General features: G+C 47.0%; 1 protein-coding gene across 3 annotated transcripts; it reads right to left on the minus strand.

Annotated features, from left to right (window-relative positions):
* Positions 1–886: 886 nt before the first annotated feature.
* Positions 887–234,291, minus strand: LOC144772194 (uncharacterized). Of its 3 annotated transcripts, none has more exons than XM_078656322.1 (12): positions 234,077–234,288; positions 182,409–182,535; positions 180,588–180,695; positions 155,624–155,710; positions 103,416–103,508; positions 102,291–102,389; positions 75,611–75,703; positions 65,983–66,081; positions 52,356–52,433; positions 46,849–46,947; positions 33,834–33,929; positions 887–3,190 (listed from the first exon to the last, which is right to left on the minus strand). In XM_078656322.1, the coding sequence occupies exons 1-12, from the start codon at positions 234,098–234,100 to the stop codon at positions 2,559–2,561; spliced, it is 1,635 nt and encodes a 544-aa protein (XP_078512448.1). In that variant the 5' UTR covers positions 234,101–234,288; the 3' UTR covers positions 887–2,558. The 3 variants fall into 3 exon arrangements, with proteins under 3 accessions (XP_078512448.1, XP_078512450.1, XP_078512449.1); XM_078656324.1 differs by having other exon boundaries at positions 182,409–182,529; positions 234,077–234,242; XM_078656323.1 differs by lacking the exon at positions 887–3,190 and adding an exon at positions 14,133–15,012 and having other exon boundaries at positions 234,077–234,291.
* Between the last annotated feature and the right edge of the window lie 54,067 nt (positions 234,292–288,358).

Below are 288,358 nucleotides of genomic sequence, written 5' to 3' on the forward strand. Positions count from 1 at the left end.
CCAATGTGGTTGTCTAAAGACTCGTTATACTAGCTAAAAGGAATTTTTACGAGTCCAACATATAAGGAATTGGAGAGTTTGTGTACCACCAGATTTATGCATTTAGTCTGCAATGTTTTTTTAATAAAAAATAACTACAGTAATACTAGCCCCCCTTTTTTTTAATACAGATGCAAGTGTTGTTAAGTCCATATTAGACTGATTCACATTACAACATTAAAGGCTAATCTGACCAATAGATTCTATGCAACATTCTGCCTGCCACTTTTAAATCATCAGTTTAGATTTGTGTTAAAACACAGTAAGTTATTTTTTGGATATAAGGGTATTAATTAGACCCGCACCGTATATATTTAACTATATACACAGGTTGGTGAATATCTCTTTAGTCTATAACATCTCTATTAAACCTTTACTCAAATCTCTGTTTTTTTACTTACAGGTTATTTTAATTTAAATCTGCAAACCACTTTATTGCATTTTTCTTTTCACGGGCGTTTAACTTTCTTCAATTATTAACACTTCATTTGTACACATAAATTATTGGTTTATTCATTCAATTTAGGTGTCTTCGGTTCACAGTATAGAAATTGTGTCCTGACGATGGTCTAAAACATGAGAACAAATAGATTGAAACCTTGACAAGCCCACCTAATCCCATATACAAATAAATTGTTTAATAACATTCACGGTATCTTCTATAATGTTGTCCATGCTGTTAAAGATTTGGAATAGCCGTTGACAAAAGTGTCAATGAGAAACGGATTAGTGGAAAAATAATTTAACTCATTACACTTTTTTATACTTGTGTTTTACATTTCATGTACCCCCAATGAATTTTTCTATATAAATTGATGTTTTTCTGAAAAAGTATACACCTGTCTTGTTTTTGTTTTGAGATTCATTCATGTTGAAAAAATATGCTTAACTCCAAAAATGTATTGTTTGAAGTCACTATTCAGGACTCCATCAATATATGAGAATATTATGAAAATTTAGAGAAAAACAAATTCCTTTGTAGGCATATTTACCTATTAGCCTGCTTAGGGGCAGGAAATGTCATGAGCTCTTCTGAGATTTCCCCTTTCATTATAAGGTGGTGTTTCTTTCTGTGAGGCTGGGCAGTCGGAGGTCGTACAGCTTCAGAAGGATGAGCTAAACTGTGCCCTGAAACTAGGCCTATGTATATGTCCCATGGAAGTTTTGAAGTAGACTGAAGGTTCCGAGGTTCCGAGGTTCCGAGGCGGGTAGTGCCGCTACTTGAGGAGTCTCTCAGCATCAAAGTTAGCGCCCTTGGTCTCAAGGCTTTTCTAGGGCCATGGATGACTTTTAGGGCTCACATGGCCAATACTGACTGCGCAGGCCTTCTTGGATGCAGTTCACAGCATGAGGCATATTTCTTTCAAGCACGTTGCTTCCCTTGAGCCGAGACTCAACTTAAGGCTGGACCACTTAAGGAGGATCCATGAAAGGTGCTGGCTGGAGAACCTGAGGGGTTGCCTTTGTCCTAGATGTGGGTTTCATGGGTGGGAGGCCTGGAGACAGATTTTCTACAAATTCAGAATCATTATATAAAACATACCGTGGACTCTGCAATTTGGAGTACCAGAGAGCCCTCCCCGTTATCCATCCAAGTAGGTGCCCTCGACGTCTTCTATGCTGGGTATGGATGGTGACTCGGATGAGCCTTAGCACTGCATTCTGTAATGCAGTGCTAGCTTGGAAGCCAAACCGTATAGGTTCCTTATGGAGACAAAGGTTGCAATCCCTACGTTGAGCCGTCCATGTGAACTTGATGTATCATTTACGAGGACATTAGAAAGTTGTGTTTTCATACCCCACCACTACAAGTCATTGTCATCCAACCTGGCCTTAAAATGTTTGGTCGGTTTCTGTTCTGAAAGTCTGCAATCAGCTGATGCCTCCAGGTGTTCAGGGCAGAATTTCTGATGATCCAATGTCGAGGATTCCTCTTTTGTAGCACAGTGGGCTAGGACCTCCAAAAGATACGCCCAAACCTAATAGAGGAAAAAGTCTAATTGCAAGTGTATTTTGGGATTTGGTATCACAAGTAACCTTGAAACTGAAACATCTACTTTGAAGAAAGACATCTTTAAAGTCTACACCCACAACTCGATGGCATGAGTATACAAAACGTGATCTGCAAACATGGATTATCCAATTGTAATGCACTAGCATATATCACCATAGAACACACTGTAAAAAAACAACAGATTCTACCTCATAGAGTGCACAGTATCTGCTCAATATGCACTAAAACCAAGAAAATCTCGCCCACACTTGTCTTTTGAGTAAAGTTTTTTTAATGCCATGGCAGCGTCTAGTTCTACTGTTGTTCGCCTGCTTTAGAACTATTGTCTTTTGTGCAAAAATCTGGATGGATATTCTGGTGAGGTTAGAAATCCGTATTTTCAGCAAGTCTCTTCTCACAGGAAGCACCTTCTAGTCCATTCACACTCCCACTCAAAGCTGAAAATCTTAACCCACCATGGAGCCTTTGGTGATGTTGTAGATCTATATTTAGATGTAACCTCTTCTCACTGTCCGAGTGACACTCTTGTATGGAGTTTCTGGTGCGTTATAAGATTAAACTTTAGAGTAAATCTCTTGTCACATTTAGTGCATAGAAAGGGCCTCTCTCCTGTGTGAATAATCAGGTGGCGCTGCAGTTGTGACCTGTACATGAAAGTCTTTCCACATATATTGCATGGAATGAACTTTTCACCTCTGTGGAGTCTCAGATGATGATCAAGATCCGCCTTATACACAAAGCACCTCTCACATTCAGTGCAAGGAAAAGGATTATTACCAGTGTGGACTATCTGGTGGCGTTTTAGACTCGTCGACCGTGTAAAGCTCTTCCCACATTCATTGCAAAGATAGGGTTTATCACCTATGTGGGTTCTCTGGTGATTCTGAACATGTGCATTGTGAGTAAAGTTCTTGTCACAGTTTTCGAATAGAATGGACTGAGCACCTGTTTCTTTGGTCTCTTGATGTAGCAGACTTATATTCCTAATAAACCTTGCATCACAATCAGTGAAGGGGCTCTTCTCTTCAAGTACGTTTGTTTGGCGTTGATTGAGGGTAGACTCATGAGTAAAGTTCATCTTGCTCTCACCGCAGAAAGAGGACTCTTTTGAGATCATACTTCCTGGATCCGAAAGATCTGATGTAGAATGAAAAAAGAAGAAAAACATTTAGAGATATTGTATTTATTTAAAAAGGAAATAATGAAGTAGGGTTCTCACTTGTCAAAGGCGGACAGTAACCTACAGGCAAGTAATCACCAATCAAGTAATACGTGTTCAGCTGTCCTGTGAGTGGCCAGTCCATGCATGTTTGTATTATGTCTACTCTTGCACATATAACCATTCTAGTTAACTGGAAATATCTTGAGAATTCCTCCACTAATGCATGGTCGGAGCGGCTGAGGCACACAAGGGAAGCAGAATATACCATGGCTCAAAAATATCCTTGGATCTAACGGAATGCACATGGAATAGGCTAGATGAATACTTGGAAATCATTAAATTGCCATGATAATTTCTCACTACACTTTAGTCCAACAACACCCTTTTCTTCATAGCCACAATCTACAGCTAGCAGTCCAGATCGCCTCCATTCATTGTTGATGGATGTGTGATGATGTCATTACTCTTCAGACCACTGTCCAGTACAAGATTTCTCTGTTCTTGTGGTGGTTTCACCTTCTTCGTTTTCTTTTACCTTTTTTGGGTTGTTTTTGTTGTTATTATTTCTTTGTTTTAATTTGTTCCCCTCTAGTGAGCACAGAATATGGGCCAATTCAATAGCCCCTGCCTGATCATCCATGCACTTTAACTATAGTGTGTTTTAGCAGCCAAAGGACAGCGTGATGTGACTGTTATAATGATTATTGAATACTTTTTCTGCGGTCTGAGCATTATTTGTTGTACTTTGCATACTCATGCCTCGTTTCTTTTCTGGAATGTACTAATATTAATGAATACTCACCTTGTCATGTTGCTTTTGAAAAAGACTCAATAAAATATTCTGAAATAAAAACATCGTTATATACACCATGAAGGGATGAATCTCCAGCCCGTAAGTGATAGATGAGAAACCAAAGTGGAAGAGCCTTCACTGACAGAAAATGGTAAAAGGTGCTAAGATACCCATGCAAGATCTTCTGCTTCATCCACTTCGAATAGGTTCAATTTAATATACTACTCACGGCATAGCGCTATACCACTATATGCCCCAGAGTGTTGTTTGAATGTCCCAGATGCCACTGATCGCTAGCTGGATTTAAACAACAGCGATTGGAGTTTATACGGTTGAGACATTTCTGGTCGGAAGTATTGGAAAACGTAACCCTAACTACTGAGTGACCAGATAGGGATGTGTGTTGGGACTGTTTCCCTGACCGAAAAAGAGTAAAGTTACAAAGAGATTCATTGCTCTGGTGCCAAACCCACCCCATGGTGGATTTGGCGCCAGAGCAATGAATGATTTCGCTTGGTCAGACTAGTTACCCATTGGCGAGCAGATCCCAGTTAGGCCCCCCCAGCAGTGCCTCTACATCCTATAAAAGTTTCCCTAGTATCGCTTGTGGCACGTTAACAATCAATCAGTCACATGATTTATAGAACACAACAGCTACCAAAAAATGCCTCTCGGCGCTAAAAGCAAGAAGAACAAGCATTAGCATAGCCAATAGGTCTCACTTTTGGCACCTTCTAAGTATTTAGTTATGTAGCACAATATCCTTGGTGCAACAACATCAACTGTTGTATGGCTAAACACTTTTAAGGTCCCAAAGGCGAGACCTATTGGCTATGCCAATGCTTGTTATTTTTTGTTCTTGGGGGAAACAGGGCTAGTGCCAGGAGGGTCAATGGTGAGTGGCAGGGAGGTGAGGAGTGAATGCCAGGAGGGACAAGGGTGACTGTCAGGCTATGGGGGTGAAGGGTGAGTCCCAGAGAGGTGAGGAGTAAGTGCCAGGGAGATGGGACGTAAGAGTCAGGAGGGTCAAGGGTGAGTGCCAGGGAGGAGAAGGGTGAGTGCCGAGAAGGGGAAGTGTGCCAGGGGTGAGGGGTAGCTGCCAGGCCAGGGGGTGAAGGGCTAGTGCCACGGAGGTGAAGGTTGAGTGCCAGGTCAGGGGGATAAGGGTGAGTGCCAGGGAGATGAAGGCTGAGTGCCATGGAGGTGAGATGAAAGAGTCAGGAGGGTCAAAGGTGAGTGCCACGGAGGGGAAGGGTGAGTGCAAGGGGTGAAGGGTAGCTGCCAGGCCAGGGGGATGAAGGGCTAGTGCCATGGAGGTGAAGGGTGAGTGCCAAGGGGGTGAGTAGTGAATGCAAGGAGGGACATGGGTGAGTGTCAGGGAGGTGAAGGATATGTGCCAGGGAGGGGAAGTATGAGTACCAGGAGGGTTGAGGGTGAGTGTCAGGGAGGTGACAGTTGAGTGTCACGGAGAGTCAATGCTAAGTGCCAGAGAGGAAGAAGGGGGAGTGCCAGGTGCGAGGAGTGACTGCCAGGCCTGAGGGGTGAAGGGTGAGTGCCAGGGAGGTGTGGGGTGAGTGACAGACTGCAAACAGTAGTGAGCTGGGGGTCTAGAAGAAGGTGCGGATATCATCACCCGGTTTGTGCCAGGCTGGGAGCACCAGTGCCAGGCCAGATTTGGGTGGATGCAAGAACCTCTGAAAGGCATGTGCCAAGTCACTCGTAACATTAGTACAGGAGTGGGGTGTGTAGGAGAGAGTAACATCTTCAAACAAGAAACTATTCAAAATTCTGAAAACTCCACTTTATGGTCTTGCAACCTTATGTGGAAAATAATTAGCAAATGAATGGGCTTCCTTAGCGGACTTGCAGCTTGTTACAGCAACTTATTGAGATAAAGTTTGCATTGCAAATAAGGCAAAGCTAATACAATTTGAATTAGTAACGGTAAGATTCACAATGAACTAGCAACAAGTTGAAAAAGCACCCCAGAATTGAACAGAAGATACAGAATAATAAAAATGGGGGCAATAATTGTCTCCTTTTCACAGCTGACAGCCAAAAAAACAGGGTGTTGTGGCGGACTTGGATTCTAGTGGAATCAGAATTTTTAAAAGAGTCGATTTTTCATAAAACTTTTTTTTTAACAACTATTTTGAACACACTAGCGTATAGTGCCATGCGAGTACCACTGCCCTTCTCCTAAGACACAACCTCTGTGAAACAAACCGATTAGAATAACTGTTTGCTGTTTAAAACTAAGTGGGCACGAATGCAGTTTAGTATTCTGGTTATTGCTTGAAGGAAGGATAAGAAATCTGGTTACCTCTGTCTGTACCACTGATATCTATGTGGATCGGAGAAAATGCATGGAGTGGTATGGTTGACAGGAGACGTGCAGGCTGCTTAAATATTGTAGAGATTGGATTGTCAAGCACTAGCAAGCAAGAGTGAATGCTGAATAACATTAGAAACGTGAACACTTTCTTGGCGAACGCGGCCTGAAAGTGAAAGTGATCGCGATCGCGTGAAAGTGCAACTGATCGCGATATCTGGCTGATAGGCAGTGAGTGGCCGGGGGGCGGGGTGTGTGTGTGTGGTTGTGCGTGATTGTGTTTGTGTGTGTGTGTGGTAGAGTGTGCGTGTGGTTGTGTGTGGTTGCGTGCATGGTTGGTTGTGCGTGTGTGGTTGTGTGTGTGGTTGTGGTTGTGTGTGTGTGGTTGTGTATGTGTGCTTGTGTGTGTGTGTGGTTGTGTGTGTGGTTGTGTATGAGTGTGTGTGGTTGTGTGTGTGGCTGTGTGTGTGTGGTTGTGAGTGGTTGTGTGTGTGGTTGTATGTGTGTGGTTGTGTATGATTGTGTGTGGTTGTATGTGTGGTTGTGTGTGCGGTGGTTATGTGTGTGGTTGTGTGGTCGGGTGTGTGTGGTTGTGAGTGTGTGGTTGCATGTGTGGCTGTGTGTGTGGGTGTGGTTGTGTGTGTAGTTGTGTGTGTGTGGTTGCATGTTGCTGTGTGTGTGTGTGGTTGTGTGTGTATGGTTGTGTGTGTGGTTGTGTGTGTGTGTGTGTGTGTGTGTGTGTGGTTGTGCCAGTCAGTCAAAATACACTTTATTGGATTTGATTAAAATCATAAAAGCCAATAAAAACACAATAATATATACAATTTAAAAGGAATAGATACAGATGTGTGGTTGTGTGTGTGGTTGTATGAGTGGTTGTGTGTCTTCAGATGAATTGACATCAAGTAAATATACTTTTATGTAATAGTATGATTCTTTCCATCACCTACTGATTCTCATAAGCACATGCACCTATTTGAGTATTTGTCAGAGGTTATATATAACATAGTTCTTCCCATCTTTTTGACAGTCTTGATATACGGATAAGTTCATATTAAGAAAGGAAGTGAATACACATGTATAACTGTGTGCCCTTTTTAGGTCATGCGCATTGAGCGGAGCGAGACTAGGGGCTTAAACAAGAGTTTAACTAGACTGGCGATTTGATGCAGTGCATGTGCGCTTTTAGCTCAATGCGCAAGCGCAATGAGTTAAAATGCGCGTGCACAGCATCAAATCGTCAGCTTGGTGCCGCCAGCAGCCCTTCCCGCTCCGCCCCCTGCTGCATCAAAGGCTTTGCGCTCTGCTTCAGCCCAGCCATTCTCCTCCCCTAATTGCCCCCTGCTGCATCAAAGGCTTTTACACAGCCGGCCGGCCGTACTTTCAGTTTCCCGGCCGCCAGACCATGTCTCCTTCTATTTTAATCAATGTTTATTATTTTGTTGTAAATGGCTGTGCCCACTTACTCTCCCCACCTTTAACCTACTTCTCGTCCCTCTGCTTGTAACGACGCACTCTGTACCCTCGAGCACACCCAGTATCCATTGCCCCCCGGTCTACAGCTCCGGCTGTTCTCTGATGCCCTTACACCACTGGCGTTAGGCCGTGTCTCCTTCTATTTTAATCAATGTTTATTATTTTGTTATAAATGGCTGTGCCCACTTACTCTCCCCACCTTTAACCTACTTCTCGTCCCTCTGCTTGTAACGACGCACTCTGTACCCTCGAGCACACCCAGTATCCATTGCCCCCCGGTCTGCAGCTCCGGCTGTTCTGACGCCCTTTTACACCACTGGCGTTCAGTACCTACTTCCGCAGTCTTCTAAGTTCACGCCACAATGAATCCTTTTCTCTCTTCTATTTATACAGATATATCTTTTTACGCAATTTTCTCTCCACAGATTATTTTGGTAAATCACGTTTTGAGTGCGCACTACATTCAAGGCCTGTGCCGCCCGAGGCTTTACACTGACACACCTCGCTCGCACCCACAGCCGGGGGGCCGTGAGGGCACTGAGAATAACCGAGGCACTCAGTTATGGGGTCTCCCCCCCCCCACTCCCCCTATCCGTTCCATCTTTTCTCTCTCGCTCTGTCCTTTCTCCCCCTTTCTTTCCCGCTCTCTCCAGTGTCCACCTCCTGGGCCTGTCCACTCGCCCCCCCCCCTTTGAACCCACGTCTACCCCTCTGTCTCCTCTCGTGTTCACCCCTCCTCTCTCCCATCTCCGCTCCGTCTGTCTGTCTGCTTCTCGCTCGTCGACTCTCTTCCTTTCACGCTCTCTCATCCTCCTCTTCCTCCCGGTCTCTCCACTTCCCTCCCCATCGACCTCCCCCCACCCTTCCCCGCCAGCTCTTTCTTCCTCCACGAATAGAAAAATATTCCCAGCTAAAAATACCGGAATAGAAAAAACGAGGGAAATACTCAAAGTAACTCTATAGATAGGGAAGAAAATTAAAATGACATTATGAGATTCTTTAGAAATAGTGCGAAGGCTGCAGCTCCCACCAGGGCGCATTCGCTCTCTCTCTCTCTCTCTCTCTCTGTCTCTCCTTTCTCTCACTCTATAATAATAATCCACATTTGTAAAGCGCACAATCACCCGTAAGGGTCTCTAGGCGCTGGGGGCCGTCGGGAAGATTAAGCAAGCTATTGCCCAGAGTCACATGGTGCTGAGCTAACCTGACGCCGGAGCCGGGGATCGAACCCTGATCCCCAGATTCCAGCGTCAGTCGCCCTGGCCGCGGCGCCACACCTCTCCCGCTCTCTCTCTCCATCTCTCTCTCCCCCTCTCTCTCTCTCTCTCCTTTCTCTCTCTCTCCTTTCTCTCTCTCTCTCCACTCTCTCTCTCTCTCCATCTCTTTCCCCCCTCTCTCTCTCTCCATCTCTTTCTCTTTCTCCCTCTCTCTATCTCTTTCTCTCCCCCTCTCACCCCTCTCTCTCCTTTCTCTCTCTCCTTTCTCTCCCCTCTCTCTCTCTTCTCTCTCCTTTCTCTCTCTCTCTCCTTTCTCTCTCTCTCTCCATCTCTTTCTCTTCCCCCCTCTCTCTCTCTCTCTCCCTCTCTCTCGCTCTAACTCTTCCCCCCCCCTCTCTCTCCCTCCCACTTTCTCTCTTTCTATGTGGCAGAGTTGACTTGTTTATGCAGCAAAGAAAGGAAAATTATGCTATAATTATGTGGCACCTCTTTCAGTTTAAAACCAGTGTAAAACAGCAGATCTCATTTCATGTGCCTCACTCGGTGGTGGTTTAAACTTCAGCGAGTGGGGCCCCGCCCAAGACGACGTGCAACAAGGCCTTGCACAGCTGCCAACAGGTTTGCAAACCGGAATCCCCAAGCAGCAACACCAGGAGATTGAGTCTGAACCCTACTGAAAGGGCTGGGCGGGACGGAGGCCTGCGAGGGACAGCATACCCCGTCCCTGCAGTCACAGTTGCAAAATGCTTTTATTTTATGGATTTCAGCCTCTGCCCCTGGGAGTGAAGTGAAGCACATTTGGGGGTCCCCTGCATGCTTCCACCTGTCCCCACACCATCACATTTAAAAATGCAAGTGGCGCTCGCAGACAGGGACCACTTTGTGAATGGGCACCCCCAGTTTTGGTGGGGGTACCCAACACCCATTAAAGATTTTTGAATCAGTAGGGACGCCCAGTTTATGCCACCTTTCCCTATCAATCCATATTATGTGTCAAAGAACGCATTGTGAGTCACAAAGACATTTATTTACGTCTTGTAATGAACCTTAAGTACATTGCGATTTAGGGCTGTGTCTCTATAAAGCCTGTAATTTTCCAAATTACAGATTTTACGACTGCAAAACTCTTATGTGCATCAGGCCGTGCGTTTTTTGTTTCCTGCTCAGGACAAAGATCTTTCCACTGGGGGATGTTTATTCATCTTGGGTAACATTGTCGCTTCTTTATATGCCGGACTGCAGCAATAAACGACTGAAGATGACTGGTTAACATTCCTAAAGTGTCTGTGTGCAGCACTTTTAATAACTGTCAATTAAATAACGGAATTATGGATTGTGTGATGACTGACGGAAATAAACTTTTCATAGAAAATGCTGAAAGTCACATTTTCCCACTGGGGTGGGTATAGCTCATCGCTTTATTGGCTTGCTGTCTGCAAGATAGCACAGCAAGTTGAATACTCCCTGCTGGCAAATATAGTGATCTGAAAGTCGCCATTTGAAATCCTGGCAATGCCGACCGAGCCTGTCATCCTTCTGAGGTTGGTAAAGTGAGTGGTAAAAGCAACATCTGTTATTTTACAATGCTTATTTTATTGATAAATTATTAGGGTGCTTTCAAACACCAGGTCTCGTATGAAACGCTCTCTCTATATGTGCAAGCATTATAGACATACATGTTTATTACTGCAGGTTCCTAAGTAATGCGGCGCAGTTTTACATATGGGTGTGTGGGTCTCTATAGGTGGCACAGGCTGATGGGTGCTATAGGTGTCACATTTCCGAAAGTTATAACTATTGGCATTGTAAATGACAAAGCTATTAATTTAGCTATTTTAAAAAAACAACACATAAATAAAAAAAATGTCATTTATAAGACCAATAGCTCAAACTTTCCTAATGCGAGACCTATTGCATTTCCAATGCTCGTTTATATTGTTTATGTGTTTTATTATGTCTACAATGTTGATTAATTGTTGTGAAATATCCTCCAACATGAAAGAGTGTTAATTACATTTAAAATAATTCAAGAGATTAGTATTACACGAAGGAGAATTCAATTAATTGAATGAGTATATCCCAACACTCAACCTAGAAGATGTTTTTATCTCCTGTATTCTCTCCTTCCTCCCTCCTTTCTGCTATCTTGACACTTTAAGATGGCCGCCGTCTTTGCCTTCAATCGACAGCAATTCAACTAAAACATATCCCATGTATTTAAGCATAAAAATCTCTTCCACTTCATATAAAAAATACTAAAGAACTATTGATTCATCAATAGATTATTTTCTAAAAAGGAGACGGTTCAAATCAAGAAAATTATATAATACATATGAAGTCAGTTTCGACAAAGAACGTAGTCACTTTTGAAGATGGTCATCGCGTTTTCCATTCAACCTCACATAACATCATAATCCTGCGCCCCACGAATCAAAATTTTAAAATAATCTGGAAGTATATACATATGCTCGCACATCGGCCTGCACGATTGAGACCCATTCCGTGACGGCATCTTCTTCCGGTATAAGGCTAATGAATGAGCAAGTAAGTGCGGAGTTAGGATATCTATGTACCCTGCCAAAGTGATCCACTTTTGACCAAACTCCACCTTCTTGCGTCCATACAAGTTTGGTTCATTATTTAACCACGGCACCACGCCAGACTTAATCTCTGACAAAAGCCTTCTTCAGTCTTCCCTAGAGTGGTTCACTAATCGACCCAGACACCAAGCTTGAGAAATCTCCAATGTGGTTGTCTAAAGACTCGTTATACTAGCTAAAAGGAATTTTTACGAGTCCAACATATAAGGAATTGGAGAGTTTGTATACCACCAGATTATGCATTTAGTCTGCAATGTTTTTTTAATAAAAAATAACTAAAGCACTATTATCCCCCATTTTTTTATACAGATGAAAGTGTTGTTAAGTCCACATTAGACTGATTCACATTGCAGCAGTGTAATGTAATTTACGCTTTTACACAGCTTAACCACATTTTGTTTTTAAAAAAAACTCAGAAATAATAAAGGCTAATCTGGTTTTTCTCCAATAGATTCTATAAAAACATTCGGCCTGCCGCTTTTAAATCATCAGATTAGATTTGTGTTAAAACATAATAAGATATTTTTGGGATATAAGGTTATTAATGAGACTCTCACTGTATATTTGTAACTCTATACACGGGTTGGTGAATATCTCTCTTTAGTCAATAAAATCTCTATTAAACCTTTACTCAAATCTCTGGTTTTTGAGCAACTTACAGGTTATGTGAATTTAAATCTGAAAACCAATTTATTAAATTTTTCTTTTGACGGGTGTTTAACTTTCTTTAATTATTAGCACTTAATTTGTACACATAACGTATTGGATTATTCATTCGATTTAGGGGTCTTCGGTTCACAGTATAGAAACTGTGTCCTGACGATGGTCTAAAATAGGAGAACAAATAGACCGAAACGTTGACAAGCCCACCTAATCCCATTTACAATTAAATTGTTTAATAACATTCATGGTATCTTCTATAATGTTGTCCATGCTGTTAAAGATTTGGAATAAATGTTGACAAAAGTGTGAAAGAGAAACTGATTAGTGTAAAAAGAATTTAACTCATTACACTTTTGTATACTTGTGTTATACATTTCATGTACCCCCAATGAATTTTTCTATATAAATTGATGCTTTTCTGAAAAAGTATACACCCGTCTTGTTTTTGTTTTGAGATTCATTCATGTTGAAAAAATATGTTTAACTCCAAAAATGTATTGGTTGACGTCACTATTTAGGACTCCATCAATATATGAGAATATTATGAAAATTATGAGAAAAACAAATTCCTTTGTAGGCATATTTATCTATTATAAGTCTGCTTAGGGACAGGAAATGTCATGAGTTCTTATGAGATTTCACCTTTGAATATAAGGTGGTGTTTCTTTCTGTGAGGCTGGGCAGTCGGAGGTCGTACAGCTTCAGAAGGATGAGCTAAACTGTGCCCTGAAACTAGGCCTATGTATATGTCCCATGGCAGTTTTGAAGTAGACACCAGGTTCCGAGGCGGGCAGTGCAGCTACATGAGGAGTCTCTCAGCATCAAAGTTAGCGCCCTTGGTCTCAAGGCTTTTCCAGGGCCATGGATGACTTTTAGGGCTCACATAGCCAATGCTGACTGCGTAGGCCTTCTTGAATGCAGTTCACGGCATGAGGCATATTTCTTTTCAGCACGTTGCTTTCCTTGAGCTGAGACTCCGCTTACGGCTGGACCACTTAAGGAGGATCCATGAAAGGTGCTGGCTGGAAAACCCGAGGGGTTGCGGATATCATGGGTAGGAGGCCCTGAGACAGATTGTCTTCAAATTCAGAATCATTACATAAAACATACTGTGGACTCTGCAGTTTGGAGTACCAGAGAGCCCTCCCTGTTATCCATCTAAGTAGGTGCCCTCGACGTCTTCTATGCTGGGTATGGATGGTGACTCGGATGAGCCTTAGCACTGCATTCTGTAATGACACCTCATAGCTTGGAAGCCAAACCGCATAGGTTCCTTATGGAGACAAAGGTTGCAATCCCTACGTTGAGCCGTCCATGTGAACTTGATGTATCATTTACGAGGACATTAGAAAGTTGTGTTCTTCATACCCCACCCCTACGAGTCATTGTCATCCAACCTGGCCTTAAAATGTTTGGTCTGTTTCTGTTCTGAAACAGTCTGCAATCAGATGATGCCTCCAGGTGTTCAGGGCAGAATTTCTGATGTAATGTCAAGGATTCCTCTTTTGTAGCACAGTGGGTTAGGACATCCAAAAGATACGCCCAAACCTGATAGGAAAAAGTCTAATTGCAAGTGTATTTTGGGGCTTGGAATCACAAGTAACCTTGAAACTGAAACATCTACTTTGAAGAAAGACATCTTTAAAGTCTACACCCACAACTAGATGGCATGAGTATACAAAACATGATCTGCAAACATTGATTATCCAATTGTAATGCACTAGCATATATCACCATGGAACACACTGTAAAAAAACAACAGATTCTACCTCATAGAGTGCACAGTAACTGCTCAATATGCACTAAAACCAAGAAAAACTCCCCCACACTTGTCTGTTGAGAAAGTTTTTTAATGCCATGGCAGAGGCTAGTTCTACTGTTGCTCGCCTGCTTTAGAACTATTGTCTTTTGCGCAAAAATCTGGATGAATACTCTGGACGGGTTAGAAATCCACATTTTCAGCAAGTCTCTTCTCACAGGAAGCACCTTCTAGTTCTTTCACACTCCCACTCAAAGCTGACAATCTTAACCCACCATGGAGCCTTTGGTGATGTTGAAGATCTATATTTGTTGTTAACCTCTTCTCACTCTCAGTGTGACACTCCTGTATGGACTTTCTGGTGCGTTAAAAGATTAATCTTTTGAGTAAATCTCTTGTCACATTTAGTGCATGGAAAGGGCCTCTCTCCTGTGTGAATAATCATGTGGCGTTGCAGTTGTGACCTGTACATGAAAGTCTTTCCACATATATTGCATGGAATGAACTTTTCACCTCTGTGGATTCTCAGATGATGATCAAGATCCGTCTTATACACAAAGCTCCTCTCACATTCAGTGCAAGGAAAAGGATTATTTCCAGTGTGGACTATCTGGTGGCGTTTTAGACTCGTCGACCGTGTAAAGCTCTTCCCACATTCATTGCAAAGATAGGTTTTCTCACCTACGTGGATTCTCTGGTGATTCTGAACATGTGCATTGTGAGTAAAGTTCTTGTCACAGTTTTCGAATAGAAAGGACTGAGCACCTGTTTCTTTGGTCTCTTGATGTAGCAGACTTATATTCCTAATAAACCTTGCATCACAATCAGTGAATGGGTTCTTCTCTTCAAGTACGATCGTTTGGCGTTGATTGAGGGTAGACTCATGAGTAAAGTTCATCTTGCTCTCACAGCACAAAGAGGACTCTTTTGAGATCATACTTCCTGGATCCGAAAGATCTGATGTAGAATGAAAAAAGAAGAAAAACATTTAGAGATATTGTATTTATTTAAAAGGGAAATAATGAAGTAGGGTTTTCACTTGTCAAAGGCGGACAGTAACCTACAGGCAAGTAATCACCAATCAAGTAATAGGTGTTCAGCTGTCCTGTGAGTGGCCAGTCCATGCATGTTTGTATTATGTCTACTCTTGCACATATAACCATTCTAGTTAACTGGAAATATCTTGAGAGTTCCTCCACTAATGCATGGTGGGAGCGGCTGAGGCACACAAGGGAAGCAGAATATACCATGGCTCAAAAATATCCTTGGATCTAACGGAATGCACATGGAATACGCTAGATGAATACTTGGAAATCATAATTTCTCACTATACTTTAGTCCGACAACACCCCTTTCTTCATAGCCACAATCTACAGCTAGCAGTCCAGATCGCCTCCATTCATTGTTGATGGATGTCTGATGATGTCATTACTCTTCAGACCACTGTCCAGTACAAGATTTCTCTGTTCTTGTTGTGATTTCACCTTCTTCGTTTTCTTTTACCTTTTTTGGGTTGTTTTTGTTGTTATTATTTCTTTGTTTTAATTTGTTCCCCTCTAGTGAGCACAGAATATGGGCCAATTGTGGAGAAGTGTGGCTCACTGGTTAGAGCAGGCAGACCCTGAAGCAGAGGTCGGACCCGGGACCAGGGTTCAATTCCCGACGCGGCAGGGTCTCGAGCTCAAATGTCCACGGACTCGATAATTCTCGCTTCGGTGCCTGACCTAATCATGGGTTCACACTCTGCAACTCTGGGCATTAAGCTTGCTTAATCTCCACAACGGCCCCCCGCGGCGGGATGCCTGGCTTTCACCTTGGGGATGCCCTGTAGGGGCTATCTCACAGGGAAAAGCCAGGACGGGTTCCCAAGGCAAAGCGCTTAGAGACCCCTGGGTTATAAGCGCTATATAAATCCAAACATACATACATACATACATACAATTCAATAGCCCCTGCCTTATCATCCATGCACTTTAACTCTAGTGTGTTTTAGCAGCCAAAGGACAGCGTGATGTGACTGTTATAATGATTAGGGAATACTTGTTATGCAGTTTGAGCATTATTTGTTGTACTTTGCATACTCATGCCTCGTTTCTTCTTTTCAGGAATGTACCAATATTAATGGATACTCACTTTGTCATGTTGCTTTTGAAAAAGACTCAATAAAATATTCTGAAATAAAAGGAAAATGATACTTACCAGTATGCATCTGTTCTTGGCATGTAGAGCTGCAGAGTTACACACTGTACATAGATCGCCACCTAGTGTTGGGCCCGAATGTTTGCAGTTTGTTTTTGTCCTGAAATTTTCTTTGGAAGTCACGAGATAGGTGACTCCTCCTTTGGACCACATTGCGCATGGGCATCGGCTCCATCCTAAGATTGTTTTTCGCCATTAGGGAAATGATGGAGCTTTGCAAGATAAAGAAGGATGTCCATTTATGCTGTATCTAATTAAGAAAATACTGGAACAGACAAGGGTAGCTGGGGAGGCGGGTGGGTGTGTGTAACTCTGCAGCTCTACATGCCAAGAACAGATGCATAATGGTAAGTAGCATTTTCCGTTCAAGGCATATGAGCTGCAGATTACACACTGTGCATTGACTGTATAGCAGTACCCAATCTTAGCGGCGACCACCCCTATCTGTTGCAGTAGTTTGAAATAGTGTTTTGAGAACAGCCTGGCCCACGTTAGCTTGTTGTTTAGTTTGCGCATCTACACAATAGTGCTTTGTGAATGTGTGCGGTGTAGGCCAAGTAGCTGCTCTGCAGATGTCATCTAGGGGAATGTTCCCTAAAAATGCCATTGAAGCCCCTATTTTCCTTGTAGAGTGGGCTTTAGGAGGAACAGATAACGTACGTTTAGCTTTGTGGTAGCAAATCCGTATGCATTTGACAATCCATCTAGCTAACCCAGATTTTGATATGGGGTTGCCCTTGTGTGGTGGTGAGAAAGACACAAAAAGTTGTTTGGCCTAACGAAAGGGTTGTGTTCTCTCAATGTAGTATAAAAAATGCTCTTTTGACATCTAGGGTATGAAGAGCTCTTTCTGCTACTGTCTGTGGCTGCGAGAAGAAAACGGGCAGTTCCACAGATTGATTGAGGTGGAAGGGAGAAATGACTTTGGGAAGAAATTTTGGATTGGTACAGAGAACAATCTTATTGTGATGCATTTGCAAGAAAGGTTCTTGAATGGTTAGAGCTTGTAATTCACTAACTTTCCGTAACGAAGTAATAGCCACTAGGAATGCAACCTTCCATGTTAAAAACTGTAGTTCACATTTATGTAACGGTTGAAGGGAGGTCCCATTAGTCGTGTGAGAACGATGTTTAAATTCCACACTGGTGAAGGGGGTACTCTGGGAGGAATTATTCTTTTCAGGCCTTCCATGAAAGCTTTAATAGTAGGCACTCTGAACAGAAATAGATGCGGTCTGTTTTGAAGATATGCTGCTATGGCAGCCAGATGCAGTCTAATAGACGTGTAGGCTAAGTTGCATCTTTGGAGGTGAAGTAAGTATCCTATGATGTGTTGAATAGACACATCTAGGGGATTAATATTGTTGCTGTGACAATATATTACAAAGCGTTTCTACTTAGCTACATTGCATGCTCTAGTGGTTGGACATATAGCTTCTTTTATAACGTTCATGCAGTCTGGAGGAAGGTTAAGATATCCGAATCCTAGGATTTGAGGAGCCAGATCGCACGGTTGAGCTGAGCTGGGTCCGGGTGCCCGATCTCTCCACGGTCCTGTGTTAAAAGGCATGGAGATGGGTATAGTTTTTGGTGTGGTACTACAGACAGTTGTAGCAGTGTGGTGTACCACGGCTGTCTGGCCCACGTTAGAGCAACTAGTATGAGGGTTAGAGAATGCTGCTGTAGTTTGTGTACTACTAGTGGCAAGAGTGGTAGAGGTGGAAAAGCGTACGCAAATCTGCCTGACCAGTTCATCCATACCGCATTGCCTTTGGACCGTGGGTGTGGATATCTGGCAGCATTTGGCGTTTTCGTGGGTGGCAAAGAGGTCTATCTGAGGATGTCCCCACATCTGAAAGAATGGTTGAAGAACTTGCGGATAAAGTTCCCACTCGCGGGTCTGTTGTGTCTGACGACTTAACAGATCTGCTATGGTATTTTGTACTCCTGGAACATGCTGGGCTAAGGGGAATATGTTTTGAGGTATAGCCCACCGCCATATGTTTTGTGCTAGTTGAGAGAGTTGCAGGGAGTGTGTTCCGCCCTGTTTCTGTTTGTAATACATGGCTGTCATGTTGTCCGTACGGACTAACACAGCTTTGTTTGATACTTGCTTTTGGAAACCTTTCAGTGCTAGGAATATGGCTAGTAACTCCAGTTGATTGATATGGAGTAACTTTTGTTGTGGCGTCCACCTGCCTTGCATGGTGTGTTGCAGTAGGTGGGCTCCCCAGCCAGAGAGCGATGCGTCCACTGTCAAGACTATTTGAGGAACTGGCTCTAGGAATGGTAGCCCTTTGGAAAGGTTTTTGGTGTTCCACCACTGCAGAGAGCGGACGGCACTCTTGGAGAGGACGCATTTGAAGTCTTGCATGGGGCACTATGAAAATGCAAGAGGCCATCATCCCTATGAGCTGCATGAACACTCGTGCTGGCAGGGAGTGTTGTGGCTGAAACTTTGTGAGAAGAGCTTGCATGGTGGCTATTCTTACTGGAGTGGGATAAGCTAGCGCTGTCGTGGTGTTTATTGTGGCACCGAGGTACTGTTGTACTTTGGATGGTTGCAGATGGGACTTGGTGTGGTTTATTGTGAACCCCAGGTTGTGAAGCAGTTGGATAGTGGCATGAGTATGTTCCACACACTGGTTGCATGAGCTGGCTTTTATGAGCCAGTCGTCGAGGTATGGGAAGACGTGGATGTGCTGTCTTCGTAAATGAGCTGCCACTACTGCTAGGCACTTGGTGAATACTCTTGGTGCTGTTGTGACTCCGAATGGGAGTACTTTGAATTGATAGTGCTGCCCGTCTATTACAAATCTGAGATACTTCCTGCGAGCTTTGTGAATGGGAATGTGGAAGTATGCGTCCTTGAGATCTAGAGTAGCCAGGAATTTGTTTTGTAACAGAAGAGGAAGGACTTGTTGGAGTGTGACCATGTGAAAATGGTCTGACTGTATGTATATGTTTAGAGGTCTGAGGTCTAGAATAGGCCTTAGAGAGCCGTCCTTCTTTGGGATAAGGAAGTATAGGGAGTAGACTCCCTTGTTTTGTTGGTGCAGAGGAACTGGTTCTATTGCACTTTTTTTCCAGCAGAGATATTACTTCAAGCTTTAGCAGTGATAGATGCTCCTGTGACATTGGACGCTGTTTGGGTGGTATGTTTGGGGGGATGTTAGTTCTAGACAGTAACCTGATTGAATAAATTGTGGCACCCACCTGTCTGATGTGATGTTGGTCCAGGCAGGAAGGAATTGTTGTAGTCTTCCCCCCCACAGGAGTGGAATGGTGGGGGGGAAGTGGAGGAAAGTCATTGGGTAGGGGTGGAGGCAGAGTGGGAGTTGTTGGTTTTGCCTCTGCCTTTGTTGTTGTTACCCCTATAATCCACTCTTTGGTAGCCCTCAGTGAATGTAGATTGGCTAGGGGCCTTATAGGAAGTGGAGGGGCTGTCGGAGGAGTAGCCTCTTGTGCTGCCTCTATATGATGAGCAACGAAAAGAACGTCTGGGAGCTTGCAATTGCAAGGCTCCCATAGATTTAGCTGTGTCTGTGTCTTTTTTCATTTTCTCTAAAGATACATCGACATTAGGGCCAAATAAGGGTTTCTCATCAAATGGCTAATTAACCCCTTCGCTGCGGCGGCAATTCCCGCGCAGCGCTAGGGGGGCAGGGGGGCGGGGGGCCGAGCGGCGCTCGCATGCTCGTGACGGAGCCGCTCCGTCACGAGCCGCGGTTGAGCTGTGCTCATGACGGAGCGGTTCCGTCACGGCCCCGCCCGCTCAATAGAACGCGCCGCGCAGGCGCGGCGGCAGGGCCATGACGGAACCGCTCCGTCATGAGCACAGCTCAGCCGATGCTCATGACGGAGCGGCTCCGTCATGAGCATGGGAACCGCTCCGTCATGAGCACAGCTCAGCCGATGCTCATGACGGAGCGGCTCCGTCATGAGCATGGGAGGGGTTAAGGATGGAATTTTGCACTTCAGGTTTGAAACCTGAAATACGTAGCCAGGCATGCCTACGCAAAAGGACACTGGTATTAAGTGCCCTTGAGGCAGTATCTGCGGCATCTAGGGCACAACAAATGGAAGTGTTGGTGATATTTTTACCTTCCTCTATGAGTTCCTTGGCCCTGTTTTTATATTTATCTGGAAGATGCTGCATTATGGATTCTAGTTCATCATAATTAGGGCTCCCGGTTTTATAGTATTTATTTTTTTGCCATTTCCGTCTGTATTCCATATTTATTTTTGCTACAAGCAAAAGACGACGCTACAGCTAGTATTTTTCCACATTTATTTAAATTGACAATGCACACATGCGCTCGGTTGTTATGTGAGGGCACTGTCAATGTGCGAGAGGAGAGACCTCGGAGGGCAATAGCTGCTTGCATGGATGAGGGAATCCATTTTGAGGAATTTCAATCAATTGCTTGGCCAGGGCTCAGCTGGAGGGGATTGGTGTTCTATTTGGTCGAACTGTAAGGATGAATGTACAGATCTGTAGGTAGCTGTCTCCCCTGCATGGTTTCACAAACCAGTCAAAACATCCATGCCAAGCACTCACATTGCGCTGACTAGTTCCCAAGTGATCAGACCTCATTAGCATGGATTGTACAGGATCCCGGATCGCACAGTGGGGCCATCTCTCCCACCAGTTGCACAACACCCATTTGGCTCAAAGGGCTCTAACCACCTCCCCCCCTCCCCACACCCTCCTCACCCCCTGTGTGTGTCAGCCCGGGCTGAGACAGCTTCCCGGGCTGGCGTCAGTCTTCTTGCAGCCGCACCATAGTACTTCACAGGTCTTTAAAAAGACAATTCACTTGTTAATGAGGCTTTGTTGTTTTTTTTCACCCCATCTTAGTGCTCCTGCATCTTCAAAGCCCTCAAACTTTCCTTCACAGCCCCTTGGCCACAGCACGCTCTAGGATGATTCTGCTAACTACCACTCACTTAATGGTAGCTATTTTCTTAAAAATAGCCCTGAAAGTATTCAAAAGCTGTGAGACGCTGAAAGTAATAATATGCAACTGAAGTCAGAGATAATTGATATGATTCAAAATCTGGAATCAGTTCTGAGAGGATAATAAAGTTGCACTGCCTAGGTAAATCACAATGAAAGCAAGAACATGACTATTAAACAATTGGCGCAAGATCACACAACCAGTGGTATAGCAGCGGTACCTTGGGCCCTAATGCAGGTTTAAAAAATGCTCCCTCATCCACGTCCGAACTTAAGGTGTGGATGAGGGAGCTTTTTTTTAGCTCGTGTGGCTGAAATCCTAGCATTGTTTTGCAGCCTCCAGCGTCCCCAGAAATCCCTCCCTGTGCTAAAACCTCAGGAAAGGAGCAGGTTTTCAGCAAGCAGCGTAAGTAACCACTGGCAAGTTTGGAAGTGGGCCTTGTGCTAACATTCGAAAATACCTTGTGCTCTTCTCTGTTCCATTTCAAGGCTACTATGTTTGGGGAGCATGGCTAAAGGCTTTTAGTTTATTGGACTTCAAGCATCCCATATTAGTGAAGGTGCAGCTGTATTTTCTAAAAACCTAATGAAGCCTGCAATAAAGAAAACTAAAGCTAACGCAACGTTTTCAAGCAGCATAGAATGTACAGCGCCCAGATTGTTCTCCCAACAGCGCTTATAGCCAGACCCTGGGACTTTCTCAGCAGACTTACGTTTCTAGCTCTACAACGCCGCTAGTGTGGGGTGCTGCCTGAGAGCCCTTTATTGGGACAGGGCAGTCAAATGTGGTGAAGGAGAATGGACATGGAGACAGATCCTGATTTAAATGCAGGTAGTAGCAAGAACATCTGGAGTAGTAGTGAACAGCCATGAGGAGCAAGAGAACAGGGATGATACTAGTGAAGGTCGTCCAGCCTGTGGCTGGAGGAGATTCTTTTCCTCTGTGAGCTGCTGGACTGAGCAGTCTTGAGCAAAGCCCGCCTATTCGCTTTAATACTGACAGACACATTGGATAAGATCATAGCTCTACCAGGAAAGATCTATTTTGATTTTAGTGACATGAGCATTAAGAGCAAAATAGTGAAAACTTAAGTTAATATTAAAGAAAAAGCTGGTCTACAACACTTTTGTTGTTAGAGAGCATTTATGTGTACGTGCCTTTCTATTTGCAGAGTCTTTGTGCGTGTTACTATGGGTATTGAGACTGTCTTACTTTGCTTGGGTTCCTCTCTTTAATCCTGGACTTGGTGGTGAATCTGTCTCAGAGGGTAATTGAGGACTGATTTATAGCGTGTACTAGATAACTCTTAGGCCACCCCCCCGCACTCCCTTGTTGTGTGTCAGTCCAGGCTGAGACAGCTTTCCGGTCACACACCGCCGCACTCGAGTACTTCACAGGTCTTTAAAAATACCATTCACTTGTTAACAAGGCTTTGTTGTTATTCTCACCCCTTCTTAGAGCCCCTGCACCTGCACTGCCCTAAAACCTTCCTTCACAGCACGCTCCGGGATGATTTTGTTAAAGACCGGCATCGCAGCATTCCCAAATGCTTGATTAATTGATTGTGTCTGGCATCACACGTGATGTACACTGACTTGTGCACTGAAGCACGGCAAAATGTGCTAGTATTTTGCCGTTTCTAAATATAAATACAGACAAAGGAAATATAGTTGTCCGGCTGTATTTATATGTATAACTCGGTAAAAACTGAAAACCGGGAGCCCTAATCATAATGTGCCCTGTCATATCTTGCCAATAGCGCTTGATTATTGGCAATGCGCCATATGTTAGCTGCCTGTGATGCTGTACGCTTACCGGAGGCGTCAAGGAGTTTAAATTCCTTATCTGGTGGTGAGGCCTCACCTGATGTTTGTGAATTAGCACGTTTACGTGCATTAGATACTAGTAAGGAATCTAGCGGTGCTTGACCTATATTGTAAACTGGATCTGTAGGGGCAGCTTTGTATTTCTTTTCAATACAAGGGTTGAGGACTCGAGCCCTGACAGGATCTTTAAATACCTCCGTTGCAAGCTTAATGACCCCTTTAAGCATTTGCAAAATGGCAGTAGACCTTTGTGTAGTGTCAAAAGTGTCCAATAAGAAATCTTCCTCGACAGTATCTGTGTGCAAGTCAACCCCATGGTACTGGGCAGCTCTCTGGATTAATATGTTAAAACCTATAGTGTCCTTTGGTGGGGAAGGCCTAGAAGGATATACATCGTCTTGAGGGACGTAAGGCACATCAGGGGTGTTATAATCATCCCATGGATTAGGTGACTAAGACTATTGGTCCCTACTGGGTTATGTGCACCCCCACATATGTCACAAGAGTCTGTATCTACATTATCATCTGGATCAGTGGATGGTGTAGGCGAATGATGTGGTGGAGGAGTTTTAGGAGGAGGAATAGTATGGGGAGGTGGTGGAGAAGGGACCCTTAATGGAGAGGTTGCAATGTCTCTCTACTTCTTTGGAGGAGTTGCAGGCACTTCTAGTGGTCTCTTCTTGGAACTAAGAGTTTGTTGGCCAGTCTTAGGATCCTTTACAAGAGTCTTTTGAGTAGGATCTGGTGTAAAAAGCTTTTCTGTGGAGGGCATATCCTTCGGTGTCGAAGTTTTCGGTTCCAGAGGTTTTTTCGGCACCGACTCGGTAGCTGGTCTAGGGTCTTTCGGCTTAGAACTGTGACTTTTTGAAATGTTTTTAACGAGAGCGTGTTTTTTCGGTTCCAGTTGTTTTTTCGGCTTCGAAACATGCGAGTCGGGACCTTTAGGCAGTTTTTTTACTCGGCTCCGAGTGCGGTTTTGATGTCGATGAGCCGGTGCCAATCTTCGGCGCAGAGTGCTTGGGTGTTGAAGCAGCAATCGGAGTGGATGAGGAAGATGGCTTCTTCTTCGGTGTCGGTATGGGATCGATGCCAGAAATAGGCTGACTCGAGCCCGAGCCGCCTGAAGGTTTAGTAGGCTTCTTTGCCAAGCCCGAAGGCAGGGTGTGGGAAGCAGTCTCTCGGTGTGCACCCAGGCACGAAGGTGAGGGTACACGCGCGGCTATCTGCTTTGCTTTTCCTGCCTTTCGTCATGGCTCCTCTCACAACTGCTCCTCCCCCACCACAGAGTGCATCTCACGGCTGTGTCATCGCTTTCGCTTTCACGGCAGAGCGGCCGTGTCTCTTTAAACTTTTCTTGCATTGCTATTGAGTTCTATTTATTATTAGGCAGCCAGTTTCACCACTGGGTATGACAGAAAGTAATTCGCATGCTGTTTGTTGTAAACACGAAGGCCTTTACATGTGATGAATATGGCGGGATGGATAATGTGCGTGCTGGCGGGGATGTGTACATCCGGTGCTGTGTATTCTATTAGCAAAACAAACGTGAAATCTGCCCAGTGCGACATCGCGCTCTCCCTAGAGCTTCTACATAAAAGGAAATGTATTAACTATAAAAGTGTACATGCGACTTTCCCGACAATTAACTCACGAATAACCTGCAAACACCACCAAGTAATGACACACTGTCTACACTAAAACTGTCTACACTAAATGTACAATGACTCATCTATCCACTCATATTAAGGGATCATATTAATCTGCTTTCCACACTCGCTGCGAAACAAGCACCGCAGTAGCTTTTTAATGAAGTTGCTGTACATCTATTCTAATTAAGCACCGCTATTTAATGTATATATTTGTTTCATGCACGCAGATTTTTAGGTCTCGCTGAACCAATTCGTAAGCATTGTTCGGCGAGATTCTAGTAAGGCTTCCGAAAAGTCTCCCCAAACTGCGGATTAGGCACAGTTCTTGTGAGCCAGGCGCGTGCACATCACCAGCCACATCGCACTCCATACACCATTTGTCTGCGACTTCAAAGCAAGCCGCTCCCCCGCCCCCCAATCAGACTTCAAAGGAATGCGCTCCCCCGCCCCAGCAATGCTACTCCCCTAATGAAAATCTTTAAATAGTCCATTGTCCCCATATTTCTGTGCACATTTCAATACCGCTTTTCTGTGCCTCGTACATCAATTCATTTATTTTTATATTCATAAGAGTGTTTGCTTTTCAGCCGTCGCTCATGTGCACCTCTCTCACAATCTACTTTCCATGTTGCTCTGTCGCCAGCGTCCTTCTCCCCCACCCGCTCTGCACTGCTCTTTTTTTACAAGCACCAACGGTGGATCACCCTTGTAAATTTTAAAATAAAAAAAATACATATTCTATGTATCTGTTAAGAGCCTGGCAGTAGCAATATCTGTTCCAGATGTAGTTTTCGGATGACCTGCACTTAGTTCGTTTAGTTGTTTACCTTCTTACTGATCAGAGTGCCCTGTATGTGGATTTGCTTTGCATTTCAACCAAACCCTTCCAAGGACCCATGTCTCAGGTTCCAGCAGGCGCGGATATTCAGAAGATGAGGAGGGTCGATTATTTTTCTTGAGTTACAATTTTACAACATGCTTCTCTATTAGCGATTTCTATGAAATTACATTTTTGCCCCTTGGTTGAATACGTGTATATTGAAAATGCATGGGTGTGATTTTCATACATCAAATATGATTGAACAATGGAGGTGCGGGAGTTTGTTTCAATCTAAGCAGGTGGTGTGCATTGAAATGCAGGTACCGTGGCAAGCAGGCACTGCGTCAGTTTAGTGTGTTGGCCCCACTGAGACTTGAGAAGAACACGTCTTCTCTATCTAGCTGGATAAGCAGCATCATTGAATCTACCACCCTCAGTCTACCGCCCTCACTCTACCGCCCTCACTCTACCGCCCTCACTCTACCACTCTACCGCCCTCACTCTACCACTCTACCGCCCTCACTCTACCCCTCTACCGCCCTCACTCTACCCCTCTACCGCCCTCACTCTACCCCTCTACCGCCCTCACTCTACCCCTCTACCACCCTCACTCTACGGCCCTCACTCTACCACCGTACCGCCCCCACTCTACCGCCCTCACTCTACGGCCCTCACTCTACCACCGTACCGCCCCCACTCTACCGCCCTCACTCTACCACTCTACTGCCCTTACTCTACCGCCCTCACCTTACCACTCTACCGCCCTCACCTTACCACTCTACCGCCCTCACTCTACCACTCTACCGCCCTCACTCTACCACTCTACCGCCCTCACTCTACCACTATACCGCTCTCACTCTACTGCCCTCACTCTACCACTCTACTGCCCTCACTCTACCACTCTACCACCCTCACTCTACCACTCTACTGCCCTCACTCTACCACTCTACTGCCCTCACTCTACCACTCTACCACCCTCACTCTACCACTCTACCGCCCTCACTCTACCACTCTACCGCCCTCACTCTACCGCCCTCACTCTACCGCCCTCACTCTACCGCCCTCACTCTACCGCCCTCACTCTACCGCCCTCACTCTACCGCCCTCACTCTACCACTCTACCGCCCTCACTCTACCACTATACCGCTCTCACTCTACTGCCCTCACTCTACCACTCTACTGCCCTCACTCTACCACTCTACCACCCTCACTCTACCACTCTACTGCCCTCACTCTACCACTCTACTGCCCTCACTCTACCACTCTACCACCCTCACTCTACCACTCTACCGCCCTCACTCTACCACTCTACTGCCCTCACTCTACCGCCCTCACTCTACCGCCCTCACTCTACCGCCCTCACTCTACCGCCCTCACTCTACCGCCCTCACTCTACCGCCCTCACTCTACCGCCCTCACTCTACCGCCCTCACTCTACCGCCCTCACTCTACCGCCCTCACTCTACCGCCCTCACTCTACCGCCCTCACTCTACCGCCCTCACTCAACCGCCCTCACTCAACCGCCCTCACTCAACCGCCCTCACTCAACCACTCTACCGCCCTCACTCTACCACTCTACTGCCCTCACTCTACCACTCTACCGCCCTCACTCTACCACTCTACCGCCCTCACTCTACCACTCTACCGCCCTCACTCTACCACTCTACCGCCCTCACACTACCACTCTACCGCCCTCACTCTAAAATGCCTGCCGTATCCCCAGCCCTACGGAAAGAACATAGATACCATTTTTAAAATTAGGATTTAAATATAGTTCAAACAGCTTCATCCCCAACCCTTACGCTCTTTTGGAAGCTGCAGCTTATTGTATGTAACAGCTTTGAAGAGGACTATTTTCTACCTAGCTCAACCATCAGGCTAAAGACACAATTTTTATTAACCATTTCACTCTCATATAATTGGCAGCTTTGTTTCTTGCTTATCCGGCTTATGCATCAGCATGTTACAATTTCTATTGATGATGCCTTGTTGACAGCTGGGACTTCGTGCACATTTTGTGCATGATTTTTTATTCCTAAACCTACATTGCTGTCAGTATTCCAAACTGTCACCTTTAGCATTGTGTTCACATGGTTTTATTATAATTTATTTAATTTAATTGCTGCTCACTATGTTCCGCTTTCTCGGGCCTTCAGAAGAAACATCCTACTTACAATTGAGTGTGTTTCACACGTTTTACCAGCCCTTGAAAACAATGCATATTTCACGTCCATTCAGTAGTAGCAAATCCTTATATATTATTGACAGAAACACTATTCCGCTTAAAATTCACTCATTTTGACTCGCTTCACATGCCCTTTCTAGGCGCTGCATGTTTTATTTCCTCTGCCCTAGTAGCCGTTCAAAGCAAGACACTTTATGTTTTACTCGCCCACCTCCACTGGCTATTCAAAAACAGTGTTTGTTTAGAGATACCACTGCGTCATAAATGGTTGCTTCATCTCCAGCCTACCAAAAGGTTAGAGGAAACCATTTGTTATACACATTTTGTTAACCATCAAAATGGTTTCATCCCTAACCCTACAAGCCTTTTACAAGCAGTGGTACATTATAAATCACTGTTTTATAAGTGCCTGTTTTGTCCCTAGCCCTGCATGCCACTTTTGAGGGAGAATTAAGTTTTATAAATCATGCACTTGCACACAAAATATTGCAGCACTTTACAAATTCAGAAGTTTTTTTGGCTTGCCTCCTCCTTCCTCGTGTTCGGAGCCCTCTCCACCCTGGAAGCACAAACGCAGCTGTGGATTTCTCACAGAGGAGAGCCAACGCTGAGACCTCGCACTGCAAATCCACTCCCCCCTCCAGCACTCATACGTTGCCTGCTTCTGTTTACTTTGGTGGCGCCGGCGGCATTTTCAGATCATTAACCCTTCCCCCCCACCCCCCCCTGCCGATACTTTCAAAAATGTGCAGTGCTACGTGGCCTACTGCCGCTTTAAATGTGCCCTGTTTCCTTCTGATCCTCAGCAAAGCACTTTATCACTCTGTACCCTAATTCCCTATTATCATAACATTTGAGGCTCCTCGAAAGAGTCTGTCCTGATGCTGCCTTAAACTTTGTATATAGAACTGAAGTGTACATCACCCCAGCGGAGTAACATGGGTCATCTGCAGAGCGGCAGGCGCCACCCTTCAGGGGCCCACTAACGAAGAGGTGTGGCGCCGCGGCCAGGGCGACTGACGCTGGAATCTGGGGACCACGGTTCGATCCCCGGCTACGGCGGCAGGTCAGCCCAGCACCATGTGACTCTGGGCAATAGCTCGCTTAATCTTCCCGACGGCCCCCCAGCGCCTAGAGACCCTTACGGGTGATTGTGCGCTTTACAAATGTGGACTTTACTTTACTTTTATCATAAGCCAAAGGACAGTGAGTATCTGTGCTGTATGGGGGTCTTTCAGCATTCTGTGGGGTAGGGGGCATTTGCATTACGTCACTGCATCTGCCACGTGGAATACCTACAGCTAGTCCTAGCTGTTTTGGACAGCACTTTGCATGCTGGGGCTCGTATTCTATCACCAGTTTCCTCCCCTCTCTACACCCCTCTCTATCGCCCTCACTCCATCTATCTATCGCCCTCACTCCATCTATCTATCGCCCTCACTCCATCGATCGATCGCCCTCACTCCATCGATCGATCGCCCTCACTCCATCGATCGATCGCCCTCACTCCATCGATCGATCGCCCTCACTCCATCGATCGATCGCCCTCACTCCATCGATCGATCGCCCTCACTCCATCGATCGATCGCCCTCACTCCATCGATCGATCGCCCTCACTCCATCGATCGATCGCCCTCACTCCATCGATCGATCGCCCTCACTCCATCGATCGATCGCCCTCACTCCATCGATCGATCGCCCTCACTCCATCGATCTATCGCCCTCACTCCATCGATCTATCGCCCTCACTCCATCGATCTATCGCCCTCACTCCATCGATCTATCGCCCTCACTCCATCGATCTATCGCCCTCACTCCATCGATCTATCGCCCTCACTCCATCGATCTATCGCCCTCACTCCATCTATCTATCGCCCTCACTCCATCTATCTATCGCCCTCACTCCATCTATCTATCGCCCTCACTCCATCTATCTATCGCCCTCACTCCATCTATCTATCGCCCTCACTCCATCTATCTATCGCCCTCACTCCATCTATCTATCGCCCTCACTCCATCTATCTATCGCCCTCACTCCATCTATCTATCGCCCTCACTCCATCTATCTATCGCCCTCACTCCATCTATCTATCGCCCTCACTCCATCTATCTATCGCCCTCACTCCATCTATCTATCGCCCTCACTCCATCTATCGCCCTCACTCCATTTATCTATCGCCCTCACTCCATTTATCTATCGCCCTTCATCCATCTATCTATCGCACTCCATCTATCTATCTATCGCCCTCACTCCATCTATCTATCGCCCTCACTCCATCTATCTATCGCCCTCACTCCATCTATCTATCGCCCTCACTCCATCTATCTATCGCCCTCACTCCATCTATCTATCGCCCTCACTCCATCTATCTATCGCCCTCACTCCATCTATCTATCGCCCTCACTCCATCTATCTATCGCCCTCACTCCATCTATCTATCGCCCTCACTCTATCCATCGCCCTCACTCTATCCATCGCCCTCACTCCATCTATCCATCGCCCTCACTCCATCTATCCATCGCCCTCACTCCATCTATCCATCGCCCTCACTCCATCTATCCATCGCCCTCACTCCATCTATCCATCGCCCTCACTCCATCTATCCATCGCCCTCACTCCATCTATCCATCGCCCTCACTCCATCTATCCATCGCCCTCACTCCATCTATCCATCGCCCTCACTCCATCTATCCATCGCCCTCACTCCATCTATCCATCGCCCTCACTCCATCTATCCATCGCCCTCACTCCATCTATCCATCGCCCTCACTCCATCTATCCATCGCCCTCACTCTATCGCCCTCACTATCTATCGCCCTCACTATCTATAGATCGCCCTCACTATCTATAGATCGCCCTCACTATCTATAGATCGCCCTCACTATCTATAGATCGCCCTCACTATCTATAGATCGCCCTCACTATCTATAGATCGCCCTCACTATCTATAGATCGCCCTCACTATCTATCGCCCTCTCTCTATCTATCGCATCACCAAAGCATCACTATGCACTACCATAGCATCACTGTACGCCACAGCATCACTCGGCGACACCACAACATCACTCAGCGCCACCACAACATCAATCTGTGCAACCATTCAACAACAACTGGTTCAAATATGTTCTCTCAATGTTTTAAGCTTTATTACAAATGTCACAAAAAGATGTTTATATTTCACTTCTGTTCTTGGATTTTCGTCACAATAAAATACACTGAACATAATCTTCACAAAAGTTATTTACAAAAGTTTAAGCTATTGCCATTATAAATTACAATAACTTTTATTTAAGTATTAATTATTAAAAAAAATAAAAGCCATTGTTATTTGTAATATCAATACATCTAAGTCACATAAATACAACACATATTGCATTACAAATGCTATAGGTGTCACATTTGCGAAAGTTATAACTATTGGCATTGTAAATGACAAAGCTATTAATTTAGCTATTTTCAAAACCAACACAAATACAAAATTTGCCATTTACAATACCAATAGCTCAAACTTTCCTAATGCGAGACCTAGTGCATTGCAAATGCTTGCATGGGGGTGGCGGAGAAAGGCTTCAAAATGATGAATTGCTTTCTAGCGGATAGGAACAATTGGATCCATCCATGCACTATCCCGCCTACCCCCAGATCCCCAAGTCTGGACAGCAGTGTCTAAGGAGAGATAGTGTTGTATCCCGCCGATAAATCAGCAGGACGAGGGCAGCCATTTGACCCTCATCAAGGCAGGTCATTATCGGAAGCCCGATTGGATGCAATACATTTTTTAATTACAAGTGCCTAGTCAGGTGGCGATTAACCAGTTTTTTAAGAACTTTTGACGAAGCATCGTCATTTTGGCTAATGCAATATGCCCCATTATGGACAAAAGTAAAACTGTTCGAAAGGCGATCTGGGATTGCCCACTAGGAGACCAGTCTCTTTGTGATATGTGTTGATCCTGAGGTTCCTGTGTTTTGAACTAGATCTAGTGAAAGACAGGCCAACCGGGGCCAGGACAGCAGGGTCTATCCTGCACTTAGCAGAATCTACTTATGTTAAAGAAGGTGCTTTGCTGCGGGATAAACCCATCCAGGATAAGGTGACTTGGGAGCAGTCTCTCCACAAGTATACTCTGTATTCTATACTCAGTATCCTGAATTGACGCTGGGACAGGAGGAATATTTAATGGGTTACACCTAGGCTTTAATATCAAGATGGGTTATGTCTAATATGTTATTGGGAGACAGCACAAGCTCCTGGCCGCTTAATAAAGCTTATTTAGCCAGGGGATCAGCCAAGCTTCTTAAGCAACATAGAATTTGATCAGCAGGCCATCTGAGCCTGGCAAATCATCGCCCACTAATGCATCAATAGCGCATTTCACCTCCTGTTCAGTGATTGTTGAATCCATCACTTAAGTAAATTCCAGGGGTACATGAGGAAGCTCCACACATCTAAAACATCATCCGAGGTATCATCAGAAAGATCACTGAACTGACATGCAGCGCCACATAATACTCCTTAAAAGCTGTGCTTCCCTTTGTGTGTGTACTAGGTTGCCTGATGAATCTATAATAGCTAGGATCAGGATGTCTAGGTGAATCGGCCTAAGCAGTCACGTAGTAATTTCCAGGTCCTTTCGCTGTCGGAGTGTGCCCTCATTGTGTTATATCAATACATTGCAATCACTCTTCTAAGCTTGGCATGTTTTCATCTAGCTGCACTTCCAGAGAATCAGGGTTCACGGCTGCATCTCACGCTAATCCCTGGAGGGAATCTTCCACACTAATGAGGTCAGATTCAATCGATCTGTGGACCCTTATTGTAGTTCGTATACATGCTGCCTAGGCCACAACCTTGAACAATGCCCATTCCATGAGGGACGAAGAGACTATATTGTTATTCCGTAGAATGGGATATCCTCAAGCCAAGATGGCTCCCCTTTAGATAACGGGTATTGGGGCATGGAATCTACCCCAGTTCATGGCTAATCCATTGGATTATGGTCAGAGTGATTTACCCAAATAAGTTGCGTGGAACAGGCTCTGCTGCAACACAGACCGATTATATGGTCCAACTGGACATGTAACCCAAGCAAGACTGAGTAGAGGGAGTACTCCTTCAACCCTTCATTCCTGTACTGCCATGAATCTACTATCGACCATTCACTCTGCCATGATTCCAGCATGTTAGTGTTGTGAACAGCAGTGTTTGAGCAGAAAGGGTTGTGATGAATCAAGTTTTACAACAAGCACACTTTTTTAATCTCTTTGTAGTGCACATGAAATGTCCATCTAGTAAGTAGTTTCTGTGATTTTGTTGCTAGGAAGTGGGGTTGTTCCACAATAGGGGCTTTTAAGGTAACCGGTATTATTAGGTGTCGTTCTTGGCCCCTGATCAGTACTTATCGCCCATCCTGTTCTAGCCACACCGCTTCAGCCACAAATGCTACTCCAGGTGGCAGCCAGATTGTAGCTCTTCTGAAATGTGCTGAAAACATTGTGTAGTACAGCTGACCCCTCCATCTGTGTCTCAAACTGCTCCCTTCCATACTATTTAAATGGTGTTTCTTGTAGGAAGGCAGCAGCTTTTCAGTTGGGCCTGTATCAGTCCTGGTATGTTCATTGATGGTTCATCACCTACCTGACCTTTTACTGCCAAGAGTGACTCTTGTGTGGGTTCTTAGGTGAATGATCTATTTAGAAGAAATACATTAAGGAATGTTTCCTTACACAGCTGATGAATGATGAGCAGGAGCTTTTCCGAAAAGCTAAATATATGCCAGGTCCTTTCAAGGGTTCAGCAAGGTTTAGCTCTGCCAAACATGCAATGATGCTATTTAGTGCACAATACTTCCCTAAGTTGAGTTTCTAGTGCTCTACACATAATATAGACAAGAAAAAACCTTTGTGCCAAAAAAACTTTGCAAACATCTCCTCCAGTTTTCTAATCTTTCTCAAGTTGAAGGTTCTTTTGTATATTTGCAAACCAACATTATGTACATATTGATCCTTTCATGTTGTCAAGCTTCCACAAGAATCATTTTTTCCCCTACAAAGGACTTGTTTACTATTTAACAGAAGTTGAGTGATCATCCCAATGTCTACCATATTGCAATTAATGTTATGTTTTTTGTGCTCACCCGTAGTTCTTTTCTTTGGCTCTAGCGTCTTCTGTAAACCCATTTCCTCCTCTTGTTTCGTACACAGTGAAAAAACAGCTGTAATAACTGGAACCTCTGAAACGAGAGTACACTATATATAACGTGTGGTAAAAAAACTAAACTGAGAAGCAAAACCAAAAATGAACATCTTTCTACAGTCAGGCTCCAAAATATGAATTACAGAACAAGCAAGTGAGTGGGTTGGAGCGGCGCAAAACGAAATCTTCCAAAATCTAGTGACACAAGCTTAGTTGGCTGCAGCAGGCATAGTGGTGAGTGTGGCGTTTGTTATTCTAACAATATGCAAATAACAATACTTATCACAATGACTTTCAGTTGACACTTCAGTCTTACTGGATTAAGCAGCCTGAAGGTAGGTGGGCTCCTCGATTCTTCCATCTTTGAATGCTAAATTCGGTTAAGACAACAAACGTCCCTGATGCACCGACAACAAAAGCTTGATGGTGATACTTATGGACCTCCAGGACTTGGCCTGCAGCCAGGATGCAGTGCAGGCAATCTCCCTCTTATGAGGAAAATGTAGGGTATTGGGCTCCTCGTAAGGATTGTATTTAATACACGGCACAGCTCTGTCACTCAGAGTTGAAGTATATCTTTGATCAACAGAGCTTGATGCAGGCATCATACACAAAACAGCAGCCCTGCTCCTGCCTTTTAATTTTTCTGCAATCACAACCACCACCCCCCTATCTAGTAGACAAACTCACCATCTGTGGTGGTTTTTGGCACAGCAGCAAGAGACAATCAGACTGGGGACAATTGAACAAAAGACGAAACAAAGTACCAGGCCTTTTCCATCTATGCGCCACCAACCCTGTATTCATTTTAGAAAGTGCTGAACATGCACCTCTTTTCAGTACAATACATCACAATGTATTACCAGTCAAAAAACCAGCAAATGAAACACGTGCACTGAGTGTCTAATGCTGGGAAGGTCTCCAAGTTTGCGGTGTCTGGAGAAAGAAGGAATTGCTACTTACCACAGTAGGCATCTGTTCTTGGCATGTAGAGCTATAGAGTCACATGCTGAAGCATAGATCGCCATCTAGTGTTGGGCCCAGATGTTTGCACTTTGTTTTTCTTCGAAGAAGTCTTCCCACCCACGAGGTAGGTGACGCCTCCCTTGGGTGATAGTGCGCATGGTCATCGACTCCATCTTCAGATTGTTTTCCCGTCAGAGGGTTAGAGAATGGAGTAATATTAAAGAATAGAGATGACCATGTGTAAGTATGTATAATATGAGGAGAACCACAACAGTTACAGGTACCCGGGGAGGTGGGTGGGCGCACGTGACTCTACAGCTCTACATGCCAAGAACAGATGCATACTGTGGTAAGTGGCATTTTCCATTCGAGGCATGTGAGCTATAGATCACATGCTGAAGCATAGACTATACAGCAGTCTCCCATAAGCGGTGGCTATCCTGTAACTGATGAAGTTGTCTGAAAGAGCGTCTTAAGTACTGCTTGCCCAAATTAGCCTGTTGTCTGGCTAACACATCTACACAATAGTGTTTGGTGTATGAGTGTGGTGTGGACCATGTTGCAGCTTGGCAGATGTCAGTAATAGGGATGTTGCCTATGAAAGCTATAGTAGCTCCTAGCTTACGAGTGGAATGTGCTCTAGGAGGTACTGTTAGAGTCCTTTTGGCTTTTGCGTACCAAATTTGGATTAATTTAACGATTCACCTAGCGATACCTGATTTGGATATGGGATTGCCCTTGTGAGGTGGTGCAAAAGCTACAAAAAGTTGTTTGGTCTTACAAAACGAATTGGTTCATTCATTTTAATGCAACAGTGCTCTTCTAACGTCTAAGGTTGGTAGAGTTATTTCTGCAGCAGAATCAGGTTGAGGGAAAAATACAGGTAATTCAACCGACTGATTTATGTGAAAAGCAGATACTACCTTAGGTAGAAATTTAGGATTGGTACGAAGAACTACTTTGTCTTTGTGTAGCTGGAAAAAGGGTTCTTCTATTGTTAGTGCCTGAAGTTCACCCACTCTCCTCAATGAAGTCATTGCAATGAGGAAAGCTGTTTTCGAAGTAATGAACTCTAATTCCGATTTGTGCATGGGTTCCAATAGTGGGTCCACAAGCCTAGGTAGGACTATATTAAGATCCCACACTGGGGGAGGTGGAAGTCTTGGTGGTATAACTCTTTTGAGATCTTCCATAGATGCTTTGATTACAGGCACTCTAAATAGCGATACATTTTGTCTATATTGGAGATAGGCCGCAATTGCCGCGAGATGCAGTTTAATGGATGTATAGGCCAATGACGACTGTTGTAAATGCAACAGGTAACAGATAATGTTTTGTATGGAAGCATTCAGAGGGTTGATTTGATTATTATTGCAAAAGATAACAAATCGCTTCCATTTAGCTGCGTAGCAGGCTCTTGTAGTAGGCTTTCTTGCTTCCTTGATAATATCCATACAGCCTGGTGGTAGTTTCAGATAACCAAACTCTATGACTTCAGGAACCAGATCGCGATGTTCAATTGTTTGGGATCTGGCTGTTTGATTTCTCCATGGCTCTGTGTGAGGAGACTGGGAGTTAAATGTAATTTGTGATGTGGTACCAGAGAGTTCCAACAGGGTTGTGAACCAGAGTTGACGGGTCCATGTTGGAGCCACTACTATTAGCGTGAGGGATGTCTGCCTGAGTTTCGAACCACTGATGGAATGAGTGCGAGAGGCGGAAAAGTGTAGTCAAATATCCCTGAGCAGTTCATCCATAGAGCATTGCCTTTGGATAATGGGTGTGGATTCCTGGAGGCGAAGCTTTGGCATTTTGCCTTTTTGGGGACTGCCCATGCTTGGAAGTATGGGTGGAAAACCTGAGGATGAAGTTCCCACTCATGTATTTGATCCCTCTGCCTGCTGAGCAGGTCCGCAATGTGATTGTTGACTCCTAGTAGGTGTTTTGCTAGGAGATTAATATTGTGGTGAATAGCCCACCTCCAGATGTCTTGGGCTAAGTGTGACAGTTGTCGGTTCGGACTAAGACAGCTTTGCCAGTTAGGTGATCTTGAAAGGCTTTGAGAGATAGCAAGATTGCCATGAGCTCTAAATGATTGATGTGGAGCAAATTTTGCTGATGGCACCACAGGCCTTGCACTGTGTGTTGTTGAAGATGAGCTCCACAGCCAGTGAGGGACGCGTCCGCTGTTAATACTGTCTGTGGAACCTGATCCATGAACGGCCGTCCATGTGACAGATTTTGGGTGTTTCAACACTGCAGAGAGCGATGAGTACGGCTGCTTACCAACACTAGATCGGTTAATAGACCGTGAGACTGGTTCCACTGACTATGTAGGCATTCTTGAAGTGGACGCATGTGTAATCTGGCATGGGGAACGACAATGATACAAGATGCCATCATTCCTAGCAGTTGCATAAACACTAGAGCTGGAAGTAATTGAGTGGCTTGAAATTTGAAAATGAGTGCCTGAATGTATCGAATTCTGGCTGCATTGGGAAACACAAGAGCTCTTTAAGTATTTATAGTGGCTCCTAGGTAATCACGAACTTGGTTTGGTTGAAGATGTGACTTCAACACATTGATTGTGAATCCTAGCTGGTGAAGCAAGTGAATTGTCATGGAAGTATGCTTGCGGCATTGTTGATACGTGGCAGCTTTGATCAGCCAACCGCCTAGGTCATCCGAACCCGATGGCAGAAAAAAAAAAAAAAACTGAAGATGGAGTCGATGACCATGCGCACTATCACCCAAGGGAGGAGTCACCTACCCTGTGACAAGTAAGACTTCTTCGGAGAAATACAAAGTGCAAACATCCAGACCCAACACTAGATGGCGATCTATGCTTCAGCATGTGATCTACAGCTGACATGCTTCGAACTTGATGTTGATGCTTTGCGAAAAGAGGAAGAAAGACGAACGGGGGGGACAGAAAAGCAGAATGTGTTGTTAAGGGGAAAGAGTGAGAGGGAGCAATAATGGAAAGTAAGAGCAGATGGGTTGGTAATGTGGAAAGAGTGTGGGAGGAGAGGAGAGAAGAGCTGGCGTGTATGTGAATGCCTCAAACACTGCACACAGTCTATGAATGAGGATCAGGAGAAAATGGCATCATCCTTATACTTTATCTGTAGTGTATGAATGGAGAGAGACACACTTGTTTGCAGTCTGTGAATGGGGATGGGCACACATTGCCCCATCCTCAAATGCTACTCACAGTATATGGATAGCGACCAGAGCACACAGCCAGAAGGATATGAACAGGAATCAGTATACAGTGCCCCAGCCTTCATCACACAAAGCTGCATCCTCAAACACTGAATGAGGGCGGACACACAAAGCTGCATCTTCAAACACTAGGAATGCGGACAGTAACACAAAGCTGCATCCTCAAACACTAGAAATGCGGACAGGAACACTGAGCTGCATCCTCAAAAGCTATGAATGTGGACGGGAACACAAAGCTGCATCCTCAAACACTAGAAATGCGGACAGGAACACAAAGCTGCATCCTCAAACACTAGAAATGCGGACATGAACACAAAGCTGCATCCTCAAACACTAGAAATGCGGACAGGAACACTGAGCTGCATCCTCAAAAGCTATGAATGTGGACGGGAACACAAAGCTGCATCTTCAAACACTATGAATGCGGACGGGCACACAAAGCAGCATCCTCAAACACTATGAATGTGGGGGCACACATGACACCCTCCTCAAACACTGCCTGGTGGCTATGAATGCGGACGGGCACACAAAGCTACATCCTCAAACATTATGAATGCGGACGGCACACAAAGCTGCATCTTCAAACACTATGAATGTGAGGGCACACAAAGCTGCATCCTCAAACACAATGAATGCGGACGGGCACACAGAGCTGCATCCTCAAACACTATGAATGCTGACGGGCACACAAAGCTGCATCCTGAAACACTATGAATGCGTACGGGCACACAAAGCTGCATCCTGAAACACTATGAATGCGTACAGGCACACAAAGCTGCATCCTCAAACACTATGAATGTGGACGGGCACACAGAGCTGCATCCTGAAACACTATGAATGCGTACGGGCACACAAAGCTGCATCCTCAAACACTATGAATGTGGACGGGCACACAGAGCTGCATCCTCAAACACTATGAATGAGAACGGGCACACAAAGCTGTATCCTCAAACACAGCTTGCAGGCTATGAATGCAGACGGGCACACAAAGCCGCATCCTCAAACACTATGAATGTGGGGGCACACATGACACCATCCTCAAACACTGCTCACAGTCTATGAAGAAGGCGGGCACACACAGCTCCAGCCTCAAATGCTGCTCACAGTCTGTGAATGGGGTGCGGCGCACACAGCCTGAAGCACAAGTTACTTACCTTCGGTAACGATATATCTGTAAGAAACATTAGTTAATATTAGATTCCTTACCTTATAATATCCCCAGGCGTCAGACTGGATCCGGAAAGTTTTCTTCAGCAGTACCCCTGCGCGTCGGTAGGCGTCATCTTGCGGCTCCGCGTCCGTCCTCGGCGTCGTGATCGCCGGAATGACGTCGCTGGAGTACTTAGACGCCACTCTCGCGCGCTGACGTCAGTTCTGTACATAGCTTTTCGCGCCAGGAACGCAGATCCATGCAAGAAACCAACACTGGTGCCATGAAACTAGGGCCCTGACAGAGAAATTCCTTAACCCAAGATATCGGTTCGCAGAAGGACTCTTAACACTAACTAATGTTTCTTACAGATATATCGTTAATGAAGGTAAGTAACTTGTGCATCTGAAAGAAACACATTAGTGTTAGATTCCTTACCTTAGAATAGATACCCCAGCAATACCAACCCCGGTGGTGGGTCTGCGAACCAAAATCCCACCAGGAAGTCCTGGAGAACTGAACGGCCAAAGAAGCCGTCTCTCCGGACTTGGCTGTCCAGGCAGTAATGCTTGTCAAACGTGTGCAGCGAGGCCCACGTAGCTGCCTGACAAATGTCCTGCAAAGGGACTCCCCGTCCCAAGGCAGTAGTAGCCGCCGTGGCCCGAGTGGAATGGGCGCGCAGCCCCACAGGAGGTTCCTTTTTAGCCAAGAAATAACAGATCTTGATGCACAAAATGACCCACATAGAGATGGTCCGCTTGTGCACCGCCCGTCCCTTCTTAGCACCCATGTTGAAAATTAGTACGTTTTGGTGAACATTATCTGCGCCATCTTGCCTCTTCCCCTGATGCCACACTTTTGTCGTGCGCGCCCGCCATTTTTTTAGATGCCCCGATCAGAACGAACCCTTTTGCATGCCGCTGGCCCCTGACATAGCCCTTCGCCTTCACTAAGCCTGCACGCTGACCGCCCCCTGCTTGCACCTGCCTTGAGTCATAAACCCCTCTTCGGCGCTGCTCTGCCCCAGGCCCTCATCCTGTTCCCAGCGCGACACCTCCCTGCTTCCCTTTCATGATCTCCGGCCCTTAGATGCAAACCCCCTTCTTCCCGTGTGCCCGTTTTGTCTTCCCCGTTCCCAGGCCGACACCCAGCTCTGCCGATACTGTTCCTTGCCCCTCCCCGTACAATAAAAAGCTTCCTCCATCAAGGGATCCCCGGGTTGATCAAAGCCCCCCCCCCCCCCCCGCCCTACGAGATCCGATCGAACCCCGCACACTCCGTGAATCGGCGGAATATCCAGCTGCGCGATGATCATCACCTGTTGTGAACGGGGCGGGGACTTCCACTGTAACCTTGTGTGGGAACGGGCCTGAAAGGGGGGGATCTGAGGATGTCTTTCTGTACATCAAAGTATCGACGAGAATATGTTACATGCAATAAAAAGATAAACTTGTGTATAAGAGGCCAGGCCTCAGGGATGCAGTTAGAGCACCTCAGAACGATACCTTCTGCCGGTTTTGTTGTGTTCTCCTCCGGAGAGAATAAAAACCTTGTTTCCTGCTTTCCAGTCTCCAGCGCCTGCCTCTTCATTGATTAAATAACTAGAGGGTCACAGAGGCAATACCGCCGGGCAAATATCGATTGTCCCCGACCCGCCACAGGTTTTAACACCCACGTAGCCAACAAAGAGTTGGTCATCCACCCGGAACTGTTGTGCGGTTCAGGTAAAAAGAGAGCGCATGTTTTGGGTCCAGACGGTGGAGCCTCTCTTCCTCGTTCGAGGGATGCGGAGGCGGAAAGAAGGTGGGCAAGGTAATGGACTGGCCGATGTGGAAGGCAGTAACCACCTTGGGTAGAAAAGAAGGACGAGTCCTCAGAACAACTTTGTCCAGATGGACAGAGAGGAAAGGAGGCTTAGAGGAAAGAGCCTGGAGCTCTCTCACTCTTCTGGCAGAGGTGATGGCAACCAGGAAAGCAGTCTTTAGAGTCAGAAGACGTTATGGAGCGGCTCAAAAGGAGCACACATCAGATAGGTTAACACCAGATTCAAGTCCCACTGAGGCATTACAAAGGAAACAAGAGGAAACATGCGAGTAATGCCTTTCAAGAATCTATTTACAACAGGGGACTTGAAAAGAGAAGGCTGATCAGGAAGCCTCAAGAAGGCTGAAATGGCCGAAAGATAGCCCTTGATAGTGCCCAGAGCAGAGCCCTGCTGGGCCAGGGAAAGAAGAAAGAGCAGAGAGAGGATTCATAGCCTTTGCTGTGCACCATGCCACAAATTTATTTCACCTGCAGGCGTATACCGTTTTTGTGGAGGGACGCCTTGCTGCCAGAATGACATCACATACTTCAGGAGGCAAGTCAAATGGCATCAACTGTCGCCGCTCAATCTCCATGCATGTAGGTGGAGGCTGGACAGGTTCAGGTGGGGGACCGTCCCTGTTGCTGCAACAGAAGGTCCTCCTGATGAGGCAGTCGAATCGGGGGTTCGATTGACATACTGAGTTGCTCGGGATACCAGTATCTTCGTGCACAATCCGGAGCCACAAGCATGACTTGGGCCCGGTCGCGCCTGATCTTCTTCAGCACTCTGGGCAGAAGTGGTATAGGCAGAAAACGCTAAACAGACCGCAACTCCACTTGCGACGAAAAGCATCTCCGAGAGAGCGCCACCTTCGAAATTCCAACGTGCAGAACTGATGACATTGCGCATTCTCTTCGGTGGCGAATTGATCTAACCAAGGCTTTCCTCACTGTTGAAAGAGACCTTGCGCTACGTCCGAGTTAAGACGCCACTCGTGATCCATCATGCACCGACGGCTGAGTTTGTCCGCCCTGGCATTCAGGGAACCTGCCAGGTGTTGAACCATTAGGGTGATGCCCTGATGTTCCAGCCATGTCCACAGTCGCAGAGCCTCCTGACATAGGGTCCACAACCCCATTCCGCCCTGTTTGTTGCAATACCACATGGAGGTGGTGTTGTCTGTAAACACCTGCACTACACTTCCCCGAACAGAGGGAAGGAATGCCTTCAGTGCAAGTCGGATCGCCCGCAGCTCCAGAAGGTTGATATGGAGCCGGGACTCCGCTGGAGACCAGAGGCCTCTGATCTCCGCCTCTCCCATGTGGCCACCCCATCCTAGGAGGGACGCATCCGTCACCACTGTGTGCTCCGATTGGGGAAGGGAGAGGGATCTGCCGCTGACCCAGTAGTGGTCCGTGAGCCACCACTGCAACTGTCTCGCAGTGCCCTCCGAGATCAGGACGTGGTCGGACAGGTTGCCCTGATGCTGTGCCCACCGGAACGTCAGGTCCCACTGCAGAGCCCGCATCTGCCACCTGGCGTGATGTACCAGCAGGATGCAGGAAGCCATCAGTCCCAGAAGCCGTAGGGTCATCCTGACCGAAATGTGGGATAAAGGCTGAAAGATCGGAATCAGAGCCTGACTATCCTGAACCCGCTCCTCGAGAGGATAAGCCCAAAACTGCGCTGAGTCCAGAACCGCTCCGGTGAAGAGGAGCTTCTGAGAGGGACTCAGGTGTGACTTTGGCACTTTGATGGAGAACCCCAGCGAATGCAAGAGGTCGGCCGTAGTATGGAGGTGGGAGATAACTGTCTGGGGCGAGCCAGCCTTCAACAACTAGTCGTCGAGATAGGAGAAGACCGGAACCACTGATCTGCGCAGATGAGCTGCGACCACTGCCATCACTTTCCTGAACACCCGAGGGGCACTGGTGAGGCCGAACGGGAGCACAGTAAACTGAAAGTGCTCGTGGCCTACCGTGTACCGCCGGTAGCGCCGGTGAACCGGCAGGACGGGAATATGGAAATAGGCGTCCTGCAAGTCCAATGCTACCATCCAGTCTCCAGGGTCTAGGGCAGCCAGAACCTGAGCTAAAGTCAGCATCTTGAACTTATCCTTCCGGAGGAAGCGATTTACGCCCCGGAGGCCCAAGATGGGGCGCAGGCCCCCTTTGCCCTTCTTGGGAACCAGAAAGTAGTGGGGATAACAACCACGTCCTACTTCTGGCCCAGGAACGTGCTTGATGGCCCCCTTGGCCAAGAGGGCAGTAACTTCATCCTGCAGAAGTTGCAAGTGATCTCCCTACATGCGGTGGGGTACTGTGGTGGCATGGCTGGAGGGGTCACCTCGAAGGGGAGGGAGTAGCCCCTTTGGACGGTTTGCAGCACCCACCTGTCCGAAGTGATGGTACACCAGTGGAGAAGGTGATTGTGAACCCTGCCTCCCACTGGCGTGGAATGGGCCTGAAAGCTCGGACTAGGAAGGCTTTGAGGCAGATGTTGCGGGAGCAGACGTAGACTGACCGGCTCTCTGACCCCCTGCTCCGCCACGGCGGGCTGCACGTTCGCGACCACGTTGAGGTTGGTTCTGCGGCCTGTGTGTGGGGGCGCCCCTTCCTTGGCCATGATAGGGACGAAAAGCAGAAGTTTGCTGGCACTGGGCCGAAGCCCTGGAATCTTTAAAGCGCTCCAGCGCGCTATCTGCCTTGTCGCCAAAGAGGCGACAGCTATCAAAGGGCATGTCCATGAGAGTGTTTTGGACATCCCCTGAAAAGTTGGTGGACCTCAGCCAGGCACGACGATGAATCGCCATCATTGAAATCGCTCTGCCCAGCGAGTCTGTGGTGTCAAGTCCACATCGAATGGAGTATCGTGCTGCATCCCGCCCCTCAGCAAGAGCTTGGGCAAGCAGTGTCTTGGCCTCCTCCGGACACTGGGGCAGCACATCCGCAACCGTATCCCACAGAGAGTGGGTGTAACTGCCCAAAAGGCATGCAGTATTAATGGACCGCAATCCTAGACTGACGGAGGAAAACAGTTTCTTGCCAAATTGTTCCAGCCTTTTGGATTCTTGATCCGGGGTGCGGTAGGGAATGCGGTTTGGGACGTGGAGCCCTGGATAACCAGGCTCTCAGGGGTGGGATGTATGGACAGAAAGCAGGGGTCGCCTGGAGCCGGGCGGTGGTGCCGGGCCACGTTCCATCCACAGGGGCAACTGTGGTGGGCTTGGACCAAGTGCCCATCAGAACGTCGGGGAGGGCCTCATTAAACGGCAGCATAGGCTCCGAAGAGCTTACTGGCGGTTGAAGCACCTCGGTGACGAGGTTAGTCCTCACGGCCGCTGCAGGGAGCTCAAGGCTCAAGGCCGCAGCCGCCCTGCGCAGCAACACAGCATAAGGTGCCCCCTCCTCCGTAGCCACGGAGGGAGGAAAGAGAAAACCAGTGTCAGGCGAAGTGTCTAGACCACTGGCACCCACCAGCTCATCTGCCCAGTCCGGACTTAACTGGCACTGCTGTGCCAGAGGGTCCTCAGACCACTCCCCTTCATCCATGTCCTAATAAACAGGCAAATATTACAGAGCCGGGGCATAGGTGAAAAGCTCACCAGTCGGCATCTGAGACGGTTCTGAGCTGCGCCCCTCCGACGCCGAGCCCGGGCCTGAAACTGGGGACAGCGTCATCCGAGGACGGCACCGAGGGTGGCACCGTGGGGGGCGGCGCCAGCGGAGGAGTCATAAGGTCAACTGGCGTCGACCGGGATCCAGGCCTGGATCCCAAGGGGTCCTGCGACGCCGGAACCGAAGTCGCCTGCGGTGCAGAGGCCTAAGCCGCCGGCAACACAGGGCTAGGACCCCCAGTCAGATTTGCAGGCGGGAGGGCGCGCCGGGAGGTCTCGACAGCGGAAAGAGAGTCCTCATGGCCACGAGGAAGTCTCTGATCTGGGCCGGAGTCGCATCAAGTCCAGGGACCGGAAGGTGTGGGGCTGGATGCGACTGCGAGGGGAAGTCGAAGAACGACGATGCTTCTTCGACTTCTTTTTGCCATGCCTCGACTTACCCAAATGCGCGGACTTGGATCCAGACGATCGATGATGGCTGTGGCTCTGCGACCGGTCCCTCAAACTCCTCCGAGACCGAGACCTCGAGCGGCGCGGAGCTGACTGCCGGAGCTCGAGGAGCTTACGGGAATGCTCCCGCCTAGCCTTCGACGTCAAGGCCCGGCAGTCGGGGCACAACTTGTCATCGTGGTCGGCCCCCACACAGTAGAGACACAGACGGTGGGGGTCGGTAACCGACATCAGTCGCTGACAGGCGTCACATGGCTTGAAACCAGGCATCCTTACTGGCACCAGGAATCGAGTCGACTCGAAAAAGATAGACAAAGATGTCCAAAAAGTTAGTCAAAAAACTACTAAGGGTACCTGCTCTTCCCGGATCTGCGTTTGCTGGCGCGGATAAAAGAAGAACTGACGTCAGCGCACAAGGGCGGCATCTAAGTACTGCAGCGACGTCATTCTGGCGATCACGACGACGGACACGGAGCCGCAGGGGTATTGCTGACGAAAGCTTTCCGGATCCAGTCTGACGCCTGGGGATATTCTAAAGTAAGGATTCTAACACTAATGTGTTTCTTTCAGATACCGGCTACAGTCTATGAATGACAGCCGCAGCCTCAAACATGGCTCGCAGTCTATAAACGAGACAGACACACAATCTCAGCCTCTGTCACGGCTCGCAGTCTGTGAATGCGAAGAGGAGCACACAGCCCCAGCCTCAAATACTGCACACAGTCTTGAAAGGGTGGGAACATACACAGGCTCAGCTTCAAACCCTGCACATAGTCTTTAAAGGGGAGTGGGCACACACAATTTTAGCCTCAACCACTGTCCCCAGTCTATGAATGTGGAGGTGGCACACACAGTCACAGCCAAAGAAAATGCCCAAAGCCTGTGAATGAGGAGAGAATACATCCCCCATCCTCAAACACTGCTCACAGGCAATTGATGGGGAGAGGCACCAAGAGGTATATCCTCAAAAACTGCTCACACTCTACAATTGAGTTAAGCACACAGCCTCAAATACTGCCTCTAGTCTATGGCTGAGGAATGGCATACAGGGCCATCCTCATACACTGCAAACAGTCTAAGAATAGCTGAGGCCAAACAGACATCCATCCTCAAATACTGCAAGCAATCGACGGATGTGAAACAAAACCAGCAGTGTGTTATTGCCATGTTATACGGCCTTGAACACGAGCCCAAGGGATGAATTCTGAAAATCCTGTATCTGGGTTATGAAATCACAAAGGGGAGAAAAAAAGTTAAGCTTTCAAACAAAAGTAAAAATAGACCACTTCAACACCACAGAACCGTTCGTTGCAACACAATCTGGACCAAACCTAAAGCATGAACATCAAGAATGATTTCATCATAGATCAGAAAAATAGATATTTAAGATTTCTGCACATCATTTGTGGCTTGATATTTCAAAGTCCAGCAAACACCAAGTGTCCGTGGCCAACAGCAGAACCCTCCAGACCACGCAATAAGATTTACTTGAGATGGTCTGTTTTACGAAACTCTTTTTAACAACTGATTCTAGGAGGCCATAATGGCCTCTTGTTACTGTACTGTTGCAGAGCAAAAATCATTTAAGAGAGGACAGGACGTTGCTGAGAGGAACAGTGAATATTGGAGGGTGAAGCAAGGTGACAGGAAGGACACAATGGGCGATTGCACAGCCCTTGAGAGCACGGGCTTGTTTCCTATTAATGCCTCTGATTCACACTAGCCGAGCAATATTCACTCACCTGTGAAACTTTCAGAGCTTTCTATTCTGGTACTGTCATCATGGTCCTTGCAATAGGCCAATTCCTTATTCTCTGAGCTGAATGAAAAAACTCCATGTCCTTTAACATATAAAAAATATTTGTAATTATTTATAAGAAGCAAATATAATAATGCTCAACAGAAATCATTCTTGGCAAATCAAAACAGTGTGGAAGAGAAGGTTCCACTCGAAGACAGCCAATCATCCTGTATCAGTGGACAGCGACCCTCATCATGGGTTGTAGGTAGAAAAAGGAAACAACTCAGTACTTGTGTGGCATCCAACTATTCCTCAGGATACCATTGTTTATGTGGACCCAAGCTTTTGTAAGTCAGGGCACTGTTAAACCCCTTCCATTGGGTTACTTTTATCATCATCTGCTATCAGAGCCTTTGAAATCAACCCATCACCCCACAGAATCTCCCTTCTGTCTTCCCACAGCAAACCGATTTCTGGCACCCAGTAGTTTCTCAGACGGATTGATTTGCTCTTACCCATAAAGCCCCAGATTTTACTGCTCCATCTACTTCCCATTGTTCTTAGTTGGGATTGTGTTTCCAAAATTGGTTGCTAGCAAAGCCACACTAGCTCACATTCAGATAAATTGCCAGCAATCACAACAGCTTTAGCTGACTCTCCATTAGTTGACACAGACATAGCAGCGACACATCCTGTCGTCGTACCAACATACCACACACTACAACTATTCTTAATTGGAATGTTGGATTAAGTCAAAATTAGGGGACTCAGAGTGGGGTAAATTTATTGATGAATGAGGGATTTGTATTTTCTAGGAGGCATTGGTCGTAGAAAATGTTAATAGATTTGTATTTAAGAGCTACTGTGTCCCTGCTGTTAGGCGACCATTGGCTGGTTTGCTTGCTTGGCTGAATAGTACATTGATATGCTCCATAATCAGACCCCCCAGGATATAGCGGCATGGATTAGCAAATTTAGCGGCACAAAAATGGAAATTTAGCGGCACAAATATGGAAATTTAGTGGCAATTTTGCGGCATTTCATTTGGCCATTTTTCCTACAACAAATACAGATATCTTCGTTTTTTTTGTTATTTAACAACATGAAGCTATGTATATTTGGTTTATTTACAATGTAGACAGTTTGTTTCCCTCGAAAAGCAAAAGACTGCCCGTCAGCAGCCCAGGGCAGCAAAACAGCATCACAGGCGTCCCGCGAGCAAAATGAATCTGAGGGAATGATTGCCCACAGCGGCGCCCCTCACTGCTCTGTCTTTCTGACAGCTGACCCCCCCTATCACCGTCTGTATCCTCAAACTCTGTCATAGATAACTCTGTCCACCACACATCCCTGCACTGCATCGCACCTCCACGCCCACTCTACACGGTACAGCTCTCGTTTCCAGATGTGCATCTGTCACAGCGCACATCCCCGCACTGCATTGCACCTCCACGCCCACTCTACACTGCACAGCTCTCGTTTCCAGAATAGGGTGGCCAACATGGCATGGGTGCAAATTCAAGACGGTAAGGTTAAAAATTCAGGACAGAGGGTCAAAATTCAGGACAAAATGTGAATAAATGTACTTTTTCCAGACACTTCATAGGAAGTTGCGCGATAGTATAGGGTGTCGAAGAGCAACACAGACTGCAGGGGAGGAAAATGCATGTGGGAGACACCAGAAGCGCATGCACTCTCCTGGAGTGATTAACACAAAAGAAAAAAGTTGTGGCTGAAAGACAAATAGTGGAAGCAGGGATGCAAGCCAATAAAAGCAATGATAGAAAGGCAATGCTCATTGGGAGGGACAAAGGCATGATTGACAAGCTGGGACAAGAATAAGAAGCGGCAAAATTAGGTAGATAAGAACAATTAACCAAATGTGCGCAATTGGCAGGCTTCAAGCCCCTCTATACTCTTGGTAAGTCACAATATGGGCTGCACATCTGCTGTTTAGTGGGCCTGAACAAATTATCCTTACCTAACCATAGAAAGACATAGTCAAACACAAGCTACAGGGCACAGTAGTCTAACGTTCAGCATTGTCGCGCTTTCTCATTGAGGTGCACTTTGTGTTATATCTCTCAGAGAACCACAGCACACATGTGGGAACACCGTACCTCTCAGAGTGACTCACAGGCAAAACAACAGGTGATGCTAACTGCTTTGGCACACATTCCAGTGGCTTGGACCAATTCAACCATTCTACCTTTCTCTTTTTTTTATGCTTCAGATTGTCTGCCATTTTATCTGCTGTCCTGGTCTTTGCCTCAGATGAGCACTCCTTTACCTTCTCAACTGTTAGCGGGGAACTTCATGAATGATTCACTGCCGCATGAAAATGTACACACTCACTTGTGCAAGATTTCTAAATAAACAGGCAGCACTCTATGACACATCTTGCTGAAGTGTGCCGGGGGATCGGGGCATCCGTCTGCACGGCCATGTTCCAGTGTGTTGTTGGCGGTCATTTGATTAGTAGTTCTTGACCCTGAGATCAGACTCTTTTTTGTGGTGTGTAGTTCTACTTTCTTGTTCTTTTTTCTGCAGTGTACTTTACCGTAGTGTACTTTGTGTGAGATGCACACAACGTTACACTTGTTTAGCAACTCAAAAACAGCAGAATGGGCTTTTTGCATCTTTGATACTTCTGAAACATTGATCAGGCCCTCTCGGAATATGTAAATGTAAATGTGTTGGACTTGTAAAGCGCACAGCTGCCCGTAAGCGTCCCGGCGCTTGCTTAAGGAACCCGTCCTGGTATTCCCCTGTGAGAAACCCCGGCAGGGTGTCCACAAGGTGAAAGCCAGGCATCCCGCCGCGAGGGGTCGTAGTGGAGATTAAGCAAGCTATTGCCCAGGGTCGCAGAGTGTGACCCCGTGAGTTGAGTAGGCACCAGAGCGAGAATTGTCGAGTCCGTGGAATTTTTGAGCCCGAGACCCACCGAGGCGGGGAATCAAACCCTGGTCCACGGTCGATCTCAGCTTCCGGGTCTGCCGCCTCTAACCACTGAGCCACGCTTCTCCACTTGTCTTACCTAAAGATCTTTTTACTCGTCATTTCGTAGTTTCTTGGCACTAACCTATTCAGACCCCCCAGGATATAGCGGCATGCATTATCTTTTGTAAAAATGCTGCGATTTCTACAAAAGTGCCGATTTCGCGGGCACTTTTGTAAAAATCGCGGCATTTTAAAAAAAGTGCAGATTTCGCGGCAAGCCGCGAAATCGCGAAATCCTGGAGGGTCTGCATAATGGAGTTGCCTTTTTTGTTGTCTTACATCCAAGGGCTGATCACAACCCCCTCCATAGGAATACCTCTTTTGTTAATTAACATCTATAACTGGAGTTCCGGTGACCAGAAGGAACCTCCAACTATTCACTAATTGAAAGCGATCCTGGCTCCACATATCAGGGCCCATTATGTCATTGTTGCAGGTGACCTGAACTTAACCTATGAACTACATAGCATTACCCAGGTTGTATTCCGATGAACACATGTGGGATATTCCAGAGTTAATATCCCTCGTGAGGAGTCACCTCTCTAGGGTTGCTCGCCAAATGGTCGACCTAACCCTTACATACGGGGTTCGAGCATGTAATGGCAGCTCTCTCTCCGATGCCACTCCTGCTCCCAACTTCCTAAGAGAGATGTACTCCAGCCACATCGATTATATTATTCTAGACATCCGGATATGGAGGTTTATGTGGGATATGGCAGTGGTATGTAGAGGTGAGAGTGACCATAACGCTCTGATTTTAACTGGTCAGACTTGCAACCACGTGCCATGCTGATGCCTATTCATTTCCACCCATCTTTTGAGTGCCTTCTCCTTGCTTTTCCCTTGCTCTCACTGCTTTGTCCTGTATTTCCCACCGTTTTTTGTGTGCCTTCACCTTTCCTTCCCCTCGTTGTCACTGTTTTCTCCTTGCTCTTACCCGTGTTTTTTGTGTAGCCTTCCAACGCAACTCCAGACCATCACCTCAGTTCCAGAATTCCGTGGAGCCCTGAAGACCTAGCTGTTTAAATGAGCCACCGGGACCTGCAAGTGCCTGGACACCCTGTCGGGCGATTAGTCGTACTTTACAAATCCTGATTGATTGATCCCCAGTTTCCTTTACCCATACTGAGATAGCAGCAGTGGTATCTTGGCAGAAGAAGGGTAAGGCTTCGGGCATGACAAGATTTCATCTTACCTTTTTATATCCAATCCAAATATACAAGTGCCTTATATGAATGTTGTTTCCAATGCACTCCCAGCTTTTGCTGCAATGCCACAACGTGGAAGGAAGCCGAAATAGTCTCGGTTTTCAAAAAAGAAAGTCACAATTGCCCACTTAACTATCGCCCTATCAGTCTTCTAGACAACTTGCAAAAGAACTTCTGGCAGAAGGTCTTGGGGAACCTATTGGATTAGATTGATGAGAACTCTATTTTCACCCACTTGCAGGCTGGATATAGACCTAAGACCGGACCTGTAGACCAGGTCTTCGACTTTCGATGGCCAAGTGGAAGACAGTAGACATTGGTGGGGGGCACTTTTTGTTGCTTTTATTGATCTTCAGGCAGTTTTTGATCTGGTCCCATGAGGGAGATTATGGAATTTGGTTTCTGGGCTGGGAATTCCTAGTAGTCTGCTCAATATTATTATGTGCCCGCATTTGGGGAATTATCCACTGATTCACTGAGGCCCAAACAGTGAATTGACTGAGAAAACTGCCATTCAAAAAGGGGTGCGCAGTGCTTGTGTTTTGGCCCCAACTCTTTTTCTTTTATACATCAATAATTGTGTAGAGTTTTTGATGAACTGTGCAAATGATTCTGCAATCTTAGCTACCCAAAGAGTTCTGGCCCTTTTCTTCTCGGCCAAGACGTCCTCCTTCCCAAGACACAGTCTGGTCTGCAAACCCTTATTGATAGATTTAACCTGTTTTGTGAGCTATACAGACTCAAAATTAACACCCTTAAAAATAAGCACAAGATCTATCACAAAGGGAGAAAGTTAAGTGTAAGATGGTAAATTCTGGGGAGAATTAAAGAATTCGTGTATTTAGAGATTCGTTTTTCAGGTTCTGGATCGTGGGCCCCTCAGATGTCTAAGAGTTCTTTTTTGATTTACCATTGGGTTTCAGCCAACCTTAGATTTTCTAGGAGAGCCCCTTAGTGTACAATCCTTCCAGTGATCAAAATATAAAAGGCCCAAGCTAGGAGTGCTGCTTTGTGTGGAGCAGAGCTGTTCGACAGCTCGCCGAGGGATTGGTTAAGTATTTTTATAAAAACCCTTGTGTGTATGGGGAGAGGCATCCATTTAGTCCCCCCTGGCTAGATCTTCAATCAATCGATCAGGATTTATAAAGCACGGCTAATCAGGCGCTTGCAGGTCCTTGAGGCTTATTCGAACTGCCATGTCGAGAAGAGATCACTAATGGAGCGAGTGTTTCTTCCTTAGGAGATATCTTCCAACCTTGAACCCCACAACTGAGACAGCTCAAAAGAATCTGCTACTCACTGGATTCCGGGTCGATGATGCTTGCGTCAACTTCCTCAACAACTTGAACTCGCTCTTCTGATTTCTGCAAAAAAATGCCTGATGGAGGAAATATAACCAGGTAAAACATGTCAACAACTCCTACAAGTCTCAAAAAGTAATTGCATCCAGTTTTGAAGATTGTATAAATACAAATTGAGCCAACAATATTCTTCCTGAAAGATTTAGTGTGAATGAAACGTTTGGTGTCAGTGAATGATCTTATCAGTTAGAGTAAATATTGTGAGTTCAACCAGTCCAAGACCATTGTCCAGTACAGCTCTCTCAGAAAGGGCTACAGATTCTTTAGAACATGAAGACATGATTCTACACTATCAAATAAGTATATTTAAGGTCTAACTAATTAATTAGTTCTGTGTGAAAAGGCATTTTATTTAAGGGTGTGAAAATAATTCCTCTAACTCAAATAGCGAAAATGTATAATTTATATCACAATACTTTGGAATTTTTTTCCTTTTCAGATCCCTCCCACCCCACCCCTAGCGCCTCGAGACCCTTACGGGTGAGTAGTCGCGCTTTAACAAACCCCTGATTGATTGCTTGATTCATTCATTCATTATTCAACTACACCTTGATAAAATTGTATAGACAAACATGTTTCCTCCCACAAAGATCAATTTGCAGGTGGGTATTCAGCAAAGTGACGGCAAAGCTTAATTTTCCTGATTTGACTGAAGAAAGGCAAAATGTTAATTTATGATAACATTATTTGCATATTAAGATGCATCAATAATACTCCTAAACTGTTTCAATTATTTTTTTGAAAAAACAGCCAAATATCCATGTGTTGTATTTTCTTGATTTACTATTTTAGGGTTCTTGTAATCTGCTACACCACCAATAGATAGCTTTCCCGCAGTACAAAAGAACACACAATTAACAACTCCATCTAAGTGGCTGAACTAACCATTAAAAGCAGCATGCGGCATCTGCTTCTTCACTCATTCTGTGCCGCTTCTAATGGTGTGTGTGGCCACTAAGATCAGTGCACAAAATTAACTAATTTAAAGGCTTTTCTAAAGCCAATGCCTTCAACAAGGAATGATTCTCTAGCAGCTTAAATGCTTGGGGAAAAGGCTTTCCACCCTTTAACAACTAGAAGAGTAAAGAAATAGCAAACTCGCTTTCTGCTTCCACTGTTTGTGACATTTCATGAAGTTTGCAAACTTCTTCAAAACATTTAGTGAAATCTGTTGAAGTAAAATCCTACAATTTCCTACATTCCTAAAGACACGAAGACGGTAAGAGGGAGGCATGTTCCTGTGTTCTTGTACAAGGAACTTGTTTTTTCAGTACGCATCCGCATAAGAATAAACTAATCCAAAATGGTAATTTCTAAAACCATAACTGTCATTTATGCCACCCAACTAACAGGCACAACAAGCAGCAACAACTACAAACAGTTGTACTAATAAGGCGACAAGTGAGGAATATGTGTGCCAGTCCGCAATAATAGACTGTGGGCAGTGACTGAGGATAGGGCTTTGATATCCATCTGCCTTCATAGCCAGCGAGTAGTGTTTGAGGAAGGAGCGGAGTGTGCCGCACCAACACACTGCCCGCAGTCCATGAATAGGGCCTGGACACCAGGGGCGTAACACAGGCCCCTGCAGCCCCCGCAGTGCGGGGGGGACCTCGCCCTCCAGGGGGCCCCGTCAGCACCGCACTTCTGCTGAGGAGCTCTAGATTGCGTCCGGAGGGGGTCCCTTCATGTACCCTGCAGGGGGGGCCCCCCTCAAGGTTCGTTACGCCACTGCTGGACACAGTGATATCTGTGTCAAACCCTGCTCAGCCGATCAATAAGATGGCACACATGGCTCCATCCTCAAACACTACCTGCTGGCTATGGATGCAGTTGGCACCCAGAGCCTTACTCTGGCACCATCTACAGTCTATCAATGGGGAAATGCACACACATTCCTCACTCAAACACTGCTCGTAGTCGGAATAAGACAGCCTCGGCCTCAAACACTGCTCACAGTCTATGAACGAGACAGACACTCACAACCTCAGCCTCAAACACTGCTCGCAGTCTAGGAACGAAACAGACACACACAATCTCAGCCTCAAACACTGCACACAATCTATGAAGGAGGCAGGCACACACAGCACCATCCTCAAACACTGCACACAGTCTATGAACGAGACAGACACACACAGCCCCAGCCTCAAACACTGCACACAGTCTATGAACGAGACAGACACACACAGCCCTAGCCTCAAACACTGCTCACAGTCTATGAAGGAGGCAGGCACACACAGCCCCAGCTTCAAACACTGCTTGCAGTCTATGAACGAGACAGACACACAATCTCAGCCTCAAACACTACTCGCAGTCTATGAACGAAACAGACACACAATCTCAGCCTCAAACACTGCTCACAGTCTATGAACGAAACAGACACACACAATCTCAGCCTCAAACAATGCTCGCAGCCTATGAACGAGACAGACACACACAATGGAGAAGTGTGGCTCACTGGTTAGAGCAGGCAGACCCTGAAGCAGAGGTCAGACCCGGGACCAGGGTTCAATTCCCGACGCGGCAGGGTCTTGAGCTCAAATGTCCATGGACTCGATAATTCTCGCTTAGGTGCCTGACCTAATCATGGGTTCACACTCTGCAACTCTGGGCATTAAGCTTGCTTAATCTCCACAACGGCCCCCCTGCGGCGGGATGCCTGGCTTTCACCTTGGGGATGCCCTGTAGGGGCTATCTCACAGGGAAAAGCCAGGACGGGTTCCTAAGGCAAGCGCGGAGATACCCCTTCGGGGGTCGATTCAGGCGCTATACAAGAAACATAATAATAATAATAATCTCAGCCTCAAACACTGCTCGCAGCCTATGAACGAAACAGACACACACAATCTCAGCCTCAAACACTGCTCGCAGCCTATGAACGAGACAGACGCACTCAATCTCAGCCTCAAACACTGCACAAAGTCTATGAAGGAGGCAGGCACACACAGACCCAGCCTCAAACACTGCTTGCAGTCTATGGACAAGAGAGACACACACAATCAAGCCTCAAACACTGCTACAAGTCTGCGAATGGGAAGAGGAACAGAACGCCCCAGCCTCAAACACTGCAACAAATCTATGAAAAGGAGGGAGCATACACAGGCTCAGCTTCAAACACTACACACAGTCTATGAAAAGGAGGCAGGCGCACACAGCCCCAGCCTCAAACACTGCACACAGTCTATGAAAGGGAGGCAGGCGCACACAGCCCCAGCCTCAAACACTGCACACAGTCTATGAAAGGGAGGCAGGCGCACACAGCCCCAGCCTCAAACACTGCACACAGTCTATGAAAGGGAGGCAGGCGCACACAGGCCCAGCCTCAAACACTGCACACAGTCTATGAAAGGGAGGCAGGCGCACACAGCCCCAGCCTCATACCATGCACACAGCCTATGAAAGGGAGGCAGGCGCACACAGCCCCAGCCTCAAACACTGCACACAGTCTATGAAAGGGAGGCAGACGCACACAGCCCCAGCCTCAAACACTGCACACAGTCTATGAAAGGGAAGCAGGCGCACACAGCCCCAGCCTCAAATACTGCACACAGTCTATGAAAGGGAGGCAGGCGCACACAGCCCCAGCCTCAAACACTGCACACAGTCTATGAAAGGGAGGCAGGCGCACACAGCCCCAGCCTCATATACTGCACACAGCCTATGAAAGGGAGGCAGACGCACACAGCCCCAGCCTCAAACACTGCACACAGTCTATGAAAGGGAGGCAGGGGCACACAGCCCCAGACTCAAACACTGCACACAGTCTATAAAGCATACACAGGTTCAGCTTCAAACACTGCACATAGTCTTTAACTGGGAGTGGGCATAGACGGTACCACCCTCAACCAGTGTCCCCTGGCTATGAATGTGGAGGGGGCACACATAGTGTCAGCCAAAACAATTTACCAGTCTATGAATGAGGAGGGAACATATTCCCCATCCTCAAACACTGCTCACAGGCTAGGAATAGGGTGAGGCACAAAAAGGCACATCCTCAAAAACAGGCTAAAATCTATGACTGGGTTGGGCACACAAAGTCAAAAACAACAGTTGATCGACAGAATGCCGAACAATGTCATACTATCACCCCAGTACAGCGATCTGGACCTAAGTCCATTGTTTTTTGCTCACCATGCCGTTCTAGTTTGAACCCAGCCATATGCAAATCAGTCTTGACCCTGTGCCCAATGGGTACATTCCAGCTCGAACTGCCATACCAGGTCCTCCCTGGACTGGAATGAATATGCTACTTACCAGTATGCATCTGTTCTTGGCATGTAGGGCTGCTAACATTCATATCTTAGCATTAGATCGCCGCCTAGTGTTGGGCTCGGATGATTGCACATTGTTGTCCTGGAAGAGTCTTCGAAGTATCCTGAGATAGGTGGCTCCTCCCCTGGACTACAGTGCGCATGGGCATCGGCTCCATCCCCAGATTGTTTTTCGCCATTGTGGCAGGAGATGGAGTGAAAGTGTAAAGGATGTCCATGCTAATGAATAAATACAATAGTATATCTGCAGCTGCGACAGGCACCGGGGAGGAGGGCGGGCGATATGAATGTTAGCAGCCCTACATGCCAAGAACAGATGCATACTGGTAAGTAGCATATTCAGTTCGAGGCATGTGGGCTGCTAAATTCATATCTTAGCATAGAATACATAGCAGTCCCTCCATCAGCGGCGGTTGCCCGTGCCAGCTGCAGAAACCTGAAAAAGTGTCTTGAGAACAGCCTGTCCTACAGCTGCTTGCTGCTTGGAATGCACATCAACACAGTAGTGTTTTGTGAAGGTATGTGGTGTGACCCACGTGGCTGCTCTGCAAATATCCTCTAAAGGAATGTTCCCTAGGAAAGCCATGGATGCCCCCAGTTTGCGTGTGGAGTGCGCTCTGGGGGGTATTGTTAAAGTGCGCTTGGCTTTCTGATAACATATCTGGATGCACTTAACAATCCACCTGGCTATCCCTGCTTTAGAAATTGGGTTGCCTTTGTGTTGTGGTGCGAAGGCAACAAAGAGTTGTTTTGTCTTTCTAAAGGGTTGTGTTCTGTCTATGTAGTACATCAACGCCCTCCGTACATCTAAGGTATGAAGCATTCTTTCCGCCACCGTTTGCGGGTTTTGAAAGAATGCTGGTAAGTCGATAGTCTGGTTAAGATGAAACTGTGACACCACCTTAGGAAGGAATTTAGGGTTAGTGCGTAGCACTACCCTATTTGGGTGAATTTGAATGAACGGCTCTTGTATGGTGAGCGCTTGCAGCTCACTGACACGCCTCAGAGACGTAATAGCTATCAGAAAGGCCACTTTCCACGTAAGGAATTGGAGCTCACACGAGTGCAGTGGCTCAAATGGTGGCCCCATCAGTCTGGTGAGAACGACGTTGAGGTTCCACACCGGAGCTGGTGGTGTTCTTGGGGGAATGACTCTCTTCAGACCTTCAAGGAAGGCTTTAATGGCGGGCACTCTGAAGACAGAGAGGTGCTGCCTGTTCTGAAGATAAGCCGCTATGGCTGAGAGATGTATCCTAATGGAAGTGTACGCCAGATTGCACTTGTAGAGATGTAACAGATAGCAGATGATGTTGGGAATAGATGCATCTAGTGGGTTGATGTCATTGGACGTACAGTAGATGACAAAACGCTTCCACTTAGCAGCATAGCATGCTCTAGTAGTTGGTTTCCTCGCCTCCTTGATGATACTCATGCATTCTGGAGGTAGGTTAAGGTATCCAAACTCTAGGACTTCAGGAGCCAGATCGCCAGGTTGAGCTGTCGTGGATCTGGATGCTGAATGTCTCCATGGTTCTGCGTCAAAAGACTGGGCGTGAGGCGCAGTCTTTGATGCGGCACCACTGAGAGTTCGAGGAACGTGGTGTACCAAGCTTGTCGTGCCCACGTTGGAGCAACCAGGACGAGAGTCATGGAGTGCTGCCTTAGCTTTCTTGCGACCAGCGGTATTAGAGGGGCTGGCGGAAAAGCGTATGCAAATTTGCCTGACCAGTTCATCCATATCGCATTCCCCTGCGACTGTGGGTGAGGGAACCTGGCGGCAAAGAGTCGGCATTTTGCGTTCTCCTTTGTTGCGAACAGGTCTATCTCCGGATGACCCCACTGCTGGAAGAACGGGTGGAGAACAGAAGGGTGTATCTCCCACTCGTGCATCTGATGGCTGTATCTGCTGAGCAGATCCGCCATCTGATTGTCCTTGCCCGGGAGGTGTTCTGCCATGAGGAAAATGTTCCTCTGAATGGCCCACTTCCACATGCTCTGAGCCAGATGAGACAGCTGTGGCGAGTGGGTGCCCCCCTGTTTCTGAATGTAGTACATCGTGGTCATGTTGTCCGTCCGGACTAGCACGACCTTGTTGCTCAGATGTACAATGAAGGACTTGAGCGCCATGAAGATTGCCATCAGTTCCAGATAGTTGATGTGCATCTTCTGTTGCTGCGTCGTCCATAGTCCCTGCACTGTGTAAGTGAGCACATGAGCTCCCCATCCCTGGAGAGACGCGTCCGTTGTCAGGATAATCTGCGGCACAGGCTCCTGGAACAGTCGGCCCTTGCAAAGGTTGTGTGGAGTCCACCAATGCAGAGAGTCGTATGCCCGACTGGTAACCAACACTAGGTCTGTCAATTGCCCACGAGCCTGTGTCCACTGATTCGCTAAGCACTCCTGGAGCGGGCGCATATGTAACCGTGCGTGAGGGACTATGAAGATGCAGGAGGCCATCATGCCAATCAACTGCATGAACACTCTCGCTGGCAGGGAGTGTCTTGGTCGGAATCGTTGGATCAGTGACTGAATGCTGTCGATTCTGACTTGGTTTGGCTGAGCCATGGCCGTCAGGGTGTTGATCGTAGCACCCAGGAACTGCCGGACATGTGCCGGCTGAAGATGCGATTTTGGGTAATTTAGGGAGAAACCCAGATCGTGAAGAAGGTGAATTGTAGTCGACATGTCTGCGGCGCACTGTTGCTCTGACTTGGCTTGTACGAGCCAGTCGTCTAGGTAGGGGTAGACATGGATATTCTGCCTCCTGAGGTGCGCCGCCACTGTCGCTAGACACTTGGTGAACACCCTCGGGGCCGTAGTGACTCCGAAGGGTAGGACTTTGAACTGGTAGTGCCTGCCTTGAATAGTGAACCTTAGGTATTTCCTGTGTGACGGGTGTAGTGGAATGTGGAAATAAGCATCCTTGAGATCTAAGGTCGCTAAGAAGTCTCCCTGGTTTAGCAAGGGAAGAATCTGCTGCAGTGTAAGCATATGGAAATGCTCTGACAGTATGTACAGGTTGAGGGGACGTAGATCGAGAATGGGCCTGAGAGAACCGTCCTTCTTTGGAATAAGGAAGTACAGGGAATATACCCCTGTGCCTTCCTCCCCCACCGGCACGAGCTCGATTGCGCCTTTTTGCAGCATCGCCACCACTTCCTGCTGCAATAAGTGCAAGTGCTCTGCGGACATAGGCCTTTGCCTCGGTGGGATGTTGGGTGGAGTGGATTTCAGCTCTAGGCAATAACCATACTGGATTAGTTGTCGCACCCACCTGTCTGTGGTGATGTTTCTCCAGACGGGCAGGAACTGCTGCAGTCTCCCCCCGACAGGTGTTAGGTGGTCGGGGGGCAGTGACAGAAAGTCACTGTTTGCTTGGAGTAGAGGTGCGGGAGCTGTTGTTTCCTCTGCCGCGACCTCTGTTGCTGTTATTCCTATAACCTCCCTTGTTCTGTTTAGTGAACGAGGATTGCGCCCCACCTTTGGAGAACTGGGATTGTTGACCCATCTGTCCTCTGGTGACTCCACGTGCACCTGAGCGACGAAAATTGCTGCCACGAAACTGTTGGGACTGCAGGGCCCCCATAGACTTAGCAGTTTCCGTGTCCTTCTTTATTTTCTCTAGGGTGGTGTCAACATCCGGACCAAACAGACTATCAGGATTGACTGGCTGATTCAGAATTGTTGTCTGAATATCCTGCTTAAACCCTGAGATGCGGAGCCAGGCTTGTCTTCTCAGCATAACGCTAGTGTTGATAGCCCTAGCAGCTGTGTCCGCAGCGTCAAGTGCACACTTGATGGCTGCGTTTGATATTAGCTTTCCTTCCTCAATAAGCATTTTGGTGCCTTCTTGGAACTGTGGGGGCAGGTGTTGTATAACCTGTTCTAGGGTGTCGTAGTGCGCCCTATCATAACGCGCCAGGAGCGCCTGTGTATTTGCGATGCGCCAAAAGTTTGCCGCCTGTGCAGCCACTCTTTTGCCTCCTGCCTCAAGCACTTTGGACTCCTTATCCGGGGGAGGAGCTTCACCCGTTGTCTGGGAGTTGGCACGTTTCCTGGCATTGGCAACCACAAGGGAGTCCAGTGGCAATTGTCCCCGGATGTAGACGGGGTCCGCAGGTGCAGGCCTGTACTTCTTTTCAATGCGAGGGTTGACCACTCTCGCCCTCGTAGGCTCCTTAAAAATGTCCCCAGCATGTTTGAGAACACCTTTCAGCATAGGAAGTGTCTTTACTGTCCTCTCAGATATGGCAAAGGTGTCAAAAAGGAAGTCTTCCTCGACCGGGTCGGCATGCATGTCCACATCATGATTGGCCGCCGCCCGTTCAATTAGTGCATGAAATCCTGCTGAGTCCTCAGTCGGGGATGCACGTGCATTAAAGGTCTGCGGGTCTTGGCCCACACCTTGGGTGTTCTGGTCACCAGTGTCGTCGTAAGAATCTGGTTGTACATCAGGTTCATCGATAGGGAAATTGTACTGTTCATCCTCATCATATTCCTCACCCACAGAGTGTTCTGGGGAGGGAGTAGGGCTCCGTCTTGGAGGAGGCTGAATCGGTTCCGTGAGGCCTGAGGCGTCAAGGGGCACCCTCTTCTTTTTCAACGGGATGACGTAGGGGTCCACCGGCTCCGAAGTGATCTTCCGTTTATAGAGTGTCAGCTTGCCGGTGGCAGCATCAATGAAATGCTCTGAATCGTCTTCCGATTCGAGTACACGACGTGGAAGAGGGTCAGGCAGCGAGGAACCCTGTTTCGGAGCCGATTTCGTCGAAAACGCTTTCGGCGCCTCCTTAGGTGGCAAGAGAAAGAGGAGTTTCCCAGAAGGCTGAGCCGGAGCGTCCTTCTGCGGCTGCGGTGATGGCATCGGAGCCGATGGAGCAAAGGCTTTTTCCCTGATTCTCTGCAGTGACTCCGCAATGGGGGACGGTACACTGCCAGAGGGTTTCGTCGCCGACAAGGATGCTTTGAGCGGTCCCTCGGATCCGACGTCCTCGCGGGCCTTGTGCGTTTTGGGCGCGGAAACCGTCTTCGGCACCTCCGAATCTTGAGGCCGGGGCGCAGACTTCTTGTGCGTAGCCTCTTTGGAGCCGACCTTGGCGGGCTTGGACGGCGCCGGAGCCGCTGATCCGTGCCGACCATCTCTCTTGGGGGCCCCTTCCTCGGGCGTCGGTTTCGATTTCGGAGCATCGGAATCGACAGACTTCCTCGGCTTCTGCGGACCGGAGGTCGACGGAGCCGACGGGGTGACGGGCACCGACTTCTTCACAGGCACGGCAGCCATCTTAGGGACACTCGAGTCCTTTGGTTTCAGTTTCGATTTCGGGTCGGCCATTTTAGGTGTTGACGACCCCGACGGTTTCAGTTTCGGTTTCGAAACATCGTGCCCAGCAAGTGAGTCCGTAGCCGGGCCCGAAGGCGGGGCTGTGGCTTGCGGCAACGGGTCCTGGGTAAGGCCGACAGGCGATCCCGTGTCCCGGTCGGTATCCTCGTAACCTTCGGGGCAGAGCTCGTCCGCAGAGCTATCCGCCGCGGCCCCATAAATCTCATCGTCGTCTCCTACCTCTTCGACGTATTCGAGGACCTGACCCGCGACTCCGTCGTCGTCTCCCGGATCCGCCTCGACCTCCGTCTGTGATGGGGAGATTTGTAGAAGGTGACCCTGGACCTCTTCTTCCGGGTCGCCGAAGATGTTCTCCGGATCTGGGGCCGCTTGCCTAGCTTCCAAGCGCACCGCGCGCCGAAGCTTGAGAGTTTTCTTGGAGCGGAACTGTGCACAGGCCTTGCACTTGCCGTCGTCGTGGTCCGGTGAAAGGCACTTGTTACACACGGGGTGTAGATCGATGTGTGGGTACTTGGACCCACAGAGCGGGCAGTACTTGAACGGGCTCCGCTCCATGTCCGTAAAGGCTCGCTGTCGTGTCGCGATGAGAAGGCCTCAAAGTTTAGAAAGCGAAGAAAACTCCGCTTAATCCGGCTTCAAGAGACGGAAGACTCGAGACCGAGCGCAGACAATACCGACGCAAGAAAATCGAGGCCTTTTGGCCGGTAAAAGATAGTTTTACTTGGTTCCGACAGTAAGACGTCGAGACCACATCCGAACCCAATGGCGGAAAAAAACAATCTGGGGATGGAGCCGATGCCCATGCGCACTGTAGTCCAGGGGAGGAGCCACCTATCTCAGGATACTTCGAAGACTCTTCCAGGACAACAATGTGCAATCATCCGAGCCCAACACTAGGCGGCGATCTAATGCTAAGATATGAATTTAGCAGCCCACATGCCTCGAACACAAGCATCCTAGGACCGGTTTCGGGGTTTCACCCCTCTTCAAGGATAGCTTGATTCCAGTGGCATGGAGAGCACGGGACCCACGTCTGGGCATACCCTTCCCACTCCGGGTTACAAATGCAAAAACAACAGTTAATGGATAGAATGCTTAACAATGTCATGCATTCACCCCAGTACTGAGATCTGGGCCTAAATCCATCGTTTCTTTGCTCACCATGCAGTTCCAGTTTGAACCTAGCCATATCCAAATCAGTCTGGACCCTGTGCCTCATGGGTCCTTGTGTTTACTTTGTTCGCCCTAAGTTGGCAGGGTATTCCCAGACGTGGGTCCCTTGCTCACGTTGCCACTGGATTCAAGCTAGCCTGGCTGATGAGGGCTGTTAGCCCAAAACCGGTCCCAGGATGCTTGTTTACAGTCCAGGGAAAACATGGCTTGGCAGTTCGGGCTGGACTGTTCCCATGAGGGTCATGACTGATTTGCATATAGCTGTGTCTGAACTGGTGTGGCAGAATGATGATGTATTCAACCCAGATCTGTGACTGGGGGTGAGTGTTTGAAAAGTTTCAGCACTCCGTCCATCATCTCCTTGTATTTGCTTTGTTCGCCCTAAGTTGGCAGGGTATGCCCAGACGTGAGTCCCTTTCTCACTTTGCCACTGGATTCAAGCTACCCTGGCTGATGAGGGCTGCTAGCCCGAAATCGGTCCCAGGATTCTTGTTTCCGGTCCAGGGAAGACATAGCTTGGCAGTTCGGGCTGGACTGTTCCCATGAGGCACAGGGTCAAGACTGATTTAGGGGAGAGGTGTGACGCCGCGGCCAGGGCGACGGACGCTGGATTCTGGGGATCAGGGTTCGATCCCCGGCTCCGGCGGCAGGTTAGCTCAGCACCATGTGACTGGGCAATAGCTTGCTTAATCTTCCCGGCGGCCCCCAGCGCCTAGAGACCCTTACGGGTGATTGTGCGCTATACAAATGTGGATTATTATTATTATTATTATTTGCATATAGCTGTGTCTGAACTGGGGTGGCAGCGTGAGCTAAAGAATGATGATCGATTCAAACCAGATCTGTGACTGGGGGTGAGTGTTTGGAAAAGTTTCAGCACTCCGTCCATCATCTTCTTGTGTTTGCTGTTTGCACACAAAGTGCCAGCCACAAATACTGCCTGAAAGCTATGCCTGGAGAATGGCGTATAGCTCTATTCACACCTACTCCCACAGTCTAAGAATAGCAAAGGACAAACGCACATCCATCCTCTAAAACGGCAAACAATCTATGAATGTGAAACAAAACCAGCAGTGTGATATTGTCATGTTGTATTGCCCCACACTTTCAAGCCCAAGGGCTAAACTCTGAAAATACTGCATGTGGGTTATGAAATCATAAAGGGGAGAAAGAATTTAAGTTTTCAACCAAAAGTAAAAATAGACTACTTAAAGGTGGCCTCCGTATGTGTTACTTTAACACCAAAGAACTGGTTGTTGCAACACAATGTGGACCAAAGCTAAAACATGAACATCACGAAAGATATCATCACAGATCAGAAAAATTAATATTTCAAACTCCAGCAAACACCAAATGTCCTGGGCCAAGAGCAGAACCCTCCAGAGCACACAATGAGGTTTACTTGATCTGGCCTGTATTTCAAAAGGAAAATGCTACTTACCAGTATGCAGCTGTTCGTGGCATGTAGAGCTGCAGAGTTTCACACTTAGCATTAGATCGCCACCTGTTGTTGGGCTCGGATGATTGCATGTTGTTGTCTTCTTGGAAAAAGTCTTTGTAGTCACGAGATAGGAGACTCCTCCCTTGGACAATAGTGCGCATGGGCATCGAATCCATCCTTAGATTGTTTTTCCCCAAATTGGGAAATGATCGAGTTAGTAGAAAATAGAAAAGAGATGTCCATGTGTGTATATTAAATTAAGATAGAACTGGAACAGATACAGGTCCCGGGGAGGTGGGTGGGCATGTGAAACTCTGCAGCTCTACATACCAAGAACAAATGCATACTGGTAAGTAGCATTTTCCGTTCGAGGCATATGAGCTGCAGATTTCGGTCTCGACTGGGCCCCGGAAGCGGAGTGTTGACCTTTGCCTTCGGTTTAGGTGCTGGGTATGGTATGGAGTCATTGGAGTCGTCTGCCCTGGATACAATCTGGAGATCGTCTGAATCTTCTTCTGGAACGAGCAGAACTTCTTCATCGAAGATATCCACCGGTTCCGGAGCCGATCTCTGCATGTCGTGTCGATGGGCCCTCCGATCTCGAATAGTTTTCTTCGATCGAAAAGATGCACAGGCTGTACAGCTTGACGTGGTCTGGCGATAGGCACAGATTACAGACCTCGTGATGGTCATTGTGTGGAAACTTTGCTCCACACTCGGGCATCTTTTGAATGGCGTCCTTTCCATGAGGTGTAAGCCTCACGCTGTGGATAGGCCCAACGGCCCGCGTCGACAACCGGAATCGAACAGATGACGCCGTGTCGATTGTTGTTGATATCGAAAGTTGTTTGTGAAGTTTTTTTGTGTCGAACTACTATTAAATGTAGATTTCGAACCGGAGCAGAAAAGTTACATCCGAACCCAGTGGCAGAAAAAAACGATCTAAGGATGGAGTCGATGCCCATGCGCACTATTGTCCAAGGGAGGAGTCACCTATCTCATGACTACAAAGACTTCTTCCAAGAAGACAACAACATGCAATCATCCGAGCCCAATACCAGGTGGCGAACTAATGCTAAGTGTGAAATCTGCAGCTCATATGCCTCGAACACCTTTTCACAACTGGTTGTAGGAGGCCATGATGGCCTCTTCTTCCTGTACTGTTGCAGAGCAAAAATCATTTACAAGAAGATAGGGCACTGCTGAGAGGAACAGTGGATAATGGAGGGTGAGCCAAGGTGACAGGAAGGACACAATGGGCGACTTCATGGCCCCTGAATGCATAGGCTTGTTCCCTACTGATGCCTCCGATTATCACTAGCAGAGCAATATACACTCACCTGTGGAGCTTTCAGAGATTTCTATTCTGGTACTGTCATCATGGTCCTTGCAATAGGCCAAATCATCCTCCTCTACGCTGAAGGAAATTGCCCCATGTCCTTTAAAATAAAATAGTTTTAAATATTTGTAAGAGGCAAATATAATGATGAACAGAAATCACTCTCTACAAATTAAAAGAATGTGGGCAGAGAAGTTGCGACTCAGACAGTCGATGATCCTGTATCAGTCTACAACAACACTCATCGTGAGCTATAGGTAGAAAAAGTAAACCACTCTGTGCATGCTTAGTACATGTCGTTCTTATGTACTGAGAGATGAGTGGAGTGTGCTAACAGACACTGTGGAGAGCACCAAGGCACTCACCTGTGCTGGTTAAAATGTATGTATGATCACATTCTTTCTCTGCTCTTGAGCTAGGCCTAGAATCAAACATTAAGGTAACTTTATGAGACAACATTTCAGGCCCCCTTCTTAATGGAATGGATCCTGCACTCCCCCTACCCCTAGCGCCTTGAGACCCTGACGAGTGAGTAGTCGTGCTTAACAAACCCCTGATTGATTGATTGATATGAGAACGGCAGCCACTCGCTGAAACACAAATGGGCTTGAAACCACTTTAAGGCACGGACAAATCACACAGTTCTTAACACAAGGGTGGACTTGTCACCTTTAGTGGGAAGAGATTCTGAACTTTCCCACATAAAGAGGGCTTGTAGGGTGCCTGGCCTAGAATCAGGGATGAAACAAGGGGGGTTTTGTCCAAATTCAGGTGCCTGGTAGGACATGTTAATGCGTGCAAAAGAAGAAAGACCTGGCTGCCATTTTGTATCACTGCTATTTATTTAAGCAGACTATCAACCTAGACTCAATAGTTCATAGGCTTAATGTGATATACTCACAAAGCGTTTGTATTTTTTAGTACTATTACAAACATTTTGCGCATGTCTGAGTAGAAAACATAACCAGTTAACATGATACGTTACACAAGCAATTGTGAAAACAAAACAATAATTACATTCATACAAAATGTGCAAGTGTTGAAGAACATTCAAGATTTACACCAGCAAATATAATTTACATAAAGCAATCTTTATAGCCCTACGCCTTGGCGCTAGTTGAGGGATTGCTGCCACAAGGGTAGCATGCTTCTCTGTGGGGTTGATTTATGAGATTAAAACCTCCTCAGAGAAATACATTTTTTGAAAAACACTTTGCGGCCTAGAACCATGGCAGACAGGATGTAAGTTCCAGGCTCCCGGCCAGCCGGGTTAACTAATCCTGAGAATCCTGCATTATCTTGCTGCATCCGCGACTCTAAGGGTGCTAACTGCTGCTGGCGCCCTCTACGGACCATCGACCGACTGGGGGTCGGTGTCCCAGTCTATGGCAAGAGTGGGCGAGGGTCGAGGCTGTGCTGCCCGGAACCGCAGCGGGTGTACCACTGCTGGCTGCTGGGTGGTGACTGCCCCCCCCCGCCCTGGCTGCTGGGTGGGGACTGCCCCCCGCCCCTTACATCGCTGATCTCAAGGGCAAGGCCCGCAACAAATAATGAGCGGCCCCTGGTGCCAACCATGCCCTGAATTGAGGCAGTGACTGGTACCGCCGTGCTGTGGTACATGGGCGTGAGCCCCGCGGCCTACGGGACACCTGCCCCGAGAAGCACCCACTGGATGTGGGACCTGCTGTTGTACATGGCATGAGCCCCGCAGCTTACGGGACACTGGCCCCTCGAAGTACCCACTGGATGTGGAACTTGCTGTGGTACATGGGCATGAGCCCCGAAGCCAACCGGTCACTGGCCCCCCGAGAAGCACCCACTGGATGCAGGACCTGCTGTGGATGCTGGGCGGCCCCTGCACATGGATCGGGTCCTGGTTTGGCTGACGGCCTGCTGCATTGGGGCTGTGGGGCAGCAGCCTGGTGCGCCTCGAGGAGACTGGTTGTCTCCTCTACTGTTCCCACCATTCCAGCCCCGGGATGAGTAATATCGCCCCTACAAGGAGTAACCCCGGCAATGTGATCCCATGCAGGAAGCATGGTGGCACGGCTGTGTATGACTGAGGGGGTCCCGGCTACGTTGCAGCCAGAGTGGTTCATGGTGCTGATCCTGGCGCTAAAAACCAATGGGCCTCGCTGACCCCCTGATCCTGGCGCTGAGAGCCAATGGGCCTCGCTGACCCCCTGATCCTGGCGCTGAGAGCCAATGGGCCTCACTGACACCCTGATCCTGGTGCTGAGAGCCAATGGGCCTCGCTGGGCCCCTGATCCTGGCGCTGAGAGCCAGTGGGCCTCGCTGAATCCTGATCCTGCTTCTGGCGGTCGCACTGCACTGAGCCCCCGCGGTTGGGAGAGTTTATTGGCCTCCTGCTGACTGCAGGAGGACGCAGCGGAGCTGAGCGGCCTAGAGCCCTCTTGGCGCAAAGAGGCGACTGAAGCACCAATCCCAGAGAGGAGTGAAGGGGGTAGAGAGACGCCCACTACTTTAACTTGTTACTGCCGGCTTACACGACTGAAGGAACCGTTGGGGCCGCGGCATCCAAGTCCATCAGCCATTGCCATAACCTGCTTTATAGGCATCTTGCTCCCTTACTCATGCCGAGGTGTTGTATGTGCTGCCCCGAATGGACTGAGACTGTCCCACCACTGGTCCCCCGGTGACTACCTCTGACTGGCCTGGGGATCGCCCCATGTCTGCTCCTGAACTCTGATGCTACTTTGTGGCAACCGTGAGGGTGGCCTAGTAATCATTCCTCATTTATTTATTATTATGAAGTTTTATATAGCGCTAGCCAGACCCAGAGGTATCAGAGCGCTTCACAACCGTTCAAATGCAAAGACCAAACAAACATTCACAGTAAGTACAGTGCAGATATCAGCACAAGTGTCAAGAGTCTCGAGACAATATCGGGTATACACTTTGTGTATTGGAGGGAAAGTCACCAGTGTCAATACGTACTCGTAGTACCTTATCAGGATGACCATAATCTGGGTATCCCACCCCCATCGGTGGGTATTGTCAATAGCTCTTCTGTGTCACCTGCCCTTTTGCTAGGGACCGATAAAGGAAAAGATTTTTGAGTTGCTCTTTGAAATTTGCGAAGGAGGAGATAGTTCTTATGTGAGTGGGGATAGCGTTCCAGATTTTCGGCGCGTTTCCCGCGAAGGATTGGGCTGAGGTTTTTTGTTTGCGTGCTTTCATTGGGATGAGTAGTAGTGTGTTTGAGCTCCGGAGGGACCTGGTTTGTCCGACTTTTTTTAGTTTAGAGGCCAAGTATTCGAGTTTGCCTGTGTGAAGGGCTTTGTGGGTGAGGCAGGCTGTTCTGAAACTGGCACGCATTTCAACTGGGAGCCATTTTAGTTCTCTGAGTGCGGGTGAGATATGGTCAAATTTCTTCACTCCTGTGACCAGTCTAGCTGCTGCGTTTAGTGTTGTTTTAAGGGGGGCCGTCTGCGCCTTTGCTGAACCTAACAGTGTTGCGATCCCATAGTCTAATCTGGATAACACCAGTGATTGGGTAACTTGTTTAACCGCATCAGCGCTAGCGGTTTTCCCGCTGTGCGCTGACTTTTTTAAAATACCGCGTTACATGACGAGCTCAGCTCGTCATGAGCGCGGAAGGGGTTATGATCCTTGGCTGGGATGAAAGGTTTTATTTTGTTCAACAGCTTTAAGTTCAGGAAGGCGATCTTCGCTGAGACCTTAATGTGTTTGGTCATGTTCAGTTTCGGGTCTAAAGTGATGCCTAATGATTTTACAGAATCCGCCAGGGTGATGTTTCCGCTCAGTGTATCGATTGCAGATAGTCATTCTGTAATTTGATGGTTCTCTTCTCTGTTTGAGATGAGAAGTATTTCAGTCTTGTCCTGATTGAGTTTTAGGTGGTTCCTTGATAGCCAGTGTTGGACTTCTCTAAGCGTGTCATTGAGTCTCTGAATGTCGTCAATGGATGTGGTTTCCAGGTAGATCTGTGTGTCATCGGCATAAAGGTGAAAGGGGATGTTAGCTTTTCTGAGTAAGGTTGTGAGTGGTTCCATGTAAATGTTAAAAAGTTGTGAGGAGATCACTGATCCTTGGGGGACTCCCTTCCTAACTCGATGTAGGTCAGACGAGCAGTTTTTTATTTTTATTCTTTGAGTGCGGTTGTGTAGGAAGGAGGCGAACCATTGTAAGACCACCTCATCTAGACCTGCCCTTTCTTGAAGAGCCTTAACGAGGAGGATGTAATCAACCGTGTCAAAAGCTTCTGATAAATCTAGGAGGATGAGAAGGCAGCATTTGTTTGCATCCATGATTAGTGCAGGTCATCGATGACGTTGAGGATCGCCGTTTCCGTGCTACATCCCTTTCTAAAGCCCGATTGGTTGGTGTTGAGTAGGTTGATGCTATCCAGGTATTGGGTAAGTTGTAAGAGCATGCATCTTTCTAGGGTTTTGGCTAGAAGAGGTAGGTTTGAGACTGGTCTGAAGTTGTTCAGATCTTTTTTGTCTAGGTCTGTTTTTTTTAGCAGTGGCGTGACGCCCCTGTTTGAGGCATTCCGGGATGATGCCGGATCGCAGTGAACTGTAAATGATCTTGCACCACAGCGGGGCAAGGGAGAGTTTAAGCTTTTTGGTCAATTGAGGCGGCAGAGGATCTAGAGCGTGTGAGGTAGGCTTGGATGTGGAGATCAGGTTGACTATCTCGTCTTCATGTATAGGGCTGAAAGATTTCCACGATTTTGAACGAGGTTTGTATGGGGCGTCCTTGATCTCGGGATGGGGGATCTTGCTGAGGGTATTGATGTTGATCTCAAGTGAGAGTTCGATCTTGTTGATCTTTTCCTCAAAGAAGATTGCAAAATTATCACATAATTCTTTGGAAGCTTGCATTGCGGAAGTAGCAGGCTTGGAGGTTTGTTGTCTGATGATGCTAAGGAGTTCTCTAGGCCTGTTTTTTGCGTTATCTAGTGCAGTGCAAAAAAATGAGGATTTTTCGTTCTCAATGTGTTTTTTGTACTTCACACAAGCTTCTTTGAGTTGTTCGCGGTGTGTGACTGAGGGGTTGTGTCTCCATAGTCTCTCTGAAGCTCTTAGTTGTCTCCTTTCTGAGTTCATGTCAGAGTTAAACCAAGATCTGGATGGAGTACTCCTGCTTTTTTAAATGTTAGAGGAGCTATTTGATAGGGGATGGATGTCATCTTTGAGGTGTAGTACGAGGTAAGTTCCGTTGTTGAAAGGTGATCAGAGAAGCTAGAGAGGAGTGCACTTATCTTTTTATCTAGGTCTGTTAAAGGAATCGGAGTTAGATTTCTGGACCATTTGGGGGGGTCTTGCAAGGGGGGCTTATTATTGGTTTCTTTCTGTCTATATTTCAAGCTCGCCAAGGTGGGTGGCAGCTTATTTAGGTGTAGTGATTTGTTCGATCTTGGATGGGGGGAGTTAGTCGAAGTTTGAGACTGAAACGGAGGCAATCTAGTCTTACCGGCCGATTCAAGGTTGGTTAAAATTTCACTCAGGCCCCGGGTTATCAGTTCTAGTTGGCTTTCTAGGAGGACTAACCGCTGTTCCAAGTTGACTGAGGATAGGGTAGAAGCCGCTTGGGCAGTAGTGTCTCGGGAGGGGGAGGCTTGGTCAGGTGTGTCCGGGAGGAGGATGGGCCCATCTGTGTTGAGGAGCTTGTTGATGTAGGAGCGGACCCTATTAGGGATCATAAGTACGGGGAGCAGTTGGTCGGGTTGGGCTTTCGTCATCCGGTTGTTCACAGCATGAGTGGAGTGACTAGGGGACTGTGTATGCGTTTGGGAGCCATTCCTGGTTTGTAGGTTGGGTAGATCGGGAGGAGGAGGGTATGACTCAGCGGGAGGTAGTTGCTCTTGGATCGAGGGAACACGAGTGCGGGTGATGGTTCGTGAAGGAAGGGAGGTTGTTCTGGTAGATGGCGAGGAGAAGGATGATCGTTTCTCCAAATCTGGCTGGTTGGTTGGAGGTACGGAGTAGGGCGAGAAGGGACTTGGTGTGTAAACGGGGGCGATCTTCAGTAAGGGGAAGAGAGAGTCAAAGGGTTCTAGATTCTCGTTGCTCTATAGGATCAGGACAGTACAAGACTTGGGTGTGAGCATGACAGACACACGCACAGCCCGGGACCCCTCCTGTGGGGACCTTCCTGTTGTTGATCAGAGAGTGGACAGCATTGGATAGAAACCGGTCGTACACTACAAGGTCCGTTGTCCGACGCCCCTGAACGCCAGGTGCCTGATTGGCATTCCTCCTTGGCCATACAAGCCACATGCTGTGGGGTTTCCCCCTGAGCTGGCTGTGCAGTGACATCCCTGGTGGAAGCGGCCATGAAGCGGCGGCCCCATCTGGAGTCATCATGGGTAAGGACAAGCCGGCTAGAGCTTATGCCTGCAGTACAATCACCCAGTCCGCTCAGAGGACCCCATGACACATGGGTGCCGCGCCAGTCCACCCATGACACATGGGGGCCGCGGCAGTCAACCCGGAGGATCCTATGACACATGGGAGCCGCGCCAGTCCACCCAGAGGACCCCATGACACATGGGGGCCGCGTACTCTGGGGACCTCATGGATAGAGACATTGAGCCTCAAGGGCACAAATACTGGCGGCCACACAGGGATCTCGGGCACCACAAGATCGAACCAGTATCCATAAATGCCACCCTCCTATGCACTGAACAAAAAGGTTGCAGACAAAGTCACGACCGCAGAATCTAACATTACAGAGCAGCAGGGGGAGGTAACTGTCCTAAAGTGCCCTATGGCACAGACGACCACCGTGGCCCGAACCGGGCAGAAGGGGCTGAAGGCCACTCCCGTCAGAGTAACCTCCGGGAGATTGGGAGGGGCGTCCAGTGAACAATATCTGGGGGACTAGGCGCGATCTGAGCTGAAGCCAGAGGACTGGCTGACCTGTTCAAGGTGAAGAGGGTGCACAGGGCTCTGGTCCCGCCCCCACGATCAGGGTTCCGCAAAGGGCCATAATCACTAGAATTCCTAATATGGAGACAGGGACTGCATCCTTCGAGCAGCACGAGAAAGAGTGGCCCTCTCTTCAGCAACAGTAAGATTGGCATCAACCCAGACTTTACAAGGCAAGTCCAGGAGCAATGGAAATAGTTTCTCAGGATTAAGCAAAAATGATGCTACCTCCAGGTGCAATACATGTTCCTGTACCCAGCACGACTAAGTCATCTTCAAGATTAAAGCACACTTCTTCGATAGCCCAGAGGAGGCGTGGGACTGGTTGGAACTGTGGGGAGATGATGTACGATCCCGTCCCAGGGAAGGACAACGTCCATCCTGGAGGTCATGTACCTGAAGGAACACTCGAAGGAACACAGGTAGAGCAAACACAAACGCTTACCGCTGGAGACTCAGAGAGTGACGCTTCCCCCCCGGGGACTCAGAGAGGCATGCTTCCCCCTGGGGACCCCGGGAGGCATGCTTCCCCCTGGGGACCCCGGGAGGCACGCTTCCCCCTGGGGACTCCGAGAGGCACGCTTCCCCCTGGGCACTCAGAGACGCTTTTACTCGGGGACTCAGAGAGTGACGCTACGTGAAGACTGTGCTATGAACTTGAAAACGGGGGGGGGGGGCAGCCTAGATGTAAAAGGTGAATCTTCTGCATGAGAGCCGATGGAAGACGCGGAATTTCGAGCTCCGAGCCCCTCCATGAACATAGTGCACGACACCTTGACCACTTCAGGAGGGGAGAATGATCATGCCTGACTGGGTGTGACTGTTGTAACCACTTGTGGATGATACAGATGGAACGCTTGATGGGAGTCTGCCGGGAAGAGATGAATCAGATCCGCACATTGATGGGATTGACTTTTCTCTCTGTGTATGTAACTTGTGGGCGAGTATGGGGTAGCGCAGTTCTTGGCCCAATGGGGCATCTCCAGGTATGATAATGCGGGGGAGTGCACCCGTTGGCATATGGGACACGTGTGAGGGACATTACCTTTGATGAGTACAACCCTTACTGGCTGATGGGGTACCAGTAGGAAGGGAGTGTTAGCAGCTCCTTGTTGAACAGGCTGGGTAGCTCTGCTCGTCCTGGTACAGGCAGTGAGTGGTCACTGGCAGTTGCATATTCTTTGAAGAGGCCTGTATTATATTCACACTAGGACTCTGACACTTCTTGCACCACGCTGGATTTGCAGACATTGCTTGGGCGACTTGACCCTCATATCCGGCCGCCCCATACCCTACGCAGACTCTAGACATACTGTTAACCTGCGGTTTTGGCCACCACTTCATCACGCTACTATACAAGCCCATGAGATCTGTCTCCATGGCACTCCTGCCACATGGTCGCCGGATACTTGGGACACAGACTTAGTAACTCTACTGGAGGAAAGAGATTAGTCCTGTGTTAACAGCATCATGCACTCAGTCTCATGCAATGCCCACTTCAAGGTGATCCACTATAATTTGTTGCAGAAGACTTACCTCACCCCTCGAGGTTTGAGTTGAATGTCCCCCTCTAGGTCGAACAGTTGTCCTTGATATAGCAAAGGTGGTGCGGGCTTTCTACATTTAGCATGGCTATGCCAAGAGGTCCAATGCTTTTGGATTCGGGTGGTCACTGGCTTACAGAGGATAATGCGCCTACCCTTGGAGCTGACTGCAGTGCTACCTGGTAGGCAATGTTAAGCTTCCAAAAGGCAAGAAAGGGGTGTAATTGTTACAATTAGAACTCGTTCTGGCCCGACACAGAATAGCAATCACATGGATGGGCCAGAGATCACCCCATTTCGACCATTGGCACATAGACGTACAGGAATGGGCCTTAGCAGAGGAGATTCAGAAGAAACTTAGTAGGTGAGATGACAAAGTACATGATTATCTAGCAGCCTGGAAGGACCACTGTGACACACTACTGGACCATGGGTTCACTAAGGCTTCCAAGATAGCGATAGCGAGGAAGGAGAGTGTGAGAGACACACACACACACAGGGGAGGAATGAGAAAACAACATAGTTGTCAGGTGCTTTTTGCTGTGGCAGAGTGTGGGGGTGGACGCTACATGGCTGGGTCATGCAAATTAGATGCCTGACATTCTACTGTTACAATGTCGACTCAGATTTTACCCTATGTCTTGTATTCTTAATTCTATTCTTTATTTGTTTCTGCAAAACACTGAAGAAAAGGGTAAAAAGAAAAGGATGGAATTGTTCCCTATCTAAGCCAGGGGTAGATCATACACTGTCCAACACAGGTGTAGAATTAGAACTTTTATGGGGCAGAACAAGACTGTACACTGTACGACATAAGGGTGGACCTGTAACTTCTATGAGTTAAGAAAAGCTCATGCACTGTCCACTGCAGTGTGGACTAATTACCACTTTGAGGGAAAATCACCCAGTGCTCTTCACAATGGTGGACTCATGACTTTCCTAAAGCTAAAGGACATCCCACACTGTCCAACACATGGGCGGACAAACCACCTCTCTAAGGCGAGAAGAGATCATACCGTGGCTAATACATGAGCGTTAAAATCTCCAGAACGTCTGTAACCTGTCAAGAAGGGATCACTAAGTGATGCAGGTGTTTTTTCCATTGTCAGTATCTCTCAACCATGAACCCCACAACTGAGACAACTCAAAAAAATCTGCAACTCACTGGAGCCCAGGTCGCTGATGCTTACGTCAACTTCCTCAACAAGTTGATTGGTTGAAACTGGAACTGGTGCTTCTGCTTTTTCCAAAAACTTGTCTGTTTGAGAAAATAAAACCAGGTAAAACATGACAACTCTTATGAGTCTCAAAAAGTAAACACATACAGTTTTGGAGACAGCACAAATACAAATTCAAACCAATAATATTCTTCCTGAAAGATTGAGTGTGAATTAAACATTTGGTGTCAGTGAATGAGCCCAAGATCATTGTGCCAGATGTACGGCCAATTTGCGAGTGCACAATCAGTCACAAACCAATTTGCGGATGCAAAAATGGACGACCTCTTTACAAAATGCACTCGCAAACCTCAAAATTGTGATGCAAATGAATATCAACTAGCAGAAATTGCGACCGGTGTTAGCGTTCCACAAAAAGTGACTTGCAATTAGCGACTCACAAATTACAATGTACAGACCATACGCAAATTGCAAAAATGAGCAAATTGTCCCATTTGCAATTTACCGCCAATCAGAACCAGGTGGTACTCCGCCTCAACCTATAAAAAGGTGCCCAGAATGCAATCTTTCAACAATGTCTGCCTTGTATGTGATAGCAAAGAGGATGCGGATACTGGCTGCTCAGCAGAGGAGGTGGAGACAGGAGAGGATTTTCAGAGTCAGGCTGACATTGTTTGAGAGGACAGAGGAAGAGATATATGACCAGTACAGGCTGAGTAGCACGGTCATCCTAGACCTCATAGAGAACCCTTTAGCCACAATTGGAAAGCAGAACCCTGCGCAGCAACTGGTAGCTACCAAGATGTCATTGCATTGGCCGGAGGTGTGTCGCAGAGTGCCCATTCGCGTTTCTTACACCATTTCATAGATGCCATGCTACACCACATCCATCAACACATCTACATGCCCAGGAATGGTGTTGAACTGCAAAATACAAAAATGCATATAGAATAGCAATGTTTCCACAGGTCATTGGGCGCATAGATGGGACCCATGTGCCCATATGTCCCCCCTCAGGCATAGAATACACATTTTGTAATAGGAAAAACACACATTCCCTCAACATTTGATGTCCATCTGCATTCATAACCAGTGGGTAGTGTTTGGGGAAGGTCAAACACACATAAGGTGATGGGAGGAATGCCAGCACTTTGTTTAACCATAGACAATCACTCGGGTCTCATCGTAACCCATAATTATTTTGCTCACCATGCCACCTCTGTTTGGACCCAGACATATGCAAATCAGCCTTGACCCTTGAAGGATGGGCGGAAAAAGAGGCGAGGAGGCTGAATGTGTTTCTTAATGTTAGCAATATTTTATTTCAGGATAGTTTGCGGATGACATTCTCAGTGAGATAAGAGTTCTTTTTAATTTCTTCCTTCTGTTCTCTCCTTCCAGATCGTCTTCTTCGTTCAGGAGGGTGTCACCCGGAGTCTCAAAAAGCAAAAGTAGGCAGCAGTAAGTATATATATGTGGTCTAGATAAGGTCAAGATAGTTTCCTTCACCACACCCAGGTGGCATTGGGGATCTTAACCCTTGTAGGAAATGTGAGTTAATATAGTTTAGACAACCCAACAGGTCTTTCCCTGATTGATGAGTCATAGAATTTTTGCCCTCTCCTCGTGGTTTTTTCAGGGGCGGGGGCGATGTAAAGAATTACACCAACTAATAGAGATGTGTAGGAAGGGGGAGTCTCTGGGTGGCGCAGTGCAACACTGGCGACAATCAGGGCCTCTCTCTTCCTCGTCAGGGCTGAGGGTTACCTTCAAGACAACCTCTGCTTACCCTCTAGGTAGTGTGGCTTAAGCAGTCTTAGGCTAATCTCTGGGGCATGTAGGGTTAAACATTTGCAATATTACACCATCACCACCAACCCACCACACAATGACACCAAACTGTATTTGTAAAAATATATGTTCTTTATATAAATCTCAAGCAGGCTTGTAAATACAGTTGTCAAACTTTCAATAGCGGTTCCAGTTTACTTAGGTTCAAGTTGCTACAGTTCTTTCTTAGCAATAAGCAATCTTTTGGGCCTTCTGCCCAGGTTCCAGCAAGGTTCAGTGTCTTGTAGCGCCTCAAGGCGCGTTCCGCTGTCTCCGCTCGCTTCAGAGAGGAGAACGGGCCCGGCCGGCTAAAGCTCACGCTTCCCGCGTGGGCCTCGTCGATCTGGCACAGTGCGAGCCTTGGTTTCAGGGGCGGCTCGCGCTGGGAAGCAGGGAGCGCGGTGCGAGCTCAGGACGTAGGATGCTCACACCGCGAGGTCAAAGAACACAGTACCTTGGCTTGCTGGTAAGTCTTGGAGCGGACGGCTGTCCGGGGATCTGTCCCACGTCGCGTTGTTTTCCTGGAGGGTGCGGCGGCCTGCGAGTCTCAGCGCAGGTCACAGGGCACCCGGGATGACGGTGCCGATGCGGGGCAGGAGTCTCCGGAGTCCGGCTCACTCGCACTGAAGGGGGGAAGCTGCAGGCAGGCGGGGCTGAGGGGGGTGCACTCCACGGAGCGCGGGGCACAATTCAGGCACGGCTCCGCAGCGAGTCACTTCCAGCTGCGGGGGCCAGGGGGTCTCAGCGCCCAAGTCACGAGGGGCACAATCTTGGCAGTGCCGGTCTTGGCGGAGCAGCCTGTACCTCGGGGGTCACACAGGCGGCGATGCTTGGACCGGACAGGTCCTCCCTTTCCGTTGCAAGGGCGGCTCAGCGCGGACAGTCACGGCGCTCGAACCAGCGCGGGGCTGATCCTTACTTTGCGGCTGGCACACGAACAGGCCGCAGTCACGGTGGTTGGGGAAGGGCACAGCTGCACAAATTGGTAGAGAGCGTGGCGGCAGGCACAGCGCTCTCAACTCTCCTTTCCTTGGCGCTGTAGAGACACACAGCACACGCCAGCAGCAGCTTTTCTTCAGGGGGGTAGCGCTCACTGTTCCTGGAGCGCTGGTCAGGGGGCAAGTTCACAGGCAAGCCCTTGGAGATCTTTCAGCAGAGTTTGGCACAAAGTTCAAATAAGCAAAAGTCTTTGGTAGTCTTTTCTTTCCTCTCCTTTGGCAGCAAGGCACCAGACACAGGCCAGAGTCAGCACTCCTCCTTGTCCTTCCAGGTCCTTCTCTTCGGGCAGAGTTTCTTCTGTAGCACAAACAGGATCTCATTTACAAGGAGCAGGGCTCCTACTTTTATACCCAGTTTCTTTTGTTCTAGCAAGCCAGGGGGGCCTCTGCATAACTGCTCCAGTCTCTGAGTACTTGTTGTGGGTACTTATGACTTCTGCATTCAGTGTGAGGGCAGGCACATCAGCCGCTCCCCAGGGGGGCGGAGCCGGCATTGAGAGGGCAGGAGTGGCCTGAGCACTTTGTTTACAAGCTTCGGTCCTTCCTGGGCCAGGTGCAGGCTGAGTCATCAGTCGCTCCCCAGGAGGGCGGAGCCAGCATTGTGGTGGCAGGGGCACAGCCTGATGCATCATTCAGGGGAAACTCCCACCACCCATTAAGGGGTCCTCCTGCTAATCACTACCTGTCAACTCCCAGCCCTGTCACTCACACACACCAGACAGTCAGATCCACATCCAAGCAGAGGCGGGCTGAAATGGTTAGGCAAGCAAATGCTAACTTTCTAAAAGTAGCATTTGCAAACACAGGATATTAAAATAAACTTTACTAAAAGAAGTATTTTATTATTCTGAGTTCAGGCATACTAAACACGAATTTCTACCATGTTCCCTGAGCCTGCTGGGATTATAGAGTGTAATAATTCCAGCAGCTCATCTGGCCTAGAAGGGAACAGGTAGCCTTACAATAGTGAAAAACGAATTTGGTAGTAATTCACTATTAGAACATGCCACACACATCAGGGCATGTTCTACCTTACACTACAATGCACCCTGCCCTCAGGCCTACTATAGGGGTGACTAATATGAAGTTAAGGGAAGGTTCAGGGGCTGGCAAGTGTGTGCACTTGCCCAGCCAGGGTGACAGTACCAGACTGCACGCAGGATCTGCAATGGCAGACCCTAGACACTTTTTAAGGCTGCTTCTGTGGGTGGCGCAACCAGCGCTGCAGGCCCACTAGCAGTATTGGCATTCACAAGCCCTGGCACTCCTAGTGCACTTTACTAGGGGCTAACAGTGAATCCAATGAACCAATCATGGACATCAATCATATGTACACTTTACAGTAGGGAGCACTTGCACTGCGGCACGGGTTGGCCGTGGCGCAGTGCCCTGAGTAGCAGACACCATCAAAACATTTGAGGCACAACAGCAAAAAGTGGAAGGGAAACTCACGCCAAGGTGCCAGGTCTAACACGTGTCCCCTCCAGCTGAAATGTGGGGAGAACTACCCTTCCCCAGGGAGTTCCTCATCACTAAGGCGGAAAAATCTGGACAGACCATCAGCGTTGGCGTGATCTGTGCCAGGGCGGTGTTCCACCGTGAAGTCCATACCCTGTAGGGAGATGGACCACCTCAACAGTTTTGGGTTCTCACCCCTCATTTGCATCAACCATCTGAGGGGCCTGTGGTCCGTCTGAACCCGGAAGTGAGACCCAAACAAGTAGGGTCTTAGCTTCTTCAGCGCCCAGACCACAGCAAATGCTTCTCGCTCTATTGCACTCCACCTACTTTCCCGTGGAAGTAACCTCCTACTGATGAAGGCTACGGGTTGGTCCCAGCCCTCCTCAGTCATCTGTGAGAGAACAGCCCCTACACCATGCTCTGAAGCGTCTGTTTGCACTATGAATTCCTTGGAGAAATCAGGAGCCAGGAGCACGGGCGCCGTGCACATGGCAGTCTTCAGGGTGTCAAAAGCCTTCTGACAGGTGTCAGTCCAAATCACATTCCTGGGCTGCTTCTTAGAAGTCAGTTCTGTCAAGGGGGTCACAATAGTGCCATAGCCCTTGACAAACCTCCTGTAATACCCAGTGAGCCCCAGGAAGGCTCTCACTGCTGTCTGGGTCTTGGGGGGTTCCCAAGCCAGGATGGTCTCAATTTTGGGTTGCAAGGGTGCCACCTTGCCACTCCCCACTTGGTGTCCCAAGTACACCACGGAACCCTGCCCAATCTGGCACTTGCTTGCCTTGATTGTGAGGCCTGCCTTGCGCAGCGCCATCAACACTTCCCAGAGGTGCCGCAGGTGTTCTGGCCAGGTGCCACTGAACACTGCGATGTCATCCAGGTAGGCGGCACTGAACTCATCCAGCCCAACCAACACCTGGTTGACCAACCTCTGAAAGGTGGCAGGGGCATTCTTCATCCCAAATGGCATCACCCGGAACTGGAAATGCCCATCTGGTGTGGAGAATGCTGACCTCTCCTTTGCCCCATCGGTCAAGGCGATCTGCCAGTACCCAGACGTTAAATCAAACGTGCTGAGGTACCGGGCAGCCCCTAGCCGATCAATGAGCTCATCAGCTCTGGGGATAGGGTGCGCGTCAGTCTTGGTGACTGAATTGAGTCCTCTGTAGTCCACACAGAACCGGAGTTCAGGTGTGGCTCCCGGCGCCGCAGCCTTTGGGACCAAGACCACGGGGCTGGACCAAGGACTGCTGGAAGACTCAACCACCCTAAGAGCAAGCATCTTGGAGACCTCCTCCTTGATGCAGGCCCGTACCCTGTCAGTTACCCTGTAAGCCTTGTGCTTCACAGGTAAGCTGTCCCCTGTGTCCACATCATGGACGCACCAATCTGTGACACTAGGAACCAGGGAGAACAGGTCTGGAAACTGCCCCAGCAACTGGCGGCAGTCTTCCTGTTGCTCAGGGGTCAGGGTGGGTGAGAGGTTAACTCCATCCACTGACCCATCTTTCTCACAGGCCACTAAGAGGTCAGGAAGAGGCTCAGACTCCTCTTCCATTCCATCATCAGTGGCCAACAGCATGCCCACTTCGGACCTTTTCAAGTGGGGCTTGAGGCGGTTGACATGTAAGACCCTTAAAGGATTCCTGGGCGTCTTCATGTCCACCAAGTATGTCACTGAGCTCTTGCGCTCCACAACCTCAAATGGGCCTGTCCACTTATCCTGAAGTGCACAGGGTTCCACTGGGGCCAAGACATACACCTCTTGTCCAGGCTGAAGCTCTACCAGAGTGGCATTCTGGTCGTACCACCGCTTCATCTCCTCCTGGCTAGCTTCCAGATTTGCCTCAGCAAGTTGTCTGAAGCGCCTGGTTTGGTTTCTGAAGGCCAGCATGTAGCTATATACATTCTGGGGAGGTTTCCTGGGAGATTGCTCCCAGCCTTCCTTTACCAAACTCAGTGGTCCTCTCACGGGGTGACCATACAGCAGCTCAAAGGGGCTGAACCCTAGAGACTTCTGTGGCACCTCGCGGTATGCAAAGAGCAGGCATGGTAAGAGGACGTCCCACTTACGCCTCATTGGACCTTCCAGGCCCATGATCATGCCCTTCAGGGTTCGGTTGAATCTTTCAACCAACCCATTTCCTTGTGGATGGTAAGGTGTGGTGAACTTGTAGGTTACACCACACTCTTGCCAAAGGGACTTCATATACTTGGATATAAAGTTGGTCCCCCTGTCGCTCACCACCTCTAGAGGGAACCCCACTCTGGAGAAAATTCCCATCAGTGCACGCCCCACCACGGGGGCCGTCACTGTCCTCAGAGGGATGGCTTCAGGGTACCGGGTGGCATGATCCACCAAGACCAGGATGAACCTGTTGCCCATGGCTGTCTTGGGGTCCAGAGGCCCAACAATATCAATACCCACTCGTTGGAATGGCGTACTGACCACAGGGAAGGGTTGGAGGGGAGCCTTGTTCTTCCCTCCGCTCTTCCCACTTGCCTGGCAAGTTGGACAGGTCCTACAATGAGCATCTGAGCTCTTGTGCATTTGGGGCCAGTAGAAGTGGGTGACAAGCCTGTCATAGGTCTTGTCCATCCCCAAATGTCCTGCTAAAGGCACATCATGAGCCAGTCCCAGTAGGAAGGCTCTGAACTTCTGGGGTACCACCAGCACACGGGCTGACCCAGGTTCAGCAGCCTTAGGCTCTGAGTACAGGAGGTCATTCTCCCAGTACACATAATGTGTTTTGGCCTGAACACCATTGGCCTGGTCTGCAGCCTGCTGCCGCATACCCACGAGAGAAGGGCATTCTTTCTGCTCCCTGCAGAATTCCTCCCTGGAGGGGCCTCCTTCTTGCTGCCAATGGGTCAGCTCAGGCAGGTCCCCCAGTTCGGCAATCTGTTCCCCAGTAGGCTCCAGGGCATCCCCCTCAAGGTCTGCTTCCTCCTGGACCGTGGGAACTTCAGGGGCCGGTTTCCCGCGCACCCTGCGCCTTCTCCCTAAGACCGGTTCCTGGGCCTCTCCGTCAGGCCCCAGGATCTCTTGATCACCCCTACTGGCTGCCATTGACCGGGTGGTCACGCACGCCCAGTCAGGTAGACCCAACATCTTCAGGTGAGTCGTCTTCTCCACCTTTTCCCAAGGGGAGTCCTCCAAGTCATTCCCTAGCAAACAGTCAACAGGCATGGTTTTCCTCACACAGACCTGCAGAGTACCAGAGACCCCCCCCCACTCGAAGGGAACTTGAGCCATCGGACACTGACTCTCTGAATTGTCAGCGTTGACAACCCTACAGTAGGCATGGGGTACAACCTGCTCTTGAGACACCAGGTGATGCCTCACTGCAGTCACACTGGCTCCTGTGTCTCTAAGAGCCTCAGCTTTCTTACCATTGATGGTAACCACCTGCCCATATTTTTTAGTGTTAGAGGGCAGGTAGCTTGTAGGGACCATCTCACTGTCTCCTAGTGAGACTAGGGTCATCTGAACAGGATCTCCACCCCCCGGGACCATCACTTCTTCTCCTAAGTGAACACTGGTCACTTGTCGGGGCGGAGCACCAGTGGGTGCTGGTTTTCCAAACAGGCGACACTTGGGGTCACTGGCTATGTGCCCCGGGTCACCACATTTGTAACAATTGAAGGGCCCCTTTGGAACAGGTCGACCTGTCGGGGCCCCATTCTGCTTAGGGGGTGGGGGAGGCTGAGAACCTTTCTGCTGGTCCCCTTGGGGATTACTTTGGGGGCCTTTTTGGAACCCTTTCTGTTTTCCCTTGTCCCCCCCACTCTTCTGCTGGGGACCCTGCCCACCCTTGGCGGAGTCTCCCACTGGACCCTTGTGGACCCTGGTGCTGAGCCAGCGGTCCGCCTCCTCAGCAAGTTTCCTCGGGTTGGACAACTTGCTATCAATCAGGTGCTGGCGTAACTCAGGAAAACATTGATCAGACAAGTGCTCCCATGCAATTAAATCAAAGAGACCTTGAAAATCATTCACTTTGTTACCCTTCACCCAACCATCCAGTGCTCTGCAAAAAAAAGTCACAAACTCCACATACGTATTCCCAGGCCGCTTATGACACCCCCTAAACTTCTGCCTATACATTTCAGGGGTAAGCCCATACCTGGTCATTAAAGCTTCTTTCATATGGGGATAGGATCTCTGGTCTTCAGTGGGCAAATCTAGCAGGGTGTCCCTTCCTTCGCTAAGGAACCTTCCCCATAACCCCGCTCCCCAATCCTTCTCAGGGACCCGGTGGGAAAGCATGGCTACCTCATATGCCCTAAACCACTGTCCTATGTCATCCCCCTTAAAGAACTCTTTAACTACATCTTTGGGGATGTGCACTCTTGACTCTACCTGCACCGGCGTTGTGCTGCCACCAGAGGGAGGACGATCCAAGGCTTTCTCTTTTAGACTCATCTCCCTCATTTTCATATCAAACTCAAACTGGAGTTTTCTTTCTTCCAGAGCCATTTTTTTGCTTTCAAGCTCCATTTGGCCCTTCAAATTCAATTCTGCCATCTTGATCTCATGATCCCTGGTTGCCTGTCTGTCTGCCAGCTCCTCTGGCGACAGGCCTCTGCCAAAGCTAAGAACGCTGTCTGGTTTTTCCAGACCCACAGGATCCACAGGTGCATTCTGATCCTCAGGTGCCTTCCTAGATTCAATCCAGGCTCTCATGGCCTTGTAGAACTCAGGTTTGTTTCTGCATCCTGCGTGTGGAACCTTGAGTTTCCTGCAAAAATAACTCAACTGCTTCTTTGTGTAGTCATCCAGCTTTGATGCGTCCCATTCTAGCCCCTGCGCACTAGAGGCTATGGACTCTCCTCCATCAATGCTGTTTGTGCCAGGCATGTTTGCAACACTAGGGATCTTCTTCTTTAGCAAAATCAAAAAATCAAAAAGTCTGTGGCTAAGTTACTGGACTGTAATCACTATGCAATGGTCAGTAGCTAAGGTAAAACACTGCAAATGTAAATTCGCGAATCCTCACCGCTGCGTCCAATGTAGGAAGGGGGAGTCTCTGGGTGGCGCAGTGCAACACTGGCGACAATCAGGGCCTCTCTCTTCCTCGTCAGGGCTGAGGGTTACCTTCAAGACAACCTCTGCTTACCCTCTAGGTAGTGTGGCTTAAGCAGTCTTAGGCTAATCTCTGGGGCATGTAGGGTTAAACATTTGCAATATTACACCATCACCACCAACCCACCACACAATGACACCAAACTGTATTTGTAAAAATATATGTTCTTTATATAAATCTCAAGCAGGCTTGTAAATACAGTTGTCAAACTTTCAATAGCGGTTCCAGTTTACTTAGGTTCAAGTTGCTACAGTTCTTTCTTAGCAATAAGCAATCTTTTGGGCCTTCTGCCCAGGTTCCAGCAAGGTTCAGTGTCTTGTAGCGCCTCAAGGCGCGTTCCGCTGTCTCCGCTCGCTTCAGAGAGGAGAACGGGCCCGGCCGGCTAAAGCTCACGCTTCCCGCGTGGGCCTCGTCGATCTGGCACAGTGCGAGCCTTGGTTTCAGGGGCGGCTCGCGCTGGGAAGCAGGGAGCGCGGTGCGAGCTCAGGACGTAGGATGCTCACACCGCGAGGTCAAAGAACACAGTACCTTGGCTTGCTGGTAAGTCTTGGAGCGGACGGCTGTCCGGGGATCTGTCCCACGTCGCGTTGTTTTCCTGGAGGGTGCGGCGGCCTGCGAGTCTCAGCGCAGGTCACAGGGCACCCGGGATGACGGTGCCGATGCGGGGCAGGAGTCTCCGGAGTCCGGCTCACTCGCACTGAAGGGGGGAAGCTGCAGGCAGGCGGGGCTGAGGGGGGTGCACTCCACGGAGCGCGGGGCACAATTCAGGCACGGCTCCGCAGCGAGTCACTTCCAGCTGCGGGGGCCAGGGGGTCTCAGCGCCCAAGTCACGAGGGGCACAATCTTGGCAGTGCCGGTCTTGGCGGAGCAGCCTGTACCTCGGGGGTCACACAGGCGGCGATGCTTGGACCGGACAGGTCCTCCCTTTCCGTTGCAAGGGCGGCTCAGCGCGGACAGTCACGGCGCTCGAACCAGCGCGGGGCTGATCCTTACTTTGCGGCTGGCACACGAACAGGCCGCAGTCACGGTGGTTGGGGAAGGGCACAGCTGCACAAATTGGTAGAGAGCGTGGCGGCAGGCACAGCGCTCTCAACTCTCCTTTCCTTGGCGCTGTAGAGACACACAGCACACGCCAGCAGCAGCTTTTCTTCAGGGGGGTAGCGCTCACTGTTCCTGGAGCGCTGGTCAGGGGGCAAGTTCACAGGCAAGCCCTTGGAGATCTTTCAGCAGAGTTTGGCACAAAGTTCAAATAAGCAAAAGTCTTTGGTAGTCTTTTCTTTCCTCTCCTTTGGCAGCAAGGCACCAGACACAGGCCAGAGTCAGCACTCCTCCTTGTCCTTCCAGGTCCTTCTCTTCGGGCAGAGTTTCTTCTGTAGCACAAACAGGATCTCATTTACAAGGAGCAGGGCTCCTACTTTTATACCCAGTTTCTTTTGTTCTAGCAAGCCAGGGGGGCCTCTGCATAACTGCTCCAGTCTCTGAGTACTTGTTGTGGGTACTTATGACTTCTGCATTCAGTGTGAGGGCAGGCACATCAGCCGCTCCCCAGGGGGGCGGAGCCGGCATTGAGAGGGCAGGAGTGGCCTGAGCACTTTGTTTACAAGCTTCGGTCCTTCCTGGGCCAGGTGCAGGCTGAGTCATCAGTCGCTCCCCAGGAGGGCGGAGCCAGCATTGTGGTGGCAGGGGCACAGCCTGATGCATCATTCAGGGGAAACTCCCACCACCCATTAAGGGGTCCTCCTGCTAATCACTACCTGTCAACTCCCAGCCCTGTCACTCACACACACCAGACAGTCAGATCCACATCCAAGCAGAGGCGGGCTGAAATGGTTAGGCAAGCAAATGCTAACTTTCTAAAAGTAGCATTTGCAAACACAGGATATTAAAATAAACTTTACTAAAAGAAGTATTTTATTATTCTGAGTTCAGGCATACTAAACACGAATTTCTACCATGTTCCCTGAGCCTGCTGGGATTATAGAGTGTAATAATTCCAGCAGCTCATCTGGCCTAGAAGGGAACAGGTAGCCTTACAATAGTGAAAAACGAATTTGGTAGTAATTCACTATTAGAACATGCCACACACATCAGGGCATGTTCTACCTTACACTACAATGCACCCTGCCCTCAGGCCTACTATAGGGGTGACTAATATGAAGTTAAGGGAAGGTTCAGGGGCTGGCAAGTGTGTGCACTTGCCCAGCCAGGGTGACAGTACCAGACTGCACGCAGGATCTGCAATGGCAGACCCTAGACACTTTTTAAGGCTGCTTCTGTGGGTGGCGCAACCAGCGCGGCAGGCCCACTAGCAGTATTGGCATTCACAAGCCCTGGCACTCCTAGTGCACTTTACTAGGGGCTAACAGTGAATCCAATGAACCAATCATGGACATCAATCATATGTACACTTTACAGTAGGGAGCACTTGCACTGCGGCACGGGTTGGCCGTGGCGCAGTGCCCTGAGTAGCAGACACCATCAAAACATTTGAGGCACAACAGCAAAAAGTGGAAGGGAAACTCACGCCAAGGTGCCAGGTCTAACAAGATGGAAACAAAAAACAACGTTTCCTGGCCTTCAGTGGAATTACCTTTATCCACTTAGAACGGCTTCAGTAGTTCTACTAGTGCGGTAAACAACCTTTACAACGACCTACCATTACAACGCAACTTTTACAACGCAAACTATTACAACGCATTGCTCTGGGGGGCGATCTAGGATAGGGAATAGGTTAATTTACTATCCAATAACCTTCCCTACTATCCACGGGGACTGGAGTTGGAATAGTAAATTAAACTATTCACTATCCAGCGCCTAAAAGCATTATGCGTTGTAATGGTATGCGTTGTAAAAACCGCGTTGTAAAGGTAGGCGTTGTAACGTCATACATCCTACTAGTGCACTCTGAGCCCGTTTTTTTTTTTAGTAATGCCCCCTTTTCTATGTATTAACATTTATTACCACATTAACACAGCAACAGTCCTGGACTTATCTGAAGTTCACCAGTCTCTAAAGCCCAGCAAAAATAAGTGCAGGGACTTCTGTTACGACCAGACAATCAGGAGAGAAGAAAAAATAAAATCCCTAAAACCAGGCTGATCACCAACAACCTCCCTGTATCCACAGTCTCCAAACCGATACTCCCCAGAGTTTCCTCCCTTTTACTCATGTACCACGACAGCTGCAACTCTCCTGAGTTGTGGCACCTTATGCGCTTCAGATCTGTTCTCTGCGTTCTCCATCCACGTCCTTGCCGACTGTATTGCTTCGCACTCCCAGATAATAGAGACTACCACCCTCCCACACTGAGGCTCGAACATGACGAAGCAATAAAAACACGGTGGAGTACGCTGGCTGTTGCGCCGAGTCTGCAAAGGGACGTGGCAGACCCCCCCCTCATTCCCCCCCGCATCGGAGGCTGGATCAATCAATCAAAGACATTTATAGAGCGCACTACTTACCCGTAGGGTCTCAAGGCGCTTGGGGGGGGGGGGGGGGTGCCGTTACTGCTCGAACAGCCAGGTTTTGAGCTTCTTTCTGAAGGAGAGGTGGTCTTGGGTCAGGCGCAGGTCGGGAGGGAGGGAGTTCCAGGTCTTGGCGGCCAGGTAGGAGAAGGACCTTCCTCCTGTTGTCGCTCTTCTGATGCGGGGGACGGCGGCGAGGGCGTGGCTGGCTGATCGGAGGTGGCGTTTGGGAGCGTAGAAGTTGATCCGGTTGTTGAGGTAGCTCGGGCCTTGTACGTGTAGGGCTTTGTGTGCGTGGGTGAGGAGGCGGAAGGTGATTCTTTTGTTGACGGGGAGCCAATGCAGGTCTCTCAGATGTCCGGAGATGTGGCTGTTTCGTGGGATGTCGAGGATGAGTCTGGCTGAGGCGTTCTGGATCCGCTGGAGTCTCTTCTGGAGCTTGGCGGTGGTTCCGGCGTAGAGGGCGTTGCCGTAGTCCAGTCGGCTGGTGACGAGGGCCTGGGTGACAGTATTCCTGGTCTCGGTGGGGATCCACCAGAAGATCTTCCGTAGCATGCGCAGGATGTTGAAGCATGACGAGGAGACGGCGTTGACTTGTCTGGTCATGGAGAGGGAGGAGTCCAGGATGAAGCCCAGGTTGCGTGCGTGGTCCGTCGGTTTGGGTGCGGTGCCCAGGGCGGGGGGCCACCAGGAGTCGTCCCAGGCGGAGGGCGAGGAGCCCAGGATGAGGACCTCCGTCTTGTCTGAGTTCAGTTTCAGGCGGCTGGTCGTCATCCACTCGGCTACATCTTTCATCCCTTCGTGCAGGTTGGCTCTGGCGGTGGCGGGGTCGTTGGTCAGGGAGAGGATCAGCTTGGTGTCGTCGGCGTAGGAGATGATGTTGAGGCTGTGTTGGCGTGCGATGGCCGCGAGGGGGCTCATGTAGATGTTGAAGAGGGTGGGACTCAGTGAGGATCCTTGAGGGACGCCGCAGATGACTTCAGTGGCCTCTGACTTGTACGGTGGTAGGCGGACTCTCTGTGTTCTTCCGTCGAGGAAGGAGATGATCCATTCTAGTGTCTTCTCCTGGATTCCGACGTTGCTGAGGCGCTGCACTAGGGTGCGGTGACAGACAGTGTCGAATGCCGCGGAGAGGTCTAGGAGGATGAGGGCCGCTGTTTCTCCGTTGTCCATCAGGGCTCGGATGTCGTCGGTGGCAGCGATGAGGGCGGTCTCGGTGCTGTGGTTGGCTCGGAAGCCAGACTGTGAAGGGTCGAGGGATCCATTCGTCTCGAGGAAGGCGGCCAGCTGTTTGTTGACGGTCTTCTCGATGACTTTGGCTGGAAACGGGAGGAGCGAGATGGGGCGGTAATTCTTGAGTTCGGTGGGGTCCGCTGTAGGTTTCTTGAGTAGAGCGCTGAGTTCGGCGTGTTTCCAGCTCTCCGGGAAGGTGGCGGTGTCGAAGGAGGTGTTGATGATGTCCCGCAGGTGGGGTGCGATGACAGCGTCGGCCTTGTTGAATACGTGGTGAGGGCAGGGGTCGGTCGGAGATCCGGAGTGGATACGGTCACAGCAGAGACAACGGAGGAGTAGAGATTGCCTCCGGATGCACCGGAGACTGGAGGTGACTGGAGGCTGTGGCGCCGTTACCCAGAGGAGCGAGTGAAGTGAACCCTGAGTCTAACAGGAGCTGTAGGGGCGACAGAAGACCGAAGCCTGCCCCCATCGGAACCAGTGGATACCTGGTAATCGGTTGAGCCGCTTTCAGGATAATACAGGCTTGGAGCCCTGATCTGAGATCACGTACATACAGTTCACATATTTCTACGAAGCGGAAGAGACTGAGCCAATCTTGGACTAAAACATTGCTTCTGTAAAACTACTGGCAAAATCAACAGGCATACAGAAACTTAAGGTATTTATTTCTCCCACCCGCCTGTTCACTTTTTAAAAAACCAACTCCTTGGTTCAAAATGGCTGGGGCCATAAAACTGTAGCAATAAATCCCCCCATACCTCTGATGTCCACGAGGCTCCTCAGCTTAACTCCCCCACACAGAGATAAGAATTCCTCCCAGCTAGCCTTGAACATTGCTTGCTCAAACAGAAAGTGTAATTCCTCCCCCTGTGCTTAAAGTAATAGCAGCAGACAGAGGACTAATATCTCTATCTCCCCTGCCTGCATGATTGGGAAGGGAAACTGCTCTCCCCTGCTATCCAAGCAACAGCAACAAACAGAGGACTACTGTCTCTATCTCACCTATTTGGCAGCCATTTTAGACTAGTCTCTCTCATGCGCGGCCAGCCTGGACTATTCATATTCATCATTATCTGAACACTCACTAAGAATTATCATTCTAGACTAATCTCAACTACTGAGTACTTGGCTCAGTTATGTATCTACACCTTCCTGTGAAAGAATGCCTGCATATCATTGCAGTATTATACTTCTAACTATACTTTGAACATTTGTAATGCACAGATTGCTACCTCATATATGAAAGAATGTTTGCCTATTATTGCAGTATTATACTCCTAACTATATTTTGAACATTTGTAATGCACAGATTGCTACCTCATATATGAAAGAACGTCTGCCTATTATTGCAGTATTATACCTATACCTGTATTTCGAACATTTGTAATGCACAGACTGCTACCTCATACACCTATTACTGCAGTATTATTCTTCTACCTGTATTGTGAACATTTGTAATGCAATACTACCTCATTCACCTTGGTTGCTAACTAATGTCATTTCTGATTCTTATGATTTTTGACGCATGTACACTATTGTCTGCATCTGTACTTTGTTCTTACAGACGATCAGCAGTATATTTACTCATTTATTCTGCACTATTCTGCACATTTCCGCAACCTGCACTTTTCTCTCCTGTTATGCTACCTTATATATCGCATTCTTCTTCTGTATTCTGCACTACTCTGCACACTTCTGCAACCTGCACCCATGCTCACTCTTTTCTCCTGTAACGCACCGAGTGCTACCTCATATATTTCTGGTTGCTCACTAGTGTCGCTTCTCCTGTATTTTGAACATTTGTAATGCACAGATTGCTACCTCATATTTTTTGGTTTGCCAACTAATGTCACTTTTGATTCTTGATTTTTGATTCACGTAAATTGTTGTATTTGTATCCTGTCCTTATATTTCATCAGTATTACACTGGCACTTGTATTCTGCACTACTCTGCACATTTCCGCAACCTGCTCCCATCCCCACTTTTTCTCTCCTGTTATGCACAGACTGCTACCTCATACATCATATACTTCTACTGTATTCTGCACTATTATGCACAGTTCTACAACCTGCATCCATTTTCACTCTTCTCTCTAAGGCACCGACTACTACCTCATACGACCTCATATATCGCTGGTTGCTCACGAGTGTCACTTCTGCCCCCTAGGGTCACTCCTGATCCATATATCCCTGGTTGATCTGTAGTGTCACTTCTGCCCCTTAGGGTCACTTTTGATCCATGTAACTTGATATTTGCTTCTGTATCCTGTCCCAGCATTAGACTTCACTTCTGTACCTTGTAATACCGTATGTATTTGTTCTACTTTGTAATACCGTATGTATTTGCTCTACTGCACACTCGTTTTATCCTGGTTATGCTGATTGATCACTAGTGCCAATTCTGTACTCTATAACTTATTGTATGCATATGTTTCTCGGCACACTCTTACATTTGGACTATGCTGATTGATCACTAGTACTACTCTTGCACTGTGTAACCTACTATATGTATTTGTTTTTCTGCACATGTGTACCACTATAGTGCATTCTCCCATACCCACCTAATCCATCATCGCAACATGGATCCTATCTGCAGTCACACATATAAAATCAACTACCCACCGTCACTCACCAAAAAAGCCACTAAACGCTTTAAACATAACTTCCTTAGGTCACACCCTGAAACCCCCTTTGCTGACACCTACTTCTCACCGGTCAATGGATCCCTGAACACTGATATCATATTCCACACCACACGCCGAGCTCAATGGAGAAAAGCGTTCCTCACCCTACTCTCCGTCTCCTCCACCAGGAAATCCGCTCACAGCCTAACTCTCTCCATCACACCATCTCATTTCTTCCCAGGCAGAGCCACCATCACCATTTACAATAACGGGATTGTCCTATCTCAATCCACAGACAGGAACCTGGAACTGCTAGACAACTTGTTCCCCACCTTCAAAGAGCACCTCTCCCATTCGCGGACCAACACTCATATCCCCTCCAGTCCCACCAACCATGACCTCACAGCTACATACTCCACAATCAGGGACACACCTACCACCCCTGACCGCCCATCTCCCACCCACAACCCCTCTATCCCAATACAGCACCAGACAGTTGTAACACACGCCTCAAACACAGACACAGATCGCTCCCCCTCATACACCACTCACACTCCCACCCCTTCTGCCAACCCTCAGAACACCACACATACCATCAACACTCCTCTCACACCTACAGCGGGCATCAACACTCCGCTCACCCCTGACCGCACAGCTCCCACCCACAACACACCTAACCTAGTCCAGCACCAGAACAACACGCACTTCGACAAATCCCCCTCTTCACCCCCCCATTCTCAGTCCCCATTACCCTCTAACCAACCACGCAGAACACACCTCCTCTCTTAATTTAACTCCCCCTCCCCATAACAGGACCATCCCCAATCCCATTTCCCCTCCTACTCTCAGCCCCCATTACCCCTCCAGCACCCCCATCACGACTATCAGTCTCCCAGCCGACACCGTGACCCCCCCGCCTACCATAAATGCCCTCACTCATACCACCAATCTCCTCCTTACCTCTCACACACCCCTCCCGCCCAAAACCTCTCTCCCCACTAACACCTTCCCATACACCAACACAACGCTTACCTCCTCGAACACCAGCCCACTCTCCCACCTGCACACGAAGTTCCTGGTCAGCCACTCACCTCTGACTGCCGCCCCCACCTCCACCACCTACCCCACGATGGACAACATCATGGCCACCCTCAATCAGATCAAAGAAGACATACACATCATCAAAGAACTACTCTCCACACACCCCATACACCCCTCACCCACCTCCCCTCCTAACTTGTCCCCTACCCCTCCGGCTGACTCACTCACGCAACACGCCCCAATCTGGGCGTCAATCCCTGCTCATAGGCGCAGCAACTGCCCTCGTCCCCCCCGTCGCCCCTGCAACCCTTCAAACAACTACACCTCCCCGCACAACTGGTCCCCCACCCTACCGACTAACTCTCTCACTCAACTCTCCCCCAACCTGACCTCAATCCCAGCTAACAATCGCAACAACCTGACCTCAGTCCCAGCTAACAATCGCAACAACCGCCCTCGTCGCACACAACTCTACTTCTGACCTCGACACACTCACCCTTCTCCGTTCCTATGACCCAGCCCTCCAAAATCACACAACCACCCCACACCTCAACATTCCCACGATACACTCAAATCCCCTTAGACCCCCCACACTAAACAGCAGATTCTCCATCCCCAATAACCTTAGAAAAGTCCCTCTCTCTCTAGAACCGTCTACCACCCTCAACACACCCCGTCTCAAATGCACTCTCCTCAACTGCAGATCGGCCTCAAAACATTCTGCCGCCATTGCTGATCTCCTCTTATCGCTGGACCTTGACCTAATCATCCTGACTGAGACCTGGCTAACTGAATCTTCGACACCTATAATGGACATTCTGGTTCCTCCCAACTACCACATTATCAGGCTCGACAGAGCAGGCAAAGTAGGTGGTGGAATTGCATGCATCTACAGGAACAACCTCTCTGTTCAGAAAGTCAACTCCACCTCCCTACCATCCCCAACATCCTGGGAATACATCTGCCTCGACATTTTTAGTGAGGGCAAACCGATATGCTCTCTTCACAGCATTTACCACCCACCCAGGGACAACTTCACCTTTTCCCAACAAATCATGGATATGAGCTCAACCAATTCCGGACGGCAGCTCACCCAAATATACCTTGGTGACTTCAACCACCACTGGAACGATCGCAAGGACGCGGTGGTAAATAGTCTCAAAAACTTCCTCGATGACCTCAACCTCACCCAAATATGCAACCGCCCGACCCACGAGAAAGGATCTATCCTCGACCTGATCATCTCCAAAGAGGAGTCTATCCAACTCGAGTCCATCCAACCCTGTGACTGGTCAGATCATCATATTGTCACATTCTTTATCAATGAAAAAGTTAAAGTTAACCCGACTCAATTCTCCAAGCCCAAAGTTTGGAAAAGAGACATGAAAAAACTCAACCCAGGCTCTTTGCCCCCTAACAGGTGCAATCTCCTACTGCCACCGACAGGCGATACGGACGTTCAAACACTGACTGACCACTATCTCAACACTATGACCTGTATAATTAATGAGGCTGCACCTATGCAGCTAAAAAGAGTCTCTACTAAAATCTCCAATCCATGGTACGACGGGAGACTCAATGAAGATAGACGAAACATGAGAATGGCAGAGCGTGCATGGAGATCAGCTCCCTCGGCAATGCACCTAAAAGAACTGAAGAAAAAGAGAAACGCCTACTTCAGGAAAATAAAACGCTCAAAATCAGACTTCTTCAGCCTCCAGCTCGACCAAGCAAAAAACCGCCCGAGAAAACTGTTTGAGCTAATCAGATCACAATCCAAGGATCAACCCCAACCACTCAACACTGGGCGTGAGGCACCCTCCTGTTAAGACTTCGCTGCTTTCTTTATCCAAAAAACTGACAACATAAAGAGCGATCTCCTCATTGACGCAAGCCTCTTCTCCAAACCTCAGTGCCTAGCACTCACTGAACCAAAAAACAATGCTACATGGTCAACCTTTGGCACATACTTGGAAGAAGAAATTGGCAAACTGCTCAGCACCCTGAAACCATCCAATCACCTCACGGACCCCCTTCCTGCTACCGCAGTAAAAGACTTTACCCCTTGGCTTATCCCTCTCTGGACTAAAATTATCAACAGCTCTCTCCAACAAGGAAGCATTCCTGACTCCCTCAATGTTGGTCAGGTCACACCTCTACTAAAGAAACCTACAGCCGACCCCGCTGATCTCAACAATTACCGTCCCATTACCAATATTCCCACTCTCGCCAAACTGCTGGAAAAATGCACACAACTACAATTGACTAAACACATTGAGCAATTTGATCTCCTCAACCCTCACCAGTCGGGCTTCCGAGCAGGACACAGTACAGAAACTGCTATGACTCACATAATTGACGACGCACTTCAAATGCTAGACCAAAATGACACCTGCCTCCTCATCCTCTTTGATCTCTCTTCAGCATTTGACACCGTTAAACATGAGAATTTACTAGAGCTACTAAACACAAGAATGGGTTTATCTGGAACTGTTCTCAAGTGGTTCACCTCCTTTCTTCACAACAGGTCGCAGAAATTCAAGAGCAACAACCTGATGTCCTCGCCAATACCCGTAACGCTAGGTGTCCCCCAAGGATCCTCTCTATCCCCAACTCTGTTCAACCTAGTCATGGAACCTCTCACCACCTTGCTACAAGCATCCAATGTACACTCACATGTACGCAGATGACACCCAACTTTATCTCAAATTACAGTCCCCCAAAGACATCTTGCTCCTGAACTCAACGATCAGATGCACCCAATCCTGGCTTGCCGATAATCATCTCAAACTCAATGCCCTGAAAACAGAGTTCCTTCTGATCTCACCTCCAGCGAAGATCTCCACCACTCAAATGTGGCTTAAAAACCTAACCACACTCAATGTCCAACCCACCATCGTGGACTCAGCAAAATCTCTAGGCATAACACTCGACACCAATCTGAACATGCAGCAACATATCAGCAAGGCAACAAAGGGAGCGAACTTCCAGATCAACACCCTGAGGAAACTTAAACCCTTCCTCCCAGCCAAAGACTTCCAAACCGCAGTACAGGCACTAGTCCTCCCTCGAGTTGAATACGGCAGCACCGCCCTCTGCGGACTCCCCCTAACTACAACTGCACCCCTAAGAGCTTCTCTAAACGCTGCAGCGAGACTCATCACTGGGTCAAAAAAGCACTCCCATATTACCCCTGACTTGAAATCCCTGAACTGGCTGCCTTTTGAAGCCAGAATACATCTGAAAATCGCCTGCATGACACACAAGGCGGTACATCTAAACTCACCCGGATACCTCGCTCAGAAACTGACAATCTCTGGAGGAGCTAGAAACACTAGAGGCACAAACAATCTTCTGTTGAAACCTCGAAGCTTCCGGAAGGAAAAAACTTATAAGCGCTCCTTCTCAGGAATGGCGCCTAGGATCTGGAACTCACTCCCGCCCGAAACCAGGCTTATCTCTTCCACTACACTCTTTAAAAACAGGACCTCCACTTGGTCGGCTGACTCTCGCGCTCAACGCCCCCCGCCCTGGACCTCAATCCCTGTTCGCAATCGGGAAAACCGTCCCCATCGCACCTGCAACACACTATCGGACCTCGACACAGTCACCCTCCTCCGCTCCTACGACCCAGCCCCCTTAACAACATACCCTCCACCCCCCGCGCCATCCCAACGATTCATCCAAATCCCCTTAGACCCCCCACGCAAAACAGAATCTCTATCCTTAGTAACCTGAGTAAAGTCCCCCTCTCTCTCGAAGCCCCTTCCACCCTCGACACACCCCATCTCAAATGCACCCTCCTCAACTGCAGATCGGCCTCTAGACACTCCTCTGCAATAGCTGATCTCATCTTATCACTGGACATTGACCTCATCGTCATGACTGATACCTGGCTAAATGAATCTTCTACACCCATACTGGACATACTGGTTCCCCCTAACTACCACATCACCAGATTAGACAGGGTTGGTCAAAAAGGTGGGGGAATCGCATGTATACACAGGAGTAACCTCTCTGTCACGAAAGTAATTTCTCCCTCCCTACCCTCCCCAACCTCCTATGAATACATCTGCCTTGATATTATCAGTGAAGGCAAACCGATTTGCTCTCTTCACGGCATTTACCACCCACCTGGGGACAACTTCACCTTCTCGCAACAAATTATGGATTTGATCACAACCAATTCAGGGCGACAAATCACACAAATATACCTTGGTAACTTCAACCTCCACTGGAACGATCATAATGACGCGGTGGTAAATAGTCTTAAAAACGTCCTCGACGCCCTCGACCTCACCCAAATATGCAACAGCCTGACCCACGAGAAAGGCTCTATCATCGACCTTATCATCTCCAAAGAAGGCTCTATCCAACTCGAATCTATCAAACCCTGTGACTGGTCAGATCATCACATTGTCACGTTCTTCATCAATGAAAAAGTCAAAGCTAACCCGGTTCAATCCTTCAAGCCCAAAGTCTGGAAAAGAGACCTGAAAAAACTCAACCCAAACTCTCTACCCCCCAACAGCTGCAATATATTACTTCCTCCCACTGGCATGACGGATGTCCAATCCTTGACCGATCACTATCTCAACGCTATGACCGCCTTAGTTAATGAAGCTCCACCACTGCAGCTAAAAAGAGCATCCACAAAAATGTCCAATCCTTGGTACAACGGGAGTCTTAATGATGATAGACGGGCCATGAGAATGGCAGAGCGCACCTGGGGATCAGCTCCCTCCGCACTGCACTTAAAAACGCTGAAGAAAAAGAGAAATGCCTACTTCAGGAAAATAAAACGCTCAAAATCAGACTTCTTCAGCCGTCATCTCGACCATGCCAAAAATCGGCCGAGAAAGCTGTTTGAGCTAATCAGAACACAATCCAAGGAACAACCCCAACCACTCAGCACTCTGGGCGAAGCACCCTCCTGTGAAGACTTTGCTTCCTTCTTTATCCAAAAAACAGACAACATAAAGAACGAGGTCCGCATTGACGTAAGTCTCTACCCCAAACCCCTCTGCACAGCACCCACTGAACCAAAAAACAATGCTACAGAGTAACAACTTGATGTCTTCTCCAATACCGGTAACGCTAGGCATCCCACAAGGATCCTCCCTATCCCCAACTTTGTTTAACCTAGTTATGGAACCTCTCACCACCCTGCTACAAGCATCCAATGTTCAATTCCACATGTACGCCGATGACACTCAACTTTATCTCAAAGTACAATCACCCAAAGACATTATGCTCTTGAATTCAACGATCAGAAGCACCCAATCATGGTTGGCTGCTAATCACCTCAAGCTCAATGCTCTTAAAACAGAGTTCCTCTTGATCTCACCTCCTGCGAAGATCACTAGCACTCAAATCTGGCTTAAACACCTAACCGCACTTAATGTTCAGCCCACCATTGTGGACTCAGCAAAATCTCTAGGCATAACACTTGACACCAACCTCAACATGCAGGAACACATCAACAAAGCAACTAAAGGGGCGAACTATCAGATCAATACCCTAAGGAAACTCAAACCCTTCCTTCCAGCCAAAGATTTCCAAACTGCGGTACAAGCTCTAGTCATCCCTCGAATAGATTACGGCAGCATCGCCCTCTGCGGTCTCCCCCTAACTACCACGGCACCCATAAGAGCTTCTCTAAACGCTGCAGCGAGACTCATCACCGGTTCAAGAAAGCACTCACACATTTCCCCTGACCTGAGAGCCCTGAACTGGCTACCTTTTGAAGCCAGAATTCATTTGAAAATCGCCTGCATCACGCACAAGGCTGTCCACCTGAGCTCACCCGGATACCTCGCCCAAAAGCTGACGATTTCCGGAGGCTCTAGGAACACCAGAGGCACAAACAACCTTCTGCTAAAGCCCCAAAGATTCCGCAAGGAAAAAACGTATAAACGCTCCTTCTCAGGAATGGCACCCAGGATCTGGAACTCACTCCCCCCTGAAATCAGACTCATCCCCTCTACCATGCTTTTTAAGAAAGAAGTAAAGGCTATCCTTATGGCTAAATACACTTGAATTATTACTGGGGACGATATTCACAGACAGTGCACCATTCAGTTTTACTAATCTTTTTTTGCATTTTTGTATGACGCATGTTATTGACCTGCCTGAGTGTTTACGCTATCAATTATTTTGCACTTGTATCACTATTGATGTATCTGGCTGACTATGCTCCCACTTGTATCTTCCCCACCCCAATTGCTATTTTACTCACACGTTGTTCCTTTCGTCTGTAAAGTGCTCTGATATCTGCAAAGATCTTGTTCGCGCTATATAAAACTTTCAAAATAAATAAATAAATAAAAAGGAAGTAAAAGCTATCCTCATGGCTAAATACACCTGAACTACTATCTCGAACACTGTTAGTTCTCTGCACCAATATGTGCTACATGTTTGACACTTTTGATTATTTGTATTAATTGTTTTATTACTCACGTGTTTGGCTTTTTAGGCACCTATTTGTACTGTTTGACCTATTGATTTATCTGTCTGACTATGCTTCCTCATGTACTTCTCTCTGTAAAGCGCTCGGATATCTGCAAGGATCTTGTCCGCGCTATATAAAACTTTCAAAATAAAATAAAATTAAAATAAATAAACAAACAACACAACACCACCTGGAAAGGGATTTCACTTTATAAAATAAAGCACATCAAAGAATAAAGCATGGGGTTTTATTTATGCAATGCTCTCTAACAGAAAGGCTTTCCCAGATGTCAAATGAACAACATTCGAATGGATATATATCAACCGTTAAATGTATGGAGAATAATATGAAATGAAAGACAAGCAGCAGATAATAATAAAATGAAACACAAGCAGATAATGCTGGACGTCCTGCAAGAAATCAGAAAGATATGTACACTAAATACATCAGATGTTATAACCACTGCAGACTTGGATGTGCACACAGACTCTCACATCAGAAAGTCAATACTGAAAGAAAACACCTCAGATGATTATAGCCACTGGAAACTGGAATGTGCACACAGACACTCACACATCACAATAACTGTTAAAACTAATGGAAACTTGAATGTGTACACAGACACTGTTCACACAACAATGGCAACAATAAAAAATAAAACACATCACCTGGTGCAAACTTCATCTTGGGCCACTCCAGACTGGGAGATTCACAGCCGGGGCCATCTTTGTGCCACAGAAACTTATTGGAATTGGCCACTTTCCATGCAAGCATTCCAAAGGCAAAAGAGTTCTCATGTTCCCTCTGCACTCTCACGTGTGTTCCAGCCTTTATCTTAACGAAGCTTACGAAAGTCTCCAGCAGTACAGTCAACAAAGTTATCCGGGGGCATGCCTGTGTGCGCAAAAAGCTCAAGCTAGACAGAGTCAGAATTCAAGATGACATGAGGGCATGTCAAAGCCAATAGTAAAAACTTCATAATTTTATTATTTTTTTCCCTCCATAATGGTCCTGGATTGCTGGTTTTCCAGTTCAGGGAGGACCTTGCCTGGCAGTTCAGGCTGGACTGTTCCCATGAGGAGCAGGGTCAAAACAGATTTGCATGTGCCAGGGTCCAAACTGAGGTGGCATGGTGGGCATAAAATGATTGGTTGGAATGCTAACCCAAGTGATTGCCAGTGGTTAGGCAAATTGGAAGCATTCTCCCCATCACCTTGTGTGCGTTTCATTTTATAAAGGAAGGACCTGAGTGTGCTCCACTAACACACTGCCCGCACAGGGGATGGGCACATAGAGCCTCGGAGTCAAACACTGCTCTACCTATGAATGTGGGAGTACACATAACTCCATCCTCAAACACCACCCGTATGCATGCAGATGGGCACCCAAAGCCCTATCCTCCGAAACTGTTTACAGTCTATTAACGGGGACTAGCACACACATTCCTCACTCAAACACCACTCACAATCAATGAACAAGGTGGGCACATACAACACCAGCCTCAAACACTGCTCGCAGTCTGTGAATAGGCACACACAGCCTCGTCAAACAATGCCCTCTGTCAGTGAATGAGAATGGACACATAGTCCAGCCTCAAACACTGCACACTGACTATAAATCAGGAGCAAACACATGCCGCTTCCTCCAGCACTGCTCACAGGCTTTGAATGGGGTGAGGCATGAAAAGGCACATCCTCAAAACTGCCTTCAATCTATGACTCAGGTGAGCACACAGAGTGCCAGCCAGAAATACTGCCTGCAATCTATGCTTGGAGAATGGCGTACAGCTCTATCCTCACACAGTCTAAGAGTAGAAGGGGACATACGCACAACCATCCTCAAATACTGCTAGCAGTGTGCGAATGACAAACAAAACCAGCAGTGTGATATTGCCATATTTTATGGCCCTGGACTCAAGCCCAAGGGATGAATCCTGAATATAATGTGCCTGGGATATGAAAATATAAACCGGAAAAGACGTTAAGCTTTAAGCTATTAAGTAATAATAGATCAATTAATGGTGGGCACCTTAAGTGTTACTGTTAAAGCACAGAACCGGCTGTTGCCACACAATCTGGAACAAAGCTACAACATGAACAAAAGAGAGGTCATCATAGATCAGATTTCAAACTGCAGCTTACATCATTTGTGGCTTGATATTTCGAATTCCAGCAAACACCAACTGTCCTAGGCCAAGAGCAGAACCCTCCAGAGCACGCAATGAGGTTTACTTGAGCTGGCCTGTATTTCAAAAACTCCTTTTCACAACTCATTGTAGGAGGCCATGATGTCCCTGTACTGTTGCAGAGCAAAAATCATTAACAAGAAGATAAGGCGCAGCTGAGAGGAACAGTGGATAATGGAGGATGAGCTAAGGTGACAGGAAGGACACAACAGGCGAATGCATGGCCCCCGCATGCATAGGCTTGTTCCGTACTGATGCCTCTGATTCACACTAGCGGAGCAATATTCACTCACCTGTGGACCTTTCAGAGATTTCTATTCTGGTACTGTCATCATGGTCCTTGCAATAGGCCAAATCCTCATCCTTTATGCTGAAGGAACTTACTCCATGCCCTTTAACGTACAAAAAAGTTGGTAAATATTTTTAAAATGCAGACGTAATGTTACTCAAGATAAAGATTTATCCCCAAATCAAAACAGTCTTCCGCTGTGAGACAGCCGATCATCCTGTATCAGAATATAGTGACCCTCATCGTGAGTTATAGGTAGAAAAGGTAAATCACTCTGAGCTTGCTAGCCTAATGCCTTTTTAATGTTTTATATTGTTTTGGTTTTAAGTAATCTACACAATAAACATTGTACTGACTGACACTCTGAGCCTCCTTATAACATGTCCTCATTATGTACTGAGAGATGTGAGCGGAGTCCGATAGCAGACAAAGTGTGAAGTGCACAAAATAACTTTTCCTGAGCAGGTTAAGAAGTATGTAATATCAAATTCCTTTTCAGCTTTTGAGCTTGAACTTAAAGAAAACATGGGGGTGGATTTATGTACATTTCACATGAGAATTACAGTCCTTCGTTGAAACACAAGTGGTCTTGAAATCATTCTAAGACAAGGTCATATCACACACTGTGCAACACAAGGGTGGACTTGTGATCTCTGGTGGAAAGAGATTACACACTTTCCCATATGAAGATATACCTGTGTATCTGGTCCAGGAACAGATCACACATTGCAAGGGTGGAATTATAACCTTTATGGTGCATGATGATATTGCAAACTGCCTCACATAAGAGTGGACCTGTAACCATTCTGAGTTGAGAAAAGCTCATACACTATCCTACACAGTGTGGACGTATTACCTCCTTGAGGGGGATTACACAGTGCCCTACAAAATGGTGGATGTGTGACATTTGTAAGGCTAAAGAACATCATACACTGTCCAATACATGGGTGGACTTATGTCTCTGATGCGAGAAGAGAACATACCGTGTCCAATTAACAACTCTAGAAGGTCTGTAACATGTAAATAAAAGATCAATAGGTGGAGTGGGTGTTTCTTGCTTAGAACGTATTTGCCCTCCTCCTCCTTTGAACCCCACAACTAAAACCCCTCAAAAGAATCTGCAACTCACTGGAGCCCAGGTCGCTGATGCTTACGTCGGCTTCCTCAACAAGTTGATTGGTTGAAACTGGAACTCGCGTTTCTGCTTTCTGCACAAAAATGCCTGTTTGAGAAAAATGAAACGGGTAAAACATGTCAAGAACTCTTATGAGTCTCAACAAGTAAATACATCCAGTTTTGATATCAAAAATACGAATTGAAACCCACAATATTCTTGAATTTTGAAACATTTGGTGACAGTGAATGAGATTACCAGTCAGGGTAAAGATTGTGGGTTCAACTAGTCCAAGATCAGTGTCCAGTACATCCATCTCTGACAGAGCTAAACATCTTTTAGAACAAGAAGACAATATACACTACAAAATAAACATATTTAAGATCTAGCTAATTTATTAGTTGTGCGTAAAAAGGCATTTTATTTAGGGCCACGCACAGTTGTTATTCCTCTAACTCAAATGGAAAACATTCATAATTTTACATCATAATAGTTTGGAAACTACACCCTGACAAACGTTTCTATACAAACATATTTCCTCCCACAAACGGTCAATTTGTAGGTGCACTTTTAGAAAACAAATAGAAAGTTTGATTTCCCTAATTTTACTGAAGAAAGGCAAAATGTTCGTTTATAGTATAATTAGTGACAAATAAGGTTACACAAATAATACTCCTAAAGGATTTCAATAATTGCGTTGCAATTTGTTATATTTTCTTGATTGAAAGCGTGATATACACTAATGTCAGGTAAACTGGAGGGAGAGGCAGTGACACAGTTTTCATCATACACTGCAAATTTAAATCAGGAAATGCATCTATATGCCCTATTGGATAAAGTTGAAGGGAAGGGGAACAAAACAAGTACATGAGCAGTTGAAGGTCTTGCTCCCTCATAAAAGAATTATCAGAATTAAGAGTAGTAGGCATTTAGAGATACATGCATCCATTGGATAGGGAATAAACATTTTCCCATAGTTACAGAACATAATTGAGAAATTGGTATTACATCAAATGCAAAAGCCTTACTTTCTGCAATAAGCAAAATAGAATTAGGACTAATCACACCGTTAGAAGACACACTGTGATATGTAATGTAATTACCGCGTAGGGGGGAATCCTAGGAGGGGGCCCTCTTGGCACTTACATCCCAGAGTTCTTAAAGATCGGATCTATGAACTAGAAATTAGGGACCAAATAGAAGAATATTTTCAAGTGAATGCCAGTAAGGAAACAGGCAAACACAGTATGGGATCGCTTCAAAGCTATCAGAAGCGGGAAGTGTGTAACAGATTAGAGACCCAACACTTATAGGACAAATAATCGTGCCATTAACAGAATGTTCAGAAGGAGCTCGGCTCCAACTGAAGCAGTGATGCTAAGAACAAGCAGATAAAGCAGACACGTTTTTGATTACAAGACTACGTACTGCTCTCGACAAGACTAGAATCCCCAATTTTAAACCCACTATGGAAATGTATTTAACTCTGAAATCGGAAATTGGGATATTTTTTAATATTGCTTGTTTCCTTGTTGCTGCCGTACGACTCAGGAAAAAAAGACACCCTATGTTAAACAATGTATACATTTGATTGTTAATATTTTATGGAATTTTTTAACCTCGAGATCTCTGGTTCTGCTGAAATATACAAATGCTGTTGTTTTATATATATCGCTCAAACGTTTTTATAGGAATGGGTCTTTTTTGTATATTGTGTATTGTACTTTTATGATTTTAATTTTTGAATAAAGTGGATTGACTGACTGGGTCAGAGGTATGCATTTCCCTCTTTCTTAAGGAAATTATATTATGGACATAACCCGGTTTCTCGGGAACTAAACACTGGTTTTAAGGAGTTGCCAATTCCATCGATAGATCTACGGACTAGGCAAAGTACTGAAAAGGGAATAACAGTTGGTTGAAAAAGTAGTTACCAATTTACAGACAAACAATACTCGACACCTTGAGGGGCCAGCAGGTTCCTTATATAAACATTTTCATAACTGGAGGCCCCTAAATTAACCAAACTTTATAACTCATTCCACAGTGAGGAAGTATGAAACAATTGAAGTATCAGGAATTACTCCCATTTACTAGATCAGGAAGCCCAAGGACATTCGGGAGTTATGCAGACAAATGTCTTTACTAAATGTGGACATTAAGATATTCACAAAAATCAAAGCGATCTGTCTGTAATCCCACCTACAATACATGATCGACCCTGATTAATCAGATATCATTAAAAAGTAGGTAGACATTTGATGATTTGATTTGTGTCCTTCATCCAACCAAGAAATATCCTAATAGACAGATCACAATAATCATACTGACCCTAAATGCAGAAAAGGATTTTAATCGCGGTGTACAGCCTTTTTTGAAATATGTGTTACTCAAGAGGACTGATTGTTGGCCAGAACGCACCATTCCCAGGTAATGGGCAGGTGGTTCCTGGGACACAGACCACCATTGTCCCTGTCTCATATGGTTAGTTGGCATAATAAAGCCTGAACCTTTGCCAGAGGGTATAGATAACCTAGAAGCTAAACTCATTTTGCACGGAATTACATAAGGCTTCAGTGGCACTCAGCTACGGAGTTTTTTGTTTAGTAATGTCTTATGTGAGTGTCAACTCAGAATCACTATTAGTGGGGAGGTTTGTGGTAATATTGCTTTCCTCCCTCGGTTTAGACAGGAACTCCTTCCTGGGTGTTGGTTTGCCAGGCGCTTGACTAGTAAAATGTATTCTTTATTTCAATGTCATATTTGAACCTCATTCCATTGTTTGAATCCGTTTTAAAATGGTTGCACAGTTTGCTGTGATAAGAGTAAAGTAAATTTCAGGGCGCTGGTAACACAACACCTCACAATGAGTGTGTGAAGTAACATTTGTTGTTAATGCACAGACTTCACCCCATTTTCATATTTTTTGTTCATGGGTGGCGCTTGATCCTGTAGCTCCAAACTCCAGGCACTTTGATGCCATACACATAAAGCTGCCCCAGTAACTGCTGCATTTGAACCTTATCACAGCGCATAGAACCTAACAGGATTTCAGGAGCACCAAGCTTTGTTTAATGGACATTTACCACATGTGGTGCAAAATATTAGAATGGGCCCCTTAAGTAATTCAGGGGCTACTTGGCCCATGTTTGTCTGTTATACTCCAGCTCCTGATGCAATCAATCAATCAATCAATCATGCCATTTGTATAGCACACTACTCACCCGGGAGGGTCTCAAGGCGCTTGGGGGGAGGGGTATGCTACTGCTCGAACAGCCAGGTCTTGAGTTGTTTCCTGAAGGCGAGATGGTCCTGGGTCAGCCGAAGGTGGATGGGGAGGGAGTTCCAAGTCTTGGCAGCCAGGTAAGAGAAGGATCTTCCTCCGGCGGTGGCTCTTCGGATGCGTGGTACGGCTGCGAGGGCGAGGCTGGTGGACCGTAGCTGGCGGGTGGGCGTGTAGAAGGTCAGGCGGTCGTTGAGGTACTTGGGGCCCAGGTCGTGGAGAGACTTGTGTGCGTGGGTGAGGAGCCGGAACGTGATCCTCTTGTCGACGGGGAGCCTGTGCAGGTTCCTCAGGTGGCAGGAGATGTGGCTGCGTCGGGGGACATCCAGGATGAGTCGGGCGGAGGCGTTCTGGATGCGCTGGAGTCTTTTCTGTAGCTTGGCTGTGGTTCCGGCGTAGAGGGCGTTTCCGTAGTCCAGTCGGCTGGTGACGAGTGCCTGGGTGACAGTCTTCCTAGTCTCGGTCGGGATCCAGCGGAAGATCTTGCGAAGCATACGCAGGGTGTTGAAGCACGATGAGGAGACGGCGTTGACTTGTCTGGTCATCGAGAGGGAGGGGTCCAGGATGAAGCCCAGGTTGCGTGCGTGGTCGGTTGGCTTGGGTGCGGTGCCCAGGGCTGGGGGCCACCAGGAGTCGTCCCAGGCGGAGGGCAAAGATCCCAGGATGAGGACTTCCGTCTTGTCCGAGTTCAGTTTCAGGCGGCTGTCCTTCATCCACTCGGCGACGTCTTTCATCCCTTCGTGTAGGCAGGTTCTGGCGGTGTCGGGGTCTCTGGTGAGGGAGAGGATCAGCTGGGTGTCGTCGGCGTAAGAGATGATGTTGAGGTTGTGCTGGCGTGCGATGGCTGCGAGAGGTTTCATGTAGATGTTGAAGAGGGTGGGGCTGAGTGAAGATCCTTGCGGGACGCCGCAGATGACTTCGGTGGCCTCGGAGCGAAACGGGGGGAGGCGGACTCTTTGTGTTCTTCCGGCGAGGAACGAGATGATCCACTCCAGTGCCTTCTCTTGGATACCGATGTTGCTGAGGCGCTGGACTAGGGTGCGGTGGCAGACCGTGTCGAACGCAGCGGAGAGGTCCAGGAGGATGAGGGCCACTGTTTCCCCTTTGTCGAGCAGGGTCCGGATGTCGTCGGTGGCTGCGATGAGGGCGGTCTCGGTGCTGTGGTTGGCTCTGAAGCCGGACTGCGAGGGGCCGAGGGATCCGTTCGTCTCGAGGAAGGCGGTCAGCTGTCTGTTGACGATCTTCTCGATGACTTTAGCAGGAAAAGGGAGGAGCGAGATGGGGCGGAAGTTTTTGAGATCGGTGGGGTCCGCTGTAGGTTTCTTCAGGAAATGCAACAAATCTATGTGCTCTGCAATTGAGACAGTAATTGAATCAATGAGTAGCTATGTATAGAGAGCATTGACAGACTGTTTTACAGACTGCAAGGAGTGAAGTATTGGTTCCTGGCCCTGCACAAGTGCATCCAGCAGTTCAGGCAATTATTTCACCAACTATTAATGCGATCATGGGCAAAGCGTCCACCATGCTGGAAGAGATTCCATTTAGGAATGCTTGCTAAACTAATCAAACCTCAGCAGGTCTATTCTCATACATAACTTCAAGATAAACACAGAGTGCTAACTATGTGTGTTCGACTTGGTATGTTTACAGGGGTAAAAGTGAGTACGATTGCAGAGGTGTCTCTACATAATGCAAAACACCTTCTATGAACTTCCGCTGAGGGTCTTTGAGTAACTCGACAAATTACTATTGGAGCTTATGTGGCAGGACTAAAGATGTAGAGAGGGGTCGTCTACTCTGAGGTGCGAATGGGATAAAGGAGGTCCTCCATTTGGAGCTCTATTATTTTACGGCTCAACTGCAAAACGCAATACATTGTCTGTATGGCGAGTCCAACTGGGAACGGTTCCTTATGGCAGGTAATCCTGGTGACCAACAACTTGGAGCCCTCCTGATGCAACGTGGGGGATACCAGGGGACCTACCATACTTGGTACGACTGATGGGGTGAATCTGGGAGAGGGTGGTGAAGTGCGTTTTTAGAAGGGCGCAGTTTGTTCTTGATTTACACATCTGGTTAATCTACCCATTTGCGAAGGTGGCAACGATGATGTCAGTAGAGAAGTGGCAGGAGAGTGACTGTATCGCACTGTCAGATTTGTACCCCAAGGGCTGCTTTATCTCTGTTCGAGACGCTGTTGCAGCATTTAATCTAGGGCAGGGACAATTCCTGCAATATGCTCAGTTGGCCGAAACTGCCTCACAGCTCTGGCCCCTGTTCTCAGAGGCTCTGAACCCCCCCACACACACACACCCTGGTGACGCTTTTGGTTATGGCGGGGGGGACACAGACTCATCTCCCATTTAAACTGGGTTCTTCGCTCTAGTAGACAACCCATGCAGCTCAAGGTGGACGATACATGGCAACAGCATGTGACTGCAACCTTTGATCCTAAAGAATGGTCTAAGATTCACAGTGGGGTGCATGCACTGGTGGTGAGCACTAGATTTAAACTGATACAGTACAACATGGATCCATATGAGCTACTTGACCCCAAAGAGGCTGCCTGCAATAGATCATTCCCGGGGAGGTGGGTGCCCTAAGTGTGGGGGGAGGGAGCTGATTTCTTAAATATGGTGTGGTACTGTCCTACCTTGATTGTGTTTCGGTACAGGTTCTAGATCACCTGCGGAGGATGATGGGCAGGGAAATTCTCCATATGGTTGAGCAATGTATCTTGGCCTGATAGTAGGGAAGAGACGAGTAGCCATACATTGAATGGGGGTGCCCCCGCCCGCCCCAGGAGGCAGGATGGCAGTGAGCAGTAGTAGAGGAGGCACACTTGAGGAGGACAAGACGAGAAGGCTCAAGTGGTATTGTTGGCAATGCAATGGTACTGTCTAGAACACAGGCCCGACTCCATTCCCAGGATGCCCCCCTCCGAATAAAGGGGTCATAAGATGTTCCAGTTCTGTTGAAATTGTAATAAGCCTGCATAAGAAGTGAAATTGGTAGACGGTGTAGACCAAGTACCGGCTCCTCATGTATTATATCTGTGGAGATATATTGGGGGAGTGGAGGGTGGGTAAGAGGGGGTGCACCCCCTCAACCGGCTGTTGGGCGATTCAACATCAAAATACAGGATGCGGTGTGCTATATATGTTTTGTTGTGTAACCTTTGTACGGACAGTTATGACCACCGCCTGGTTTATGTCGATTGTGCATTGTACTTGGACCTGCTAATAAAGATTGTGAGTACCATGGGAATCAATCTTTGTGATTTTTATACTATTACGCATGGCTTACCCTGTTTGACTGTGTTACCGGAGGAGTTAAAACAAATATAGAATAAGCACTGAACCACATGGGTATTGATTTGGGGATGCTTTTTAGGTCTTGCACACACTGCGCTTGCACTGTGCTGCAAAACGTATTGTTTACAATTCAGTGGGCTTACTACCCACCCACAATATACCTTTAGTTGTTGTACATTGTCACTCTCAATTTCAATTGTTTAATTGCTTAGCTCCTGTAGGCATATCTTCGTTTCTGGTGTTAGCTCCTGCATGGAGAATGGACCAACTATGAATTCTTCCTCATCGTTTTTGCAACACACTATTATTTTTATTATAATTTTTTTTAAATGTAGATGTTTCTGTATTATTCTTGGGCATGAAATGGGCTTTTTCTGCTTCCTTTAACACAGGTATATGGGATACCTCCCTGTTTATGTTGCTTCACCATCTGACATTATAGATATTTACACCCAGAACTACCCTACTATACCCCCACTCTTTGCCCTTTGCGTTATGCCACTAACTTTTAGCCATGCTGCTGTACAATATTTCTAAAAGGCTTTGGCAAAGCCAATAGCTCTCACATAGGCGAGACCTATTTGCTTTGCCAATCTTTTTTGCTTTATGGATGCTTTTAGGATGGTTAGTAGTCTAGTGGTTTGGTGCCTGGATGACTATGTGGACGAGACCCTTTAAAATGGACGCGATGTGTGACTGCAAGTTTAGGTTAGATGGTTTGGGGGCTTTGATTTCTGCTTCACTGCTATAGAGACACCATTGTGATCGTTATGTATAACATTTAAAACTCTGGGAGCTCTGACTCGCATTCTGATTTTTTAGATGTTTGTTATTTTAAAAAAAAACTTATTTCTGTGTTTACTTTTTTTTATATCCTTGATACATAAGATAAATAAAGTGTTGGGCAACTTTGTGCTTTACCTACTGCGGTGAGACTGGATCGACAGAAGAGGACTAGTCGATCCTAGCCATCATCCTTTCTTTTAGGCTGGTTAACGGTCTAGTAAGTTGGTGACTGGATGACTATGTTAACGGGGCAGTTTCAAATTTGCCCAGTGTGTGACTGTGCAGAGGGAGCGCGAAAGGTGTACCAAAGGCAAGCCAGTCTGCACCTGCCCACGTCCCGGGAGCCACCAGAGCCATCCCTAATGTCTGTTGACTAAGAGAAGGAAATCCTGCTTCTTAAATGGTAAATTGGAGAATGACTTTTTCCCAGGAATTTTTGCTATCTCTTAGTGGGGAAAAGGTTAGCCCGGTAAGGTAAGGCTTCTTGGCCCAGGGGACTCTGGGCAGCCCCATAGCATGAGGAACCTCTGGGTAAAGTGTGATTTAGTGAATGCAAGTTCTTCACCTAAGCATGCCATTGAGATACATGACATTATTCTTAGTAATAAGTAATACAATTCAAACTTTTGTATCACTAAATCTTGTAATCACATGTTCTTGGATCTAGATTTAGCATTTGTCTAACTTTGGGTAATAGTTACTTACATATATCCCTCCCTTTGAGAGAAGTAATAGGAGTTGCTATTTTTTACCACAACACTATTAAGCTTACTATACTCCGTTTATATATCTTTATGCATGTGGATGCAATGGGCTTTTGTGTTAAAACTTTCTTCCCTTTGGGGTATTTAGTTATCATCCTCCTAGTAGTCATGCTAATTTAGGTCAAAATGTGGCTGACTTTCAGACCCCGCTAACGCTAGGCACTCAACCCTATTACATTTTGGGGATTTTAATGCTCGAGCAGATGAATTATATAACTGAGACTCCTCTGTCCTGTTGATTTCATGATTAGTCTTGGAATACCATAATTGCCACCACGTATTACTCATACCATTGAGGTTCCGTGACGATTTGAACCCGTGTTTTTAACATTGTCGCAAATACATAATTTTGGTATCAGTGAACCGCAAATGATCCATCTAGTATATCCTGGTGTTTTCGCTATGCTACGAGCAAGAGCACTCCTGTTACAAACACATTTCTGTTCTACCCATGGCATCCATCTTAGAACACGGAAGCCATTTTGTATTCTTTGCCCTCACATAGTCAATGAACACGCAATAACCTCTTTCAATTAAGGACACGTAGGCTTTAGCAGGCGATTCACCTTGCTAGTGACACGTGCACCTTAGGCAAGCAACGCTGTGGCAGCATGACTCAGCAAGAGCTGCCTCCCCAGCCGGAGGCCAGTCCTGCTATACTGGTTCTCGTGTCCATTGGCCTGATCATGATTAGGCGGCCGAAGCTGGTAGCCTTGCCCATTTACGACCCACAAACATCTCTTATCCTACTGTTCTATCTTCTGCACCTGGCTCTGCTCCTTTCCTTCTGGGCCTTTATTAGGGGGAGGTAACGAAATTTACGATGAGGCGGTCCGGGTCTTGAATGAGAAATTGACATGGGATTATGATGGAATAGTGGGAACCCCTCGTTCGTAATGTTTTGACATCAGATATTGTTGACGATTCCTGTGCAACGCCAAATATTTATTGTTTAAGATACAAAGGTTTTTGAATGTGCTAACATGTAAAGAATTTGCCTGAAGCCCAATATTCAGTATATAAGGAGCAACCCTCTTTGTACAAATTGAACAGGCTCCTAGATACTGCCCATGTGTAGTTTCTGTGACTTCTGTGTCCCTGCAGTAATAAACCTTTGGTCTTTGACGCCACCATCGAGAAGCCCGTGTTTCTGTTTGTTTGTGCACCGAGGCAGGTAGAACTCCGGGGTCTTCGGGTGTTATCCCTGACACCTCTGGACGGAACCAAAAAGTCCAGAACTCCAATTGGCGCCCAACGTGGGGCGACGTCATTCGGTACCGGTCCAAAAGCCTGAAGAGTTCGAGAAGCTTCGTGTGAAGATTCCAGAGGGAGGCGCCCCACTTCATCGATCCCGGCATATCGCAAAAGTGGCCCGACGTTCTCTTCCACGAGGGTTCCCGTTCGGATGGCTACAGTGGTCAGTTGCTTTGACCGTCGCCCTGTCTTGGACCCGAGGTGCAGTCCTTAGTACGGCGAGACGTGACGGGTTTCTCCTTGGTGACGTCTTCAGTGCCTCAGTTAAGTATTAAGTGGTTGCTAGTTGGTTACTTCGTAAGGGTTGCTCCTGTTTGGATAATCCTTTTAGTTTTTGGTTTGGTTTGGTTTCGTAAGATTATCACTGGTTGTTCTGGTTAAGATAATCATTTGGTTTAGTTTGGGTATCGATACATTTGTTCGCTTTGGTAGGCCTAAGTTCTTAGTTCGAGTGCGCACCTTTTGTTTGTGGTTTGTCTGTTCTGTGTTCCGGATTATAAAATGGTAAGTCGGAAAAATTGTATGTTGTCTTGTTTTAGTTGCAACAGTGATTCCCAGTTGGAGGACTCGTGTTCGGTTCCTCCGATTGGAACTCCCCTTTATGATCTATATTGCAAATTTGGTGTGGGCCCTATCTCTTATAACGAGGTATGGATCCACTATACAGAGAAAGATGGTGTCCTTAGTTGGCCACTGCATGGTAGTTTTGAACCCCAAGTTCTTGATAATTTAGAAACGAAATTGTTCAAGAAGAAAGCCCGGCCGGCAATGTTTGATTCTTTCCGTTATTGGCGAAAAGAATCTAAACAGAGAGAAATTAAAAAGTTGAAGAAAGACCAGAAAGAGCAAGAGTTGACTTTAGAACAGTCTGCTAAGCAGCTGCAACTCAACGAATCTGAGAAAGCGATGGAGGTGGCCAATAGAGAGCGTAATTTAGCGATAGACAAGTGCTATCCTGTTTTGCCATCGAATACAGCTAAGATAGTAGAGGACCCCGAAAAGGATCCCCTGTTGTCTTACTTGTTACGATCACCCCCACCGTATGCACAGGGTGCTACGGCTCCACCTATACCAAATGTTCAATTACCGGTTGCTGGACAACCTGGTGTTCCTGCTCCTCTGAATCAAGTTCCTGTACCTCCTGTGGTCAATATTAATGTTCCTTCGACACCCCCTCTTCCAGGGTTGCCGGCTTCTTTACCTATACCTGTATCGCTCACACCTGCTAGTTCACAGGCTATTTTGCCCGCTACTCCTACTGTTCCTGTTCTATCTGTTCCAACTGCTACTCTATTTACTGCTTCTGCTAATATTATGACTCCACTTTCTGTTCGTCGGAGAATCACTGATTCTGTCTCTAATATTCTATCTCCCTTCTATAAAACTCTGATTAAGACTCCTACCTCTGACTCTGTGCAGAGACGTAGTCAGCTTCCCAGTACTGAAGAGCGAGGAATATTAGATTCCACTGCTCTTAGATGGATTTCGAAAGTTGGAAGATATAATGTACAAGATGTATTAGATACATTTATGCAATGGAACGAACCGACACAACGATATGTGTTCGATGAAATGTGCTTCCTTCTACGTGAGGAATTGGAAGAGGATGACTCTGAATCAAATAGGGAAGAATTAATTAATGTTCAGAAAGAGTTTGCTGCAGGTATGATAGTTGGTCAAAATATAAAAGAAGCGATGGAACTGATTTTAAGTTATAGGAATGACCCATCCCTTCGTTCACCGAGGGAGTTAGAGAAACGTAGTACGAAACAAAATCGTCAATACCCAATGAGGGAGGTTCCACCAATTTGGCGTGAAGCTGTGCAAGCTAATGTAAACCTTGGTATTGCAGCCGCTCCAGCTCAATTCCAGAGAGTATGGATACATATTCCATGGAAGCGAGCTGAAGTATTAGCAGTGAAACAGGCCTTGCCAGATCCGCGTAAAAATCCTGCAGGATACTACAAAGAGTTGGCTCAGACAGTTGACGCTTGTGTATTGAATCTAGCTGACATAGATCTGCTATTTGATAATGTAGTACCGCAACCAATTTGGGCTAAGATTCGTAAAGAGAATCATCCAGTTGCCCTAGGTGGTGATTGGGCAGCTATAATTGCAGCGGATGGTCAACAAATAGGTGGTTCTAAACCTGAACCCTTAATTGCTAATTTGCCTGGTAGAATAATCGATTTAATGAAAACCCTGATGCCTGCATTACGCGTTAACTGGGACAAATTGTCCGCATGCAAACAGAAGAAAGACGATAGCGTCTCCGACTTTTTCACAAGATTCGAGGAGACTTTCGTGGATCATAGTGGTCAGGATATGAGCACAGAAGGAGGCCAGAGATTATTTGTTGATAAATTTGTGCACAATCTGTTGCCAGAACTTAGTGGTAAATTAAAGAATTCTGAAAGTGCGTGGGCTGTCTCTACGACTGCGCAAATACTTGCGACTGCCCAATACTATGAAAATAGGGATAAAGAGGAGAAAGAAAAATCAGATAAAAAGACGAAAGATTTAAAAACTAAAGTTCTTTTACAGCAAGCATATCCGCCTCGCACGAATCAGACTCATACACAGCAAGGGTCATATCAAAGGACAGAGTATAATTCTCAGAGGCCACAGTACCAATGGAATCAGTGTGCTTATTGCAAAATGGAAGGCCATTATAAGACTGAGTGTCCAGTCTTAGCGCAAAATAATGCTGCGACAGCTCAGAGAGGTCGTGGTAGCTCTATACAAAACTCTAGAGGTCGAGGACGAGGTGCTATGCCTCCACAGACAAGTGATCGCCCTTCTAATCATTTCGATCAGCGAAATGGACAATCTGCCCAACAAAATAGGTCTCAACAGTATCATGTTGAAGACTACTATGAAGCTAGTGAGGAAGTTCAGCCAAGAGAGTACTAGGACAGCCATGGACAAAGAGAGGGAGTAGTATCAGTTCCAGTAGATCAGAGTGGGCCTTATGTCGCAGTAGCAACATCAGGTATAGTCGAACCGTTTCTGTTGGATACTGGTGCAGCAAAAAGTTCTATCATACATGCGAAACTCCCTGGCGCACCTTTGTCTGGCTCAACAAACGTTTCAGTAGGTTTTTCAGGCGCCCCTGTTCACAACCCTGTTTCTGGTCCTTTGTCTATTTCTGTTGGACCCCGCCACTTGAAAGCACCCCTGATTTTGACGACAGGTTGTAATGAAAATCTGCTTGGTTTAGACTTGTTAAAACGCCTATATGCGACATTGTACTGTTCTCCAGAAGGAGTACAGCTTACGTTGGGTAAAAGAATCACCTCTCCAATGTACTTGTCGATGGATGCGCTTCCATCAGAGCTGCGTTCTCTCCCTGATACTCTTTGGGCGACTGGTCCCAATGATGTAGGTCTTTTAGAAATTCCACCATATGTAGTAACTTTGACAGCGAATGTAAAACTTCCACGAATTCCACAATACAGAATCTCTAGTGAAGGTGAACGCGCACTTTTATTAATTGTGCAAGATCTGATTGAGAAAGACGTTGTAGAAGAAACTAGAGGTAATGTCTGTAATAGTCCTGTACTGCCTATTTTGAAACGAACTGACCCAACAAAACCTCCAGTATATAGGTTTGTAATTGATCTTAGAGAGGTTAATACAATTGTGATTCCACAGTTTCCTGTGGTTCCAGACATTACTGCATTGTTAACGTTGATTCCTGCTACAGCAACATGGTTTTCGGTTATCGACTTGAAAAATGCCTTTTTCAGCATTCCGATAGCCGAGGAAAGCAGAGATATCTTCGGTTTCTCTCTAGGAGGACGAAGCTTCAGGTTTAAACGTGCTCCACAAGGTTATTGTGAAAGCCCGTCCATTTATAGTCAAGCATTAAAAAGCCAGTTAGACTCCTTTGTACTTCCTCCTGGTTCTGCTTTAGTACAACATGTCGATGATCTTCTAGTGGCTGCCGATGACAAGGAAACTTGCAAAACAGCTACAATTTCTTTATTGCATCATTTGTCAAATTTGAATCACATGGTGTCACCTTCAAAAATGCAATACTGTTGCCAAGAAGTGACCTACCTAGGTCATCTCTTGTCAAAGGAGGGAAGGAAGTTGACCCCAGAGAGAATAAAAGCAATTACACAGATGAATGTTCCTAGCACGCAGAGAGAAGTACGTGCCTTTTTAGGTATTACCTCATATTGTAGGCAATGGATCCCAAATTTTTCTCTTTTGGCAAAACCGTTGGTAGCTTTGACTGGGAAAAATGTTCCGAGTCCAGTGCCATGGTCTGCCGAATGTCAGGAGAGTTTTTCTGAGTTACGAAATGCACTGTGTTCAGCTCCTGTATTGGGTACACCCGATTACAGTAAGCCATTTACGCTCTATGTCCATGAGAGAGAAGGTTGTGCGTTGAGTGTTTTGACACAGAAATTTGGTGATAAACAACGCCCTTGTGCGTATTTTTCATCAACATTAGATCCGGTAGCTAGAGCGTTGCCTAGTTGCTTGAGAGCTACAGCCGCAGCTGCAGCCTCCATTCGACAATCTGCTGGTTTAGTAATGAACAACATGCTAGTGGTTATGGTTCCTCATGCTGTGGATACACTCATGAACCGAACCAAGACGCAGCACCTTACCAGTGCTAGATTATCAGGTTACGAACTGACATTGCTAGCGAGTCATATTCAGATCAAAAGATGCAATGTATTGAATCCAGCAACATTGTTGCCGACTAGTCAAGAGTCGAGTGATTCCGAACCACACGACTGTTGTTTCAGAACTGAGGAAGAAACAAAAGGACGAATTGATTTAAAAGACACTCCGTTATCAGATCCAGATGGCACGTTGTATGTTGATGGGTCTTGCTTCAAATTGGAGAATGGTGATGTGACTGCTGCCTATGCAGTAACGACTTTGAGTACGATTGTGGAGAATGCAAGAGTGAGTCAGAATTCTGCCCAGGCTGCAGAATTGATCGCGCTAACAAGAGCGTGCGTTTTAGCTAAGGGAAAGAGAGTGAATGTGTTCACAGATAGCCAGTACGCGTTCGGCGTAGCCCATAGTTTTGGCCGTTTGTGGAAAGAGAGAGGTTTCATTACGTCCCATGGGACTAAGATTCAACATGGTCAGCTAGTTAATAACTTGTTGGAATCTCTAACCTTGCCGACTGAAGTTGCGATTGTGAAATGCAGTGCTCATAAAGCAATCACGGATGATGTTGGTCGTGGGAATGCTTTTGCTGATGAGACTGCAAAACAGACAGCTAGAAATATGATGAGTAGAATGTATGTTGCAACGTCTGCAAGATGGATTTCTGAGTCTGGAATGTGTGAGGACACAGTGGAAAGCGTGAAAGAAATTCAGAAAGCGGCGACTGAGGAGGAAAAGCTTGCATGGAAAGAGAGCACGGGTAAATTGGACCCGAGTGGGTGTTGGATTGACTTGTCGGAACAACAGCGTTGGATGTTGCCTGATGCGTATGTGCTTGCAGTAGTAACGATGGCACATGGAGCAGCGCACATCAGTTCTAAAGGGATTTGTAAGATGTTGGCTCCAGTTTGGAAGAATGATGGGATTAGTAAGTGTGCAGAGAGAGTGGTGAGAAATTGTATGGTATGCTTGATGCATAATCCTGGCAAGGGAATCCCCACACCTGCAGGTCACTTCGCTCCTCCTTCCTGCCCCTTTGAAGTGATTCAGTTAGACTTCATTCATATGGATCGTTGCAACAATCTAAAGTACGTCCTAGTGGTAGTTTACGCGTTCTCCAGATGGATCGAAGCATACCCACTGAAGGACAATACTGCTTTGTCCACTGCCAAAATCGTTCTTAAAGAATACTTCCCCAGATTCGGAATGCCACGGATTGTATGGTCAGATAATGGAAGTGAGTTCGTAGGGAAAGTTATGCAGAGTGTGTGTGCCGGCCTCGGGATTAGACAAAAGTTTCACAGTGCGAATCATCCCCAGTCCGCGGGTTTAGTTGAGGGTTACAATGGCACCCTTAAACTGAAACTTGCTAAGATACAAGCGTCCACGGGTTTGCCCTGGCCAGATGCACTGCCTTTGGCTTTGTTATCAACAAGAGCAACTGTACATTCTAGAGTAGGGCTTAGTCCATATGAAATAATTTTTGGTCGTCCTACAAATGTTTGGGGGGTACCTAGACCGAAAGAATTTAAGCAGCTGGAATACCCAATGTTAATTGATTACCTTTTCGACTTGACTGCTAAATTGAGCCTTATTCACCAACAGGTTTTCGATGCATTGCCAAAGCCACCGGAGAGTCCAGGTCATCAGCTGAAACCTGGGGATCAAGTAGTCATTAGAAATCTTGCAAGAACGAAAAATCTTCAGCCCAGATTCGTTGGCCCCTTCCAAGTCTTATTGGCGACGAGAACTGCTATTCGTGTGGCCGGACGGAAGAATTGGATCCACACGACACACGTCAAACGTGTGCCTCTGCCACTTCCTTACGACAACTGGGTAAAGAAAGGAATCAGTGCCTCTGAAGCAGAACAAATACCCAGTTTCATCCCTTTCAGTGATGCAGAACTGATCACTGATACATCAAACTCTGGCTCTCCTCCTGAAACTGCTCTTTTGAACCCTGAACATTTGCCATCTGCACCAAAAGAACATTTGCCATCTGCAAACGTGAACATTGCAACGTCGGCTGAAAATACATTGTTTCCAGATCAGACAGCTCCTGCAAAACTGAGATACAACTTGCGATCTCGCAATATGGACAAATAAAGCAGGAAACTGCCTATTTTCACATTTGAATTTTTGATACATTGCCTCCAGCCAGGAAGTTTGCTATTATTTTGTTGTTTTAAATTTTGCCTTGCCGTCTGGGTAGCCGTAGGGTCGTGGCTGTGTGCTTAGTTGAATCTGCGGGGGTCAGACACAAGGTCGATCTTTCTGTTAGTTCTGGGAACTCCCAGGGCTGATAGAGGCATTTTCATCTACGTACACATCATCAGTGGTCACGAACGGATTGTAGAAGATGGAGCTTCCTGAGCTGCAACGAAAAAATTTAATTTATGTTCGCAGAAATAGACTGTACCGAATACTTCACAGCAAATGCTTTCTAATGCAATGTGCAGTTACGTTTTTAATTGTTTTAATAACGTTGGCGGGTGGAATCATCTTTGGTGTGCATTTAATTTTTATGCCGGTAACTACAGTACCTCCCCTTGATCCTACTACTTCTACGGTTTCTTCTATGCATTCTTTTCACTCGTTTCCTGAACACGAACAAGCTCGACGCTCAGAATTTATTAACAATACATTTGTACAGCTCTTGCATCAACACCAACTGGTAGTTAATACTACAGACTGCTGGGTGTGTGGCTTGATACCTCACACTATGGATAAAGGCATTCCCTATCTAGTCTTGCCTTTTAGCTATAATGGATCATTTCAGGCCTTTCAGACCATTTTTTCCTATGCCCTTGAGACCTATCCTTCGCGTCCACCACGGTCCACTAAATACAACTCAGCCAACAAAGCTTTAGTCCGGGGAATTATTGACATGATTAGAGACGTCAATAATACTCCATCTTACCCTAGAGATGAATTACGGGTGTATTTGAGTTGGAACTCTACAGAGTATCGTCTTAGTTTGGGAGAAAGCAAGCGTAAAAGCTCCACTTCAGTCTGGGTCGTGCCTCACCGAGGTCAGGTCTGTTTGCAAGGAAATGGGAGAAATCTGAGAGCTCAGCTAGGGAGGAGTGAGTGCATTGAGACTTACGTATTTCCGTCTAACTCCTCCCCTGCCTTCCTTACTGCTAGGGGTACTTACTTCATCTGTCAAGACAGAGCGTATACATGGCTGCCTGCTGACTTCTCAGGTTCATGTTATATTGCTCGATTGTTACCTCCGACATACACTGCTTCTTCAGATTATCACAAGACCAGAGTAGCAAGAGGTGTCTTCAGCAAGGAAGATACCGCTGGTCAGGAAGCTGGAGACTTCTTCAAAGGTTTCCTTCCGTTTTGGGGGCCTATGGCCAATAGTAGAAATCTACGTCAACTAACACGGGTAGTTGAATCTACTATTACAGAAACTGCTGGTGCCCTTAGTAACTTAACAGCTGAGCTTCAGGCGGATCGTCTCATGACGTTGCAGAACCGTATGGTTCTAGACGTAATACTTGCAGATCGAGGTGGGGTATGCAGAATGATCCAATCGAGCTGCTGTGTTTTTATTCCCAATAATGCTCCAACCGTCTATGAAGCGATCTCTAAGCTACACAAGATTTCCGACTCTATACACGTAGACAAGGGAAACTGGTCCTTCATGGAGTGGTTTTGGACTCTGGTATCAGCGTGGGGATGGAAGGTTCTGATGGTCATTGGTGTCATCCTAGTATTTCTGTTCTCGTGCTGCCTTATTATCCAATGTGGTCCCGCTTTGTGTAGTCTCTGTGCTGCAACCTGTTTCAGAAAACCACCTACATTTAGGGAGAAGGTACGAGACAAGATGATGATGCAACAACATGTCACTGACCTAATGAGCATAGAGTTAGATTCTGACATAGACTGAGTAATTGCCTATGTAAGGGCAAAAGGAGGGTCTGAGGTTCCGTGACGATTTGAACCCGTGTTTTTAACATTGTCGCAAATACATAATTTTGGTATCAGTGAACCGCAAATGATCCATCTAGTATATCCTGGTGTTTTCGCTATGCTACGAGCAAGAGCACTCCTGTTACAAACACATTTCTGTTCTACCCATGGCATCCATCTTAGAACACGGAAGCCATTTTGTATTCTTTGCCCTCACATAGTCAATGAACACGCAATAACCTCTTTCAATTAAGGACACGTAGGCTTTAGCAGGCGATTCACCTTGCTAGTGACACGTGCACCTTAGGCAAGCAACGCTGTGGCAGCATGACTCAGCAAGAGCTGCCTCCCCAGCCGGAGGCCAGTCCTGCTATACTGGTTCTCGTGTCCGTTGGCCTGATCATGATTAGGCGGCCGAAGCTGGTAGCCTTGCCCATTTACGACCCACAAACATCTCTTATCCTACTGTTCTATCTTCTGCACCTGGCTCTGCTCCTTTCCTTCTGGGCCTTTATTAGGGGGAGGTAACGAAATTTACGATGAGGCGGTCCGGGTCTTGAATGAGAAATTGACATGGGATTATGATGGAATAGTGGGAACCCCTCGTTCGTAATGTTTTGACATCAGATATTGTTGACGATTCCTGTGCAACGCCAAATATTTATTGTTTAAGATACAAAGGTTTTTGAATGTGCTAACATGTAAAGAATTTGCCTGAAGCCCAATATTCAGTATATAAGGAGCAACCCTCTTTGTACAAATTGAACAGGCTCCTAGATACTGCCCATGTGTAGTTTCTGTGACTTCTGTGTCCCTGCAGTAATAAACCTTTGGTCTTTGACGCCACCATCGAGAAGCCCGTGTTTCTGTTTGTTTGTGCACCGAGGCATGTAGAACTCCGGGGTCTTCGGGTGTTATCCCTGACACCTCTGGACGGAACCAAAAAGTCCAGAACTCCACCATGGGACATTTGCCTCCTTTTTGTCTCCACAGATATAATTACTTGCAACTCTCATATACCTTTAGCTTGTCTCTTTTAAAATCACGGCTCCAGTTCCTCTATTTAATGCATCTCCTGATGGTGGCAAAGTCACTGGGAAGCTTTATTCAGCTACACTTGATTTCGAGGTCCTTCAGAGAGCATTAGAGGAACATAATTTCCCCTGGCCGGAGGGGCGAGAGTTTCCTCACCTTTAAAGAGGAGGTGAATCCCCTGTTCTTTTATCTCTTGACTTGGGTCTTATGAGTCCAGGGCGCAAATCATGGCGCTTGAATATCAACAAATATAAAGCACCAGCGGGTAAACTTCTTTCACAGTCCCATTTACGTGATTATCTTCTCAATAATAAAGATTCAGTCTCTTCTAAAAGAATGCTCTGGGCAGCTGCTAAGACAACCATCAGGGGTCAACTTATGCGGGATGCTGCCCTTCACAATAAACAGAATGCTACTAAACAATTTGATCTGGAAAAAGATATCCGCCGACTCTCTCAACTATATATCTCGACACCAACTCTTCAAAACCGTAAATTATTGGAACAAGCACGTATGTCCCTCAATACTCTTTTTACTTCTAAGGCGGAATATGCTTTACAAAAGATGAAAGGTCGTGACTATGAACAGGGGGAGAAGGCTGGTCGGTTATTGGCTGCACAGTTGCGTCAAAGAGAGGCCTCTATGGCGATTCCAGCGATTAAATCAAGTAATGGCGATATCCTTACTCAGCCACAAGAGATAGTTGAGGAATTTGCCTCATTTTATAAATCTCTTTACTCCCCAAGTACTCAGATAGATAAGTTAGCGATGTTTACATTTTTAGATAATGTACAGCTTCCGCAGCTCTCCGATGATGGTAGGGTCTTCTGGAGGGGCCTATCACGTTGGATGAAATTACCTCTGCTGTGTCTGCCTTACCGTACCATAAAGCTCCGGGGGGATGATGGTTTCCCCCTGAATTCTTTAAATGGACTGGTCAAAGTATAATTGATCTCCTTCATGATGCCTTTGGGGAAGCCGTGGAGAACTCTTCTCTTGGTGCTATCTCTAACAAAGCCATCATAGCGGTTTTGCCCAAACCTGGCAAGGATCCTCTATTGTGTGGTAGCTATCGCCCTATATCTCTTTTAAATTCTGATGTTAAGATTCTTGCTAGCATTCTAGCATCACGACTTTGCAAGGTTCTACCTTCTCTGATCCATAATTCCCAAGTAGGTTTTGTTCCTGGCCGTTCCTCTCGGAATCACTTACGTACTCTCTCGCATGCCCTTTGGTCAGCTAAGCATTTTAATGATGATGCCGTACTTCTTTCTTTGGATGCTGAAAAAGCATTTGACCGCATCAAATGGGAATACCTTTTTACCGTTATGCAAAAATTTGGGTTAGGGGATTAGTTCATAGCTAAAGTACGTCTCCTTTATGACAGTCCATCTGCCCAAGTTAACTGCTGTGGTTTTCTTTCTACCCCATTTCCTATCCGACGGGGTACCCGTCAGGGTTGTCCACTCTCCCCTCTTCTTTTCCTTTTGGCTATGGAACCTTTGGCTGCTGCAATTCGTCAGTCGGCTGATGTGGTGGGCGTCCCTCTTCCAATTGGTCACTCTCAAATATACTTATATGCGGATGATATTCTATTCACTCTTACTAATCTTCCACGATCTCTCCCCGCTCTCCTTCACATAATTAATGATTTCTCTTCTTTCTCTGGATATAAGATTAACTGGGATAAGAGTGAAGCATTGCCTATGTCCATTGGTACTATAAAAGATGCAATTTCTGGTTTTCCATTCCATTGGCAACCTTCTCGGCTTAAATACTTAGGGATTCTTCTTAACAGGGGTTTGGATAATGTTGTCACGGACAATTTAACTCCTTTAATTGCGCAAATGCAAAGAGATTTCGATAAATGGAAAGCCCTAGGTTTATCCCTTTGGGGACGGGTTCAGGCGATTAAGATGGTTACCCTTCCACGCTTTCTCTATGTTTTGGGTATGCTTCCTTTGACCATTCCTCTGACTACTCTTCGGTCCATCGATGCAAAAATTAAACTTTTTATATGGGGTACAGCTAAACCGCGTCTCACCCTCGCAAAATTGAAATCCCACCAATTACACGGTGGCTTGGGTCTTCCCTCTATCGAGCATTACTCTCTTGCTCTTCATCTTTCCCATCTTTCTTTCTTTCTACCTAAGTCTAAAGACATCCCCCAATGGGTTCCATTGGAAGGCCACCTATTGGCTTCTGGTCCTGGTTTGTCTTTTATACGGCAAGGGTTCCAGTTCTCTTGACCCCAAGAACCCTATATTATCTGCTATGTATAAATCTTGGCAAAGAAGTCATCGTATCCTGAAATCTAACCCACGGCTTCATTTTAATGCTCCTATATGGTCTAACTCGGCTATTCGGGTTCGTGGCCGTACTGTGTCCTGGCCTTTGTGGCGGGAGGCTGGTATTCATTCTCTGGAACAATTATTTCATGGTGATAATTTTAAATCCTTTCCCCAACTTAGTGAGGAATTCCACTTACCGCCCTCACAATCCAGTGCATTTTCCCACCTTCAACAAGCTATAGCCAAACATTTGGGTTCCTTACCAGAGTTGTTGCCCACTTCTCCTATCCTATCCTATCCTATCTAAATTTATGGGGAACTTTTAAGGGTGTCACCTCTGGTCTCTATAAGACTTTCTTACATCCTCTATTTTCGCAACCCCTTTCGAAAGCTCTTCAATTGAAATGGCAATCACACCTTTCTGTGGCATGTTCAGATGCTCAATGGGATTTCATCTTGGAAGGTTTGCATAAGGGTGTTCGAGAAGCTCGCCTTAAATTCTGTATTTTTAAAATTATCCACGAATGGCACTGGTCCCCGGTCAAATTACATCATGCTAAATTAATCTCTCATTCTTTATGCTGGAGATGTTCTGCCCCCGGTTGTGATATAACACACATTATTTGTGAATGCTCTTGTACTAGATCATTTTGGCTTTTTGTACGAAGCACCCTGGCTTCTTCTATGTCATTGCCCTTACCTTTTACCTCTGCTAATATAATATTGTATGATTTTCGTGGCTTACCAAAGTTTACTAAACCACAAATTCGTCTCCTTCACACTGCTTTGGCTACGGCAAAAATGTGTATCTTGCGTCATTGGAAGTCTTCTTCATCTCCCTCTCAGGAGGAATGGCTAGTGGCAATGATACAAACAGCTTCTTTTGAATGTATAATCTATAATTTGCAGGATCAAGCTTCCATTTTTCTTCAGGTTTGGTCTCCATTCCTGGATACCACAGTGGATGATAACTATGTCTCTAATTCTTCCCCTTCTGCGGCTGTTCTTCCTTCTTAATTTTACTCTTTTCTTTTCATGCTTCTTTTCTCTTTCTACGATTATTCTTAACCTTTTTGCTTCCATTTCCTTTCACAATCAGTCTTGTTACTCTGGGGTTCTTTTCTTTTTCCTAGTCCCCCCTTCTTTCTTTCTTTCTTTTCTTTCTCTTCTCTTATCTTTTTCCTATGCATTTTGGAAGATTTGTTGTTACATTTTGCCTCATATGTTATATTTTATGAATCATTTCCCAACTTATGTCATGTTTTATTCTTCCCTCTGTATGTATATTTACATTTATACATTCTCAAAATGTTCTAATAAAAAATTTCAACACAAAAAAGAAAAAGAAATAAATAAAGAGTAGGTGAATGCATACACTGATTACATAAACTATCTGTCCGCTCTCCCACCCTCTAAATGTGTATCTCGTCTGAAAACACAGACTTGTCCCTAATATACATTTGGTATATATCTGAGCTCATGCTGGCAAAGATAGAATGTAAAAAAGGTGGAACTACTTAGTCGGGTCAGTTACAGCCCAAAGCTGGGAGGGCTTTTAAAGGCTATGCTAAAGGAATGTAAAAAGAAAGTTATATTATGTAATCAGTATTTTTAAAGCGTGCTAATCACCAGAGAGGGTAACCAGCCGCTGGCAGTTGGCGCCTGAGGCCAGGTCCGAAAGAGAGGAGGAGGCGTTGACTTGTTGTAGGTGCAAAAGCTAAGGGCTATGCTGACAGAATAATAAGAACAGTGCAAACTCCACCAGAGAGTTTTATTTTTATTTTGGAATCTCTAAAGAACACGCAAGCTGAGATATCTCCTTTTGAAGAATCAAAAATCCTTTGAGATAACCTCAGAGTTTTTGGGAGAACACATTACCATCAGCAAGGTACTCCCTCTGGAATGTGACGCTTTGGAGGAGGGCCTAACCTCTCCAGCTACATCAACTCAGGAGCCTCATCAGCAGCTGGCGGTACCTGAGCCCATGAACTTGGCTCACTTTGGTTGCGATCACCTTAGGGTCTCCTGTGACCCAAGTCCCTTCAGATCCTTTGGAAGGGTTAAAGTTTGATTATCCATGGTCTGCTGGCACTGCATATTATGTCTATGGGGCGCCAAAGACATGGAAGCAGGCACCCCGGATTACTCCACTGAAAAAGGCCAAAACAGACCATGGGGTTATGGGGACTTTTAAGCCCTCCCATTACAAATTCTAGAGAAGAGCGGTACTTTATATCACTCCTCTTTTTTGGTGGAAACAGATTGTTAGATGGTTTGATTGTGTGGGGTGAAGAACGATGAAACACTGTAACCGTATGCCAGTAAGCACATGGTCTTGGCATGTAGAGTTGTAGATTCACATGCTTTGCATACTGCTGCCAACTAATTGTGGGTCCAGATGTTTGCAAGTTGTTTTTCTCCGAAAAAGTCTTTTATAGGCGTGAGGTAAGGTGACTTCCTCTTTCGGTGATAGTGCGCATGGCCATCGACTCCGTTGTTAGATTGGTTTCCCGCAAGAGGGTGAGAATGGAGTAAGTAAGTAAGTGTAGTACAGAGAGGTCTCTGCGTATGTAATGTAAGTAATGCAAAACTGCATCAGCTACAGGCGCCTGGGGAGGTGGGAGGGCGCATGTGAATCTACAGCTCTCCATGCCAAGAACAGAGGCTTACTGGGTAAGGTGCATAATCCGTTCGAGGCATATGTGCTGTAGATACACATGCTTTGCTTAGACTATATAGCAGTATTCGCCCAAAGCGGTGGCTAACCAGTAGATGTTGCAGCTGTTTGAAAAAGTGATTTAGCTCTGCTTGCCCTACATTGGCTTGTTGATGTACTAACACATGTGCGTGGTGTGGACCATGTTGCTGCATTACAAATGTCAGCTATAGGGATGTTACCTAAAAAGGCCATAGACGTTCCTATTTTAGGAGTGGAATGAGCTCTATGAGGTATAGATAAAGTTTGTTAAGCTTTAGTGTAGCAGGTTTCAATGCACTTAACAATCCACCTTGCAATATCAGATTTTGAAATGGGATTGCCTTTGTGAGGTGTAGCAAATGCAACAAACAATTGTTCTGTTTTGCGAAAATCATTTGTTCTTTCAATGCAGGAAAATAGCGCTCTTCTGACATCAAGTAATGAAGAGCTTGTTCTGCTACCGAAACTGAGGAAAGAACACAGGCAACTCAACTGACTGATTGATGTAGAAATATAGAAAGCAAAAACCACTTAGGAAGGAACTCTGGGTTGGTGCGAAGAACTACCCTGTCTCCATGAAGTTGAAAGAAGTGTTCTTGTAAGGTTAAAGCTTGTAGCTCACCAACTCTCCTCGATGAAGTGATCGCAATGAGGAAGGCCACTTTTCATGAAAGAAACTGTAGCGGACAGTTGTGTAATGACTCAAAAGGTGGACCATGAGCCGTGTAAGCACAATGTTCAGATTCCAAACTGTTGCTGAAGGTACCCTGGGTGGTATTATTCTCTTAAAGCTTTAATTTCTGGCAACTGGACCAAAGATAGATGTTGTCTGTTTTGCAAATATGCTGCTACTGCTGCAAGATGCAACCAAATGGAAGTGTAGGCTAAACTAGCACACAGTAAATGTAGAAGATAACAAATGATACTTTGAGTAGATGCATCTAGAGGATCAATATTGTTGAATGAGGGGAGGAGCCAAGATGGCGATCGGAACAGTCGCATGAACGCTTCGCTCTGAGGTCCCTTCCTCCCCGCCCGCCTATCCTGTTGATAATCCTGAGCGAGGCTTTTTGATCTATGTTGTTCGAGACAAACGCTCACTTACCATCAAGTTTTGGGGCTCCACCGTGCAGTGAATCCGAAGAACTGCCCTCGTCTGCTTGCCGGCCTTCGTGGCGCTGACGCCGGGGCCTCAAGTGCAGAGGTTGCCCGGCAGTGTTCGTAGTGTCGGCGGCCCTGGTTTGGATGAGAAACCGGTCAGTGGGAGCCTGAGAGCCGCGAGCCGGGAGAGTTGGTGCTGACCCACTCCCAATAGTGTCTCGGAGCTGACGAGCTCGTGGAAGAAGCACCTGCGCGCCAGTGAGCGGTACCTGACCTGAAGATGATTTTGGCCACCTACTCAGCAAACCCCTAAAACCAGTCTGTAATCTCTACTGACGAAGGTTAATGAACCTGAAACACCGGTGTCTAGAGATCAGCACCATCTGCGCCAACATTGGCGAAACACTCGACTACTTTTAGAGACCAGCACCATCTGCGCCAACATTGGCGAAACACTCGACCACTTTTCAACATGGCATACCGCCAAAAGACTGCATTACACAGAATGCAAGGGGCGACACTTGCCTGATAGGTGAAGCGGTGTGCTCCCACCCCTGTTGTTCCACTCCCAATAGTGGGTCGCCCCGTATGCCCGAGCTGTCGACGAGCCAGAGAGCAGCCGTGTCGCCCGGTTCCCCTTGGGTGTGACGCCCGCCCATGTTAATAGTCCCGTCCGGGAACCGGCGGTTGGCTCCCGGAGAGCTGCGGGGAGCGCGCCCGGCCTTTCGGTGACTCTCCTTTCCGCAGCAGACGTCGACTGCCGCCGATCAGCCGTGAGACCTGTTGCCTCTGGTGGTCGGGCTGGACTCGGAGGTGGAGGGGAAGTGGCGGAGAACGAAGTGGTTAAGATGGCGGATGGCGCCTTGGAGTGTACCCCTCCCGGGGACGGAGACACCACTGATTTTGAGACCCCTGGCCTTCGGCGGCATGGAGAGACGCTTACGTACAGTCACGTGCTGGTTGCACTGGTTACCCTGCGGATTGCTCTGCTCCGGGACTCCCGGGATTTGGAGATACGGATCGCTGCCATTGCTGATCCGCCATTTTGTGGCATGGTGGCTTCCCCCCCGAGTTGGTGTTGCTGAATCTCCTTCGGTCGCTGCGCCAGGTTCCCCGGATGAATCTACAGTTTTGAGTGTGCGAATGGATTTGGCTCCTGTGCTGCGGTGCTTCCCGCATCCTGTACTTTCCTTTCCGTGCTTGGCAGACCTGTTTTTGGACTTGGACTTGTTGGTGGTCGGTGTATTGTTGCATTCTGGCTGCCGCCGTGCATCGCCGGTTGTTACTTGGCGGCAGCGCTGCCTGCTCCGCCTGGAAGGATTGAACTTTTAGTATCGATTTGTCTCCTGACTGCAAGACTGTTTAGCAGTTCTACTATTCACAGAAGTGGCCAGGGGTGACCTCGCTTGGGTCTTGAGGGACGTCTTGCTGGTTAATGGTGATTCAAGGACACGTTTTGTGGGGCTGTTACTGATTGCGTTTTGTGCACTCGCTGCTCTTTGTACTTTCCATGGCCTCAGTCTCTACGATTTTAGTTGCGGGAGTGGGGGGGACCGAGTGTCTGAATCGCCGGCTCCTCTCCTCGCTCTTTTTCTCTCGTCTTCTTCTTTCTCTCTTTATTTCCTTCTTTAGGGTAACTCTGGGGCGACAGGCACGCTGTTAGTGGGGTAGGCCATAGCCATTACGGTGATGTAGGGTGGCGGGTGTTGGAGGGGTTTTGTTATTTTAGTTTGTTTTGTTCTATGGTCCCTTTTTTCTCTTTCTTCCCAAGGGGGTTGGCTATATCTTCTTCTTACATCCTTTTTCTGTTCGGCATCTGCACTTGTCTCTTCTTTCTGTCTTGTACGGGTGGGTTTTCCACACGATGTTCTTGCTAAATTGCTCGCCATTGTTTGACCTTTACTCCTGGCCTGCCTTCGGCGGGCGTTGGGTGTTTTCGGCCTTATTGCTTACCATTGATTTTTGATTGCCTGGGGGGGTGCACCCCTCCCGTCTCTTTTTGTCTATTGTGTAGTGTGATGCCTCTGTTGATATAGCTGCTGCCTCCTTCTCAGTATTATAAAAATGAAACCTCTCTTATCCTTGTGTTTCGCTGTGCTACGACCACGTACTATGTCTATAGCGTGCTTCCTCCTTTTATCGTTTACACTGCTCCTGTTTAGCTCCTGATTTTGCGGCCGGCCCCTGTGGTTGTAGGCCTGCGCCTGTATTGCTCTGTTTGACTTAATAAAGGTTTTAAAAAAAAAAATATATATATATATATATATATATATATATATATATATATTGTTGAATGAATGAATGAATGAAAAGAATTTTATAACGCGCAGACTTAGCCCCAGAGGGCATCAAGGCGTGAGACACAGACAGACACAAGATCTCAAACTACCTGAAGCAAGACCACTAGTACGCCTGGGAGAAAAGCCAAGTCTTCAAAGGTTTCCGAAAGACGGGCATGGAGTACTGACTGGCAAGTGCTGGAGGGAGGGAGTTCCAGAGTTTGGGGGCTAAGGTGGAAAAGGCTCTCCCACCCCACCTTGCCTTCACAAATCTAGGGACCGAGAGCAGATTCTTAGAGGTTGAGCGGAGGGCTCTTTTAGGACTGTAGAAACACAAAAGGGACCGAATACCCTCTGAGCCTGAGCCATATACAGCTCTGTGGGCCATACAGAGGAGTTTGAACGAGATCCTGGAAAGAATCGGGAGCCAGTGGAGCTCCCGTCTGGCCTGAGTTACCGAGGCAAGCCGAGGAATGTTCAAGACCATCCTAGCCGCGGCGTTCTGCACCACCTGAAGGCGATTGATGGAGCTCTTATTAATGCCGCTATAGAGGGCATTACAGTAATCGAGCCTCGATAAGACCAAAGCAACTGTTGCTTGTCTTCGGGCTGCCTGAGACAAATACGGGGCGATCTTCCTGGGTGTTCTTATAATGGCACTACAGGTGGACACCGTTCTGTTTACCTGGGAGTCAAATGAAAGAGCTGAATCGATTAGCACTCCGAGGTTCCTAGCAGATGGGGTAGGATGAGGGCATTCCCCCAAAGAGGGTGGCCACCACTCCTTTGACCACAGGTCCTGGTTTCCTCTGAAAATCATGACCTCAGTTTTTTCCCCGTTCAATTTAAGAAAGTTTCGCACCATCCATATGGAGACTGCTTCCATACATGCCCTAAAATTAAGGGCTGAAACACCTACAGACTGAGTGATGGATACCAGGATCTGGGTGTCGTCGGCATATGACAGCATATCAAAGCCGAAGGACCTCACCACCTTGGCAAGTGGGGTATAATAGATGTTAAATAATAGAGGGCTCAAAGAAGAGCCCTGCGGTACCCCACATTGCACTGCCTGAGGAGAAGAAAGAAAATTACCCATCTTGACTCTCTGCTCTGTGATATAAAAAGGAGAGTAAGCTGAGAGCCGTACCCTCTGCTCGGATCTCCGCAAGCCTGGAAATCAGGATTGAAGGGGACAGGGTATCAAAGGTCGCTGTGAGGTCTAACAGCACCAGTAGAGTAGGATGTCCCTTATCCACCTCAGACCGGATGTTGTTTAGCACAACCGTGAGGGCTGACTCCGTGCTATGTGCGACCCGAAACCCGTGTTGGGAGATATCCAGCAACTTACAATATATAACAAATCTTTTCCATTTTGCTGCATTACATGCTCTGGTGGCAGGCATTCTTGCTTCCTTAAGAATGATCATACATTCTGGTAACAAGTTAAGATATCCAAACTCTATGACTTTAGGAGCCAAATCGCTAGATTGAGCTCCTTGGGATTTGGGTGTCTGATTTCTCCCTGGTTCTGAGTGAGAAGGCTGGAATTGAGGGGCAGCTTTTGATGTGGAGCTACTGACAGTTCTAAAACTGTCGTGAAACACGGCTGACAAGCTGTAATGAACGTGCTATTTTTCTGATAAATAGCTTGGTAATGACCGTCACCCACCACCATCTCCGTCTTATTTAGCATATTTTAGCATAATATAGTGATGTTTAGGCCGGTTTCTGACTTTACCTTGTTTTATGGCAGTGCTGACTATTGCCTTTGACATGCTCTCATGTCATCTTTCCTTGCAATTTATATGATCACATAACATAGTGATGATGTGTAGGCCTGAAGCTAAAAAAGTAGGGTTTGATTATGTCTCTCTCTGTTTCTGACTTTATCTTGCTTAATGGCAGGGCTTGCCTATTGGCTTTGGCATGATCTTATGCCATCTTGCATACTAATTTTGCCTTTTTGCAGGAATAGAGGCCTATGCTTGAGCAACTCCATTTTCTGAGCTGTCGCCATTTTCTGAGCCTCTCTAGGTGAGAAGGCATTTTTTACTTTCCACTTGTTGTTCACCCTTCTTAAACTAGAGAGGACCGGTTCTTATCAGAGGAATGTACATAGTCCGTCTCGAAGCCATAGCAAAGGCCTGATCAACCGAAGCTGTGGCCTTGGAGCAGGCTGGTTCTGAATCTGATGAGAAAGAGGGGGCGAGGCTCACAGGAGCTTTGTCTTATGTTTCCACTTGTACTAAAGGAGGTGTCTGGGCTCTGATCTTTGGTAGTTCATCTCAGTGCAGACGTGCAGCTGTGACAGTGGAGCAGACAATCCTGATTTGGCTGGAGAAACGGACTCCCCTCTGGCGAAGTGGAAGCGGGATGAATAGATATTTGGTGAGGTGTCCCACTAATCCTTATATTCCTACTGTTCTTGCCCAACTATTTTCTTCTGTTTGCAGGTTCTATACATTTATATACATTAAGTTCTGTATATGTTTTACTGATTGCATTTAAGCAATGGATTAGATGTTAATGTGAAGAAGACCTATCGTGACTTATTTCTTATTTGTATCTTTATCATTGTTCATTGTGTAATAAATAAACCCGAGTATATGATTATTTGTTTGTGTTCCTATTGCATGAAGGTCGGGAAACTTTTTTACCAAGTGCTTAGGGAAGGATGGGTAAGTTCCCTTCCAATGGGTAATTGTTGATACGGTAGCGAAACCGGCTCCCAGCAAGGAGCGAAATTCTAATTCTTCCACCCCCCAGCCTTGCCAGAAGAGGTATGCATTGATATTTTGCAAAGCCTCTTGGAAGAAGTAGTGTGCGTTGATGTTGCCTGCTAAGCCTCTCTGATGGAGAGGTGTGCGTAGTCCTACCTGGGTAAGTTTGTGATTTTGCTAAGCCTCTTGGCAGAAGAGGTGTGCGTGGGTATTTTGCGAAGACTCTCGGCAGGAGAGGTGGGTGTGGATATTTTGAGGTTGCTGTTGTTTTGCGAAGCCTCTAGGTAAAGGCTATCTTTTTAGTATTATTTTTCCTTTCTTGGGTAAGTATTGTAGAGTGTGGAGTTCTTTTGGGTCCCAAGAGGGGATAGGCTCGTATGTCCTGATTATTGGCAGAATTATCAGGCCATTTCACAAGCCCAAGTAGGAGCTACTAGAATCAGTGTGAGGGATGTTTGTCTGAGCTTCCGAACCAGGAAATGGAAGGAGAGGGAGAGGAGGAAACGCGTAGGCAAATATCCCTGGCTAATTCATCCATTGGGCATTGCCTTTGGATAGGGGGTGTAGGAAACTGGAGGCGATGTTTGGGCATTTTGAGTTGTCTACTGTGGCGAACAGATCTATTTGTGGGAATCCTCATTGTTGAAATTATTGCAGGAGATTCTGGGGATGAAGTTCCTACTCGTGAATTTGTTGCCGCCCTCTGCTTAGGAGGTCAGCAATCTGATTGTCCACTGCTGGGAGGTGCTCTGCCAGAAGATGGACTCTGTGATGAATTGCCCAACGCCAAATTGTCTGATAGAGGCGTGACAGTTGCAGAGAATGTGTCCCCCCTTGGTTTTGTACATAGTACATTGATGTCATGTTGTAGGTGCGGACTAGGACAACGTTCCCTATGAGGTAACATGTTATGTTATGTTAATAATAACTTATAAAACGCTCGGTCACCCATAGGTTTCATGGCGCTGATCAAGAAGAATGTTGCAGCTGAGTAACAATGCACAGGCCTGCGCAAACAGCCAGGTCTTCAAGGCTTTCCTGAAACACAGAGGTTATCACTGCTCCTGAGAGTTAGGGGCAGAGAGTTCCAGAATTTAGGAGCTGGGTAAGCAAACTGGCAACCTCCTAGCCTTTTCCGTTTAAAGGAGGGGGTAGTGAGCAAATGGAGGTGGGCCGATCGGAGACTGTGTGAGTGTACATGCTTTGTGATCATGCTATTTATGAAATTGGGACTTTTACCATGTAAGGCCTTAAATGCTAGGCAGCCAGTCTTAAAAGCGACCCGCTGGGCCATCAGTAGCCAGTTGAGTTTCAGCAGCAAGGGTTTCGCCGAAAGCCATCTTGGCTGTTTGTGATTAAGTCTAGCTGCCTGATTTTGGACGATTTACAGGTGCCTAAGTAGAAAAGCTGGCAAGCCGAGGTAGATAGAGTTCGAGAAGTCTAGCCGCGAGAGTACCAGAGCTATCACCACCTGTATGAGAGCTGAGTGAGTCAGCAGATGGGCTATTTTCTTAATTTTGCACAGTTGGTGGAAGCTAGATGAGATCACTGGTCCTACCTGTTCTCTAAGTAAGAGGTCTGCATTGATGGTGACCCCGAGACTTTTCACTGATGGGGAGGGAGTCGGCGGTGTCCCCAAATTCAAAGGTCAAAAATGCGGGCCCGCTGATCTCGCTCTTCCCCAGCAGCACTAATTCCGTCTTGCCTGGGTTGAGTTGTAGATGGTTCAGGTCCATCCAGCGCTGGATGTGAAGCATGGTGGCCTGGAACTGGCGGAGTCAGGGGAGTCCAATGGGAATATTAGCTGAGGATCGTCAGCATGATTAAGGATGGTGACAATCCTATTTTTTACAGAGTATATCAGGGGTCTAATAAAAAGTTGAACAACAAAGGGGAGAGCGAAGAGCCTTGTGGGACTCCGCATGAAGAGGTAAGTTCGGGGGCAGTAAAAGTACCGAGCCTATCTGATTGGGTGCGATCATTGAGGAAAGATTTGATCCAGCTAAGAGCTGGTCCTCGCAGGCCTGCCTGCTCGACACGGTTCAACAAGATGTTATGGTCGACCGTGTCAAACGTGGCCGACAGATCCAGGAGCCCCAGCGCCTGGTGGATACCCCTATCTGCATTTGCTCTGATAGTGTCCAGCACTGCCAGAATCCCCGCTTCGGTAGAATGGGTTGGGCGAAAGCCAGCTTGATTTGGCTCTAAATAACCTGACGATTCTATAAAGCTGGCCAGGCATCTGGCCATATAGGCTTCCAATAATTTGGCATGGAAGGGGAGAAGAGAAATGGTGCGGTAGTTCGAGCGTCTTGCCGGGTCAGATCCTGTTTTTTTAATAATGGAGACAATAGTAGCATTCTTGAAGGTGCTAGGAACTACGCACTGAGCGAGTGACTCGTTAAGAAGAGGGAGTACACTATGAGGCATAATGGAGAAGATGTTTTTCAAGATATGAGGAGGACAGCAATCATTTGGTGACCCAGATTTAACTCGGGTCATAAGTTCTGAGAGTATTTTAAAACAGATGGGTGGAAAACGGTCTAAGGTGGATTGGTTCCTAGCCGTATCTTCCAGAGGTTCCAAGCTGGAGGTGTTAGGGATGCTGGCTGTGATGGCAGAAATTTTGTCCCGAAAGACGTTGTTCAGGGAATTGCATAGCTCTTGAGTGGAAGCCTGAATAGGCACGGTTCTATCGTCACTGCACAAATCGTAAACTATCTTGAAGATTTCCTTAGATTTATTGTGAGCATTGAGCATTCTATTGGAGAAGTAGGCCGCTTTAGAATCCAGGATGGCTTTTTTATACTCTCTGTGCGTCCTCGAGTACTGCTCCTTGTCTTCAATGGAGTATCTTAGTCTCCATTTCCTCTCTTTTTGGCGCAGCTCGAGTTTTCGTTTTTTGAGGTCAGAGGAGAACCATTTGAGGGCGTCTGAGTGGCGAGAGCGGGAGAATTTGGTGAGTGGGACATGTGTGTTGCATACTGACCGTAGCCATTCAGATGTCTTCTCTTCCATAGAGTTGACGTCGGGGCTAAAGGTAGGTAGAGAGCTGACCACGGTGTTAATGAAGTCCGGCTCTTTGAGGGATTTCCATTTCCTTGTCATGCCGCCTGCTGACGTAGAAGGCTTGTTATGACCATCAATGGTAATTATAAACTGTATTAGATGGTGGTCTGACCAAATGCAGGAAGTGACCGTGGGCAGCGTGAGTGAGATATTGTGGGACCAGATTTGATCCAGAATGTGTCCTTTATCTTGGGTGGGGATGTGAAGGTGCTGGGCAAGCTTCAAGTTGGAAAGGAGCTCAGTGAGTTCTGCAGCATGGGGCCCACCCAAGACATCATTAAACCAGTAGTTCAGGTCTCAGACTAGTAGGACCTTGGCGCGGTTTACTATTATATTAGCTAGTTGCTCGCTTAAGGAGATAGGGAAGGCGGGCATTGCCTGGGGAGGTCGATACATAAGCTCTAGTACTAATGACCCTGTGTCAGTATCAAGTTTGACGATGATGTTCTCCACCTCTGGCAGAACTAGAGGGGTCATGGAGGTGAATTTATGGTTTTTGTGAATTATAGCTGCCACCCCACCACCCCACTTCCCTGGAGGCCGGTTGGCACTTATCACCCGTGGGTCTCAAGGTTCTGAATAACAGATGTTTATTGTTACCCAACTCAAAGGCTGAGTAGACCCGCAGGGATTGGAACCTGTGACCATGAGGTCGAACACAGGCCCCTGCAGTGGATGCATTAGTCCACTAAGCCACTAGCATTCAGTGCTAGATATACAGCTTGAAGATCTAGATAGTTGATATCACGATCGGTGGAACAGGGTCGATGAAGGGCTGCCCTTTGATAAGTTTGGTGTGTTCCACCACTGCAGACAGCGATGGGTGGTGCTGTATACCAACACTAGATCTGTTAATTGACCCCGAGCCGGATTCCACTGACATGCTAAACACTCCTGTAGAGGCCACATGTGCAACCTTACATGAGGCACTATCGCAATGCATAATGCCATCATTCTTAGCAGTTGCATGAACGTCCTGACTGCTCAGTATTGATTGGTCTGAAACTGTAGCACCGGAGTTTAAATATTTCGAATTCTGGCTGCATTGGGAGAGGCTAGAGCTGTGTAAGTTTTTAGGGTCACTCCTAAATAAGACTGCATTTGTGAAGGCTGAAGGTGAGACTTCTGAGCATTGACAGTGAAACCCAATTGGTAGAGTAGGTCTAATGTAGTCTGAGTGTGGTGTAAACACTTTTGGTGTGTGCTGGCTTTGATGAGGCAGTCGTCCAGACATGGGAAGACATGAATCTGTTGTCTTCTGAGATGTGCAGCCACTACTGCCAGACATTTTGTGAATACTCTGGGAGCAGTAGTTACTCCGAAAGGGAGTACTTTGAATTGATAGTGTTTTCTGCTATCACAAATCCAAGATATTTGCGATGAGCTCGGTAGACCAGAAAATGAAAGTATGCATCTTTGAAGTCTAGTGTGGATATTAAATCGCCTTGCTGTAGGAGTGGTAGGACCTGTTGAAGCGTGACCATGTGAAAATGTTCTGAAAATATGTACAGATTCAATGTCCTTAGATCCAAAATAGGTCTTCAGGAACCGACCTTCCGTGGGATGAGAAAGTACAGTGAGTACACCCCTGAACCTTGGTACTGTAGTGGAACTGGTTCTATAGCTCCGTTTGTTAAAAGAGCTTGTATCTCTTGTTTGAGGTGTTGCAGGTGCTCTGAGTTTGTGAGCCCGGGCGGAATGTTAGGAGGATTGTTGGCGAGCTCCAGGCAATAACCATGTTGGATAATGTCTAACACCCATTTGTCTAATGTTATGGATTTCTAAATGGAGAGAAATTGTTGAAGCCTTCCCCTGACAGGTGTTAAATGATCGGGGTAAGCATAGGCAAGTCACTGTTTATTGTGAGATGGGGAGTTAAGTGTTGGCGTGCTCTTACCCCTACCTTTAAAACGGTTTACTCTGTAACCTCCTCTAATGAAGCCTCTATCGGACGAGGGTTGCATGTTTGATTTTTAGAAGGAAGTGTTAGGGTCTGAGGATGTACTTTTAAACCCTGCTCTATAGCATGTGCAACAAAAGAAGCCTCTGCTGAAGGAGTCTGAAGTGCGCCCAAGGATTTTGAGATTTTGATCATCAGACCGCCAAGGACGACCGAACAGACGGAGAGGGAATATCCCGGGACACTGACAGTCACTTTCAAACCTCATCATCTAACTACCAGTTATCTATCTGAAGACAGAAGAATGTATATAATAGAATTGTAAACATCTGAATACTTGTGATGTAATTAATAAAATACTTCTATTACCTGCATTATTTAAGGAGGAGCACATGCTCAATCCCCCCCATACTGAAGTAGACCTTCCAGCTCATCCCAGTGTGCCCTCTCATACTTAGCTAATAGGTCCTGCGTGATGGCAATGGGCCAGTGATTAGCAGCTTGAGCAGCTACCCTTTTACCAGATGCATCAATAAGCTTAGATTCTTTATCTGGGGGAGGTGCTTACCCAGATGTCTGTGAGTTCGCTCTTTTATGAGCGTTGGAAACTACCAGTGAATCTAGAGGGAGCCGTTCTTTAGTAAATCCGGATAAGTGGGTGATGGTTTATATTTTTTAATCAACCCTAGGTGTTAAAATCCGTGCACGAACAGGGTCCTTAAAAAATGTCATCTGCAGGTCTTATCATATATTTTAACATAGGGAGACTTTGACTAACTCTGTGTGAAGACCCTAGTGTCTCAAATAAAAAATCATCACCTAAGGCCTCTTTATGCCGTCTAACCCCATGATATGCTGCTGGTCTGGAAATTAACCCCAGATAGGATATGTTATCATCTGGAGGGGAAGGTTTCACAGGTTATAGGTCTGGACCATTATCAACGGCAGGGGGATCAATATTATAATCATCCCATGGATCTGTAGGTAAAGATACATTGTTATCGTCATCATTATCATCCCCATCTCCTAAATCAGGCTGTGTGTGAGGAGATCCCTGTGGTGTTCTGTGTAATGGATCTGAAACTGGCAGTATTGGTAAAGGTGAAGATGGTTGAAGGGAAGTATGATAGATTGGACTTGTAGCAATGTCTTACTTCTTCTTAAGTGGGATCTTGTATCCAGTGTCATTTGAACTGACTTTTCTTTTGGAAGAAGTTTTAGCTAATATGTGTCCAGTGTCTGGATTGATGTAATTCATTTTCTGCTTTGGATCCAATCTGTCCTTCATAATGTCTAAGATTGGTTCCGAGGGATCTGAAATATCTTCTGTCAATTTTGTCGCCAAACGTTTCGGTGCCGAACCGGACCTGTCTTTAAAAGCAGAAGGTTTCGGCTCTGAAGCGGACTTTTGTTTTGGAGGAGAAGGTTTCAGCTCTGAACCAGATTTATCTTTCGGAGCGGAATGTTTCAGGTCCGAAGACGATCAGTCTCGGCTCGATCCCGAGACGGAAGGCTTGACCACTTGTTTCTGTGCCGGGCTCTTGGGCAGGTCGTCAGAAACATTGTCTCGGTGCGGACCAAGGCCCGAGGGTAGAGGTGGTGCCGAAGCCTTATGTTTGGTGGAAGTTAGTTTATGTGGTACAGAGGTTTTAGTACTCATGACACCCTGTCCCGCTGGAATGTCTTCTGACTCCAACTCGATCTCGAGGTCAGAAACCGATTCTGGGAACGAAAAGACCTCCTCTTCTTCCTCAGCTGCCGCTTCTGCTTGCTCAGACGCTTCTCTGAAGATATCCGGAGTATGTGGAGTGCCTTGGCGCTGCATTTCTCGTCTTCGAGACCGACGATCTCGAAGAGTCTTTTCCGACCTGAACGACTGACAGGCCTCGCAGTCTTCTTCTTTGTGCTCTGGTGATAAGCACAAGCTGCAGACATGGTGTAGATCAGTGCGAGAGAACTTCGAGCTGCACCAAGGATAGAATTGAAACGGAGTCTGTTCTATTGGCAAAGGGGTGGATTGACACAGCAAGGCCCAAAGGCCGACAACAAAGTTTTCGACCGAAGATGAGAGGAAAGATGGCGGAAAGAAAAAATCTAACAATGAAGTTGAGGCCTATGTGCACTATCACCGAAAGGAGGAGTCACCTTACCTCGTGACTAGGAAAGACTTCTTCGAAGAAAAACAACTTGCAAATATCCGGACCCAACACTAGATGGCAGGAGTATACAAAGCATGAGTACAGGGTGATATCAAGCGGATGAGAGATCTTCACTGGGGAGTCTCCCATTGAAAGGATCCATCTTCATCGCCTGATGGAAATATATATTTTAGCTTGTGGAAGTATCGGAAGTGTTTTGCTTTTTTACGTCTCTCTCTAAACAGTAAGGATAAATTCCATGATGTAAGTGATTAATTATGGCAGAGGGTCAAAAGGTGAATCTTCCTCGTGCCAGCCTCGGTCCTGGACAACGAAAGGTCTCCATGGCACAGTTATGATGCTTTGGCTCTTTCTCTTTTGCCTGCATATCTTGACATTCTCATCTCTATTTGTGGAACCTTATTTTGCAATCATGATGTAGCCTGTGTTCATCCTGGGATCTGAGTTCTAATTTCCCAGAGAAAGAAAAGTTCAGCAGGATGCGTACCAGTTGTGCTTAGAAGCATGTCTTTCTACAATCTCTGTGTTTCATTCAGCACCTAATAAAGAGAGTCTTGTGTTGTTTGGCCATCCGCAAGGATTTCTTTAATGTGACTCTAGAACATTCAACAATACCAATGGCCTAATGCCACAGAGACATAATATTCCTATGTGACAGAAACTCATTTATATCACTGAAAAAACCATAGGTTTCAGGAGTTATATAGTTAGGAATTAGTTTTTAAAAAACCTTTGAAATTCACTGAAAAAACTATAAGTTTTAGTGGTGTTCTAGTTAGCTGGACATTTTACTCATACAAAACCAATGAAATTGCTCCTATATAGTTAGTTGTACTAACTATATTTCGCGCACCCGCAATCCACTGCTGATGATATCACATATTAGATCATTCATGACATGGTCAGTGACATCACTGATGACATCTCAAATGACATCACTGATGACATCATCCAGTGAATGTGGTTTGCTTCGTTATTTAAATATGCATTATATATATAGCAATTTACATTGAAGAATGAGTGGATATCGGTTTACAATTGTCACGCGGAATTAGGAATGGAACATTTGACAGATCTGATCAGAATACAGCCAATTCTGCTCTGGCGTAGAGTATGGACGACACCAGAACTGGGCCTAAATCGAGAAATAATCAGCGACGTTATGGCCCTGGATAATGCAAAACGTATTAAATGGCTCGAGTACGTCAGGAGAGTTTTAATGGACATTGATAGGCCGGAATGGTATAACAACCCCGAACTAATTAGGGAAATCTCGAAGAAAGCCCTGAAAAAACTATGCATGGAGCACTTTAATATACTAAGGTTTGGAAGTGAAGTCGGCAAAAAATCTGTGCTCGATCACCATCGGCTGCTGACCACCCACAAAATACAACCTTATCTAAACCTTGTGACCTTGGGGTTTGATCGTTTTGTCCTCACAAGATTTAGGTTTAATATTTTTCACCATATAGTTTCATTTCCAGCCAAAAACGACTGGAACAGAACTATGGCTGCCTGCCCATGCCCATGCGATAAAACATCTTCCCAGACCACCTTTCACTTGGTTTTGTTCTGTAAACTGTACAACAACGAACGCTCCAGATGGTTAAAACAATACCTGAGAGGGGGGGCCTGGCGGCAGTGTAGGCCAGCGTATCTTCATTTGCAACTATTGGGAAACCCTCTATGCATAATGACAATGACAATGTTTTTAAAAAGTGTTTTAAAACGACGGAACTCATTATGAACTATTAATTATTCGATTTGAATCACTCTAACTGATTTCATACTTTTTAAAAAAATGTTATGTATGCTTGTATAGACTTATCTTTGTATGAATTGCTTTTATGATTTTTAACATGTGAAATCGAATAAAGCTTTGAAAATTGAAAAAATTGAGTGGATATATATAAATAAATATTTGGATGGAGGATTTAGTAGCAGTGTAATTGACTGTTTACTTGACCAATTTATAATGTCTCACTAAATACAGTGGCTAGTGACTAAACTGTGTGAATATCTGTATCACTTTGTCAGTTGTTGTGTAAACTGATTCTACAGTTGGTTACTAGCTATGTGAAAGTCTATATTAGTTATTGATTAGTTAACTGCGTATTTGTATGGGAGTGTGAAAGTGTGTGTGGTTCGGTGGGGGGTGTGTGACTGTCCAAAGATGTGTGAATAGATGATTCAGTAGATATATGAAGTTAAAACTACATGTTCTAACAGTTTGGGTGAGGGAATCTCTTTATGGGTGTGGTGATGAGCAAATATATTTCTCAAAGGTACAGGTCCAACAAACTAGAAAAATAAAAGGCAGTGTATGTGTCAGTTGTTGTATATAAATAAGTATACATAAGACACAATGATTGTGTGAGTGACTGTATGGATAACTGTATACTTGTAATAATGATTTTATAATTCACTAAGTATGACTTACTATCTAAATGAATAGAAGAAGTGGTGTTTGTATAAGTGTTTTGCTAAGTAAATATGCAAGTATGATCCATTGTTTGTATAAGTGAGTAGGATGACTTCATATGTGAATAGGATGCGTGCTGTTGTTTAATGTCCATATAGATGTATAAGTATTTTTGATAGTGTTCTATTGTTCATTGACAGCATGTATGAGTGAATCCATAGGTAAGTGATTAGATGTGTGTATACATCTATGAATCACTGAGTGGATTTTTAGATACTTGTATTGCTGTGACAATGGATTTAAATATGATACTCTGTATTTTACAAACAGTGATGAAAAATTGTAATAGTGTATGAAAAGGTGTATGCGATTGTCACGTGGATGATGTCATCAGTGATGTCATTTGAGATGTCATCAGTGATGTCACGGACCATGTCATGAATGATCTAATATGTGACATCATCAGCAGTGGATTGCGGGTGCGCGAAATATAGTTAGTACAACTAACTATATAGGAGCAATTTCATTGGTTTTGTATGAGTAAAATGTCCAGCTAACGATAACACCACTAAAACTTATAGTTTTTTCAGTGAATTTCAAAGGTTTTTTAAAAACTAATTCCTAACTATATAACTCCTGAAACCTATGGTTTTTTCAGTGAATTTCAAAGGTTTTTTTAAATGCTAATTCCTAACTATATAAGGCCTGAAACCTATGGTTTTTTCAGTGAATTTCAAAGGTTTTTTAAATGCTAATTCCTAACTATATAAGGCCTGAAACCTATGGTTTTTTCAGTGAATTTCAAAGGTTTTTTAAATGCTAATTCCTAACTATGTAAGGCCTGAAACGAATAGTTTTCTTACCTGTCGGTGTAGTTTTGCAGCTTGAAGATCTTTCTGGATTCACTATGCTGTGCATTATTCCGCGGTCTTGTGGTTGGGTCCGGATTCGTAGTCTTTTCTTTGGTTTTATTTTGGGTTTTTTCTTAGCCCAGGTGGGCGTCGGCGTCACACCCCCTTGGGTGTATTTCCGGTGACGTCGGCATGCTTCCTGCGGAAGCTCCCACCCTTGGGCGCCATCTTCGGGTTCTTTTTTTCCGTGTTTCTTTCGTTTCCGAAGTAATGGCAATGTTCTATTTAGTTGGTATTTTACCGCTTTGTACTTTTAAAGTCCTTTCTTTAGTTAACCACCTCTTCTCTCTCCAGCCTCATCTTTCTGGCGGAGGTGGGTGGGTTCGCTAGTGAATCCAGAAAGATCTTCAAGCTGCAAAACTACACCGACAGGTAAGAAAACTATTCGTTTTGCAGCGTGAATCTTTCTGGATTCACTATGCTGTGCATAGATTTTGTAGCGGTTTCTCATCTCTGTGGCGGCTGGGTGGAAGATGAGCGTTGGGTGTTGAATATGTGCTGTAGCACCTTCTGTCCAACTTGAGCTTCCTTGTTCATTTGTATGTCCACACATTAGTGCTTCGTGAACGTGTGCGCCGAAGCCCATGTTGCCGCCAGGCATATGTCCTCTATGGGTGTGTTAGCCAGGAAGGCTATTGTAGCGCCCTTCTTCCTGGTGGAGTGGGCACGTGTCCCCTCTGCCAGTTCTTGTCCTGCACGCTTGTGGCAGAGTTGAATTGTCTGTGCGATCCATCGTGCAATGGTCTTTTTGGTTACAGCTTTCCCCATGAAGCTGTTTGCGAATGACACAAAAAACTGTTTTGTTTTCCTGTGTCCCTTTGTCCTTTCAATGTAGTGCATGACTGCCCTTCTGGCGTCCAGGGTGTGCAGAGCTCGCTCTGTGCTGGTTGTTGGTTTTTGGAAAAAACTCGGTATCTGTATAGACTGGTTCATGTGAAATTTGGATACCACCTTCGGCATGAAGTGTGGGTCAGTCCTTATCACAACTCTATCATTGTGTATTTGTATGTAGGGTTCTTGTAGCGTCAGCGCTTGAAGCTCGCTTACTCTGCGTAAGGACGTTATTGCAACCAGGAAGGCTGTTTTCATAGTTAGCATCTTTAGGGAGGCCTTGTGAAGTGGTTCAAAGGGCTCTTTCATGAGTTCCGTTAGGACTGTGTTCAAGTTCCATGCAGGTGGCGGCACCCGCTTGGGTGGTGCGATCCTTTTCGCTCCTTCTAGGAATCTCTTCACCACCTGTGATGTGAAGAAGCTCCTGCACGTTTCTCCCCTTGTGTAGGCGACTATCGCTGCCAAGTGACCTCTTAAAGAGGATGAGCGAAGGTTCTTCTCCAGCAAGTGCGTCAGGTACCTTAGCACTGTGGAGTCCCTCTTCATTTTATTGTGGAGTCTTTCCTGTCTGCACCATATTGTGAATCTTTTCCATTTCGCAACGTAGCACTTCCGAGTGCTGGGCCTTCGTGCCTCCCGAAGTACCCTCAGGGTGCTTTCTGGTAGTCTCAAATGTGCGAACTCTATGTCCTCAGGAGCCACGCTACTAGGCTCATGCCCTCTGGCTCTGGATGTAGTACCTGTCCGTTCTGCATGGAGAGTAGGTCTTTCCTCCTGCTGAATCTGTGGGGTGGACACTGTGTCATCTCCATGATCTGCGAGTACCATGTCTGCCTCGCCCACTGTGGTGCGACCAGTATCAGTGTCATGTTGCTCGCTCTGCACTTGCTCAGCACTCTGTGCATCAGTGGTATCGGGGGAAAGGCGTAAGCAAATGTCCTTGACAAATCTATCCATAGGGCATTCCCCAGTGACCCCTCCTCGGGCTGCCTGGATGCGAAGTTTTGGCATTTTGCATTCTGGCGTGTGGCAAATAGGTCCACCGATGGTGTTCCCCATCTGTCGAACAGGTACCTTGTCTCCTGAGCATTGAGCTCCCACTCGTGGGATGCCGATGTCTGCCTGCTGAGCCAATCGGCTTGTATGTTGTCCTTCCCTGGTAGGTGTATGGCTAGCAGGTCTATCTTGAGAGGGATGGCCCATCTCCATATCTGCTGCGCCAGCGTTGAAAGCGGGGCTGACTGTGTGCCCCCCTGCTTGTTGATGTAGAACATCGCAGTGGTGTTGTCTGTTTGTATCAACACCTTGTGTTTGTACAGTCTTGTTTGAAAGGCTTTCAGTGCAAGGAAGATTGTCTTCAGTTCTAGGTAATTGATGTGTTTTGCCGCATCTGTTGGCGTCCACAGTCCCCTCACCTTGAGCTCCTCCATGTGAGCGCCCCATCCCTTCAGGGATGCGTCTGTGGTGATGGTCACTGTTGGCGTTGGGGGCGTTAGAGGCTTTCCCCTGGTTATGTTCTCCATGGTACACCATGCCATCTTCTTCTGCACTGCGTGCGTTACAACCACTAGATCCTCCCAACCGCCTGTAGCTTGTGACCATTGCTCCTGTAGCCATTCTTGAATGGGTCTCATGTGGAGTCGTACATTTGGTACCAGGTGGATGCATGATGCCATCATGCCCATGATCTTGCTCGCAGTCCTCACTGTCCGAGCTTGTCCCTTCCGGTAGAGGCGAGTTTCCTTCACCAGCGCCCTCGCCCTCTTCTCGCTGGGGAACACCTTGCCCTGTAAGATGTTGATCTGTGCTCCCAGGAAGATCTTGACCTGTTCCGGCTCCATTGATGATTTCTTCCAATGGATGGAGAACCCCAGGCTTGTGAGCGTGCTCGTCACTGTATGTGCGTGCTGCTTGCATTTCTGGTATGAGTTTGCTTTCACCAGCCAGTCGTCCAGGTAAGGGTATACGTGTATTCCTTGCCTTCGTAGGTGCGCTGCGACTGCTGCGAGGCACTTTGTGAAAACTCTTGGTGCTGATTTTAGTCCGAAGGCCAGTGTCGTGAACTGGTAGTGGCTTTCTCCAATGGTGAACCTGAGCATGTGTTTGTGCTTTCTGTTCATTGGGATGTGCAGGTAGGCGTCTTTGAGGTCTATTGTGACCATGAAGTCCCCGGTCTGCAATTGTGGGAGCACCTCTTGCAGGGAGGTCATTTTGAATTTTTGCGTTCTTATGAATTTGTTCAGGAACCGTAAGTCCAGAATGGGTCTCATTGTCTCGTCTACCTTTGGTACCAGGAAGTACGTTGAGTATATTCCTGTGTTTCTTTCCTTGAAGGGTACCCGTTCTATGGCCTGCTTCCGCAGGAGTTCCTTTGCCTCCTCCTGAAGACACTGCAGCTGCTTGCTTGCTAGTGTTTTTCTTTTTGGTTTTCTGCTTGTTGGCCTCCCCTCCAACTCTATGCAGTATCCGAATTGGATAATGTTGAGGATCCATTTGTCTGATGTGATTTCTCTCCACTCTCGGAGGTAAAATCTTAATCTTCCTCCCACTGGTGTCATGTGGTCGTAGGTGTCCAGTTTGTCTTGACCCATCTGTACGTGCTGCCCCCCTGGGATCTTTTTTGTGGGCGGGCACACAGAGTTTTTTGAAGTCACTTAGAGGCGGGCTGCTGTCCCCCTCTTCTATTTTGTCCCCGTCCATTTCTCCCTCGAAAGGACTGGCCTCTTTGTTGGTCCTGCCAGGACTGCTTCTGCTGACCATGCTGAGCCTGCGAGTCTGCCTGGTGCGTTTGCTGGAAAGCCTGGTGTGATGTACCTGGCTGGTTTCCGCCTCTCCCGCCGGGCCTCCGTGACGGGGTGCCCCTCTTGTTCCCTCTGAACTGCATTGCTCCCATGGATCTTGCTGTTTTGTTATCTTTTTTCAGTTGACTGAGCGTTTAATCAACTGTTGTTTCGAAAAGCGTGTTGCCGTTGAATGGTGTGTTCAGGATGCTGTGTTGCACCTCCGGTTTGAAACCGGAGATCCTGAGCCAGGCGTGCCTCCTTTCCGTGACGCCCATCATCATGAGCCTGCTGGCGGTGTCTGCCCCATCCAGGGCCGTCTTAAGGCAAGAATTTGCTGCGTTTTTTCCCTCTTCAACCAGCTTTTCGGCCTTCTGCCTGGCATCCTGGGGCAGGTCCTTCACCAACTGCCCCAGCCCTTCCATGATCTGGTACATGTGCCTGTTTATCAGGGCGTTGGAATTAGCCATGCGCCAGTGGGTCGCGGCATTCCGTTCGATCCTTCTGCCCACCAGATCCATCCTTTTGCTCTCCTTATCCGGTGGCGGGCCCGAGGTAGTGGGTACGTTAGCCCTCCTCCTTGCTGTGGCCGTGATAATGGAGTCTGCGGAGACCGTGCCCTGAATGTAGGCCGGGTCCTTTGTGGAATGTTTGTACTTCTTCTCAGTTCAGGGAGTTACTGCCTTGCATGTTGCGGGCTCCCTGAATGCTTCCTTCCCCTGAGCCAAGACGCTTTCGAGCATTGGAAGGAACTGGCTCCTCGTTTGTGTTGGGAGCAATGTTTCTAGAAGGAAGTCTGTTTTCTGCTTCTCTTCGTCGAGCTTGAGCTTGAAAGCTGCTGCGGCAGATTGTATCACCGAGTTGTAGGCCCCGATGTCGTCCGGCGGCGAGGGCCTCGAGGGGTAAGTGTCGACCACCTCCTCCGGGCTGTCGGTTTCGACATCTATGTAATCTACCTCCTGTAGGTCAGAGGGTGCCGACTCTGTGTCCGTCCTGCTTTCCTCTTCCTCCCCATAGTTGTAACTATCGTAGGGATTCTCGTACTCCTCCTGGTCGTCGATCACCTCGACGTCCTGGTCTTGTTCCTCGGCGACTTCGGCGATCCCATCCTCCTCCTCGACCGCCTCCACCACCGGTGGCTTGGTCTTGTGAGGGATCGTGAAGGCTTTCATCTTTGCATCGAAATCTTTCTTCCGCTGCATGATGTTCTCCATTTCGGCCTCGAGGCGCCTTCTCTTCTTCTCCATCTCGGCCGCGTGTTCTGCGTCGGATGGGTCGGCCGTTCTTTTCGGCGGATGGCTCGTCGCCGTGCCTTTCGGTGTCGAAGTTTTCGACGTCGAACCGGATTTTGGGTCTCTGGTCATCGTCGTCAGTTTTGGGTCTTTCTCCCTCGGCGTCGATCGATCCTTTTCGGGGACGATTTTCGACGTTTTCTGCTGATCAGCAGCTCTCGGCGCCGGGGACTCCTGCTCGGAGGATCCGCTGGGCCTGGGAGTAGTCGTGGACGCTGCCTTTTTTGGCATCGGCGCTTTCGGGGTCTTGCCCTCGATTTTTCTAGACTCAGAGTCTCTCGGGTTCTTGGGGGCCGAAGAGTCTCCTACCTTGTCAGAAGTCTTCGTGTAATCGGTCTCTACGACCGTGTAGCTGTCGTCTTCGGCGGCAGCGTTGTCTTCTTCCTCGGAGGACATCCCCAGCTCGTAGAGGGACGGAGTCGGGGCCTTCCCCTGCAGGGTGGCGTGTGCTACCCTCTGCCTCTCTCTCACACGAAGGGTCTTCGGGGCGAAGGCGGAACAGGCGTTGCAGTCTCCGCTTTCGTGGTTCACCGGTAGGCAAAGGTTGCATACCGGGTGCTGGTCCTTCTGCGCGTACTTGTGGTGGCAGTTACGGCAGAACTTGAACGGCGTGTTGTCCATCATCGAGCGTCCAGGGCCTCCCTGGTCGCGTGTTCGTCGACGGTCGTCGAGGATCTCGATGAAAAACGCCTTCTCCTTGCTGACTTTTCGTCGCTGAAGTCCCCTGGAGTCTTCAGATGACTTCTCCTCGTCTTTTCTGTATTTTCTTTCTTCTTTCTCCAAAAATGTCTGGAGCCCAAACGGGAACGATCCAGACCCGACCGCGGAAAAAAAGAATCTGAAGATGGCGCCCAAGGGTGGGAGCTTCCGCAGGAAGCATGCCGACGTCACCGGAAATACACCCAAGGGGGTGTGACGCCGACGCCCACCTGGGATAAGAAAAAAAAAAACAAAGAAAAGACTACGAATCCGGACCCAACCATAAGACCGCGGAATAATGCACAGCATAGTGAATCCAGAAAGATTCACGCTGCAAAACCTATGGTTTTTTCAGTGTTTTTAAAAAAAAAATGGATTGGTTAACTGGCTTATTAAGTGTATCTTAGTGAATACATATATTAGCGAGTAATGTTTAAATATTTAAATATATGCATGAGTGATGTAATATGTGACGTCATCAGCAGTGCATTGCAGACGTGCAAGTTATAGTGAGTCCAACTAACTATAACGTGGGAATTTCAATGGTTTTATGCGAGTAAAATTTCCAGCTAACTATAACTGGTGTGAAACCTATGGTTTTTTCAGTGAATTTCAAAGGTTTTTTAAATGCTAATTCCTAACTATAACTGGTGTGTAACCTATGGTTTTTTCAGTGAATATATATATATATATATATATATATATATATATATATATATATATATAAAATTTCTATGGCAAAATGAAACCCCTCATTTTGTTCCTTTTCAAATTAAATGTATTAAGTGTTACCACTTTATTCCAATCAAGATGACTTCAGGTGTGCCATACTTTTGTCATAAGTAAGACTGTTAGCGTTCTAGTTGTTCTTTAGAACACTCTGGGACATTCTGTCATTGGGCTATAGTTGGGCTACATCTGGCTGATATTTGGGCTACATTTGGGCTCCTTTGTCTCTGGTGGCCATCTTGGGAGACTGCATATCAGAATTTTTTTAATGAAATATAAGAGGATTTGAGAAGTCACTCAAAATGTGCCCTAATTTTTCTTTCTTCAGCACTAATAATAATTTCTATGGCAAAATGAACCCCCTCATTTTGTTCCTTTGCAGATTAAATGTTTTAAGTGTTAACACTTTATTCCAATCAAGATGACTTCAGGTGTGCCATACTTTTGTCATAAGTAAGACTGTTAGCGCTCTAGTTGTTCTTTAGAACACTCTGGGACATTCTGTCATTGGGCTATAGTTGGGCTACATCTGGCTGATATTTGGGCTACATTTGTTTTTTTTTGTCTCTGGTGGCCATCTTTGGGCTACATTGGGCTACATTGGGCTACATTTGGGCTCTAACATATATATAGCCCAATGTAGCCCAATATATATTTTTTCAAAGTTAATTTTCGTAAAAACCACTGGAGCACATATCTTGAGACATAGCAAAGGCACATCGGGCTACCAGTCCCTACAATTTTGCCAAGTTTGGTGGAAAACCATTCAGCCGTTCGGGTTAAAAGTGAGTCCAACCGCCCTATGGAAATTAACATGGGGAAAACACGTTTTGGGACCCCCCCCTTTTATCTCGGCCCCCGCTTGACGAATCCCCCCCAAACTTTCAGGGAAGGAGCGGAGCGCCGCGAGGCAAAGCTAAGGAAAATTTCAGGAAGATTCCTCAACCGGCGCCAAAGTTATTCCCAATAGAATGTTGCGATTTCCCTATGGAAAGCAATCCTAACTATATATACCTACTGGCTATCGCCAGTAGGTAATATAGAGGAAAGTTCTTGCTTTCTACTCCCCTGAAATCAAGACCATTGTAAAGTTTGACCTCCGAAGAGATGACATAGGAAAACAAGCCACTGCAAAGGCATGGAACACATGCAACCCTCATTAATTGATAATTGGCAGTAGAAATTCCGGAATATAATGTCAATGGAAGTATTAACTTAAGATCTATGGAATGAGAGACACAGCCTTTGCTGCCTAGAAGCAATTTGTAGACTAACAGAGACGGGAAAATGGCGATTCTTCGACATCTGCGTTACTGAGCTGTGTTGGTACACATAATGATGCAACACCAATACCTGTATTTACACGGTACAGTAGGAGGTCAGCTAGGGAGATCACCAAATGATGATCTGTACAAGGAATCCATAAGACATCTTGATGTGCCCTACTCATGGCCCTCAGGGAAGGGAAATGACGGTGTGTTTTATATGATGCACTGTACTATCCATGGAAATAATACTTATATGACACCTAGTTGTTCACATGTAAAACAAAATATTTTAAAAAATCTTTGGAAAAAAACGACAGATTTTTCCACGGCCATGCGTTTATTGTTGCATGGACTTGAGGTCCCTCCCGACTCGCTCATCTGCATTCACAGTTATGATACAAACATAACAGAAACATATATCTGAAAATCACAAGCCAACAGCACACCTAGGGATTGTAGGAGACAAATGTATTTCTTTCAAGGTTCAATGGAACACACATGGACACTATATGACTTGCAGCCTTATTTACAGTTCAATGGAGCTATACATTCACCAAATATTGATGGCTGTCCAGTCCACTCTAATTACAGCACCAGAAACAACGATGTACTCAAAGTGGCAGGCAGCCATAAGCCACTTATTGGTAGAAGACCTGCATCAACGTAACTGTAAATAAGGTCGTTGGTCATCAAAACACCATACAGCATTTCTTAATATCCAGCCACCATCCTTCCCACACCGGCGATATGCAGGCAACATCAAGCTGACCAGCAAATCAGGGAAAACAGGTATTAAGCTCCTTACATGCTTATCTTCCACCACCATGGTGAACACATCCAATTTCCACTTCAAAACACAAAATAATTCTTACCGTTATGTATACTAGAAAGCAATAAACATTTGTTGTGACAATCACGAGAGAGGCATATTAAGCTACTCTCCAGACCTCCATAAGCCTCAAAAGTAAAATTTACATCTCAAACGTGAAACTCTGTCCTGATGTATGTGGGTTATGAGGCCATGATATGTCCTGGTCAAGAGTCTTAGGATAGAAACAAGAAAAGAATGTCATTCAAATTATGGGGAAATAACACAAGATGGCTCATATGTCTGGAAAGTGAGTCTGTATACGTCACATAATATACGGATGAACAACAGTGCAACAATAGTAGTAACTCGTGGGACCTCTGATGAGTTCTGCAGTCATAGAGTATTCATAGTAACAGTGCAACAGTAGTACTAACCTGTGGGACCTCTGAAGAGTTATACAGTCATAGAGTACTCATAGTAACAGTGCAACAATAGTACTAACTTGTGGGACCTCTGATGAGTTCTGCAGTCATAGAGTATTCATAGTAACAGTGCAACAATAGTACTAACCTGTGGGACCTTTGATGAGTTATACAGTCATAGAGTACTCATAGTAACAGTGCAACAATAGTACTAACCTGCGGGACCTCTGATGAGTTCTACAGTCATAGAGTATTCATAGTAACAGTGCAACAATAGTACTAACTTGTGGGACCTCTGATGAGTTCTGCAGTCATAGAGTATTCATAGTAACAGTGCAACAATAGTACTAACCTGTGGGACCTCTGATGAGTTCTACAGTCATAGAGTACTCATAGTAACAGTGCAACAATAGTACTAACCCGTGGGACCTCTGATGAGTTCTACAGTCATAGAGTACTCATAGTAACAGTGCAACAATAGTACTAACCTGTGGGACCTCTGAAGAGTTCTACAGTCATAGAGTACTCATAGTAACAGTGCAACGATAGTACTAACCTGTGGGACCTCTGAAGAGTTCTACAGTCATAGAGTACTCATAGTAACAGTGCAACAACAGTACTAACCTGTGGGACCTTTGATGAGTTCTACAGTCATAGAGTACTCATAGTAATAGTGCAACAATAGTACTAACCCGTGGGACCTCTGATGACTTCTACAGTCGTAGAGTACTCATAGTAACAGTGCAACAATAGTACTAACCTGTGGGACCTCTGATGAGTTCTACAGTCAGAGTACTCATAGTAACAGTGCAACAATAGTACTGACCTGTGGGACCACTGATGAGTTCTACAGTCATAGAGTACTCATAGTAACAGTGCAACAATAGTACTAACCCGTGGGACCTCTGATGACTTCTACAGTCATAGAGTACTCATAGTAACAGTGCAACAATAGTACTAACCTGTGGGACCTCTGATGAGTTCTACAGTCTTAGAGTACTCATAGTAACAGTGCAACAATAGTACTAACCTGTGGGACCTCTGATGAGTTCTACAGTCATAGAGTACTCATAGTAACAGTGCAACAATAGTACTAACCTGTGGGACCTCTGAAGAGTTCTACAGTCATAGAGTGCTCATAGTAACAGTGCAACAATAGTACTAACCTGTGGGACCTTTGATGAGTTCTACAGTCAGAGTACTCATAGTAATAGTGCAACAATAGTACTAACCCGTGGGACCTCTGATGACTTCTACAGTCGTAGAGTACTCATAGTAACAGTGCAACAATAGTACTAACCTGTGGGACCTCTGAGGAGTTCTACAGTCATAGAGTACTCATAGTAACAGTGCAACAATAGTACTAACCTGTGGGACCTCTGATGAGTTCTACAGTCGTAGAGTACTCATAGTAACAGTGCAACAATAGTACTAACCTGTGGGACCTCTGATGAGTTCTACAGTCGTAGAGTACTCATAGTAACAGTGCAACAATAGTACTAACCTGTGGGACCTCTGATGAGTTCTACAGTCATAGAGTACTCATAGTAACAGTGCAACAATAGTACTAACCTGTGGGACCTTTGATGAGTTATACAGTCAGAGTACTCATAGTAACAGTGCAACAATAGTACTAACCTGTGGGACCTCTGAAGAGTTCTACAGTCGTAGAGTACTCATAGTAACAGTGCAACAATAGTACTAACCTGTGGGACCTCTGATGAGTTCTACAGTCAGAGTACTCATAGTAATAGTGTAACAATAGTACTAACCCGTGGGACCTCTGATGAGTTCTACAGTCAGAGTACTCATAGTAATAGTGTAACAATAGTACTAACCCGTGGGACCTCTGATGAGTTCTACAGTCAGAGTACTCATAGTAATAGTGCAACAATAGTACTAACCTGTGGGACCTTTGATGAGTTATAGAGTCATAGAGTACTCATAGTAACAGTGCAACAATAGTACTAACCTGTGGGACCTCTGAAGAGTTCTACAGTCGTAGAGTACTCATAGTAACAGTGCAACAATAGTACTAACCTGTGGGACCTCTGAAGAGTTCTACAGTCGTAGAGTACTCATAGTAACAGTGCAACAATAGTACTAACCTGTGGGACCTTTGATGAGTTATACAGTCATAGAGTACTCATAGTAACAGTGCAACAATAGTACTAACCTGTGGGACCTCTGAAGAGTTCTACAGTCGTAGAGTACTCATAGTAACAGTGCAACAATAGTACTAACCTGTGGGACCTTTGATGAGTTATACAGTCATAGAGTACTCATAGTAACAGTGCAACAATAGTACTAACCTGTGGGACCTCTGAAGAGTTCTACGGTCGTAGAGTACTCATAGTAACAGTGCAACAATAGTACTAACCTGTGGGACCTCTGAAGAGTTCTACAGTCGTAGAGTACTCATAGTAACAGTGCAACAATAGTACTAACCTGTGGGACCTCTGAAGAGTTCTACAGTCGTAGAGTACTCATAGTAACAGTGCAACAATAGTACTAACCTGTAGGACCTCTGAAGAGTTCTACAGTCGTAGAGTACTCCTCGTCCAGGCAATAGGACTCTCCTTTGGCTTTGAAGCTTAATGAAATTATTGTGCCTGGCTCTGCAGTATAAGGCCACAATCAAGGTGTTTTATAACATTCAGAGCCTCTACAAGGTTAGTGAGAGATAAGAGCAGACCTGAACATGGTTAAGTGACATTGTAAACAAGGAGAGTACGGCGAGATCACATAATGCCCATCACAAGAGTGGATGTGTGTCCTCTCTAAGAAGAAGTGACATCACACACTATCCAACACAAGAAACACAGCAATTCAGGACTTACCAGAGTCGAGGCTGGTGATGGGCTCTGTGACCTCTTTCCCAAGACAACATAGCCCTGCCATGCAAGGCTTAGTAAGTTTCACCAAACCTTAAATAAAAATGATGAAGTGTAAATCTCACACGTACAGCTAAAAGGTGACAAACATCAACACCCTCCTATTATGAAATGTAAGGAAGCAAGGAGTAGGTTTGTAGAAGAAATTATCTCAACACTAATAGATCAAGCAACCTACTCACTCTGTACCACCTGTTAGGTGTGAACAATAAAAAATACAGATCATACACACATATAGATTTCATTCTGAATCTTTTAGGAATACTCAGAGTTTCATTCTGAACTATTAAGGAGGGATGAGTTTCATTATTTATGGATTTCATCACATCAAAAGGAGCAAACCTGTGAACTGCTTATTTGAGATATAAAATTTCTGAGCAATGTTCATCACTTTATGGTGATTACTGTCAAAATGATGATGTGGCCCATAATAATATAACTCTTTGAAGCCACCAACACAAAAGAAGATATTCACCAAACTACGGGTAGGGTTGTAGATGGCTTTGGGCAGGGTTGGTTCAAAGTTCAAAAGCAGTCCTCAAACGGAGTTCCTACAAAGCCATGTATTTGTGGTCTCAGCTCAGCCAGTTTCAGTAAAAATAAGCTCCATGTGACGGACTAAGCTGAAGCCTAATGATGCAGGGAAGGCCTCGCGGACAGCTGGGTTGTACCCAGAGCTGTGTGTGACACCACTGCAGCCAAGGTGGAGCCAAAGGCCTGGTTCAAACAGCGGGGATTGAACTGAAGCCAGCAGGGCTGTGGACAAGTAAGTGTTGTGCAGGTTGCTCCTGATTTTAATAAGCAGCATTTCCTTTTACAAGACGGTGATGTGCACATTATTAACTTGTCAGTGGGTGCACCAAACACTAGGGTTTAGCCCTGGTGGTGGATCTTTGCACCTAACACAGGCTGCATTAGTCGTGGTCCACGTATATGCAGCTAATGAGCAGACGCTTTTGAGGTGTTCAACAGAGTACATCCTTCCTCAGTCAAAATGGAAATGAGAAATTGCACTGGTTGGTGCTGTGCGGTTCATGTGTGTGGAAAATTAGTGCGTTTTGGTGAACATTATCTGCGCCATCTTGCCTCTTCCCCTGATGCCACACTTTTGTTGCGCGCGTCCGCCATTTTAAGATGCCCCGATCAGAACCAACCCTTTTGCATGCCGCTGGCCCCTGACATAGCCCTTTGCCTTCGCTAAGCCTGCCCGCTGACCACCCCCCCTGCTTGCACCTGCCTGGAGTCATAAACCCCTCTTCGGCGCTGCTCTGCCCCCGGCCCTCATCCTGTTCCCAGCGCGACACCTCCCTGCTTTCCTTTCATGATCTCCGGCCCTTAGATGCAAACCCCCTTTTTCCCCGTGTGCCCGTTTTTTCCTCCCCGTTCCCAAGCCGACACCCAGCTCTGCCGATACCACCCTCGCCCCTCCCCGTACAATAGAAAGCTTCCCCCATCAAAGAAATCCCCGGGTTGATCAAAGCCCCCGCCCCATGAGATCCAATCAGACTCCCCTCATCCCGTGAATCGGCGGATTATCCAGCTGCGCGATGCTCACCACCTGTTGTGATTGGGGTGGGGATTTCAACTGTAAATGTGTGTGGGAACGGGCCCCAAAGGGGGATTCCGGGTATGTCTTTCCGTATATCAAAGCTTTGTCACATATTTGTAAACTGCAATAAAAACCGTAAAACACTGTATATAAGGGGCCAGGCCTCAAATGTACGTTAGAGCACCTCTGAACGATACCTTCTGTCCGTTTCGTTGTGTTCTCCTCCGGAGAGAATAAAAAACCTTGTTTCCTGCTTTCCAGTCTCCAGCGCCTGCCTCTTCATTGATTTAAATAACTAGAGGGTCACAGAGGCAATACCGCCGGGCAAATATCGATTGTCCCCGACCCGATTGAAACTGTTTTTACAATTGGCGTCCCAAGCGTGGGGCCCATCAGCGACTCGTGGATCCAGTGGGAGAGGTCCCGACGACAGAGTGAACGACTGCAACGATCGGGAGAGCTCTTGCCCAATAGACCCTCGTCTGGCAGCCGATCATCCGAACTTCACTAGTTCCGAACAGACCTCTCTCGAGTGATCTACGGTCCTGACTGGGAACCATCAGGAGTGCCGTGAGAAATACGAGAAAAAGAGGACGATCGGGCGCTGGATTCGGAAGACAAGAAACTGTCCACATGGTCCGGGTAAGGTCGTGTTGCCACGACAAATTGCGAAAGAATTTGTCTTGATTGATTGTCAAAAAATACTAGTATTGCCTTGTTTATTTTTATTTAGAGATTCACTGTCTGCAAACGGAGAAGCAACAGGCTCTCTCTCCCTTTGCAAGCAGTGGAGGATAAGTAGGGTAGCAGCCGTGCTTGTTCTTTTTCTCCCCCACTCAATAATTGCTTGAAACTGAACTGTTGTTCACAAACTATTGTTTCCTGGAGATTCTCTGTCTGCAAGCAGGGAAGAGACCATCCTTTTTGCAGATAGTGAAAAGGGTAGGTGACGCAGATCTTTGCGGTCCTACTCATTCTCCCCATTGTTATTTTGTTGGTCTATTGGTTTTTTTGGGATCCATGAGGTATTCACTGCCTGCAAACAACGTAGAATAGAAATATTCTGTCTAGTCTTTGCACCTAGTGATAAGATAGGCAGTGCCGACTTTTTAGTCCCTCGTTACGAGCCGTCATGTCTGTCTTCTCCCCATTGATAAATAGCCTGTTTAGCCCGGACCGGGTGTTAGAAGTGGACCATATGGCTCCACTAGAAGGCACCCCTAATAAGGACATGTTCATAAACTATGGGTTAGTTACCATAGCTTATAATAAATTATGGCACAGGTATACCGAAGATAGCCAAGACAAACAGTGGCCACTGGCAGGATCCTTCGACCTTGATAAAATAGAAACGTTAGAAATAGCCCTTCGAAATAATAAGACAACGCCAATTATGCTCGACAGTCTCGGTATGTGGCGCAGAGAGGCTATGCAACGACAGAGAAAAGACGAGGATAAACCAAGTAGGGAAATATACCGACAGGACAACCCCAGGACACCGCTACCCACAACTTACCCCCCGACACTATACCAAGGACGACCAGACTTAGGGTCAGACCAATGCGCTTTTTGTAGGTATGTCGGACACTGGAAAGCCCAATGCCCGACTCTACTGAGCGTGAGTAGGAGCAGAGGACCGACAGGAACGACAGACCGACAGTACGAGAAAAGGCGCGAGACAGAGAAGAACCCGACTTACATAGACAGGCCAGACAGAACCACCACGTTTGATTATGCCCGATGGCACAGATTTCGCCAGGAAAATCTCAGCGGCATGATCAAGTTCTCCTAGGTCGGGCAATGTCAAGACGGGAACCCAGCCTCGTTTAAAAAACTTACAGACGGAAAGAGATAATTATGACCGATAACTGTTTTTATATTTGTCTTGGGTCTTTGTATGTCGTACTTGTACTGTCCCCCGTCTGAGTTCGTGTGTATGTAATGTACAAATCTGCGTCATCCCTTTTACACGTGTTTCCGTGTTACTCGACCCCTGTTAGCAGAAACTTAGCATAAAAGCAACCTGGAAAGAAAGAAATGATAAAACAAAATCCGTAGAACATTAATAAACTTGAACTTTTAATTTAACACAACAAACAAGGAATAATAACGATAAACTGTAGAAAATGAAAGTCAAACGGAACATTCGCCCCCCCCCCATTCTGGAACCTTCCAAAATAGGGTAGGGTTACGGCTACGCCCAACCAACGGCAACCCATATAAGGCGAGCCCCGCCGCCAACTCTTGGTCAGGAAATCTTAACGTATGGGGGAGCCGGAGGAGAGGCGGGAGCCCGCAGCCTGGGCATTTGCAGGTAGTCCCGCCACATGTCTCTTTGGCCGGCCGCAACGGGCCTGGAAAGACTAAGGTAGTCCCGCCACATGTCAAGAGGAGAACGAGGCACCTCTTCCTTTTCTCTTCCGTCACGGCCGCAGCAGTCCTGGACGGCGGGATGTCCTGCACGTACCTCCACAACAATTTGTCCAAGTTGGACTGGGAGGGAGAGGCGACGCGGACGAGCCTCTCCCACCTCCACCGGTAGGAGGTTTCCCAGCCCCCAGCCCGGCACCGAACACCCCCAGTCAGGCGATGGTGCCCAGTACTTGCGCAGCACCGAACACACAATGGTGGCACCGCAGTATTTGCGCAGCACCGAACGTACAATGGTGACGCTTGGGGAACATCGGATGTGGAGAGGCCTTCATGCAGGGCGATGAAAAGGAGCGGCATGGAGTGCACCGGGAGAAGGAGACGATGTGAACGAGTCTCCCTCGCCCCCCCAGGTGGGGGCATCACAGCTGCACCCCAGCTGAACGTCCCGCTCTCACAAAACAGGGACCTCTTCCCTTCACTCCAAAGGGTCTCTTCCATTCTTGCAAACTCGACGAGAGTGGCCCCTGTAGGGCCTCAAAATGGCGTCTGGATCCGCTGGAAGGCGGGCCCCGGCCACTAGAGTAACTTTGGCCAGCCATACAACTCGAACATTTGTCCCATGGAGCACGAGCCCCCATCTCCGACAGCATCTCCGCAGCCTTGAAGATCATGCAAAGGTCCCCGGCGGAGCCTTCGGCCTTAGCAGGCTTCCGGTAAGGGACGGCTGCTTCGATCGCCAACGAAACAAACATGACATTGCCACACCTTCTGTTAGCGTGAATTCTAGAACTGCCGAAAAGGACTCTGGTCCAAACTGCCAGTAATGGAAACATTTCCCCCTGATGCTGCTTCCGGACTGTGCCGGCCCCGCCCAAAATGGCGCTGGTATCAATCGGAACTTACGAACACCTCGTGGTGTTCCTTCGCACTAATATAAACTTGATGTTCTGAGATTTTTGTGATCCTTTGTACACTTGGCTAGAAAAGACAAGGAGAGCTCACTCGACGAACTGTATGAAAAGATCCCCGTTACAAACGTTGATTACAAATATACAATGTATTATATTTTTATAACTGATGTAGACCTCATTTACGATACATGCGTACGGTATGTATATAGGAAATCTGATTACAACCGTTATGATTATGTTTCTAAATTATGAAAATATATGCCCCCGAACCCCCAGCCAATTAATAGACGTTTTAGTCTCTTACAAATGAATGAGTAAAACTTTCCGATGTTTTTACTGTTGCAAACGACACCCCCCACTGTACGCACTTTAGCCATTGCCACGACCGACCAAATACGACCACACCCTCCTAATCCATATGCTGAAATGAATTTGCAAATTAAAGTCTTTTAAACTATGGACGGGTATTGCATGTTTTATTTTAAAACAATATGGGATGGGTAGGAAAGTTCTTTTTCTGTGCACCCTACTCTGCTCTCTCTTTAAGGTTAAAAGAAGATGGTTGCCCGGCCTTGGAGGACGGATCGGATCGACAACCCGACGCTCCGCATTAAAAGTACGCGACTGACTCATGAACCCTCGCGTAGAGGAAGAACGTGACTTCCAAGGATGGGTAAAACGAATGGTGTAAATGAGGGAATGTAAAAGGAGGGTGAAATGAAATAATGTAAATATTGTAAAGTACAACGTTCCGAAGTAGCAGGGACCCAAGAACCGAAGAACTTTAGAACGCCACGGCGTCGAAAGAGGTTTAAGGACCCCGATAGTAAGATATATCCTTTGACTAGATACCTCGCACTAGGCACCTCTGGTTTCCTTTTTATGTTTCCCCGCACACGCCCTACATGAACACACTACCCCCCGACTCCGAAAACCATATCGCCGGGGACCCTGCCCCAAGGAGGAAAAGACGAGTAAGAGGTAAGTAAAGGACTTATGAATCCATGTATTTGAATGTGCGCGAATGCTGTCTCCCCCACCCCCCCCCTCTTTTCCTCCCTCTGCAGGTTACGTCAGAAATTACAGCCGAGGTGTGGCGAAGATCTGAGACCTTGCCATGTCCAAATACACGAAACGGACTAGCGCCGCAGGGTAGTGCCCAAGCACGCCTGCAAACTACTCACGTATCGAACAAGCCCGAAATATTAGCACAACCTGATAAAAAATGACCACCCTTAAAACCAGACCGGAAGAATGAACCCATGTCACGTATGATGCGAAACTGTGAGGGAGTGTGTGTGTGTGTGTGTGTGACTGAAACATTGACCCAACTGGTCAAAGGACCGAGAATGCGAGAAAGTGCGACAAAATGGTACCTCCTTTTTTCTTCTTTCCTTTTCCCAAAGCACGTCCCCTCTACCCTGTCTAATGCTCAAACTGCATGATTACAAGATTCTAACGTGGACTCGTGAATACCCTTTACTGTGTAATGCACTAAATAGCCTTTCTTGAATGCACTGCCGCCCTCTCCGTTGCACGTGCACTATTTAGCTTGCCGTTGCACTCTCTCTCTCTCTCTCTCTCTCTCTCTCTCTCTCTCTCTCTCCCTCTCTCTCTCTCTCTCTCTCTCCCTTTTTTGCACTACCACTCTCCCGAGTGGTTAGCCCCGAAATTGGCAGATCGCCACCCCTAGCACACCACCTAATTGGCTTCAAATACCGTCAGTATTTGCACAAACATTTGTCTTTAATGCAATCACCCTGAGGCCGCGTCATTACCTCTCCTTTTCCGCTAGAAGTCAATAAACCCAGGTTGGGCCGTAAGGGAAAGGACAGGTAAGACAACAGAGGTTCCCTAATCTGGCCCGAAATAAGGGAACTACATGTCAACGGCTCCTATAGTATAAAACAAGGACCTCAGAATACGCGACCCTCCCCTCCCCGAATCGTCGCAATACCGAAACCAGAAAAACGATCACCCCCGTTGCCTCCCCTGTCTATGTCCCTGGTTGTCTCCCATAAAACCCCTGTCCCTCCTAGTTAAGTAACCGGGCTGTAAAAGGTTACGTAGGACCCAGAATGATGTTTTACAAGGTTAACAGACTAGACCAAGGTAAAGAAATCATCAAAATGAACCCCGCAGTAGTTGAAAAACAGGATGCACCGATAAAAAGGAAATGTTTAGCCATGTTCGTCTCTCAGCAAAATACCTGTGTAGTACCATGTTGACGATTCACTGTACCCTTTTGTAAATGTGAAACTCTAGAGAACGGCATATCTTTGCCAGATTTGTCCCCCGAAGGTGGGTTACCATCAGACGAACCGTCATGCCTGTAATAAATGATTCTGAAGGAAAGTCATAGTAAATCCAGCAGGTCCGCCACCGGTCATTCATATGCCAGTTGTGAACGTTAAAAATGACGGACATTTTCATTCTTTGCCTGGAGCTGGGAGAGAAATAGACTTTTTTGATTATCTTCATCCGAAAATTTTCTAAAAAACTGTCTTTTCAAACTTGTTTAAGGGTACTGCTGTTGGAGGAGAGAAGGACCGGATGTGGGAGCACGAGGCCCGACTGCAGACTAAGGGACACCTGCGACATTAGCCAAGGCGAGACCACGACTGAAAAGAGCTGCAGGACGAGGCACTGTTTCCGACAGCGTGAAAAGAAAGGGTCGACCTGATGCCCCTGCTCGACGTCCAGTGCCTGTCGACAAGTCCCCGCTCTCCGAATTCCGTCACACGCCCGCCTATTTGAAGTCTCTCGGTCCCCTAGTTTGTTCCCAATTTGGCCTTGCTCCATCCCCCTTTTTCCTCTGACCTACCCTATGGACTGTCTTGAACGCTCTTCTTCCATCGGAACTTTCTGACAATCACCTCAAAGGACACGGGGCGAAAAGGACCTTTCCGACCAGAAACGCGAGGAAAGGGTCGTGCCCTGCAACGCAGAACTTAGAACAGAGCCGGACTTGTAGCTCCACCGCCGGTGCTCAACAGCGCCAACGAAAGATCACAAAGAACAATGAGAACTCGTAAACTTCGAACATTTGGCATCCTCAAACCACCGTTTTTTCTACGCCTCATTTCTCTCCCAGCCACCATTGTATTGATCCTGCTCCAATCCGAATCCGAAATATGTATTAACCTGCCAGTTTATGTTATGATATGTACTTGCTGCTCGCCGTTTTTGTATTTCATTCCTATGACTTTCCTGCTGAACAAATTTATCAAAGTTCATCAAATAGGTGCACCTCCTAAAAACTAGAAACCTCAAAATGTATTGTTTACAACTCTTTATCTTGGGTTTCCTACAGTTCTCTCTCTCATGCTCACCACAATAGACCCGAGTGGAAGATGAACCAACAAGATGTCTTGAATATGTTAAAGGAGGGACTGTGGAAAATTAGTGCGTTTTGGTGAACATTATCTGCGCCATCTTGCCTCTTCCCCTGATGCCACACTTTTGTTGCGCGCGTCCGCCATTTTAAGATGCCCCGATCAGAACCAACCCTTTTGCATGCCGCTGGCCCCTGACATAGCCCTTTGCCTTCGCTAAGCCTACCCGCTGACCACCCCCCCTGCTTGCACCTGCCTGGAGTCATAAACCCCTCTTCGGCGCTGCTCTGCCCCCGGCCCTCATCCTGTTCCCAGCGCGACACCTCCCTGCTTTCCTTTCATGATCTCCGGCCCTTAGATGCAAACCCCCTTTTTCCCCGTGTGCCCGTTTTTTCCTCCCCGTTCCCAAGCCGACACCCAGCTCTGCCGATACCACCCTCGCCCCTCCCCGTACAATAGAAAGCTTCCCCCATCAAAGAAATCCCCGGGTTGATCAAAGCCCCCGCCCCATGAGATCCAATCAGACTCCCCTCATCCCGTGAATCGGCGGATTATCCAGCTGCGCGATGCTCACCACCTGTTGTGATTGGGGTGGGGATTTCAACTGTAAATGTGTGTGGGAACGGGCCCCAAAGGGGGATTCCGGGTATGTCTTTCCGTATATCAAAGCTTTGTCACATATTTGTAAACTGCAATAAAAACCGTAAAACACTGTATATAAGGGGCCAGGCCTCAAATGTACGTTAGAGCACCTCTGAACGATACCTTCTGTCCGTTTCGTTGTGTTCTCCTCCGGAGAGAATAAAAAACCTTGTTTCCTGCTTTCCAGTCTCCAGCGCCTGCCTCTTCATTGATTTAAATAACTAGAGGGTCACAGAGGCAATACCGCCGGGCAAATATCGATTGTCCCCGACCCGATTGAAACTGTTTTTACATGTGCATGTGGCCAACCCTCCTGTAGCATTCACAATTAAACAAATTTTGCTACGAAAGTGTACCCATGTGTAGAAGTGCAAAAAGACGGGGCTGGGAGAGCACAAGAGAGGCACAGAAGAAAGAATAATATCTTCAAGAGCATCTCTTCTGGATGTACTTTAATTAATTAATTAATTAATTGTGGGTTTCTAAAGCGCTAGAATCGACTACCGAAGGAGTATCTCTGCGCTATAGACCGCTGGGGAACCCGTCCTGGCTTTCCTTGTGGGATGGTCCCTACTGGGTATCTCCAAGGTGAAACCAGGCATCCCCGGCGTATGTGGGGGGCCGTTGTGGAGATGAGGCAAGCTAATGCCCAGAGTTGCCGAGTGTGATCCCTGGTTAGAGTAGGCACCGAGGCGAGAATTATCGAGTCCGCTGACCCTGGTCCTCGACCCTGCCGCGTCGGGAATAGAACCCTGGTCCCAGGCCGTCCTCTGCTTCCGGGTCTGCCGCCTCTAACCAGTGAGCCACACCACTCCAGACCAGTGAGCCACACCACTTTCTACTTCAAACCATGGGTCCAAACAACTGTTCATCTTTCCAATAATGAATAATATCAATCTCTAATACATGCTCTGAAGCCCGATGTCTTCTAGGATGTTTCTAGTCTCGGATTTGAAAACCCAGAAGTATGGAGTAACAGGGGATGGAAAGTGGGGAAGTGCTGCAGTACACACAAAGCTAGCTGCTGACTTCTCTTATTTTCTGTGTAAAAAAGGTTCTACTTAATCTGCTGGGAGATAGAACAGCTACATAGTGATACAGCAGGCATAACAGCAACGCTAGGGGCTGTTGTAATTCTAGATAAGTTATTTATATCGAATTTACTGAATCATTTCCAACACATAGTCTCATAGAAATATAATACAAAAATAAATACAAAAATAATACACCAAGAAAATAAACAAGAAAGAGTATCGGGTAGCAGTTAGTTTTCTTTCAGCAAAAGTCCCATAAAAACTCAAATAATAACATATCCAAATTCATACAGTTCACAGATTGCGTAAAAAACTACAAGATTGTTTAAAAGATTAAACTCGTAAAACAGGAAAGCTTGAGAAAAAATGTATTTTCTTAGAATACATGCATAGTATGAAAACCTTGACAGACTTAAAGTTATCAATTGTTTGGTATCTGATTTAAACATTTGTAAAGCCTCCTGGTAACTTCTGCACTGCAAGGACGGCAAACATGGATTATCTATTTTTCCTTAAATGAGCATAGACTTTATGAAAAATACAAGAAGTTCTCCTCAGATTCAATGGAACTCAAACAAGCAGGGCCTACGTTAGTCCTTGGGGTGTTAGAGTAATATTTAGAGTAAACCTTTTCAGTGGGGGTATGCCAAGTCTGACTTTTATATTCGGATTCTTGGCACGTGTAGTCAAAATCCTGACCATATAGCTCTCGAATTGAGTAACCAAATTGTGCTGTAAGAAGTGCTCCATGATTCCACCACCCGTACCTTTGAGGCTCTCTTTATTCCTCACATAGAACCAGAATTTATGTTTAAGTTCGATTTGTGACTTCACCGTGATAGGGTCTGGATCAATCCACATATCATTCCAATCCAAGTTAAACAGCCAAGATTTTCCGTACGATAATCAGGGGGTGGCACATGTTTTGTCTAAAATGAGAAGTTCCTTTCATGAGTTCCTAGAAGGTTCAAGCTCAGCTGTCAACCATAAGTGCACCCAAGATGTGAGTGGACGTACACTGCCAATATCACTCACCCTATTTAATCCAAGACCTGAAAAAATAGGGAGCAATGGGGTAGTCAGAGGATGACTAAAGCATGATTTTATTAATCCATTTTTAGCCATTGTTAATGCGGATGCGTTACAACAGCCACAAATCTCAGCTGTGTAAAGCGCTGTCCCCAGACATCGAGCACGATACATTTGCACCACAGGAGACACAGTTCTAGATATTGTGAACTTAAACATTTTCATAAGACCAGGCGTTTAGTACTTTAGTGATATCTGAGATTTTTCAATTTGAGCTACCTAACTCAAATTATTAGAGATCTTTCCCGTTCAGACTTGTGCATAAGTATCTTGATTAAGCGGATTACCACTCTTATCAGATAACCAGGGCTACCAAGGTAATTTAAAGTTTCCAACCTCATGGCATGGGGAACAAGATCAAAAGCCCAATGAAGATCGATAAATGCAACATAAAGGTGTTCACGTCCGAGGGTCATGTATTTTCAATGTAAAATAATAAAATTGAACACCTGAACAATTCTGCTCACCCAATATCTAAATCCAGCTTACAAATCGGAAATCAGGTAGTTTTCAGTCATTCAGCCATGCATCTTTGCATCTTCTTTAGTCCTAGCTTGCAAGACACCTTTTGCAGCGTATCCAATAGGACAATGGCTCTACAATTGGCCAGGGATTAATTTCTGTCCTTCTTATATATATCATTTCGGCTCACCTCCATGACCCAGTGATATTGGCTCCTGCCATATTGACGCTTGATAAAATATTAATGTATGGGGCCCATATGTTGGGTTCAGGTCTATAAAATTCACCCAAGATTTTATCCAGCCTGTCGCCTTCTTAAATCGATAAAAAAAGGGGGGATGGACGGAGCGTTTGAGCAAATCAAACACTCACCCCCAGTGTTAGACGGACCGGGAGGGTCGGCCGAGGATAAGGGGAGAGGTCTCCGGGGAGAGCCGTCTCCCGTGAATCGTACAGACAAGTAACTTCCCCCCCACAGACGGACACCACACAAGGATAAAGTTCAACGATACTTTATAGGCAATTCTTCATGTACGGTAGAATGGTACAAGGAGGTCTGGACTCAGGGGTCCCCTCTATTCTGGTCTCTGTTTGGGAAAAGGGTAGCGGGACAGTCTTGTTACCAAAAAGATGGAAATAGCTCTCAATCCTCGAGCTCGGTGGTGTAGATGAACGGGCCGCGGCGGAGCCAGCAGGTCCCGAGATGGATGAAGGAAGACGACGGTCCACGGCAGAGCCAGCAGGTCCCGATGAAGGTGGTGGTTACAAACGGTCCGCGGCCACGCCAGCAGGTCCCGACGACGATGAAGGATAGGGTGGTTCCCAAAGCCGCGGCAGCGCCAGCAGGCAAGACAAGGGTGCACAAGACAGAGCTACGGCAGCGCCAGTAGTCCGTCAAGGATGAGTTCTTCTTTGCGTCTCTCGACTCCAAGATACAACTGCCGTCCTGCTCTGGAGCTGCCCCAGTTATAGGGCTGGTGTGCTTTGATGTCCGGACCCTCGCACTTGGAGGTCGGGAGGTCCGGGATGTGGGAGTCCAGACACCCAGCAGGGGGGTGGAGCCAGCGCCCGGGGAGGCGATGGGCGAGCGGCACTTGGCGGGGGAGAGCCATCGACACCTCTTGCTCCCATTGACTGACCAAGTAGCCCGCTCACCTCCTGGGTGGATGTTGGTGCCGGAATGTCTGAGGCCTGGCCAGGCCCAGGGTTGAGGTCGATCGGGGGGCCAGGCGGCCTCGTGGTGGAGTGTCCAAGATGGCGCCCAGGATGGGCGCGCAGGCCGGTAGTGTGTCGGCCTACGCGGTCAACAGGTTCGAGTGTAGGGGTCCCTGCGGGGACGGTGGACGTGCAATGGTGGTGTGTGGTACTTGCGTGGCTGGGCTCGGGCCTGGTTGGGCCGGGGGAGAGCGGCCCTTCATGTGGCCTGTCCAACATGCGTCCCCCCCAGCTGAAGGCGGGGAGAGTTACCCATCCTCTTGGGGACTCTTCTCGTCGAGGCGGAAGAACCGGGACAGGCCATCTGCGTTGGCGTGATCGGGCCCAGGCCGGTGTTCAACTGTGAAGTCCATCCCTTGTAGGGAGATGGACCAGCGTAGTAACTTCGGGTTTTCCCCCCGCATCTGCATCAGCCACTGCAGGGGTCGGTGGTCGGTCTGTACCCGAAAGTGTGTGCCAAAGAGGTAGGGCCGGAGCTTCTTGAGGGCCCATACCACCGCGAAGGCCTCCCTCTCTATGGTGCTCCAGCGTTGTTCCCGTGGTAGGAGTCGCCGGCTGATGAAGGCCACCGGTTGATCACGGCCTTCGGTGTTCACTTGAGACAGGACTGCCCCAATGCCATGGTCGGAGGCATCCGTCTGGACGATGAACTCCCGGCTGTAGTCGGGGGCCTGGAGCACAGGGGCGGAGCACATGGCGGCTTTCAATTGTTCAAATGCAGCTTGACACTCTGGGGTCCAGTTGACTTTCTGGGGCTGATTTTTTGACGTGAGTTCTGTGAGGGGCCTCACGATAGTACCATAGTCTTTCACGAACCTTCGGTAATAGCCCGTGAGGCCCAGGAAGGCTCGTACCTCGGTCTGGGTGATGGGGGGCTGCCAGGACTGGATGGCGGCAATTTTTAGCTGCAGAGGGGCCACCAGGCCGCTTCCCACCTGGTGCCCGAGGTAGGTTACAGACCCTTGCCCAATTTGACACTTGCTGGCCTTGATCGTGAGGCCAGCTCGCTGAAGGGCTTGCAGCACTGCTCGGAGGTGGTGGAGGTGCTCGGACCAATGGTTGCTGTATACAGCGATGTCGTCTAGGTAGGCGGCGCTGAATCCTTCGAGCCCCGCCAGGACCTGATTGACGAGCCGTTGGAATGTTGCTGGGGCATTCTTCATGCCGAAGGGCATGACTGTGAAATGGTAATGGCCATCGGGAGTGGAAAAGGCAGAACGTTCTTGTGCCCGGGGTGTGAGGCCGATTTGCCAGTAGCCCGCCGTCAGGTCGAAGATACTGAGGTAGCGGGCAGCTCCCATGCGGTCGATTAGTTCATCTGCCCGGGGGATGGGATGTGCGTCTGTCCTGGTGACCGCATTCAAGCCCCGGTAGTCGATGCAGAACCGGAGTTCTGGTGTGGTGCCGGGGGCAGCTGCTTTGGGGACCAGTACTACAGGGCTGGCCCAGGGGCTGTCTGAGGGCTCGATGACCCAGAGCGTGAGCATTTTGGCTACTTCTTCCTGGATGCAGGCCCGTACCCGATCTGGCACGCGGTAGGCCCGGTGGCGGATAGGGGGGCTGTCCCCCGTGTCCACATCGTGCGTACACCAGGAAGTGACACCTGGGGTGAGGGAGAACAGGCTGGCGAATTGTGACAGGAGAACTCGGCACTCCTGGCGTTGCGCTCGGGTGAGGGCCTCTGAGAGTCGGACCCCATCTACGGAGCCGTCTTTCTCCCGAGTTCGTAGAAGGTCAGGGAGGGGCTCGGAGTCCTCTTCAGCCCCATTGTCTGTGGCCATCAGGAGGCTGAGTTCTGTCCGTACAAAGTGCGGTTTCAGTCTGTTAGCGTGGAGGACCCGGAGGGGGTTCCGGGAAGATTCCAAGTCGATGAGATAGGTAGCCGGACCCTTGCGCTCGACCACTTTGAAGGGCCCTGTCCACTTGTCTTGTAGGGCGCAGGGTTCGGTGGGGGACATCACCCATACCTGTTGCCCAGGTTCAAATTCGATGGAGGAGGCATTCCGGTCATACCACCTTTTCATGTCCTCTTGACTGGCCTCTAGGTGGGCTTTTGCTAGTTCTCGGAATCGCCGGGTCTGGTTGCGGAGGGTTAGGAGGTAGCGGAAAACATCTGGTGGGTTCTTTAGAGGGGGCATCTCCCAGCCTTCCTTGACTAGGCTGAGCGGCCCCCGCACGGGGTGTCCATATAGCAGTTCAAATGGGCTGAAGCCCAGGGACTTCTGGGGAACCTCTCGATAGGCGAAGAGGAGGCACGGCAGCAGCACATCCCACTGGCGACGGAGGGGCTCTTCCAACCCCCCGATCATCCCTTTGAGCGTGCGGTTGAACCGCTCAACGAGTCCGTTTCCTTGAGGGTGATAGGGGGTCGTGAACCGGTAGGTAACCCCGCACTGTTGCCAGAGAGACTTCATATATTTCGAAATAAAGTTCGTGCCTCTGTCACTGACGACCTCCCGGGGGAAGCCCACCCGGGAGAAGATCCCCATCAGAGCCCGGCCGACTACCGGGGCTGTCACAGTCCGCAGGGGAACAGCCTCCGGGTAGCGGGTGGCGTGGTCCACTAGCACCAGGATGAATCGATGGCCTTGTTTTGTGCGCGGGTCCAGGGGCCCTACGATATCGATTCCGACCCTCTCGAACGGGGTGGTGACCACGGGAAAAGGTTGCAGGGGGGCTTTCAGTTTGCGGCCGCTCTTTCCACTGGCTTGGCACGTGGGGCAAGATCGGCAATGCTGGTGTACATTGTCCCTCATTTTGGGCCAGAAGAAGTGGGTCACCAGGCGGCTATAGGTTTTGTCTTGACCCAGGTGTCCTGCCAGGGGGACATCGTGGGCCAGGTTTAGCAGAAAGTCTCTAAAACGGAGGGGTACCACTAGGACTCGGCTGGCCCCCAGCTCCGCGATTCTTTGCTCACTGTACAGCAGATCATTGTCCCAGTAGACCCAGTGAGTTCCGGAGGTATCCCCTGCGCTTTGGGCTAGCGCTTGCTGGCGGAGTCCCTCGAGGGAGGGACAGGTCTTTTGTTCTTGGCGAAATTGTTCTTGCGTGGGCCCCCCCTCTTGAGGCCACTGGTCGGGGTTAGCGAGGTCTGGAGGTTGAGCTGGTTCGGGGGGGACGTCACGGTCGGTGGTTTCGGCGGGGGCGACCGGAGGTGGTGGCGCCGGCCATTCGGGTTCCTCTGGGCGGGGGTTGGCACGGGCGGTCATGGACCGGGTGGTGACGCACGCCCAGTCCGGGACGCCCAACATCCCCAGGTGCTCTTTTCGTTCGACTGCTGCCCATGGAGAGCTTTCCAGGTCATTACCCAGGAGGCAGTCTACGGGGGCATCATCTCGGACCGTCACCTTCAACATGCCGGAGACCCCTCCCCATTCGAAGGGGACGCAGGCCATCCGACACAGACTTTCTGAGTTATCAGCTGAACGTACAGGGCAGAGAATGTTTGGTAAGTATTGTTCGGGGGTCACCAGGTGACAGCGGACGGCTGTTACACTGGCCCCAGTGTCACGAAGGGCTTCAGCCCGGCGTCCATTGATGCCCACCCATTGGCTGTACTTCTGGGTATTAGCGGGTAGGGGGACCCGCGGGACCATGTCTCTCCCCCCTAGGCAGGCGAGAGCCATGGCGGCTGGCTCCCATTCTTGGTGTTCCTGTTCATATTCTTCTTGTTCCTCTGAGATCTGTTCCTCCCCCAGAGCAGCAGCGGCTACTTGGCGGGGTCTTGGGCTCTGGTACTGGGGGCAGTTTGGGTCGTTTGCATAGTGTCCGACTCGTTGGCATCGATGGCAGGTACCATTGGCTCGATATCCCGGTCGCGCTGGGGTGCTGCCCCGGTTGGCCGGGGGGGTGGTGCTGGTAGTGGGGGTGACCGGAGCGTTGCTTTTTCCGCGTCCTTGGCCTCCTCCTCCTCGGGGACGGTGCTGACCATTGTTGTTCCGGTTCTGTTCGTAGGACCCATTTCGACCCACTCTGGTGATCTCCCACCGGTCAGCTTCGGCTGCGAGCTGCCGGGGATCCGTTAACTTGCTGTCGAGGAGGTGCTGGCGAAGTTCAATGAAGCAATTGTTCGACAGATGCTCCCATACCATAAGATTGAACAGTTGTTCGTAGGTTGTGACCTTGCTTCCTTTGATCCAGCCCTCGAAGGCTCGGCTAAAGTAATTGACATAGTCCACCCAAGTTGTACCCGGGATGCGGGTGCAGTCTCGGAACCTCTGACGGTACATCTCGGGTGTGAGGCCATAGCGGGTGAGGAGTGCAGCTTTCATATGGTCATAGGAGGTCATCTGGTGGTCCGGGAGTTGCAGCAGGGCGTCGCGGCCCTCATTGAGGAATCTCCCCCACAGACCGGCCCCCCAATCGCTTCTATCGATCCGGTGTGCAGTCATAGCGATTTCATAGGCCTTAAACCATTGCTGGATGTCGTCCTCTCGGAAGTATTCTCGAACGACATCCTTGGGGATGTGTACCTTCTTCTCTGTTGCCCCTGGAGTGTGGGGTTGCTCGGACACCCCTGCTTCTTTATTCTGTTTGCGTAGGTCGATTTCAGCTAGTTTCCGCTCATGTTCATATGCCAGTTTCTTTTCCTCGAGCTCCCTTTGTCTCTGTTTCTCCTCTCTTTCTTCTCGGAGACGCAGGTGCTCTAAGTTGATTTTCTGTTCGGCCAACTTCAGTTCAACGTCCATTTTGAGCCGGGCCATTTCCAGCTCGTGTAGTCGGGTTCTTTCTCGTTCCTGGATCTCGTCTGGCGAGAGACCCGTTCTTCGCTCTTCAGGGGCCATGGGGGTTTGTGCTGCGATGTTTTGATCGGGGGTTCCGGCAGCCCCGGTTTCTGCCCAAGATTCTAGGGCCTGCTTAAAGTCATCTTTGGTATTTAGTCCGGTGGTAGCGATACCTAATTCGATAAAGAACTGTTTAAGTTCACGATGGCTGTACTCATCCAATTTCTCCATCTGGAATTTCTCCGTTGATCCGCTGTCTTTAGTTGACATCGTGATTCGCCGTGGGGTGAGCTACTCTCTGTACGGTTTATGCGGTGATTCGGATCGCGCCGCTGGCCACCAATGTTAGACGGACCGGGAGGGTCGGCCGAGGATAAGGGGAGAGGTCTCCGGGGAGAGCCGTCTCCCGTGAATCGTACAGACAAGTAACTTCCCCCCCACAGACGGACACCACACAAGGATAAAGTTCAACGATACTTTATAGGCAATTCTTCAAGTACGGTAGAATGGTACAAGGAGGTCTGGACTCAGGGGTCCCCTCTATTCTGGTCTCTGTTTGGGAAAAGGGTAGCGGGACAGTCTTGTTACCAAAAAGATGGAAATAGCTCTCAATCCTCGAGCTCGGTGGTGTAGATGAACGGGCCGCGGCGGAGCCAGCAGGTCCCGAGATGGATGAAGGAAGACGACGGTCCGCGGCAGAGCCAGCAGGTCCCGATGAAGGTGGTGGTTACAAACGGTCCGCGGCCACGCCAGCAGGTCCCGACGACGATGAAGGATAGGGTGGTTCCCAAAGCCGCGGCAGCGCCAGCAGGCAAGACAAGGGTGCACAAGACAGAGCTACGGCAGCGCCAGTAGTCCGTCAAGGATGAGTTCTTCTTTGCGTCTCTCGACTCCAAGATACAACTGCCGTCCTGCTCTGGAGCTGCCCCAGTTATAGGGCTGGTGTGCTTTGATGTCCGGACCCTCGCACTTGGAGGTCGGGAGGTCCGGGATGTGGGAGTCCAGACACCCAGCAGGGGGGTGGAGCCAGCGCCCGGGGAGGCGATGGGCGAGCGGCACTTGGCGGGGGAGAGCCATCGACACCTCTTGCTCCCATTGACTGACCAAGTAGCCCGCTCACCTCCTGGGTGGATGTTGGTGCCGGAATGTCTGAGGCCTGGCCAGGCCCAGGGTTGAGGTCGATCGGGGGGCCAGGCGGCCTCGTGGTGGAGTGTCCAAGATGGCGCCCAGGATGGGCGCGCAGGCCGGTAGTGGGTCGGCCTACGCGGTCAACAGGTTCGAGTGTAGGGGTCCCTGCGGGGACGGTGGACGTGCAATGGTGGTGTGTGGTACTTGCGTGGCTGGGCTCGGGCCTGGTTGGGCCGGGGGAGAGCGGCCCTTCATGTGGCCTGTCCAACACCCAGTCAACTGATCTGGGTTTAATCCATCACCAAGATTTTATCCAGCCTGTCGCCTTCCTAGACTTTAAACTCTGGATTGTGGCACAGGTGTCTTTTATTGTACATACTGTAAGGAGGGCTTGGCTGTTGCTACTACTATTCCAAAACCTTAAGATCAACATAATGGCAACATCTGGAACAAGAGGTATTCTAGTTCCTAAATCAGAGTATAGTCCCTCAAAATGCTTTTCCCACATTTCCAAAGGGATTTCTAAATCAATCTCATTATATGCATGCAGACTACCATGAGCTACAATATGCCAGAAAAAAAAGACTATCCTTTCTGAATATAGTGTCGGTCATGTCTCGTAAGGCAGGCAGATAATTCTACAGTTTAGGACCTAGGTAGGCAAAGAAGCGGCCCTTCATACAGGTAAGAAGGAACCTAGGTATGGAAAACAAGCATGGCTCGAAGATCTCACGGGACGAGTAGGAGAATAAGGACATACCAGTTCCTGAATGTATTGCGGCACTAAGCCAAGTTTGGCCTTGAACATAAAGCACATTGCCTTAAACTCAATGCGTTTAGAGACCTTAAGGTACAGTTCCTGAAGCAGAAGAGAGACTGAAGTACTCCGGGGTAAGCGAAAAAGCCGCAGAGCAGCAGCATATAGAACAATCTGCAAACTGTGCATCAAGGTCTTATCCGCACCAAGGTACAGCCCATTAGCATAATCCAATCTGGATATGGCCAGCACCTGAATACCAGCCCTTTGAGCCGCTAAGAGAATTATCCAAAGAATCTTTTTCAGCCATTTAAGGAATGAGAAGCAGGCGGCGGTGACCATAGTCACCTGTGGTTTCCATAAAAGTTTATCATGGATAATGAAGCCCAGGTTTTTAACCCGTAGTGGACGGGTGGGCAGAGGCCCCAAGGAATCCGGCCAGTGTCTAGGGCCCCAAAGAATAGGGTTGTTCCCAGGACCAAGACTTTGGTTTTATCACACTTGAGCCCAAGTGTGTTCTTATTCATCCATAAGGAAATGTTCCTCAGACCCAGGTTCAGCAAATATGAGTCTTGATGCTGAGCCGATGATGAAGAGAAGATAACCTGTGTGTAATTGGCATATGAGAAAAGGGTAAGCCCACATTTCTCTATTAAGTCTGCTAATGGTCGAACATAGATTTTGAAACACAAGGGGCTCAAAATAGAACCCTGTGGAACACCAGAGATCAGGGCTAGAGGCTTGAATCATGAAAATAGCTGAAGAGACCTGAAAGGTGCAGTCCCTCAGGAAGCCACCTCAACGCCAAGGCTTCGAGGCCCAAGGACTCAAGTCGGCCAGTCAGGATAGCATGAGACACTGTGCCAAAACCTGCACTCAAATCAAGCAGAATGACCACGGCAGTGCCTCCCGAGTCCAGATGCTGTCTGAGACATTCTGCTACACCAAGAAGAGTGGACTCCGTGTTGTGCACCGCCCTGAAGTCAGACTGCGAAGGATGAAAAAACGAATGGGTCTCAATGAATGTAGAGAGTTGGGCATTGACTTGTTTTTCCAAGAAGAAAGGAGATTGAGGGTAAGTTCGACCTGCAACAGGGATCCACATTGGCTTTTTTTTTTAGAAGGGGAAGAACCAGAGCATGGTTCCACCTCTGAGGTACGATCCCATCCTCAGTGAAGTATTAAGGCGCTCTAAAATCACAGGTAAGACCCCCTTGGCCAATATTATCAGAGATTATGGTTTCGATGTCCTGTCGTATGCCGATGACACGCAGATTCTTGTCACGCTAGATTCTGACCATAATGAAACCAAACAACGTTTCAAAAACTGCCTGGTACAAGTTGAAGAGTGGATGACCATCAATCACCTTCAACTAAATGGCAGTAAGTCAGAGATTATGCTCTTCGGCAAAGCGGCGGAACATTGGGCAGATGACTGGTGGCCAACTAAGTTGGGCACATGCCCAGTGCCAAAGGATCACACCCGTAATTTGGGCTTCTTGTTAGATAACAAACTGTTCATGAATAGCCATATAAACAGCATAGTTGGCACCTGTTTTGGACTAATGCGGAGCCTGAGAAAAATCTTTAAGTGGATTCCCATTCAGGCCCGCAAACCCTTGGTCCAAGGCCTTATAATAAGCAGAATGGATTACAGGAATGCTCTTCTGCTCTCAATAAATGAATACTATCTGAAGAAGCTCCAGGTTCTCCAGAACACAGCAGCCCGGCTGGTTCTTAACCTCCCGAGAAAAACATCTTCCACTGCCTGCTTAAAGAGCCTACACTGGTTGCCAGTAAAAAAGCGTATCCTTTTCAAAACAATATGTCTGGTACATAGACAATTGTATGGAAAGGGTCCTAAATACTGGTCCAATAAACTCAGATGGTATCAGCCATCAAGAAATCTCAGGTCCAAGAATGAATTTCTATTAATACCTCTGAGAGTACGTACCTCCAGAAATGGTGGCCGAGCATTCTCGTACCTGGCCCCAGCCGCATGGAACAAAATTCCGCTCCATCTTCGTAACTCCCCTGACCATGGTCGTTTTCGCAAAGGATTAAAGACCTGGTTATTTGTAAATTAATACTGTTTCTGATGTCAGAGTCTGCCGCAGGCACCATGAGACTTCCTGGAAGTGATTTGTGCGCCATATAAATATCCATGACTTGACTAAGACAGAAACATCCAATAGTCTGAGCTTAGCAGGGGGACGAGGATCCAACAGCAACTTCAATAAGGTGCAATAGCTTGGATGGCGCTAATGACCTCAACTACCTCAATGGGCTCTTCCAGTCCCTCCTCCTCTTGAGATGGGATATGTTGCACAGGGATGTCTTGGATGTATCATTCATCTGATGGCTCCTGTTTCTAGAGCAAGGCATAAACCGCTCTGAAAGTATCAATTATACCCTCATCTATCGTCGTCAGTTGGTCTGTATCATCTTTAATTCATTGTATTCTGGTAGATGTGCCTTCAGCTGTGTGGCCAAGAACTTGTTCACACACAAAGAGCGAATGGACCGGGAAAAGAAAGAAAAAAAACAAAGACAAGTCTCCTTTTCTAGGAAGAGTTTGCCTCCTAGCACCTCTTGAGTAGCCAAAGATGTTGGAGTAGATGCCTCACTCGCTTTGTCGTGACACGCTTCTTCATTGGTGCCTAGCCACACCCTGCTAGGGTGATAGCACCAGGATGAACTCAACCACAAAGAAATGGGAGTTCTGAGATAACATTTGGCTGAAAAAGCAGGGACCCAGAAGGAAAGAAGGTTTAAAAATACCTGCAGTTATACCCAAAGGAGTTTCTTAATTTCTAGCGTATCTGAGGTATGAATAAACAGTTTCTTTCAAGTTTTTATCAAACTTAATTGTTCAATTAACCATAGTATGTGAATGCCAACATGCTTCTGCCCTTACTAAGAGCAGGTCTGGGGCCTTCGTCAGGGCTGTTAATGTATCACTGCTTTGCTATGCATGCATACCCTGCACATACGCGAGGCCTAAGGCTCTCACCTGTGTTCATCATCTGTTCTTCGGGATTACTCTTAATCAGAATTTTTTTTAGGCTCATGCGAGTATGGAGCGTGGGGTCATTCTATAGTCCAATTTCATCAAGGATCAAGCACCACGGATACACCTATGTTTGTTGGGCCTGTGATCCTGGTAATGATGTTACATTTGCGCAATCACTGTAATGTCTGTGATCTACGCCCATCGCTTCCAGTTGCATTTCCTAATGCTTGTTTGCCCCCATCGCTGCCAGGTGCATTTGCCAAATGGTAGTTTGCCATGGGACGGACCAATGCTTGTTTGATGTTTGCCAATGCTTGTTGTTGCTCCATTGGGATTTGCTCCACGGCTGCGGACATGAGTGTGGTATTGAGCTGGAGTATTTAAGCCACGCCCCTTCCAGGAAACACTGCTTGCTGTGTCTTCCTTTGGCAACACTCGCATGCTTGAAGCTCTCCTGATCCTGAGGTTCCGGCTTCACATTCGAGTGCAGACCCCAAGTCATGCTTCCACCTTCACGATTCATCATTCCACGCCGCATTTGGGGATGAGAATACACCACAGTCGGGGGCAAACACACCGCAGAAAAGGAAAACAACTGAAAGGCGGTAAAGCACTGCATGTGAGCACCCACGTTCACAGTCATATAGGAAGGGCACATGAAGGAATATTGAGAGGCATTATAGGTCACTGTTTTATTAATCTGTTACCAACAGATGTATTTGCAGAAAATCCATTAAAAAAAATTCCAAGTCTCAGTCTAGGGAGTGACAGAGCAACCAAAACGGAAAGGGGGATTACGTCAGGTGTACCCAATATTTATATTTGTAAGCTTAGTTTCCAACGTGTTTCTTGACCCATTTGTATAGCTGCCACTTAGAACTTCCACTTAAAGAACGTGTCCAGTTCCACAGAGGAGTACAAGGTCCTGAAAACAAGTGCCTGTAAAGTACCATTCAATGATCCACTTGGATCCAACATCTCTCTCATCCAATCCCCTTTCCCTTGGCGCGTCCCGGTGCTCGCCACGTACACTTTGTGGATAGTGCTTTCACCTTCAGGAGGATTGGGAACTACCAACCTGGGTTGTCATTGTGGCTTTGTGGAACAAACAGGTTAGTGCTTGACAGTGTTTCATCGTCTTCCAGATAGCCGCCAAGCTTGCCTGGTTTGTTAGTTGGATTTATCAAAAAAGGGGTAACCCTGTGTCCCTCAGAACCTGGGTATATGCGATTAACAAACAAAGTGGTTCTGTTGGGTAGGAATAACAATTCCTTTGGTGGAAGCTGAAGACAGCTCCAAAACATACAACAAGCAAACACTCTCTGATAGGTAAAGTTTTTATATGTATTAAAAACAGAAAAAAGAGACAATATACTGGAATTACTTCATTCCACTACATTACTAGTAAATACGTTAAATTCGTGAATAGTGACAATAGTGATTAAGGTGACAAGTGCAATGTATATAGTGACACTTATATACACACCAATTATTTACAATAAAACCACAAAGGGAAAGGACCGGGGGGAAGGAAAAACGAGGTATTTTCTGTCGTTTATGAGGCCAGTCTTTTACAAGTAAATATTCCAAGGAAAACCAAATGGTTAATGTCCAAGTTCCTGGAGTTTAGCTTGGCCAAGATAATAGCGTCGACGTTTCGACCCTGGTAGCGCCCCAAGTGCTACAGCATATTTCTGTCCCCCCAAAGAAAAGGCTATTGCTAATAGTCTGCCACTTTTGCTGGAATGGGATGCTGTGATATGCCCGTGAAATGTTTTCCTGCAAAAAAACGCTACCCTTGCTATTTTAGAGCAGTGTGAAGTGCTTGGAATTCAATCTAGGTTGATCTTTCGCCAGGAGATGCGTCTCCGTCCCAGTCTTATCTATAAAATATTGCATTGCAAGTCTCTTTTGAGGCAAATTTAGTTTCCAGACCTTGAGAGTAGGGCTCTTCAGCATAGCTTTAAAGTTCCTTTGCTAGTAAGCATGTGTTTGGTGTTCATGTATGCTCTCCCCTCCTCTAACATAGCATCAAACAAAACCCTGTAGTAATAACTGGGGTTAGCCATGTTCATTTGAGGCAAAGTTTAAAACAGGGATCTCCAACCTTTTCTGTTGTGAGAGCTACTTCAGATCAGTGAAAAGCCCTGTGTGGACTTGCATGAGATAATGCACACTGCTGTGATCTGTAACTCTGCTTTTTGTGCTCTTGGTGGGCACAAACACTTGTTGTGTTGTGTGTTGCACCCACCCGCCAGCTACGATCGGCCAGCCTCGTCCTCGCCGCCGTACCACGCATTCGCAGAGCCACCACTGGAGGAAGATCCTTCTCCTACCTGGCGGCCAAGACATGGAACTCCCTCCCCATCCACTTACGGCTGACCCAGGACCACCTCTCCTTCAGGAAACAACTCAAGACCTGGCTTTTCGAGCAGTAACGGACCCCTCCCCCCAGCGCCTTGAGACCCTTCGGGGTGAGTAGCGCGCTATACAAATTGCTGATTGATTGTCCCTGTGTGAGTTTGCTGTGATTTCTGCTGTTTGTAGTCGGCATGCAGTATGTATGTATCTGCTTTAGGTGAGCACGCATGCACTGTGTATTTCTTCTATGAGCCAGTACTGACTGTGCGAAGGTTAACCATTACTGTCACATTGCACCTGGAGTGCACATCACTTACTTGGGGAAGCATTGACACAGTGTCTCTCAGACTCCTGGCTGTTCTTGGTGTACAGCATCTGCATTTCTTTAGCTTTCAACGAAAACACTGAGCTGGCAATAAGAGGCCCTGGTGATGAAAGGAAACATGAATGAATAATTCTACTTTAGGTGCTCATGTGATATTGAGAATAATCTTCTTTATCGGGTGGCATAGGTTCAGTATCAAAAAAGGAACTGGCTTCAATGACGGCAACCTCAAAGGTGTGACGTGAGATATTCCCATATATTTCATTTCGGGCCTAAAGGCTGGAAATGACTCTGCAGCCAACCTCATACCAGGCTCAGATATATGTGACTTCTTAAAGTCAAAAGGCCAAACCGGTTGTTTTCCCACCCATTTACAGTTGAGGGAACCCCTGATTGGCTTAGCCATGAAGTGCAAAAGAGAAAACCGAGGGCTCATTTGGAAATTAGGGGTTTGTTTGGTTTCTTAGAAGCAACCCCGTGTTTTGGGAGTTTGTGTCCGAGAAAGAAGAAAATGAAGCTGAGCTGCCCACCTGGTGCCTCACCCAGCATTCAATTCTTTTAAAGGGCTTCTGCTTCGCCAGAGCAGCCACTTCCAGCAACATGATCAACTTAGACACAGTGAGCTTCTTTAAGTGTGCTGTGCAGCTCTCAGTTTGATGGGAGGAGGGAGGGGACTTTGTTGTTGCTGGTAGGCCATGGTTAAAGTTAAAATAGCACCCTTTCCCTTGCCTCACTAATATCACCTACATACACCCACCAAACGCACAAACTAAGGACAGTAAATAGGCAGACAGCTCAGCTTAACTGGCTAAAAAGGCATACTGGCAGGAACCTTTCACCTCCTCTAAATCCCCACACAAGCCTGTCCTTCGCTCACTCTCCTCACTCAAGGAGTTAAAGATTCATTGAGAACCTTTCACTGCCTCTAATGTCCCACCCAAACCTGCCCTTCACTCACTCAAGGAGTTAAAGACACCGTGTGAACCTTTCACCTCCTCTAAACCCCCACCCTAGCCTGTCCTTCACTCACTCTCCTATGCAATATGAATAGTCCTGAATTTTCTAATGTAAACATACAGCCCATAAAGGTGCATTAAGAAATCCTCACGCCATCCAAATTAAGTGCTTAATGCACCTTCTCTAAAGAACAATATATGATTGTAGAAGCAAACCCGTTTTCACAGTTTGTAGGAATACAAGACCTGGCAAACTGGTGGACCTAATGTACTAAAGTTATACATTTATGTTCAATGATATAACTAACTCTTGTCATAGTGCTCTTTTTTAACAGAACTGAATGTCAGATCCCTATTTTGACATATTAATTTTGGATTATTGCTCATCTCTTTTAAAGTACCAAAGTAAAAGTCACCGCTGAGTCCATCTTTCTAAATCTGGAGGGTTTTGTCAGGCACCACACACCCCAGAGAAGAGCATAACGACCATAACAGTGGGGGATTTGTTTTCTCGATTCAGAGTGTTTTAGGTCAGAATGTTAGTAGCAGTGCTCTTTGTGACCACTATTTAAGCACACTAGAACCCTTTCCAACAGTTTTCCACTTGCAAAATTCTTCTAACTTTTATGTGGAGCAATTTGTGCTGAGAAACCATTACAATTTCCCCCCCAAAAAAGTATCTTTTCTGTCTGCCCTTCAGACACTCCCAATCCATCTGAACGTATCCCTATTACTTCAGCTTAGAAAATAAATACTTTCGATTTTTGCAATTATCTTCAAACAAAGCAAACGAATCCTCAAATTTCCACCATAGAGGCAGCATTTTACCAATGGTACAATCTCACAATAATGATTACCCAATGAGATCAGGGCTTGGTTAATTTCTTTCATCAGGTTCCCACACAATTTCTTCTGCCATTCCTGTAATTGTGTCCACTCCTCTTCAGAAAAACAGGAAGATGCATCTTGGAAGGAGACCTGTGTCTTAAACAGAAAATATTGCATGGCTTACTTGTCAAATGCATTCAGTGATGTACAGAACATGTCAGTGAGAACATGCATTCATTTGGAAAATGCCTGAATGTCAACATTACCATTCTGCCCAAAAGCGCCCCCTTCTCTTTCCCTAAAACAGCCACAAGAAAAGATTGAGTACTCAGAAGTCTAATCCGTAAAGCAAAAATGGGCCAAGAGTTCATTATTGCGGGAGGAACAGGTTTTTTAGGATAGGTCGGATGCAGGCCATTTTCCAGCCCAAAGGGAAAATCCCTGATCTGATTACTAGATATAAAAGAGGGGTCAACGATGTGCAGACCTCCTCCAATGCTAGATGTAAAATGTGTGGGGGACTAGGGTCAAGTGGGGACCCGGACTTAGTTTCCGACAATAAGTCAACCACTTGCTCTTCGCTTAGGGCGGAGAATTGAGTTAGGCTACACTGGAGGGTCTGCTCATCCTGTACCTCTTGATCATAGGTCTTCAAACTGTGGGGCACGCCCCCCCTGGGGGAGGTGGGGGGCCGCAGCATTCCCTCAAGAGGGGGGCGCGCACTCCACCCTATAACTTCACCTTTAATTATTGCTTCCAGGCGCCAACGCCTATTAGGCTGGAAGGGCTTCAGCCCCTTCTTCGTGCATCTCAGCCCGGGCTGCTGCTGCTGGGGGCGCGGCTGGGGTGTCTGGAGTCTAATCTCCGGCACGCCCGAGTTTTTCACAGGTCTTTCACAAGACCATGTGCATATTTACATAGTATTGTAAACTGGTTACAGTGGTACTTTGTTTTCTGGTTTCAGTACCCCCTGGGCCCCCATTCTGTTATTCCTTACGTTTGACAGCAAGGCAGACTTCGGATGCAGAGCCATTGTGCGCATCAGTTTTTACAAGGAAATGGCAAATGCGAGTCTTGGAAATCCACTGCTCTCCTTATTTAAAACGGACATCGGATCAGGTAAATTTATTCACAGGGGCAGCGATGGCGTCAGGCGTCTATGTGGGTGCCTACTGCTGGGGTTTTTGTTTTTAAAATAAACCTAAAGTTAGTGGAGCCTGGGGCTTTCTTGCTATTTATTATTACTCCTGCCTCAACAGCCTAGCTGACTATCACCTTTGGGTGCCTCTCCTACCCTAAAACCTCGATCATAGGGTAGGATAGAAACTAGATACAAGGGTCCCAAGTACACTGTGCGCCATATGTCTCAGGAACAGATCAATGCATGTGCGCATATTTAGGAGCCCCTTATGGGCTACTCGGGGTGTGAAGACAAGCGCTTCAACGCCTCGGTAGTAAGCGCTATATAAATGCAATTACAACACTACAATTTAAATAATTCTAAAGCTACTAGAGTCATTACAGCTGTCAAAAACGCTTGGTGCACCGAGTCGCCAACTGTGGTGGACAAACACATCTTTGCTGCCCTTGTGCAGGAGTGCAAGGGGGGCAGAGCTCTGCACCATCAACCCCTGCATGACATCTGGGCTAGGTTGGGGGAACCACTGAAGGCAGCTGGAGATCCAGCATATTAGTTTCTCTATAGAGGTCAGCGTTAAATAAAAACACTGAAACTGACCATGCTTATTTTTTAGCTTCAGTGACTACCTGTGAGAAAGTGGCTCTATATATACTGGACAATAAGGCAGTACAGTGTGTATAGAGTCCACAAACCCCAAAGGTATTACAGAGGTTAATATCAGAACTGACCTTACTCTCCAAAGTGGTAGCTTGGTCGAGCAGTAAGGCAGTACCAGAGGACAGTGTAAAGCATTTGTTGTACACACTCAGTCAGCAAAAGGTTTCACACACTCAAGAACTGAACTCTAGGCTAATTGTTATTATATCCTTAGATATAGTTGTTTTATTCTTAGAACCAACATTTATAAAAATATACGTTTCAAGGTATGAGTACTCTCATGTAAATACTTTGCAGAGGAGCAATAAAGTTTGAGCTCACAACAATTACAGGATAGCTAGTAAGCAACACAGTTCTGAAACACACTCTAGCATTGAGATCAATGGGTTTTTCACAGGTAAGTACAGTTGATTACTTTATGGATTATTTTGGTAGTTCCAGGACTAGATCTCAGATTCAGTCCTGGGGTCTAAGCTGAAACCAGATTAGCAAAAACGTTTTAGTTACTGTGATGAATTTACCTGAATATAAAGCTGTTTTAAAAGTTCACACTTAGAAACTTTTAAAGGTAATTCTGACAATGTTATTCAATGGGAGGAAATTCAGGTTACAGGTAAAGTACGATCACGTTACTTTTGTAACCCAGCACTAGTCTCCTAGGCCCAGCACTGGGGGCTTAATTCAAAACAGGTAGGTAAATGCGTTTCAGTATTTCGTACGATTTTTAAAGAATATTTGCAGTTTTCAAAAGTAGACAGAAATTTCATAGAAAAGCAGACAATGGGTCCCTATGGAGAAAATGCAGGTTACTGGTAAACCCGCTAGGGATTACTTTTGCGGTTCAGTACTGGGCTAAAAGGTACAGTACTGGCTTCTCTCCTGATCACAGGTGAGTACTTTCGAATTCGGATTTTGGCTGATTTTATAGGAATATTTTCAGTTTTCAAAACTTCACAATTAGAAAATTTTCCAGTCAAAATGGGTCAATGTTATCCAATGGCAGGTAAGTGAATTTCCGGTATCCAGGTGAGTACTTGGTTGATGAAGTTAGGGTTCTGGGCATAGACTCAGGGGTCCCCCAAGGTCAGGTGAGGTGAGTACAGTTAGTTCAGTCCCAACGGCACAGGGGCGGCCGGGTGCAGAGGTAGGTAGGCCCAATGTCATCCAATGAGGGTAAGGGGGCCTTCGGCTGGCTAGCAGGCCACGCGGCTCTGGGAGCTGGGCTCCTGGTCACTTGCTCAGGGCAAGGGGGGGGGGGAGTAGGATAGGGCAAAGAGGTCACAGCCAGCGGCACTCGGGCGGCTGGGTGCAGGGTGCTTTTGAGCCGGTGGGTGCTAAATGTTATCCAATGAGGATCTTGAAAAAGGAACAAAGGCTGCAGGCTCGGGGACGGTGACTCTCCAGGGGCGACCAGCACTTCGAGAGGTAAGTTGGGATGATGGAGCACAGGTAGGTACCCCAAAGGGAGGCACAGGGGGCCGCGGGGTGCAGGGGTGTCTTTGGGGGTCGGCTGGTTCGTCGAGGAGGGTGTTTGGACACTGGACTTCGGGTCCCAGTCGCCGGGAGGACGTCCTCGTCGTCTTGGTTCAGGGTGGCCCGGCCCGGGCTCGGCTGGTGCAGAGTGGGCTGGTCCGGAGCTTCCTGGTGAGCACCAGGTGGGTTGTTGCAGCAGAGCCTCTGCTGATGGGAGTCCCAATCTTCGAGAGGGTCAAGGCAGGCAGGTCCTCTGGGTGTCCCAAGGTTGCTGTCGCGGAGGTCGCCGGTATTAGGCAGGAGCAGGTTCCAGGATCAACAGGCCGGGAGGGCCGGGGCCAAGTCAGTTGTTGTTGTTCTGGTATTTGCAGCTGCGTGGCAGGTCTTCTTCTTCTTGAACTTCTTTCTTCTTTTGATATCGGGATCTGAGAAAGGAAGGTTCAAGGTGCCCCTAAATACTAAATTTAGGGGCGTTACAGGTAGGGCAAGGGCAGGGATCAATGGCTCCCTGTCCTGGGGTGAGGACACCCCCTAGCCTGCTCCTCTCCTGTGGGAGGGGGGCAGGAGCCTAGCTGGGATTAGGTAGGGCTCCCCATCTACAAGATGGCCGGAGTCCGGGGTCGTGCTTCACCTCGTCTCCTTCACCTGAGGGGTGGAGTTGGCAAAGGTTGGCACACCCTCCTTCCTGGCGTAGTTTTTCCCGCCAGTCTTCCCGCCAGAGTGGGGGTAGAACGGGTGGGGTGCCAGTTGCTGGGTACAGCAAATGGTCTGGAGAAGCTCTCAGAGGCGGTATGCCTTTGAAGCTTCCCCCTGTCCATCCTGGGGGAGGAGACATAGCACCTCGCCCAGGATGTGCATTGTTTCGGGCCCAGGAGAGCGGGGGGTTCTCCACCCAGGGGTGCAGCAACATGTCTGCTGTGTGGCAACCTTTGCAGCCACTCAGCCCAGACGTGGATTGTAGGTTCGGGTTTTGGAGGGCATCTCTAAGATGCCCTCTTGTGCATCTTACATTAAATCCCACACTGGCATCAGTGCGGGTTTAATGTGCTGAGAAGTTTGGTACCAAACTTGTCAGTCTTCAGTGTAGCCATTATGGTGCTGTGGAGTTCGTAATGACAACCTCCCAGCACCATACACTCTTAAAAGGCATCACTGCACTTACAGTGCCCAGGAATGGCAGGGTACTGTAGGGGCACAGTGCTCATGCACCTGTGCCCTCACCTCTGGCATAAGGCGCCCAGCTAGAGGGGTGACTGAAGTAAGTATGCCAGGGCAGTGGGGTATGTGGGCATGGCACACAGGGATGGGTGCCATGTCAACTCTTGTTTTAGTTCTGTACTTAGGCACTCAGCCTGAATACTTCAGCATAGCTTTTTTTTTAGGGAAGGAACACAGGCCCTGGGTACCTCATTGTCAGGGACCCAGGGCACACTCAGTCAAAGCACATCAGCAGTTCAGAAAAAAGTGGGGGCATACCAAGGCAAGAAAGATGGCACTTTCTCACACTACCCAAATGCCTAAAGCAAAGAGGGACACAAGGGACACAGGTGCACAAAGAAGGGGAATTCTGGGAATGTTTGTTTTAACGGAATTCCCACCAGCAATCTGGGTCAAAGTTCCGGCAATTTTTTTTAAAAATGTATTACGATTTTATATAGCGCGAACATTACCCAAAGGTGTCAGAGCGCTTTACATAAGAACCAATTGCGATACATAAGGACTTAGGGTTACATGCATTACATAACAGATACAAACAGAGAAAAAAATTGCAAATGTACAAGTTATAAAGTCACACAAGGAAGAGATACAAAAAAACATTGCAAATGTAAAGGTAGAAAAGTCATACGAATGGATATACTCTAAGAGTCACATCGGAATGGTAGATAGTACAAAGGTCTACTGCATATACTAGTGATTAGAGTTATCTCTATATACATAGGGAAGGGATAGGAATGGATATACTCTAAGAGTCACATAGGAATGGTAGAGAGTACAAAGGTCTACTGCATATACTAGTGATTAGAGTTATCTCTATATACATAGGGAAGGGATAGGAATGGATATACTCTAAGAGTCACATAGGAATGGTAGAGAGTACAAAGGTCTACTGCATATACTAGTGATTACAGTTATCTCTATATACATATATATACAAATAGTAGATTTTCTCAGGTCTGGACCCAAAAAACTAGGAGAGCAGAGTTCCATTAAGTGGGGTCGGAGGAGGGATGCAGTCACAACACCAAGGGAGGGTGGGAGGGATACAAGGGTATGGAGAAAAGGCAAATCAGAAAATGGAAGAAACATTTAAGGATTGTCACGGGGGAAATGAGGGAAAAGGGGAAAGGACGAGGGAATGGACAAGATGGCGGGTCAGGGTCCAGTGAAAAGCGGCTGAGAACAGCATCAAAATGGCAGGCAGGGCAAAAGAAAAAAACGTAAAGAAGTCCATTAGAGTGACCCAGTGAGAGTGAATTAGAGTGCCAGGAGAAGTCCGGGGGTGGGGGGGGGACATAGTTCAGAAATCAAAGTCTGGAAGGGAGAGGAGGCGTGAAGGCTCTGGTCCACTGGAGTAACTTCGAAGAAATTCAGCCGGTCATGGCTCCCTCGCCCCCATTCCTGGGAAGAGTACACTGGTTCCTTGCTCTTGCCCGGCTACAGCAGCACTTTGTTTGACTACAACAGAAGTTGTTGTAGAGGGGGCACAGGGTGGTGGCCCAGGCATACTCAGTCAGGGATGTAGAGTTTGTCCTCAAACTCAGGTGGTTCACTCAGAAGTTGGTCATCTACACACTACTATGACCCGATGTCTGACCAATCACCCTCTTCCTCCTCCTGTGTTATTTGAGGTATGGTGTAATTCAATGATATAAAGTGTTGGTTCCTTTTGAGCATCCTCAATCTCTTCACGTTTTGAGGCGAGAGACCAGTCCTTCTCACTGTGACAACTGTGCCAGCTGCACTGAACACACGCTCAGCAGACACACTGGCTACCAAATAAGCCAGATACCTTATTGCCAGCCTGCTGATCCCTGACCATTGGCGCCTCTTCCCATACCAACACACCAATGGGGTTTGACCCAGATAGACCTCTGTTGGGTCATCCATATAGTCCTGGACCATCCTCTGAATGGTCATTGGTGCTGCAACTTACTCAAGCTCTTTTGCCTGCACCTCTGTATTGGACTTAAGACATGCCACTTGAAACCAATCCACAGCATAGGTTAGGGCTGATGCTCCAGTGGTTGTGGTTGTTGCAGATGTTTCTGTTGCTGGTTTTAGCTGCAGTGAGTCAACACCGCCCTCTATGGAATTTGAAGGCTGCACACCAGAACTTCTGCCAGAGAGTGGGCCTTTAATTTCCAGTCAATTTTCTTTTAAGTCACTGGCTTGCTCAGCAATCCACATTTTATATTGTGAAACATCCCCTTCTGAAACAGGAATGAAAGTGGCCAGTAATTGTCTGTACCGTGGATCAAGAATCGTGGCACAAATGTTCTGTTTGGATGACACAATGTCTCTTTGCATCCTTGTATTATCAGCTAAGCGAAGGATTAAGCTCTCCACCATCTCATGCACATCTCTCTTTTCATCCACATATGCATACATTTCAGACACCCTCTTTAGCTGGTCCTGTAGCAGATGCAACAATGGGATAGCTTGGCCCATCGTACTGTCATCCTTGCTGACTTCCTGTGTGAAAATCTCAAAAGAAAGCAGCATCTCTGTCAGGCATTTGACTAACCCTCATTTGTCCATCTCAATGAACATGGTTTTCCCAGTTGCGTCCACTCTTTGCATGACATAATCATTTATCGATCTGTATTGCTTAAACAGATGTTGCAACATGCAATCGGTAGAGTTCCAACCTGTTGGCACCTCTTGTATGAGTGTCTTTAACTGGCACTCTGTTATCACGCTGTGTGATCCTCAACTGCTTCTGGGCTTTAAAAAAAAAATGACTGAAATGAGGGCAGATTCTTCTGCAGGTGGACAGTAAGTTGCTAACTCAGTCTTCTCTTTTGAAAAAGTCCTGTACTATGATGTTGAGCAGTGCACCAAACACAGGACCCTGAAATAGCCACCTTCTACCATGGCGTTAACTATATTACTGCCATTATCCGTGGCAAAAAAATCCAATGTTAAGCCCTCTGGATCACAGCTATTCAAACACCTTGCTGTCAATGTCTTCCAAGATGCAGCTGTATGGGATTTCTCCATGGCAAGCATGGCTACTGTTGCATACTTCCGAGCGCCATTAGAAATCTCAATCAGCATCAAAACCTGAAGATATAATTTCTCTAACCCCACAAAAGAGATCCAGTGTGCAGTAATACACATGTAATCGGTTGCTTGGCAACTGGTCCTTGTGTCTATCGTCCGGTGGATAGAGTGAACAGCACTCTGCTACAAAGCTTGTTGAACCAATTCCAGCACATCGTGACTGGTCTCATCATCCTCCTTTTCTTCTTCCATAATGCGCAGGCTTTCATGAACTTTTTTTCCCTTGCCTTTCCTGGAGTGTCTCAGACTCACACGGGTTCCAGTTCACATCTAGATCATCAGAAGGGGGGTTTGGAGAAGATGGTGGAGTACCCTTCCTTTTTCTTGCTGGAGATCTGGAAGCCAAAGTATCTTCTGAATAAGGGGGTTCTACTTGCGCAGCAGAAAGCTCAATCTTCTGTCCTGCTCTTACTGCGGGAAGATCTATTATTGCTGGCTGTGACTGCTGTTGTCCACTTAGCTGAGTTTGCCACAATGATTGGGTACTACTTTGCGAAAGAGACAAACCCACTTCAACGTCACTGCTCGTCAGTGTTGCCATGATTGCAGTGGCTGCCTCTATGTCAGACATAGGATTCTGTAAAAATTGGGCTGGGGCCGTTGATGAGGGAGTGCTGCTCCCAGCTTGCACCCCAGAGGCTAGTGCGGCAGGCAAACAACATTGCCCGAAAAAGGCTTGGCCCGACACCCCAGTGATGGGAAGCTTCTTCTCACTCACTACTTTTTTTGGCAGCATTTTTCTTTGGGGGATCTTGAAGTTGGAATTGATATAGCACAGCTACTCATCTGTAAGGGTCTCAAGTTGCTGAGGAGAGGGGAGGCTGCTGATCCATCTGGGCATAGAGGTTCAGTCGAAAGGCCAGGTCTTGAGATCCTTCCTGAATTTGGTCTTGGTGGGGAGGTAGGAGAAGGATCTTCCTTCGATTCTGGTCTTGTGGATCCATGGGGTGGAGGCAAGGGCAAGTCGGGCGGAGCGAAGCTGTCTTGCGGGTCCACGGATAGAGAGGCGATGGTCAGATATACTGGTCCTGAGTCTTGGAGAGCATTGTAGTAGGCATGTGTGAGGATCTTGAAGGTGATTCTCTTATTGATTGGGAGCCAGTGGAGTTGACATGCGTAGTATGCCGACACTGAGCAGCATGGTGCTTACATGCAGGCCTGGGTTCTCACTCGGAAGTTCACACTGAGAGAGATCGACTACAGAAACATTTGCTGTTTGTGAAAAAGGCCTTTGTTTCAGAAGCAAGTGGAGTGCACAAACACTTAAGTTTAGACGTACATTCTAAACTGACGTAACTACATCTTAACATGGTCAAACTAACCCATCTCGTCTCCCTGATACATCACTCACGCACCCATGAGGTTGTAAAATCCATCTTTCAACGTCAACTGCAAAAATATGTCTATCGTTTAGCCTGCTGTTTATTTCCTCAGTATTGAATTCCTCCCAAATTCCTGTCCAGCCAGCCCAAGCTAGGTCCACGGTGCATCCTCTTGCTTTTTTGTTAGGGTCTCTCCTTCACTTTTCCGTTTCTAACCTGCTCCCCCTCGCTCAATCTGGGCTATCTCTTCCCATTTGCCTCTTGTGACAAAACTTAACATGCCAATAACACCCCTGCCCAACCAATTTGTAACATAGCCTGGCACTTTGTGCCAGAGTTGGAGTTTGCCTTGGCTCCTCCAAGGGATTGTGAACATCCCTCTATGTGGGCAAGAGAAGTTTGGTCTGCTGAGGGATTGTGATAATCTATCTGTGCATGTGTGGGCTTCACACACATGCACAGATGTGCATGTGTGAGGGCACAAAGACACAGACACCTGTGTCTTTGAGCCCTCACATATTTGTGCTGAAAAGGCCATCCCTTCCCCCTCCAAAAGGGACCTGCCTTTAGTGAGAACAACTCCAGACATGTTTGCCGTTTCTAAAACAAGCATTGGCAAAGCTGATAGGTCTCAGCAATCAGTGGTAATACATTTCTGTATATCAATAAAAACATCCCCTGAGCCATACACAAATGCACTTACATTGCCATTGCCTATAGCTATCTGATTGCCGAGACCTATTGCTTGTTCTGATACCTTGTCTAGGGCAAGGATGTGGTGCAACAGCCAGAGCTGATGACTGTGGCGCTGGGGAACCAAGTTCAATTCTTGGTGTCTGCTCAACATCCTGTGATTCTGGGAAAATCACTTTATCGCCATGTGCTTACAAAAAATGAATGTATGCTTGTGTAATGTAAAAGATGCTCGTGTAAAGTGCTCCAATACCTTTGGGTCATGTTCGAGCTATATAAAACGGCACAAAATATATTACAAAATGTTGTGAGCACTCCAGTTTCCAGGTACTGCTCAAGACTGCAAGTGGAGCTCTTTAATTAATATTATTTGCCCTTACGACCTGGGCTCCGCAGGAGGGAATGGCCATCAATGATTTTATTTATTTAATTTAAGTGTATTTTCTATAGCGCGCAGCTACCCCAACGGGGTGTCCCGGCGCTTCAGCCGCTGTGCATGATCATACTCAGATGAGGGGAAATTAACAGAAGAGGAGAGTTTTTAGAGCTCTGCGAAAGGGTAGTTCTTCATTAATTATACGAATAGAAACAGGCAGTTTGTTCCATAGGGCAGAGGCACTGACCTGAAAAGTTTTGCCCCCTGAGCGAGCTCTTTTGTATCTAGTAGTAGACAGCAAATGTTGAGAACTGGAGCGGAGACACCTTGCATTGCTGTAGGGTTGGAGGCAGGAGGCCAGATAGGCGCAACCTTTACCCCTGAGTGAACGATGTGCAAGGGTGAGAGCCTTAAATTCGGCTCTTCTTTGGATCGGTAGCCAGTGCAATGCCCGTCGGTGGGGAGAAATATGCTCTCGCAGAGAGATACCACACACTAACCGAACCGCTGCGTTTTGGACGATCTGGAGCCTGTCTAAAAGGCCAGAGGCCAACCCTAGGTAAAGACCATTCACATAATCTAGATGCGAGGTGATAAGGGCCTGGACAATCATTTTCCTGGTGTTAAGGGGAAGGAAATTAATGAATTTCTTGATCATCCTGATCTTTGAGAAACAAGAGGAGGACACTGTTTGGACCTGGTTCTTAAAGGAAAGAGTGGTATCCCATCTAACCCCCAGGTTCCTAATTGAATCCTTCGGGAGAGGGGCAGAACTCAAGTCGAGTGGCCACCAAAGGTTAGAGTCCAAAGGTGATGGCTGATGAAAAAATAAGACCTCAGTTTTTCCGGCATTGAGTCGGAGGAAGTTGTCATCCATCCACTGAGCAACTTTACGGAGACAATTTTTTAATGGGTCAAAGGTAGTGGCAGTAGGGGTGTCATCATAAGCAAACAATTGAATGTCATCTGCATATGAAATGGCCTTAATTCCCAGCTCCGAGATAAGCTCTGCAAGTGGGGAGAAATACACATTAAATAATAGGGGACTCAATGCCGAGCCCTGGGGGACTCCCCATTTTAGTAAATGCAAATGTAAATGTGGGCGATGATTGGACTTGAAAGGGGGAGTAGACACAGCCTGTGTCCGATTGGCGAGGAAAGAGGACAGCCAATCCAGAGCCTTACCTCGGATACCCTTAGACCTAAGGCGGTCAATCAGGACGGGGTGAGAGACGGTGTCAAATGCTGCCGATAAATCGAGCAGCACCAACACCGCTCTAGAGCCCCCGTCCAGTTTCCACCTTACAGAATCGGCCATTTCAATCAGTGCCGACTCAGTACTATGGCCAGTCCTGAATCCATGCTGAGAGGTATGGAGAAGGCCATGGGTCTCAAGGAAACCGGCCAGTTGCTGGTGTACGAGCTTTTCTAGCACCTTGGCAGGGGCAGGCAGCAGCGATATAGGCCTATAGTTGGCCGGTTCATCGGGGTCAGCATTAGCCTTTTTGAGGATAGGGACGAGGAGGGCATGTTTCCAGGAATCCGGGAAAAGCCCGTACCTCAGAGACTCGTTCCAGATGTCATAAAGTGAGGGGTTTAAGAGAGGGGCCAGTAATTTGTATTGTTTGGCAGGCACGGGTCAAGAGGAGAGCCTGATCGGCATTTAGACAGCTCAGTTAAGGAGTGTTCTAAGGTAATCTCCTCGAAGGCTGAGAAGACCGATACAGGGTCAGAGGGGGTATCAATTTTTTCAACCATGACAGAGTTAGAGTTGCTCGGGAACGAATCATAAATATTAGCAATTTTTTCCTCGAAATAATCTGAGAGACGGTTACATAGGGCTTGAGATGTCCTCTGAACACGTTTAAGGGCTACTGGTTCTGAGAAAGACTTGACTGTATTAAAAATCTCTCTGGATGAGCCGTGGGCCCCGTTAATTTTCTCTTCTAAGAAGATTCTTTTGTGATTTATAATATTCTTACGGTAGTCCTTAAGGGCTGTTTTATATATCCGCTTACACTCAGGAGAGTAAGACAATCTCCAGCGCCGCTCTAAAAGTTTGCAAGCGTATTTAGATTTGCGTAACTCATCAGAGTATCAGGGTGAAGAAGGGGCAGCTCGGTGCGTTTTTATAGGCCTGGTAGGGGCAAGGGAATCAATAGCGGAAGATACCCAATTGTTAAAGGTGGTCAATCGGGAATCTAGATCCGGCACTTCCCATGGGGTAGCAGCCGGCAGCCATACTGTCAATGGTGACCTTGCTCCAATTACGACCTGTGGTCTTGGCAGGAACAGGAGGTTTATCTCAGCGGTCAAAGAAAAGGTAAAAGGGATGAAGAAATTATCCGACCAGACTACAGGATAGAGATTCCCTATAGTGATTTCATTATGGTTAGAGCAAATGAGATCCAATGTGTGGCCTGCTCTATGGGTGGGGTGAGAAATCAACTGACTCAACCCTCCATCATTCAGGGTAGCGAGAAAATTAAGACAGGTGGTATCTAGTGTGTCCTCCACATGGAGGTTAAGATCCCCCAATAAAGTAAAATTAGCATGGCGGAGGCTAGCCTGAAGAATAAAATCCAGGAAGGTAGACAAAAAGGAGACCTTAGACTTAGGGGGGCGATAAACTAAGAATCCTGAGAACGAAATATTCGCTGAAAGCTGGATGGAAAAGGGGAGTCCTTCAATGAATTCAATTTGTGGATAAGGGAAGGAGGAAATGGTCCAGTGTGACCTAGAAATAATCGCAATGCCACCACCGGGAAGAGGACTCTGTCTGTTAACACATAAAATGTTATAATTCGGGGGACTAGCTAATGATATAGCAGGGTTGGATTCCTCTCCCAGCCACGTTTCCGTAAAAAAAAAAAGAGATCCCAATTATTGTCCACCAATGATTGGAAGATATCTAAGGAATGCTTTACCAAGGAGCGGCAATTAATTAAGCCAGCTTTGAGGGTTACATTTTTTGGATTAAATAAACTATGTCGAGACCAAGGGCGGGTGTGTAGGAGGGGGCAGGGGTACGGCTGGTCAGCAGTATCGTGAACCTGACAGCACGGGCTACAAAGATTGGGAAAGGCAGAAAGATCAGCTTGCATAGGGGGGAGGAGGGCACAGGAGGTAGGCTTCAAAGATAGTAAAGTCACCTTACTAAAAGTGATAACCTCAGGAGTAAAAAATCCATCAGAGGGTGTGGCCGCGGCATGGTCGCGGACGGGCGCAGACGGGCAGGACTCTGGCACGACTCTGGCGCAGGTCCGGTGCCTCCGCTGATCGCGTCCGCTGCGCGGAGGAGAGCCCATCCCCTTATGTGCTGGCCACACGAATGTGTGGAGATGCTTCCCCACCCAAGATGGCCGCCGCACTTCTGCCTGCCCGGGAGAGGGTCTCCCCAGCCCCAAAATCGGCTGCAATGTAATTAGAAGGCAAGGCAGTGCAGGGGTGAGTGAGCAAGAGTCAATGGTTGACTCGTTTTTAATAAAAAAGCGATTTCCGAAATTTTTAAATAGTAAGTAAAAATTTTAGCAGCAGGAAATCAAAGTGCTTCGTGACTCAAGCAACACAGACAAATAATGCACAAGAGGAAATCTGACAGAATTAGCACCACAGCCTCCCGGCTTCCGCCTCAGGAGGGACTCACTTACACAAACAGCTAGGACGGAGCCTGGCTCCAAGAGCCCCTTATGTACTCGCCACTCGAATGTGTGGAGATGCTTCCCCACCCAAGATGGCCGCCGCACTTCTGCCTGCCCGGGAGAGGGTCTCCCGGGCAGGCAGAAGTACCAGCTTCCAGAACTTTTTTGTCAGGTGGTGGTGGGGGGGCTCATGTGTAAAAAAGGTTTAGATGGGGGGTTGTCAGGGCTCCAAGTAAGTTACCTGGTATCTTCTTAAGTCCTTGCGCGGGAGCAGAGATGCTAATACCCAAATCCCTAAAAACAATGCCAGCAGGTCTAATATAGAACCTCCCTACATTATCTCCAGGGAAGGGGGTGTGGATAAAATAATAAACAGAGAAGAGACTGGTCCGGACTGTTTCCTCAGACTCCTTCTTTCTACGGTGTCTGCAATACTGGAAACCTAGAAAAGTAACACACCATTAATTCCCTACTCTCCTTACTCTCTTCTTACTACTTTCTACTAAAGAATCTTACCTACCCTAATGTCTCTGGACCTGGCTTCTCTTCTAAGGTGTTGTGTTGTTCTCTCTCTCTCTCATCTAGTTAGTTGTCACTATATTGATTTTGAAAGAAGTAACACATTAATTCTTCCTATATTACTCTGCTAGCTAATTATATTAATGCTATCTAGTTTTACACTTACTTCACTAACTGGATGAGAATCCGTAATATTGGGGTTTCTGTAGGTTGATTTTATCGTATTTTAATTATCTTGGCCTTAGCTTTTCTTCCTTGTCTGCTCACTGTGTTTTTCCTGCTTCTAACAAGAACCTTTAGTGCCAGGTAAGTGTTCACACAGTTCCTTGCTTCCTATGAAAACTCTGGCGTACCTATTTATATACTTAAATAATCTTTCTCCTTTTGCCTTTAGGTCAAAAACTATTTACAGCGAACTCTTCAAGTGAAAAACGGGTAAACCTTTGCTATGCACTATAAAAGTCTTTCCTTTTCGTCGGTTTGGCCAAACACAATGTTGTCATCTACTTAGCTTCGTTATCCGTTGTGTGTTCCACGAGTCTCAGCTTCCTCGTAATGCGCTATTATTTCTAAGGACTTCAGGAATTAGTCGCGCGTTTGAATGACACGCCGCAACTAGTTTTCCTCCACGCTCACACTAAGGTTGAGCGGAGTACTTCAACTGATTACTTGAACATTAGTTTTTTCTGTCAGGGCGAAGGCGTCGTTTCTCCTCAGACGATGATCGTGGTGAAGTGCGCAGCCTCTAGCGCTCGCGCACCGCTTGTACCCTTCAGCCTCTGACGTGTCGCTGGAACTAGAACGCTAACCTCGCATTACCATGGCCACTGCGGCGGCCATCTTGCCTCTCCAGAATCGGACTCTTTCCGTCCAGGTGATGCAGGCAGGGATGATCTGATCAGCTTGAGTCGATATAGAGCCACATATTTGTGAATCCGCCTGTTGGGTCCTGACAGTACCCCCCAACAAGGCAGGTCCTTCCCGTCTGGGTTTGTGAGGAAAGCGTCGATGAAAGGAGTGAATTAGTCGGGGAGCATGAACATCTTCCTCCAATTCCCATGAACGTTCCTCTGGTCCATAACCTTTCCAATCGATGAGATAGTACAGTTTTCCTCTGGATATCTTAGAATCCAAAATGTCTTTTACTTCAAACTCAGCCCCTGTCTCTAACTGGATTGGTTGAGGAGGGGATTGGATTCTCAACTCTACTGGTGCCTTTTTCAGCAAGGATACGTGAAAGACTGGATGAATCTTCATCGTAGCCGGCAGTGTCAATCGGTAGGTGACCTGATTGACTCGTTTCTCTACTGGGTAAGGGCCAATAAAGCGTGGTTGAAACTTTCGATTACCTTGTAGTCTCAGATGTTTCGTACTCAACCAAACTCTATCTCCAATTTCCAATGGAGGCCCTGCTCTCCTCTTTCGGTCTGCATAGATCTTATATTTTGCCTTGGCTATTCGTAAATTATTTCCTGCTTCCTGCTGTATCTGATTCAAATGCAAGACTAAATCCTTGACTGCAGGTACTGCTATCTCCATTTGTCGAATAGATGCATTTGGATGTCTGCCATAGTTCAAGAAGAAGGGGGAGAAACCTGTTGAACCATTCTTGGCATTGTTATGGGCGAATTCTGCTGACCACAAATAGTTGGACCAGTTTGTTTCCTCCTTCAGGAGGAATAGCCGCAGATATTGCTCTAGTTCTTGGTTCACTCTTTCAGTTTGCCCATCCGTTTCCGGGTGATAACTCGTGGAGAATCTAACTTCAGTACCTAACCCCTTCATAAAAGCTCTCCAGAAATGGGACACAAACTGGGTACCTCTGTCTGAGATGACCACCTTGGGTATTCCATGGATTTTGACGATTTGGGAACTGAAATGGTCAGCTAACTGCTTGGCAGAAGGGATTCCCTTTAAGGCTATGAAATGGGCCATCTTAGAAAATGCATCTACCACCACTAGAATTGTATTAAAACCCTGGCTCAAAGGTAAATCTGTAATGAGGTCTAGTGTCACTGTGTGCCAAGGGTAGGGAGGGTTAGGCATGGGTTGTAACAATCCTTTAGGTGCGTGTCGTTCTGACTTTCCCTGCGCGCAGATTTCACAGGCCTTAACATAACTCTCAATATCCGCTGACATCCGAGGCCACCAATAGTGTCTCTTAATTAACTCTTCCGTCTTGTTTTCTCCTTTGTGACCTGCCAACTTATCATCATGACACTCCCGCATCACTTGTTGCTGAAGCTCAGCCGTTGGTACATATAGGGCCTCCCCTTGATATGGCATTTGGTGAATGATTGTTCTGTTTGAATCTTCCTTAACCCAGTTCTGCATAGCCTCTGGACTCATGTTCTCTACAATGGCCTTCTGCATATTGATTGAAACAGTGGCTCCAACGAATTTTGTTTCAGGAATAATCGGTTGAATGGCGGTGGCTGTTCTCTGAGATTCCGTGCCTAATCTTGAAAGTGCATCTGCCTTTCCATTTTGCGCTCCTGGGCGAAAGGTAATCACGAAGTCATAATCCGCAAAATACAAGGACCATCTAAGTTGTCTTGGAGTGAGCGTCCTGGCGGATTTCAAGAATTTTAAGTTACGATGGTCAGTAAACACCGTAACTTGATGCTGGGTTCCCATCAAGTAATGTCGCCACTCCTTGAAGGCATCCTTAATAGCCAGTAATTCTTTTTCCGTAATGGTATAGTTAATCTCAGCCTGGGTCAGTTTCCTGGATCGATAGGCTACTGGGTGCAGTTGACCAGTGCTCTTGTGGCGCTGAGACAGAACCCCTCCTAGAGCCTGATCCGACGCGTCAGTCTCCACGTAGAAAGGCTCTGACGGGTTGGCATGAAGTAACACAGGAGCCGTAGTGAAGGCTTCTTTCATCGATTGGAATGCCTCCTCCGATTCCTTTAACCACTCAAATTTGACTCCTTTCTTGAGCAACTTGGTGAGGGGTAAAATCTTTCTGGAAAACTCACTGATGAATCGTCGATAAAAATTGGCGAATCCAATGAAACTTTGGACCTCTTTTACACTCGTTGGAGATTTCCAAGCTGTCACCGCCTCCACTTTTCGAGGATCCATTAAAATGCCAGATGGTGAAAGAACAAATCCCAAAAATTCTACCTGGGAAACATCAAAGGCGCATTTTTCCAGTTTTACAAATAGTTTGTTCTCTTGTAATCTTCTCAAAACTCCTTTGACCTGCTCGTGGTGTTTTGTCACATCAGATGAATAAATCAAAATATCGTCGATGTATACGATGGCACACTGATCTATGAACTCTTTCAGGACATCATTAATAAAATGCTGGAATGCGGCTGGAGCATTACATAATCCGTATGGCATTACCTGATATTCGAATAACCCAAATCTTGTCCGGAAGGCCGTCTTCCATTCGTCTCCTTCACGCATTCGAACTAGATGGTATGCCCCTCGTAGATCCAACTTCGTGTAGATTTGGGCTCCCTTCACTTGGTCTAGCAAGACCGAAATCAATGGTAAAGGATATCTATTCTTCTTTGTTATCCTGTTGATGGCTCTATAATCAATACACGTTCTCAATTCCCCTTCTTTCTTGGGCACGAAAAACAGGGGCGACGAGACTGGTGACTGCGATGGTCGGATAAAGCCATTTGCCAGATACTTGTCCAAGTATTCCTTCAAGTGTTGATGTTCTTTCTCTGTTAGTGCATAAACACGACTGCATGGCAAGTTGGCCCCTGGCTCCAGATCTATCTTGCAGTCATAAATTCGATGTGGAGGTAAGTGTTCTGCTTCCACTTCATTAAATACATTCTCAAACTCCATATATTCTTCAGGAATCTGGCTGGTATCGATTGCACATATAGAATGCCCCACAGAACACAAGGAGAGGGCTGGGTTGTTCTCTTTATCTGTGGTCTCTGTGGTAAGGCAGTTCTCACAGCAATAACTCGAATCCATTACTACTGTTCTAGTGCTCCAGTTAATTGTAGGGTTATGCTCTGTGAGCCACGGCAGTCCAAGGATTAATTGGAACTGAGGGGCATCTATTAGATTAAACTGTATTTGTTCGTGATGCCCATCATTGGTAATCAATCGAATCAGCTCCGTATGACTCACAATAGGACCAGATGATAGATTAGTTCCATCTACCGCTCGAACCGATTCACTCTTTACCTTTCTTATTGCTTGGATTCCCACCTTGTCCGCAAATTGCAAATCACAGAAATTTCCTGTCGCTCCCGAGTCTATCATTACTGATACTTCGGTTAGAGTCGTAGAACGGAATTCAACCTTCATCGACAGGATCAAATGTGGAGCCGCCGATTGCAATGTATTCGCCACTTGATGTTCCTTCGGAGTTTCTTCTGAAATTGCACCCACCCGTTCAACTCCATCCACAGGTGGTGCTGCTAGTTTTCCTTCGGCTTAAAGGTTCCTTTTGGCTTCTTCGGACAATTTCGGACGAAATGTCCCCCGGACCCACAATACATGCACAAGTTATTTGTTCTTCTCTTTTCTTTTTCTTCTTTAGTTAACGGTCCCCTGATGGTTCCAATTTGCATTGGTTCAGTTGTTTCGGTAGTTCGTGTTCCTTCGGACCGAGCTCTGTCAAATCTTGGAACGATTGCTCGAAAATCCTTTTTCTTCTCTCCTCTTCGTTCCCCCTGACGGAAATCTATTTCAAGAACCAAGTCGATGAGAGCTGAGATCTCGGTGGGTCGGTTCGGAATTTGGGCCAAAGTGTCCTTCAGTTCATCTCGCAACCCACGATAGAAGACTGCTGCCCGTTTGTTTTCGGGCCAATCGGTTTCTACGACCAGCTTGTTGAACTGAGCCAGATATGCTATCAGATCTCGATTACCTTGTCGCAGATCTAGCAATTCATTGTCCACCACTTGCGAAATTCGTCGACGGTCAAAGATACGAAGGAACTCTTGTTTGAAGTTTTCAAAATTCCTTAACAACGGATCTTCCCGGGTAACTAAAGGCATGGACCAGGCAGCCGCATCTCCACTTAGATATGAGAGAATAAAGGCCACCTTAGACTGCGCGTCAGGGAAAATAGAAGGACGGCATAGGAAATGTAAGGAGCATTGTGAAAGAAATATCTGCGCTTTCTGCGGGTCCCCATTAAACCTTTCTGGAGCGGCCAATGGTATAACCGGGGACAGGGAATGTATGACTTGTGTGGTTGACCTATTGGTAGCCTCTAACACTGGATTCATGGCCTCCCGCTCTAAACCACTAGACTGATGTAATCTCAGAGCTAACTCTGCTGTCTCCTTCCTAGCACTCACTACCTCCCGTCTTAGACTTTGATTTTCCTCTCTTACCGCTCCCAATTCCTTGTGTATTGCATCTAAAATAGTCCCTAAGGATTGGACATCTATCCCTTCTGCCATCTCTGCTCGGGTGCAAATCAAACTTGGGCACTTCACTCTGTCAGGGCTCCAAGTAAGTTACCTGGTATCTTCTTAAGTCCTTGCGCGGGAGCAGAGATGCTAATACCCAAATCCCTAAAAACAATGCCAGCAGGTCTAATATAGAACCTCCCTACATTATCTCCAGGGAAGGGGGTGTGGATAAAATAATAAACAGAGAAGAGACTGGTCCGGACTGTTTCCTCAGACTCCTTCTTTCTACGGTGTCTGCAATACTGGAAACCTAGAAAAGTAACACACCATTAATTCCCTACTCTCCTTACTCTCTTCTTACTACTTTCTACTAAAGAATCTTACCTACCCTAATGTCTCTGGACCTGGCTTCTCTTCTAAGGTGTTGTGTTGTTCTCTCTCTCTCTCATCTAGTTAGTTGTCACTATATTGATTTTGAAAGAAGTAACACATTAATTCTTCCTATATTACTCTGCTAGCTAATTATATTAATGCTATCTAGTTTTACACTTACTTCACTAACTGGATGAGAATCCGTAATATTGGGGTTTCTGTAGGTTGATTTTATCGTATTTTAATTATCTTGGCCTTAGCTTTTCTTCCTTGTCTGCTCACTGTGTTTTTCCTGCTTCTAACAAGAACCTTTAGTGCCAGGTAAGTGTTCACACAGTTCCTTGCTTCCTATGAAAACTCTGGCGTACCTATTTATATACTTAAATAATCTTTCTCCTTTTGCCTTTAGGTCAAAAACTATTTACAGCGAACTCTTCAAGTGAAAAACGGGTAAACCTTTGCTATGCACTATAAAAGTCTTTCCTTTTCGTCGGTTTGGCCAAACACAATGTTGTCATCTACTTAGCTTCGTTATCCGTTGTGTGTTCCACGAGTCTCAGCTTCCTCGTAATGCGCTATTATTTCTAAGGACTTCAGGAATTAGTCGCGCGTTTGAATGACACGCCGCAACTAGTTTTCCTCCACGCTCACACTAAGGTTGAGCGGAGTACTTCAACTGATTACTTGAACATTAGTTTTTTCTGTCAGGGCGAAGGCGTCGTTTCTCCTCAGACGATGATCGTGGTGAAGTGCGCAGCCTCTAGCGCTCGCGCACCGCTTGTACCCTTCAGCCTCTGACGTGTCGCTGGAACTAGAACGCTAACCTCGCATTACCATGGCCACTGCGGCGGCCATCTTGCCTCTCCAGAATCGGACTCTTTCCGTCCAGGTGATGCAGGCAGGGATGATCTGATCAGCTTGAGTCGATATAGAGCCACATATTTGTGAATCCGCCTATTGGGTCCTGACAGGGGTTGGGGGGGCTCAGCCAACAAAAGTTTGAAGACCTCTGCTCTAGATGGTTCGTTCTATTAACTTCCGATGAATTCAGAAGTTCCTCATATACCAATTGGACCTTATTCTGGAAGAAGACCGCAAGTTTGTCAACAGAGGTTTGATCTGGAACAAAGATGGTGTCTCGAGGACAGCGCGACTGGAGTGTTACTGTTTTAAACAGTTCCTTTGGGGAATTTGTAGATTCCTTGATTTTGGAGGTGAAGTAGGCTGTCTTGGCCAATACTATTGCCCCCCTTATATTCTTTTATTGCTGAGCAGTAATCGATCTTATGCACCAAACTACAAGTAGATCTACAAATGCGTTCCTTATGTCTGCATTGGATTTTGATTTGTTTAAGCTCCATTGAGTACCGAGGAGATGATACAAGTCTTCTCCTAGCCTTTTTGGTAATTTCCGGTGCCAGCAGATTTACTGCTTGATTGATCCAGTTATTGAAGTCAGTTGCTGCCTCATTGGGGTCTGAGCTAATGTAAGTTTCTCCTTCAAGGCAGTGGTCAGTTCTTGTTGAGATATTTTCTTCCAAGGACGTAGTTTGACCAGAGGGAGTCTATTCCTGTGGCACATCTAAGTGTTCGAGATATTAATGGTAAAATAGACAGCATAAAGATCAGACCAGAGTAGAGGACGTGAACTATTCACTTCAATAAGGCCATTATTTGTAAAAATGCTGTGTAATGTGTGGCCTGCCAGATGTGTAGGCTTCCGAACAATCTGAGTCAACCCAAAGCTGGCTAGATTGTCAGTCAGGCTATTGAGCCTAAATTATTAACGGCATCTAAATGAAAATTAAAATCACCTAGCACCGTAAAAGAGTCAGTATTAGAACAAGACTCCATACGGGTCTGGAGAGAGGTGATAAAGGAGGATCTCGTCCCTGGTGGTCTGTAGATCAGAATCCCCTGGAAAAGTTTGATTGTTAAGTTTGATGCTCAAGAACATAGCCTCCACGTCCAATAAGGGTTCTGGTACAATTCTCACAATAAAACAGGCTCGCAGGATGGCGCTTGTGTGAGGAACCCGGAATCCAATCGCCGCGCCGCAGGATCCATGCCGGGAGAGTCGGAGAATCAGCGGTCGACTAGCTGACCTGGAAACTCCGCCGCAGATGTCCGGGCTTGAAACCACAGGGCGAGCTCCACGAGGCAGTGCGGAATTTCACGTTTCAGCTTCAATTACGATCCATCTTTGCTGCAGCGTCACTGTTGGAGAAGCGGCCACGGGGGCTGCACGGCTTACATTGAGTCGGTCCAGGCGGGGCTCAGGCTAGCAAATAGTCCCAGGAAGGGTGTTGGAGCAGGACTGTGGAGGCGGAGCCGGGTTGAGGAAAACATGACTGCCCGGGGGCAAAAGAGTTTGAAGACAAAGCCCACCCCGCTGCAAGGGGACATGGAAAAGATTGAAAAGACAGAGCTGACACCTAAAGGTAAACGGGACTTGGGGGCTATTAAAAAACATACAGGGAAGGCTGGGCCACTGAAGGAGGGTGAAGCTGGAGGCACAGGAGTCTCACCCTCTATAAGCAATAATTTCCCAGTAGGTAAAGGATTCTCTGCAACCACGGAAGAAATTACATCTACGCCTACTCTGGCTGAAGCCAATGTTGTTTGCACACTGACTCAGGGGGCCCTGGAACAGATTGCCCCTCAGACAGCTTTAGGGGTTGGAGGGAGTGAAAGTGGAGAGCCCCCAGTAATATTGAGCGTAGAATCTTTTGTAGGTATCTCGGATGATGCCAGTATAAAGGGGGCAACAGAGAATCACCAGGATAAAAGAGTCAAGGAGACCAACGAGGTGGCCAATAACAAGCTAGCCGAGAAACCTGGCCCTGTAGTGCCCCAGACACCGCTAGGGAAATTTTTTACTCAGTATCTGACGGTTCCATATCCGGCACCGAGAATAATCTCTCTAGCTCAACTGAAAGTATTGTGTCCAATGGGGATGACAGCAATAATGAGGATGATCCCATGGTTGCAGCGAGAACTACCCAACGGAAAAATAAGTCACGGAGTAAAAGATGCAATCAGCTCAGGTGGGATTACTCGGACTCCCCAAACATACTCCTCGGGGGTCTACCCAGTCTTCAACAGGAGGGGGGCCCACAGACTGCTATTGAAACCTCAGCCGAGCCTTCTCTGGCCTCCATAATGAACTCTATTAAACAGTTCCAAGAAGAAGTTTGTGCAGATAATCTAGCCACCAAGGGGGTTGCCAAAAAACTTCAAGGTGGCATTAGGAAGTTAAATAAGATCTGTACTGACATTGGGGACCGGGTTTCAATGGTGGAGGCTCGGACAGAGATATTGGAGGTGGAAGTAGCTAAGGCGAAAGAACAGGGAGACGCACACGAGGCCTGTTTAATAGATCTGATGTCTAAAATGGAAGAACAAGAAAACAGGCAACGGAGGAACAATCTGCAATTATTGGGGATCCCAGAGGGAGTGGAAGGAGACGACCCCAGAGAGTTTGCCGTCAGATTGCTTCGTGATGCTTTCCCCACGCTAACTAACTGGAATTGGGACCAAGAAATCCAAAGATCAATACCATGCCATCAGAGATTTCTAATTGCATAAATCGGGAGTTTTGGCAGGCTTCGTAAGGATAGATTTTATGGATAGGTTGCAGGAACCAAAATCGCCCCGGATTGGTGGTATTTATACAATATTAAACAACCAAATGCCGGACGATATCGGAAAGACCGATGAAAAATGGCAGCGGACACTGAGCACCCCCCCGATACCTTCTGTCTTGCGCTGAGTATTTATTGTCATCTAAATTACAAGCTCCGTTTTATAAGGCGGGATTCTTGTTGTATATTACTCCCAGCAGGATTGCGAAGTGGGGAACAGGTATGGGAACAATGCGTCCTAGATGCTCTGAATATTCGGCGGACCTGGTACACATGTTCGCAACATGCCCAAATTTAAAAATCTTACTGGAAGAGGTGCAGCAATTCCTGGGAGTTGTGTTAGCAACAGACATTCAACTTACCCCAATTGCCATCATGTTGGGGCTATATGAAACGATTAACAGCAAAGCAGGGGGTGCTCTAACCTTTGTTGCAGTGACTATCTTTAGGATCGGTTTGGCCTCACATTGGAAAGATCCGCATCGTCCTTCGTTTGCGCAAAGACAGGGTCGGCTGCTGGCTACATGTAAACTAGAGAGTGCCATTTACGGAAAAAAAAAGGCAGGTGCGCACAAAAGAGAGGGCTAGAGATTTGGGAGCCCTTAATGAAATGGCTTGATAACACGAATTTACAGGCCACTTAAAGTATTGTCTAAAAGGATTGTCTTCTTTCACTTAACTTTTTTTTCCTTCTCTCTCTCTCTCTTTTTCTGTTTGCTTTGGGTGTTTCTTTTTTTTTTCTTTCCTTTTGCAATGATAGGAAAAATAGCCCGAGAGCAGAACTGAGTCTTTTTTTTTTTATGGAAAAACTGCAAAAGATTTGTTATCTGGAACATACTCTCCACTGCTGGTTTCGTTATTGGTACTGCATCAAGAGGTTTTGAGGTGGGTGGGGGGGGCACTCGGGACACTGCAATGAAATACTTGGACTATGTATAATCTCATATTGTAGGTAGGTGGTACAAGAAGGAACAAAGAATGACCAAAAGATACTACTGCAAGTAACTATAGAGCAAATGGGGAACAAGACAGGAAACCAGGGAGAGAGAAGTTTTCAAGTCCACCGTTAGACGCTACCATCAGCAAATATGTAACACTAAGCAGACTACCCTCGTAGACTGCATCAATGAAGGAACCATAAGCAACAAGGACATTTTCGCCATTGACAATCATGTAACGGTGCTCCCACTAACAACATCATCCAGTTTCAAGACCTGTGAAAAAAACCTCTCTGAATGTTTCTGCATCAAAATCACATCCATCTAAGACAATTTGACCATCAACCTGATGCCACACACTTCGTCGTAAGATGCCCAATCTAAAGAAACCCACGAGGGCCCAGCCAATCTCTCCAACTACAGACCAATCTCCCCCCGACCATGGTCCTTGAGAAGGCCATCAATAAATAACTCACTGACCACATCATCAACCACCAGCTCCTCAATGCCACTCTGTCCGGATTCAGATCCAAACACAAAAAAAGAGACAGCTCTCATTGCAGCTACTGATGACATCCATAGAATCATGAGCAAAGGTGGTCCCACCCCGCAGGTTACTAGACTTCTCACCGGCTTTTGATTCAGTATCACAACCTATCATCATCAGATGCCTACACGAGGTCGGCATTCAAGAATCTGCCCTCTGATGGATCAGCTCTTTTTTGACAGAAAGAACCCAAACTGTCTGCTTGGCGCCACATTTAACAAAAGCACAGAAGCTCATCTGCAGAATGCCCCAAGGATCATCCCTCTGCCCCACCCTCGTCAATGTTTATATGACCCCTTTGGCCAACACCATCCACACCATCAACATACTCTCCTACGCAGGCGAAACACAATTCATCCTATACCTCTACAACAAACCCCCTGATACAAGGCCTGCATGGCCGGAGTCGCTGCCTTGACAAAGACCAACTGTTTTAAAATCAGCACTGACTAGACAAAACTAGTGATGTTCGGAAAAAGCACCTCACTGTCGGATTCCACTGTGTGGCCAATTGACCTAAGACCCATACCAACCCCTAGCTCAGATGCTTGGAACCTTGAAATAATTATCATTGACAACAAACTGGACATGCCCACAAATGCCAATGCAGTCATCACATCCTGCTTTCACACCCCGAGGATGCTTAAAAAAACCATGAAACAGCTCTTTAACTATTCCAGACAAACCGCCACCCACGCCCTTAACACCAGTAGACTGGAAAACCTCAAGTAACTCACCAGAAAGCTACAAACCATCCAGAACTTGGCAGATAGACTCATCCTCAACCTTCTACACAGAACTCACATCGCACCATACCTAAGAGAGCTCTACTGGCTCCTTGTACACAAGCGCGGACATTTCAAATTCTTCACCCACACCTTCAAAGGCCTTCACAACACAGGACTGGCATACCTGAACAGTCACATCTCCTTCCAACAAACTTCCAGACACCTCTGCTCTACCAGACTCCTCCTTGTAGACATTCTACGCATACACATAAACAGAACTGACGGTTAAGCCATCCTTTACATTCCTCCTAAAGCATTGAATGACCACCCAATACATATCAAAGCCTCCTACTCTCTTCAGTTGTGTAAGAAGCTGGAGGCCTGGCTCTTCAAATAACCCCTCCCGTCCTCGAGGCTAGGCTCAGAAACCTGCACAGCACCAGGGTAACATCACGTGTGTTACTATGTTATGCAAATCCACATAACATAACACAGGGGAGTTGGCAAGAGTATTCTGATGAGAACACGCCATTCTTCAATGCTTGGTGCCTTCATATAATTTAGTTACGGGTGGAAGTCCTATAGGATGGAATACCACAGAAATGAATCTTGTGAAAACAGGGGTCTATCACAGAAGAGCATGGATATCATCTTCCGGAGACAGCATTTCATCTTCAAGCTGGTGAGTACTGATTAGAGTCTTGGCGGACATGTCAGTGTAAGCCCATGAGGTTAGACAGATGGTCTGAATGCTTTTCCATTGGGAGTTAAAGAAGGGATGTTATGTACACAGAGATGTAGTCGGAGAGGGTGGAACGTTTCCGGCTTGCTGTTAAAGGAGAAGCACCATTTACATGTTGTTGCAAAAGTCAATACCAAAGAGACCCTCTGCAGTAGATTACAGGGTTTCTTTGTAAAGAGATGGCATTGTGGTGGTTATATTTGGGCTATTGCTAAGGGTTCAAAATAAAATGGTCACTATCACTTCTGGATTCAGCCGGCATAACTGATGTAGATAATATGGCAGGATTCCCACTGAAGGTGACTAACAGGCAGTTTAGGTACCTGGGTGTACAAATAAGAAGTATGCCAGCATAGCAGATGCTATTCACAAACTAAGTATGGGGAATATGTTACAGACATTTAAGAGATTCATATTCTGTAGACTGTCTTCCTCTGTCGCTGTGGACCTGGTGGGCTTGCCAAGAAGGTAATTCTACCTAAACTGCTATGTCTTTTTGAGAACATGCCTATTAAAGGAACTAGCAGGGCTGCTACAATCCTTATACTAGAATGAGGGGAGCCAAAGACTAACCATCAGGGCAGTGCAATGCCGGTAGGAGGGGGAGGATGAAAGGTACCCAGACTCTCCCATTTACCGTTATGCCCTACAAATATGACTTATTGTGGACTAGCTATGGGCAAAATGTGAGGATCACAATAATAAAAGTAAGAACCTTAGGAAACTGCTGAGACCCTTAGATATCTTCAAGTTGGGAGTTACAAAACTCAATGGATAATTTTATGAAAGACACTGGAAGATTGGTTGGTCCAAATGCTAAAGTTTCATAAGACAAAAGAGTTCTTTGAGGCTGGCGTTAAATATTGTGCCAGGTCCTGTGGTCCATTAGAAACAATTCACGGTACCTTTTTGGCGAGTGGCATAGATTAAACTGGTGAAGAGTAGTGTAGGATCTGCTATGCATTTCACAAATAGCTATTCGAATGACTCTCAGTTAGGACCTTACAGCTTTTTTCTGTTGGTGAGCCAACACTTATGGATCAGGACAATCTGTCAGATGTTTTTAGATTCCCTGTTCTTGATAATGATATTGGATCATCTGGGAGGAGATGGAGAAGGATTGTGATGGAGGACTACGAGGAGAGAGTATACGCGGTGTGAATATGCAGGTGTATATTGGTGGCAAATTTGGCTGCAGAACTTGCACTGAAGAGTAAGCCTCTAAGAAATGGTTGGAGAGTCAAATGAGGGGTTAATCTGAAAAAAAGAGGAGTCCTGTAAATGATCACTCTTTGTAAGAAAGTAACCTGAATAGTTCTAGAGAGTCTGGCTTGCCCTTAACAACCCTGTGTTGCTGGAGCCTTTTGAATATTCTCCGCTTTTTAAGGCAGTGAGACATCAGAGCCGTGCTTATGTCAAGGAAAAAAAAATGCACTCCTATTATTTTATAGAGTAACAAGACTGGAACACTGCAGATGTGTTTATTGGCCAGCTGCTAAAATAACTGCCTGGTCCCTTAACCAGTACTTTGGTTCACACAGCTCTGAATAAACCACTTGTGTAACTAAACTGTGCAAAGCAAAAGACATGCCCACCTGGAGAAGGAGATAGACTAAATATTTCGTGAGGAGTGAGCCATTATCAGCAACATGAATGTGTCCACTTCACTTCCACTTCACCCTAAGAGCAAAAATATCAGGCACTCTGGAAGTAGGGACTCCATGTTGAAGGAAATGTTGAGTAACAGCCGGGCAGCAATTAAAATTAATAGCCACAGGCTGAGCCATAGCTAATTAGGGAAGAATTCAAAAGGCAGCACAATGTGGGTATAAGGAAAAACCATTTAATATTCAAGCTTGAAAAACCAACAGAACTAGGAGCTACCTAATAACTGTAGAGGAGAAATGCCCAACACCACAGACGTCTAGAAGAAAAAGGTGTTAGGGTATTTTGAACAAGTACAAACACTACTCTGGGTTTCCGCAAGTAAATACCAGACTAAACTTTGGCAGCGCAATGTTGCAGGGTTTCTGCTCTGGTACAAAACTATGAACATCAGTATGTAGGGACTGAGTCGCCATACCACTTCAATATCTAGGAGTGTGAGTCCGATTAGCTATGGTGCCTCACTTGCCCTCCTAACCATACCAGAGAAACAAGTGAATTGGCACCCTCGGAACACAACACTCTCGACCCTCTCATGGATTGTGGTAACAGAACACCCCCCTTTGCTCTTTCACTTGTAGTTGTCTGCAGTGAGATAACAAGAAGACTTGAGGAAAGTATAGAATATTCACTCTTGTGCACTGAAAAGCAGTTTACCTGCCAGCAGTAGTAAACAAACTAATAATAAAAATACTGTTAGCATGGTTAATAATTCATATACTATGATAAGCCCTGTCATTTTATAGGACAGAGTAACCTAACCCTCCTCCCCTGCTACTGGAGCAAAGAGATTAAAAAAAAGCTCTCTGGGATTATCAGCAGACCCCATTCCACAGCATATACAGATGTACACACTACATCTCAGCAGATGCAGTGCTCCTGTCTGAGAACTCTTGTTCCATGTGTCTGCTTGCTGATGCCATCATCTACATGATAGAATATGAGTGCACACAAATAACAGCTGCATTCTTGTGTTATGTCAAGGTGCTAGTGTCCGGCTTGAACGAATAACAAGGGACATTGTTGTTTGACCTTGTAGGTGGTGCTCAGACTAAATACCAGGGAATAAACTGAACGTAAAACATTTGAAGGTTCAGCGTGAAAGTATAACGTAGCACAATGGCAAGCATGTTTATATTGTGATGTATTCCTATAGGTTCTGTATCGATCCCCCTATTCCTGACCCTATTCTGGTTAACAAGTTAACTAGCAGCCATCCCATGATGCAGAAAACCCCCATGATGCAGGAACCGTTATCTGATTAAGCCACACTACGGCACAGGAACGTGTTATCTGATTAGGTCATAACGCTTGCAATCTAATTAGACAAGCGATATTCCTCCAGCCCCTGATAAGGCATGCGGAGTTCTCAAAACAAATCAAACCTATGACAACCTGGGAAAAACCCTGCGGCCATTGTTTTGATTTCACCGAGAACTTCAGCAAAAGAATGTGCTATCGACCAAGTCGTATGACATCCTTATTGACGTATCTATGTCCATCCTTACGTCAATCTCGGCACCTTAAAGGTATAAATATTACCGATATTGCCCTATGCAAACACACGCGGTGGTGACGAGATCGGAGCAGCCAGACTAGCCGAAGCCCAGAGCAGAGCAGACCCCGCTGGCGCAGCCCCGCCTTCCTGACGCGCTGAGAACGAGACGCTGCTTTCTCCTGCCGAGAAATCCAGCTCCGGCGCTTCCGAGCAGCCCTCGCAGGCAGCTTGGAATATCGAGACCAGAGACGAGAGATACCATCCCTCAACCATCCTAAATTCCAGGTACAGAACTGAATAACCCCTTGCAGAGAATTCTTGAGTCAGTCACTTGGCAAAACAAACTTAACTTAAACTGCTACTTTCTATTCCCGCCCACGTATTAGGCTTAGGTCAGGTACACCGGGGTAGGCGTAGTTAGAAACACCAGTTGAGTACGATTAGTCAAATGTATATGTGTATGTATCTATTTTATCCATTTTAAACCATCATATGGCTTAGAAACCATATCAATGTTTTTACAGTATTATTTTGTACTTCTGCTTTTATTGTATGCACTTTACTTAACCATAAGTATTGCAATAATATCGATCCATTTCTCTTGTATGAGAAAAGAGACTGATCAATAAATAACATCTTTTATTGAACACGCCCGTCTCTTCCTTTTCTCTACAATCTGGTGAGACTAAGAATGCACGTACTGACTGAGTAAAATAAGTCGTCTTTTGTTTTCACACGACTCTAGAGATACACTCTTGATTAGGGGAGAGCAAAGTTGTCATGTTCTATGGTTGTCAGAAGCTAAATCCCTTCTTGTTTATCCAGGGAGGTTCAACTCCTCCTTGCCTATTCGAGAAAGTTTCTAGTGAACTCTGAGCTAGCTGGCAAACCCAAAACTTTAAGTCTAATATCGACAGTAGTAGACCTAGTTAACGTCTGGTCTAGGCCTATACTATTGAAGGTATTATTCCAATGCGCAGAGCCTTCCACTATTACAAAACAGAGGAACCTCCTGAAGAGTATACCCCTTTCGAGGAGGTGGAAGTACCACTTAAATTTCAAGAGCACCTGCTCTTGTTTAATGGCGCCCTAAAACATAATAATCACATCACCAGGCTCGGTCCCTTAGGTAGACCAGGAGCAACGTGGCCGGTCCTGGCCGGATACACACCACATCCAGACATTGAAAGAATGCCTGCACCAGAGCTTTTAACACAGCTAAAACAAGTAATAAAATTACATAGACAATTAGTCCAATATGTGATGCGGACTTCAACAATCCAACCAGCAATTAAAATTCCACAGCTGACCCCTCATCAGGGGAACACAAATAAAATTACACCACAGAACATACAATCCTGCCTAGGTAAAGTACCAGCTAAACGGGAACAAATACCATTCTGGTTAGCACAAAAAATCACCCAAATAGAGGCGGTGTTTCCAGACACCACCCCGTTAGAAAAACACAGGATTCTGACTATCTGTCTTCCAATGGGAATCGCACCACACGTGGAGGACTGTGACACTTGGGGTACAGTCTTTGCTTCCATCTACACAAAAACGCATGGTGTTCCATCCATTTCGGTAATACCAGATGTGCTAAAACAAATTCAAGATGAATACGGTCCAGAACCCGCTTTAACTCTTTGTATGAAATTACTAAAAGACTTCAAGCAGGTCTCGGCTATATTACTAGCCAATATAAAGGGAGAAGCAGCAAACGTGGCGATCCGCCAGAGGTTAAAAGAGACAGATATAGCAGACCAACCAGCTGAAATTGCCAGAATTATAGAAAAGTCCTATGAGGAACTAGGTAGAGATAGTTTAGGTGGAATACCAGTAAAACCACAACTGATTGAAAGTCCTGAAAAAATATTTTTTAATAATAATTCAACATCACAAAAAAAGAGCTGGGATGGAAAGAAACAATCCAATCCTAAAGAAAAGAAATTCCAGTCCAGAGGAAGGTCTCCTCGGCGGAGAGAAAAATCTCCGAACCAAAGACACAGGTCACCCCAAAGTGAACCCTCTGGGAAAAGATATAACCTTAGAAATAGGGATAATATAAAGAAGCCTGATAGATATCAAGACATTGATACACGTCCCTCTCAATCTTTTCAGACTTCCTCGCAGAAATCGGAAAGAAGAGGACGATCAGAACAAAGAGAAGAGCACGCCAAGTCCAAAGACAAGGAACCTGCTCATCTAAAAAAGAAATTACAATTTCCAAAAAAGAAGGTAGCCAGTATTAAAATAGTTAACAATGCCGAGAATACTGAGGACACAACTGAAAAACGGAGAATGGCTCAGACAATGCTAGACAGCACAGCAGAAGTGAGCATAGCTCGCAAAGTCCTTATGACTCATCTGGAGACAGTGGACACGAATGAATATCTTCAAGTGGAAACTGCAGACACCAGAGTTAGCAAACCTCACAAAATATATGAAATAACATTACGTATAGAGGGGGATAAGACTAGAAAAATAAGGGGACTATTTTGGGATAATCTCTCCGAGGGCTATGACATCCTTCTAGCTGAAAAAGACTGGCCACCAGAGTTTGTCAGGGAGTGCCCTCATGGCGAAGAAATAATTATGCCTGCCTTCTCAAATCATATCCCAATTCATAAAAAATATACACTTGCAAGAAAGTGGGCAGTAGCTCAAGCTCCTGCTTTATATAAAAATCACGTAGGATGGGATGAGGACTCTCCTCCTCACAAAATCCAGTTAAAATCACAACCTACTGCACAAAGACAGTACCCAATTAAGCAAGAAGCTAAAAAACAGGTAAAAGAAATACTAGATCAATTAGAATACCAGGGGGTGATTGAAACTTGCACCTCACAAATGAACAACCCTTTGTTTCCGGTCTCCAAACCAGACAATTCATATCGTCTAGTTTTGGATTACCGACACCTTAACTCATGTTGCAAAACCTTTGCAGTGCAAAACTCGCATAGTGCTGCACTAATGAATAACATAGTGCGCAAAAAATACAAAACAACATTAGACATCTCTAATGGATTCTTTTGTCAAAACATAGCACCAGAGAGCAGATATTTGTCTGCGTTCTCAATAAATGGCACTCAAAAACAATTCTGTCGGTTAGCCCAGGGGTACAAGAATAGCCCAGGGGTATTCTCAGCGAGAGTAACAGAATTACTACAAACATATGATGACGAAGCATTATCGTATGTCGACGACATATACCTAACAGATGATGACTTGGATACTCACTTGAAGAGAGTGAACACCATAATACTTGGGTTTGCAGCAGAGGGTTACAAATTCAACTTTAAAAAATCCAGAATTGCCCATCTAACAGTCCTGTTCTTAGGATATGAATTATCAAGTGAAGGCAAAAGCCTGGCTGACAATTTCCTAGAGAAATGTGCCGTACTCCAAGCACCTACAGGGATGTGGAATTCCTATAGCCCGACGCCCAGGACATATTGTTTGGGGTCAAGGGCAACAAGTTTTAATGTGAATTTTGTCTTTGGGACAAGTAGGCCCAACCCCCTGCAGCACAAACCCTTTGGCTGCCAGTTTGCAGTACCACATTAAGGATCAGGGAAGGGAACTGCCTGTGGTTAAGTTAATATTTGTGTGCATGTGTTAATGCTGTTCAAACTTGTATTTATGGTTCAATAATTGAAAGCCTTCATTATTAGGGTGAGCGCTCTAAGTAAATGTCCGTTCTGATTGCACTACTGACAGTGGTTCCAGTATGAAAATGTGTACACACGGTTTCAAAGTTTAGCAACATGAGGCTTTGCATGATGCAAATATTTGCAGAAGCTTGAAAGCAAGATTGTTTCTTTGCTTTCAATATAAAATGTTCCTAAAAAATGAAAGTAGGGAAAAACACATTTTGCTAAACTATTGTAAAATTTCAGGTACCATTTCTTTGCAGCATCATTTAGTAAAATGTGTTGATGCATGCTAGTATTTCCCAAAAATATTCATATTGGAAAATTTGTGTAACCAGTTTCAATAAGATTATGGGAAACAAAAATAAACAAGCTTTGGCAAAGCCAGTAGGTCTGAAATTGGTGGTCAGCTTTTTAGTTTTGGCAATGTGTGACTTGTTTTGGCATGGCTTTTGTAAAACCTTATTGATGTGAGAGCTGCTGGGCCCTCACCATTATAACAAACATTGGCAAACGCAAAAATAGTTTTTGGTCTCAAAAAAGCAGACACTGCCACATTAGTTACTGGCACTGAACAAAACTACTTTGTGTACCGATATGCTCCTTGTGAAAGAGCAGAATGCTGTCACTCACAGTGAAGCCAGCCGATTCTGAGAGAGAGAATTTTAATAAACACAAAAGATCATAGTTAACGCCAGACCAAATTAGGGGCCCAATTATTAAAGAAAGTCGCAAAAGTGCACCTTTGGTATATGGCTTTTGTGAATTCACAAGAATTGACATTAAAGGGCAAGAAATTGTACTTCTACAAAATATTTGTGAACTGCATTTTAGCATGAGCAAATATGCATGTGTAGATTTGCTCATGTGAAAACCTGGATGTTTGAAAGTTAATTTTCCCTCCAACTACTTTTTTCCCAACTCTGAAAGAAGGTTTAAGTCTGCCACACAGGAGTACATTTCCAACATTTCTCAGTAAGGGAAAGGTTAGAGAAGATTTGTTGAAAACCCTTAAAACATGCAAGTTAGTAGGTTTGCACAGACTCAAAAGGGCATTCCAACCCTGGAACTGCTGCTTACCACCATCATCAGTCCCAGTATGTAGATCTCGGAAACGTGGCAACATAAAATGATTACTAGTATTCAAACACTATGGTATATGCCCTGGTATAATCAGAGAGGCTATATAGGAGCTCTTATATAATGAGATTGCTGCCATAACTTGTGGCAGCACTACATGGCACCAAAGGGACAAGTGGATGTTGTTACAGGACAAGTAGATTTATGAAGCAACCTGCCCCATGGACAAGTAGATATTTTAATAAATTCCACACCCCTGACCTAGAACACTAAAAAACCTACAGTCAATTCTAGGCTTCCTAAATTTCGGAAGAACATACATTGCAAATTACGCAGAAAGGGTCAAACCCCTTTATGATCTAATAAAACCAGATTTTAAAAGAACCAATTGGACTCAAACACACACAGAAATTTTGAGATCCTTACAAACAGACATGTTAATTAAAACAAAATTAGAAACACGTGATAACACACGCAATCTTGTGATTCGAGTCATCCCAGGAAGATGCGGATTCACATACCTGACCTCTAATGAGGGAGAAAAGGTACCAATTGCATTCAAATCACACTTGTACACTAAAGCTGAAATGAAATTTAGTCCAACGGAAAAAATTCTTACTGCAACACAGACAGCTATAGCAAAAGAACGAGCCCTGGCACAAGGTAAACGAATAATAATCGTGACACCGATACCAGCCCTAGAGGCGGTAACAAAGGCAAGCATTCCGAATGCTAAAGCACTACATCCAAGGTGGATACAGTGGGCTAATTCTCTTGCTGCAACAGACGTGGCATACGAATTTGATCCTAACTTAAAAACACAAGAATTTCTCCAATATGAATTTGAATGTCCTCCGCCGACCGAAATTCTGCCTCTAGAACATTACGGCTGTATAATATATACAAAAGGATCAGCACAACCCGCAGTGGGGGGTAAACAAGCTTACAGTGCTGCGTGCGCGATTGTTAAAGGTCGCTGGCACGAAGGGAAATTTAAACCAGCCGTCACTAAAACACAATCTCTAGGAGATTGCTCAGCGAGCTGAACTACTGGCATTCAAGATGGCGCTTGAAAATACCGATCGAGAATTCCCCACACTCATAGTGTGCGATTCGTATTATTGCGTTCAGTCTTACAATGAATACTTGCAGATCTGGCTTCAGAATGGTTTTAAGGATGCAAAAGGAGGCACAATCAAGCATAAAATGCTCTGGGAACAAGTAGTTCTGTTACAAAAAGAACTAGCAAAGACTCACGTGATACATACACTGAGTCATCAACGTGATGGCGTTCACGTTGCAGGGAATTCATTGGCTGATGAGGCAGCGAAGGCAGCTGTGCAAACGGCTTCCGTAGCTGCCATCACACGGTCAAAAACAAAAATAGACAGCGAAATATTACAGGCTGTCAGCGCTACAGAAAAGGATTCGATAGAAACACTCCCGAAAGGCTTTCCAGTAAAATACTCATACATAACTGATGCAAACAATGTTCCTTTTGCTCGAATCCCTGGAGTGGGGGATAGGGCAATTCCAAACATGGAACATAGGTTAGGACTAATAATAGCGGCACACGAAGGGCTCGCTTCTGTACATGCTGGCGTCTCAGCCACAGTATCATTATTAAAACAGAGATACTGGTGGCCACAAATGAGAAGACAAACACGGAACTATGTTTTAGACTGTGAAATATGTCAAAGAATGAAAGTATCAACGGTGAGACGACCAGCACAGACGCCCCTTCTAATCTCAGATAAACCATTAGCCTGTGTTTATCTGGACCACTATGGTCCCTTACAAAGGGATGGTAACTATAAATATATCCTGGTCGCAGTGGATTCATGCACGAGATTCATATGGATGTGGCCCCAGCGATCGGCTGACGCCAGAACTGTTATAAAAGGTTTGCGAGTCTTTATCGGCACATACGCAATTGGCATGCTGCATTCTGACCAGGGTCCTGCTTTTAGCTCTCGAGCTTATAAGGAGGCCATGACCAGCATGGGCATAGCATTGCGGTATTCTTGTCCATTTCACCCTGAGGGGAACGGAATTGTTGAAAGAAAAAACTGTGACATAAAGCAATCTATAACAGCAAAGGTATTAGGTTCGGGAGCTGGGTGGGTCAAACATCTAATAAGTGTCCAACGTAGTAGTCTAAATAACTTGCCAAGAAATTCTCTGAAGGGATTCAGTCCGTACGAATTATTGTTTGGAACTAGGATGTTAGTCTTAGACCTCGACAGTCAGACTTCAGTGGTGAAGGAAAAAAGCTTTGATATCAAAGATCGTTTGGCTATTTTGCAGGACTTAAACGAAACAAGAAAAGACCTGAGCAACATAAAGTTGAAACAGCAGCCAACAACCACTGAAGAACCACCACCTGTCCCAGCAAGACCTGTCTGGATTCCAAAAGTCGGGGATCTAGTCAGAGAAAAGATCGCGGTAAAGAAGGAATTTGGGCCTTCTTACAGAAAAGCAGTTCCTGTCTTGTCTGTCAACGGGACAAGATCAGTTGTACTACCGCCGCTTGCTGGTAAAAAGGAGAACCGAGTTGTATCCATCGACCTGGTAAAACCACAATCATGTGGCCGATAACAAATAGTAGGCCAAGTGGACTCCCGATAAGTAGTAGAACACCAAGATTTGCTACAAACACAGAGGTTCAATCTAAGAGGCTAATCACATTCGAAACGCCTACAGAAGAACAACAAGGACTATGCAACAATGCAATGGAACTTAGACCTCTGAAAACCCAAATAAAAACATTTAGCAGAGACACACCAACCTACAATGGAGTAACAAACGAATATGCAAGAAACAGTAATCCTAAGGCAATTGGAACAATTGACAGAACTGCATCCGGCTACTTCATAAACTTCGATGATTCCTCTGAAGGCTTCATTGAATCAAAAACACAGCCATCAACAAAAACCTTTAAAAATAAAACTAAAGAACTTTTGAAACAACTGAAAGAAACATATCTGATTTCTCCATGGATTGAATTTTGGGTGGGTTTTGGTGCATTTATCCTCATACTTTGGCTCATCATGGTAATAACTTTGGGACGCTTCATTGAGGGAAAATATGCTAAAATGGACACAGCAAGTCAGAAAACCAACTTGATCCTCAAACCACACACATCTTCACACGTCGAGAAAAGAGAACTTTCTTCAGTCAACTTCACAGCCAATCCTATACCGGGTGGGGTAGCATGGGACAACACTGACTACGAAATTTATGGTACGGTTGAAATCCTGAAATATCCACACCAAATTAAGATCTCGTTGAGTGACTTTGTAAAACCAAGCTCATTTGCTGATGATTGGGACTTTGAAAGTATAAATAATATGATGTCTGACTTAGTGATGTCTGCTAAATTTACCAAACATGATTATTTGCAGGGTTCGACAAATTATGATAGTATGTACTGTTATAACCACTATGGTAACCATTTTCTACATAAATCTGCACATCCTAGAAATGTTTTAAATTATAATCAATGGGAACATTGTGCAACCCCTCCAAAAGGAAGCTCAAGAACCGTTTATGACAAATATTCATACTTTTCAGGTTTCAACTCAAGTAATGCTGAAACATTTTATTTCAAATTGTCAAATAAGACAGGGACAAAGACCATGATAACAAACACGAAATTGATATATTCAGACTCATTCTTTGAACAAATGAATACTTTTGGTTGTGATTATTGGGACAAAAATGTTGAAGTAAAAAGTGTTTGGGGTACGAAAGAATGGCAAGTACAAGGTATAGAATCTTTGTTTAGAGCCTGCATGATCCCAGAACAAATTATATTCTTAAATGACACTATTCAACAAACTACCTGTCTTGGCCTAGCCAAAATCAAAGATTTAAATAAACCGTCTATTCCAAAACCAACAATGAACAGCAATAACTCTACAGATGAGGAGATAGACGTAAACTATGTATTAAACCAAAACAGAACACATCCAGATTGGAAACAGTGGTTGATCTGGCCCACAGATACTAATAACTGTCAAGACAGATTCCTGAACAAAACACAGGGGTTCAAATTGACCAGGCCAGACCCTAGATATTCCCAAAGACAACACCCAGGGATAATAACCACCTACAGTGTGGGCAAATTATGCCTTCAATGGCTACAAACTTCCACACTAGCAGAAATTAAGCAACACCTAACTTTACTTACTGATGGTGCTGACTTGCGTGATTTCATTATGGGACCGCGCAAACAGCGTCAAAAACGTTTCATAGCAGCCTCTGTATATGCAGCATACAACGAGGCCTGGAAGGTAACTCAAATTGAGACAGCAGAAAGAATACGGGAAATTGACCGTATTAATTTGGAAAAATCACTTTCTGTAGTGGACAATGGGTTAATGACTCTGTCCTCCAGAATTTTTTCTCTGGACAGCATTGTGTCTTCAGCAATCGACATAATATCGCAAGACTTACTGTTGTTACAACACGGTCAGTCTCAATTGCGTTCTATTGTACAACTTGGCTGGACGTTACAAAATCTGCGTTCAGGCTATGTGCCTTGGCGTTTAATCAACACAACGTCACTATTCAATATCTTTAACCTTACTGATAAACAAATCAGTATGGCACAAAAGGGTGCTGATTATACAATCCTGAGCATTGAGAAACTCAAGAGATTACCAGTGACAATGTCAGAACGACCTGTCAGTGAATGGATAATACATGGGATAATTAATATTCCAATATCAACCTTCAGGTTTCAATACTGCCAAAAATATATACAGGCTGGCATGTACGAAAAATTGGGAAAAGGGTACATTAAAACAACATGGAACTTGCCCTATTCACATGCATGTGTCAGTAATAAAGGACAGAAAGTGTTTCTTAGTGGCAATAATTGTGCGATGTCACTGAGCGGTACACTTCTGTGTAATGGAATTAGTTTGCATGGAGCCTGTGAAGGGAACTCAAATAACCTTTCATGTCACCAGCTAGGCGCACCTGCAACAGAGATAGAACCATTCTTTCGAAGACTCTATAATGGGAGTTACATTCTAATTGTGGACAGCAGATGTTGTAGTCTTATGCCCGGGACTCCTTATCTCGTAACTACGACTGCGAAGGTCAAGTGCTGTGGACGCTTATTGTTCCCCAGCTCCTTTCCAGACAGGGAGGCAAGGGCATGGCCCAACTTGAAAATTACTTCTATTCGAATAGATACTTTAAGCAGAATGAAAACAGTGCTTCTTCAGACGCCGACCAGGCTCACGTCATCAAAAGAAACGTATGATCTCCTAGTCGCAAGGACGACTGCAGAGATTCACTCATTATTATCAACTAATTCCCCCATACATTTCGCAGAAATCCTGAATGAAATCTTAAATATTTCTGATACCAGTGGAGTCTCAAAAGTATTTAAGACAGTATTTTCGATGGCATTAACACCATTCAAAGCCATCTTGGGTATTTTTCCAGATTTCGTCCATTCGATTTTTGGCGGACTTCCCCTCATTTTAGGACTAATTGCAGGAATCCTATTCCTAGTCCTTATATTTCGTTATGGCAAACCGTGTCACAGACAGAACACCTGCGACAAGGGAAGAAACAATCCGAGCCATTGGATACCGGGACCGGATATCAAAAATCCTGGGACTTTCCCGGCTTAGAGACCTGAACATGACTTGGTTTCTTTCATTTCGACCAATGTGGCATCGATGTGTTTTACCTGTATTAAGGTGCTTGCTATGCGGAGAAGAATGCGTGTTAGACACCTGTCTGACTCTACAATCGGATGCGCCAATGGATGCAGAAACATTGTTGAGTCCAATAAAGGCTCATGCTTTGTGCTGCCCTCAACGGCTACCAATCCTGATGACGGCATTCGTGGAAGCTTCACCACTACGATTAAGGGGTAGTGAAGTTCAAGATGAAAGCAGCATTGATCAGGTACGACCTTCTGTCAGCAATACTAATCAAAACGTCAATGGAGACAATCATGCGCACGAATGCATGGTTACACCTTTTACCGAGTTAGTGGAACTCTCCCAGGAAGCTGTTGACAGCTTTTTCGACAGTCTAAATGATATGATGTTCTCACCAGAGCAGAAATAGAGACTTTTGAGCAAGCTCGCACACGGCGTTCCCTGAATTTGGCCTTCAACTAGAATAATAAAATACCATGAACAATTTTCCCTCCAGTTCACGGACAGCAATTTTTTCCAGCAGCCCCAAAATATTTTTACGAATTTTTCGGGACACTTATCTTCTGCTTAAAGTAAGAACTATTCTTAGAGAACTAAAATTTCTATTTTTAGATACTTTATAGACATTAGCTGCCCGCTGGTATGTTCATATATTATTTTATTCTGTGATGGAATGGTCTCGAACCTTTTTTCTGTATTAAGAGCCATTTCATGTGTAAATTCTCATATACAAATTAGTGATAATGTATAGATATGCGTGATTACTTTAGCGTTATTCTACAGCTTGAGTGCATATAATACATGTGACTGTTTTTTCCGTATATTTGATAATTTCAAAATGCATTTTATGTATTTTGGGGTGGTAAGGTATACACAAAACTCTACAGTATGTTTTACTATGCCTAGATTAGTAAATATGTCCATAGTTAGCGTGGAGTGGGTGTGATGTATTCCTATAGGTTCTGTATCGATCCCCCTATTCCTGACCCTATTCTGGTTAACAAGTTAACTAGCAGCCATCCCATGATGCAGAAAACCCCCATGATGCAGGAACCGTTATCTGATTAAGCCACACTACGGCACAGGAACGTGTTATCTGATTAGGTCATAACGCTTGCAATCTAATTAGACAAGCGATATTCCTCCAGCCCCTGATAAGGCATACGGAGTTCTCAAAACAAATCAAACCTATGACAACCTGGGTGTTGGACAGGCCACATGAAGGGCCGCTCTCCCCCGGCCCAACCAGGCCCGAACCAGCCACGCAAGTACCACACACCACCATTACACGTCCACCGTCCCCGCAGGGACCCCTACACTCGAACCTGTTGACCGCGTAGGCCGACCCACTACCGGCCTGCGCGCCCATCCTGGGCGCCATCTTGGACACTCCACCACGAGGCCGCCTGGCCCCCGATCGACCTCAACCCTGGGCCCGGCCAGGCCTCAGACATTCCGGCACCAACATCCACCCAGGAGGTGAGCGGGCTACTTGGTCAGTCAATGGGAGCAAGAGGTGTCGATGGCTCCCCCCCGCCAAGTACCGCTCGCCCATCGCCTCCCCGGGCGCTGGCTCCACCCCCCTGCTGGGTGTCTGAACCCCCTCATCCCGGACCTCCCGACCTCCAAGTGCGAGGGTCCGGACATCAAAGCACACCAGCCCTATAACTGGGGCAGCTCCAGAGCCGGACGGGAGTTGTATCTTGGAGTCGAGAGACGCAAAGAAGAACTCATCCTTGACGGACTACTGGCGCTGCCGTAGCTCTGTCTTGTGCACCTTCGTCTTGCCTGCTGGCGCTGCCGCGGCTTTGGGAACCACCCTATCCTTCATCGTCGTCGGGACCTGCTGGCGTGGCCGCGGACCGTTTGTAACCACCACCTTCATCGGGACCTGCTGGCTCTGCCGCGGACCGTCGTCTTCCTTCATCCATCTCGGGCCCTGCTGGCTCCGCCGCGGCCCGTTCATCTACACCACCGAGCTCGAGGATTGAGAGCTATTTCCATCTCTTTGGTAACAAGACTGTCCCGCTACCCTTTTCCCAAACAGAGACCAGAATAGAGGGGACCCCTGAGTCCAGACCTCCTTGTACCATTCTACCGTACTTGAAGAATTACCTATAAAGTATCGTTGAACTTTATCATTGTGGGGTGTCCGTCTGTGGGGGGGAGTTACTTGTCTGTACGATTCACTGGAGACGGCTCTCCCCGGAGACCTCTCCCCTTATCCTCGGCCGACCCTCCCGGTCCGTCTAACACTGGGAAAAACCCTGCGGCCATTGTTTGGATTTCACCGAGAACTTCAGCAAAAGAATGTGCTAACGACCAAGTCGTATGACATCCTTATTGACGTATCTATGTCCATCCTTACGTCAATCTCGGCACCTTAAAGGTATAAATATTACCGATATTGCCCTATGCAAACACACGCGGTGGTGACGAGATCGGAGCAGCCAGACTTGCCGAAGCCCAGAGCAGAGCAGACCCCGCTAGCGCAGCCCCGCCTTCCTGACGCGCTGAGAACGAGACGCTGCTTTCTCCTGCCGAGAAATCCAGCTCCGGCGCTTCCGAGCAGCCCTCGCAGGCAGCTTGGAATATCGAGACCAGAGACGAGAGATACCATCCCTCAACCATCATCCTAAATTCCAGGTACAGAACTGAATAACCCCTTGCAGAGAATTCTTGAGTCAGTCACTTGGCAAAACAAACTTAACTAAAACTGCTACTTTCTATTCCCGCCCACGTATTAGGCTTAGGTCAGGTACACCGGGGTAGGCGTAGTTAGAAACACCAGTTGAGTACGATTAGTCAAATGTATATGTGTATGTATCTATTTTATCCATTTTAAACCATCATATGGCTTAGAAACCATATCAATGTTTTTACAGTATTATTTTGTACTTCTGCTTTTATTGTATGCACTTTACTTAACCATAAGTATTGCAATAATATCGATCCATTTCTCTTGTATGAGAAAAGAGACTGATCAATAAATACCATCTTTTATTGAACACGCCCGTCTCTTCCTTTTCTCTACAATCTGGTGAGACTAAGAATGCACGTACTGACTGAGTAAAATAAGTCGTCTTTTGTTTTCACACGACTCTAGAGATACACTCTTGATTAGGGGAGAGCAAAATTGTCATGTTCTATGGTTGTCAGAAACTAAATCCCTTCTTGTCTATCCAGGGAGGTTCAACTCCTCCTTGCCTATTCGAGAAAGTTTCTAGTGAACTCTGAGCTAGCTGGCAAACCCAAAACTTTAAGTCTAATATCAACAGTAGTAGACCTAGTTAACGTCTGGTCTAGGCCTATACTATTGAAGGTATTATTCCAATGCGCAGAGCCTATTGGGATAATAGGAACTACACTACAATATAGTAACGTGCAAAAAGGGAATAAGACCTACAATGTGCACAATTAGGCTCACATAGGGACGACAGATTCAGGTACGAAAATGTCACTGATCCCGGTAATTGTTTTATGAACAACATCTTATTAACAAGGTGATGAAATTAGCCAGACATCAAACCTGTAGTGTATCAGGGTTAACCAATCCAATTGTTGGGTTGCTTTGTTGTTCAATTAGAATACAAAGAACACAACACTGTGGGAAAGGTTTATCTCTCTGGTAAGGAGGATAGTATAATCAACTAGTAACCGTGGTGATTTGGAAGTGATGTTGCATCCTAATAGCTCTGCACCAGTTGTCTTGAGGAGGAAGGTGTCTAGTGATCTTTGAAGTTCTCCACTGATAGCAAGTGATCCTAATAGTAAACCTCCGTTTGTTGGGAAGGATAAGGAGTCTAGAAAGGTTGGTTTAGTCCTGGAAATAGTACTGACTGAGAAGGTGGATATTTAGAATCAGGGATTTCAAGATGTTTTTAGTGGGATGCTTTACTGAATGTGTACACAAGATTGTTTTTGAAAAGATAATGCAGTTTCAGTGGCTTGTTAGGTTCAGGGAGTTCCCTTTTCTATGAGACAGGCAATGATAGACAAATTGAACAGATTAAAGAAGGAAGTTATTGAGAAAATGGAAGCTTCCTGAATAGGTATCACCGGTTGTATTGGCTCACAAAGCCTCCAGCGAGATAAGATTTTGTGTTGATTTCAGAGGGTTGAATAAAGCTGTGGGTGTGGATAAATATTCCCTTCCTAATATCACAGAAATGTTGTCACAGCTTGCGGTGCTGTCGTGCTTTCCAATGTAGATCTTAGGTTAGCATATTACCAAATCAAATTGGAGAGACATTCCATGGGTCTTACAGCAGTCATCACTCTTTTTGGGATGTTTAAATTCACTAAGATGGTGTTTGCTTTCTTTCAGCTGCATCATCTTTTCAGAGGGCCATGGAAAATGCATTGGGTAATTTGTTGGGTGTTAAAATTTACTAGGATGATGTTCTTGTATCCAGAACCACACAGGAGGACCATGATCTTTGGTTAAAGTCGGTACTTGGAATGTTCATGAAAGATTATTTACAGTAAAGGAGACCGGCAGAAAACTGAACTGTAAGGGCGTTGTATATTTGGGCCATAGGTTATCTGGGGGTGGTGTGAAACCTAAAGAAGAGTTAGTAAACATGATAAGCTATTTGACTCTTAATGAGAGTAAGGATGACCTGATCAAATTTTTGGGCAAAGTAGAGTACTATAATATGTTATTTCCTCAATTTGCTAGTTGAACCTTCAACGTGAGAAAACTGTTGAAAAGAGCTGATGGCGGTCTGTGGGTGTTGATTGGGGCGGAAAGGGGCAGAGGGCGTAAAGGGGCAGAGGGCGTAAAAGGGGCAGAGGGCGTAAAAGGGGCAGAGGGCGTAAAAGGGGCAGAGGGCGTAAAAGGGGCAGAGGGCGTAAAAGGGGCAGAGGGCGTAAAAGGGGCAGAGGGCGTAAAAGGGGGCGTAAAAGGGGCAGAGGGCGTAAAAGGGGGCGTAAAAGGGGGCGTAAAAGGGGGCGTAAAAGGGGGCGTAAAAGGGGGCGTAAAAGGGGGCGTAAAAGGGGGCGTAAAAGAGGCAGAGGGCGTAAAAGGGGCAGAGGGCGTAAAAGGGGCAGAGGGCGTAAAAGGGGCAGAGGGCGTAAAAGGGGCAGAGGGCGTAAAAGGGGCAGAGGGCGTAAAAGGGGCAGAGGGCGGAAGGGGGGCAGAGGGCGGAAGGGGGGCAGAGGGCGGAAGGGGGGCAGAGGGCGGAAAGGGGCAGAGGGCGGAAAGGGGCAGAGGGCGGAAAGGGGCAGAGGGCGGAAAGGGGCAGAGGGCGGAAAGGGGCAGAGGGCGGAAGGGGGGCAGAGGGCGGAAGGGGGGCAGAGGGCGGAAGGGGGGCAGAGGGCGGAAGGGGGGCAGAGGGCGGAAGGGGGGCAGAGGGCGGAAGGGGGGCAGAGGGCGGAAGGGGGGCAGAGGGCGGAAGGGGGGCAGAGGGCGGAAGGGGGGCAGAGGGCGGAAGGGGGGCAGAGGGCGGAAGGGGGGCAGAGGGCGGAAGGGGGGCAGAGGGCGGAAGGGGGGCAGAGGGCGGAAGGGGGGAAGAGGGCGGAAAAGGGGCAGAGGGCGTAAAAGGGGCAGAGGGCGTAAAAGGGGCAGAGGGCGTAAAAGGGGCAGAGGGCGTAAAAGGGGCAGAGGGCGTAAAAGGGGCAGAGGGCGTAAAAGGGGGCGTAAAAGGGGGCGTAAAAGGGGGCGTAAAAGGGGCAGAGGGCGTAAAAGGGGCAGAGGGCGTAAAAGGGGCAGAGGGCGGAAGGGGGGCAGAGGGCGTAAAAGGGGCAGAGGGCGGAAGGGGGGCAGAGGGCGGAAGGGGGGCAGAGGGCGGAAGGGGGGCAGAGGGCGGAAGGGGGGCAGAGGGCGGAAGGGGGGCAGAGGGCGGAAAGGGGCAGAGGGCGGAAAGGGGCAGAGGGCGGAAAGGGGCAGAGGGCGGAAAGGGGCAGAGGGCGGAAAGGGGCAGAGGGCGGAAGGGGGCAGAGGGCGGAAGGGGGGCAGAGGGCGGAAGGGGGGCAGAGGGCGGAAGGGGGGCAGAGGGCGGAAGGGGGGCAGAGGGCGGAAGGGGGGCAGAGGGCGGAAGGGGGCAGAGGGCGGAAGGGGGCAGAGGGCGGAAGGGGGGCAGAGGGCGGAAGGGGGGCAGAGGGCGGAAGGGGGGCAGAGGGCGGAAGGGGGGCAGAGGGCGGAAGGGGGGCAGAGGGCGGAAAGGGGAAGAGGGCGGAAAGGGGAAGAGGGCGGAAAGGGGCAGAGGGCGGGTAGGGGGGCAGAGGGCGGAAAGGGGCAGAGGGCGGGTAGGGGGGCAGAGGGCGGGTAGGGGGGCAGAGGGCGGGTAGGGGGGCAGAGGGCGGGTAGGGGGGCAGAGGGCGGGTAGGGGGGCAGAGGGCGGAAGGGGGGCAGAGGGCGGAAAGGGGGCAGAGGGCGGAAAGGGGCAGAGGGCGGAAAGGGGCAGAGGGCGGAAAGGGGCAGAGGGCGGAAAGGGGCAGAGGGCGGAAAGGGGCAGAGGGCGGAAAGGGGCAGAGGGCGGAAAGGGGCAGAGGGCGGAAAGGGGCAGAGGGCGGAAAGGGGCAGAGGGCGGAAGGGGGGCAGAGGGCGGAAGGGGGGCAGAGGGCAGAAGGGGGGCAGAGGGCGGAAGGGGGGCAGAGGGCGGAAGGGGGGCAGAGGGCGGAAGGGGGGCAGAGGGCGGAAGGGGGGCAGAGGGCGGAAGGGGGGCAGAGGGCGGAAGGGGGGCAGAGGGCGGAAAGGGGCAGAGGGCGGAAAGGGGCAGAGGGCGGAAAGGGGCAGAGGGCGGAAGGGGGGCAGAGGGCGGAAAGGGGGCAGAGGGCGGAAAGGGGCAGAGGGCGGAAAGGGGCAGAGGGCGGAAAGGGGCAGAGGGCGGAAAGGGGCAGAGGGCGGAAAGGGGCAGAGGGCGGAAAGGGGCAGAGGGCGGAAAGGGGCAGAGGGCGGAAAGGGGCAGAGGGCGGAAGGGGGGCAGAGGGCGGAAGGGGGGCAGAGGGCGGAAGGGGGGCAGAGGGCGGAAGGGGGGCAGAGGGCGGAAGGGGGGCAGAGGGCGGAAGGGGGGCAGAGGGCGGAAGGGGGGCAGAGGGCGGAAGGGGGGCAGAGGGCGGAAGGGGGGCAGAGGGCGGAAAGGGGCAGAGGGCGGAAGGGGGGCAGAGGGCGGAAGGGGGGAAAGGGGCAGAGGGCGCCTTGAGACCCTACGGGTGAGTAGTGCGCTCTATAAATGTCTTGATTGATTGAGGGCGGAAAGGGGCAGAGGGCGGAAGGGGGGCAGAGGGCGGAAGGAGGGCGGAAGGAGGGCGGAAGGGGGCAGAGGGCGGAAGGAGGGCGGAAGGGGGGCAGAGGGCGGAAGGAGGGCAGAGGGCGGAAGGGGGGCAGAGGGCGGAAGGAGGGCGGAAGGGGGGCAGAGGGCGGAAGGAGGGCGGAAGGGGGGCAGAGGGCGGAAAGGGGCAGAGGGCGGAAAGGGGCAGAGGGCGGAAAGGGGCAGAGGGCGGAAAGGGGCAGAGGGCGGAAAGGGGCAGAGGGCGGAAAGGGGCAGAGGGCGGAAAGGGGCAGAGGGCGGAAAGGGGCAGAGGGCGGAAAGGGGCAGAGGGCGGAAAGGGGCAGAGGGCGGAAGGGGGGCAGAGGGCGGAAGGGGGGCAGAGGGCGGAAGGGGGGCAGAGGGCGGAAAGGGGCAGAGGGCGGAAAGGGGCAGAGGGCGCAAAGGGGCAGAGGGCGGAAAGGGGCGGAAGGGGGGCAGAGGGCGGAAAGGGGCAGAGGGCGGGAGGGGGGCAGAGGGCGGGAAGGGGGGCAGAGGGCGGAAGGGGGGCAGAGGGCGGAAAGGGGCAGAGGGCGGAAGGGGGGCAGAGGGCGGAAGGGGGGAAAGGGGCAGAGGGCGCCTTGAGACCCTACGGGTGAGTAGTGCGCTCTATAAATGTCTTGATTGATTGAGGGCGGAAAGGGGCAGAGGGCGGAAGGGGGGCAGAGGGCGGAAGGAGGGCGGAAGGGGGGCAGAGGGCGGAAGGGGGGCAGAGGGCGGAAGGGGGGCAGAGGGCGGAAGGGGGGCAGAGGGCGGAAGGGGGGCAGAGGGCGGAAGGGGGGAAAGGGGCAGAGGGCGCCTTGAGACCCTACGGGTGAGTAGTGCGCTCTATAAATGTCTTGATTGATTGAGGGCGGAAAGGGGCAGAGGGCGGAAGGGGGGCAGAGGGCGGAAGGGGGGCGGAAGGGGGGCAGAGGGCGGAAGGAGGGCGGAAGGGGGGCAGAGGGCGGAAGGAGGGCAGAGGGCGGAAGGGGGGCAGAGGGCGGAAGGAGGGCGGAAGGGGGGCAGAGGGCGGAAGGGGGGCAGAGGGCAGAAGGGGGGCAGAGGGCAGAAGGGGGGCAGAGGGCGGAAGGGGGGCAGAGGGCGGAAAGGGGGCAGAGGGCGGAAAGGGGCAGAGGGCGGAAAGGGGCAGAGGGCGGAAAGGGGCAGAGGGCGGAAAGGGGCAGAGGGCGGAAAGGGGCAGAGGGCGGAAAGGGGCAGAGGGCGGAAAGGGGCAGAGGGCGGAAAGGGGCAGAGGGCGGAAGGGGGGCAGAGGGCGGAAGGGGGGCAGAGGGCGGAAGGGGGGCAGAGGGCGGAAGGGGGGCAGAGGGCGGAAGGGGGGCAGAGGGCGGAAGGGGGGCAGAGGGCGGAAGGGGGGCAGAGGGCGGAAGGGGGGCGGAAAGGGGCAGAGGGCGGAAAGGGGCAGAGGGCGGAAAGGGGCAGAGGGCGGAAAGGGGCAGAGGGCGGAAAGGGGCAGAGGGCGGAAAGGGGCAGAGGGCGGAAAGGGGCAGAGGCGGAAGGGGGCAGAGGGTGGAAGGGGGCAGAGGGTGGAAGGGGGGCAGAGGGTGGAAGGGGGGCAGAGGGCGGAAAGGGGCAGAGGGCGGAAAGGGGCAGAGGGCGGAAAGGGGCAGAGGGCGGAAAGGGGCGGAAGGGGGGCAGAGGGCGGAAAGGGGCAGAGGGCGGAAAGGGGCAGAGGGCGGAAGGGGGCAGAGGGCGGAAGGGGGCAGAGGGCGGAAGGGGGGCGGAAAGGGGCAGAGGGCGGAAAGGGGCAGAGGGCGGAAAGGGGCAGAGGGCGGAAAGGGGCAGAGGGCGGAAGGGGGGCAGAGGGCGGAAGGGGGGCAGAGGGCGGAAGGGGGGCAGAGGGCGGAAGGGGGGCAGAGGGCGGAAAGGGGCAGAGGGCGGAAGGGGGGCGGAAAGGGGCAGAGGGCGGAAAGGGGCAGAGGGCGGAAAGGGGCAGAGGGCGGAAGGGGGCAGAGGGCGGAAGGGGGCAGAGGGTGGAAGGGGGGCAGAGGGTGGAAGGGGGGCAGAGGGCGGAAAGGGGCAGAGGGCGGAAAGGGGCAGAGGGCGGAAAGGGGCAGAGGGCGGAAAGGGGCAGAGGGCGGAAGGGGGGCAGAGGGCGGGAAGGGGGGCAGAGGGCGGAAGGGGGGCAGAGGGCGGAAAGGGGCAGAGGGCGGAAGGGGGGCAGAGGGCGGAAGGAGGGCGGAAGGGGGGCAGAGGGCGGAAGGGGGGCAGAGGGCGGAAGGGGGGCAGAGGGCGGAAGGGGGGCAGAGGGCGGAAGGGGGGCAGAGGGCGGAAGGGGGGCAGAGGGCGGAAGGGGGGCAGAGGGCGGAAGGGGGGCAGAGGGCGGAAGGGGGGCAGAGGGCGGAAAGGGGGGCAGAGGGCGGAAAGGGGCAGAGGGCGGAAAGGGGCAGAGGGCGGAAAGGGGCAGAGGGCGGGAGGGGGGCAGAGGGCGGGAGGGGGGCAGAGGGCGGAAAGGGGCAGAGGGCGGAAAGGGGCAGAGGGCGGGAGGGGGGCAGAGGGCGGGAAGGGGGGCAGAGGGCGGAAGGGGGGCAGAGGGCGGAAAGGGGCAGAGGGCGGAAGGGGGGCAGAGGGCGGAAGGGGGGAAAGGGGCAGAGGGCGCCTTGAGACCCTACGGGTGAGTAGTGCGCTCTATAAATGTCTTGATTGATTGAGGGCGGAAAGGGGCAGAGGGCGGAAGGGGGGCAGAGGGCGGAAGGAGGGCGGAAGGGGGGCAGAGGGCGGAAGGGGGGCAGAGGGCGGAAGGGGGGCAGAGGGCGGAAGGGGGGAAAGGGGCAGAGGGCGCCTTGAGACCCTACGGGTGAGTAGTGCGCTCTATAAATGTCTTGATTGATTGAGGGCGGAAAGGGGCAGAGGGCGGAAGGGGGGCAGAGGGCGGAAGGAGGGCGGAAGGGGGGCAGAGGGCGGAAGGAGGGCGGAAGGGGGGCAGAGGGCGGAAGGAGGGCAGAGGGCGGAAGGGGGGCAGAGGGCGGAAGGAGGGCGGAAGGGGGGCAGAGGGCGGAAGGGGGGCAGAGGGCAGAAGGGGGGCAGAGGGCAGAAGGGGGGCAGAGGGCGGAAGGGGGGCAGAGGGCGGAAAGGGGGCAGAGGGCGGAAAGGGGCGGAAAGGGGCAGAGGGCGGAAAGGGGCAGAGGGCGGAAAGGGGCAGAGGGCGGAAAGGGGCAGAGGGCGGAAAGGGGCAGAGGGCGGAAAGGGGCAGAGGGCGGAAAGGGGCAGAGGGCGGAAAGGGGCAGAGGGCGGAAGGGGGGCAGAGGGCGGAAGGGGGGCAGAGGGCGGAAGGGGGGCAGAGGGCGGAAGGGGGGCAGAGGGCGGAAGGGGGGCAGAGGGCGGAAGGGGGGCAGAGGGCGGAAGGGGGGCAGAGGGCGGAAGGGGGGCGGAAAGGGGCAGAGGGCGGAAAGGGGCAGAGGGCGGAAAGGGGCAGAGGGCGGAAAGGGGCAGAGGGCGGAAAGGGGCAGAGGGCGGAAAGGGGCAGAGGGCGGAAAGGGGCAGAGGCGGAAGGGGGCAGAGGGTGGAAGGGGGCAGAGGGTGGAAGGGGGGCAGAGGGTGGAAGGGGGGCAGAGGGCGGAAAGGGGCAGAGGGCGGAAAGGGGCAGAGGGCGGAAAGGGGCAGAGGGCGGAAAGGGGCGGAAGGGGGGCAGAGGGCGGAAAGGGGCAGAGGGCGGAAAGGGGCAGAGGGCGGAAGGGGGCAGAGGGCGGAAGGGGGCAGAGGGCGGAAGGGGGGCGGAAAGGGGCAGAGGGCGGAAAGGGGCAGAGGGCGGAAAGGGGCAGAGGGCGGAAAGGGGCAGAGGGCGGAAGGGGGGCAGAGGGCGGAAGGGGGGCAGAGGGCGGAAGGGGGGCAGAGGGCGGAAGGGGGGCAGAGGGCGGAAAGGGGCAGAGGGCGGAAGGGGGGCGGAAAGGGGCAGAGGGCGGAAAGGGGCAGAGGGCGGAAAGGGGCAGAGGGCGGAAGGGGGCAGAGGGCGGAAGGGGGCAGAGGGTGGAAGGGGGGCAGAGGGTGGAAGGGGGGCAGAGGGCGGAAAGGGGCAGAGGGCGGAAAGGGGCAGAGGGCGGAAAGGGGCAGAGGGCGGAAAGGGGCAGAGGGCGGAAGGGGGGCAGAGGGCGGGAAGGGGGGCAGAGGGCGGAAGGGGGGCAGAGGGCGGAAAGGGGCAGAGGGCGGAAGGGGGGCAGAGGGCGGAAGGAGGGCGGAAGGGGGGCAGAGGGCGGAAGGGGGGCAGAGGGCGGAAGGGGGGCAGAGGGCGGAAGGGGGGCAGAGGGCGGAAGGGGGGCAGAGGGCGGAAGGGGGGCAGAGGGCGGAAGGGGGGCAGAGGGCGGAAGGGGGGCAGAGGGCGGAAGGGGGGCAGAGGGCGGAAAGGGGGGCAGAGGGCGGAAAGGGGTCAAACGCAGACTGAGCTCGCTTCTGGCACTGATATACCCCGAGTCCACGTCGCGCTCATTCCTGCGGCCCCCACTCACCGCCTCGGGCTCCAGCCGGTTCATGGCGCCTCCGCGGCCTCGCAGCGCTGCTCTCTGCCGGAGTCCGGGAGGGACCTCGACGCTGAGGCTGCAGTGAAGGAACCTCCTTGAAGACCCAGAACCGACACAGACTCGTCCCTTCCAATCAACGAGGAGCGCGCGGACCTCCCGGACACACGGACGGTCGGCACCGGCCTCACACAAGATGCACAACAGACGCTGACGGCGCACTGCGCATGCCCGAAACATGGACTGCCGACCTCGTGCGCATGCCCGCGACTAGAGTCATAATACCTACTGCGCATGCCCAGATCATGAATCACAACAATTAGACTTACTGCGCATGCGCATTTTATGAGTCAAGGGAACTTCTATTGCACAGGCCTAAACTGTTTCACTATAACTAGACCTACTGCGCATGCTCAAAGGACGAGACACATCAACTAGACCTATTGCGCATGCCCCGAACAAGTGTGTCCTAGCCCTAATGCGCATGAGTAAAGCACACCTTTTCTGTGTTACTAACGGCAGAGTCAGCACAGGCGGCGAAGGAGAGCCCGGTCTCTAACAAAGGAGGAAAGAGCCCCCGGATCTGTGCACTCCTCTACACTTTCAGAGGCTCACAGGACCCCCCAGCCCAGATCTGCACCTGCCCCCCCAGGAAGGGGACAGAGCCTGGACATGTCTGCACCTGCCCCCCCAGGTGGGGGACAGAGCCTGGAAATGTCTGCACTGGTCAGGTAGGAGACTGTAGTGATATGGAAATGAAGAAACTCCAGAAGAAAGGAATGAACTTTATGAATTTTATTTGTAAGGTAAAAGAGCTTGTGCGAGGAGTGGTGACTACACAGAGTCAGGGTGAAATCCAACAATGCCATCTCTGACGTCATACTTATACCTGCTAGACATTCTAGATGTGCACGTGCCTAGCAACCAATAGGAACGTAGTGAACCATTAAACAACTAGAACCACAACATCTCCCTTTTTTGGGGAAGAACATTTTACAAACTTTCATGTTAGTTAAGTGCACAGGATAACTGGAATAAATGATGAATGAAGTAAGCTCCTTCCAACCCTCAAAGCACAAACGGGAAACATAGTGAATACGTAGTAAATACATATGATGATATTACTAGACCCACAACAACTCTATTCCGATGGCTTAATATGCGTTGTCATTCCTACAAGTGAATAATAAAACGTTGTCATCCACACTGTCTCCTTCTTCATTTTTTTTTTCTTCCAATTTTCCTTGAGGAAACCTCGATCACCACAACCATCCCTCATGAACAATGTCTTTTACTGATAAATACCGTCCATGAGAAAACTTTTACTTCCTCCAAAGAGTCCGTGGATTTGGAGAAAATAATGGAGAGTACTCTAGAATTTCGGGGTGCCCTCGGTGGGAAACATGAGCATAGGCAGTCCATAACTACAGCATAGTCACTGTGCTGAAAAGCTTGCATAAAAATGAAAAGTGGTGCAGGCCCATCTAATGCACCATTGAGAAGGGATGAGTTGGGAAGGAGATACATAGCATTTATGTGCATTGCGTACTATGCTTGTCACAAGTGGTAACATCACAATTTTCAACAAAGTATTAATAAATGTGACTTACCACAAAAAAAGAGTACAACAATAATAAAAATGAGTGTAACTCTATTGGGAGATAAGATACACGCAATTCTCTTCTTCTTTAAACATTCACATCTTTGTCCACATGCACAATGTTCTAAAAACATTAATCAGATTACGATTTGAAGACCAAGGTTTACTTCCAATAATACAGTTGTTTGATGGGGCTGGCTGTATCAGTATCAGGTGGCACTTTGGGGTCTCACCAGAATTAGGGACAATGCTGAGGAACTAGTAGCAGTGTTAGTACAGGAGATGTCACCTAAATGTGCACATTCTCAAGCAAGACACCACTATGAGTCAAAAGCAACATTAAATAAGAACACTAAAAGATTTGAAAACCTTCTAAGAATAAATTAACCTACTAACGGTCACATATTTATTTTCCATATGTTACGGGGTAGTTTTTCTTTAAAGTGACACAACATTTGAAGTTTTTAAAGCAAAGGGGAGACAATCTAGATTGATTAACAAGTTCTACTTGAATGAGTAGAAGACAGGTTTTCATCTTATTTTTTGAAAATTGATAACAGTCATTTCTGATAAGTGTTGAAGATAGCTTTCAATTGATGCAATATGTGTAGCCCTTGAAACTCACAAACATGCTAATACACCTAGAAGTGAGCAAGATAAGCAGGGTTAGAGACAATGTCTAGCTCCGGTTCGACCCTTATCCCATGGAGATTGTCACAAAACAAGTACTCCATGCACTGCCTCACTATCTTCTTAAAGCAGTTTATGACAAAAATATACCATCCATGCGGTATCGCTTTATATTTGGTATACTGAATGCTGTACTATTTCTCTACACGGAATGCCCTATGAACAATGAAATGTACTATGTGGGAATATTTCCTATTATCTGCATGAAAACAATAAAAAAAATTGTTCTTCTAAAAGTACATCAAACTATATATATACTTACCTACACAGAGATAATTCATTACAGGCTCCTGATGGGAGGGAAACAAAATGAATGACACCAAATCTAACACGCGGGATAGTAAGATCCGTGATTAGGATCACTTAACTGTGACTTTATCTCTCCACTTTTCTAAGTTTCTACTCCTTTCTGCCGCATAAACTTATGCTAAGAAAATGTTCGAAATGATAAGCATATTAATCTAATATTTCCTGAATGCTGTAGGATCAATAAGAAAGGCAAGAATCCACATTAGGCCCTAGCTAAAGAACAATACTGGAACACATATCTTGTGCATCTTTTCATAACTGCTGGACAACTTAAGGAATCAGCTTTATGATTAAGAGAACCAGGGTACATATTTAGAACACACTGAATACATAAACTGTACTTGTTACTTGAATAAATCACTACTCTTGAAATGTTTTAATTTGAGCACTTGAATAAGAAAACACTTTGACTGATAAAGGTTACGACGAAAAAGAAGCATCCAATCTACTCATTAAATAAGCAGGTCTGTCCTTTTACTCTTCCTTAAAATGCCAATTATATCCGTTTACCTTCCGTTATGATCAGCGATGGAAATGACACTTTGAACACTGTTTTATTGTATTTAATTAGCTGCAAAATAAACACGACGATGTGTGATGCTGACAGGACATTATTTGCTAAACAAATTGTCTTCACGTACTTGACTTACTCACGAAGCGTGAATAGCCGATGATGCTGAATAAAGAGCTGTCATCCTGACGAATGCCGTCAGCTGAGAAATGACAGTCTAAATGCAAATACAATATACTCGACTGAAAGGAAGAAATGCACTTCTTTACGTGTGAAAGGCAGAGAGGGAAGGTTAATACCCAAACACCTTTTTAACCAAACAAGCGTAGAGATGAAAACCGAAGATTTAGTCACGAACCGAATACCAATTTGTCTCATATGCACGTAAATATGCACTGCTGAAAGGAAAAGAACCGCCAATCCAAAATGGCGTCACGTACTTACGTCGAAGACGTGATGACGCACTCGCGCAGCTATAACTTCCAATGATGCTGAACCAATACTGGTCGTGAATGACTGATGGCGTCAGCTGTGAATTGACAGTTGACAGTTGCTTACCAACGAACGTTGTTATCGAACTTTGCACTCTCCTCAGATATTATTTTGCCACGAATTACAGTTCCACAACAACGCTGTAAAAGACATGTGACACGATTTCACGAACTGACAACAATTTTCACTTCCAAAACGTGAATATTCTCACTTGCCTGAAAAATAATTATAAGGTGCTTCTGTGACAAGACGCTCCTCCGCGATGTATTCTCTGAAACTGGACTCCTGGAAACATCCGTTACTGTTCCACTCGATGAAACAAAGAAAAGAGGCAGAATTATATTTAAGCAAAGCCCCCTACTGGAAATGAAAAGCAAATACCTGCCTTGGAAAGAAGAATCGAAATCTTGAAGAAATTCCTCCACAAGCTCTAGATGAAAACAATCCCGTACCTCGTCGCCATTGTAGTGATATGGAAATGAAGAAACTCCAGAAGAAAGGAATGAACTTTATGAATTTTATTTGTAAGGTAAAAGAGCTTGTGCGAGGAGTGGTGACTACACAGAGTCAGGGTGAAATCCAACAATGCCATCTCTGACGTCATACTTATACCTGCTAGACATTCTAGATGTGCACATGCCTAGCAACCAATAGGAACGTAGTGAACCATTAAACAACTAGAACCACAACAGAGACTGTCAGCACCTTCTGCTGTGTTTGCAGAAATAGAAGAATATTCCTGGAGGAAAGTCAGGATACCACACATCCCTTCTTTACAACTAAAAATGACAGCAGTCATGATAAAAGTCAATAACAAATGAAACTCAACTAAACATAAGGAGAAAATATATTCAACAATGTGACCGTGTAAATGACATCTCTGACATTCCTATACAAATAAAACTGATAGCTTATAAAAGGTAAAGAATAAACAGCAACTCGCATTACAGAAAATCTAAAACTAATTCATGCAAGCATATAAGAATATCTCAACCTCCATACCCTTCCTGCAACAATTATTTACATGACAACATTTTTGAACCTCTTGGGTAAACCTAATTGTCTGCCTTTACGTGTGGCCACCATCCTGAATTGAAGGAAGTGTCGAAGACACACCATACATGTACCCTTCAGACAAATGAGGACCCACCCTACCTCCTGTATCATTATCTTTCTCCCACGTCCAATCTGTATAAGTAACTGTGTCACTTCCACTGACACCTTTCCAGTCTAGAATTTTATTGCATTTCGCCATCCTACCAAAATGCCACTTCACCCGTCACTCAACTTCCCTCACTTGTATAGGATCAGAAAACGTACTCTCTCCCTTCCTGGTTTCAAAACCCAACTTCACTCTAGCCCAATCACCAGGACTTACATAAATGTTCTTTGTACCATTTTTTTGTTGCAATAAGTCTCATAGACTTCCTGCATTTTTTTCAAGTTTGATCTCACTGCCACATGCGACCACTTACTACAAATTGTCCTCTCATTCCATGCCACATTGTCCTTAGTGAAAGTCTCTCTTCCTCTCAAAATCCTGAATGGGCTATAAGCAGTCCCCGTGGGTGTTGTTATCCTAAACGCCCAGATTGTCCTTTAGAGTTCCTTCATCCAGTCCTTACCCACATTTATAGAACCTTATAAGCTTCCCATCACTAATCTATTAAAGCATTCCACGACGCCATTACCTGCTGGATGATAAACTGAACGTTTCTTCCCAACAACTCCATTCCTGTTAAGAAAACTACCAAATTTGTCAGAACTACACTGAGGACCACTGTCGCTCAGAATGAAATTCGGAATACCTTCCCTCAGAAATACGTTTTCCAGGAAATGTATTATCATGCTGCTGTCAACCGTGTCATCTACTTCCCCTTCAGGCCACTTAGGAAAATTATCAATAATCACTATCACATGCTTCTACTCCACTCTGACATCCAAAACGGGGCCAAGCAAATCAATATTGACACCTTCCCAGGACGCTCAGGAATCTGTCTTTCTCCTAACGATGATCTCAGTAAACTCTGCGCATTAACAGAATTACCACATATGACCCATTCTAACCTGGGTCATACCGGAGTTAACCACCTTCAAAAGTGGACTCAGGGATGTCCTTGATGCAGATCACCATCATAAAATAACGTGGCTTAGTGATATCAAGGGGACGCTGACTGCAATGGGCTTGAAAAATTTATGGGATAACCCAAGTAATTTATTGTCTGTACCCAAAGCTGTACTGAAGAACAAATACTGGGACATGGTGGGTCAAAACATCAGCAGACTAAGTGATAGCACTACGTTGACTGGGAGGTTCTTGTTAGTTAAACCTCTTCCTTACCATGAACCATATTGGGATACTATCTCCAACCCTTTTGATCGAAAACTCTATTTTCAATTTAGAGCTGGTACCCTACCCATAAAATCCTTTACTTCAAAATGGTCAGATTCGGGAGATAGTAAGTGCCCACATTGTGCTGAACATACGGAAACACCCCCACATATTCTCTTTGTCTGTCCTGCCTATGCTATCGTGCAAAAGATCTGGCTAGTGCTTATATGTAAGAATTTGGGCACTAGGCAAAGTAGCGTAGCTCTAAGAATTTTGAGGATTGATCCCTCGCTTCGCTATGCTATTCCTCTAGCGAAATTTTGACCTCCGCTCAAGTAGCACTCTCCCCAGCTGCGCCGCTCCTCAGCTGGATGGCCGAGTCTTGAGCCTCTCTTCCCAGGGTTCGAGGCTGCTGTGGTACCTGTGACCATATTTTGTGCATGATTGCTGCCTCACTTGTAGTGTAGTTCCTATTATCCCAATAGGCTCTGCGCATTGGAATAATACCTTCAATAGTATAGGCCTAGACCAGACGTTAACTAGGTCTTCTATTGTCGATATTAGACTTAAAGTTTTGGGTTTGCCAGCTAGCTCAGAGTTCACTAGAAACTTTCTCGAATAGGCAAGGAGGAGTTGAACCTCCCTGGATAGACAAGAAGGGATTTAGTTTCTGACAACCATAGAACATGACAACTTTGCTCTCCCCTAATCAAGAGTGTATCTCCAGAGTCGTGTGAAAACAAAAGACAACTTATTTTACTCAGTCAGTACGTGCATTCTTAGTCTCACCAGATTGTAGAGAAAAGGAAGAGACGGGTGTGTTCAATAAAAGATGGTATTTATTGATCAGTCTCTTTTCTCATACAAGAGAAATGGATCGATATTATCGCAATACTTATGGTTAAGTAAAGTGCATACAATAAAAGCAGAAGTATAAAATAATACTGTAAAAACATTTATATGGTTTCTAAGCCATATGCAGGTTTAAAATGGATAAAATATATATATATATATACATTTGACTAATCGTACTCAACTGGTGTTTCTAACTACGCCTACCCCGGTGTACCTGACCTAAGCCTAATACGTGGGCGGGAATAGAAAGTAGCAGTTTAAGTTAAGTTTGTTTTGCCAAGTGACTGACTCAAGAATTCTCTGCGAGGGGTTATTCAGTTCTGGACCTGGAATTTAGGATGAATGAGGGATGGTATCTCTCGTCTCTGGTCTCGATATTCCAGGCTGCCTGCGAGGGCTACCCGGAAGCGCCGGAGCTGGATTTCTCGGCAGGAGAAAGCAGCGTCTCGTTCTCAGCGCGTCAGGACTGCGGGGCTGCGCCAGCGGGGTCTGCTCTGCTCTGGGCTTCGGCAATTCTGGCTGCTCCGATCTCGTCACCACCGCGTGTGTTTGCTTAAGGCAATACCGGTAATATTTATACCTGTAAGGTGCCGAGATTGACGTAAGGATGGACATAGATACGTCAATAAGGATGTCATACGACTTGGTCGTTAGCACATTCTTTTGCTGAAGTTCTCGATGAAATCAAAACAATGGCCGCAGGGTTTTTCCCAGGTTGTCATAGGTTTGATTTGTTTTGAGAACTCCGTATGCCTTATCAGGGGCTGGAGGAATATCGCTTGTCTAATTAGATGGCAAGCGTTATGACATAATCAGATAACACGTTCCTGTGCCGTGGTGTGGCTTAATCAGATAACGGTTTCTGCATCATGGGATGGCTGCTAGTTAACTTGTTAACCAGAACAGGGTCAGGAATAGGGGGATCGATACAGAACCTATAAGAATACATCACACCCACTCCACGCTAACTATGGCCATATTTACGAATCTAGGCATAGTAAAACATACTGTAGAGTATTGTGTATACCTTACCACCCCAAAATACATATTATGCATTTCGAATTTATCTAATATACGAAAAAAATAGTCACATGTATTATATGCACTCAAGCTGTAGAATAATGCCAAAGTAATCAAGCATATGTATACATTATTACTAATCGAATATGAGAATTACACATGAAATGGCTCTTAAGACAGAAGAAAAAGTTTGAGACCATTCCATCACAGAATAAAATAATTATGAACATACCAGCGGGCAGCTAATGTCTATAAAGTATCTAAAAGTAGAAATTTTAGTTCTCTAAGAATAGTTCTTACTTTAAGCAGAAGATAAGTGTCCCGAAAAATCGTAAAAATATTTTGGGGCTGCTGAAAAAACTGCTGTCCGTGAACTGGAGGGAAAATTGTTCATGGTATTTTGTTATTAAAGTTGAAGGCCAAATTCAGGGTGTTGGGAACGCCGTGTGCTAGCTTGCTCAAAAGTCTCTATTTCTGCTCTGGTGAGAACATCATATCATTTAGACTGTCGAAAAAGCTGTCAACAGCTTCCTGGGAGAGTTCCACTAACTCGGAAAAGGATGTAACCATGCATTCATGTGCATGATTGTCTCCATTGACGTTTTGATTAGTATTGCTGACAGAAGGTCGTACCTGATCGATGCTGCTTTCATCTTGAACTTCACTACCCCTTAATCGTAGCGGTGAAGTCTCCACGAATGCCGTCATCAGGATTGGCAGCCGTTGAGGGCAGCACAAAGCATGAGCCTTTATCGGACCCAACAATGTTTCTGCATCCATAGGCGCATCCGATTGTAGCGTCAGACAGGTGTCCAACACGCATTCTTCTCCGCACAGCAAGCACCTTAATACAGGTAAGACGCATCGATGCCACATTGGTCGAAATGAAAGAAACCAAGTCATGTTCAGGTCTCTAAGCCGGGTTAGTCCCAGGATTTTTGATATCCGGTCCCGGTATCCAATGGCTCGGATTGTTTCTTCCCTTGTCGCAGGTGTTTTGTCTGTGACACGGTTTGCCATAACGAAATATAAGGACTAAGAATAGAATTCCTGCAATTAGTCCCAAAATGAGGGGAAGTCCGCCAAAAATCGAATGGACGAAGTCTGGAAAAATACCCAGTATGGCTTTGAATGGTGTTAATGCCATCGAAAATACTGTCTTAAATACTTTTGAGACTCCACTGGTATCAGAAATATTTAAGATTTCATTCAGGATTTCTGCGAAATGTATGGGGGAATTAGTTGATAACAATGAGTGAATCTCTGCAGTCGTCCTTGCGACTAGGAGATCATACGTTTCTTTTGATGACGTGAGTCTGGTTGGCGTCTGAAGAAGCACTGTTTTCATTCTGCTTAAAGTGTCTATTCGAATAGAAGTAATTTTCAAGTTGGGCCATGCCCTTGCCTCCCTGTCTGGAAAGGAGCTGGGGAACAATAAGCGTCCACAGCACTTGACCTTCGCAGTCGTAGTTATGAGATAAGGAGTCCCGGGCATAAGACTACAGCATCTGCGGTCCACAATTAGAATGTAACTCCCATTATAGAGTCTTTGAAAAAATGGTTCTATCTCTGTTGCAGGTGTGCCTAGCTGGTGACATGAAAGGTTATTTGAGTTCCCTTCACAGGCTCCATGCAAACTAATTCCATTACACAGAAGTGTACCGCGTAGTGACATCGCACAATTATTGCCACTAAGAAACACTTTCTGTCCTTTATTACTGACACATGCATGTGAATAGGGCAAGTTCCATGTTGTCTTAATGTACCCTTTTCCCAATTTTTCGTACATGCCAGCCTGTATATATTTTTGGCAGTATTGAAACCTGAAGGTTGATATTGGAATATTAATTATCCCATGTATTATCCATTCAATGACTGGTCGTTCTGACATTGTCAATGGTAATCTCTCGAGTTTCCCAATGCTCAGGATTGTATAATCAGCACCCTTTTGTGCCATACTGATTTGTTTATCAGTAAGGTTAAAGATATTGAATAGTGACGTTGTGTTGATTAAACGCCAAGGCACATAGCCTGAACGCAGATTTTGTAACGTCCAGCCAAGCTGTACAATAAAACGCAATTGAGACTGACCGTGTTGTAACAACAGTAAGTCTTGTGATAAAATTTCGATTGCTGAAGACACAATGCTGTCCAAAGAAAAAATTCTGGAGGACAGAGTCATTAACCCATTGTCCACTACAGAAAGTGATTTTTCCAAATTAATACGGTCAATTTCCCGTATTCTTTCTGCTGTCTCAATTTGAGTCACCTTCCAGGCCTCGTTGTAAGCTGCATATACAGAGGCTGCAATGAAACGTTTCTGACGCTGTTTGCGCGGTCCCATAATGAAATCACGCAAGTCAGCACCATCAGTAAGTAAAGTTAGGTGTTGCTTAATTTCTGTCAGTGTGGAAGTTTGTAGCCATTGAAGGCATAATTTGCCCACACTGTAGGTGGTTATTATCCCTGGGTGTTGTCTTTGGGAATATCTAGGGTCTGGCCTGGTCAATGTGAACCCCTGTCTTTTGTTCAGGAATCTATCTTGACAGTTATTAGTATCTGTGGGCCAGATCAACCATTGTTTCCAATCAGGATGTGTTCTGTTTTGGTTTAATACATAGTTTACGTCTATCTCTTCATCTGTAGAGCTATTGCTGTCCATTGTTGGCTTTGGAATAGACGGTTTATTTAAGTCTTTGATTTTGGCTAAGCCAAGACAGGTGGTTTGTTGAACAGTGTCATTCAAAAATATAATTTGTTCTGGGATCATGCAGGCTCTAAACAATGATTCTATACCTTGTACTTGCCATTCTTTTGTACCCCAAACACTTTTTACTTCAACATTTTTGTCCCAATAATCAAAACCAAAAGTATTCATTTGTTCAAAAAATGAGTCTGAATATATCAATTTCGTGTTTGTTAGCATGATCTTTGTCCCTGTCTTATTTGACAATTTGAAATAAAATGTTTCAGCATTACTTGTGTTGAACCCTGAAAAGTATGAATATTTGTCGTAAAAGGTTCTTGAGCTTCCTTTTGGAGGGGTCGCACAATGTTCCCATTGATTATAATTTAAAACATTTCTAGGTTGTGCCGATTTATGTAAAAAATGGTTACCATAGTGGTTGTAACAGTACATACTATCATAATTAGTCGAACCCTGCAAATAATCATGTTTGGTAAATTTAGCAGACATCACTAAGTCAGACATCATATCATTTATGTTTTCAAAGTCCCAATCATCAGCAAATGAGCTTGGTTTTACAAAGTCACTTAACGAGATCTTGATTTGGTGTGGATATTTCAGGATTTCAACCGGACCATAAATTTCGTAGTCAGTATTGTCCCATGCTACCCCACCTGGTATAGGATTGGCTGTGAAGTTGACTGAAGAAAGTTCTCTTTTCTCGACGTGTGAAGATGTGTGTGGCTTGAGGATCAAGTTGATTTTCTGACTTGCTGTGTCCATTTTAGCATATTTTCCCTCAATGAAGCGTCCCAAAGTTAGTATCATGATGAGCCAAAGTATGAGGATAAATGCACCGAAGCCCACCCAAAATTCAATCCATGGAGAAATCAGATAGGTTTCTTTCAGTTGTTTCAAAAGTTCTTTAGCTTTATCTTTAAAGGTTTTTGTTGATGGCTGTGTTTTTGATTCACTGAGGTCTTCAGAGGAATCATCGAAGTTTATGAAGTAGCCGGATGCAGTTCTGTCAATTGTTCCAATTGCTTCAGGATTACTGTTTCTTGCATATTCGTTTGTTACTTCATTGTAGGTTGGTGTGTCTTTACTAAATGTTTTTATTTGGGTTTTCAGAGGTTTAAGTTCTATTGCATTGTTGCACAGTCCTTGTTGTTCTTCTGTAGGCGTTTCGAATGTGATTAGCCTCTTAGTTAGGACCTCTGTATTTGTAGCAAACCTTGGTGTTCTGCTACTTATCGGGAGTCCACTTGGCCTACTGTTTGTTATCGGCCACATGATTGTGGTTTTACCAAGTCGATGGATACAACTCGGTTCTCCTTTTTACCAGCAAGCGGCGGTAGTACAACTGATCTTGTCCCGTTGATAGACAAGACAGGAACTGCTTTTCTGTAAGAAGGCCCAAATTCCTTCTTTACCGCAATCTTTTCTCTGACTAGATCCCCGACTTTTGGAATCCAGACAGGTCTTGCTGGGACAGGTGGTGGTTCTTCAGTGGTTGTTGGCTGCTGTTTCAACTTTATGTTGCTCAGGTCTTTTCTTGTTTTGTTTAAGTCCTGTAAAATAGCCAAACGATCTTTGATATCAAAGCTTTTTTCCTTCACCACTGAAGTCTGACTGTCAAGATCTAAGACTAACATCCTAGTTCCAAACAATAATTCGTACGGACTGAATCCCTTCAGAGAATTTCTTGGCAAGTTTTTTAGACTACGTTGGACACTTATTAGATGTTTGACCCACCCAGCTCCCGAACCTAATACCCTTTCCGTTATAGATAGCTTTATGCCTTGGTTTTTTCTTTACACCATCCCGTATCCCTCAGGAAGGAAGTGAGAAGAATCCCGCTGTGCTATGCTCATTTGGCCGAGCTTTCCCCCAAGCTTGAGGGCTCAAGTGAAAACATTGGTCAAACGTAGCATGCTCCTAGCGTATATGCCATTTAGACTCGCAAATCTTTGTATAACAGTCCAGACGTCAGCCGAGTGCTGGGGATCTACATTATAAGTGGAAACTAGCCTGTATATGTTAATCGGACGCTTTGCTTTTTACTGTCGATTCTTTCTGGAGTGAAACGCCAAGGTAGTATACCGTTTCTCTCGCCACTGCGATCTCTGTTGCAGTCCGGGCATTTTTTTACAAAAATGTCATGCTGCAGGCTCATGCCTGGCCACCAGTACACTGATTGTAGTTCTTCCAGAGAATCTTTTAGTTTGAGGTGTCGGAGACCCTCGCCCATATGTGCGTCTGCAATTAACAAAGTTCTCCTGTCCATGTTTGGAATTACTCTATCCCCCACTCCAGGGATTCGAGCAAAAGAGACGGAGTTTGCATCGATTATGTATGTATAATTGAGTGGATAGTTGATCGGTAGCGCTGAGCAGTCGCCTTTTGATGACGTTTTCACCGCCAGCACTGTTTCACCGTCAATGTTTTTCATTGTACGCTTTTTCCTAGCTACGGAAGCCGATTTAGTTGCTACCGCTGTGGCTGTCTCAGCCAATGAATTCCCTGCAACGTGAACGCCATCACGCTGATGACTCAGTGTATGTATCACGTGAGTCTTTGGTAGTTCTTTTTGTAACAGAACTATGTGTTCCCAAAGCAGTTTTTGCTTTATTGTTGCACCTGTGTCATCTTTGTAACCGTTTTGAATCCATTTCTGCAAATCGTTGTTATATGATTTGACGCAGTAATATGAATCGGACACTATAAGTGTCGGGAATTCGCGATCTGCATTATCTAGCGCCATTTTCAATGCTATTATTTCAGTCTGTTGTTCTGAATTAGTTTCTACTGAGTGTGTTTTTGTTAATAGAGGTCTTAGTTTACCTCCGCGCCACACTTCTTTTGTAATCTCACATGTGGGGTTGTATGCTTGTTCTCCCCAAACGGAGGGCTGAGCATGTCCGTCTGTATAGATTACACAAGCGTACTATCGTAATGGCAGAATGTCGGCCGGCAGAGGGAATATTCTTTCATATTCTAGATTTTTTAATTCCTTTAGTTCTGGATCAAAGTAGTAGTATACTTTGTCTGTTGTAATTGAATTCACCCATTGTATCCACTTTGGATTCAATGCTGTGGTTGGTAAATTACACGGGGTTGTTAATGCCTCAAAGGCTGATTCTGCTGTTATGACTGTGATGTGTCTACCGTCAGCTTTATCTTTTTCTTTAGCTATAGCGGTTTGAACTGCATGAACAATGTTTTCTTTAATGCTGAATTTCTTTTCAGCTTCTGTGTACAAGTGTGATTTGAATGCAATTGGTACCTTTTCTCCCTCGTTAGAGGTCAGGTATGTGAATCCGCATCTTCCTGGGATGACTCGAATCACAAGATTGCGTGTGTTATCACGTGTTTCTAATTTTGTTTTAATTAACATATCTGTTTGTAAGGATCTCAGAATTTCTGTGTGTATTTGAGTCCAATTGGTTCTTTTAAAATCTGGTTTTATTAGATCATAAAGGGGTTTGACCCTTTCTGCGTAATTTGCAATGTATGTTCTTCCGAAATTTAGGAAGCCTAGAATTGACTGGAGGTTTTTTAGTGTTCTAGGTGCTTGGAGTACGGCACATTTCTCTAGGAAATTGTCAGCCAGGCTTTTGCCTTCACTTGATAATTCATATCCTAAGAACAGGACTGTTAGATGGGCAATTCTGGATTTTTTGAAGTTGAATTTGTAACCCTCTGCTGCGAACCCAAGTATTATGGTGTTCACTCTCTTCAAGTGAGTATCCAAGTCATCATCTGTTAGGTATATGTCGTCGACATAAGATAATGCCTCTTCGTCATATGTTTGTAATAATTCTGTTACTCTCGCTGAGAATAATCCTGGGCTGTTCTTGAACCCTTGGGGTAACCAACAGAATTGTTTTTGAGCGCCATTTATTGAGAACGCAGACACGTATCTGCTCTCTGGTGCTACATTTTGACAGAAGAATCCATTAGAGATGTCTAATGTTGTTTTGTATTTTTTGCGCACTATGTTATTCATTAGTGCTGCACTATGCGAGTTTTGTACTGCAAAAGTTTTGCAACATGAGTTAAGGTGTCTGTAATCCAAAACTAGACGATATGAATTGTCTGGTTTGGAGACAGGATACAAAGGGTTGTTCATTTGTGAGGTGCAAGTTTCAATCACCCCCTGGTATTCTAATTGGTCTAGGATTTCTTTTACCTGTTTTTTAGCTTCTTGCTTAATTGGGTACTGTCTTTGTGCAGTAGGTTGTGATTTTAACTGGATTTTGTGAGGAGGAGAATCCTCATCCCATCCTACATGATTTTTATATAAAGCAGGAGCTTGAGCTACTGCCCACTTTCTTGCAAGTGTATATTTTTTATGAATTGGGATATGATTTGAGAAGGCAGGCATAATTATTTCTTCGCCATGAGGGCAGTCCCTGACAAACTCTGGTGGCCAGTCTTTTTCAGCTAGAAGGATGTCATAGCCCTTGGAGAGATTATCCCAAAATAGTCCCCTTATTTTTCTAGTCTTATCCCCCTCTATACGTAATGTTATTTCATATATTTTGTGAGGTTTGCTAACTCTGGTGTCTGCAGTTTCCACTTGAAGGTATTCATTCGTGTCCACTGTCTCCAGATGATTCATAAGGACTTTGCGAGCTATGCTCACTTCTGCTGCGCTGTCTAGCATTGTCTGAGCCCACTCTCCGTTTTTCAGCTGTGTCCTCAGTATTCTCGGCATTGTTGAATACTTTAATACTGGCTACCTTCTTTTTTGGAAATTGTAATTTCTTATTTGGATGAGCAGGTTCCTTGTCTTAGGACTTGACGTGCCCTTCCCTGGGTTCCGATCGTCCTCTTCTTTCCGATTTCTGCGAGGAAGTCTGAAAAGATTGAGAGGGACGTGTATCAAAATCTTGATATCTATCCGGTTTCTTTATATTATCCCTATTTCTAAGGTTGTATTTTTTCCCAGAGGGCTCACTTTGGGGAGACCTGTGTCCTTGGTTTGGAGATTTTTCTCTCCGCCGAGGAGACCTTCCTCTGGACTGGAATCTCTTTTCTTTCGGATTGGATTGTTTGTTTCCATCCCAGTTCTTCTTTTGTGATGTTAAATTATTTTTAATAAATATTTTTTCAGGACTTTCAATCAGTTGGGGTTTTACTGGTATTTCACCTAAACTATCTCTACCTAGTTCCTCATAGGATTTTTCTATGATTCTGGCAATTTCAGCTGGTTGGTCTGCTATATCTGTTTCTTTTAACCTCTGGCGGATCGCCACGTTTGCTGCTTCTCCCTTTATATTGGCCAGTAATATAGCCGAGACCTGCTTGAAGTCTTTCAGTAATTTCATACCAAGAGTTAAAGCGGGTTCTGGACCGTATTCGTCTTCAATTTGTTTTAGCACATCTGGTATTACCGAGATGGATGGAACACCATGCGTTTTTGTGTAGATGGAAGCAAAGACTGTACCCCAAGTGTCACAGTCCTCCACGTGTGGTGCGATTCCCATTGGAAGACAGATAGTCAGAATCCTGTGTTTATCCACAGGAGTGGTGTCTGGAAACACCGCCTCTATTTGGGTGATTTTTTGTGCTAACCAGAATGGTATTTGTTCCCTTTTAGCTGGTACCTTACCTAGGCAGGACTGTATGTTCTGTGGTGTAATTTTATTTGTGTTCCCCTGATGAGGGGTCAGCTGTGGAATTTTGATTGCTGGTTGGATTGTTGAAGTCCGCATTACATATTGGACTAATTGTCTATGTATTTTTATTAATTGTTTTAGTTGTATTAAAAGATTTGCTGCAGACATCCTATCGATGTCTGGATGTGGTGTGTATCCGGCTAGGACCGGCCACGTTGCTCCTGGTCTACCTAATGGACCGAGCCTGGTGATGTGATTGTTGTGTTTTAGGGCGCCATTAAACAAGAGCAGGTGCTCTTGAAATTTAAGTGGTACTTCCACCTCCTCGAAAGGAGTGTATTCTTCAGGAGGTTCCTCTGTTTTGTAATGGTGGAAGACCTTTGTTACAGCGTTTGCTGCTGGAAAGTTTATCCATGAATAGAATACCTCTGTCTGCCGATATTCGTGTGCCTCAATTACGAATATGACTGTGCCACCTCTAGGTGTCAGTCCATTTTCTATAAGTTTTAAAGTTATAGATTTCCTTATGTTGACCGCGATGAGTATTAAATCCGGGTCTGCTTCTTGCATAGTATTATCAGCTGCTACGAGTTCAGCTGCTACTCTAGCTATCTCTCTTTCTTCATCACTGTCTACCATTTTACCGACAGGAAGGTTATTTTGTTTGTTTGCAGATCAGGTTTCTTATGGAAACAAAGATTAGATGCACAATATTTTGGAACAGTGTATCCTTCAACGTTGACTAAACCAAGAACCATACATAGGAGTTTCCTCCTGCGAGGTTTGGTGGATATGACCTTTCACCCACTCCAGACGTCTTTGGAGTATTATGGGAAAAAAGGGGTCTGAGTGAAAAAGCACGACTGAGTTACTCTAATGTCTTGCGTTAGTTTTATCACCTTTCCAAACGTTGGGCGCCATGTAGTGTAGTTCCTATTATCCCAATAGGCTCTGCGCATTGGAATAATACCTTCAATAGTATAGGCCTAGACCAGACGTTAACTAGGTCTTCTATTGTCGATATTAGACTCAAAGTTTTGGGTTTGCCAGCTAGCTCAGAGTTCACTAGAAACTTTCTCGAATAGGCAAGGAGGAGTTGAACCTCCCTGGATAGACAAGAAGGGATTTAGTTTCTGACAACCATAGAACATGACAACTTTGCTCTCCCCTAATCAAGAGTGTATCTCCAGAGTCGTGTGAAAACAAAAGACAACTTATTTTACTCAGTCAGTACGTGCATTCTTAGTCTCACCAGATTGTAGAGAAAAGGAAGAGACGGGCGTGTTCAATAAAAGATGGTATTTATTGATCAGTCTCTTTTCTCATACAAGAGAAATGGATCGATATTATCGCAATACTTATGGTTAAGTAAAGTGCATACAATAAAAGCAGAAGTATAAAATAATACTGTAAAAACATTTATATGGTTTCTAAGCCATATGCAGGTTTAAAATGGATAAAATATATATATACATATACATTTGACTAATCGTACTCAACTGGTGTTTCTAACTACGCCTACCCCGGTGTACCTGACCTAAGCCTAATACGTGGGCGGGAATAGAAAGTAGCAGTTTAAGTTAAGTTTGTTTTGCCAAGTGACTGACTCAAGAATTCTCTGCGAGGGGTTATTCAGTTCTGTACCTGGAATTTAGGATGAATGAGGGATGGTATCTCTCGTCTCTGGTCTCGATATTCCAGGCTGCCTGCGAGGGCTACCCGGAAGCGCCGGAGCTGGATTTCTCGGCAGGAGAAAGCAGCGTCTCGTTCTCAGCACGTCAGGAAGGCGGGGCTGCGCCAGCGGGGTCTGCTCTGCTCTGGGCTTCGGCAATTCTGGCTGCTCCGATCTCGTCACCACCGCGTGTGTTTGCTTAAGGCAATACCGGTAATATTTATACCTGGAAGGTGCCGAGATTGACGTAAGGATGGACATAGATACGTCAATAAGGATGTCATACGACTTGGTCGTTAGCACATTCTTTTGCTGAAGTTCTCGATGAAATCAAAACAATGGCCGCAGGGTTTTTCCCAGGTTGTCATAGGTTTGATTTGTTTTGAGAACTCCGTATGCCTTATCAGGGGCTGGAGGAATATCGCTTGTCTAATTAGATGGCAAGCGTTATGACATAATCAGATAACACGTTCCTGTGCCGTGGTGTGGCTTAATCAGATAACGGTTTCTGCATCATGGGATGGCTGCTAGTTAACTTGTTAACCAGAACAGGGTCAGGAATAGGGGGATCGATACAGAACCTATAAGAATACATCACACACTGTATTTACTGTCTTTCTCTGTTTTTTGCCCTTCTAACCCCTGCTATTGTTTTTCTGTGCCTGACTGGTACCACTTTCCCGCCGCTGCTGCTCCTGCAACCCTGCCCGCCGGTCAGCCCCGCTCCCGCCTCCCACTCCTCTGCTCCAGCCCCCCCTCCCCTATTAACCACTTCGGTGCTGATGACGGAACCGCTCCGTCATCAGCCGCGGTCGCGCTGTGCTGATGACGGAGCGGTTCCGTCATGGCCCGCCCAGCTCGATAGAACGCTCATGCGCGGCGCGAATTCCGCGCCTGCGCTGAGGGTTCTATTGAGCGGGGCGGGCCATGACGGAACCGCTCCGTCACGAGCACAGCTCAACCGACGCTGGTGACGGAGCGGTTCCGTCACCAGCATGCGCCCGCCGCGCGGCCGCTCAAAACCCTTAGCACTGCGGCGGAATAGCCGCCGCAGTGAAGGTGTTAAAAGGCGACCGCTGCAGGGGAGTGCGCAGGATTCCTTGACCTCCGGTCAAGTAGCACTCTCCCCAGCTGCGCCGCTCCTCGGCCGGATCGCCGAGTCTTGAGCCTCTCTTCCCAGGGTTCGAGGCAGCTGCGGTACCTGTGAACATATTTTGTTCCTGATTGCTGCCTCACTGTATTTACTGTCTTTCACTGTTTTTTGCCTTTCTTCTCCCGCTATTGTTTTTCTGTGCCCGACTGGTACCACTTTCCCGCTGCTGCTGCCCCTGCGGCCCCGCCCCCCGGTCAGCCCTGTTTCTGCCTCCTGCTCCTCTGCTCCCGCTCCTCTGCTCCCGCCCTCCTCCCCAACTAAATAAGGCAAGCCCGTCTGCGCCCGTCAGCGCCTGGACCGCGCCCAGCCCCAGAACCCCTGGCCCCCGCCAACGCCACGACGCCCTACACCGATACGATGCCAGCACCCTCCACGCACTCAACGCCGGATGATCACGCTCCTGCTGCCTGGCTACCCCAAAGTGCACCCAAGGACCCTTCTCCTGCCAGTATTGCAGCTTCACCAGCATCCGCCCCGCCAACCCACCCACTGGGAAAGAACCCAACCACCTCAGATGCATCCTTCTCAACACCCGCTCTGCCCGCAAACATGCCGTTGTACTCTGGGACCTACTAGACTCAACCTCCCCAGACGACGCCTTCCTGACGGAGACCTGGCTGAACCCCTCCTCGGCACCCACATCGCCTTAGCCATCCCGGACGGCTACAAGAACTCCAGCAGGAACCTCACCAACGGAGTAGGAGGAGGTATCGCAATCGTTCACAGGAACACTCTCAGAGTCTCGACCAACACCGACGACACCCTCCGCACCGCCGAACACCTGCACTTCCAGATTCACACCGATCCCAACACCACCCTCAGAGGAACCCTCGTCTACAGACCCCCTGGACCCCAACCGCAGTTCAGCGACTCCATCGCCGACTTCCTCAGTACACACACCCTCACCTCCACAGACTACATCCTCCTCAGGGACCTGAACTAACACCTCAAGAACAACGACGACACCAACTCCACCTCCCTGTTCGACAACCTTGCCAATTTTGGACTCAGACAACTCGTCACAACACCGACCCACTCCGCCGGCCACACGCTTGACCCCATCTTCTCCGCAAGCTCCCACGTCTCCTTCAACCACACCACCGAACTCCACTGGACCGACCATCACTGCATCCACTTCACCTTCCGGAAACCCACCAGGCACCACCGCACCCAACAGATCCCCCGCTGCTGCTGGAGCAAAGTCACCGAAGACCAGCTAACCACCACCCTCACCCGGAGCCCACTCACCGACACCGACACCGCCGCCCGCAACCTCAGACAGTGGATCGACGACTGCGCCAACACCCTCGCCCCGATCAAGAAACCCTCCAACAGTCACACCAGAAAGAAAGCCAGCTGGTTCACTGAAGACCTCCAGGCCTCCAAGCAAACCTGCCGAAAGCCTGGGAAGAAGTGGCACCGTGAACGGACACCAGACAGCTACGCAGCCCACAAGAACGCCTCCCGCAGACACCACCATCACCTCATCAGAGCCGCCAAAAAGGCCTCCTTCAAAAACCGCCTAGACAACAACGCACACAATAGCAAAGAGCTCCTCAACATTGTGAAGGAACTCCCCAACCCCAGCTCCAACACCAATGACATCCCACCCTCACAAGACCTCTGCGACTCCCTCGCCACCTTTTTCCAGCGCAAGATCGCAAACATCCACGACAGATTCAACTCCACGACCGACCCGACAACCACCGAGACCTCTGCCCCCACGGCCACCAGCCGCAACAACCTCCTGCTCTCCTGGACCAACATAAACAACAACGACACCATCAAAATCATGAACAGCATCTCCGTCAGACCCTTGCCCACACCACATCTTCAACAAAGGTGGTAAGTGGGCAGTGGCAGTGTCCCTACCGCTTTTAAAGACGCGCTACCGGCGTATTTGTGCTCTAGCAACTTGTATGTTGTAATAGCGCATGAGCTCTTTTTAAAAAATTTTATTTTCACTTGGGCACTGATGTGAGCCAGAGCGTGCACGCTACATGTGCACTGTTTGTACTCGCGCTGCTGGTCATTCATTTACCTGGGGATAATCTGCACTCTGTTCTGCCGAGGTTCATTGGAAGCAGACAGGCAGTTGCAGCAACGAATCAAAGAAGTGCTGGACTCGTCCCTCCTTCCCGCCTCGTTCTGACGCCGGTGACTAGCACCGTTCGAGCAGAGGGCGTGGAAGGTCCGAGCCAGCTACTTCCGGCAGTTACCTGCAGCGCTCTAGTTGTTGGGACGCTGGGGGGGATATAAGGCATTGGATCCTGGATCTCCTCGTGGGCAGTGGCAGTGTCCCTACCGCTTTTTAAGACGCGCTACCGGCGTATTTGTGATCTAGCAACTTGTATGTTGTAATAGCGCGTGAGCTCTTTTTAAATAATTTTAATTTCACTTGGGCACTGATGTGAGCCAGAGCGTGCATGCTACATGTGCACTGTTTGTACTCGCGCTGCTGGTCATTCATTTACCTGGAGATAATCTGCACTCTGTTCTGCCGAGGTTCATTGGAAGCAGACAGGCAGTTGCAGCAACGAATCAAAGAAGTGCTGGACTCGTCCCTCCTTCCCGCCTCGTTCTGACGCCGGTGACTAGCACTGTTCGAGCAGAGGGCGTGGAAGGTCCGAGCCAGCTACTTCCGGCAGTTACCTGCAGCGCTCTAGTTGTTGGGACGCTGGGGGGGATATAAGACGGATGTGTCATAGGCAGCGCAGCGGACGAGCGCAGCGGGCACAACGAAGGCGCGCCGAAGTTGCACCTAAGTTAAGCCCGTCTGCGCCTGTCCGTGGGCGGGCGCGGGCCAGGGCCATACCCCCTGCCTCCTCATCCGAGCATTTATGCTGGAGTCGAGAGGACTTAATGACCCTCCGCAGTAAGCATTTGGGACCATGTTTACACAGTATGAAGGTTGAATACACTGCGGGTTGCAGTCATTGCAATTTCGCCTTTCATCGGGGGAATGCGACAGCTAGAAAACAACATGTTTTGGTCTGTGGCCTACTGAATGTTCGATCGTTACGTAGGCACAGTCTCGACATGTATGATCTCCTTAGTGAGAAGCAATGGGACCTCAGTCAGCAGTGGTTCAGATAGTGAATCAGAACGCCCTGGTACCAGCTCAGGGTCTAACCCTTCGACCCAGAACTTTCAGGACCAACAGTCTTTTTTAGGCAAGGACCAACGGTGGGGACCACGAGGCAGAGGTCGCCCCTGGGGACACGCGGTGTGACATGGAACCAGGGGACAGGCAGAGGGAAGAAGACACTTCAACCAGACTCCCATGGCGACATCAGGACGAGGCGCCAGCATTACAGATGGTAGTGCATAGACCAGAAAATCCGGTCATTAATTTGTCGGACTATGTACTAACACAAGACGAACAAAGTGTGCTCTCGAAAGGGTTATCTTTTGTTCCTACGGCCATGCCTAACGGTTTCAATCTGAAGATTGAATTACAACAATTTTTCAGAAAGGTACGCCTCAAACACTACTTTCAAAAGGTACCCCACAACCCAACCTTTCTGCTAGTGGACTTAGGCCCCCGTCTAAATTTAACCCCCCCGTCACATATGGTGGATAGTAAGATTCTAGCCTATGAACAGGTGGTTACACGTGATGTGGAACGGATCCTAGACACCAGACAGTATGTCCCATACAATTTGAGCAAGCAGGAAAAAACTGCCCTTTACTCTTTAAAAAATAACACCAATATTGTAGTGAAGCCTGCGGATAAGGGCGGAGCTATCGTAATTCAAAGTGTTGAGAAATATAAGAGTGAGATATTGTCTCAACTGCAGGTGGAGGGGAATTACAAGCCTATTAAAAAAGACCCAACAAAAGTGATCAGTCAAACGGTGAATGCTGTAACCAGCTGTGCCTTACAGGAGGGGTTTATCACCAAAAATGAATTTGACTTTCTTAATAACCGATACCCTCGTATGCCCACAATTTACACGCTCCCAAAGGTGCATAAACGCCTGGAGGACCCTCCTGGAAGACCCATCATTTCAGGATGTGGTTCCGTGTTGGAACCATTGTGTAAATATATCGATATATTTCTTAAACCTATAGCGATTTCGACCCCTACTTATCTTCGAGACACTATGGCAACTATACAGCTAGTTGATGGACGCCAGTTTGACCCTGAAACATGCCTGCTTGCAACAATGGATATTACATCCCTATATACAAACATCCCCCAACAGGCAGCATTAGATTGCATTAAAGTTGTTTTGAATCGTAGACCGTCTCCACACAGGGTCCCAACTGAGTTTATTATCAAACTTTTAACCATAGCCATGACCCAGAATTTCTTTATATTCCAGGAGAAATTCTATGTACAGACAAAGGGCGTGGCTATGGGGGCAAGTTTTGCGCCTAATTTAGCTATCATATTCATGAGCGAATATGAACAGATGTTTGTATTGCATGAGACTAATCCCTATCGAGACCAAATCCAACTTTGGGCCAGGTACATCGATGATGTCCTGTTAATTTGGGGAGGTAACAAATTGTCTCTGATCCAATTCCATATGTGGCTTAATCAAAGACTAGCTGATATCCAATTTACATTGGAATATGACGCCCAGAGAATTAATTTCTTGGACATACAAATAAAGTCTGACCATGGGTGCCTGTACACGAGTCTTTACAGAAAGAGTAGCGAGCGGAACACGCTCCTCAGGTATTCAAGCCATCACCCGCGGAACCTCAGGGATAATCTGCCCTTTGGGCAATTCCTGAGGGTCCGCAGGAACTGCACAAGGAAAGAAGATTTTTTCGATGAATCGTCTCTGTTGATTGCGAGACTGAGTGAGAGAGGTTACCCCATACGCTTGCTTAAGAAGGCTCGTAAGCGAGCATGGCATAACCACCGGGAACATTTGCTGAATGTACAGGAAAAGGTGAAGAGTGAAGAGAGGTTAGTGTGTGTAACAACGTTTAACACTAGAAGCAATCAAATCAAGAAAGCCGTAAATAGGCATTGGCATTTGGTACAAGAGGAAGTGGGTGGACTACAGACACCATTACACGCGTTCCGAAAAGGAAGAAGTATTAGGGACCATTTGATAAAATCACTTCTTCCAATGATGACCGGGCCCACTCAGACCACACTATGGGGTCTACCGCCAGTACTGGGCCATACGAAATGTGGGAATTGTAAAGCTTGTCCCTTAACTTTGGAATGTACTACCTTTTCCTATAACAACCAGGTAAATACACTGAGGGTACACAGTAATTGCAACACCACAGGGGTTATTTATGCCATCCTATGTCCCTGTGGGTTCATGTATGTTGGACAAACAATCCAGAGAATAAAGTGTAGGATTCTTCAGCATGTCAGCCGCATACGGTGTAAAACAACAGGGGCACCACTTGTGCAACACTTGACTACCTTTGCCCATGAACCAGAGAGTATCAGATGGTGGGTAATAGAAAAGGTGGAAGTAAACCAGAGAGGAGGAGATCTCCAGAGTATTTTGAGTAGAAGGGAATGCCGTTGGATATACCTTCTTGAAACAGCAAGTAAGGGATTGAACGAATTGGAGGAAATAAACAGACAGGTTGCAACTCTCTAATTTTCTATTCCTATTCCTTGATTGTAAGACCGAATGTAATACATTTTTGTTCTCTGTATGTATAATGTGTTAAAACTTGTGACAAATACCTATGTAAATATGTATATATGTTGATACTAGTATTTTAGCTTGTGTATACCAACGCAGTGGTGGGAATACAAACCGATTTTTGTGCCCAAACCAAGATGGCCGCAGCAAAAAAAGTTTAATTTGTTTCCTTAGTACACACTGGTGCTTGGGTCCCGCTCCAAAAATAATATAAATAAAAACTTCACCATGAGAAGTTTAGATATTGGAAGTAAATTAAGGATGTTGAATAATTTTGCTACACTTGGGCGCGTGTTTTGTTAAATTACTCACAATGGAATTTTAGAAGGACTATCGTTTCTTTATTCGTCCCTGTGGCCGTACTTATACACTTTGTGATTACGATAGTGGAGTGTGAAATCGGCGCAGTCCTTCGCCTATGTTTACTATTCGGAAGTGCACTACCAAAACGTCCGGTCTATTAGAGACCGGTAGGGCAGTATAGACGCCCTGGGACTTCTTTGCCGCGGTACATTTGGAATACGCAAGCTTTGGAATTGGATTCTTTCTATGCAAACGGTAAGCATCAGGGGTCACGAGGCTCGGGGCTACCAGGTGCATAGTGGAATCTAAACAAAAGTGGGTAGTTACGGTATCGCTCATGTCGTTTCAGCCACCAGACGGAACAAATACTTCGTCGGTACCACCTGTGGAGGGGACATTACTGTGGGAAAGAATATCATACCCCACATGGTAATTAGTCTGTATTTTAAATTTAAATTATTTACCCTTGTAATAATCCAGTATTGGGAGGGGCCCTCACTAGTTGGTTTCTTATTTATTATTACAGCGTGACAATACCCATATCCAGGACTAGGTGTTGAATTTCGGATACACGGTGAGCTTTTTGGAAATAGAGGCAAATTACAATGTTGTCCAAAGGGGACCAATCATCACTATTGCTGTTATAATGTTACAGCCTCCTGTTCACAAGATATTGTGCAACAACGTGTACATCTATCGACGACAGGAGAACTTCATACTATTGATGAGGTAATTTATGATTCAACTTTGTCCTAAATTGGTTCTAGACTCATTGATTTGCCGACATAGAGTCTTATTCAGACTCCTTATTGTTTTTACAGAACCCTGGTTATTATACCAGTGGGTACGACAGGATGCTTTCAGCATTAATTTGACTGGTCTAAGTGAAGTGGGAACCACGACCACTGATCCCCGAGGAAGGGTAAGCAAGTTTGGGCCTGAGCCCTTAGTTTAGTGTTTTAGGCAACGGCTCCATTTTTATGGGTTTTTAATTTTTCCACAGGGTCACCAAAAGGGATCCCTGTTTTGCCCCGTTAATACGTCCTGAGGAAGACTCGCATGGCCCAGGCATAATCGACCGCAAGGCCGCAAGACGAGTCGAAACGTCGACATTGAATTAAAATCCTGGACCACTAGATAATTCTCTCCATAAAATTGTGCAGACATTCATAACATTCTTTGTCTTGGAAATAACAATAGAGAGAACTGTTTGGACTAATTGAAGTGGCTAGGCTGTATAGGTCCGGCAACTCGCTGGCCATACCTTGTTTTTGGAAATTATTGTAACTGTTTTATTTATAATTTTGTGTGATTTCTTTTTCCCTTACTCTTATCACTTTCACAATCTTTGACACTTCTTTGCTATACTGCACGTTCTACACGGGGCAATGTATATATATAAAAACTGTATATAAAAATGTTTTGAATATACAAAAACATTCTGATTGAGACAATAGATTAAAGTATTGTTTTTGGAGATTGTTGCTGTTGCCATTTCTATGTGGTTATCATTAATTGAGTAGAGCTAATTTGAGTTACATATGCTCTGTAATTGTGAGAGTTGGATTTATGTTTCCTATCGAAATATATAGGTCCTGGACATAGAGACAAGGCCTAGAGCCTTTAGAACCTCTGGGCCCACCAGGAACCACCCAAGGTAGTGACACAGGGGACCCACGAGGGACGTGTGCAGTGTCTAAACTCAGCCGTGAATCACCATTAACCTCTATGGGGCAAGTCGCGGTTGGAATTTTAAAGATAAAGGACACTTAGAAGAGGACTTGGAGCAAACCCCTTTAGAAATAGGAGGTTCTAGAGTCAACACCCACGGGAGCACCGGAGTACTCGAGTTACCTTACCCAGGTAAGCCGGGTGCATAGGTGTATTTTCGTGTCGGGTTTTGTCACCGATTTCAATGGCGATCTGCTGCATAGTGCTACTGGCGTGCAAGTGGAAGGTGTCCGAGTGGATTCAAGGGTGCATCGAAGATCTGAAGAACTGGAAAGCAGAGGGGACAGAGTCTGGGTCACTTGCCAGTGACCAGGAAGGCGATCAGCGGATGCCCACCGATGTCGGGTGATTTCAGGTGAAGAAGATGAAGGTTGACTCTTCAGCCACGGGGACCAGGAGGCGTCGACGATGACCAGGTTCTGGATTCGAGCTGTCCCACGAAGGATGTTGAGTGCTGTGGTGTCGGTTTCCGGATTGGACCCAACAAGCCTTGGCAACAGAAACCCACACAGAAAGCAGAGATTGGCTTTGGTGCAGACCAGCAACATCTGAGGGACTCACCACTTGGTGGGGAGTCAGGGCACGTCTGGAGCAACCAGAAAAGCCAAAGAAACAGGAGAGTTACCTTTGTGGGGACCTACCAGTCGACGACCCAAGGATTGCAAAGGGGCCTCGAGCAGAAATGCTAGTAGCGGGCTCACGGAACACTCGTGGAGTGTAGGCCTACAATCTTTGATACAGGTGGTGCTTGGGGCTTGGACTACAAGTAGCCCAATGCACAACTTCGGGAAAGCTCGGGAAGTTGATGCACTAGCAAATGTGCATGGTGTCCACGAGTTCCGGTCCCACGTCACTCATGAGGGCTGCGGGTCCTGAATAGCAGGGCCCCAGCCAGACTAAAGTCGAGAAACAGTGAAACACCAGCAAAAAGTGGGGATAACCATAGTAAGCAGATCCCACTCTCCTACACAACACCCCCCCCCCAAATGCAGGGACATTAAACTAACCTTGACCATTTGAGTCTTCATGTTCTAAGTGGAAATATCTGGAGAGTCCATTTGCATTGGCATGGTTACTCCCAGGTCTATGTTTCACTGTATAGTCCATCCCCTGTAGGGAAATGGACCACCTCAAAAGTTTGGGGTTTTCACCCTTCATCTGTTTTAGCCATAAGAGGGGCTTATGGTCAGTCTGAACAGGGAAGTGAGTGCCAAACAAGTATGGCCTCAGCTTCTTCAGAGCCCAAACCACAGCAAAGCGATACAAAAGGGGATGATGGACGAAGCGTTTGAGCAAATCAAACAGTCACCCCCAGTCAACTGATCTGGGTTTAATCCATCACCATTCTTTAGCTCACTCCGCCACCCCAGTTCAAACATGGCCATATGCAAATCAGTCTGACCCTGTGCCTCATGGGAACAGTCCAGCCCGAACTGCCAAGCCATATCTTCCCTGGACCGGAAACAAGTATCCTGGGACCGGTTTCGGATTCATAATCCTCATCAGCCAGGCTATCTTGAATCCAGTGGCAAAGCGAGCAAGGGATTCACGTCTGAGCAGGAAGAAACCGCTGATTCTGACAGTTATTAAGGGATTGTCTTGTCCTGTCTTATCAGCAATCTCCTTCTCTGCACTCCACTTGATCTCCGCGGCACACCACAAACTCCTCCGGAGTGTCGATCACCACGGCACTCACCCAGGCAGCGGCTAGGGTCTCTCCCGGTCGGTCCGCAACCACCACTGCAATCTTCAGATCACCTCAGCCGGCCAACGGAGCGAAGAAAGCGGTCAAAGAGCAGGCCGTCTGTGCACCGAGGATGGGGAAATACATCTCTGTAAACATCACGACCACCCAGGCCCTGCTCCAATCCAGGAAAGCATTGACGATACACTTTTCAAAAGAACATTACTTCGGTACACGTTACTGCTTTCAAAACCCAGAGAGGAATTGGCCTAACGGCTACAGCAGTCAACCTCAAATTTGGGCCCCCATGGATGTGAGGATGCCGAATTGCGGCCTGGGGGCACCTATGGTGCTCCTCCGTTGATCCCTGCACCCCTTGTAGTAGGCACCTTGTGTCGTAATGTGGCAGCACCTGAGTTAGCATTTAGCTCAGCTACACAAACTTTCACCGTTAGCTTGACCAAACGTGCGGGGACCATTTTGTATTTCCTGGCCTCCATTTTGTATGAACATACGGCCTCGTGGTCAGCATGCCCTTTTGTCCTTCCTCAGTACCAATAACCATTTACTTTGCCCAGCAACAGGCTATTTTTAGCACTGGTCAAGCTCACGCATGCGCACTCAAACATTTAGGTTAATGAGCGGTCACTTCTTAGGAATGTTCTCTGAAACTGACCAGTGGTACTAAACTCCTCCCACATGTTGGCTGTGTCCCAAAAATGCCCTTATATGTACCTAAACTGTGCAAAGTTTACCGCCTACCTTTTTATTACTGTTAAACTTGTATAAAAGAGGTTGCGCACCGATGTTCGGTGTGATACTTCTTGCATTGCCGAAGGGTGCTGTAGGAATGTACCACCACCCCATGGGGTCTTAATAAACTTGTCTTTTGCATTTCCAGTTTCCGTGCCAACTTCTGTTCTATGGTGTTCGAGAGTTTTTGCAGAGTATGTAGACCTGACAGAACCCAATACCACAAATTGGCGACCACGAAGGGACTCATCGGCGACTCGGATGCCCGAAGGAGAGGTCGTGACGAAGGACTGGAAACTCGCCATGGACGCGTACGCTGCCACTGAGTGACCCGAGTCTTGGCACCCACGGTGTTTCTTCCTTTCCTTCTGACCCGACCTTCCAGGTGGCGCCGGTCCTCGACTGAGATCCTGATCGGTTGAGTTGTCGTGCAGTGCCCATTTGGCTGATTCGATTAAGGAACTTGGCAGTTGGAACCTGGACGTTTGAGAATATTTGGTAAGCTTGTGATTGGTAAGGTAGTCTACTGACACTTACTGTGGCTTTTTGGATTTGTTTGAGTTAGCTAACATTTGGACCTATGATTTGAGTTATATGTGGAGTGCACCTCACATAGGCAGGCATGTAGGGATATTTCTCTGACTTTGTATTTGTTTGAACGGCACACCGTGTGTAAGACATATTTAAGTGCCATTTTATGTAGTATCACGTTTTCGTGATATTTTGACATGCCTGTTCTCAGCACACTTCGAGGAATGTGCTGTCTTGGAAATGGTACCAATTATCGATTAAATGAATCTCAGCCGGCTCCCCCAGAGGGGACACCTGATCGCGATATGTATGTAAAATTTGGCCTTCCTCCCATTATGTATAGTACATTATGGCATAAATATACAAAAACTGATCGTGAATTGCAATGGCCTCTACATGGGTCGTTTGATTTGCGAAAGGTTCAATATGTGGAGCAGTGTTTTTTTCAGCGCAGGTCTAGACAGGATATGTTTGATTGTGTGCGTATGTGGGAGAAAGCGGTGCATGAACAAATGAAGCGTGAAGAAGCCTTGGCGGATAAAGAGCAGCGAAAGGCTGCTCGTGATAAAGCTTTACAGCTACAGGAAAAAGAATTGCAGGAACAGAAAGAGAGGGAGATTCGAGAATGCAATTTACAAGTTAATGGTCAGTTTCCTATTCGACGTCCTCTTTATCCTGTCCTTACTAATGAATCAGATGATTTTTTATTATTAGATCGTTGCCCGCCACCGTATGTTTCGCCTACGGCTCCGGAAGAGGATACGGGTGAAGGTGATCAGGAAGGTCAGCGTACCAGGTTAACTACTGATCGAGCCTCGGAATTGCGCGGGTTGGCTCGTAAACTTAATATAAATACTATAACTATTACAGAGATTGAAGGCCTTATGTGTAAGTGGTCCGATCAAGAACGATTGTATTTTCTGGATCATTTTGGAGATGAAGTCGTTGAACGATTTAGAAAGTATTCATCTGAGTTGGAACCTAAGGTTATATCAGTTGGTCGTGAGAATTTTCGTAAAGGTGTTTTTGTTCTTGCAGATGTGGATGAGTTTTTCCAGCGTTTAGTTCAGCTACGGGATGAAGCGTCACGACTGCGAGCGGCGAAAAAGGCATCGGGTCCCCCTGCATCTGGATCGACGGAAGTATCGAATGAGTGTCCTATCTTTGTAACAGATAAGAGCGCTGCAGTCCATGTTATGCCTATGCGAGAAGCCGCGCCTTTGTATGTCCCTCCTAAAGGGGAAGGCATAGACGATGATAAGAGGTCTAAAGATGCGAAGGGTTATTTTGTGTATAATTGGGTTTATACGCCATGGAATAGAACAGATGTTATGACGCTTAAAAATGCTTTGCCTGACCCCCGTAAAAATCCGGCAGCTTTCTATGAAGGCGTGGAAGGTGCTATTTCTTCATGTGTTATGACATTAGTCGATATTGATCTATTCTTTGGGTTGATATTGCCCCCTGATATGTGGAGGGCGATTCGTAAGTTTGATGTTCGAGCGATTTTAGGTGCAGATTGGAAGGAATTAGCTCAAGCTGATTTGGATAGGGAACCCGCATGTAAGCCGTGTCAATTGATTTTAGATCTCCCGGTGGCTATTTTGAATAAATTAAAAACGCTTGTTCCTCCTAAGAAAATTGATTGGACGATGTTGGCTTCTTGCAAACAGAAGCCGGATGAATCGGTCTCTGATTTCTTTTCACGTTTCGAGGAAGCATTCATGATTACAGTGGGCAATCATTAACAGAGGATACGGGTAGGCATTTGTTCGTTGATAAGTATGTGGCTAATCTCCTACCGGAGATTGCGCGACGATTGAAAACTAGTGAAAGTTCATGGACAACGGCAACCCCTGCTTCTTTGTTGACTGGCTCAGTATTATGAACGACAGGAATTGGAGGCTAAAGAAAGTAGTGATAAGAAAGCAAAGGATTTGAAGACGAAGGTGATGTTGGCTCAGGTTTATGCTACGCAGCCGAGAGGGAATGATAGGGGTAGACGAGGATCATATGGTACGTCTCCCACCCGTTCCGACATTTCTGAGGATCAGTGTGCATACTGTAAACAGTTTGGACATTGGGCTTCAAGTCAAGTCAAGTCAAAAAGGCTTTATTTCGATAAAAGTTATCATAAAAGCTGCACTTAAAATACATAGATTCATTTAAAAAGACAAAGTGAACAAGATACAAAGTATTTATGTACAAACAATTTAAAAAAAAAAAAGAAAGGAAGGAAGAAAAAAATAAATAAAAATTTCAGTATTCATTAAAAGGAAACATTTCATAAATTATTTAAGAAAGAATTAAACAATTGATTTAAGCCTTTTAGCTCTGATGGACCAAGCCCATGATAAAAATTTAGCGAGAGCACAAGCATAGATAGTACGACTATCAGACATTAGTATGCGTATTGCATCCGCATGACGCCTAGTGCCCAACTGGCGGCATAAATGTTTAAGCCATTTCTTCCTGGGTAAGGTATACTCTCCGCATTCAAACATGAAGTGCGCCACTGTCTCTGGTCTGTCTATACATACTGGGCAAAACTCTGTAGTTTGTGCAGGCGGTTTCCACCGTGATGAGAAAGCATACAAAGGGAGAGTTCCTGCTCTAAATTTAAAATAAAGGGCCCTATCAAAAGGTTTTTCAATAACATCTAAGTAAAGTTCCCGTATTGACAGGTCCTTGAACTTCAAAAAATCTTCAGTGAGTCTGCCCAAGGAGACGTTAGTGTTCCGTTGTAACGCAATCCAATTCAAATAAAGTTTCTTGAGGGTTGCTTTTGGGGGAGAAGATCTGTTTGCCCAAGCTTCATTTAGACCCAAATTGGATAGCAAAGTTTTCATGTCGCTCAGCCATTTGATTTTATGCCACCCTGGTAGTGACATAATTTCTGAGAGGCCTTGCGCATATTTGCCAAGTTCCTGAACTTGCCACAGGCGTGCCCATAGCAAAAGTGGCCGAAGTTTTGCTAAATCATCAATAGGGCGGCATCCCAGATCCAACATTAGTGGGACCATAGGAGTGCCTTGTGGGAGTGACATGATCGCCCTACAGAATTTCCTCTCAGATCTTGGGAGTTCGTTGGTAATGGATGAACCCCATAACTCCGACCAGTAAAGAGCAGAACTAACCCCTTTGGCTGTATAGATTTCGAGAACAGCAGCTATAGGTCTAATTGCACAGGAGCGTTGTTCTTTCAGAAGGGCTCCTGTTATCCTCTTGTGGGTTAACAGCATTTTGTCGAGATGTGGGGTCCATTGCATTTTGTGGGACAAACGAATGCCTAGGTAGTCGAATACTTCTACCCTCCCCAAAGGTTCTGTATTCAAAATAGGGGGGCGTACTAGCTTTTTTGGGGGGTTCAACACAAGGTATTTCGTCTTACCCGTATTAATTACCAGGCCGCGTTCAGAACAAAAAGATTGAAAATTGTTCAGAAGCCTTTGAAGGCCCATTGGGGTTTTCGATATTAAGAGCGTATCATCCGCAAAGAGAAGGGTAGGTATGCGTTCTCCAGCCAGGGATGGTTCGTCTGAAGGGTGTTCCCGAAGACGCTCAACCACCCCATTGATGTAAAGGGAAAAAAGGGTGGGAGCTAACACACATCCCTGGCGGACCCCTCTCTCAACCGGGATGCTGCTAGTTTTTTCACCTCCTGAACCCCACCTTATCTGAGCAAAACTATTTTTATGGAGCCTGACAAGTAAAGAAAGTATGTAGTGTGGCAACCCCATATCGGCCAAGACTCTCCAAAGGGACTCTCTCGGTACAAGGTCAAAGGCAGTCTTTAAATCGATAAACGCGAGATAAAGACTGCCTTTGCCTATAACCACGACCTTCCAATAACCATCATCAGCCTAAAAGCTTGTTCAATTGTACCAGTGCCCACTCTAAATCCTGCCTGGTAGTCAGAAAGGATTTTATTTTCATCTATCCAGTCCAGTATTCTAACCAGTAGGACCTTACCGACTACTTTTTGGCTAATGTCCAGCAGGCTAATAGGTCTATAATTAGACGGGTCTTCTCTGGCACCTTTTTTGAAAATGGGGACAACCTCCGCCCCTTTCCAAGATGAGGGAATCGGAGCACCCCTGCAGATGGCAACGAGTAGGCAGTGGATGAATTTTACCCACTTCGGAATGTCTGATCTCAACAGGTCACCAGGAATGCCATCCGGGCCAGGAGCTTTTTGGGGCATGATGGTGCTTATGGCATACTCCACTTCTTTTATTGTGAAGTCAAATTTTCCGAGATAGGTGTCCCAGTCTAGTTGGATCGTAAATAAGGCCTCTTCCCTCCCTTCAACAACATTGGAGGCATCAGTGTTAATATGGCCGTCTTGGCGAGTATATAACTTTGAGAAGTGATTAACCCACGCCTGACTTGGAATGTTGCATGTTATAAGATCACTATCTGGCCTATTTCTGGCTCTAATTGTGTCCCAGAAACATTTTGGATCTTTTTTGAAACTAGCTTCTTTAAGAGTACGCCAGTACTCCTCTTCCCACTCTTTTTTTGCATGTGCCAGTGTTCTCTTATGCTCTTTCCTGGCTATCTGAATCAGGAATTGGGATTTACCTTTAACGGCCTCTATTAGAAGAGACTTTGCCCGTCTGCATGATGGTGTATACCAATCATGCTTTCCCCTAGGTTTATGATGGGACAAGTTCCTCCCTGCAGAGCCCTTTACCTGGAAAACTTCACCTATGGACTTAACGGCTGCTTCAAAAATGGATGTTGCCTTTTCGGCTAACAAGGCCGAATTAGTACTATCTAGCTCCATTTGTGAGGCCATAAGTAGTTCGTCTATAGTGGAAAGTTTGGCAACATCGGTAGCAATTTTATTCCACTTTAAACGTCTTCCACAGGAAGAAACAGTAGTTTTATGTGGGCAATTAGGTAGGGCTGCAAATGTATTGCCAAACCAAGGATTCGTTAAGGATAAGGAAAGCGAGTTATGGTCGCTCTCCACAGTAGATATAACTACCATATCCTGGACCAATCCCCAAAGTTTTAAATCCAACAGAATGTAATCAATCCTTGAGGTATGATCAACTCTGTTGAATGTGGGAGCCCCCAAGCGATCTGAAATTGTGCGCCCGTTCGTGGCTCTTAAACCGAACTCTAGTGTCAGCGCATTTAGCTGAATTGCACTACGGGACCATCTTTTTATCGGGGGGATAGTTAGTGCAGGGATACCCCATCTACTGTCATCCTCACCTAGGTCTGGGGTGTCCTCCATAGGGAGTGGCTCATAGGTGCAATTGAAGTCACCCGCTACTAAAGTATGATCACCTTCAGCATGGTCTCTAAGTTGTGCTTCGAGTTTAGATATTACCAATGACATAGACCCATTTTTCGTGCCTCTAGCATAGACATTATATAAGGCAAGGGATAGGCCCCTACTAGGATTAGTCAATAAGATTCCTAATATATCTGGGCTGTTAACCTGCTTAGATGTTATACAGCTTTTAAGAGCAATGCTTACCCAGATGAGGAGACCCCCAGAGGGACGTCCCTTCCCATGCATAGCTTTCACAGCAGGCACAAAATGGCTTACAAAACCGACCCGATGGAGCGGTTCAACACTCCAGGTCTCCTGGAACAGGCATATTTTATGCGCCTCGACCAAGTCATTCCATTCAGGCGAGCCCAATTTCCTATGGATGCCTGCAAGGTTCCAACTAAGGATTTTTATAGATCCCTTATCGGGATTACCGTTATTTTTATTAGTATTAATAATGCTTTGGGGTTCCAGGCACTCACTTAACAACGTAGAAGGTATTGGCTGGATTTTACTAGGGACTGTCACGGTTGGAGGATTAGAGCACACAGCTTGTGGTACAGTCAGCGGGCGCTCCTCCTCCCCCCGTTTCGAGTCCAGAGGTGGGTCACTGGTTACCTCGAGAGTAAGTCAATCTACCTCGTCAAGGGCACAGAATCTATTCTAATGTGCGAACTGAGATAAGAAAGGGTCGACTAGAGGGGGGCCTTGCCAAGGTGACTGCCAGTGGTGAGGAGTATAATGGGGAGCATGTGTATAAGCCCTATTTGTTGGAAAGCTAAATCTCGGGATTTGTTGTGTTGGTGCCACAGGGTAGAAATAATAAAGAGGGAAAGGGTGGATTTGGGTGTTAACTCCACTGATGGGTGCATTACATATATAATTTACTGCCGCTGTGTCCCTAAAATTAACAGTTATAACGTCCCCTGCTATTGTTCCTTCCGACCCACTCTCCTCTTCTGACTGCAAGTATTTCACCAGACATATGTCGGGGTAAAGGTCTATTTAACTGCAACCATTGTGCGCATTTATTTCTTAGCTCTACATAAGTTTCCCTTCTTCCCTCCTTCAGAGGTGGTACACCCGTTAGTACAACCACAAAGGGTGAGGCTTCTGGTGGCAAATTGATTGTCTTGAAGCGAACCGGTCTTGTCTTTGTCTCTTGGTTTTTAATTGGAGAGGAGACTGATGTTGCGTTTTTACTAGTGCTTTGGGCATCCTTTATTAATTGGTTAGGGGGTTTTCTAGTTCCTACATCCTGTTGGATCTCCGGGATAGGGCCAGTAGTGTTAGCGATTGGAAGAGTGGCAACAGCTTTTTTCCCAGTTTGAGTCGGGTGTTGAATAGCTGTTTCTGTGGTTGCTGAAGGCAATTTAGGCTGAGTAGGAACATCTTTTAATGGTTTACTAATAATTCCCCCCAATGACCCCCCTTTCGAGTCTCCGTGAGATGATGTGACCACATTTCCGCTTGACTTGCTAGAACCAATCCCTTTGGTGTTTATTAATGATGTCAGTCTATCAATTTTTGACATTAGAGGCTTAATGTGAGCAATAATCGTGGCTTCAAGATCTGATTTAAGGTCAGCTACCATGTTTACTACCCAACACGGTATGCCTGATGCGGGATTAGGGGCGGGGGTCACTAGGTTATGATTCCGTGTGTTAGGTTTGGTCTTTTTCTTTTTCTTATGTTCACTGTTTGTAGTGCCTATACTCCCTTTTCCTGACAATGTATTACTTGTCAATCCGCCATCCCTTGTAGGACTTAAATCGGGCAGGGTATTTTGTGAGCCCCCTAATTGTTCAGTAGGAGGCTGCCCACACGGAAGCTCGGCAAAAGAGGCAGTGACTCCAAGGCTTAGGTCCAGCTCATCAGTAGCATCTAGAGATGGAGCCAGGGGATCAACCGCTATCTCCTGGGAGTCGTGCACAAATGTTGTCGGTGGCAAAGATAGTCTCCTTTCTGTATTATCAATAGCAGAAGATACTACCCCTATGGTCTGTTGTAGCATAATGTCGATTGCAGTAAGGGTGGGGACCGATTGAGGGGTAGGCTCCTTTTGTTTGGTTTTTGATCGTAAGATAGGCATTCTTCCGGTTTTCAGACCCTTCCTCATGCTATATTGAAACAAGGGGATAGAGTTAGGATGCACGGGGGGTGGAGAGTCTCAGTGCAGAAATAGATCCTGACCTTTCTCACTCGGAAGACAATGGGGAGTGGCCCGGCCCGACCTCTTCTGGCCGCTGAGGGCCGTAGAGGGCCCACCCTTTGCCCGGGCTTCGCCCCGGGCGTCCCGCTCACGTAGACAGTGAGTATTTTCAGCTTCTGCTCTCCCCCCGCTCCACCGAGGGCTCTTCGTCTTATTGGCCCCTCCTGTCGCTTTCCTCGCATCAGGGCTACGCGCCGCCGCAAAGGCTGCCGGGATATGTGGTCCCGGAGCGGCGGCGCGGTCGGTGGTGGTGTGCCCTGCTGCGCTCCTGCGCTCGTCAGGTACTGGTGCTGGTAGACAGGGGTGACGTTTGTTGGACTGCTCCCGCTAGGCTCACGTAGATAGTGAGTATTTTCAGCTTCTGCTCTCCCCCCGCTCCACCGAGGGCTCTTCGTCTTATTCGCCCCTCCTGTCGCTTTCCTCGTGTCAGGGCTACACGCCACCGCAAAGGCTGCCGGGATATGTGGTCCCGGTGCGCCGGCGCGGTCGGTGGTGGTGTGCCCTGCTGCGCTCCTGCGCTCGTCAGGTACTGGTGCTGGTAGACAGGGGTGACGTTTGTTGGACTGCTCCCGCTAGGCTCACGTAGATAGTGAGTATTTTTAGCTTCTGCTCTCTCATTGGGCTTCAAATTGTCCGGTGCTTCGAGAACAGCGTAATCGGCGTGGTCGAGGAAGTGGGAGGTCAAGGAATAGTTATGTAGGACTGAGAGGTGGAGCGAATGATCGCGGTAGGTTTGAAGCGAGAGGTCGTGGTCAGGGTGATTATAATACTTTTGATCGACGGAATCAGTATCAGATAGCTGAAGGAGAGTTCACTGAGTCTCAGGATAATAATTATGCATAGGAGTGCGTAGGATGGGGTGTGGAATCGGTTGAAGTACCAGTCGATCAAAGGGGTCCATATATATCAGCACATGTTTTGGGTTCTACTGATCAGTTTCTGGTCGATACAGGAGCTACTCGTAGCGCTCTGTCCAAACACTTGGTTCCAAGGGCTCCCCTGTCTGGGGAAACGATTACATCAATAGGGTTCGATGGAACACCTTCTTTTAGCCCATTGTCTCAACCCCTTGTGTTTCACATTGACAAATTTAGTGCCCCATGCCCGTTTTTGTTATCTCCAAACACGCCAGATAATATTGTGGGCCTTGATATGCTTAAATATTTTCGAGCAACTATACGCTGTGCCCCCGAAGGGGTGCGAGTTATTTTAAATGAGAACTACCCAGAGGTTGAGAGATTGTGCCTCATGCAGGAGGCCGATGCGTTAGCCTCTCTTCCAAGCACTTTATGGGCCACCTCCGATACTGACGTGGGTCAAATGATTATTCCTCCAGTACACATTACTGTAAAGGAGGGAGTGTCTCTGCCCCGCGTACCACAGTATAAGATATCGAGAGAAGGTGAAATGGCTCTGACACACATTGTGAATGACTTGATTGAGGCGAGGGTGGTGGAGGAAGTCCCCTATAATGTTTGTAATAGTCCAATTCTTCCGGTCCTTAAGAAAGACACAGACACTAAGATCTATCGTTTCATTATTGATTTGAGGGAAATTAATAAGATAGTCGTACCTCAGTACCCGGTGGTGTCTGATATTACCACCTTACTTACTTTGATTCCACCTACCGCCACTGTATTTACTGTAATTGACTTGAAGAATGCTTTCTTCTTGATCCCTATTCATCCTGATAGCCGATATTAGTTCGGCTTCACATTAAATAACAAATCATATAGATTTTGTCGAGTTCCTCAAGGCTACACAGAAAGCCCTAGCATTTATAGCCAGGCTTTAAAAAGGCAGCTTGATTCATTTGACTTACAGTCTGGGGTAGCTCTTATTCAATATGTTGATGCCATTTTACTTGCAGCAGATACACAGGAACAATGTGAGGAGAGTACTCTCTCCCTACTTTCTTTTCTTGCCAAGAATAATCACAAGGTCTCGAGGAAGAAGTTGCAATATTGTAGACCAAAGGTGACCTACCTCGGTCATCTTTTGTCTAAGGAGGGGCGTGCATTGACATCAGACCGAATTCAAGCAATTTTAGATACACCAGTCCCTTGCACTCAGAAAGATGTTCGTGCTTTTATAGGTTTGACGTCCTTTTGTAGACAGTGGATATTAGGATTTTCACACATTATAAAGCCTTTGCTAGCTTTGTTGTCCAAAACTACACCACTTCCCCTTGAATGGACAGAAGAATGTCAGAATGCTTTCGAACACTTGAGACAAGCTCTTTGTTCTGCACCAGTGTTAGGTACACCAGATTATGCAAAGATCTTTACATTATATGTACATGAGAAGGATGGGTGCGCATTGTCAGTCTTAGTGCAGACACACGGGGATAAACAGAGACCTTGCGCGTACTTTTCAGCGGTACTCGACCCTGTGGCTCGAGGATTGCCTGGATGTTTTCGAGCAGTCGCAGCAACAGCTGTGGCCATACGACAGAGTGAAGGGATAGTTTTGTCACACAAATTGTTGGTGTTAGTTCCCCATGCGGTAGATGCTTTATTGAACCAAACGAAAACACAGCATCTAACTAGCGCTCGTTTAACAGGATACGAGTTAACGTTGTTGGCGCCACATATTACACTGAAGAGGTGCGCCACTTTGAACCCTGCTACTTTATTGCCATATCCTGTTGCTGAGACCCAGAAGGAAGAACAACATGATTGTGTTTTTCTGACCGAAGAACAGACAAAGGGTCGTATCGATTTATAGGATACGCCACTTCCAGATGTAGATGGGGAACTGTGGGTGGATGGATCGTGTTTGAAGCTGCCAGATGGTACAACTTCTGCAGCCTATGCGATCACAACACTTAAGACAGTGGTAGAAACAGCACGAATACTGCAGAAATCGGCCCAAGCAGCTGAATTGATAGCTTTAACGAAAGCTTGTGAGTTAAGTGCTGGATTATGCGTGAATATCTACACTGACAGCCGTTACGCTTTTGGAGTAGCGCACGATTTTGGCCTACTCTGGAAGGAACGAGGGTTCCTGACCTCACATGGAGTGCATATCATGCATGGAGAATTAGTACGTGATCTCCTGAATGCGCTACTATGTCCAAAGAAAGTAGCGATAATCAAATGTAGTGCACATAAGAAGGTGACAGACAAAATAGGACAAGGAAACGCTTTTGCAGATCGCATAGCGAGAGAGACTGCCATGTTACAAAATGTCTCTCCCATGTATGTGGTGAAATCACAGGCTGAGCGATGGCATGATGCTAGAGAGGAAATACTGGACATGCAGAAATCAGCATCCGAAGCAGAACTTGCAACCTGGGCGACAGAGGGAGTGTTGGATGATGAGGGTTGTTGGCATAGCAAAGATATGGAGAGATGGAAATTGCCTGCCGCTTATTTGCAAGCAATGGTTCAAATGACACATGGGCTGGCACATGTTGGAGCTCTCGCAATTACTAAATTGCTTACACGAGTTTGGGAGCATCCTGAGATTGCCAGCACAGCCAAGAGAGTGGTTCAGACCTGTCTGATATGCTTACAGCACAATCCTGCAAAAGAGACTTATACTCCTAAAGGAGGTTTTGTTCCACCTACTGCACCATTCGAAGTACTACAAATGGATTACATCCAGCTTGAGCGTTGTAACAACTTGAAGTATGTTTTAGTGGTGGTGTGTGCCTTCAGTAAGTGGATTGAGGCCTTCCCCACGAAGGATAATACTGCATTGACAACAGCTAAGGTGTTACTCAAAGAGTACTTCCCACGTTATGGTGTTTGTAAATTTCTGTGGAATGATAATGGTCCTCATTTTGTTGGGAAAGTAGTGGAGTATGTCTTGAAAGGATTGGGAATTAAACAAAGATTCCACGCTGTTTTTCACCCGCAGTCAGCAGGTCTGGTGAAAAGGTACAATGCGACTCTGAAGCTGAAACTAGCAATGGTTGTGGCATCTACGTCTTTGAAATGGCCGGACGCTTTGCCCTTGTCATTACTGTCCATTAGATCAGTGCCACATTCCCGATCTGGCCTCACACCCTATGAAGTGGTGTTTGGAAGGCCTATGAACATTTGGGGAGTTCCAAAGCCTCGCTCAATACATGATGTGCCTTGTATAATGATGAACGATTATTTGGCACGATTAACAAATGATTTATTTTCTATTCATCAACAGGTTCAAGAAGCGCTCCCCGACAATTCCATTGGAGAGGCTCACGATCTCCGTCCTGGGGACCATGTGATGGTCCGCGTGTTCGAGAGGGCCAGCAGTTTGGAGCCGAGGTGGCGTGGCCCTGAACAAGTACTGTTGGCAACTCGGACGGCTGTGCGAGTCACGAATAAGAAGCGGTAGGTACATTCCACTCACTGTTGTCGTGTCTCTCCGGACCTGCTGAATCCTGCGGTGTTGTCTGATTATCGAGACATCTTGGATGCAGAGAAGAGCCCAGCTGCTGCGCCTTACGAGTTGGAGGGAGCCTTCCGGACCACACTGTTTCTGGTGGAGCGAAGTATAACCTACGGCCAAGAAAATAGAGTTTCTTTTTGAATATTTTTGTGACTGGTTGGTTACCGTTCTGAGGTTTGTGAAAACGGAAGCTGAGAATATCAAGGGGGGGGGGGGGATCAGTTCTGGCCAGTGTAGCGACACCCGTCTTGAATCTCGGAGAAGATACCAGCGGCAACCTCAGTTCTTAGCACTCAATTTTTATTTTTTAGCTTGTTTTGTTTTGACACTTTGTTCTTTGAACTATGGCACCTACGACAATGAGGAACAGAAGAATTATTGGTGCAGTGCTTTTTGTTGTGACTATAGTGGTAATAGCAGTAATAGCTTGGACTATAGAACGATTGTTTCCTGCACGAGAATACTTACTGCCTACCACTCCAATCCCATCTGAACATTTTCATTTTACTCTGCCGTATCATGAAGAGAGACATAGACAGACTTACTTAAATAACAGCTTCATTCAGATTCTGCATCATACCCACAACATGACAAACACTTCAAACTGTTGGGTATGTGGAATGTTGCCTGGACATCAGAAGAAAGAAGGAACTCCACTTATTCCTCTTCCGTTCTCTCATAATGGTTCTTGTAATGCTTGGTACACTCTTCTTTTTACCCTAAGATGGCCAACAAAAGGTGGACTACTTTTTCGACTTAATAAGATATGTTTTAACGACAGAGATGGTTACCCACAGGCAGAAGGAACTAAATTTGAGTGGGAAGAATATCGACCGGACAATGTATCTACGCCTCGTATTTTCACTAATCAACGAACTACAAATATGTCCAGTTTACGTGTGATTACTGTAATTGAAACCAAAGCTGAATTGTTCGCGCGAAACAAGGGTATAATACCGGTTGGGAAAAGTGAATGTAATACTACTCTCACATTTGATACACCGAATGGTATTGCCTTTGTAGCCTCCCGAAATACTTATTTTATTTGTGGAAATAAAGGATATCATCGTCTTCCCATTGGGTGGTTAGGAACTTGCTATATATCTTTTGTACTACCCCCTGTATTTATTGCTCCACCTATGTACCATAACGATTTTGTACTATATCATGATTTTATACTAAATAGGGTTAAGAGAACATTAGAAACTGAAAATGTTGACCAAACTGACACCTCCTTACAACAATATGTGGATTTTAATTTAGGCCTGTTTTCCTTTGTTGGTGCTGCTTTAAACAGCAGGAAAATAAGACGGCTAACGTGTTGTGGAAGCTGTTGCTAATGAAACTGCCTCTGCTTTAGGGAACTTGACTGAAGAACTCCAAATTACCAGAATTGTAACGCTCCAGAACCGTATGGTTCTTGACGTGGTACTAGCTGATCGTGGGGGTGCATGCCGCATTATCGGAAGTAGTTGTTGTGTTTATGTCCCAGATAATTCGCCTTCTGTGTATGATGCTATTTCCAAATTGCATAAAATTGCTGCTGAAATTCACCCCGAAAATGGTACATGGACATTCTCTAATTGATTCTGGACTTTGCTTAGTACCTGGGGTTGGAAACTACTGACGGTTCTCTGTATGATTATTGGAATACTATTTTTTCTTTGTTTATGTATCCAATGTGGCCCTACCTTATGCTCTGTATGTATTACGGCCTGTATCCCATCCAAACGAGCTATTGCCAAAAATGAGCAAATGGTTAACGCAGAAATGATGAAAATAATGATGATTAATGTTGATGATGAGTATCCTGATTACTTCCGTTATGAGGTAGCTTCAGCTAAATGCTAAAAGGGCCGTCTGTCGTAATTTGGCAGCACCTGAGTTAGCATTTAGCTCAGCTACACGAACTTTCACCGTTAACTTGACCAAACGTGCGGGGGCCATTTTGTATTTCCTGGCCTCCATTTTGTATGAACATACGGCCTCGTGGTCAGCATGCCCTTTTGTCCTTCCTCAGTACCAATGACCATTTACTTTGCCCAGCAACAGGCTATTTTTAGCACTGGTCAAGCTCCCGCATGCGCACTAAAACATTTAGGTTAATGAGCGGTCACTTCTTAGGAATGTTCTCTGAAACTGACCAGTGGTACTAAACTCCTCCCACATGTTGGCTGTGTCCCAAAAATGCCCTTATATGTACCTAAACTGTGCAAAAGTATACCGCCTACCTTTTTATTACTGTTAAACTTGTATAAAAGAGGTCGCGCACCGATGTTCGGTGTGATACTTCTTGCATTGCCGAAGGGTGCCGTAGGAATGTACCACCACCCCATGGGGTCTTAATAAACTTGTCTTTTGTATTTCCAGTTTCCGTGCCAACTTCTGTTCTATGGTGTTCGAGAGTTTTTGCAGAGTATGTAGACCTGACAGAACCCAATACCACACTTGGAGTGCCGGCCACAGGATGCAGAGATGAACTGCACCCCTGTTTTCTACATTGCAAGCATGCTTTCCAGTCGGAAAGCATGCTTGCATTGTAAGGTATACGAATGCGACCGAACCCTTTTCGGACGCATCGTACTAGCAGGGCTGTAACCGATGACAGCAGGTAGGTTACAGCTCCTGCCCGATGTCGGACGGACTTAGGTCCGTCCGACATCGGAATAGGCCCCTAAATCTCCCCGTGCCTAACAAAAAAATGAACGTGTTATCATGTAACACAACTGGTGTTTGTGTAAAGCGATTCGATACCCAATATTTTCAGGTCATGTTTGCGCTATATAAAACTCAGACTTTTAGGTTACCCGTTGAGTATATCCTTGTTTTTGACCCTGGGCAGTCATTTGTATAGTAAGGGTGCCAGGAGCTCTTGCACAAGAAAGAAAAATGGGCCCACACCAATAGTTTTGTATTAAGAAAGTAATAATTGTAGATATAGGGCTCCTCATTCTCTGGGTGCCAGCGCCACTGCACTTTCTGTACCAATGATAGCAACGGCCCAGAGGGCAGTACTCTCCAGCCTTTGTGGCGAGCTTCACGCCATACAAATACTACATACATGCGTTGATGCTATCTTTTTTCAACGTATCACCACATTTATTGACCACACGGATGCATTGTGCACGCAACACCTCTGCAAGAATTTTTAATGCCTGAGGTGGCAAGGTTTAGTGCCAGCACCCTTTTACTGCCTGGTACTGCCCCGCTGTAGCACCACCAATGCTTGAACGTGTACAAAATTGGCAGAAGACCCTGTAAAGTTTTAGGAAACCTCAGAACGAGGAAAAATATGAATTGAGGAAAAATATTAATCAACGAATAGAGTTATTGTAATTGCATTTATATAGCGCTTACTACCCCTGACAAGGTGTTGAAACGCTTTTTCACCGAGTGGCACGGAACCAAAAAGGATTAATGGTTAATAAGCACAGGGCGATATTTAACAAATTTGAGTAGCAGACGTGAGTTTGTTATTTGGATTTAAAAAGGCTAGTGAAGGGACAGAAGAGGAAAGGATTCGCATTTATTTGGCGCTTGCTACCCCTGATAAGGTGTCAACGTGCTTTTCGGGAGCTAATACGCTACTGTAAACTACACAAACTGTCTAGCCGCTATTTTTTGTTGTTTGCAATGTCAGGTGTATTTGTGTTTATCAGTGCATCATAAAGCAGTGCTCTTGAGCAGGAAATCGTGGGTTTGCTGCAGACCTCAGCGCTCTTACAAGGGAAGCATAACTGTGACACCATACGACCAGGGGGATATTCTCAACCAATGGCGATAATTATCAATGACCTCGGTTAGCGTGACTTTTTTTATCGCTGTGTAACGCAGGAAAATATTGCTGTGTTAGCGTTGTATTTACAACATGCCGCTAACAGATGATAGTTTCCCCTATGGGGTGAAATGTCCAGCGATAAGATTAGTGGCACGGCGATAAAAATCCTCACGTTAACGTGAAAAAAGTGACGATGGAACAACTTGCAATAAGAAAAGGCACGCTAACTAGCGCCACGCTTGTATTGTTCACGGTAGGAGTTAAAAATCACTATAAAACACACAAAAAAAAGGTGAAACATTTGAGAGAAAGCATGGAGGAAGCTGGACGCAGTACAGAGGCCAACAACAACCTCACAAACACCCAAGAGGACCAAACCGAGACCCAGAGGAAGCCCAAGGAGAAGAGGAAGAGCAAGACATGGTTCAGTAAGCAGGAAAACCAGGTCATGATTGCGGAGGTGACAGAACACCAACAACAACTTTTTGTGACCTTCACTCTGTCATTGGCAACCAACAATGCAATATGTCAGTCCATCGAGGTAGACAGTGGACGACTGCAAGAAGCAATGGCATGGTGTCAAGCGCAAGACCAAGATGAAACTTGCAGCCAACCTGAAAACAGCAATGCAGGCTGGAGGTGGGAGTCCAGCGCCACAGGAGGAGCTGGAAGCGTTGGAGGAACAGGTGTCCCAAGTCATACGCGAGGAGACAGTGGTTGGTGTTCCGGGACAGGATACTACTCAACATGACCTTACACGACAGCAACAGGGTGAGTACCAACCAGGCACTGGGGGATAGGGGGAGATGGGCCTAATGGCACTCATGCACAATTAAATATGCCGCAGTGCACACCCGCAATGACAGCGATCAGATCCCGGATCCCCTTGGCCCTGCTGATATAGCCACATATCACCCTACTCAACCAATACATTGCAAGACGCATATTGGTGGGTTCACAGACCTGGAAATGTGCACAGAAAAGTCAAACAAATATAGTCCAAGTATCGTATCAGAGCACAAAATAAGGGGGGATATTCACAAGGAAGTGGCGGAGAGAGCCGTTAGCTTTCTTGGCTTAAAGCCTCTCTCCCCCACTTTGGAAAAGCAAGACTGCACCATATAACCAAAGGACATGGTGCAGCCTTGCTTTTCCCCCTGCAGTGGCGCTAAATTTCACAACTTTGCACCAACGCAGGCGCCCTTGCACCAGAGTGCAAGGGTGTCTGCAAGCAGGGAGGTTTCTTTATTTACGGGAAGGTGTCCCTTCCTGCACATAAACAAACCTAAAATGCCATTTTGTAACTTACATGTGTGCTGCTTCATGCAGCACACATGTAAGTTACAAACAGCATTTTTTTAAAAAGATTTGTTTATGTACAGTAAGGGACACCTTCCTGTACATAAAGAAACCTTGGCATTTTGCATTTTCCATGTGTGCTGCACAAGGCAGCACACAAGGAAAATGCAAAAACAAGGAGAAATTAAGCATTTCTCCTGGTATCACCAACTTAAGACCACGGTTTTCCTGGTCTTAACTTTGGGGTTAGCTCTTATTTACGCTGCCCTTGTGAAAAGGGGTAGTTCTGGAAGGGGTGGGTTACCCAATATACCCTTGCGAGCTTGGGCTAATGTTAAAGTTTAGTAAAGATGCTAACAAGGGAGTTTGTTCTTGATTAAATTACAGGATCTTGATCGGTTAGTTATTTATATCTCAGATTAATTAAATTCAAAAGAGACCTGTTATGCTTTTTGTTTGTCACATTCATTTGGACACAGTAATATGTGGCTGTGGCGGGGGATGTCGAGGATGAGTCGTGCGGATGCGTTCTGTATGAGCTGGAGTCTTTTCTGAAGTTTGACTGTGGTTCCCGCGTATAGGGCATTCCTGTGTCTAGTCGGCTGGTGACGAGGGCCTGGGTGACCGATTTTCTAGATCTGCTAGGGATCCACCGGAAGATCTTTTGGAGCATGTGCAGGGTGTTGAAGCATGAGGATGAGATGGCGTTGATTTGCTTGGTCATCGTGAGAGAGGAGTCCAGGATGAATCTCAGATTGCGTGTGTGGTCCGTGGGGGGAGTATTGTTGTCTATGCTAATATTAGTGCCAAAGATGTCATAAATGTGCTTCACTTTCTTTAGGAAGTGTTGTGCTAGAGAGTCGCAGAATTTTTGTGATGGTTCAATAGAATTTGTTTCTAGGGGACCTAATAATTTTGAGACCACTTCAAAGAGTTCTCAAGTGGAATTATTTGCCTGACTAATTTGTTTAGTAAAATAGGTGCATTTTTCTGCGTTGATTTGGTTTTTATATTGAGTTAAAAGGGGTTTTATAAATTTCAAGGTCCTGAGCATTATAGTCTTTTCTTCAATACTTTTCCTGTCGCCTACATACTTGTTTTTTTGCTCTGAGATTCTCTGAGAACCATGTGGAGGTAGGTGATTTTTTTTTGTTTGTTGCTTTTTTCAGGGTGGCTAATTTGTCGGCTGCATGTCCAAGCCAATTGGTACATTGCAAAGAGACAATTTCTGCATCTTTTGAGGGCTCAAATTGGTTTTCCAGTAATTGACCCTTGAGCCTATTGCTGTCAATTAGTTTCCAGCTACGTTAGGTTGAAGATAAATGTTTAGAGCTATTCCCTAGCAAAGTAGAAGAGTTATACAGATCAAAAATGATAGCAGAGTGGTCTGTCCAGGACAGAGGTAAGATTTCTTTGAGTGAAGCAGAGTCATTATTAGAAAAAATACCATCAAGGGTATGCCCTTCCTGATGAGTGGGGCCTGTGACAATTTGTCTAAGACCTGTCATTGCCATGAGTTCATTTAAGGTATCCGTATTGGTGTCAGAGCTATCTTCCAGGTGAAAATTAAAATCACCTAGAATATGTGTTGATTTCTCAGTTGCACATACTTCAAGGAGTGATTGAACTGTAAATAGAAAGCTTGCTTTGATACCTGGAGGTCAATATAGTAATATCCCTTTAAAAGTGGAATAATTGTCAATTTTTACTTTGAATGAGATAGTTTCACAATCAGTGTTGGGTATGGGCTCGCAGCAGGCTTTTAGATTGTCACGATAAGTCATTGCAATTCCTCCCCCTTTTTAGGTTTCGTAACCTGGCGAGGGGCGAAGCCACTCCCAGATCGAAATCTGTTGTTTCTAATAGTGAGGTTAGGACAGCCTCTGTTTCCAATTGGCTAGCTCCATAAATGGAGGCTAGCCATTGGGAGACAGAGGCTGTCAATCGCGCTTTCTCTCGAAAACGCGATTCGGGGGCGTTTCTGGTGCTTTTTTTAAGCCCCGCCCCTTTGTCCCGGGCCGCGCTGCGATTGGCTGCCGGCCCGGGACACCCCCGTGACGTCATTCCCGGGCCGCGCTGTGATTGGCTGCCGGCCCGGGACACCCCCGTGACGTCAGCCAATCACAGCGCGGCCCGGGACCTGACTTGTTCCTGGTTGTTTCCTACAAACGAATTGCCGTGAAAGAGTGTTATAAGGAGTCTCTGAAGCTGCCATTCAATAAGATACTGCCGGGGGATAGACATTCGTTGAAAAATCATGTTTAAATGGGAAAGGCTGCTTGTCCGTGTACGCCAGGCCTTCGTTCAGAAAAGAGAAAAAACGTGAACACAATTAGAGGGGGATGTTATAGCGCCAGAAGCATTAGAACGAAAGTACTTCGCTTTTACTTATTCTACGCATTTTCAGGTGCGGTGGGGGATTGCTGGACTTCTTTTGATGGGCGTGTGCTTGCTTCTCACTTATTTACAATGGCGGTGGGGCTTGTTCTGGTTTTCAGATCCGGCCACACACTGCCGGTGTTCAGCTGAGCAGGCGCGGCGCTCTCTCCTCCTCCTCCCGGGCCGCCGCGAGACACCGGCAGCCGCCTCCCTGCAGCTCCAGGCGGCACGACCCGGGGTGAGTGACCACGCAGGGCAGAGGGTGGGAAACACGGGGTTTGTGTGGCAGCGCCGTGGGTGAGGGACGGGCACCCCCGGTAAAACGCATGGCAAAGAAAGATGCGCACTTGTCGCTACTTGTTATGTGTCCTGCGGCCTTTGAAGCGGCCGGGAGCGCGGGCGCGGCGGCGTTAAGGACCGGCTAAACGCAGACACGGCCCGGCACCGCGGGCGCACCGAGGATTAGTCATGAAAGAGGCCACAAGGCATGTTTGCTTTGAAAAATTAGCCACTTGAGCAGGGCTGAACGTTTCCTAGATGTTGCGGTTACATGAAAGCACAGCCAGGCATTCTCTGCCGGCTGCATAATGCCCCGGCAGCTGCTCGGAGAATTACTGCGTAATGCTGCACCGAGCCGATGACCCTGGGGTCAAGGTGTGCTGTGCACAGGGCTTCTGCGGAGTCCGACAGCCTGTGGGTTAAGGGAATGTACCGGCAGCCTGTGGGTTAAAGGAAGGTACCGGCAGCCTGTGGGTTAAAGGAAGGTACCGGCAGCCTGTGGGTTAAAGGAAGGTACCGGCAGCCTGAGATTAAAGGAAGGTACTTAGGCAGCCTGTGGGTTAAAGGTGTTCACGGCACCTGCAGAGTCCGGCAACACAGGGGTTAAGAAGCGCAGGGGAATCCTGGACAGTCCGACATCCCCAGGGTGAACGGTGGAATCCAGTGGCCTAGGGCTTAATGTTGCGTACACGGCCAGTGGGCTCAAGGTATGCACAGGCAGCACAGCACCGACACATCCTATAGACTATAGAAAGAAGATGATGATGGTGGTAGACTCCAGCAGCCTAAGCATGAGAGGTGGACACGTCCCTGCAGAGTCTGGTAACCTACAGGTGGACACCTGTGGAATCCGGCTACCGAGGGTTAATGGCAGGTTGACGTTGTGCACCGGGACCTGCAGATTCCGGCTATCCTGGACTGACTATGCTCGGGCAGGGCCCGGCAAACCGTGTGTTAAAGTTGTGTTTGTACAGTGCCCCGCAGAGTCGTGCAACCCGTATGGTAAAAGTGTGCATCGCCCCGGTGCATTTCGGCTACCCTAGGGGTAACCGTGTGCACCGGGCCCTGTAGAGCCTGGCAGCCCAGTGGATAAATGTGCCACATACAGCAATGCTGAGTAGTAAGACGGCTCTAAAACTAGTGATGAATACACCCCAGGGCAGGCTCTAGCCAGGTTTGTCCAGCACACGCCCCTTTCAGGCTCGTCACTCGTGCTTCAGGCTTCCAGACCATCTCTCGCCATGTTTAGATTGCGACTGTGTCTTTCTGCCCAGCCAGCTCTCTGCCCCTCCCGGACACTGCGCCACCACACACATGGTCTGTTCAGTACTGCTCCGAACCCCTGCCTCACTCCATGTCAAGATCTTTTTAAAGTACATTCCTCGTGTTTGCTTTCAAACAGAGAGGATGTAGGCGATGTAATGGTAGATAACAATAATTAGCAGATACTAAGGAAAAAACTTTGAAAAGTGGTGAATGGGAGTCCTCTGGAAGAGTCTCCCAGTCAAAGCAGTAGCCTAATGGAAAACACGCCCCCCCCCAATCTGATAAGCCGCAGCTGAGTCTCTCATATCTCAAAAATATTCTTTAGCCTTGGGCTGAATGGGAGCCCCTGAAGGGTTGCCCCTGACCGAAAGGCGTGATGAGTCCAGGCTCTGGAAGGCAAAGAGGTCATACGTGTTAGGCCTGTGGGACAGTGAGATATCTTGGAGGCTAGACTTGGGATTGTGTTAACGCTGGTGATTCAAGGTGGGCCAGCCCTGCTCGGTGACCGCAGAGGCAGGGCTGCACCTGGCCATAGGGGGCACAAGGAGAAAACCAGGGGGCTGAAGACCAGGGGAGGGTGGATTGAGGCATCATCAGTTATCTGGCCCTGAGAAAACACACCCAGTTTTGTTCTAGACATGTATATCATTTTCACCCTCCTACCAAATCCTCTTGGAGACAGTTGGACCAATTTTCTACACTCAGTTGGTTCAATAAGGTGCTGATGGGCATTCATTCTCCGGTGCTGATTTTAGCTCTACCAGTCTGTTGCTCATAGGTTAAGTATGAGTGTATCATGAAAAGTTGAGGAGGACACTTGAGTGGAAATGTATGATTTTGGTGGCTAAGGTGTATGTATGTTGAATTTCTGCAGCTTGAACCTAGCCAAAAAGCAGGAGCACTCGATCAGGGTAAAAAGGCAAAGATAGAGTCAGCCTGTGATTGGCAGGGCAGCTGGTTTCTAAGGGTGAAAGCGGACTGCTGTTGCATCCTGATATAGTGGTCTTTAAAGAGGTGTGTCCTCCACTCCTGGATTGGAGCAGGGTTGGTGCAGACCTCATGGATACAGGGATGCCGTGGCAGATCCGGTGAACACAGACAGAGAAAGCCTCTTACACTTACTCCCCTTTTTTGCACTTCTTTGCCTACAGTCTGATGGTGCCAAGAGACACCACCGATAGTGAGCATGTCAGCCACATAGGTAAAGTAGAGATGCACGTCGAGGTGACTTTGTAGAGGATGCAGCTGGTTTTGAAGATGGCGTGGGCAAGTGATGGGAGCCAGTGGAGTTCCACCAGTATCTGAATGATGTGGTCACAGGACCACATGAAGTCATGTCACTTAGGAGACAAAGTTCAGGGTATTCCCCTTTTGAAGCAGACTTTGGTTAATTTTAACATTCTGAGTGTAAAATGATCACTGATTTAATTAAGCCCCTGTCTTGTCTATCCTGATGGTTCTCTCGATGTAGAATTTTCATTACCCTCTTGTCAGCTAGGCCCAGCCTAACTTGACTTTATGCACTGCCTCCTGTTTCCTTTTATATTGTATTTTCATGGAAGTATTTTAAAGTGTTTTAAATGTACATGTAATGGTTTTAATTAATATGCTTGATAAAATAAATTTGAAACAGGTTGGTGCCCTCAAAAGCCTTTGTGAATGGGTCTACAACAGGTTGTGTTTTCTATCAGTCTCCGGGGCACATATGTCAGAGATGATGCCACACTGTATCAGGTTTGGAACTGCACTGCCATCAGCAAAGCTTCCCAGCAGCCTCAACCAAGTCCAGATGAGGCTAAAGCCAACTTTCACAACTCATACCCGTTCCTGCTGCCCTGTGATACTTTTTAGGCTGAGCCTGGGCAGCGCAGGCGCTGGTCTGCGAGCCATGCTGTATTGAAGTATGTACTTGAGCCCCGCCCACTCTCCACTCATATTTGTCATTGGCTTGTGTCATTGTCCTTTGTAAATGCTGGCTTCTGATCCTTGAATAGGCTTGTCAGTCCCTCCTTAGTACCGCCTTATCTTCATTTGTAACCTCCCATGAGGACTGACCCTTTTACTTCGGTTGTAACACGGTGCGTCTTCTTTAGTCTGTGAGCACTATTTTCTTTAATGAGTTTCTCTTACTGCAGGAGGGCAGGGGGCTCTCTCATGCGCAGTTGTGACCACCGGCTTGTTTATTTAACTTGTTGCAAATGGGGAGCTCTTCAGGTGCCATGGAAGGCAGAAAGGGGCAACTTTGCGATGCCTTCAAGCATTTGGAATGCAATACTGGCATGGTAAATGACAATGCCTTTTATTTATGCTTTAAAAACCAAAACATAACTAAAAGGCAAAATGCCAATTGCTCAAACTTGGGTGCATGCGAAACCTATTGCATTGCAGATGCTTGTTTATTTTCTGTTCTATAAAACCTAAATACCTTGAAACCCTGAGGGACAGGGTGATAGAAGTCAGGGCCTGTCATTTTGTCACCAAAGGTTTCAGTCACAAAAAGTACATCCAGCTGTTTTGCCTCAATCAGCGATCTCTAGTCTGTGTTTGGGCAGTGAACATGCATTAACTAAAGCACACCAGGTAATGTCTAGAGGCTTGATATTAAAAAAGAGTTTGAGAGAGGAGAAACCTGTGATGCTACGTCAGGCTGGAACACAAAGCCACAAGTGGATCAGTTACCAAGATGTATTATGGGCAAATTGCAAAGGTCAACAGTTTGTTGGCTTGTTATTCAGCATACGTAATTCCTCACCGGAGTAATGGCATTTTGCTCTGTGGTCCTTGGCGAGCTGACCAGCATCCCTGGCACCTGGTGCGGTCTTAGCACGGATGGGCGCAGACGGGCTTGCCTTAGGTGCGCCTTCGCCGTGCCAGCTGTGCTCCTGCTGCGCCCGTCTGCTGCGTGCTGGATAGCCCATATGTTTTTATACTCCTCCCACCCGGAAGTAACAATTAGCCTAGAGCAACAAAAACCATTAGGCAGAAAGACTCTCTCCGCTCAAAGGGAAATACCGCGGCGGACCGGAGAGTGCAAGTTACAAGAAGAAGGTAAGAGTGAAGGTTAAAAATGTTCAGCAATCAGTTAAAAATGAGGCATTACAATGAAAGTTAAAATAGCAATAGGTGTCAGCAGCGTTTCATCAGAGCTGGAATCTCTGTTTCAACAGAGCTGAAATCTCGCTATCTCTTAAAGGGGAGAAAAAAAATAACCTTCAGGGGAAAATTATTGACCAGCTGTCGTCAGGCCACCAACATTGTGAATCATCACTAACACATTAAGAGTAATTAACAAATACCCAGTCTCACACTGCCTGCCACCTCGTGAATCATCTCTTCTCAACACACATGATGATGATGCATCACAACAAACAACAATCACTCAGCGTTTAATGCATGCCAGCATTTACCTGTTCTTTCGTTGTGTTCACCCTGATTGATTGGTGGTACTTTGCAGAATGCAGATCCTCCATTTATTCACGAAGCAGAGAATTACCCGCGTAAATCATATCAAAATAATGTCACAGGTGGGGCAGGAAAGGATAGATAGTCATGGCCCAGCATTGGAGGCAGGCACACATTTGTTTGTATTCTCCGTCCAATGCCTGGCTTGAGGGAAATGGCTTTGGAGGATAAGTCAGGACACAGTTGCAACTCCAATCCGGCAATAAATTGTGTCTAAGAGTAAGATGGTGGGGATGAATTGGTCAACAAGAAACACAAATATTAAAGTAAATAATGTTCCTTAGCTACATTTTTTTTGCGTTAAAGAAAGAATGAAAACCTAGTAGTCATGGAAGTGGAGCTCATCCTCAAA

Source organism: Lissotriton helveticus, chromosome 8 (assembly GCF_964261635.1).
Source record: "Lissotriton helveticus chromosome 8, aLisHel1.1, whole genome shotgun sequence".
Taxonomy (NCBI): Eukaryota; Metazoa; Chordata; class Amphibia; order Caudata; family Salamandridae; genus Lissotriton; species Lissotriton helveticus.

Excerpts from the sequence above, each read along its gene's own strand:
- LOC144772194 (XM_078656322.1), bottom strand. The coding sequence starts at position 234,100 with ATGAACCGGCTGGAGCCCGAGGCG. Across the intron at positions 102,390-103,415 it reads CATCAGCGACCTGGGCTCCA|GGCATGGAGTAAGTTCCTTC; the intron begins GTGAGTTGCAGA and ends TGTACGTTAAAG. Across the intron at positions 46,948-52,355 it reads CATCATCGACCCGGAATCCA|GACATGGAGTTTTTTCATTC; the intron begins GTGAGTAGCAGA and ends TATATGTTAAAG.